At 46.1% G+C, this 288358-nt stretch overlaps 1 protein-coding gene across 1 annotated transcript; it reads left to right on the forward strand.

The window, feature by feature from the left end:
- The first annotated feature begins 9488 nt into the window (after positions 1–9488).
- Positions 9489–185951, forward strand: LOC147700438 (3 beta-hydroxysteroid dehydrogenase/Delta 5-->4-isomerase-like). The gene is made up of 3 exons (XM_086935845.1): positions 9489–10741; positions 162082–162246; positions 183528–185951. Exons 1-3 carry the CDS (start codon positions 10582–10584, stop codon positions 184343–184345), a joined length of 1143 nt encoding a protein of 380 aa, XP_086791971.1. The 5' UTR covers positions 9489–10581; the 3' UTR covers positions 184346–185951.
- Positions 185952–288358: the final 102407 nt, after the last annotated feature.

Consider the following 288358-nt stretch of genomic DNA (forward strand, 5'->3'; position numbering starts at 1 on the left):
AATGCCAGGTGGTTCTGAGTGAGGCGAAGGTGAATGGGAAATGAGTTCCAGGTTTTAGCCGCCAGGTAGGAGAAGGATCTTCCTCCCATGGTGGTTTTGTTGATGCGAGGTACAGCAGCAAGGGCTTGGTTGGAAGAGCGTAGCTGGCGGAATGGGGTGTAGAAGGAAAGTCGTGTGTTGAGGCATTCGGGTCCAAGTTCGTAGAGTGCTTTGTGTGCGTGGGTTAGGAGGCGGAATGTTATCCTCTTATTGACGGGGAGCCAGTGGAGGTTTTTCAGGTGACCAGAAATGTGGTCTTTACTCGGGATGTCGAGTATGAGTCTGGCTGATGCGTTCTGGATGCGTTGGAGTTTTTTCTGAAGTTTTGCGGTGGTACCGGCGTATAGGGTGTTTCCGTAGTCCAGGCGGCTTGTAACCAGTGCGTGGGTGACCGTTTTTCTAGTTTCGGTGGGGATCCAGTGAAATGTTTTTTTGAGCATGCGAAGAATGTTGAAGCAAGATGATGAAACGGCGTTGACTTGTCTGGTCATCGAGAGTGAGGAGTCCAGGATGACGCCCAGGTTCCGTGCATGGTCCGTCGGGATGGGTGCTTTTCCAAGGGTCTCTGGCCACCAGGAGTCGTCCCAGGTGGAGGGGGAGGTACCTAAGATAAGGACTTCTGTTTTGTCTGAGTTCAGTTTCAGACGGCTGTGCTTCATCCACTCGGCTACTGCTTTCATTCCTTCATGTAGGTTGGTTTTGGCGGTGTTAGGGTCTTTGGTGAGTGAGAGGATCAGTTGAGTGTCATCAGCGTAGGAGATGATGTTGAGGTTGTGTTGGCGTGCGATGGTCGTGAGGGGGCTCATGTATACGTTGAAGAGGGTGGGGCTGAGTGAAGATCCTTGTGGCACGCCGCAAATGACTTCAGTGGCCTCTGACTTGAATGGTGGGAGGTGGACTCTCTGAGTTCTTCCGGCAAGGAACGAGGTGATCCATTCCAGTGCTTTTTCTTGGATTCCGATGTTTCTGAGGGGTTGTAACAGGGTGCTATGACAGACTGTGTCGAAGGCTGCGGAGAGGTCGAGGAGGATGAGGGCGACTGTGTCTCCATTGTCCAGTAGAGATCGAATGTCGTCTGTTGCTACGATGAGTGCGGTCTCAGTGCTGTGTTTGGCTCGGAAGCCGGACTGTGAGGTGTCGAGGGATTTGTTGGTTTCGAGGAAGGCGGCGAGCTGGTTGTTGACAGCTTTCTCGATGACTTTGGCCGGGAATGGAAGGAGCGAGATGGGGCGGTAGTTTTTGAGTTCGGTGGGGTCAGCTGTGGGTTTTTTCAGAAGGGCGCTGAGTTCGGCGTGTTTCCAGCTTTCCGGGAAGGTGGCGGATTTGAGGGAGCAGTTGATGACGTCTCGGAGGTGTGGTGCTATGATGGAGTCTGCTTTGTTGAAGATGTGGTGAGGGCATGGGTCTGTTGGGGATCCTGAATGGATGGAGTTCATCAGGCGGATGGTGTCCTCAGTGGAGATTGGGTTCCAGTCATTGAGGATGTTCAAGGGGGGTGAAGGTACGGCAGAAGGTTGGGTGGGTTGGTCTCCGGGTTGGTTGTCGAAGCTGTTGTGGATGTCTGCGATTTTGTCCTGGAAGAACGAAGCTAGGGAGTCGCAAAGGGTTTGAGAGGGAGTGATGTCGTTGGAGTTGGCAGTAGGGTTGGTAAACTCTTTGACGATGTTGAATAATTCCTTGCTGTTGTGGGCGTTGTTGTCTAGTCGGTCTTTGAATGCGGCTTTCTTGGCAGTCCGGATCAGTTGGTGGTGTATGCTGGTGGCGTTTTTGAAGGCATCCCTGGTGCTGGTGTTTGGGTCTTTTTTCCAGGCCTTCTCAAGGGAGCGACAGAGTTTCTTGGATTTCTTAAGATCATCGTTGAACCAGGGGGCGTTTTTGCTGCCTAGTTTGATTTGACGTTTTTTCAGAGGTGCTAGGTTGTCGGCACTGTTGGTTAGCCATTGAGTGAGGTTAATGGCTGCTTGGTTGGGGTTCGAAGAGTGGGCAGGGGGGTTTTGAAGAAGCGATGAGGAGATCTGGTCGGTGGTGATTTTGTTCCAGTTTCTTCGCAGAGTAGGTTGAGGATGGTTGTGTGTTGTGGTCTTTTTGTAGACAAAGTGAACGCAGCTGTGGTCCGTCCAATGGAGAACTGTGGTGTGACTGAAGGAGATATGTTTGCTGGAGGTGAATATAGGGTCGAGTGTGTGACCTGCGTAGTGAGTGGGGGTATTAACAAGTTGTTTGAGTCCGAGGTTGGCGAGATTGTCTAGAAGGGTGGTGGCGTTGCTGTCGTTGCTCTTTTCCAGGTGGAAATTGAGGTCTCCCAATAGGATGTAGTCCTCGGAGGGGAGGGCGTGTGGGGTGATGAAGTCAGTGATGTCTTCACTGAATTGTGCACGGGGTCCTGGTGGCCTGTAGAGGAGGGTGCCTCTGAGTGTGGTCTTGGGGTCGGTGTGGATCTGGAAGTGAAGGTGTTCGGCGCTAGCGAGGTTGACGTCTGAGCTGGTTGAGATGCGGATGGAGTTCTTATGGACGATAGCGATGCCTCCTCCTGTTTGGTAGGTGCGGTCTTTTCGGATGATCTTGTAGCCTTCCGGGATGGCAATGGTGATCTCTGGGGCTGAGGAGGCGTTCATCCATGTTTCTGTTAGGAAGGCGACGTCCGGAGAGATGGTGTCTAGTAGATTCCAAAGGTCGATGGCGTGTTTGTGGACCGAGCGGGTGTTGAGCAGGATGCATTTTAGGTGGTTGGTGTCAGATCTCTGTTTGGTGTTAGTGGATGAGGAGTTGGCCTTGGTGCCGTCATACTTTCAGAAGTTGCATGTGAAGGGTCCATGGGTGTGTCCAGGAGCGGCTTGGGCGCAGTTAGGGAGACGACCGGGGTTTAGGGCTAAGAGGGTGGAGGCGTCGTATGTAATACGGGTGGGGTGGGTGGGACGGGGGCCAGGGGGTCTGGCACTGGGCGTGGTCCAGGCACGGACGGGCGTAGACGGGCTTACCTTTGGCGCGCATGGGGCGCGACCGCTGCGCGTGAACGCTGCGCGTAAAAACATCTGTCATATGTGGATAGTGGAGGGGGCGGAGTGTGGGAGGGGCAGCTGGGAGGCGGGAGCGGGGAGGAGACAGGGGCCGCAGGTAAACAGAACAACAAAATGGTGTTATGGTCCCGTACACGAAGCAGGGGCACAGCCGGAGGGAGAGTAAAGGTACAGTGACACACAGAATAGCAAAATACAATATTCAGCCTGTAAACAAATCACCGCTATGCAGGGCCAATGAGCAGCAATCAATACAATGCGAACGATACCATGCGCTATGTAGTAGTCGAAGCGCTTTGAGTTGCAGCCGGTGTCTGGGTAGCCAGGACTTCAATCAGGGCAGGCGGTGTGGTCAGCAAGCAGCAAGCGTTGCAAGGGCGGGCAGTGGGTCAGGGGAACGACCGCTGTGGAACAAGTCCAGACGGCAGGATCCAGACGGGGTATAGCCGAGTCAACTTCTACGCTCCCAAACGCCACCTCCGATCAGCCAACCACGCCCTCGCCGCCGTCCCCCGCATCCGAAGAGCGACTACAGGAGGAAGGTCCTTCTCCCACCTGGCCGCCAAGACTTGGAACTCCCTCCCGACCGACCTGCGCCTGACCCAAGACCACCTCTCCTTCAGGAAGAAGCTGAAGACCTGGCTGTTCGAGCAGTAGCGGCTCCCCCCCCCCAGCGCCTTGAGACCCCACGGGTATGTAGCGCGCTTTATAAGTGTCACTGATTGATTGATTGATAGGCCAAAGGTCAGGCAGGATCAAGACGGGGTACAGGCAGCCTGGGCCTAAGCCAAGGGTCAGGTAGGATCCAGACAGGGTACAGGCAGCCGAGGCCTAGGCTGAGAGTCAGGCAGGATCCAGACAGGGTACAGGCAGTCTAGACCTCTGCCCAATGTCAGGTAGTATCCAGACGGTGTCCAGGCAGCCTAGACCTCAGCCCAGGGTCAGACATGATCCAGACAGGGTCCAGGCCTCACCCCAGGGTCAGGCAAGATCCAGACGGGGGCCTGGGCAGTCCAGGCCTCAGCCCAGGGTCAGGCAGCATCCAGACTGGGTCCAGACAGCCTAGGCCTCAGCCCGGGGCCAGGTAGGATCCAGACAGGGTCCAGGCAGCATAGGCCTCGGCCCAGGGTCAGGCAGGATCCAGATGGTGTCCAGGCAGTCTAGGCCTCAGCCCAGGATCAGGTAAGATCAAGACAGGGTCCAGGCAGCCTAGGCCTCAGCCCAGGGTCAGGGAGGATCCAGACCGGGTTCATATAGTCTACGCCTTGGCCCAGGGTCAGGCAGCATCCAGACGGGGTACAGCCAGCCTAGGCCTAGGCCAAGGGTCAGGCAGGATCCAGATGGGGTACAGTTAGCCTAAGCCTAAGCTGAGGGTCAAGCAGGATCCAGACGTGGACAGGCAGCCTAGGCCTCAGCCCAGGGTCAGGCAGGATCCAGACCGGGTCCATGTAGCCCAGGCTTTGGCCCAGGGTAAGGCAGCATCCAGGCGGGGTATAAACAACAAAGGCCTCGCCCAGGGTCAGGCAGGATCCAAACAGTGTCCGGATAGCCTAGGGCTTGGCCCAGGGTCAGGTAGGATCTAGACCACATCCAGGCAGCCTAGGACTCGACCCAGAGTCAGGTAGCATTCCGGCTGGGTCCAAGCAGCCTAGGCCTTAGCCCAGGGTCAGACATGATACAGACAGGGTCCAGGCAGCCTAGGCCTTTGCCCAGGGTCATGCAGGATCCACATGGTCCAGACATCCTAGGCCTAAGCCCAGGGTCTGGCAGGATCCAGACGGTGTCCAGGCAGCCTAGGCCTCGGCCCAGTGCCGGTAGGATCCATGCGGGCCTGGGCAGCCTAGGCCTCTGCCCAGGGTCAGGTAGGATCAAGACAGTGTCCATGCAGCCTAGGCCTCAGCAATGGGTCAGGCAGGATCCAGGCGGGGACCAAATAGCCTAGGCCTCAGCCCAGGGTCAAGTAGGAACCAGGCAGGGTCCATATATCCTAGGCCTCAGCCCGGGGCCAGGCAGGATCCAGACAGGGTCCAGGCAGCCTAGGCCTCAGCTGAGGGTCAGGCAGGATTCAGACGGGGACCAGGCAGCCTAAGCCTCAGCCCAAGGTCAGGCAGGATCCAGACAGGGTCCAGACAACAAAGGCCTCACCCAGGGTCAGGCAGGATCCGGACAGGGTCTAGATAACCAAGGCATTGGCCCAGGGTCAGGTAGGATCTAGACAGGGTTCAGGCAGCCTAGGACTTGGCCAGAGTCAGGCAGCATCCAGGCGGGGTCCAAGCAGCCCAGGCCGCAGCCAAGGGTCAGGCAGGATCCAGACACTTTACCTCTCCCGGCTGTGGGATAACAAGTCCTTGTAATGGACTTACTCAACATCTTCTTTACTATGACTCCCATCCGGATTGTCTCACTGTTTTGCTATTTGTTCTGCTCTCTTGTGCTCGCTTTATTGCAATATGTTCGGCTCCCGTGTGTTTTGCTATGCAATTGTTGTGAAACGCTCCGATACCCTCCGGTCAGGCTAGCACTATACAAAACTTTGTAAATAAATAAATAAAAATAGGCCTCAGCCCAGGGTAACACACAAGATGATGGACGGAATGTTGCACATTAGCAAAACATTCACCCCCAGTCACAGTTCTGGGTTTAATCCATCATTATTTTGCTCACCAAGCCACCCCAGTTCAGACATGGCCATATGCAAATCAGACTTGACCCTGTGCCTCATGGGAACAGTCAAGACCGAACTGCCAAGTCATGTCTTCCCTGCACCGGAATCAAGCATCCTAAGACCGTTTTCTGGCTATCAGCCGTCATGAGCCAGGATGGCTTGACTCCAGTGGCACAGTGAGCACGGGACCCACGTCTGGGCATACCCTTCCCACATAGGGTGAACAGCAAAACGCACAAGATGATGGACGGAATGTTGCACAATGGCAAAACATTCACCCCAGTCACAGATCTGGGTTTAATCCATTGTTATTTTGCTCACCATGCCACCCCAGTGCGGACATGGCCATATGCAAATCAGTCTTGACCCTGTCACCCGGCACAGGGTCAAGACTGGTTCGCATGTGGGTGGGTTCAAACTGGATTGGCATGGTGAGCAAAAAAACTATGGATTTAGGCCCAGATCTCTGTACTGGGGTGAATGTATGACATTGTTCTGCATTCTGTCCATCAACTGTTGTTTTTGAATTTGTCACCCCGAGTGGGACGGGTATGCCCAGACGTAGGTCCCGTGCTCTCCATGCCAGTGGAGTCAAGCTATCCCGGCTGAAGAGGGGTGAAACCCTGAAACCGGTCCTATGATGCTTGTTTCTGGCTTGGCAGTTCGGGCTGGACTGTTCCCATGGGGCAAAGGGCAAAGGGTCAAGACTGATTTGCATATGGCTGGGTTCAAACTGGAATGGCATGGTGAGCAAAACAACTATGGATTTAGACAAAGATCTCTGTACTGGGGTTAATGAATGACATTGTTCTGCATTCTGTCCATTAACTGTTGTTTTTGCATTTGTCACCCAGGGTCAGACAGGATCCTGACAGGGTCCAGACAGCCTAGGCCTCAGCCCAGGGTCAGGCAGGATCCATATGGGTCCAGGCAGCCTAGGCCAAGGGTCAGGCAGGATCTAGACGGGGTCCAGGCAGCCTACGCCTCAGCCCAGGGTCAGGTTGCTCTTCTCTGTCTCAGTCAGACTAGCTCCATTTTTCACAGCAGGGTGCAGCATCATGGCCTCTGGAGTGGCCTTGGCATTGTCATAGCCTTCTGAGGGAAACAGCAACTCCCAAACTCCTGCTGCTGGTCGGCTGGTTTCTGGTGAAGCCTTCGCAGAAGGCCACCTACAAGGTCCTGGCCCTGGACAGCCAGCCCTTACGCAGTTCAATGGGTCACTGCTGGCATGCCCGGCTGATCAAGGGCTTCACTGTGCTAAAATCTATACCTTTGGCAAATAGGCGCTGTACGCAGCACTTCAGTTTTACATTATTTGTGATTGGGTAAGATGTATCTTTCCACTGTTGGTGGTGGCGTTATGTGTGCGCTGTATCTTCAGACTGACCCCAGAAGATTTACCAGCACTTGTGCTGGGCGGTCCAGGGGTGTTACATTTCACATCGGTACCCTGATATAGGTCCAGGGAACATCGTACACTTTCCCTACATCATCTCTCCATCATTTCATATGAACGAGCCTTATAAGGACATAACTCCAAATAAGGACAGACTTCCTTGTATGGACAGAACACCTTATAAGGACTGCAGCCTTTTATGGACAAAACCTTTCACCTAGTTCCATGCCAAGGGTGGGGTTTCCCAATCTATACTGCTAAGACGTCATCCTTAGCACATATGAATAATTTATGAGTACACTCTCCAGGAGGTACGCTTCACCTCTCCCATTGACGCACAAGGTTTAATCCCCAACGTCATCCTCATACTGAACCATGGGGAACATACGCACAAAGACTGTATAAATACAGCACCCCTTGCTATCAGTAAGCAGGAGGGAATCGAGACTTCAAGGCCGACACATTGACCAGAGACGCTGCAGCTCCGTCATGCCATCGCTCCAACTGACAGTGGTCTGACAGTCCCTTGCGGGGTGTCCAACTCAAGTCCAGGACAAGGTCCCACACTCCCACTATTCAGGTATGGGGGTTCAACGAAATCCTAGTGGGATTCTTGGACAATGGTAAAAAAAAATCCTATTGTAAACACGCTCGACTATTTCTTCAGTGTATCTCTCTGAGAGCAAAACTAACAAGCAAGAGTGACTGGGTGAAAAGTAAGATATTGTTTCCACAAGTCTGAAGTTATTATGTTCTGAGGTTGCCAAAAACTAATCTCTCGGATAACAGGAGATTCTAGTGGCACTGCGAGCTAAGTAATGCGAAGACATAGGCTGACCTATGCGGTGGGGGTGTACAGAGTCAGTCTGCCACCAGACCCACAGTACATGTAATCCGTAAAAAGCCCAGGTCTTGCATGAAAGGGCACTATCGGAACTACACTACAGGGGGCGCTGTATTCATTTATTGCAAAGCCACCAAGATGCTGTACTGTTCTGCATTTCGAAAGAAGAGCAGGGGAGCTCCATTTCTACTAAGACACGGCACCAGTCAGAGATTAATTTGTAAAAAATAAAGTGCCAGGGCCCTTCTTGCAAGGACACTGCAGCCTGCCCCAGACATACCCTGCCAACGACAGTGCCAACATAACGCCAAGCCATCGCACTCCTTCAAGTGTGACAGTGCAGACTATTTCATGCCCCAAAGCTATAACAATGGCATGAGAGGCTGGTATTATTCATTTTCAATGTGTATTGACTTAATAAACAGGTTGCTGTGTTATCTCAAAATTAAACAGGTGGTGCCACCTTGTGGTGGACTGTCACTAGAGCCAGTGCTGACAATTAATTAAGTGGCGGTGCCGAGCACCGGAGATCACCGGCTCAAATTAAGCACGGGTGCAGCTGCTCTCCTGCCCAGCGCCGGGGCATTAACAGGCTGGCAGTGCCACCCGCACACACCTGTGCACCAACCGTCTGCAATGAACCATTGGCTACCTGTCCTACTTGTTCTGAACACGTGTGTGCTCTTTCCTGAATAAACTACCACGTCTGACCCGAACCCTCCTTTCCTGGGTCTGGCCAGAGGTGGCGAGCCATCAAGCTGACAGGGAGGGCCGAGCCAAGTGTCTGGCTTGGCTCTTCGAGCCGAGCCCTAAACACGGTTGTTATGAAAATCATGCAAAAAACGTTGAAATATGGTAAGGCCCCGTAAAAACGCAAAAAAGTGGGGGGTTTTGCATTAATAGATGGCATCATAGGACTGCGCTGAGAAGTACTTATTAAAAGTGATATTTTTTAAACATGAAAAAATTAGTGAGCTAATTAAGAGGCGAGACCGTTGTCATGTGAACCGTTATGTGGCCGAGATTATTATTGAGGATCATATAGTCTGACATTATATTCTGACTTACTTTGTGAAGTTTTTTATCTGTTTGGATTTTAGTCGTTTAAAATGCCGCTATTAGCTCCTCGAATCCATGGCCGTCGCTGCAGGGCGCTGGCCTCGAGCTGCCAAGGGACGGCATGATTGACATGACAAAGAGGGATAGCGCCTGAAGCCAGGTCCTCGGTCCAAAGCGCCGCCTTTGAGCTGGCACAAGCGCCTCGACAATGACCATCACTTCAAAGCGCTGTCCTTGACCTGACCGAGTGATAGCGCCTGAAGGCGGCGGAGCTCAAGGTGTCCCTGGGCCCGAAGCCACGTCTTCTGCTGGGAGGCGTGGGGGCGGGGGGGGGGGGGGACAGCAGGAGACAAGGTGCCAGGGAGGGAGAAGGGAGGCCCTGGGGGTTGTGGGAGTGAGTGAGCAGCAGTGACGTAGGAGGTGCCAGACACACAGGGCATAAATACTGCACCTCTGGCCAGACCAACTACTCGAAATCAGACCTCACGGATGCCGGCTCGCTTGTACAAAGACCCCGTCCTACGAAGGGAGACCAGCGCCTTGAAGCCTCTCCTCAGGAGCCCTGCTGGCCCATCAAAGGTAGAGTGGTGCCAGCGCCTCAAAGCCTCTCCTCGAGAGCGCTGCTGGTCCATCAGAGGTAGAGCAGCGCCTTGAAGCCTCTCCTCAGGAGCCCTGCTGGCCCATCAAAGGTAGAGTGGTGCCAGCGCCTCGAAGCCTCTCCTCGGGAACCCTGCTGGTCCATCAAAGGTAGAGTGGTGCCAGCGCCTCGAAGCCTCTCCTCGGGAGCCCTGCTGCTCCATGAAAGGTAGAGCAGCGCCTTGAATCCTCTCCTCAGGAGCCCTGCTGGTCCATCAGAGGTAGAGCAGCGCCTTGAATCCTCTCCTCAGGGGCCCTGCTGGTCCATCAAAGGTAGAGCAGCGCCTCTCCTCGGGAGCCCTGCTTGTCCATAAAAGGTAAAGCAGCGTCTTGAAGCCTCTCCTCGGGAGCCCTGCTGATCCATCAAAGGTAGAGCAGCGCCTTGAAGCCTCTCCTCTGGAGCCCTGCTGGTCCATCAAAGGTAGAGCAGCGCCTTGAAGCCTCTCCTCTGGAGCCCTGCTGGTCCATCAAAGGTAGAGCAGCGCCTTGAAGCCTCTCCTCGGGAGCCCTGCTGGTCCATCAAAGGTAGAGCAGCGCCTTGAAGCCTCTCCTCGGGAGCCCTGCTGATCCATCAAAGGTAGAGCAGCGCCTTGAAGCCTCTCCTCGGGAGCCCTGCAGGTCCGTCAAGGGTAGAGTGGTGCCAGCGCCTTAAAGCCTTTCCACGGGAGCCTTTCTGTTGTATCAAAGGTAGTGCCAGCGCCTTGAAGTCTCTCCCGGGGAGCCCTCCCTGGCCATCAAAGGTAGAGCGAGGCCAGCGCTTTGAAGCCTCTCCTCGGGAGCCTTGCTGGTCCATCAAAGGTAGAGCAGCGCCTTGAAGCCTCTCCTCAGGAGCAGCAGTCGGGCCTCACGACAGACACCAGCAGCCCTCGGGCCTCGCGACAGGAGCCCCCGGGTGTGTCGTGGGCGGTGGGCCTCAGCAGCCGTCATGCCCCCCTCCCTCGCAGGGGTGCGGTGCCTGGTGACCGGGGCCGGGGGCTTCCTGGGGCAGAGGATCGTGCAGACGCTGCTGGAGGAGGAGGAGGGTCCGGCCGAGCTAAGGATGATGGACCTCGCCTTCAGCCCCGCCCTGCTGAGGGTCTGCGACAGTGAGTGACCTCTGACCTGCCCTCTTTGAGCCCAAATGTACTTCTTTGTGTTCTTTGTTCGAATGTAATGACCTCTAGGCGCTTATCGACACGTGCAGCGGCACGAGCGCCGCAGGTGGGGCTCTAAGCGCTATGCTCGGATAGAAAGGGGGGCTTCGGGTGAAGACTGAGGTGCTCTGTGAGAGCTGGAGGGCGGCTCACTGGTGTGATAGAATGGGGGGCTTCGGGTGAAGACTGAGGTGCACCGTGAGAGCTGGAGAGAGGCTCACAGGTGTGAACAGAATGGGGTGTTTCGGGTGAGGACTAAGGTGCACCGCGAGAGCTGCGAAGGGGGCTCACTGGTGTGAACAGAATGGGGTGTTTCGGGTGAGAGGTGAGGTGCACTGTGAGAGCTGTTTGGAGGCTCACTGGTGTGAACAGAATGGGGTGTTTCGGGGGAGAGCTGAGGTGCACAGTGAGAGCTGCAAGGGAGGCTCACTGGTGTGAACAGAATGGGGTGTTTCGGGTGAGGGCTGAGGTGCTCTGTGAGAGCTGGAAGGAGGCTCACTGGTGTGAACAGAATGGGGTGTTTCGGGTGAGAGGTGAGGTGCACTGTGAGAGCTGGAGGGGGGCTCACTGGTGTGAACAGAATGGGGTGTTTCGGGTGAGAGGTGAGGTGCACAGTGAGAGCTGGAGGGAGGCTCACTGGTGTGAAAGAACGGGGTGTTTCGGGTGAGGAATGAGGTGCACAGTTAGAGCTGGAGGGAGGCTCACTGGTGTGAACAGAATGGGGTGTTTCGGGTGAGAGGTGAGGTGCTCTGTGAGAGCTGGAGAGAGGCTCACTGGTGTGAACAGAATGGGGTGTTTCGGGTGAGGACTGAGGTGCACAGTGAGAGCCGGAGGGAGGCTCACTGGTGTGAACAGAATGGGGTGTTTCGGGTGAGAGGTGAGGTGCACAGTGAGAGCTGGAGAGAGGCTCACTGGTGTGAAAGAACGGGGTGTTTCGGGTGAGAGCTGAGGTGCACCGTGAGAGCTGGAGGGAGGCTCACTGGTGTGAAAGAACGGGGTGTTTCGGGTGAGAGCTGAGGTGCACCGTGAGAGCTGGAGGGAGGCTCACTGGTGTGAAAAAACGGGGTGTTTCGGGTGAGAGGTGAGGTGCACCGTGAGAGCTGGAGGGAGGCTCACTGGTGTGAAAGAACGGGGTGTTTCGGGTGAGAGGTGAGGTGCACCATGAGAGCTGGAGGGAGGCTCACTGGTGTGAACAGAATGGGGTGTTTCGGGTGAGGACTTAGGTGCCCTGTGAGAGCTGGAGGTAGGCTCACTGGTGTGAACAGAATGGGGTGTTTCGGGTGAGGGCTGAGGTGCCCTGTGAGAGCTGGAGGGAGGCTCACTGGTGTGAACAGAATGGGGTGTTTCGGGTGAAGACTGTGGTGCCCTGTGAGAGCTGGAGGGAGGCTCACTGGTGTGAAAGAATGGGGTGTTTCGGGTGAGAGCTGAGGTGCACCGTGAGAGCTGGAGGGAGGCTCACTGGTGTGAAAGAACGGGGTGTTTCGGGTGAGAGCTGAGGTGCACCGTGAGAGCTGGAGGGAGGCTCACTGGTGTGAAAGAACGGGGTGTTTCGGGTGAGAGGTGAGGTGCACAGTGAGAGCTGCAAGGGAGGCTCACTGGTGTGAACAGAATGGGGTGTTTCGGGTGAGGACTGAGGTGCACCGTGAGAGCTGGAGAGAGGCTCACTGGTGTGAACAGAATGGGGTGTTTCGGGGGAGAGCTGAGGTGCACAGTGAGAGCTGCAAGGGAGGCTCACTGGTGTGAACAGAATGGGGTGTTTCGGGTGAGGACTGAGGTGCACAGTGAGAGCTGGAGAGAGGCTCACAGGTGTGAACAGAATGGGGTGTTTCGGGTGAGGACTGAGGTGCACCGTGAGAGCTGGAAGGAGGCTCACTGGTGTGAACAGAATGGGGTGTTTCGGGTGAGAGCTGAGGTGCACCGTGAGAGCTGGAGGGAGGCTCACTGGTGTGAAAGAACGGGGTGTTTCGGGTGAGAGCTGAGGTGCACCGTGAGAGCTGGAGGGAGGCTCACTGGTGTGAAAGAACGGGGTGTTTCGGGTGAGAGGTGAGGTGCACCGTGAGAGCTGGAGGGAGGCTCACTGGTGTGAAAGAACGGGGTGTTTCGGGTGAGAGGTGAGGTGCACAGTGAGAGCTGGAGAGAGGCTCACTGGTGTGAAAGAACGGGGTGTTTCGGGTGAGAGGTGAGGTGCACCGTGAGAGCTGGAGGGAGGCTCACTGGTGTGAAAGAACGGGGTGTTTCGGGTGAGAGGTGAGGTGCACCGTGAGAGCTGGAGGGAGGCTCACTGGTGTGAAAGAACGGGGTGTTTCGGGTGAGAGCTGAGGTGCACAGTGAGAGCTGGAGAGAGGCTCACTGGTGTGAAAGAACGGGGTGTTTCGGGTGAGAGGTGAGGTGCACCATGAGAGCTGGAGAGAGGCTCACTGGTGTGAACAGAATGGGGTGTTTCGGGTGAGAGCTGAGGTGCACAGTGAGAGCTGGAGAGAGGCTCACTGGTGTGAAAGAACGGGGTATTTCGGGTGAGAGGTGAGGTGCACCGTGAGAGCTGGAGAGAGGCTTACTGGTGTGAAAGAACGGGGTGTTTCAGGTGAGAGCTGAGGTGCACAGTGAGAGCTGGAGGGAGGCTCACTGGTGTGAACAGAATGGGGTGTTTCGGGTGAGAGCTGAGGTGCACAGTGAGAGCTGGAGAGAGGCTCACTGGTGTGAAAGAACGGGGTGTTTCGGGTGAGAGGTGAGGTGCACCGTGAGAGCTGGAGAGAGGCTCACTGGTGTGAAAGAACGGGGTGTTTCAGGTGAGAGCTGAGGTGCACAGTGAGAGCTGGAGGGAGGCTCACTGGTGTGAAAGAACGGGGTGTTTCGGGTGAGAGGTGAGGTGCACCGTGAGAGCTGGAGGGAGGCTCACTGGTAGCAGCGTCATTCTCAATGAGCTGTGAGTGTGTGTTAGTTGGGTGTCAGTGTCATTCTCAATGAGCTGTGAGTGTGAGTTAGTTGGGTGTCAGTGTCATTCTCAATGAGCTGTGAGTGTGTGTTAGTTGGGTGTCAGTGTCATTCTCAATGAGCAGTGAGTGTGTGTTAGTTGGCTAGAAGTAGGTTTAGTATACAAGGGAACCCAAAATAATGGCCAAGGACCATGGGTTAAGCTACTTATTTTTATGTTACAAAGGTCCTAGATATCATAAAAAAGATAGTTGGCTAGAAGTGTCATTCTCAATGAGCTGTGAGTGTGTGTTAGTTGTATGTAAGTGTCATTCTCAATGAGCAGTGAGTGTGTGTTAGTTGGTTGGAAGTGTCATTCTCAATGAGCAGTGAGTGTGTGTTAGTTGGGTGTCAGTGTCATTCTCAATGAGCAGTGAGTGTGTGTTAGTTGGTTGGAAGTGTCATTCTCAATGAGCAGTGAGTGTGTGTTAGTTGGGTGTAAGTGTCATTCTCAATGAGCAGTGAGTGTGTGTTAGTTGGTTGGAAGTGTCATTCTCAATGAGCTGTGAGTGTGTGTTTTGGTTGGGTGTCAGTGTCATTCTCAATGAGCTGTGAGTGTGTGTTAGTTGGGTGTCAGTGTCATTCTCAATGAGCTGTGAGTGTGTGTTAGTTGTATGTAAGTGTCATTCTCAATGAGCAGTGAGTGTGTGTTAGTTGGTTGGAAGTGTCATTCTCAATGAGCTGTGAGTGTGTGTTAGTTGGGTGTCAGTGTCATTCTCAATGAGCTGTGAGTGTGTGTTAGTTGGTTGGAAGTGTCATTCTCAATGAGCAGTGAGTGTGTGTTAGTTGGGTGTCAGTGTCATTCTCGATGAGCTGTGAGTCTGTGTTAGTTGGTTGGAAGTGTCATTCTCAATGACCTGTGAGTGTGTGTTAGTTGGGTGTCAGTGTCATTCTCAATGAGCTGTGAGTGTGTGTTAGTTGGGTGTCAGTGTCATTCTCAATGAGTGTGAGTCTGTGTTAGTTGGTTGGAATTGTCATTCTCAATGAGCTGTGAGTGTGTGTTAGTTGGGTGTCAGTGTCATTCTCAATGAGCTGTGAGTGTGTGTTAGTTGGGTGTCAGTGTCATTCTCAATGAGCTGTGAGTCTGTGTTAGTTGGGTGTCAGTGTCATTCTCAAGGAGCTGTGAGTGTGTGTTAATTGGGTGTCAGTGTCATTCTCAATGAGCTGTGAGTGTGTGTTAGATGGTTGGAAGTGTCATTCTCAATGAGCTGTGAGTGAGTGTTAGTTGGGTGTCAGTGTCATTCTCAATGAGCTGTGAGTGTGTGTTAGTTGGGTGTCAGTGTCATTCTCAATGAGAAGTGAGTGTGTGTTAGTTGGGTGTCACTGTCATTCTCAATGAGCTGTGAGTCTGTGTTAGTTGGTTGGAAGTGTCATTCTCAATGAGCTGTGAGTATGTGTTAGTTGGTTGGAAGTGTCATTCTCAATGAGCTGTGAGTGTGTGTTAATTGGGTGTCAGTGTCATTCTCAATGAGCTGTGAGTCTGTGTTAGTTGGTTGGAAGTGTCATTCTTAATGAGCTGTGAGTCTGTGTTAGTTGGTTGGAAGTGTCATTCTCAATGAGCAGTGAGGGTGTGTTAGTTGGGTGTCAGTGTCATTCTCAATGAGCTGTGAGTCTGTGTTAGTTGGTTGCAAGTGTCATTCTCAATGAGCTGTGAGTCTGTGATAGTTGGTTGGAAGTGTCATTCTCAATGAGCTGTGAGTATGTGTTAGTTGGTTGGAAGTGTCATTCTCAATGAGCCGTGAGTATGTGTTAGTTGGTTGGATGTGTCATTCTCAATGAGCAGTGAGTGTGTGTTAGTTGGGTGTCAGTGTCATTCTCAATGAGCTGTGAGTGTGTGTTAGTTGGGTGTCAGTGTCATTCTCAATGAGCAGTGAGTGTGTGTTAGTTGGGTGTCAGTGTCATTCTCAATGAGTTGTGAGTATGTGTTAGTTGGTTGGAAGTGTCATTCTCAATGAGCTGTGAGTGTGTGTTAATTGGGTGTCAGCGTCATTCTCAATGAGCTGTGAGTCTGTGTTAGTTGGTTGGAAGTGTCATTCTCAATGAGCTGTGAGTCTGTGTTAGTTGGTTGGAAGTGTCATTCTCAATGAGCTGTGAGTATGTGTTAGTTGGTTGGAAGTGTCATTCTCAATGAGCAGTGAGTGTGTGTTTGTTGGGTGTCAGTGTCATTCTCAATGAGCTGTGAGTCTGTGTTAGTTGGTTGGAAGTGTCATTCTCAATGAGCTGTGAGTCTGTGTTAGTTGGTTGGAAGTGTCATTCTCAATGAGCAGTGAGTGTGTGTTAGTTGGGTGTCAGTGTCATTCTCAATGAGCAGTGAGTGTGTGTTAGTTGGGTGTCAGTGTCATTCTCAATGAGCTGTGAGTGTGTGTTAGTTGGGTGTCAGTGTCATTCTCAATGAGCAGTGAGTGTGTGTTAGTTGGGTGTCAGTGTCATTCTCAATGAGCTGTGAGTCTGTGTTAGTTGGTTGGAAGTGTCATTCTCAATGAGTTGTGAGTATGTGTTAGTTGGTTGGAAGTGTCATTCTCAATGAGCTGTGAGTGTGTGTTAATTGGGTGTCAGCGTCATTCTCAATGAGCTGTGAGTCTGTGTTAGTTGGTTGGAAGTGTCATTCTCAATGAGCTGTGAGTCTGTGTTAGTTGGTTGGAAGTGTCATTCTCAATGAGCTGTGAGTATGTGTTAGTTGGTTGGAAGTGTCATTCTCAATGAGCAGTGAGTGTGTGTTTGTTGGGTGTCAGTGTCATTCTCAATGAGCTGTGAGTCTGTGTTAGTTGGTTGGAAGTGTCATTCTCAATGAGCTGTGAGTCTGTGTTAGTTGGTTGAAAGTGTCATTCTCAATGAGCTATGAGTATGTGTTAGTTGGTTGGAAGTGTCATTCTCAATGAGCTGTGAGTCTGTGTTAGTTGGTTGGAAGTGTCATTCTCAATGAGCCGTGAGTATGTGTTAGTTGGTTGGAAGTGTCATTCTCAATGAGCAGTGAGTGTGTGTTAGTTGGGTGTCAGTGTCATTCTCAATGAGCTGTGAGTGTGTGTTAGTTGGGTGTCAGTGTCATTCTCAATGAGCAGTGAGTCTGTGTTAGTTGGTTGGAAGTGTCATTCTCAATGAGCTGTGAGTATGTGTTAGTTGGTTGGAAGTGTCATTCTGAATGAGCTGTGAGTGTGTGTTAATTGGGTGTCAGTGTCATTCTCAATGAGCTGTGAGTCTGTGTTAGTTGGTTGGAAGTGTCATTCTCAATGAGCTGTGAGTCTGTGTTAGTTGGTTGGAAGTGTCATTCTCAATGAGCAGTGAGTGTGTGTTAGTTGGGTGTCAGTGTCATTCTCAATGAGCTGTGAGTGTGTGTTAGTTGGGTGTCAGTGTCATTCTCAATGAGCTGTGAGTCTGTGTTAGTTGGTTGGAAGTGTCATTCTCAATGAGCTGTGAGTGTGAGTTTTGGTTGGGTGGCCGCATCATTCTCAATGAGCTGTGAGTGTGTGTTAGTTGGGTGTCAGTGTCATTCTCAATGAGCAGTGAGTGTGTGTTAGTTGGGTGTCAGTGTCATTCTCAATGAGCAGTGAGTGTGTGTTAGTTGGTTGGAAGTGTCATTCTCAATGAGCTGTGAGTATGTGTTAGTTGGTTGGAAGTGTCATTTTCAATGAGCAGTGAGTGTGTGTTAGTTGGTTGGAAGTGTCATTCTCAATGAGCTGTGAGTATGTGTTAGTTGGTTGGAAGTGTCATTCTCAATGAGCTGTGAGTGTGTGTTAATTGGGTGTCAGTGTCATTCTCAATGAGCTGTGAGTCTGTGTTAGTTGGTTGGAAGTGTCATTCTCAATGAGCTGTGAGTCTGTGTTAGTTGGTTGGAAGTGTCATTCTCAATGAGCTGTGAGTATGTGTTAGTTGGTTGGAAGTGTCATTCTCAATGAGCTGTGAGTATGTGTTAGTTGGTTGGAAGTGTCATTCTCAATGAGCAGTGAGTGTGTGTTAGTTGGTTGGAAGTGTCATTCTCAATGAGCAGTGAGTGTGTGTTAGTTGGGTGTCAGTGTCATTCTCAATGAGCTGTGAGTCTGTGTTAGTTGGGTGTCACTGTCATTCTCAATGCGCTAAGAGTGTGTGTTTTAGTTTATTTATTTATTTATTTATAAAGTTTTATATAGCGCGAACAAGAACCTGATGGTTATCAGAGCGGTTTACAAAATGGTGGAAGGAAGGTCAAAAACCCAATATCTACAACAAGTGAAAATACACAACATGAATAATCGCATGATTCCCAGATAAATGACACAAAGGAAAGTGACACAAAAGACAGTTATATATCGGGCTACAAAGGTGGCACAAAATGTGGTAAAGAAGTTCAGCATCACATGATGGAACAGGGGTTATAGGATCAATGACTTCAAGCCAATGGACCAAACCCCTATCAGGATAGAAATTTGTCCATTAGGAATCATTTGTCTTCCAGTGTGAAAGCAGTCGTTGAGGAGATTCTGCGTACTTCCGGTGGAAGAGAGTTCCATATCTTCGAGGCCGCGCCAGAGAAGGCTCGGTGACAAGATCTCTTTTTGCTAAGGATGAGTGGTTTCAGGAGGAAAGTGGTAATGCTTCTTAAGGCTCTCCCACCACAAGATAATTAAAGCTTTTGCGCTATGTACCTGGGAGTTTTGAAATACAGGGCTTTTTGCGTCAGAACGGTGATCTTTAACTGAATTAGAGCTTGGTAGGGTAACCATTTGAGAGATTTTAGGACTGAGGATATGTGCTCATTTAGTTTGGCACCTGTGACCAGTCTGGCAGCTGCGTTAAGTGATGCCCTTAGAGGAGCCAGGGTGTATTTTGGAAGTTCACAGAGCGTAGTTGGTTGGAAGTGTCATTCTCAATGAGCTGTGAGTATGAGTTTTGGTTGGGTGGCCGCATCATTCTCAATGAGCTGTGAGTGTGTGTTAGTTGGGTGTCAGTGTCATTCTCAATGAGCAGTGAGTGTGTGTTAGTTGGGTGTCAGTGTCATTCTCAATGAGCTGTGAGTGTGTGTTAGTTGGGTGTCAGTGTCATTCTCAATGAGCAGTGAGTGTGTGTTAGTTGGGTGTCAGTGTAATTCTCAATGAGCTGTGAGTCTGTGTTAGTTGGTTGGAAGTGTCATTCTCAATGATCTGTGAGTATGTGTTAGTTGGTTGGAAGTATCATTCTCAATGAGCTGTGATTGTGTGTTAATTGGGTGTCAGCGTCATTCTCAATGAGCTGTGAGTCTGTGTTAGTTGGTTGGAAGTGTCATTCTCAATGAGCTGTGAGTCTGTGTTAGTTGGTTGGAAGTGTCATTCTCAATGAGCTGTGAGTATGTGTTAGTTGGTTGGAAGTGTCATTCTCAATGAGCAGTGAGTGTGTGTTTGTTGGGTGTCAGTGTCATTCTCAATGAGCTGTGAGTCTGTGTTAGTTGGTTGGAAGTGTCATTCTCAATGAGCTGTGAGTCTGTGTTAGTTGGTTGGAAGTGTCATTCTCAATGAGCAGTGAGTGTGTGTTAGTTGGGTGTCAGTGTCATTCTCAATGAGCAGTGAGTGTGTGTTAGTTGGGTGTCAGTGTCATTCTCAATGAGCTGTGAGTGTGTGTTAGTTGGGTGTCAGTGTCATTCTCAATGAGCAGTGAGTGTGTGTTAGTTGGGTGTCAGTGTCATTCTCAATGAGCTGTGAGTCTGTGTTAGTTGGTTGGAAGTGTCATTCTCAATGAGTTGTGAGTATGTGTTAGTTGGTTGGAAGTGTCATTCTCAATGAGCTGTGAGTGTGTGTTAATTGGGTGTCAGCGTCATTCTCAATGAGCTGTGAGTCTGTGTTAGTTGGTTGGAAGTGTCATTCTCAATGAGCTGTGAGTCTGTGTTAGTTGGTTGGAAGTGTCATTCTCAATGAGCTGTGAGTATGTGTTAGTTGGTTGGAAGTGTCATTCTCAATGAGCAGTGAGTGTGTGTTTGTTGGGTGTCAGTGTCATTCTCAATGAGCTGTGAGTCTGTGTTAGTTGGTTGGAAGTGTCATTCTCAATGAGCTGTGAGTCTGTGTTAGTTGGTTGGAAGTGTCATTCTCAATGAGCTATGAGTATGTGTTAGTTGGTTGGAAGTGTCATTCTCAATGAGCTGTGAGTCTGTGTTAGTTGGTTGGAAGTGTCATTCTCAATGAGCCGTGAGTATGTGTTAGTTGGTTGGAAGTGTCATTCTCAATGAGCAGTGAGTGTGTGTTAGTTGGGTGTCAGTGTCATTCTCAATGAGCTGTGAGTGTGTGTTAGTTGGGTGTCAGTGTCATTCTCAATGAGCAGTGAGTCTGTGTTAATTGGTTGGAAGTGTCATTCTCAATGAGCTGTGAGTATGTGTTAGTTGGTTGGAAGTGTCATTCTGAATGAGCTGTGAGTGTGTGTTAATTGGGTGTCAGTGTCATTCTCAATGAGCTGTGAGTCTGTGTTAGTTGGTTGGAAGTGTCATTCTCAATGAGCTGTGAGTCTGTGTTAGTTGGTTGGAAGTGTCATTCTCAATGAGCAGTGAGTGTGTGTTAGTTGGGTGTCAGTGTCATTCTCAATGAGCTGTGAGTGTGTGTTAGTTGGGTGTCAGTGTCATTCTCAATGAGCTGTGAGTCTGTGTTAGTTGGTTGGAAGTGTCATTCTCAATGAGCTGTGAGTGTGAGTTTTGGTTGGGTGGCCGCATCATTCTCAATGAGCTGTGAGTGTGTGTTAGTTGGGTGTCAGTGTCATTCTCAATGAGCAGTGAGTATGTGTTAGTTGGGTGTCAGTGTCATTCTCAATGAGCAGTGAGTGTGTGTTAGTTGGTTGGAAGTGTCATTCTCAATGAGCTGTGAGTATGTGTTAGTTGGTTGGAAGTGTCATTTTCAATGAGCAGTGAGTGTGTGTTAGTTGGTTGGAAGTGTCATTCTCAATGAGCTGTGAGTATGTGTTAGTTGGTTGGAAGTGTCATTCTCAATGAGCTGTGAGTGTGTGTTAATTGGGTGTCAGTGTCATTCTCAATGAGCTGTGAGTCTGTGTTAGTTGGTTGGAAGTGTCATTCTCAATGAGCTGTGAGTCTGTGTTAGTTGGTTGGAAGTGTCATTCTCAATGAGCTGTGAGTATGTGTTAGTTGGTTGGAAGTGTCATTCTCAATGAGCTGTGAGTATGTGTTAGTTGGTTGGAAGTGTCATTCTCAATGAGCAGTGAGTGTGTGTTAGTTGGTTGGAAGTGTCATTCTCAATGAGCAGTGAGTGTGTGTTAGTTGGGTGTCAGTGTCATTCTCAATGAGCTGTGAGTCTGTGTTAGTTGGGTGTCACTGTCATTCTCAATGCGCTAAGAGTGTGTGTTTTAGTTTATTTATTTATTTATTTATAAAGTTTTATATAGCGCGAACAAGAACCTGATGGTTATCAGAGCGGTTTACAAAATGGTGGAAGGAAGGTCAAAAACCCAATATCTATGTTGGACAGGCCACATGACGGGCCGCTCTCCCCCGGCTCGACCAGGCCCGAGCCCAGTCACGCAAGCACCACACACCACCATTGCACGCCCTGCGTCCCCTCAGGGACCCCTGCCCTCGAACATGATAACCTCGTGGGTCCGATCCACTGCCGGCCCATGCACCCAGCCCGGGCCGCCATCTTGGACACCTCGCCACGAGGCCGCCTGGCCCCCGATCGACCTCAACCCTGGGCCTAGCCCAGCCTCAGACAATCCGGCACCACCCTCCACCCAGGAGGTGAGCGGGCTACTTGGCAAGTCAATGGGAGAAAGAGGTGCCGATGGCTCTCCCCCCGCCCAGTGCCGCTCGCCCATCGCCTCCCCGGGCGCTGGCTCCACCCCCCTGCTGGGTGTCTGGACTCCCTCATCCCGGACCTCCCGACCTCCAAGTGCGAGGGTCCGGACATCAAAGCACGCCAGCCCTATAACTGGGGCAGCTCCAGAGCAGGAAGTCAGTTGTATCTTGGAGTCGAGAGACGTAAGAGGAACTCATCCTGGACGGACTACTGGCGCTGCCGTAGCTCTGTCCTGTGCACCATCGTCCTGCCTGTTGGCGCTGCCACAGCCGTCGTAACCTTCATTCTTCACCGTCGTCCGGATCTGCTGGCGAGGCCGCGGACCGTTGTAACCATCATCTTCATCGGGACCTGCTTGGCTTCTCCACGGCCCGTCGACCATCCTTCATCCATCTCGGGACCTGCTTGGCTCCTCCACGGCCCGATCAGCAACCACGCCGAGCTCGAGGATTGAGAGCTATTTAACTCATTGGTAACTAAGACTGTCCCGCTACCCTTTCTCCTCAACCAGAGATCAGAACCGAGGGGACCCCTGAGTCCAGACCTCCTTGTATCATCACGACGTAACCTAAGAATTGCATATAAAGTCTCGTTAACCTTCAATCTTGTGTGGTGTCCGTCTGTGGGGGGGAAGTTACTTACCTGTACAGTCGTTGGAGACGGCTCTCCCTGGAGACCTCTCCCCGTAATCTCGGCCGACCCTCCCGGTCCGTCTAACATTGGTGGCCAGCGGCGCGATCCGAATCACCGCATAACGTACAGAGAGTAGCTCACCCCACAACGAACAACAAATGTCGACTAAAGAGAGCGGATCAACTGAGAAGTTCCAAATGGAAAAACTAGAGGAATACAGCCATCGTGAACTAAAGCAGTTCTGCATCGAACTAGGTATCGCTACCACCGGACTAAGTACCAAGGACGATTTTAAGCATGCCCTAGAATCTTGGGCAGAGACCGGGGATGTCGAAGCCCCTGAGCAAAGCACCGCGAAAAATACCAACACGGCCCCTGAGGGGCAAAGAACCAGTCTCTCGCAAGACGAGATCCAAGAAAGAGAAAAAGCCCGACTACACGAACTCGAAATGGCCCGACTCAAGATGGACATAGAACTCAAATTGGCCGAGCAAAAAATAAACTTAGAGCACCTTCGCCTCCGAGAAGAAAGAGAGGAGAAACAGAGGCAAAGGGAGCTCGAGGAAAAAAGACTAACGTACGAGCACGAACGGAACCTAGCCGAGATCAACCTGCGCAAACAAAATAAAGAGTTAGGGGTGCCCGACAGACCGTCCACCCCAGGGACCGCGGAGAAAAAAGTGCACATCCCCAAGGATGTGGTCCGAGAATATTTTCGAGAAGACGACATCCAGCAATGGTTTAAGGCCTATGAAATCGCGATGACTGCGCACCGGATCGATAGAGCCGACTGGGGAGCCGGCCTATGGGGCAAATTCCTCAATGAGGGCCGCGATACTCTGTTACAGCTCCCAGACCACCAGATGACCTCCTACGACCATATGAAAGCGGCCCTCCTCACCCGCTATGGCCTCACGCCCGAGATGTACCGTCAGAGGTTCCGAGACTGCACACGCATTCCAGGTACAACTTGGGTGGACTATGTAACGTACTTTAGCCGAGCCTTCGAAGGCTGGATCAGAGGGAACAACGTCACGACCTACGAGCAGCTGTTCAATCTGATGGTATGGGAGCATCTGTCCAACAATTGCTTCATTGAACTACGCCAACACCTCCTCGACAGCAAGTTAACCGATCCCCGGCAGCTCGCAGCCGAAGCTGACCGGTGGGAGATCACCAGAGTGGGCCGGAATGGGTCCTACGAGCAGAACAGGAACAACAATGGTCACTACCGACCCAGAGGAGGAGGAGGGGGCCAAGGACGAGGAAGAGACAATACTCCGGCCGCCCCCGCTACCAGCACCACCCCCCCGGCCAACCGGGGCAGCACCCCGGCGCGACCGGGATACAGAGCCAATGTTACATGTCACCGATGCCAACGAGTCGGCCACTATGCAAACGACCCAAGCTGCCCGCAGTATCAGAGTCCAAGACCCCGCCAGGTGGCCGCCGCGGCACTAGGGGAAGAACAGATCTCCGAGGAACAAGAAACAGGCGAGCAAGAGTATCAAGAGTGGGAGCCAGCCGCCATGACTCTCGCGTGCTTAGGGGGAAGAGACATGGTCCCGCGGGTCCCCCTACCCGCTAACACCCAGAAGTACAGCCAATGGGTGAGCATCAATGGACAACGGGCCGAAGCCCTTCGAGACACCGGGGCCAGTGTGACAGCCGTCCGCTGTCATCTGGTGACCCCAGAACAATATCTACCGAACGTTCTCTGCCCTGTGCGATCAGCCGACAACTCGGAAAGTCTGTGTCGGATGGCCTGCGTCCCCTTTGAGTGGGGAGGGGTCTCCGGCATGTTGAAGGTAACGGTCCGAGACGACGCCCCCGTGGAATGCCTCCTCGGAAATGACCTGGAAAGCTCCCCGTGGGCAGCCGTGGAGCGAAAAGAACACTTGGGGATGTTGGGCGTCCCAGACTGGGCGTGCGTCACCACCCGGTCCATGGCCGCCCGTGCCAACCATCACCCGGAAGAACCCGAATGGCCGGCGCCACCGCCTCCGGTCGCCCCCGCCGAGACCCCCGACCATGGCATCCCCCTCGAACTTGCTCAACCTTCCGACCTCGCTAATCTTGATCAGTGGGCTCAAGAAGGGGGACCCACACAAGAACAATTTCGTCAGGAACAGAAGACCTGTCCCTCCCTTGAGGGACTCCGACAACAAGCGCTCGCCCAAAGCGCCGGGGATACCTCCGGAACTCATTGGGTCTACTGGGACAATGATCTATTGTACAGCGAGCAACGAATCGCCGAGCTGGGGGCCAACCGAGTACTAGTGGTGCCCCTCCGCTTTAGAGACTTCCTGCTAAACCTGGCCCACGATGCCCCCCTGGCAGGGCACCTGGGACAGGATAAAACCTACAGCCGCCTAGTGACCCACTTCTTCTGGCCCAAAATGAGAAACGATGTGCACCAGCATTGCCGATCTTGCCCCACGTGCCAAGCCAGTGGGAAGAGCGGCCGCAAATTAAAGACTCCCCTGCAACCCTTTCCAGTAGTCACAACCCCATTTGAGAGGGTCGGGATAGACATTGTGGGACCCCTGGACCCGCGTACAAGACAAGGCCATCACTTCATCCTGGTACTAGTGGACCACGCCACCCGCTACCCTGAGGCTATTCCTCTCCGGACCGTGACAGCCCCAGTGGTCGGCCGGGCCCTGATGGGGATCTTCTCCCGTGTGGGGTTCCCCCGGGAAGTCGTCAGTGACAGAGGCACGAACTTTATTTCTAAATATATGAAGTCCCTCTGGCAACAGTGTGGGGTCACCTACCGCTTCACGACCCCCTATCACCCCCAAGGAAACGGACTTGTTGAGCGGTTCAATCGCACGCTAAAAGGGATGATCGGGGGATTGGAAGAGCCCCTCCGTCGCCAGTGGGACGTGCTGCTGCCGTGCCTCCTCTTCGCCTACCGGGAGGTCCCACAGAAGTCCCTAGGCTTCAGCCCCTTCGAGCTGCTCTATGGGCACCCAGTACGGGGGCCACTCAGCCTGATCAAAGAAGGCTGGGAGATGCCTCCGGCCAAGAGTCCTCCAGATGTCTTCCGGTACCTCCTCACCCTCCGCAACCAGTCCCGGCGGTTCAGAGACCTAGCAAAAGCCAACCTAGAGGCCAGTCAAGAGGACATGAAGAAATGGTATGACCAGAACGCCTCATCCATTGAATTCGAGCCGGGGCAACAGGTCTGGGTAATGTCCCCCACAGAACCGTGCGCTCTCCAAGACAAATGGACGGGACCCTTCAAGGTAATCGAGCGCAAGGGTCCGGCCACCTATCTGATCGATATGGAGTCCGCCCGGAATCCGCTCCGAGTCCTCCACACCAACAGACTGAAACCCCACTTTGCACGAACAGAACTCAGCCTCTTGATGGCCGCAGACAATGGGGTTGAAGACGACTCCGAGCCTCTCCCTGACCTCTTGCGGACCCAGGAGCAAGACGGCTCCGTGGATGGGGTCCGACTCTCGGAGACCCTCACCAGAGAACAACGGCAAGAGTGCCAAGCCCTCCTATCACGGTTCGCCAGTCTGTTCTCCCTCACCCCGGGTGTCACTTCCTGGTGTGTGCACGATGTGGACACCGGAGACAGCCCTCCTATCCGCCACCGGGCCTACCGCGTACCTGATCGGGTACGGGCCTGCATCCAGGCGGAAGTAGCTAAGATGCTCACGCTCGGGGTCATCGAGCCCTCAGACAGTCCATGGGCCAGCCCGGTCGTACTGGTCCCCAAAGCAGCCGCCCCCGGGACCACACCAGAACTCCGGTTCTGTGTCGACTACCGGGGCCTGAATGAAGTCACCAGAACGGACGCACACCCCATCCCCCGGGCAGATGAACTGGTCGACCGAATGGGCGCTGCCCGCTACCTCAGCATCTTCGACCTGACGGCAGGTTATTGGCAGATCGGCCTCACACCCCGAGCACAAGAACGCTCTGCCTTCTCCACCCCCGATGGCCACTATCACTTTACGGTCATGCCCTTCGGCATGAAGAATGCCCCAGCGACGTTCCAACGGCTCGTCAATCAGGTCCTGGCGGGGCTCGAAGAGTTCAGCGCCGCCTACCTGGACGACATCGCTGTGTACAGCCACCATTGGACCGAGCACCTCCACCACCTCCAAGCAGTGCTGCAAGCCCTTCAGCGAGCTGGCCTCACGATCAAGGCCAGCAAATGCCAAATTGGACAAGGGTCGGTGACCTACCTCGGACACCAGGTGGGAAGCGGCCTAGTGGCCCCCCTACAGCTGAAAATTGCCGCCATCCAGAACTGGCAACCCCCTATCACTCAAACTGAGGTGCGAGCCTTCCTGGGCCTCACGGGCTACTACCGAAGGTTCGTGAAAGACTATGGTACCATCGTGGGGCCTCTCACCGAACTCACGTCAAAAAATCAGCCCAAGAAGGTGAACTGGACCCCAGAGTGTCAAGCGGCGTTCGAACAGTTAAAGGCCGCCATGTGTTCCGCTCCTGTGCTCCAGGCCCCAGACTACAGCCGGGAGTTCGTCGTCCAGACGGACGCCTCCGACCAGGGCATTGGGGCGGTCCTGTCCCAAGTGAACACCGAAGGCCTCGATCAACCGGTGGCCTTCATCAGCCGGAGACTCCTACCCCGGGAACAACGCTGGAGCACCATAGAGAGGGAAGCCTTCGCTGTGGTATGGGCCCTCAAGAAGCTCCGGCCCTACCTTTTTGGCACCCACTTTCGGGTGCAGACTGACCACCGACCCCTGCAGTGGTTGATGCATATGCGGGGGGAAAACCCAAAATTGCTACGCTGGTCCATCTCCTTACAAGGTATGGACTTCACAGTCGAACACCGGCCTGGGTCCGACCACGCCAACGCCGATGGCCTGTCCCGGTTTTTCCGCCTCGACGAAGAGAGTCCCCAAGAGGATGGGTAACTCTCCCCGCCTTCAGCTGGGGGGGACGCATGTTGGACAGGCCACATGACGGGCCGCTCTCCCCCGGCTCGACCAGGCCCGAGCCCAGTCACGCAAGCACCACACACCACCATTGCACGCCCTGCGTCCCCTCAGGGACCCCTGCCCTCGAACATGATAACCTCGTGGGTCCGATCCACTGCCGGCCCATGCACCCAGCCCGGGCCGCCATCTTGGACACCTCGCCACGAGGCCGCCTGGCCCCCGATCGACCTCAACCCTGGGCCTAGCCCAGCCTCAGACAATCCGGCACCACCCTCCACCCAGGAGGTGAGCGGGCTACTTGGCAAGTCAATGGGAGAAAGAGGTGCCGATGGCTCTCCCCCCGCCCAGTGCCGCTCGCCCATCGCCTCCCCGGGCGCTGGCTCCACCCCCCTGCTGGGTGTCTGGACTCCCTCATCCCGGACCTCCCGACCTCCAAGTGCGAGGGTCCGGACATCAAAGCACGCCAGCCCTATAACTGGGGCAGCTCCAGAGCAGGAAGTCAGTTGTATCTTGGAGTCGAGAGACGTAAGAGGAACTCATCCTGGACGGACTACTGGCGCTGCCGTAGCTCTGTCCTGTGCACCATCGTCCTGCCTGTTGGCGCTGCCACAGCCGTCGTAACCTTCATTCTTCACCGTCGTCCGGATCTGCTGGCGAGGCCGCGGACCGTTGTAACCATCATCTTCATCGGGACCTGCTTGGCTTCTCCACGGCCCGTCGACCATCCTTCATCCATCTCGGGACCTGCTTGGCTCCTCCACGGCCCGATCAGCAACCACGCCGAGCTCGAGGATTGAGAGCTATTTAACTCATTGGTAACTAAGACTGTCCCGCTACCCTTTCTCCTCAACCAGAGATCAGAACCGAGGGGACCCCTGAGTCCAGACCTCCTTGTATCATCACGACGTAACCTAAGAATTGCATATAAAGTCTCGTTAACCTTCAATCTTGTGTGGTGTCCGTCTGTGGGGGGGAAGTTACTTACCTGTACAGTCGTTGGAGACGGCTCTCCCTGGAGACCTCTCCCCGTAATCTCGGCCGACCCTCCCGGTCCGTCTAACAATCTACAACAAGTGAAAATACACAACATGAATAATCGCATGATTCCCAGATAAATGACACAAAGGAAAGTGACACAAAAGACAGTTATATATCGGGCTACAAAGGTGGCACAAAATGTGGTAAAGAAGTTCAGCATCACATGATGGAACAGGGGTTATAGGATCAATGACTTCAAGCCAATGGACCAAACCCCTATCAGGATAGAAATTTGTCCATTAGGAATCATTTGTCTTCCAGTGTGAAAGCAGTCGTTGAGGAGATTCTGCGTACTTCCGGTGGAAGAGAGTTCCATATCTTTGAGGCCGCGCCAGAGAAGGCTCGGTGACAAGATCTCTTTTTGCTAAGGATGAGTGGTTTCAGGAGGAAAGTGGTAATGCTTCTTAAGGCTCTCCCACCACAAGATAATTAAAGCTTTTGCGCTATGTACCTGGGAGTTTTGAAATACAGGGCTTTTTGCGTCAGAACGGTGATCTTTAACTGAATTAGAGCTTGGTAGGGTAACCATTTGAGAGATTTTAGGACTGAGGATATGTGCTCATTTAGTTTGGCACCTGTGACCAGTCTGGCAGCTGCGTTAAGTGATGCCCTTAGAGGAGCCAGGGTGTATTTTGGAAGTTCACAGAGCGTAGTTGGTTGGAAGTGTCATTCTCAATGAGCTGTGAGTATGAGTTTTGGTTGGGTGGCCGCATCATTCTCAATGAGCTGTGAGTGTGTGTTAGTTGGGTGTCAGTGTCATTCTCAATGAGCAGTGAGTGTGTGTTAGTTGGGTGTCAGTGTCATTCTCAATGAGCTGTGAGTGTGTGTTAGTTGGGTGTCAGTGTCATTCTCAATGAGCAGTGAGTGTGTGTTAGTTGGGTGTCAGTGTCATTCTCAATGAGCTGTGAGTCTGTGTTAGTTGGTTGGAAGTGTCATTCTCAATGATGTGTGAGTATGTGTTAGTTGGTTGGAAGTATCATTCTCAATGAGCTGTGATTGTGTGTTAATTGGGTGTCAGTGTCATTCTCAATGAGCTGTGAGTCTGTGTTAGTTGGTTGGAAGTGTCATTCTCAATGAGCTGTGAGTCTGTGTAAGTTGGTTGGAAGTGTCATTCTCAATGAGCTGTGAGTATGTGTTAGTTGGTTGGAAGTGTCATTCTCAATGAGCAGTGAGTGTGTGTTAGTTGGGTGTCAGTGTCATTCTCAATGAGCTGTGAGTCTGTGTTAGTTGGTTGGAAGTGTCATTCTCAATGAGCTGTGAGTCTGTGTTAGTTGGTTGAAAGTGTCATTCTCAATGAGCTGTGAGTATGTGTTAGTTGGTTGGAAGTGTCATTCTCAATGAGCTGTGAGTCTGTGTTAGTTGGTTGGAAGTGTCATTCTCAATGAGCTGTGAGTCTGTGTTAGTTGGTTGGAAGTGTCATTCTCAATGAGCTGTGAGTATGTGTTAGTTGGTTGGAAGTGGCATTCTCAATGAGCAGTGAGTGTGTGTTAGTTGGGTGTCAGTGTCATTCTCAATGAGCTGTGAGTCTGTGTTAGTTGGTTGGAAGTGTCATTCTCAATGAGCTGTGAGTCTGTGTTAGTTGGTTGGAAGTGTCATTCTCAATGAGCTGTGAGTATGTGTTAGTTGGTTGGAAGTGTCATTCTCAATGAGCTGTGAGTCTGTGTTAGTTGGTTGGAAGTGTCATTCTCAATGAGCTGTGAGTATGTGTTAGTTGGTTGGAAGTGTCATTCTCAATGAGCTGTGAGTATGTGTTAGTTGGTTGGAAGTGTCATTCTCAATGAGCAGTGAGTGTGTGTTAGTTGGGTGTCAGTGTCATTCTCAATGAGCTGTGAGTGTGTGTTAGTTGGGTGTCAGTGTCATTCTCAATGAGCAGTGAGTGTGTGTTAGTTGGGTGTCAGTGTCATTCTCAATGAGCTGTGAGTCTGTGTTAGTTGGTTGGAAGTGTCATTCTCAATGAGCTGTGAGTGTGTGTTAATTGGGTGTCAGTGTCATTCTCAATGAGCTGTGAGTCTGTGTTAGTTGGTTGGAAGTGTCATTCTCAATGAGCTGTGAGTCTGTGTTAGTTGGTTGGAAGTGTCATTCTCAATGAGCTGTGAGTATGTGTTAGTTGGTTGGAAGTGTCATTCTCAATGAGCAGTGAGTGTGTGTTAGTTGGGTGTCAGTGTCATTCTCAATGAGCTGTGAGTGTGTGTTAGTTGGGTGTCAGTGTCATTCTCAATGAGCTGTGAGTCTGTGTTAGTTGGTTGGAAGTGTCATTCTCAATGAGCTGTGAGTCTGTGTTAGTTGGGTGTCAGTGTCATTCTCAATGCGCTAAGAGTGTGTGTTTTAGTTTATTTATTTATTTATTTATAAAGTTTTATATAGCGCAAACAAGAACCTGATGGTTATCAGAGCGGTTTACAAAATGGTGGAAGGAAGGTCAAAAACCCAATATCTACAACAAGTGAAAATACATAACATGAATAATCGCATGATTCCCAGATAAATGACACAAAGGAAAGTGACACAAAAGACGGTTATATATCGAGCTACAAAGGTGGCACAAAATGTGGTAAAGAAGTTCAGCATCACATGATGGAACAGTGGTTATAGGATCAATGACTTCAAGCCAATGGACCAAACCCCTATCAGGATAAAAATTTGTCCATTAAGAATCATTTGTCTTCCAGTGTGAAAGCAGTCGTTGAGGAGATTCTGCGTACTTCCGGTGGAAGAGAGTTCCATATCTTTGAGGCCGCGCCAGAGAAGGCTTGGTGACAAGATCTCTTTTTGCTAAGGATGAGTGGTTTCAGGAGGAAAGTGGTAACGCTTCTTAAGGCTCTCCCACCACAAGATAATTAAAGCTTTTGCGCTAGGTACCTGGGAGTTTTGAAATACAGGGCTTTTTGCGTCAGAACGGTGATCTTTAACCGAATTAGAGCTTCGTAGGGTAACCATTTGAGAGATTTTAGGACTGAGGATATGTGCTCATTTAGTTTGGCACCTGTGACCAGTCTGGCAGCTGCGTTCAGTGATGCCCTTAGAGGAGCCAGGGTGTATTTTGGAAGTTCACAGAGCGTAGTTGGTTGGAAGTGTCATTCTCAATGAGCTGTGAGTGTGAGTTTTGGTTGGGTGGCCGCATCATTCTCAATGAGCTGTGAGTGTGTGTTAGTTGGGTGTCAGTGTCATTCTCAATGAGCAGTGAGTGTGTGTTAGTTGGGTGTCAGTGTCATTCTGAATGAGCTGTGAGTGTGTGTTAGTTGGGTGTCAGTGTCATTCTCAATGAGCTGTGAGTGAGTGTTAGTTGGGTGTCAGTGTCATTCTCAATGAGCTGTGATTGAGTGTTAGTTGGGTGTCAGTGTCATTCTCAATGAGCTGTGAGTGTGTGTTAGTTGGTTGGAAGTGTCATTCTCAATGAGCTGTGAGTGTGTGTTAGTTGGGTGTCAGTGTCATTCTCAATGAGCTGTGAGTGAGTGTTAGTTGGGTGTCAGTGTCATTCTCAATGAGCTGTGAGTGAGTGTTAGTTGGATGTCAGTGTCATTCTCAATGAGCTGTGAGTGAGTGTTAGTTGAATGCCAGAGTCATTCTCAATGAGCTGTGAGTGTGTGTTAGTTGGGTGTCAGTGTCATTCTCAACGAGCTGTGAGTGTGTGTTAGTTGGTTGGAAGTGTCATTCTCAATGAGCTGTGAGTGTGTGTTAGTTGGGTGTCAGTGTCATTCTCAACGAGCTGTGAGTGTGTGTTAGTTGGTTGGAAGTGTCATTCTCAATGAGCTGTGAGTGAGTGTTAGTTGGGTGTCAGTGTCATTCTCAATGAGCTGTGAGTGTGTGTTAGTTGGGTGTCAATGTCATTCTCAATGAGCTGTGACTGTGTGTTTTGGTTGGATATCAGTGTCATTCTCAATGAGCTGTGAGTGTGAGTTAGTTGGGTGTCAGTGTCATTCTCAATGAGCTGTGAGTGTGTGTTAGTTGGGTGTCAGTGTCATTCTCAATGAGCTGTGAGTGTGAGTTAGTTGGGTGTCAGTGTCATTCTCAATGAGCTGTGAGTGTGTGTTAGTTGGTTGGAAGTGTCATTCTCAATGAGCTGTGAGTCTGTGTTAGTTGGGTGTCAGTGTCATTCTCAATGCGCTAAGAGTGTGTGTTTTAGTTTATTTATTTATAAAGTTTTATATAGCGCGAACAAGAACCTGATGGTTATCAGAGCGGTTTACAAAATGGTGGAAGGAAGGTCAAAAACCCAATATCTACAACAAGTGAAAATACACAACATGAATAATCGCATGATTCCCAGATAAATGACACAAAGGAAAGTGACACAAAAGACAGTTATATATCGGGCTACAAAGGTGGCACAAAATGTGGTAAAGAAGTTCAGCATCACATGATGGAACAGGGGTTATAGGATCAATGACTTCAAGCCAATGGACCAAACCCCTATCAGGATAGAAATTTGTCCATTAGGAATCATTTGTCTTCCAGTGTGAAAGCAGTCGTTGAGGAGATTCTGCGTACTTCCGGTGGAAGAGAGTTCCATATCTTTGAGGCCGCGCCAGAGAAGGCTCGGTGACAAGATCTCTTTTTGCTAAGGATGAGTGGTTTCAGGAGGAAAGTGGTAATGCTTCTTAAGGCTCTCCCACCACAAGATAATTAAAGCTTTTGCGCTATGTACCTGGGAGTTTTGAAATACAGGGCTTTTTGCGTCAGAACGGTGATCTTTAACTGAATTAGAGCTTGGTAGGGTAACCATTTGAGAGATTTTAGGACTGAGGATATGTGCTCATTTAGTTTGGCACCTGTGACCAGTCTGGCAGCTGCGTTAAGTGATGCCCTTAGAGGAGCCAGGGTGTATTTTGGAAGTTCACAGAGCGTAGTTGGTTGGAAGTGTCATTCTCAATGAGCTGTGAGTATGAGTTTTGGTTGGGTGGCCGCATCATTCTCAATGAGCTGTGAGTGTGTGTTAGTTGGGTGTCAGTGTCATTCTCAATGAGCAGTGAGTGTGTGTTAGTTGGGTGTCAGTGTCATTCTCAATGAGCTGTGAGTGTGTGTTAGTTGGGTGTCAGTGTCATTCTCAATGAGCAGTGAGTGTGTGTTAGTTGGGTGTCAGTGTCATTCTCAATGAGCTGTGAGTCTGTGTTAGTTGGTTGGAAGTGTCATTCTCAATGATCTGTGAGTATGTGTTAGTTGGTTGGAAGTATCATTCTCAATGAGCTGTGATTGTGTGTTAATTGGGTGTCAGTGTCATTCTCAATGAGCTGTGAGTCTGTGTTAGTTGGTTGGAAGTGTCATTCTCAATGAGCTGTGAGTATGTGTTAGTTGGTTGGAAGTGTCATTCTCAATGAGCAGTGAGTGTGTGTTAGTTGGGTGTCAGTGTCATTCTCAATGAGCTGTGAGTCTGTGTTAGTTGGTTGGAAGTGTCATTCTCAATGAGCTGTGAGTCTGTGTTAGTTGGTTGGAAGTGTCATTCTCAATGAGCTGTGAGTATGTGTTAGTTGGTTGGAAGTGTCATTCTCAATGAGCTGTGAGTCTGTGTTAGTTGGTTGGAAGTGTCATTCTCAATGAGCTGTGAGTCTGTGTTAGTTGGTTGGAAGTGTCATTCTCAATGAGCTGTGAGTATGTGTTAGTTGGTTGGTAGTGTCATTCTCAATGACCAGTGAGTGTGTGTTAGTTGGGTGTCAGTGTCATTCTCAATGAGCTGTGAGTCTGTGTTAGTTGGTTGGAAGTGTCATTCTCAATGAGCTGTGAGTCTGTGTTAGTTGGTTGGAAGTGTCATTCTCAATGAGCTGTGAGTCTGTGTTAGTTGGTTGGAAGTGTCATTCTCAATGAGCTGTGAGTATGAGTTTTGGTTGGGTGGCCGCATCATTCTCAATGAGCTGTGAGTGTGTGTTAGTTGGGTGTCAGTGTCATTCTCAATGAGCAGTGAGTGTGTGTTAGTTGGGTGTCAGTGTCATTCTCAATGAGCTGTGAGTGTGTGTTAGTTGGGTGTCAGTGTCATTCTCAATGAGCAGTGAGTGTGTGTTAGTTGGGTGTCAGTGTCATTCTCAATGAGCTGTGAGTCTGTGTTAGTTGGTTGGAAGTGTCATTCTCAATGATCTGTGAGTATGTGTTAGTTGGTTGGAAGTATCATTCTCAATGAGCTGTGATTGTGTGTTAATTGGGTGTCAGTGTCATTCTCAATGAGCTGTGAGTCTGTGTTAGTTGGTTGGAAGTGTCATTCTCAATGAGCTGTGAGTCTGTGTTAGTTGGTTGGAAGTGTCATTCTCAATGAGCTGTGAGTATGTGTTAGTTGGTTGGAAGTGTCATTCTCAATGAGCAGTGAGTGTGTGTTAGTTGGGTGTCAGTGTCATTCTCAATGAGCTGTGAGTCTGTGTTAGTTGGTTGGAAGTGTCATTCTCAATGAGCTGTGAGTCTGTGTTAGTTGGTTGGAAGTGTCATTCTCAATGAGCTGTGAGTATGTGTTAGTTGGTTGGAAGTGTCATTCTCAATGAGCTGTGAGTCTGTGTTAGTTGGTTGGAAGTGTCATTCTCAATGAGCTGTGAGTCTGTGTTAGTTGGTTGGAAGTGTCATTCTCAATGAGCTGTGAGTATGTGTTAGTTGGTTGGTAGTGTCATTCTCAATGAGCAGTGAGTGTGTGTTAGTTGGGTGTCAGTGTCATTCTCAATGAGCTGTGAGTCTGTGTTAGTTGGTTGGAAGTGTCATTCTCAATGAGCTGTGAGTCTGTGTTAGTTGGTTGGAAGTGTCATTCTCAATGAGCTGTGAGTATGTGTTAGTTGGTTGGAAGTGTCATTCTCAATGAGCTGTGAGTCTGTGTTAGTTGGTTGGAAGTGTCATTCTCAATGAGCAGTGAGTCTGTGTTAGTTGGTTGGAAGTGTCATTCTCAATGAGCTGTGAGTCTGTGTTAGTTGGTTGGAAGTGTCATTCTCAATGAGCTGTGAGTATGTGTTAGTTGGTTGGAAGTGTCATTCTCAATGAGCTGTGAGTCTGTGTTAGTTGGGTGTCAGTGTCATTCTCAATGCGCTAAGAGTGTGTGTTTTAGTTTATTTATTTATTTATTTATAAAGTTTTATATAGCGCGAACAAGAACCTGATGGTTATCAGAGCGGTTTACAAAATGGTGGAAGGAAGGTCAAAAACCCAATATCTACAACAAGTGAAAATACATAACATGAATAATCGCATGATTCCCAGATAAATGACACAAAGGAAAGTGACACAAAAGACGGTTATATATCGAGCTACAAAGGTGGCACAAAATGTGGTAAAGAAGTTCAGCATCACATGATGGAACAGTGGTTATAGGATCAATGACTTCAAGCCAATGGACCAAACCCCTATCAGGATAGAAATTTGTCCATTAGGATCATTTGTCTTCCAGTGTGAAAGCAGTCGTTGAGGAGATTCTGCGTACTTCCGGTGGAAGAGAGTTCCATATCTTTGAGGCCGCGCCAGAGAAGGCTTGGTGACAAGATCTCTTTTTGCTAAGGATGAGTGGTTTCAGGAGGAAAGTGGTAACGCTTCTTAAGGCTCTCCCACCACAAGATAATTAAAGCTTTTGCGCTAGGTACCTGGGAGTTTTGAAATACAGGGCTTTTTGCGTCAGAACGGTGATCTTTAACCGAATTAGAGCTTCGTAGGGTAACCATTTGAGAGATTTTAGGACTGAGGATATGTGCTCATTTAGTTTGGCACCTGTGACCAGTCTGGCAGCTGCGTTCAGTGATGCCCTTAGAGGAGCCAGGGTGTATTTTGGAAGTTCACAGAGCGTAGTTGGTTGGAAGTGTCATTCTCAATGAGCTGTGAGTGTGAGTTTTGGTTGGGTGGCCGCATCATTCTCAATGAGCTGTGAGTGTGTGTTAGTTGGGTGTCAGTGTCATTCTCAATGAGCAGTGAGTGTGTGTTAGTTGGGTGTCAGTGTCATTCTGAATGAGCTGTGAGTGTGTGTTAGTTGGGTGTCAGTGTCATTCTCAATGAGCTGTGAGTGAGTGTTAGTTGGGTGTCAGTGTCATTCTCAATGAGCTGTGATTGAGTGTTAGTTGGGTGTCAGTGTCATTCTCAATGAGCTGTGAGTGTGTGTTAGTTGGTTGGAAGTGTCATTCTCAATGAGCTGTGAGTGTGTGTTAGTTGGGTGTCAGTGTCATTCTCAATGAGCTGTGAGTGAGTGTTAGTTGGGTGTCAGTGTCATTCTCAATGAGCTGTGAGTGAGTGTTAGTTGGATGTCAGTGTCATTCTCAATGAGCTGTGAGTGAGTGTTAGTTGGATGCCAGTGTCATTCTCAATGAGCTGTGAGTGTGTGTTAGTTGGTTGGAAGTGTCATTCTCAATGAGCTGTGAGTGTGTGTTAGTTGGGTGTCAGTGTCATTCTCAACGAGCTGTGAGTGTGTGTTAGTTGGTTGGAAGTGTCATTCTCAATGAGCTGTGAGTGTGTGTTAGTTGGGTGTCAGTGTCATTCTCAACGAGCTGTGAGTGTGTGTTAGTTGGTTGGAAGTGTCTTTCTCAATGAGCTGTGAGTGAGTGTTAGTTGGGTGTCAGTGTCATTCTCAATGAGCTGTGAGTGTGTGTTAGTTGGGTGTCAGTGTCATTCTCAATGAGCTGTGAGTGAGTGTTAGTTGGGTGTCAGTGTCATTCTCAATGAGCTGTGAGTGTGTGTTAGTTGGTTGGAAGTGTCATTCTCAATGAGCTGTGAGTGTGTGTTAGTTGGGTGTCAATGTCATTCTCAATGAGCTGTGACTGTGTGTTTTGGTTGGATATCAGTGTCATTCTCAAAGAGCTGTGAGTGTGAGTTAGTTGGGTGTCAGTGTCATTCTCAATGAGCTGTGAGTGTGTGTTAGTTGGGTGTCAGTGTCATTCTCAATGAGCTGTGAGTGTGAGTTAGTTGGGTGTCAGTGTCATTCTCAATGAGCTGTGAGTGTGTGTTAGTTGGTTGGAAGTGTCATTCTCAATGAGCTGTGAGTCTGTGTTAGTTGGGTGTCAGTGTCATTCTCAATGCGCTAAGAGTGTGTGTTTTAGTTTATTTATTTATAAAGTTTTATATAGCGCGAACAAGAACCTGATGGTTATCAGAGCGGTTTACAAAATGGTGGAAGGAAGGTCAAAAACCCAATATCTACAACAAGTGAAAATACACAACATGAATAATCGCATGATTCCCAGATAAATGACACAAAGGAAAGTGACACAAAAGACGGTTATATATCGAGCTACAAAGGTGGCACAAAATGTGGTAAAGAAGTTCAGCATCACATGATGGAACAGTGGTTATAGGATCAATGACTTCAAGCCAATGGACCAAACCCCTATCAGGATAGAAATTTGTCCATTAGGAATCATTTGTCTTCCAGTGTGAAAGCAGTCGTTGAGGAGATTCTGCGTACTTCCGGTGGAAGAGAGTTCCATATCTTTGAGGCCGCGCCAGAGAAGGCTTGGTGACAAGATCTCTTTTTGCTAAGGATGAGTGGTTTCAGGAGGAAAGTGGTAACGCTTCTTAAGGCTCTCCCACCACAAGATAATTAAAGCTTTTGCGCTAGGTACCTGGGAGTTTTGAAATACAGGGCTTTTTGCGTCAGAACGGTGATCTTTAACTGAATTAGAGCTTCGTAGGGTAACCATTTGAGAGATTTTAGGACTGAGGATATGTGCTCATTTAGTTTGGCACCTGTGACCAGTCTGGCAGCTGCGTTCAGTGATGCCCTTAGAGGAGCCAGGGTGTATTTTGGAAGTTCACAGAGCGTAGTTGGTTGGAAGTGTCATTCTCAATGAGCTGTGAGTGTGAGTTTTGGTTGGGTGGCCGCATCATTCTCAATGAGCTGTGAGTGTGTGTTAGTTGGGTGTCAGTGTCATTCTCAATGAGCAGTGAGTGTGTGTTAGTTGGGTGTCAGTGTCATTCTCAATGAGCTGTGAGTGTGTGTTAGTTGGGTGTCAGTGTCATTCTCAATGAGCTGTGAGTGAGTGTTAGTTGGGTGTCAGTGTCATTCTCAATGAGCTGTGATTGAGTGTTAGTTGGTTGGAAGTGTCATTCTCAATGAGCTGTGAGTTTGTGTTATTTGGGTGTCAGTGTCATTCTCAATGAGCTGTGAGTGAGTGTTTTGGTTGGGTGTCAGTGTCATTCTCAATGAGCTGTGAGTGTGTGTTAGTTGGGTGTCAGTGTCATTCTCAATGAGCTGTGAGTGAGTGTTAGTTGGGTGTCAGTGTCATTCTCAATGAGCTGTGAGTGAGTGTTAGTTGGATGCCAGTGTCATTCTCAATGAGCTGTGAGTGTGTGTTAGTTGGTTGGAAGTGTCATTCTCAATGAGCTGTGAGTGTGTGTTAGTTGGGTGTCAGTCTCATTCTCAACGAGCTGTGAGTGTGTGTTAGTTGGTTGGAAGTGTCATTCTCAATGAGCTGTGAGTGTGTGTTAGTTGGGTGTCAGTGTCATTCTCAACGAGCTGTGAGTGTGTGTTAGTTGGTTGGAAGTGTCATTCTCAATGAGCTGTGAGTGAGTGTTAGTTGGGTGTCAGTGTCATTCTCAATGAGCTGTGAGTGTGTGTTAGTTGGGTGTCAGTGTCATTCTCAATGAGCTGTAAGTGAGTGTTAGTTGGGTGTCAGTGTCATTCTCAATGAGCTGTGAGTGTGTGTTAGTTGGTTGGAAGTGTCATTCTCAATGAGCTGTGAGTGTGTGTTAGTTGGGTGTCAATGTCATTCTCAATGAGCTGTGACTGTGTGTTTTGGTTGGATATCAGTGTCATTCTCAATGAGCTGTGAGTGTGAGTTAGTTGGGTGTCAGTGTCATTCTCAATGAGCTGTGAGTGTGTGTTATTTGGGTGTCAGTGTCATTCTCAATGAGCTGTGAGTGTGAGTTAGTTGGGTGTCAGTGTCATTCTCAATGAGCTGTGAGTGTGTGTTAGTTGGTTGGAAGTGTCATTCTCAATGAGCTGTGAGTGTGTGTTAGTTGGCTAGAAGTGTCATTCTCAATGAGCTGTGAGTGTGTGTTAGTTGTATGTAAGTGTCATTCTCAATGAGCAGTGAGTGTGTGTTAGTTGGGTGTCAGTGTCATTCTCAATGAGCTGTGAGTCTGTGTTAGTTGGTTGGAAGTGTCATTCTCAATGAGCTGTGAGTGTGTGTTAGTTATTTGGAAGTGTCATTCTCAATGAGCTGTGAGTATGTGTTAGTTGGTTGGAAGTGTCATTCTCAATGAGCTGTGAGTATGTGTTAGTTGGTTGGAAGTGTCATTCTAAATGAGCAGTGAGTGTGTGTTAGTTGGGTGTCAGTGTCATTCTCAATGAGCTGTGAGTGTGTGTTAGTTGGGTGTCAGTGTCATTCTCAATGAGCAGTGAGTGTGTGTTAGATGGGTGTCAGTGTCATTCTCAATGAGCTGTGAGTCTGTGTTAGTTGGTTGGAAGTGTCATTCTCAATGAGCTGTGAGTATGTGTTAGTTGGTTGGAAGTGTCATTCTCAATGAGCTGTGAGTGTGTGTTAATTGGGTGTCAGTGTCATTCTCAATGAGCTGTGAGTCTGTGTTAGTTGGTTGGAAGTGTCATTCTCAATGAGCTGTGAGTCTGTGTTAGTTGGTTGGAAGTGTCATTCTCAATGAGCTGTGAGTATGTGTTAGTTGGTTGGAAGTGTCATTCTCAATGAGCTGTGAGTGTGTGTTAGTTGGTTGGAAGTGTCATTCTCAATGAGCAGTGAGTGTGTGTTAGTTGGTTGGAAGTGTCATTCTCAATGAGCAGTGAGTGTGTGTTAGTTGGGTGTCAGTGTCATTCTCAATGAGCTGTGAGTCTGTGTTAGTTGGGTGTCACTGTCATTCTCAATGCGCTAAGAGTGTGTGTTTTAGTTTATTTATTTATTTATTTATAAAGTTTTATATAGCGCGAACAAGAACCTGATGGTTATCAGAGCGGTTTACAAAATGGTGGAAGGAAGGTCAAAAACCCAATATCTACAACAAGTGAAAATACACAACATGAATAATCGCATGATTCCCAGATAAATGACACAAAGGAAAGTGACACAAAAGACAGTTATATATCGGGCTACAAAGGTGGCACAAAATGTGGTAAAGAAGTTCAGCATCACATGATGGAACAGGGGTTATAGGATCAATGACTTCAAGCCAATGGACCAAACCCCTATCAGGATAGAAATTTGTCCATTAGGAATCATTTGTCTTCCAGTGTGAAAGCAGTCGTTGAGGAGATTCTGCGTACTTCCGGTGGAAGAGAGTTCCATATCTTTGAGGCCGCGCCAGAGAAGGCTCGGTGACAAGATCTCTTTTTGCTAAGGATGAGTGGTTTCAGGAGGAAAGTGGTAATGCTTCTTAAGGCTCTCCCACCACAAGATAATTAAAGCTTTTGCGCTATGTACCTGGGAGTTTTGAAATACAGGGCTTTTTGCGTCAGAACGGTGATCTTTAACTGAATTAGAGCTTGGTAGGGTAACCATTTGAGAGATTTTAGGACTGAGGATATGTGCTCATTTAGTTTGGCACCTGTGACCAGTCTGGCAGCTGCGTTAAGTGATGCCCTTAGAGGAGCCAGGGTGTATTTTGGAAGTTCACAGAGCGTAGTTGGTTGGAAGTGTCATTCTCAATGAGCTGTGAGTATGAGTTTTGGTTGGGTGGCCGCATCATTCTCAATGAGCTGTGAGTGTGTGTTAGTTGGGTGTCAGTGTCATTCTCAATGAGCAGTGAGTGTGTGTTAGTTGGGTGTCAGTGTCATTCTCAATGAGCTGTGAGTGTGTGTTAGTTGGGTGTCAGTGTCATTCTCAATGAGCAGTGAGTGTGTGTTAGTTGGGTGTCAGTGTCATTCTCAATGAGCTGTGAGTCTGTGTTAGTTGGTTGGAAGTGTCATTCTCAATGATGTGTGAGTATGTGTTAGTTGGTTGGAAGTATCATTCTCAATGAGCTGTGATTGTGTGTTAATTGGGTGTCAGTGTCATTCTCAATGAGCTGTGAGTCTGTGTTAGTTGGTTGGAAGTGTCATTCTCAATGAGCTGTGAGTCTGTGTAAGTTGGTTGGAAGTGTCATTCTCAATGAGCTGTGAGTATGTGTTAGTTGGTTGGAAGTGTCATTCTCAATGAGCAGTGAGTGTGTGTTAGTTGGGTGTCAGTGTCATTCTCAATGAGCTGTGAGTCTGTGTTAGTTGGTTGGAAGTGTCATTCTCAATGAGCTGTGAGTCTGTGTTAGTTGGTTGAAAGTGTCATTCTCAATGAGCTGTGAGTATGTGTTAGTTGGTTGGAAGTGTCATTCTCAATGAGCTGTGAGTCTGTGTTAGTTGGTTGGAAGTGTCATTCTCAATGAGCTGTGAGTCTGTGTTAGTTGGTTGGAAGTGTCATTCTCAATGAGCTGTGAGTATGTGTTAGTTGGTTGGAAGTGGCATTCTCAATGAGCAGTGAGTGTGTGTTAGTTGGGTGTCAGTGTCATTCTCAATGAGCTGTGAGTCTGTGTTAGTTGGTTGGAAGTGTCATTCTCAATGAGCTGTGAGTCTGTGTTAGTTGGTTGGAAGTGTCATTCTCAATGAGCTGTGAGTATGTGTTAGTTGGTTGGAAGTGTCATTCTCAATGAGCTGTGAGTCTGTGTTAGTTGGTTGGAAGTGTCATTCTCAATGAGCTGTGAGTATGTGTTAGTTGGTTGGAAGTGTCATTCTCAATGAGCTGTGAGTATGTGTTAGTTGGTTGGAAGTGTCATTCTCAATGAGCAGTGAGTGTGTGTTAGTTGGGTGTCAGTGTCATTCTCAATGAGCTGTGAGTGTGTGTTAGTTGGGTGTCAGTGTCATTCTCAATGAGCAGTGAGTGTGTGTTAGTTGGGTGTCAGTGTCATTCTCAATGAGCTGTGAGTCTGTGTTAGTTGGTTGGAAGTGTCATTCTCAATGAGCTGTGAGTGTGTGTTAATTGGGTGTCAGTGTCATTCTCAATGAGCTGTGAGTCTGTGTTAGTTGGTTGGAAGTGTCATTCTCAATGAGCTGTGAGTCTGTGTTAGTTGGTTGGAAGTGTCATTCTCAATGAGCTGTGAGTATGTGTTAGTTGGTTGGAAGTGTCATTCTCAATGAGCAGTGAGTGTGTGTTAGTTGGGTGTCAGTGTCATTCTCAATGAGCTGTGAGTGTGTGTTAGTTGGGTGTCAGTGTCATTCTCAATGAGCTGTGAGTCTGTGTTAGTTGGTTGGAAGTGTCATTCTCAATGAGCTGTGAGTCTGTGTTAGTTGGGTGTCAGTGTCATTCTCAATGCGCTAAGAGTGTGTGTTTTAGTTTCTTTATTTATTTATTTATTTATAAAGTTTTATATAGCGCGAACAAGAACCTGATGGTTATCAGAGCGGTTTACAAAATGGTGGAAGGAAGGTCAAAAACCCAATATCTACAACAAGTGAAAATACATAACATGAATAATCGCATGATTCCCAGATAAATGACACAAAGGAAAGTGACACAAAAGACGGTTATATATCGAGCTACAAAGGTGGCACAAAATGTGGTAAAGAAGTTCAGCATCACATGATGGAACAGTGGTTATAGGATCAATGACTTCAAGCCAATGGACCAAACCCCTATCAGGATAAAAATTTGTCCATTAAGAATCATTTGTCTTCCAGTGTGAAAGCAGTCGTTGAGGAGATTCTGCGTACTTCCGGTGGAAGAGAGTTCCATATCTTTGAGGCCGCGCCAGAGAAGGCTTGGTGACAAGATCTCTTTTTGCTAAGGATGAGTGGTTTCAGGAGGAAAGTGGTAACGCTTCTTAAGGCTCTCCCACCACAAGATAATTAAAGCTTTTGCGCTAGGTACCTGGGAGTTTTGAAATACAGGGCTTTTTGCGTCAGAACGGTGATCTTTAACCGAATTAGAGCTTCGTAGGGTAACCATTTGAGAGATTTTAGGACTGAGGATATGTGCTCATTTAGTTTGGCACCTGTGACCAGTCTGGCAGCTGCGTTCAGTGATGCCCTTAGAGGAGCCAGGGTGTATTTTGGAAGTTCACAGAGCGTAGTTGGTTGGAAGTGTCATTCTCAATGAGCTGTGAGTGTGAGTTTTGGTTGGGTGGCCGCATCATTCTCAATGAGCTGTGAGTGTGTGTTAGTTGGGTGTCAGTGTCATTCTCAATGAGCAGTGAGTGTGTGTTAGTTGGGTGTCAGTGTCATTCTGAATGAGCTGTGAGTGTGTGTTAGTTGGGTGTCAGTGTCATTCTCAATGAGCTGTGAGTGAGTGTTAGTTGGGTGTCAGTGTCATTCTCAATGAGCTGTGATTGAGTGTTAGTTGGGTGTCAGTGTCATTCTCAATGAGCTGTGAGTGTGTGTTAGTTGGTTGGAAGTGTCATTCTCAATGAGCTGTGAGTGTGTGTTAGTTGGGTGTCAGTGTCATTCTCAATGAGCTGTGAGTGAGTGTTAGTTGGGTGTCAGTGTCATTCTCAATGAGCTGTGAGTGAGTGTTAGTTGGATGTCAGTGTCATTCTCAATGAGCTGTGAGTGAGTGTTAGTTGAATGCCAGAGTCATTCTCAATGAGCTGTGAGTGTGTGTTAGTTGGGTGTCAGTGTCATTCTCAACGAGCTGTGAGTGTGTGTTAGTTGGTTGGAAGTGTCATTCTCAATGAGCTGTGAGTGTGTGTTAGTTGGGTGTCAGTGTCATTCTCAACGAGCTGTGAGTGTGTGTTAGTTGGTTGGAAGTGTCATTCTCAATGAGCTGTGAGTGAGTGTTAGTTGGGTGTCAGTGTCATTCTCAATGAGCTGTGAGTGTGTGTTAGTTGGGTGTCAATGTCATTCTCAATGAGCTGTGACTGTGTGTTTTGGTTGGATATCAGTGTCATTCTCAATGAGCTGTGAGTGTGAGTTAGTTGGGTGTCAGTGTCATTCTCAATGAGCTGTGAGTGTGTGTTAGTTGGGTGTCAGTGTCATTCTCAATGAGCTGTGAGTGTGAGTTAGTTGGGTGTCAGTGTCATTCTCAATGAGCTGTGAGTGTGTGTTAGTTGGTTGGAAGTGTCATTCTCAATGAGCTGTGAGTCTGTGTTAGTTGGGTGTCAGTGTCATTCTCAATGCGCTAAGAGTGTGTGTTTTAGTTTATTTATTTATAAAGTTTTATATAGCGCGAACAAGAACCTGATGGTTATCAGAGCGGTTTACAAAATGGTGGAAGGAAGGTCAAAAACCCAATATCTACAACAAGTGAAAATACACAACATGAATAATCGCATGATTCCCAGATAAATGACACAAAGGAAAGTGACACAAAAGACAGTTATATATCGGGCTACAAAGGTGGCACAAAATGTGGTAAAGAAGTTCAGCATCACATGATGGAACAGGGGTTATAGGATCAATGACTTCAAGCCAATGGACCAAACCCCTATCAGGATAGAAATTTGTCCATTAGGAATCATTTGTCTTCCAGTGTGAAAGCAGTCGTTGAGGAGATTCTGCGTACTTCCGGTGGAAGAGAGTTCCATATCTTTGAGGCCGCGCCAGAGAAGGCTCGGTGACAAGATCTCTTTTTGCTAAGGATGAGTGGTTTCAGGAGGAAAGTGGTAATGCTTCTTAAGGCTCTCCCACCACAAGATAATTAAAGCTTTTGCGCTATGTACCTGGGAGTTTTGAAATACAGGGCTTTTTGCGTCAGAACGGTGATCTTTAACTGAATTAGAGCTTGGTAGGGTAACCATTTGCGAGATTTTAGGACTGAGGATATGTGCTCATTTAGTTTGGCACCTGTGACCAGTCTGGCAGCTGCGTTAAGTGATGCCCTTAGAGGAGCCAGGGTGTATTTTGGAAGTTCACAGAGCGTAGTTGGTTGGAAGTGTCATTCTCAATGAGCTGTGAGTATGAGTTTTGGTTGGGTGGCCGCATCATTCTCAATGAGCTGTGAGTGTGTGTTAGTTGGGTGTCAGTGTCATTCTCAATGAGCAGTGAGTGTGTGTTAGTTGGGTGTCAGTGTCATTCTCAATGAGCTGTGAGTGTGTGTTAGTTGGGTGTCAGTGTCATTCTCAATGAGCAGTGAGTGTGTGTTAGTTGGGTGTCAGTGTCATTCTCAATGAGCTGTGAGTCTGTGTTAGTTGGTTGGAAGTGTCATTCTCAATGATCTGTGAGTATGTGTTAGTTGGTTGGAAGTATCATTCTCAATGAGCTGTGATTGTGTGTTAATTGGGTGTCAGTGTCATTCTCAATGAGCTGTGAGTCTGTGTTAGTTGGTTGGAAGTGTCATTCTCAATGAGCTGTGAGTCTGTGTTAGTTGGTTGGAAGTGTCATTCTCAATGAGCTGTGAGTATGTGTTAGTTGGTTGGAAGTGTCATTCTCAATGAGCAGTGAGTGTGTGTTAGTTGGGTGTCAGTGTCATTCTCAATGAGCTGTGAGTCTGTGTTAGTTGGTTGGAAGTGTCATTCTCAATGAGCTGTGAGTCTGTGTTAGTTGGTTGGAAGTGTCATTCTCAATGAGCTGTGAGTATGTGTTAGTTGGTTGGAAGTGTCATTCTCAATGAGCTGTGAGTCTGTGTTAGTTGGTTGGAAGTGTCATTCTCAATGAGCTGTGAGTCTGTGTTAGTTGGTTGGAAGTGTCATTCTCAATGAGCTGTGAGTATGTGTTAGTTGGTTGGTAGTGTCATTCTCAATGACCAGTGAGTGTGTGTTAGTTGGGTGTCAGTGTCATTCTCAATGAGCTGTGAGTCTGTGTTAGTTGGTTGGAAGTGTCATTCTCAATGAGCTGTGAGTCTGTGTTAGTTGGTTGGAAGTGTCATTCTCAATGAGCTGTGAGTCTGTGTTAGTTGGTTGGAAGTGTCATTCTCAATGAGCTGTGAGTATGAGTTTTGGTTGGGTGGCCGCATCATTCTCAATGAGCTGTGAGTGTGTGTTAGTTGGGTGTCAGTGTCATTCTCAATGAGCAGTGAGTGTGTGTTAGTTGGGTGTCAGTGTCATTCTCAATGAGCTGTGAGTGTGTGTTAGTTGGGTGTCAGTGTCATTCTCAATGAGCAGTGAGTGTGTGTTAGTTGGGTGTCAGTGTCATTCTCAATGAGCTGTGAGTCTGTGTTAGTTGGTTGGAAGTGTCATTCTCAATGATCTGTGAGTATGTGTTAGTTGGTTGGAAGTATCATTCTCAATGAGCTGTGATTGTGTGTTAATTGGGTGTCAGTGTCATTCTCAATGAGCTGTGAGTCTGTGTTAGTTGGTTGGAAGTGTCATTCTCAATGAGCTGTGAGTCTGTGTTAGTTGGTTGGAAGTGTCATTCTCAATGAGCTGTGAGTATGTGTTAGTTGGTTGGAAGTGTCATTCTCAATGAGCAGTGAGTGTGTGTTAGTTGGGTGTCAGTGTCATTCTCAATGAGCTGTGAGTCTGTGTTAGTTGGTTGGAAGTGTCATTCTCAATGAGCTGTGAGTCTGTGTTAGTTGGTTGGAAGTGTCATTCTCAATGAGCTGTGAGTATGTGTTAGTTGGTTGGAAGTGTCATTCTCAATGAGCTGTGAGTCTGTGTTAGTTGGTTGGAAGTGTCATTCTCAATGAGCTGTGAGTCTGTGTTAGTTGGTTGGAAGTGTCATTCTCAATGAGCTGTGAGTATGTGTTAGTTGGTTGGTAGTGTCATTCTCAATGAGCAGTGAGTGTGTGTTAGTTGGGTGTCAGTGTCATTCTCAATGAGCTGTGAGTCTGTGTTAGTTGGTTGGAAGTGTCATTCTCAATGAGCTGTGAGTCTGTGTTAGTTGGTTGGAAGTGTCATTCTCAATGAGCTGTGAGTATGTGTTAGTTGGTTGGAAGTGTCATTCTCAATGAGCTGTGAGTCTGTGTTAGTTGGTTGGAAGTGTCATTCTCAATGAGCAGTGAGTCTGTGTTAGTTGGTTGGAAGTGTCATTCTCAATGAGCTGTGAGTCTGTGTTAGTTGGTTGGAAGTGTCATTCTCAATGAGCTGTGAGTATGTGTTAGTTGGTTGGAAGTGTCATTCTCAATGAGCTGTGAGTCTGTGTTAGTTGGGTGTCAGTGTCATTCTCAATGCGCTAAGAGTGTGTGTTTTAGTTTATTTATTTATTTATTTATAAAGTTTTATATAGCGCGAACAAGAACCTGATGGTTATCAGAGCGGTTTACAAAATGGTGGAAGGAAGGTCAAAAACCCAATATCTACAACAAGTGAAAATACATAACATGAATAATCGCATGATTCCCAGATAAATGACACAAAGGAAAGTGACACAAAAGACGGTTATATATCGAGCTACAAAGGTGGCACAAAATGTGGTAAAGAAGTTCAGCATCACATGATGGAACAGTGGTTATAGGATCAATGACTTCAAGCCAATGGACCAAACCCCTATCAGGATAGAAATTTGTCCATTAGGATCATTTGTCTTCCAGTGTGAAAGCAGTCGTTGAGGAGATTCTGCGTACTTCCGGTGGAAGAGAGTTCCATATCTTTGAGGCCGCGCCAGAGAAGGCTTGGTGACAAGATCTCTTTTTGCTAAGGATGAGTGGTTTCAGGAGGAAAGTGGTAACGCTTCTTAAGGCTCTCCCACCACAAGATAATTAAAGCTTTTGCGCTAGGTACCTGGGAGTTTTGAAATACAGGGCTTTTTGCGTCAGAACGGTGATCTTTAACCGAATTAGAGCTTCGTAGGGTAACCATTTGAGAGATTTTAGGACTGAGGATATGTGCTCATTTAGTTTGGCACCTGTGACCAGTCTGGCAGCTGCGTTCAGTGATGCCCTTAGAGGAGCCAGGGTGTATTTTGGAAGTTCACAGAGCGTAGTTGGTTGGAAGTGTCATTCTCAATGAGCTGTGAGTGTGAGTTTTGGTTGGGTGGCCGCATCATTCTCAATGAGCTGTGAGTGTGTGTTAGTTGGGTGTCAGTGTCATTCTCAATGAGCAGTGAGTGTGTGTTAGTTGGGTGTCAGTGTCATTCTGAATGAGCTGTGAGTGTGTGTTAGTTGGGTGTCAGTGTCATTCTCAATGAGCTGTGAGTGAGTGTTAGTTGGGTGTCAGTGTCATTCTCAATGAGCTGTGATTGAGTGTTAGTTGGGTGTCAGTGTCATTCTCAATGAGCTGTGAGTGTGTGTTAGTTGGTTGGAAGTGTCATTCTCAATGAGCTGTGAGTGTGTGTTAGTTGGGTGTCAGTGTCATTCTCAATGAGCTGTGAGTGAGTGTTAGTTGGGTGTCAGTGTCATTCTCAATGAGCTGTGAGTGAGTGTTAGTTGGATGTCAGTGTCATTCTCAATGAGCTGTGAGTGAGTGTTAGTTGGATGCCAGTGTCATTCTCAATGAGCTGTGAGTGTGTGTTAGTTGGTTGGAAGTGTCATTCTCAATGAGCTGTGAGTGTGTGTTAGTTGGGTGTCAGTGTCATTCTCAACGAGCTGTGAGTGTGTGTTAGTTGGTTGGAAGTGTCATTCTCAATGAGCTGTGAGTGTGTGTTAGTTGGGTGTCAGTGTCATTCTCAACGAGCTGTGAGTGTGTGTTAGTTGGTTGGAAGTGTCTTTCTCAATGAGCTGTGAGTGAGTGTTAGTTGGGTGTCAGTGTCATTCTCAATGAGCTGTGAGTGTGTGTTAGTTGGGTGTCAGTGTCATTCTCAATGAGCTGTGAGTGAGTGTTAGTTGGGTGTCAGTGTCATTCTCAATGAGCTGTGAGTGTGTGTTAGTTGGTTGGAAGTGTCATTCTCAATGAGCTGTGAGTGTGTGTTAGTTGGGTGTCAATGTCATTCTCAATGAGCTGTGACTGTGTGTTTTGGTTGGATATCAGTGTCATTCTCAAAGAGCTGTGAGTGTGAGTTAGTTGGGTGTCAGTGTCATTCTCAATGAGCTGTGAGTGTGTGTTAGTTGGGTGTCAGTGTCATTCTCAATGAGCTGTGAGTGTGAGTTAGTTGGGTGTCAGTGTCATTCTCAATGAGCTGTGAGTGTGTGTTAGTTGGTTGGAAGTGTCATTCTCAATGAGCTGTGAGTCTGTGTTAGTTGGGTGTCAGTGTCATTCTCAATGCGCTAAGAGTGTGTGTTTTAGTTTATTTATTTATAAAGTTTTATATAGCGCGAACAAGAACCTGATGGTTATCAGAGCGGTTTACAAAATGGTGGAAGGAAGGTCAAAAACCCAATATCTACAACAAGTGAAAATACACAACATGAATAATCGCATGATTCCCAGATAAATGACACAAAGGAAAGTGACACAAAAGACGGTTATATATCGAGCTACAAAGGTGGCACAAAATGTGGTAAAGAAGTTCAGCATCACATGATGGAACAGTGGTTATAGGATCAATGACTTCAAGCCAATGGACCAAACCCCTATCAGGATAGAAATTTGTCCATTAGGAATCATTTGTCTTCCAGTGTGAAAGCAGTCGTTGAGGAGATTCTGCGTACTTCCGGTGGAAGAGAGTTCCATATCTTTGAGGCCGCGCCAGAGAAGGCTTGGTGACAAGATCTCTTTTTGCTAAGGATGAGTGGTTTCAGGAGGAAAGTGGTAACGCTTCTTAAGGCTCTCCCACCACAAGATAATTAAAGCTTTTGCGCTAGGTACCTGGGAGTTTTGAAATACAGGGCTTTTTGCGTCAGAACGGTGATCTTTAACTGAATTAGAGCTTCGTAGGGTAACCATTTGAGAGATTTTAGGACTGAGGATATGTGCTCATTTAGTTTGGCACCTGTGACCAGTCTGGCAGCTGCGTTCAGTGATGCCCTTAGAGGAGCCAGGGTGTATTTTGGAAGTTCACAGAGCGTAGTTGGTTGGAAGTGTCATTCTCAATGAGCTGTGAGTGTGAGTTTTGGTTGGGTGGCCGCATCATTCTCAATGAGCTGTGAGTGTGTGTTAGTTGGGTGTCAGTGTCATTCTCAATGAGCAGTGAGTGTGTGTTAGTTGGGTGTCAGTGTCATTCTCAATGAGCTGTGAGTGTGTGTTAGTTGGGTGTCAGTGTCATTCTCAATGAGCTGTGAGTGAGTGTTAGTTGGGTGTCAGTGTCATTCTCAATGAGCTGTGATTGAGTGTTAGTTGGTTGGAAGTGTCATTCTCAATGAGCTGTGAGTTTGTGTTATTTGGGTGTCAGTGTCATTCTCAATGAGCTGTGAGTGAGTGTTTTGGTTGGGTGTCAGTGTCATTCTCAATGAGCTGTGAGTGTGTGTTAGTTGGGTGTCAGTGTCATTCTCAATGAGCTGTGAGTGAGTGTTAGTTGGGTGTCAGTGTCATTCTCAATGAGCTGTGAGTGAGTGTTAGTTGGATGCCAGTGTCATTCTCAATGAGCTGTGAGTGTGTGTTAGTTGGTTGGAAGTGTCATTCTCAATGAGCTGTGAGTGTGTGTTAGTTGGGTGTCAGTCTCATTCTCAACGAGCTGTGAGTGTGTGTTAGTTGGTTGGAAGTGTCATTCTCAATGAGCTGTGAGTGTGTGTTAGTTGGGTGTCAGTGTCATTCTCAACGAGCTGTGAGTGTGTGTTAGTTGGTTGGAAGTGTCATTCTCAATGAGCTGTGAGTGAGTGTTAGTTGGGTGTCAGTGTCATTCTCAATGAGCTGTGAGTGTGTGTTAGTTGGGTGTCAGTGTCATTCTCAATGAGCTGTAAGTGAGTGTTAGTTGGGTGTCAGTGTCATTCTCAATGAGCTGTGAGTGTGTGTTAGTTGGTTGGAAGTGTCATTCTCAATGAGCTGTGAGTGTGTGTTAGTTGGGTGTCAATGTCATTCTCAATGAGCTGTGACTGTGTGTTTTGGTTGGATATCAGTGTCATTCTCAATGAGCTGTGAGTGTGAGTTAGTTGGGTGTCAGTGTCATTCTCAATGAGCTGTGAGTGTGTGTTATTTGGGTGTCAGTGTCATTCTCAATGAGCTGTGAGTGTGAGTTAGTTGGGTGTCAGTGTCATTCTCAATGAGCTGTGAGTGTGTGTTAGTTGGTTGGAAGTGTCATTCTCAATGAGCTGTGAGTGTGTGTTAGTTGGCTAGAAGTGTCATTCTCAATGAGCTGTGAGTGTGTGTTAGTTGTATGTAAGTGTCATTCTCAATGAGCAGTGAGTGTGTGTTAGTTGGGTGTCAGTGTCATTCTCAATGAGCTGTGAGTCTGTGTTAGTTGGTTGGAAGTGTCATTCTCAATGAGCTGTGAGTGTGTGTTAGTTATTTGGAAGTGTCATTCTCAATGAGCTGTGAGTATGTGTTAGTTGGTTGGAAGTGTCATTCTCAATGAGCTGTGAGTATGTGTTAGTTGGTTGGAAGTGTCATTCTAAATGAGCAGTGAGTGTGTGTTAGTTGGGTGTCAGTGTCATTCTCAATGAGCTGTGAGTGTGTGTTAGTTGGGTGTCAGTGTCATTCTCAATGAGCAGTGAGTGTGTGTTAGATGGGTGTCAGTGTCATTCTCAATGAGCTGTGAGTCTGTGTTAGTTGGTTGGAAGTGTCATTCTCAATGAGCTGTGAGTATGTGTTAGTTGGTTGGAAGTGTCATTCTCAATGAGCTGTGAGTGTGTGTTAATTGGGTGTCAGTGTCATTCTCAATGAGCTGTGAGTCTGTGTTAGTTGGTTGGAAGTGTCATTCTCAATGAGCTGTGAGTCTGTGTTAGTTGGTTGGAAGTGTCATTCTCAATGAGCTGTGAGTATGTGTTAGTTGGTTGGAAGTGTCATTCTCAATGAGCTGTGAGTGTGTGTTTTGGTTGGGTGTCAGTGTCATTCTCAATGAGCTGTGAGTGTGTGTTAGTTGGGTGTCAGTGTCATTCTCAATGAGCTGTGAGTGTGTGTTAGTTGTATGTAAGTGTCATTCTCAATGAGCAGTGAGTGTGTGTTAGTTGGTTGGAAGTGTCATTCTCAATGAGCTGTGAGTCTGTGTTAGTTGGTTGGAAGTGTCATTCTCAATGAGCTGTGAGTGTGTGTTAGTTGGTTGGAAGTGTCATTCTCAATGAGCAGTGAGTGTGTGTTAGTTGGGTGTCAGTGTCATTCTCAATGAGCTGTGAGTCTGTGTTAGTTGGTTGGAAGTGTCATTCTCAATGACCTGTGAGTGTGTGTTAGTTGGGTGTCAGTGTCATTCTCAATGAGCTGTGAGTGTGTGTTAGTTGGGTGTCAGTGTCATTCTCAATGAGCTGTGAGTCTGTGTTAGTTGGTTGGAATTGTCATTCTCAATGAGCTGTGAGTGTGTGTTAGTTGGGTGTCAGTGTCATTCTCAATGAGCTGTGAGTGTGTGTTAGTTGGGTGTCAGTGTCATTCTCAATGAGCTGTGAGTCTGTGTTAGTTGGGTGTCTGTGTCATTCTCAATGAGCTGTGATTATGTGTTAGTTGGTTGGAAGTGTCATTCTCAATGAGCAGTGAGTGTGAGTTAGTTGGGTGTCAGTGTCATTCTCAAGGAGCTGTGAGTGTGTGTTAATTGGGTGTCAGTGTCATTCTCAATGAGCTGTGAGTGTGTGTTAGATGGTTGGAAGTGTCATTCTCAATGAGCTGTGAGTGAGTGTTAGTTGGGTGTCAGTGTCATTCTCAATGAGCTGTGAGTGTGTGTTAGTTGGGTGTCAGTGTCATTCTCAATGAGAAGTGAGTGTGTGTTAGTTGGGTGTCACTGTCATTCTCAATGAGCTGTGAGTCTGTGTTAGTTGGTTGGAAGTGTCATTCTCAATGAGCTGTGAGTATGTGTTAGTTGGTTGGAAGTGTCATTCTCAATGAGCTGTGAGTGTGTGTTAATTGGGTGTCAGTGTCATTCTCAATGAGCTGTGAGTCTGTGTTAGTTGGTTGGAAGTGTCATTCTTAATGAGCTGTGAGTCTGTGTTAGTTGGTTGGAAGTGTCATTCTCAATGAGCTGTGAGTATGTGTTAGTTGGTTGGAAGTGTCATTCTCAATGAGCAGTGAGGGTGTGTTAGTTGGGTGTCAGTGTCATTCTCAATGAGCTGTGAGTCTGTGTTAGTTGGTTGCAAGTGTCATTCTCAATGAGCTGTGAGTCTGTGATAGTTGGTTGGAAGTGTCATTCTCAATGAGCTGTGAGTATGTGTTAGTTGGTTGGAAGTGTCATTCTCAATGAGCTGTGAGTCTGTGTTAGTTGGTTGGAAGTGTCATTCTCAATGAGCCGTGAGTATGTGTTAGTTGGTTGGATGTGTCATTCTCAATGAGCAGTGAGTGTGTGTTAGTTGGGTGTCAGTGTCATTCTCAATGAGCTGTGAGTGTGTGTTAGTTGGGTGTCAGTGTCATTCTCAATGAGCAGTGAGTGTGTGTTAGTTGGGTGTCAGTGTCATTCTCAATGAGCTGTGAGTCTGTGTTAGTTGGTTGGAAGTGTCATTCTCAATGAGTTGTGAGTATGTGTTAGTTGGTTGGAAGTGTCATTCTCAATGAGCTGTGAGTGTGTGTTAATTGGGTGTCAGCGTCATTCTCAATGAGCTGTGAGTCTGTGTTAGTTGGTTGGAAGTGTCATTCTCAATGAGCTGTGAGTCTGTGTTAGTTGGTTGGAAGTGTCATTCTCAATGAGCTGTGAGTATGTGTTAGTTGGTTGGAAGTGTCATTCTCAATGAGCAGTGAGTGTGTGTTTGTTGGGTGTCAGTGTCATTCTCAATGAGCTGTGAGTCTGTGTTAGTTGGTTGGAAGTGTCATTCTCAATGAGCTGTGAGTCTGTGTTAGTTGGTTGGAAGTGTCATTCTCAATGAGCTATGAGTATGTGTTAGTTGGTTGGAAGTGTCATTCTCAATGAGCTGTGAGTCTGTGTTAGTTGGTTGGAAGTGTCATTCTCAATGAGCCGTGAGTATGTGTTAGTTGGTTGGAAGTGTCATTCTCAATGAGCAGTGAGTGTGTGTTAGTTGGGTGTCAGTGTCATTCTCAATGAGCTGTGAGTGTGTGTTAGTTGGGTGTCAGTGTCATTCTCAATGAGCAGTGAGTCTGTGTTAGTTGGTTGAAAGTGTCATTCTCAATGAGCTGTGAGTATGTGTTAGTTGGTTGGAAGTGTCATTCTGAATGAGCTGTGAGTGTGTGTTAATTGGGTGTCAGTGTCATTCTCAATGAGCTGTGAGTCTGTGTTAGTTGGTTGGAAGTGTCATTCTCAATGAGCTGTGAGTCTGTGTTAGTTGGTTGGAAGTGTCATTCTCAATGAGCAGTGAGTGTGTGTTAGTTAGGTGTCAGTGTCATTCTCAATGAGCTGTGAGTGTGTGTTAGTTGGGTGTCAGTGTCATTCTCAATGAGCTGTGAGTCTGTGTTAGTTGGTTGGAAGTGTCATTCTCAATGAGCTGTGAGTGTGAGTTTTGGTTGGGTGGCCGCATCATTCTCAATGAGCTGTGAGTGTGTGTTAGTTGGGTGTCAGTGTCATTCTCAATGAGCAGTGAGTGTGTGTTAGTTGGGTGTCATTGTCATTCTCAATGAGCTGTGAGTCTGTGTTAGTTGGTTGGAAGTGTCATTCTCAATGAGCTGTGAGTATGTGTTAGTTGGTTGGAAGTGTCATTTTCAATGAGCAGTGAGTGTGTGTTAGTTGGTTGGAAGTGTCATTCTCAATGAGCTGTGAGTATGTGTTAGTTGGTTGGAAGTGTCATTCTCAATGAGCTGTGAGTGTGTGTTAATTGGGTGTCAGTGTCATTCTCAATGAGCTGTGAGTCTGTGTTAGTTGGTTGGAAGTGTCATTCTCAATGAGCTGTGAGTCTGTGTTAGTTGGTTGGAAGTGTCATTCTCAATGAGCTGTGAGTATGTGTTAGTTGGTTGGAAGTGTCATTCTCAATGAGCTGTGAGTATGTGTTAGTTGGTTGGAAGTGTCATTCTCAATGAGCAGTGAGTGTGTGTTAGTTGGGTGTCAGTGTCATTCTCAATGAGCTGTGAGTCTGTGTTAGTTGGGTGTCACTGTCATTCTCAATGCGCTAAGAGTGTGTGTTTTAGTTTATTTATTTATTTATTTATAAAGTTTTATATAGCGCGAACAAGAACCTGATGGTTATCAGAGCGGTTTACAAAATGGTGGAAGGAAGGTCAAAAACCCAATATCTACAACAAGTGAAAATACACAACATGAATAATCGCATGATTCCCAGATAAATGACACAAAGGAAAGTGACACAAAAGACAGTTATATATCGGGCTACAAAGGTGGCACAAAATGTGGTAAAGAAGTTCAGCATCACATGATGGAACAGGGGTTATAGGATCAATGACTTCAAGCCAATGGACCAAACCCCTATCAGGATAGAAATTTGTCCATTAGGAATCATTTGTCTTCCAGTGTGAAAGCAGTCGTTGAGGAGATTCTGCGTACTTCCGGTGGAAGAGAGTTCCATATCTTTGAGGCCGCGCCAGAGAAGGCTCGGTGACAAGATCTCTTTTTGCTAAGGATGAGTGGTTTCAGGAGGAAAGTGGTAATGCTTCTTAAGGCTCTCCCACCACAAGATAATTAAAGCTTTTGCGCTAGGTACCTGGGAGTTTTGAAATACAGGGCTTTTTGCGTCAGAACGGTGATCTTTAACTGAATTAGAGCTTGGTAGGGTAACCATTTGAGAGATTTTAGGACTGAGGATATGTGCTCATTTAGTTTGGCACCTGTGACCAGTCTGGCAGCTGCGTTAAGTGATGCCCTTAGAGGAGCCAGGGTGTATTTTGGAAGTTCACAGAGCGTAGTTGGTTGGAAGTGTCATTCTCAATGAGCTGTGAGTATGAGTTTTGGTTGGGTGGCCGCATCATTCTCAATGAGCTGTGAGTGTGTGTTAGTTGGGTGTCAGTGTCATTCTCAATGAGCAGTGAGTGTGTGTTAGTTGGGTGTCAGTGTCATTCTCAATGAGCTGTGAGTGTGTGTTAGTTGGGTGTCAGTGTCATTCTCAATGAGCAGTGAGTGTGTGTTAGTTGGGTGTCAGTGTCATTCTCAATGAGCTGTGAGTCTGTGTTAGTTGGTTGGAAGTGTCATTCTCAATGATCTGTGAGTATGTGTTAGTTGGTTGGAAGTATCATTCTCAATGAGCTGTGATTGTGTGTTAATTGGGTGTCAGTGTCATTCTCAATGAGCTGTGAGTCTGTGTTAGTTGGTTGGAAGTGTCATTCTCAATGAGCTGTGAGTCTGTGTTAGTTGGTTGGAAGTGTCATTCTCAATGAGCTGTGAGTATGTGTTAGTTGGTTGGAAGTGTCATTCTCAATGAGCAGTGAGTGTGTGTTAGTTGGGTGTCAGTGTCATTCTCAATGAGCTGTGAGTCTGTGTTAGTTGGTTGGAAGTGTCATTCTCAATGAGCTGTGAGTCTGTGTTAGTTGGTTGGAAGTGTCATTCTCAATGAGCTGTGAGTGAGTGTTAGTTGGGTGTCAGTGTCATTCTCAATGAGCTGTGAGTGTGTGTTAGTTGGTTGGAAGTGTCATTCTCAATGAGCTGTGAGTGTGTGTTAGTTGGGTGTCAATGTCATTCTCAATGAGCTGTGAGTGTGTGTTAGTTGGGTGTCAGTGTCATTCTCAATGAGCTGTGAGTGAGTGTTAGTTGGGTGTCAGTGTCATTCTCAATGAGCTGTGATTGAGTGTTAGTTGGTTGGAAGTGTCATTCTCAATGAGCTGTGAGTGTGTGTTATTTGGGTGTCAGTGTCATTCTCAATGAGCTGTGAGTGAGTGTTTTGGTTGGGTGTCAGTGTCATTCTCAATGAGCTGTGAGTGTGTGTTAGTTGGGTGTCAGTGTCATTCTCAATGAGCTGTGAGTGAGTGTTAGTTGGGTGTCAGTGTCATTCTCAATGAGCTGTGAGTGAGTGGTAGTTGGATGCCAGTGTCATTCTCAATGAGCTGTGAGTGTGTGTTAGTTGGTTGGAAGTGTCATTCTCAATGAGCTGTGAGTGTGTGTTAGTTGGGTGTCAGTGTCATTCTCAACGAGCTGTGAGTGTGTGTTAGTTGGTTGGAAGTGTCATTCTCAATGAGCTGTGAGTGTGTGTTAGTTGGGTGTCAGTGTCATTCTCAACGAGCTGTGAGTGTGTGTTAGTTAGTTGGAAGTGTCATTCTCAATGAGCTGTGAGTGAGTGTTAGTTGGGTGTCAGTGTCATTCTCAATGAGCTGTGAGTGTGTGTTAGTTGGGTATCAGTGTCATTCTCAATGAGCTGTAAGTGAGTGTTAGTTGGGTGTCAGTGTCATTCTCAATGAGCTGTGAGTGTGTGTTAGTTGGTTGGAAGTGTCATTCTCAATGAGCTGTGAGTGTGTGTTAGTTGGGTGTCAATGTCATTCTCAATGAGCTGTGACTGTGTGTTTTGGTTGGATATCAGTGTCATTCTCAATGAGCTGTGAGTGTGAGTTAGTTGGGTGTCAGTGTCATTCTCAATGAGCTGTGAGTGTGTGTTAGTTGGGTGTCAGTGTCATTCTCAATGAGCTGTGAGTGTGAGTTAGTTGGGTGTCAGTGTCATTCTCAATGAGCTGTGAGTGTGTGTTAGTTGGTTGGAAGTGTCATTCTCAATGAGCTGTGAGTCTGTGTTAGTTGGTTGGAAGTGTCATTCTCAATGAGCTGTGAGTGTGTGTTAGTTGGGTGTCAGTGTCATTCTCAATGAGCTGTGAGTCTGTGTTAGTTGGTTGGAAGTGTCATTCTCAATGAGCTGTGAGTGTGTGTTAGTTATTTGGAAGTGTCATTCTCAATGAGCTGTGAGTATGTGTTAGTTGGTTGGAAGTGTCATTCTCAATGAGCTGTGAGTATGTGTTAGTTGGTTGGAAGTGTCATTCTAAATGAGCAGTGAGTGTGTGTTAGTTGGGTGTCAGTGTCATTCTCAATGAGCTGTGAGTGTGTGTTAGTTGGGTGTCAGTGTCATTCTCAATGAGCAGTGAGTGTGTGTTAGATGGGTGTCAGTGTCATTCTCAATGAGCTGTGAGTCTGTGTTAGTTGGTTGGAAGTGTCATTCTCAATGAGCTGTGAGTATGTGTTAGTTGGTTGGAAGTGTCATTCTCAATGAGCTGTGAGTGTGTGTTAATTGGGTGTCAGTGTCATTCTCAATGAGCTGTGAGTCTGTGTTAGTTGGTTGGAAGTGTCATTCTCAATGAGCCGTGAGTCTGTGTTAGTTGGTTGGAAGTGTCATTCTCAATGAGCTGTGAGTATGTGTTAGTTGGTTGGAAGTGTCATTCTCAATGAGCAGTGAGTGTGTGTTAGTTGGGTGTCAGTGTCATTCTCAATGAGCTGCGAGTCTGTGTTAGTTGGTTGGAAGTGTCATTCTCAATGAGCTGTGAGTCTGTGTTAGTTGGGTGTCAGTGTCATTCTCAATGCGCTAAGAGTGTGTGTTTTAGTTTATTTATTTATAAAGTTTTATATAGCGCGAACAAGAACCTGATGGTTATCAGAGCGGTTTACAAAATGGTGGAAGGAAGGTCAAAAACCCAATATCTACAACAAGTGAAAATACACAACATGAATAATCGCATGATTCCCAGATAAATGACACAAAGGAAAGTGACACAAAAGACGGTTATATATCGAGCTACAAAGGTGGCACAAAATGTGGTAAAGAAGTTCAGCATCACATGATGGAACAGTGGTTATAGGATCAATGACTTCAAGCCAATGGACCAAACCCCTATCAGGATAGAAATTTGTCCATTAGGAATCATTTGTCTTCCAGTGTGAAAGCAGTCGTTGAGGAGATTCTGCGTACTTCCGGTGGAAGAGAGTTCCATATCTTTGAGGCCGCGCCAGAGAAGGCTTGGTGACAAGATCTCTTTTTGCTAAGGATGAGTGGTTTCAGGAGGAAAGTGGTAACGCTTCTTAAGGCTCTCCCACCACAAGATAATTAAAGCTTTTGCGCTAGGTACCTGGGAGTTTTGAAATACAGGGCTTTTTGCGTCAGAACGGTGATCTTTAACTGAATTAGAGCTTCGTAGGGTAACCATTTGAGAGATTTTAGGACTGAGGATATGTGCTCATTTAGTTTGGCACCTGTGACCAGTCTGGCAGCTGCGTTCAGTGATGCCCTTCGAGGAGCCAGGGTGTATTTTGGAAGTTTACAGAGCGTAGTTGGTTGGAAGTGTCATTCTCAATGAGCTGTGAGTGTGAGTTTTGGTTGGGTGGCCGCATCATTCTCAATGAGCTGTGAGTGTGTGTTAGTTGGGTGTCAGTGTCATTCTCAATGAGCAGTGAGTGTGTGTTAGTTGGGTGTCAGTGTCATTCTGAATGAGCTGTGAGTGTGTGTTAGTTGGGTGTCAGTGTCATTCTCAATGAGCTATGAGTGAGTGTTAGTTGGGTGTCAGTGTCATTCTCAATGAGCTGTGATTGAGTGTTAGTTGGGTGTCAGTGTCATTCTCAATGAGCTGTGAGTGTGTGTTAGTTGGTTGGAAGTGTCATTCTCAATGAGCTGTGAGTGTGTGTTAGTTGGGTGTCAGTGTCATTCTCAATGAGCTGTGATTGAGTGTTAGTTGGGTGTCAGTGTCATTCTCAATGAGCTGTGAGTGTGTGTTAGTTGGTTGGAAGTGTCATTCTCAATGAGCTGTGAGTGAGTGTTAGTTGGGTGTCAGTGTCATTCTCAATGAGCTGTGAGTGAGTGTTAGTTGGGTGTCAGTGTCATTCTCAATGAGCTGTGAGTGAGTGTTAGTTGGATGCCAGTGTCATTCTCAATGAGCTGTGAGTGTGTGTTAGTTGGTTGGAAGTGTCATTCTCAATGAGCTCTGAGTGTGTGTTAGTTGGGTGTCAGTGTCATTCTCAACGAGCTGTGAGTGTGTGTTAGTTGGTTGGAAGTGTCATTCTCAATGAGCTGTGAGTGTGTGTTAGTTGGGTGTCAGTGTCATTCTCAACGAGCTGTGAGTGTGTGTTAGTTGGTTGGAAGTGTCATTCTCAATGAGCTGTGAGTGAGTGTTAGTTGGGTGTCAGTGTCATTCTCAATGAGCTGTGAGTGTGTGTTAGTTGGGTGTCAGTGTCATTCTCAATGAGCTGTGAGTGAGTGTTAGTTGGGTGTCAGTGTCATTCTCAATGAGCTGTGAGTGTGTGTTAGTTGGTTGGAAGTGTCATTCTCAATGAGCTGTGAGTGTGTGTTAGTTGGGTGTCAATGTCATTCTCAATGAGCTGTGACTGTGTGTTTTGGTTGGATATCAGTGTCATTCTCAATGAGCTGTGAGTGTGAGTTAGTTGGGTGTCAGTGTCATTCTCAATGAGCTGTGAGTGTGTGTTAGTTGGGTGTCAGTGTCATTCTCAATGAGCTGTGAGTGTGAGTTAGTTGGGTGTCAGTGTCATTCTCAATGAGCTGTGAGTGTGTGTTAGTTGGTTGGAAGTGTCATTCTCAATGAGCTGTGAGTGTGTGTTAGTTGGCTAGAAGTGTCATTCTCAATGAGCTGTGAGTGTGTGTTAGTTGTATGTAAGTGTCATTCTCAATGAGCAGTGAGTGTGTGTTAGTTGGTTGTCATTGTCATTCTCAATGAGCTGTGAGTCTGTGTTAGTTGGTTGGAAGTGTCATTCTCAATGAGCTGTGAGTGTGTGTTAGTTGGTTGGAAGTGTCATTCTCAATGAGCTGTGAGTCTGTGTTAGTTGGTTGGAAGTGTCATTCTCAAGGAGCTGTGAGTATGTGTTAGTTGGTTGGAAGTGTCATTCTCAATGAGCTGTGAGTCTGTGTTAGTTGGTTGGAAGTGTCATTCTCAATGAGCTGTGAGTGTGAGTTAGTTGGGTGTCAGTGTCATTCTCAATGAGCTGTGAGTGTGTGTTAGTTGGGTGTCAGTGTCATTCTCAATGAGCTGTGAGTGTGAGTTAGTTGGGTGTCAGTGTCATTCTCAATGAGCTGTGAGTGTGTGTTAGTTGGTTGGAAGTGTCATTCTCAATGAGCTGTGAGTGTGTGTTAGTTGGCTAGAAGTGTCATTCTCAATGAGCTGTGAGTGTGTGTTAGTTGTATGTAAGTGTCATTCTCAATGAGCAGTGAGTGTGTGTTAGTTGGGTGTCAGTGTCATTCTCAATGAGCTGTGAGTCTGTGTTAGTTGGTTGGAAGTGTCATTCTCAATGAGCTGTGAGTGTGTGTTAGTTGGTTGGAAGTGTCATTCTCAATGAGCTGTGAGTCTGTGTTAGTTGGTTGGAAGTGTCATTCTCAAGGAGCTGTGAGTATGTGTTAGTTGGTTGGAAGTGTCATTCTCAATGAGCTGTGAGTCTGTGTTAGTTGGTTGGAAGTGTCATTCTCAATGAGCTGTGAGTGTGAGTTAGTTGGGTGTCAGTGTCATTCTCAATGAGCTGTGAGTGTGTGTTAGTTGGGTGTCAGTGTCATTCTCAATGAGCTGTGAGTGTGAGTTAGTTGGGTGTCAGTGTCATTCTCAATGAGCTGTGAGTGTGTGTTAGTTGGTTGGAAGTGTCATTCTCAATGAGCTGTGAGGGTGTGTTAGTTGGCTAGAAGTGTCATTCTCAATGAGCTGTGAGTGTGTGTTAGTTGTATGTAAGTGTCATTCTCAATGAGCAGGGAGTGAGTGTTAGTTGGGTGTCAGTGTCATTCTCAATGAGCTGTGAGTGTGTGTTAGTTGGTTGGAAGTGTCATTCTCAATGAGCTGTGAGTGTGTGTTAGTTGGGTGTCAGTGTCATTCTCAACAAGCTCTGAGTGTGTGTTAGTTGGTTGGAAGTGTCATTCTCAATGAGCTGTGAGTGTGTGCTAGTTGGGTGTCAGTGTCATTCTCAACGAGCTGTGAGTGTGTGTTAGTTGGTTGGAAGTGTCATTCTCAATGAGCTGTGAGTGAGTGTTAGTTGGGTGTCAGTGTCATTCTCAATGAGCTGTGAGTGTGTGTTAGTTGGTTGGAAGTGTCATTCTCAATGAGCTGTGAGTGAGTGTTAGTTGGGTGTCAGTGTCATTCTCAACGAGCTGTGAGTGTGTGTTAGTTGGTTGGAAGTGTCATTCTCAATGAGTTGTGAGTGTGTGTTAGTTGGGTGTCAGTGTCATTCTCAATGAGCTGTGAGTGAGTGTTAGTTGGGTGTCAGTGTCATTCTCAATGAGCTGTGAGTGTGTGTTAGTTGGTTGGAAGAGTCATACTCAATGAGCTGTGAGTGTGTGTTAGTTGGGTGTCAGTGTCATTCTCAATGAGCTGTGAGTGAGTGTTAGTTGGGTGTCAGTGTCATTCTCAATGAGCTGTGAGTGTGTGTTAGTTGGTTGGAAGTGCCATTCTCAATGAGCTGTGAGTATGTGTTAGTTGGTTGGAAGTGTCATTCTCAATGAGCTGTGACTGTGTGTTTTGGTTGGATATCAGTGTCATTCTCAATGAGCTGTGAGTGTGAGTTAGTTGGGTGTCAGTGTCATTCTCAATGAGCTGTGAGTGTGTGTTAGTTGGGTGTCAGTGTCATTCTCAATGAGCTGTGAGTGTGAGTTAGTTGGGTGTCAGTGTCATTCTCAATGAGCTGTGAGTGTGTGTTAGTTGGTTGGAAGTGTCATTCTCAATGAGCTGTGAGTGTGTGTTAGTTGGTTGGAAGTCTCATTCTCAATGAGCTGTGAGTGAGTGTTAGTTGGGTGTCAGTGTCATTCTCAATGAGCTGTGAGTGTGTGTTAGTTGGGTGTCTGTGTAATTCTCAATTAGCTGTTAGTATGAGTTAGTTGGGTGTCAGTGTCATTCTCAATGAGCTGTGAGTGTGTGTTAGTTGGTTGGAAGTGTCACTCTCACTGAGCTGTGAGTGTGTGTTAGTTGGCTAGAAGTGTCATTCTCAATGAGCTGTGAGTGTGTGTTAGTTGTATGTAAGTGTCATTCTCAATGAGCAGTGAGTGTGTGTTAGTTGGGTGTCAGTGTCATTCTCAATGAGCTGTGAGTCTGTGTTAGTTGGTTGGAAGTGTCATTCTCAATGAGCTGTGAGTGTGTGTTTTAGTTGGTTGGAAGTGTCATTCTCAATGAGCTGTGACTCTGTGTTAGTTGGTTGGGAGTGTCATTCTCAAGGAGCTGTGAGTATGTGTTAGTTGGTTGGAAGTGTCATTCTCAATGAGCTGTGAGTCTGTGTTAGTTGGTTGGAAGTGTCATTCTCAATGAGCTGTGAGTGTGAGTTAGTTGGGTATCAGTGTCATTCTCAATGAGCTGTGAGTGTGTGTTAGTTGGGTGTCAGTTTCATTCTCAATGAGCTGTGAGTGTGAGTTAGTTGGGTGTTAGTGTCATTCTCAATGAGCTGTGAGTGTGTGTTAGTTGGTTGGAAGTGTCATTCTCAATGAGCTGTGAGTGTGTGTTAGTTGGCTAGAAGTGTCATTCGCAATGAGCTGTGAGTGTGTGTTAGTTGTATGTAAGTGTCATTCTCAATGAGCAGTGAGTGTGTGTTAGTTGGGTGTCAGTGTCATTCTCAATGAGCTGTGAGTGTGTGTTAGTTGGTTGGAAGTGTCATTCTCAATGAGCTGTGAGGGTGTGTTAGTTGGCTAGAAGTGTCATTCTCAATGAGCTGTGAGTGTGTGTTAGTTGTATGTAAGTGTCATTCTCAATGAGCAGGGAGTGAGTGTTAGTTGGGTGTCAGTGTCATTCTCAATGAGCTGTGAGTGTGTGTTAGTTGGTTGGAAGTGTCATTCTCAATGAGCTGTGAGTGTGTGTTAGTTGGGTGTCAGTGTCATTCTCAACAAGCTCTGAGTGTGTGTTAGTTGGTTGGAAGTGTCATTCTCAATGAGCTGTGAGTGTGTGTTAGTTGGGTGTCAGTGTCATTCTCAACGAGCTGTGAGTGTGTGTTAGTTGGTTGGAAGTGTCATTCTCAATGAGCTGTGAGTGAGTGTTAGTTGGGTGTCAGTGTCATTCTCAATGAGCTGTGAGTGTGTGTTAGTTGGTTGGAAGTGTCATTCTCAATGAGCTGTGAGTGAGTGTTAGTTGGGTGTCAGTGTCATTCTCAACGAGCTGTGAGTGTGTGTTAGTTGGTTGGAAGTGTCATTCTCAATGAGTTGTGAGTGTGTGTTAGTTGGGTGTCAGTGTCATTCTCAATGAGCTGTGAGTGAGTGTTAGTTGGGTGTCAGTGTCATTCTCAATGAGCTGTGAGTGTGTGTTAGTTGGTTGGAAGAGTCATACTCAATGAGCTGTGAGTGTGTGTTAGTTGGGTGTCAGTGTCATTCTCAATGAGCTGTGAGTGAGTGTTAGTTGGGTGTCAGTGTCATTCTCAATGAGCTGTGAGTGTGTGTTAGTTGGTTGGAAGTGCCATTCTCAATGAGCTGTGAGTGTGTGTTAGTTGGTTGGAAGTGTCATTCTCAATGAGCTGTGACTGTGTGTTTTGGTTGGATATCAGTGTCATTCTCAATGAGCTGTGAGTGTGAGTTAGTTGGGTGTCAGTGTCATTCTCAATGAGCTGTGAGTGTGTGTTAGTTGGGTGTCAGTGTCATTCTCAATGAGCTGTGAGTGTGAGTTAGTTGGGTGTCAGTGTCATTCTCAATGAGCTGTGAGTGTGTGTTAGTTGGTTGGAAGTGTCATTCTCAATGAGCTGTGAGTGTGTGTTAGTTGGTTGGAAGTCTCATTCTCAATGAGCTGTGAGTGAGTGTTAGTTGGGTGTCAGTGTCATTCTCAATGAGCTGTGAGTGTGTGTTAGTTGGGTGTCTGTGTCATTCTCAATTAGCTGTTAGTATGAGTTAGTTGGGTGTCAGTGTCATTCTCAATGAGCTGTGAGTGTGTGTTAGTTGGTTGGAAGTGTCACTCTCACTGAGCTGTGAGTGTGTGTTAGTTGGCTAGAAGTGTCATTCTCAATGAGCTGTGAGTGTGTGTTAGTTGTATGTAAGTGTCATTCTCAATGAGCAGTGAGTGTGTGTTAGTTGGGTGTCAGTGTCATTCTCAATGAGCTGTGAGTCTGTGTTAGTTGGTTGGAAGTGTCATTCTCAATGAGCTGTGAGTGTGTGTTTTAGTTAGTTGGAAGTGTCATTCTCAATGAGCTGTGACTCTGTGTTAGTTGGTTGGGAGTGTCATTCTCAAGGAGCTGTGAGTATGTGTTAGTTGGTTGGAAGTGTCATTCTCAATGAGCTGTGAGTCTGTGTTAGTTGGTTGGAAGTGTCATTCTCAATGAGCTGTGAGTGTGAGTTAGTTGGGTATCAGTGTCATTCTCAATGAGCTGTGAGTGTGTGTTAGTTGGGTGTCAGTGTCATTCTCAATGAGCTGTGAGTGTGAGTTAGTTGGGTGTTAGTGTCATTCTCAATGAGCTGTGAGTGTGTGTTAGTTGGTTGGAAGTGTCATTCTCAATGAGCTGTGAGTGTGTGTTAGTTGGCTAGAAGTGTCATTCGCAATGAGCTGTGAGTGTGTGTTAGTTGTATGTAAGTGTCATTCTCAATGAGCAGTGAGTGTGTGTTAGTTGGGTGTCAGTGTCATTCTCAATGAGCTGTGACTGTGTGTTAGTTGGTTGGAAGTGTCATTCTCAATGAGCTGTGAGTGTGTGTTAGTTGGCTAGAAGTGTCATTCTCAATGAGCTGTGAGTGTGTGTTAGTTGTATGTAAGTGTCATTCTCAATGAGCAGTGAGTGTGTGTTAGTTGGGTGTCAGTGTCATTCTCAATGAGCTGTGAGTCTGTGTTAGTTGGTTGGAAGTGTCATTCTCAATGAGCTGTGAGTGTGTGTTAGTTGGTTGGAAGTGTCATTCTCAATGAGCTGTGAGTGTGTGTTAGTTGGCTAGAAGTGTCATTCTCAATGAGCTGTGAGTGTGTGTTAGTTGTATGTAAGTGTCATTCTCAATGAGCAGTGAGTGTGTGTTAGTTGGTTGGAAGTGTCATTCTCAATGAGCTGTGAGTCTGTGTTAGTTGGTTGGAAGTGTCATTCTCAATGAGCTGTGAGTCTGTGTTAGTTGGTTGGAAGTGTCATTCTCAAGGAGCTGTGAGTATGTGTTAGTTGGGTGTCAGTGTCATTCTCAATTAGCTGTGAGTGAGTGTTGATTTGATGCCAGTGTCATTCTCAATGAGCTGTGAGTGTGAGTTTTGGTTGGGTGGCCTCATCATTCTCAATGAGCTGTGAGTGAGTGTAGATTTGATGTCAGTGTCATTCTCAACGAGCTGTGAGTCTGTGTTAGTTGGTTGGAAGTGTCATTCTCAATGAGCTGTGAGTGTGAGTTTTGGTTGGGTGGCCTCATCATTCTCAATGAGCTGTGAGTGTGTGTTAGTTGGTTGGAAGTGTCATTCTCAATGAGCTGTGAGTGAGTGTAGATTTGATGTCAATGTCATTCTCAACGAGCTGTGAGTCTGTGTTAGTTGGTTGGAAGTGTCATTCTCAATGAGCTGTGAGTGTGAGTTTTGGTTGGGTGGCCTCATCATTCTCAATGAGCTGTGAGTGAGTGTAGATTTGATGTCAGTGTCATTCTCAACGAGCTGTGAGTCTGTGTTTGTTGGTTGGAAGTGTCATTCTCAATGAGCTGTGAGTGAGTGTTTTGGTGGGTGTCAGTGTCATTCTCAATGAGCTGTGAGTGTGAGTTTTGGTTGGGTGGCCTCATCATTCTCAATGAGCTGTGAGTGTGTGTTAGTTGGTTGGAAGTGTCATTCTCAAGGAGCTGTGAGTGTGTGTTAGTTGGGTGTCAGTGTCATTCTCAATTAGCTGTGAGTGAGTGTTGATTTGATGTCAGTGTCATTCTCAATGAGCTGTGAGTGAGTGTTGATTTGATGTCAGTGTCATTCTCAATGAGCTGTGAGTGTGTGTTAGTTGGTTGGAAGTGTCATTCTCAATGAGCTGTGAGTGTGTGTTAATTGGGTGTCAGTGTCATTCTCAATGAGCTGTGAGTGTGTGTTAGATGGTTGGAAGTGTCATTCTCAATGAGCTGTGAGTCTGTGTTAGTTGGTTGGAAGTGTCATTCTCAAGGAGCTGTGAGTATGTGTTAGTTGGGTGTCAGTGTCATTCTCAATGAGCTGTGAGTGAGTGTTGATTTGATGTCAGTGTCATTTTCAATGAGCTGTGAGTGTGTGTTAGTTGGTTGGAAGTGTCATTCTCAATGAGCTGTGAGTGTGTGTTAATTGGGTGTCAGTGTCATTCTCAATGAGCTGTAAGTGTGTGTTAGATGGTTGGAAGTGTCATTCTCAATGAGCTGTGAGTCTGTGTTAGTTGGTTGGAAGTGTCATTTCTCAAGGAGCTGTGAGTGTGTGTTAGTTGTATGTAAGTGTCATTCTCAATGAGCAGTGAGTGTGTGTTAGTTGGGTGTCAGTGTCATTCTCAATGAGCTGTGAGTCTGTGTTAGTTGGTTGGAAGTGTCATTCTCAATGAGCTGTGAGTGTGTGTTTTAGTTGGTTGGAAGTGTCATTCTCAATGAGCTGTGACTCTGTGTTAGTTGGTTGGGAGTGTCATTCTAAAGGAGCTGTGAGTATGTGTTAGTTGGTTGGAAGTGTCATTCTCAATGAGCTGTGAGTCTGTGTTAGTTGGTTGGAAGTGTCATTCTCAATGAGCTGTGAGTGTGAGTTAGTTGGGTATCAGTGTCATTCTCAATGAGCTGTGAGTGTGTGTTAGTTGGGTGTCAGTGTCATTCTCAATGAGCTGTGAGTGTGAGTTAGTAGGGTGTTAGTGTCATTCTCAATGAGCTGTGAGTGTGTGTTAGTTGGTTGGAAGTGTCATTCTCAATGAGCTGTGAGTGTGTGTTAGTTGGCTAGAAGTGTCATTCGCAATGAGCTGTGAGTGTGTGTTAGTTGTATGTAAGTGTCATTCTCAATGAGCAGTGAGTGTGTGTTAGTTGGGTGTCAGTGTCATTCTCAATGAGCTGTGAGTGTGTGTTAGTTGGTTGGAAGTGTCATTCTCAATGAGCTGTGAGGGTGTGTTAGTTGGCTAGAAGTGTCATTCTCAATGAGCTGTGAGTGTGTGTTAGTTGTATGTAAGTGTCATTCTCAATGAGCAGGGAGTGAGTGTTAGTTGGGTGTCAGTGTCATTCTCAATGAGCTGTGAGTGTGTGTTAGTTGGTTGGAAGTGTCATTCTCAATGAGCTGTGAGTGTGTGTTAGTTGGGTGTCAGTGTCATTCTCAACGAGCTGTGAGTGTGTGTTAGTTGGTTGGAAGTGTCATTCTCAATGAGCTGTGAGTGAGTGTTAGTTGGGTGTCAGTGTCATTCTCAATGAGCTGTGAGTGTGTGTTAGTTGGTTGGAAGTGTCATTCTCAATGAGCTGTGAGTGAGTGTTAGTTGGGTGTCAGTGTCATTCTCAACGAGCTGTGAGTGTGTGTTAGTTGGTTGGAAGTGTCATTCTCAATGAGTTGTGAGTGTGTGTTAGTTGGGTGTCAGTGTCATTCTCAATGAGCTGTGAGTGAGTGTTAGTTGGGTGTCAGTGTCATTCTCAATGAGCTGTGAGTGTGTGTTAGTTGGTTGGAAGAGTCATACTCAATGAGCTGTGAGTGTGTGTTAGTTGGGTGTCAGTGTCATTCTCAATGAGCTGTGAGTGAGTGTTAGTTGGGTGTCAGTGTCATTCTCAATGAGCTGTGAGTGTGTGTTAGTTGGTTGGAAGTGCCATTCTCAATGAGCTGTGAGTGTGTGTTAGTTGGTTGGAAGTGTCATTCTCAATGAGCTGTGACTGTGTGTTTTGGTTGGATATCAGTGTCATTCTCAATGAGCTGTGAGTGTGAGTTAGTTGGGTGTCAGTGTCATTCTCAATGAGCTGTGAGTGTGTGTTAGTTGGGTGTCAGTGTCATTCTCAATGAGCTGTGAGTGTGAGTTAGTTGGGTGTCAGTGTCATTCTCAATGAGCTGTGAGTGTGTGTTAGTTGGTTGGAAGTGTCATTCTCAATGAGCTGTGAGTGTGTGTTAGTTGGTTGGAAGTCTCATTCTCAATGAGCTGTGAGTGAGTGTTAGTTGGGTGTCTGTGTCATTCTCAATTAGCTGTGAGTGTGTGTTAGTTGGGTGTCTGTGTCATTCTCAATTAGCTGTTAGTATGAGTTAGTTGGGTGTCAGTGTCATTCTCAATGAGCTGTGAGTGTGTGTTAGTTGGTTGGAAGTGTCACTCTCACTGAGCTGTGAGTGTGTGTTAGTTGGCTAGAAGTGTCATTCTCAATGAGCTGTGAGTGTGTGTTAGTTGTATGTAAGTGTCATTCTCAATGAGCAGTGAGTGTGTGTTAGTTGGGTGTCAGTGTCATTCTCAATGAGCTGTGAGTCTGTGTTAGTTGGTTGGAAGTGTCATTCTCAATGAGCTGTGAGTGTGTGTTTTAGTTGGTTGGAAGTGTCATTCTCAATGAGCTGTGACTCTGTGTTAGTTGGTTGGGAGTGTCATTCTCAAGGAGCTGTGAGTATGTGTTAGTTGGTTGGAAGTGTCATTCTCAATGAGCTGTGAGTCTGTGTTAGTTGGTTGGAAGTGTCATTCTCAATGAGCTGTGAGTGTGAGTTAGTTGGGTATCAGTGTCATTCTCAATGAGCTGTGAGTGTGTGTTAGTTGGGTGTCAGTGTCATTCTCAATGAGCTGTGAGTGTGAGTTAGTTGGGTGTTAGTGTCATTCTCAATGAGCTGTGAGTGTGTGTTAGTTGGTTGGAAGTGTCATTCTCAATGAGCTGTGAGTGTGTGTTAGTTGGCTAGAAGTGTCATTCGCAATGAGCTGTGAGTGTGTGTTAGTTGTATGTAAGTGTCATTCTCAATGAGCAGTGAGTGTGTGTTAGTTGGGTGTCAGTGTCATTCTCAATGAGCTGTGACTGTGTGTTAGTTGGTTGGAAGTGTCATTCTCAATGAGCTGTGAGTGTCTGTTAGTTGGCTAGAAGTGTCATTCTCAATGAGCTGTGAGTGTGTGTTAGTTGTATGTAAGTGTCATTCTCAATGAGCAGTGAGTGTGTGTTAGTTGGGTGTCAGTGTCATTCTCAATGAGCTGTGAGTCTGTGTTAGTTGGTTGGAAGTGTCATTCTCAATGAGCTGTGAGTGTGTGTTAGTTGGTTGGAAGTGTCATTCTCAATGAGCTGTGAGTGTGTGTTAGTTGGCTAGAAGTGTCATTCTCAATGAGCTGTGAGTGTGTGTTAGTTGTATGTAAGTGTCATTCTCAATGAGCAGTGAGTGTGTGTTAGTTGGTTGGAAGTGTCATTCTCAATGAGCTGTGAGTCTGTGTTAGTTGGTTGGAAGTGTCATTCTCAATGAGCTGTGAGTCTGTGTTAGTTGGTTGGAAGTGTCATTCTCAATGAGCTGTGAGTCTGTGTTAGTTGGTTGGAAGTGTCATTCTCAAGGAGCTGTGAGTATGTGTTAGTTGGGTGTCAGTGTCATTCTCAATTAGCTGTGAGTGAGTGTTGATTTGATGCCAGTGTCATTCTCAATGAGCTGTGAGTGTGAGTTTTGGTTGGGTGGCCTCATCATTCTCAATGAGCTGTGAGTGAGTGTAGATTTGATGTCAGTGTCATTCTCAACGAGCTGTGAGTCTGTGTTAGTTGGTTGGAAGTGTCATTCTCAATGAGCTGTGAGTGTGAGTTTTGGTTGGGTGGCCTCATCATTCTCAATGAGCTGTGAGTGTGTGTTAGTTGGTTGGAAGTGTCATTCTCAATGTGCTGTGAGTGAGTGTAGATTTGATGTCAATGTCATTCTCAACGAGCTGTGAGTCTGTGTTAGTTGGTTGGAAGTGTCATTCTCAATGAGCTGTGAGTGTGAGTTTTGGTTGGGTGGCCTCATCATTCTCAATGAGCTGTGAGTGAGTGTAGATTTGATGTCAGTGTCATTCTCAACGAGCTGTGAGTCTGTGTTTGTTGGTTGGAAGTGTCATTCTCAATGAGCTGTGAGTGAGTGTTTTGGTGGGTGTCAGTGTCATTCTCAATGAGCTGTGAGTGTGAGTTTTGGTTGGGTGGCCTCATCATTCTCAATGAGCTGTGAGTGTGTGTTAGTTGGTTGGAAGTGTCATTCTCAAGGAGCTGTGAGTGTGTGTTAGTTGGGTGTCAGTGTCATTCTCAATTAGCTGTGAGTGAGTGTTGATTTGATGTCAGTGTCATTCTCAATGAGCTGTGAGTGAGTGTTGATTTGATGTCAGTGTCATTCTCAATGAGCTGTGAGTGTGTGTTAGTTGGTTGGAAGTGTCATTCTCAATGAGCTGTGAGTGTGTGTTAATTGGGTGTCAGTGTCATTCTCAATGAGCTGTGAGTGTGTGTTAGATGGTTGGAAGTGTCATTCTCAATGAGCTGTGAGTCTGTGTTAGTTGGTTGGAAGTGTCATTCTCAAGGAGCTGTGAGTATGTGTTAGTTGGGTGTCAGTGTCATTCTCAATGAGCTGTGAGTGAGTGTTGATTTGATGTCAGTGTCATTTTCAATGAGCTGTGAGTGTGTGTTAGTTGGTTGGAAGTGTCATTCTCAATGAGCTGTGAGTGTGTGTTAATTGGGTGTCAGTGTCATTCTCAATGAGCTGTAAGTGTGTGTTAGATGGTTGGAAGTGTCATTCTCAATGAGCTGTGAGTCTGTGTTAGTTGGTTGGAAGTGTCATTTCTCAAGGAGCTGTGAGTGTGTGTTAGTTGGTTGGAAGTGTCATTCTCAATGAGCTGTGACTGTGTGTTTTGGTTGGATATCAGTGTCATTCTCAATGAGCTGTGAGTGTGAGTTAGTTGGGTGTCAGTGTCATTCTCAATGAGCTGTGAGTGTGTGTTAGTTGGGTGTCAGTGTCATTCTCAATGAGCTGTGAGTGTGAGTTAGTTGGGTGTCAGTGTCATTCTCAATGAGCTGTGAGTGTGTGTTAGTTGGTTGGAAGTGTCATTCTCAATGAGCTGTGAGTGTGTGTTAGTTGGTTGGAAGTCTCATTCTCAATGAGCTGTGAGTGAGTGTTAGTTGGGTGTCAGTGTCATTCTCAATGAGCTGTGAGTGTGTGTTAGTTGGGTGTCTGTGTCATTCTCAATTAGCTGTTAGTATGAGTTAGTTGGGTGTCAGTGTCATTCTCAATGAGCTGTGAGTGTGTGTTAGTTGGTTGGAAGTGTCACTCTCACTGAGCTGTGAGTGTGTGTTAGTTGGCTAGAAGTGTCATTCTCAATGAGCTGTGAGTGTGTGTTAGTTGTATGTAAGTGTCATTCTCAATGAGCAGTGAGTGTGTGTTAGTTGGGTGTCAGTGTCATTCTCAATGAGCTGTGAGTCTGTGTTAGTTGGTTGGAAGTGTCATTCTCAATGAGCTGTGAGTGTGTGTTTTAGTTGGTTGGAAGTGTCATTCTCAATGAGCTGTGACTCTGTGTTAGTTGGTTGGGAGTGTCATTCTCAAGGAGCTGTGAGTATGTGTTAGTTGGTTGGAAGTGTCATTCTCAATGAGCTGTGAGTCTGTGTTAGTTGGTTGGAAGTGTCATTCTCAATGAGCTGTGAGTGTGAGTTAGTTGGGTATCAGTGTCATTCTCAATGAGCTGTGAGTGTGTGTTAGTTGGGTGTCAGTGTCATTCTCAATGAGCTGTGAGTGTGAGTTAGTTGGGTGTTAGTGTCATTCTCAATGAGCTGTGAGTGTGTGTTAGTTGGTTGGAAGTGTCATTCTCAATGAGCTGTGAGTGTGTGTTAGTTGGCTAGAAGTGTCATTCGCAATGAGCTGTGAGTGTGTGTTAGTTGTATGTAAGTGTCATTCTCAATGAGCAGTGAGTGTGTGTTAGTTGGGTGTCAGTGTCATTCTCAATGAGCTGTGACTGTGTGTTAGTTGGTTGGAAGTGTCATTCTCAATGAGCTGTGAGTGTGTGTTAGTTGGCTAGAAGTGTCATTCTCAATGAGCTGTGAGTGTGTGTTAGTTGTATGTAAGTGTCATTCTCAATGAGCAGTGAGTGTGTGTTAGTTGGGTGTCAGTGTCATTCTCAATGAGCTGTGAGTCTGTGTTAGTTGGTTGGAAGTGTCATTCTCAATGAGCTGTGAGTGTGTGTTAGTTGGTTGGAAGTGTCATTCTCAATGAGCTGTGAGTGTGTGTTAGTTGGCTAGAAGTGTCATTCTCAATGAGCTGTGAGTGTGTGTTAGTTGTATGTAAGTGTCATTCTCAATGAGCAGTGAGTGTGTGTTAGTTGGTTGGAAGTGTCATTCTCAATGAGCTGTGAGTCTGTGTTAGTTGGTTGGAAGTGTCATTCTCAATGAGCTGTGAGTCTGTGTTAGTTGGTTGGAAGTGTCATTCTCAATGAGCTGTGAGTCTGTGTTAGTTGGTTGGAAGTGTCATTCTCAAGGAGCTGTGAGTATGTGTTAGTTGGGTGTCAGTGTCATTCTCAATTAGCTGTGAGTGAGTGTTGATTTGATGCCAGTGTCATTCTCAATGAGCTGTGAGTGTGAGTTAGTTGGGTGTCAGTGTCATTCTCAATGAGCTGTGAGTGTGTGTTAGTTGGTTGGAAGTGTCATTCTCAATGAGCTGTGAGTGTGTGTTAGTTGGTTGGAAGTCTCATTCTCAATGAGCTGTGAGTGAGTGTTAGTTGGGTGTCAGTGTCATTCTCAATGAGCTGTGAGTGTGTGTTAGTTGGGTGTCTGTGTAATTCTCAATTAGCTGTTAGTATGAGTTAGTTGGGTGTCAGTGTCATTCTCAATGAGCTGTGAGTGTGTGTTAGTTGGTTGGAAGTGTCACTCTCACTGAGCTGTGAGTGTGTGTTAGTTGGCTAGAAGTGTCATTCTCAATGAGCTGTGAGTGTGTGTTAGTTGTATGTAAGTGTCATTCTCAATGAGCAGTGAGTGTGTGTTAGTTGGGTGTCAGTGTCATTCTCAATGAGCTGTGAGTCTGTGTTAGTTGGTTGGAAGTGTCATTCTCAATGAGCTGTGAGTGTGTGTTTTAGTTGGTTGGAAGTGTCATTCTCAATGAGCTGTGACTCTGTGTTAGTTGGTTGGGAGTGTCATTCTCAAGGAGCTGTGAGTATGTGTTAGTTGGTTGGAAGTGTCATTCTCAATGAGCTGTGAGTCTGTGTTAGTTGGTTGGAAGTGTCATTCTCAATGAGCTGTGAGTGTGAGTTAGTTGGGTATCAGTGTCATTCTCAATGAGCTGTGAGTGTGTGTTAGTTGGGTGTCAGTTTCATTCTCAATGAGCTGTGAGTGTGAGTTAGTTGGGTGTTAGTGTCATTCTCAATGAGCTGTGAGTGTGTGTTAGTTGGTTGGAAGTGTCATTCTCAATGAGCTGTGAGTGTGTGTTAGTTGGCTAGAAGTGTCATTCGCAATGAGCTGTGAGTGTGTGTTAGTTGTATGTAAGTGTCATTCTCAATGAGCAGTGAGTGTGTGTTAGTTGGGTGTCAGTGTCATTCTCAATGAGCTGTGAGTGTGTGTTAGTTGGTTGGAAGTGTCATTCTCAATGAGCTGTGAGGGTGTGTTAGTTGGCTAGAAGTGTCATTCTCAATGAGCTGTGAGTGTGTGTTAGTTGTATGTAAGTGTCATTCTCAATGAGCAGGGAGTGAGTGTTAGTTGGGTGTCAGTGTCATTCTCAATGAGCTGTGAGTGTGTGTTAGTTGGTTGGAAGTGTCATTCTCAATGAGCTGTGAGTGTGTGTTAGTTGGGTGTCAGTGTCATTCTCAACAAGCTCTGAGTGTGTGTTAGTTGGTTGGAAGTGTCATTCTCAATGAGCTGTGAGTGTGTGTTAGTTGGGTGTCAGTGTCATTCTCAACGAGCTGTGAGTGTGTGTTAGTTGGTTGGAAGTGTCATTCTCAATGAGCTGTGAGTGAGTGTTAGTTGGGTGTCAGTGTCATTCTCAATGAGCTGTGAGTGTGTGTTAGTTGGTTGGAAGTGTCATTCTCAATGAGCTGTGAGTGAGTGTTAGTTGGGTGTCAGTGTCATTCTCAACGAGCTGTGAGTGTGTGTTAGTTGGTTGGAAGTGTCATTCTCAATGAGTTGTGAGTGTGTGTTAGTTGGGTGTCAGTGTCATTCTCAATGAGCTGTGAGTGAGTGTTAGTTGGGTGTCAGTGTCATTCTCAATGAGCTGTGAGTGTGTGTTAGTTGGTTGGAAGAGTCATACTCAATGAGCTGTGAGTGTGTGTTAGTTGGGTGTCAGTGTCATTCTCAATGAGCTGTGAGTGAGTGTTAGTTGGGTGTCAGTGTCATTCTCAATGAGCTGTGAGTGTGTGTTAGTTGGTTGGAAGTGCCATTCTCAATGAGCTGTGAGTGTGTGTTAGTTGGTTGGAAGTGTCATTCTCAATGAGCTGTGACTGTGTGTTTTGGTTGGATATCAGTGTCATTCTCAATGAGCTGTGAGTGTGAGTTAGTTGGGTGTCAGTGTCATTCTCAATGAGCTGTGAGTGTGTGTTAGTTGGGTGTCAGTGTCATTCTCAATGAGCTGTGAGTGTGAGTTAGTTGGGTGTCAGTGTCATTCTCAATGAGCTGTGAGTGTGTGTTAGTTGGTTGGAAGTGTCATTCTCAATGAGCTGTGAGTGTGTGTTAGTTGGTTGGAAGTCTCATTCTCAATGAGCTGTGAGTGAGTGTTAGTTGGGTGTCAGTGTCATTCTCAATGAGCTGTGAGTGTGTGTTAGTTGGGTGTCTGTGTCATTCTCAATTAGCTGTTAGTATGAGTTAGTTGGGTGTCAGTGTCATTCTCAATGAGCTGTGAGTGTGTGTTAGTTGGTTGGAAGTGTCACTCTCACTGAGCTGTGAGTGTGTGTTAGTTGGCTAGAAGTGTCATTCTCAATGAGCTGTGAGTGTGTGTTAGTTGTATGTAAGTGTCATTCTCAATGAGCAGTGAGTGTGTGTTAGTTGGGTGTCAGTGTCATTCTCAATGAGCTGTGAGTCTGTGTTAGTTGGTTGGAAGTGTCATTCTCAATGAGCTGTGAGTGTGTGTTTTAGTTAGTTGGAAGTGTCATTCTCAATGAGCTGTGACTCTGTGTTAGTTGGTTGGGAGTGTCATTCTCAAGGAGCTGTGAGTATGTGTTAGTTGGTTGGAAGTGTCATTCTCAATGAGCTGTGAGTCTGTGTTAGTTGGTTGGAAGTGTCATTCTCAATGAGCTGTGAGTGTGAGTTAGTTGGGTATCAGTGTCATTCTCAATGAGCTGTGAGTGTGTGTTAGTTGGGTGTCAGTGTCATTCTCAATGAGCTGTGAGTGTGAGTTAGTTGGGTGTTAGTGTCATTCTCAATGAGCTGTGAGTGTGTGTTAGTTGGTTGGAAGTGTCATTCTCAATGAGCTGTGAGTGTGTGTTAGTTGGCTAGAAGTGTCATTCGCAATGAGCTGTGAGTGTGTGTTAGTTGTATGTAAGTGTCATTCTCAATGAGCAGTGAGTGTGTGTTAGTTGGGTGTCAGTGTCATTCTCAATGAGCTGTGACTGTGTGTTAGTTGGTTGGAAGTGTCATTCTCAATGAGCTGTGAGTGTGTGTTAGTTGGCTAGAAGTGTCATTCTCAATGAGCTGTGAGTGTGTGTTAGTTGTATGTAAGTGTCATTCTCAATGAGCAGTGAGTGTGTGTTAGTTGGGTGTCAGTGTCATTCTCAATGAGCTGTGAGTCTGTGTTAGTTGGTTGGAAGTGTCATTCTCAATGAGCTGTGAGTGTGTGTTAGTTGGTTGGAAGTGTCATTCTCAATGAGCTGTGAGTGTGTGTTAGTTGGCTAGAAGTGTCATTCTCAATGAGCTGTGAGTGTGTGTTAGTTGTATGTAAGTGTCATTCTCAATGAGCAGTGAGTGTGTGTTAGTTGGTTGGAAGTGTCATTCTCAATGAGCTGTGAGTCTGTGTTAGTTGGTTGGAAGTGTCATTCTCAATGAGCTGTGAGTCTGTGTTAGTTGGTTGGAAGTGTCATTCTCAAGGAGCTGTGAGTATGTGTTAGTTGGGTGTCAGTGTCATTCTCAATTAGCTGTGAGTGAGTGTTGATTTGATGCCAGTGTCATTCTCAATGAGCTGTGAGTGTGAGTTTTGGTTGGGTGGCCTCATCATTCTCAATGAGCTGTGAGTGAGTGTAGATTTGATGTCAGTGTCATTCTCAACGAGCTGTGAGTCTGTGTTAGTTGGTTGGAAGTGTCATTCTCAATGAGCTGTGAGTGTGAGTTTTGGTTGGGTGGCCTCATCATTCTCAATGAGCTGTGAGTGTGTGTTAGTTGGTTGGAAGTGTCATTCTCAATGAGCTGTGAGTGAGTGTAGATTTGATGTCAATGTCATTCTCAACGAGCTGTGAGTCTGTGTTAGTTGGTTGGAAGTGTCATTCTCAATGAGCTGTGAGTGTGAGTTTTGGTTGGGTGGCCTCATCATTCTCAATGAGCTGTGAGTGAGTGTAGATTTGATGTCAGTGTCATTCTCAACGAGCTGTGAGTCTGTGTTTGTTGGTTGGAAGTGTCATTCTCAATGAGCTGTGAGTGAGTGTTTTGGTGGGTGTCAGTGTCATTCTCAATGAGCTGTGAGTGTGAGTTTTGGTTGGGTGGCCTCATCATTCTCAATGAGCTGTGAGTGTGTGTTAGTTGGTTGGAAGTGTCATTCTCAAGGAGCTGTGAGTGTGTGTTAGTTGGGTGTCAGTGTCATTCTCAATTAGCTGTGAGTGAGTGTTGATTTGATGTCAGTGTCATTCTCAATGAGCTGTGAGTGAGTGTTGATTTGATGTCAGTGTCATTCTCAATGAGCTGTGAGTGTGTGTTAGTTGGTTGGAAGTGTCATTCTCAATGAGCTGTGAGTGTGTGTTAATTGGGTGTCAGTGTCATTCTCAATGAGCTGTGAGTGTGTGTTAGATGGTTGGAAGTGTCATTCTCAATGAGCTGTGAGTCTGTGTTAGTTGGTTGGAAGTGTCATTCTCAAGGAGCTGTGAGTATGTGTTAGTTGGGTGTCAGTGTCATTCTCAATGAGCTGTGAGTGAGTGTTGATTTGATGTCAGTGTCATTTTCAATGAGCTGTGAGTGTGTGTTAGTTGGTTGGAAGTGTCATTCTCAATGAGCTGTGAGTGTGTGTTAATTGGGTGTCAGTGTCATTCTCAATGAGCTGTAAGTGTGTGTTAGATGGTTGGAAGTGTCATTCTCAATGAGCTGTGAGTCTGTGTTAGTTGGTTGGAAGTGTCATTTCTCAAGGAGCTGTGAGTGTGTGTTAGTTGTATGTAAGTGTCATTCTCAATGAGCAGTGAGTGTGTGTTAGTTGGGTGTCAGTGTCATTCTCAATGAGCTGTGAGTCTGTGTTAGTTGGTTGGAAGTGTCATTCTCAATGAGCTGTGAGTGTGTGTTTTAGTTGGTTGGAAGTGTCATTCTCAATGAGCTGTGACTCTGTGTTAGTTGGTTGGGAGTGTCATTCTAAAGGAGCTGTGAGTATGTGTTAGTTGGTTGGAAGTGTCATTCTCAATGAGCTGTGAGTCTGTGTTAGTTGGTTGGAAGTGTCATTCTCAATGAGCTGTGAGTGTGAGTTAGTTGGGTATCAGTGTCATTCTCAATGAGCTGTGAGTGTGTGTTAGTTGGGTGTCAGTGTCATTCTCAATGAGCTGTGAGTGTGAGTTAGTTGGGTGTTAGTGTCATTCTCAATGAGCTGTGAGTGTGTGTTAGTTGGTTGGAAGTGTCATTCTCAATGAGCTGTGAGTGTGTGTTAGTTGGCTAGAAGTGTCATTCGCAATGAGCTGTGAGTGTGTGTTAGTTGTATGTAAGTGTCATTCTCAATGAGCAGTGAGTGTGTGTTAGTTGGGTGTCAGTGTCATTCTCAATGAGCTGTGAGTGTGTGTTAGTTGGTTGGAAGTGTCATTCTCAATGAGCTGTGAGGGTGTGTTAGTTGGCTAGAAGTGTCATTCTCAATGAGCTGTGAGTGTGTGTTAGTTGTATGTAAGTGTCATTCTCAATGAGCAGGGAGTGAGTGTTAGTTGGGTGTCAGTGTCATTCTCAATGAGCTGTGAGTGTGTGTTAGTTGGTTGGAAGTGTCATTCTCAATGAGCTGTGAGTGTGTGTTAGTTGGGTGTCAGTGTCATTCTCAACGAGCTGTGAGTGTGTGTTAGTTGGTTGGAAGTGTCATTCTCAATGAGCTGTGAGTGAGTGTTAGTTGGGTGTCAGTGTCATTCTCAATGAGCTGTGAGTGTGTGTTAGTTGGTTGGAAGTGTCATTCTCAATGAGCTGTGAGTGAGTGTTAGTTGGGTGTCAGTGTCATTCTCAACGAGCTGTGAGTGTGTGTTAGTTGGTTGGAAGTGTCATTCTCAATGAGTTGTGAGTGTGTGTTAGTTGGGTGTCAGTGTCATTCTCAATGAGCTGTGAGTGAGTGTTAGTTGGGTGTCAGTGTCATTCTCAATGAGCTGTGAGTGTGTGTTAGTTGGTTGGAAGAGTCATACTCAATGAGCTGTGAGTGTGTGTTAGTTGGGTGTCAGTGTCATTCTCAATGAGCTGTGAGTGAGTGTTAGTTGGGTGTCAGTGTCATTCTCAATGAGCTGTGAGTGTGTGTTAGTTGGTTGGAAGTGCCATTCTCAATGAGCTGTGAGTGTGTGTTAGTTGGTTGGAAGTGTCATTCTCAATGAGCTGTGACTGTGTGTTTTGGTTGGATATCAGTGTCATTCTCAATGAGCTGTGAGTGTGAGTTAGTTGGGTGTCAGTGTCATTCTCAATGAGCTGTGAGTGTGTGTTAGTTGGGTGTCAGTGTCATTCTCAATGAGCTGTGAGTGTGAGTTAGTTGGGTGTCAGTGTCATTCTCAATGAGCTGTGAGTGTGTGTTAGTTGGTTGGAAGTGTCATTCTCAATGAGCTGTGAGTGTGTGTTAGTTGGTTGGAAGTCTCATTCTCAATGAGCTGTGAGTGAGTGTTAGTTGGGTGTCTGTGTCATTCTCAATTAGCTGTGAGTGTGTGTTAGTTGGGTGTCTGTGTCATTCTCAATTAGCTGTTAGTATGAGTTAGTTGGGTGTCAGTGTCATTCTCAATGAGCTGTGAGTGTGTGTTAGTTGGTTGGAAGTGTCACTCTCACTGAGCTGTGAGTGTGTGTTAGTTGGCTAGAAGTGTCATTCTCAATGAGCTGTGAGTGTGTGTTAGTTGTATGTAAGTGTCATTCTCAATGAGCAGTGAGTGTGTGTTAGTTGGGTGTCAGTGTCATTCTCAATGAGCTGTGAGTCTGTGTTAGTTGGTTGGAAGTGTCATTCTCAATGAGCTGTGAGTGTGTGTTTTAGTTGGTTGGAAGTGTCATTCTCAATGAGCTGTGACTCTGTGTTAGTTGGTTGGGAGTGTCATTCTCAAGGAGCTGTGAGTATGTGTTAGTTGGTTGGAAGTGTCATTCTCAATGAGCTGTGAGTCTGTGTTAGTTGGTTGGAAGTGTCATTCTCAATGAGCTGTGAGTGTGAGTTAGTTGGGTATCAGTGTCATTCTCAATGAGCTGTGAGTGTGTGTTAGTTGGGTGTCAGTGTCATTCTCAATGAGCTGTGAGTGTGAGTTAGTTGGGTGTTAGTGTCATTCTCAATGAGCTGTGAGTGTGTGTTAGTTGGTTGGAAGTGTCATTCTCAATGAGCTGTGAGTGTGTGTTAGTTGGCTAGAAGTGTCATTCGCAATGAGCTGTGAGTGTGTGTTAGTTGTATGTAAGTGTCATTCTCAATGAGCAGTGAGTGTGTGTTAGTTGGGTGTCAGTGTCATTCTCAATGAGCTGTGACTGTGTGTTAGTTGGTTGGAAGTGTCATTCTCAATGAGCTGTGAGTGTCTGTTAGTTGGCTAGAAGTGTCATTCTCAATGAGCTGTGAGTGTGTGTTAGTTGTATGTAAGTGTCATTCTCAATGAGCAGTGAGTGTGTGTTAGTTGGGTGTCAGTGTCATTCTCAATGAGCTGTGAGTCTGTGTTAGTTGGTTGGAAGTGTCATTCTCAATGAGCTGTGAGTGTGTGTTAGTTGGTTGGAAGTGTCATTCTCAATGAGCTGTGAGTGTGTGTTAGTTGGCTAGAAGTGTCATTCTCAATGAGCTGTGAGTGTGTGTTAGTTGTATGTAAGTGTCATTCTCAATGAGCAGTGAGTGTGTGTTAGTTGGTTGGAAGTGTCATTCTCAATGAGCTGTGAGTCTGTGTTAGTTGGTTGGAAGTGTCATTCTCAATGAGCTGTGAGTCTGTGTTAGTTGGTTGGAAGTGTCATTCTCAATGAGCTGTGAGTCTGTGTTAGTTGGTTGGAAGTGTCATTCTCAAGGAGCTGTGAGTATGTGTTAGTTGGGTGTCAGTGTCATTCTCAATTAGCTGTGAGTGAGTGTTGATTTGATGCCAGTGTCATTCTCAATGAGCTGTGAGTGTGAGTTTTGGTTGGGTGGCCTCATCATTCTCAATGAGCTGTGAGTGAGTGTAGATTTGATGTCAGTGTCATTCTCAACGAGCTGTGAGTCTGTGTTAGTTGGTTGGAAGTGTCATTCTCAATGAGCTGTGAGTGTGAGTTTTGGTTGGGTGGCCTCATCATTCTCAATGAGCTGTGAGTGTGTGTTAGTTGGTTGGAAGTGTCATTCTCAATGTGCTGTGAGTGAGTGTAGATTTGATGTCAATGTCATTCTCAACGAGCTGTGAGTCTGTGTTAGTTGGTTGGAAGTGTCATTCTCAATGAGCTGTGAGTGTGAGTTTTGGTTGGGTGGCCTCATCATTCTCAATGAGCTGTGAGTGAGTGTAGATTTGATGTCAGTGTCATTCTCAACGAGCTGTGAGTCTGTGTTTGTTGGTTGGAAGTGTCATTCTCAATGAGCTGTGAGTGAGTGTTTTGGTGGGTGTCAGTGTCATTCTCAATGAGCTGTGAGTGTGAGTTTTGGTTGGGTGGCCTCATCATTCTCAATGAGCTGTGAGTGTGTGTTAGTTGGTTGGAAGTGTCATTCTCAAGGAGCTGTGAGTGTGTGTTAGTTGGGTGTCAGTGTCATTCTCAATTAGCTGTGAGTGAGTGTTGATTTGATGTCAGTGTCATTCTCAATGAGCTGTGAGTGAGTGTTGATTTGATGTCAGTGTCATTCTCAATGAGCTGTGAGTGTGTGTTAGTTGGTTGGAAGTGTCATTCTCAATGAGCTGTGAGTGTGTGTTAATTGGGTGTCAGTGTCATTCTCAATGAGCTGTGAGTGTGTGTTAGATGGTTGGAAGTGTCATTCTCAATGAGCTGTGAGTCTGTGTTAGTTGGTTGGAAGTGTCATTCTCAAGGAGCTGTGAGTATGTGTTAGTTGGGTGTCAGTGTCATTCTCAATGAGCTGTGAGTGAGTGTTGATTTGATGTCAGTGTCATTTTCAATGAGCTGTGAGTGTGTGTTAGTTGGTTGGAAGTGTCATTCTCAATGAGCTGTGAGTGTGTGTTAATTGGGTGTCAGTGTCATTCTCAATGAGCTGTAAGTGTGTGTTAGATGGTTGGAAGTGTCATTCTCAATGAGCTGTGAGTCTGTGTTAGTTGGTTGGAAGTGTCATTTCTCAAGGAGCTGTGAGTGTGTGTTAGTTGGTTGGAAGTGTCATTCTCAATGAGCTGTGACTGTGTGTTTTGGTTGGATATCAGTGTCATTCTCAATGAGCTGTGAGTGTGAGTTAGTTGGGTGTCAGTGTCATTCTCAATGAGCTGTGAGTGTGTGTTAGTTGGGTGTCAGTGTCATTCTCAATGAGCTGTGAGTGTGAGTTAGTTGGGTGTCAGTGTCATTCTCAATGAGCTGTGAGTGTGTGTTAGTTGGTTGGAAGTGTCATTCTCAATGAGCTGTGAGTGTGTGTTAGTTGGTTGGAAGTCTCATTCTCAATGAGCTGTGAGTGAGTGTTAGTTGGGTGTCAGTGTCATTCTCAATGAGCTGTGAGTGTGTGTTAGTTGGGTGTCTGTGTCATTCTCAATTAGCTGTTAGTATGAGTTAGTTGGGTGTCAGTGTCATTCTCAATGAGCTGTGAGTGTGTGTTAGTTGGTTGGAAGTGTCACTCTCACTGAGCTGTGAGTGTGTGTTAGTTGGCTAGAAGTGTCATTCTCAATGAGCTGTGAGTGTGTGTTAGTTGTATGTCACAGCTCATTGAGAATGACACTGACATCAAATCAACAATCACTCACAGCTAATTGAGAATGACACTGACATCCAACTAACACATACTCACAGCTCCTTGAGAATGACACTTCCAACCAACTAACACAGACTCACAGCTCATTGAGAATGACACTTCCAACCATCTAACACACACTCAAAGCTCATTGAGAATGACACTGACACCCAATTAACACTCACTCACAGCTCATTGAGAATGATGAGGCCACCCAACCAAATCTCACACTCACAGCTCATTGAGAATGACACTGACATCAAATCTACACTCACTCACAGCTCATTGAGAATGACACTTCCAACCTTCTAACACACACTCACAGCTCATTGAGAATGACACTTCCAACCATCTAACACACACTCACAGCTCATTGAGAATGACACTGACACCCAATTAATACTCACTCACAGCTCATTGAGAATGATGAGGCCACCCAACCAAATCTCACACTCAAAGCTCCTTGAGAATGACACTGACATCAAATCTACACTCACTCACAGCTCATTGAGAATGACACTGACCCCCACCAAAACACTCACTCACAGCTCATTGAGAATGACACTTCCAACCAACTAACACAGACTCAAAGCTCCTTGAGAATGACACTGACATCAAATCTACACTCACTCACAGCTCCTTGAGAATGACACTGACATCAAATCTACACTCACTCAAAGCTCCTTGAGAATGACACTGACATCAAATCTACACTCACTCACAGCTCATTGAGAATGATGAGGCCACCCAACCAAAACTCACACTAACAGCTCATTGAGAATGACATTGGCATCCAACCAAAACATACACTCACAGCTCATTGAGAATGACACTGACATCAAATCAACAATCACTCACAGCTAATTGAGAATGACACTGACATCCAACTAACACATACTCACAGCTCCTTGAGAATGACACTTCCAACCAACTAACACAGACTCACAGCTCATTGAGAATGACACTTCCAACCATCTAACACACACTCACAGCTCATTGAGAATGACACTGACACCCAATTAACACTCACTCACAGCTCATTGAGAAGGATGAGCCCACCCAACCAAATCTCACACTCACAGCTCATTGAGAATGACACTGACATCCAACCAAAACACTCACTCACAGCTCACTGAGAATGACACTGACATCAAATCAACACTCATTCACAGCTCTTTGAGAATGACACTGACACCCAACTAACACACACTCACAGCTCATTGGGAATGACACTGACACCCAACTAACTCATACTCACAGCGCATTGAGAATGATGAGGCCACCCAACCAAAACTCACACTCACAGCTCATTGAGAATGACACTGACATTCAACCAAAACTCACACTCACAGCTCATTGAGAATGACACTGACATCCAACCAAAACACTCACTCACAGCTCATTGAGAATGACACTGACATCCAACCAAAACACACAGTCACAGCTCATTGAGAATAACACTGCCACCCAACCAAAACACTCACTCACAGCTCATTGAGAATGACACTGACCCCCACCAAAACACTCACTCACAGCTCATTGAGAATGACACTGACACCCACCAAAACACTCATTCACAGCTCATTGAGAATGACACTGACACCCACCAAAACACTCACTCACAGCTCATTGAGAATGACACTTCCAACCAACTAACACAGACTCAAAGCTCGTTGAGAATGACACTGACATCAAATCTACACTCATTGAGAATGATGAGGCCACCCAACCAAAACTCACACTCACAGCTCATTGAGAATGACACTGGCATCCAACCAAAACATACACTCACAGCTCATTGAGAATGACACTGACATCAAATCAACACTCACTCACAGCTAATTGAGAATGACACTGACACCCAACTAACACATACTCACAGCTCCTTGAGAAATGACACTTCCAACCAACTAACACAGACTCACAGCTCATTGAGAATGACACTTCCAACCATCTAACACACACTCACAGCTCATTGAGAATGACACTGACACCCAATTAACACACACACACAGCTCATTGAGAATGACACTGACACCCACCAAAACTCACACTCACAGCTCATTGAGAATGACACTGACACCCAACCAAAACACTCACTCACAGCTCATTGAGAATGACACTGACATCCAACCAAAACACACAGTCACAGCTCATTGAGAATGACACTGCCACCCAACCAAAACACTCACTCACAGCTCATTGAGAATGACACTTCCAACCAACTAACACAGACTCAAAGCTCGTTGAGAATGACACTGGCATCAAATCTACACTCACTCACAGCTCATTGAGAATGATGAGGCCACCCAACCAAAACTCACACTCACAGCTCATTGAGAATGACACTGGCATCCAACCAAAACATACACTCACAGCTCATTGAGAATGACACTGACATCAAATCAACACTCACTCACAGCTAATTGAGAATGACACTGACACCCAACTAACACATACTCACAGCTCCTTGAGAATGACACTTCCAACCAACTAACACAGACTCACAGCTCATTGAGAATGACACTTCCAACCATCTAACACACACTTACAGCTCATTGAGAATGACACTGACACCCAATTAACACACACTCACAGCTCATTGAGAATGACACTTCCAACCAACTAACACACACTCACAGCTCATTGAAAATGACACTGACATCAAATCAACACTCACTCACAGCTCATTGAGAATGACACTGACACCCAACTAACACATACTCACAGCTCCTTGAGAATGACACTTCCAACCAACTAACACAGACTCACAGCTCATTGAGAATGACACTTCCAACCATCTAACACACACTCACAGCTCATTGAGAATGACACTGACACCCAATTAACACACACTCACAGCTCATTGAGAATGACACTTCCAACCAACTAACACACACTCACAGCTCATTGAGAATGACACTGACATCAAATCAACACTCACTCACAGCTCATTGAGAATGACACTGACATCAAATCAACACTCACTCACAGCTAATTGAGAATGACACTGACACCCAACTAACACACACTCACAGCTCCTTGAGAATGACACTTCCAACCAACTAACACACACTCACAGCTCATTGAGAATGATGAGGCCACCCAACCAAAACTCACACTCACAGCTCATTGAGAATGACACTGACACCCACCAAAACACTCACTCACAGCTCATTGAGAATGACACTTCCAACCAACAAACACAGACTCACAGCTCGTTGAGAATGACACTGACATCAAATCTACACTCACTCACAGCTCATTGAGAATGATGAGGCCACCCAACCAAAACTCACACTCACAGCTCATTGAGAATGACACTTCCAACCAACTAACACAGACTCACAGCTCGTTGAGAATGACATTGACATCAAATCTACACTCACTCACAGCTCATTGAGAATGACACTTCCAACCAACTAACACACACTGACAGCTCATTGAGAATGATGAGGCCACCCAACCAAAACTCACACTCACAGCTCATTGAGAATGACACTTCCAACCAACTAACACAGACTCACAGCTCGTTGAGAATGACACTGACATCAAATCTACACTCACTCACAGCTCATTGAGAATGATGAGGCCACCCAACCAAAACTCACACTCACAGCTCATTGAGAATGACACTGGCATCAAATCAACACTCACTCACAGCTAATTGAGAATGACACTGACACCCAACTAACACATACTCACAGCTCCTTGAGAATGACACTTCCAACCAACTAACACAGACTCACAGCTCATTGAGAATGACACTTCCAACCAACTAACACAGACTCACAGCTCATTGAGAATGACACTTCCAACCAACTAACACAGACTCACAGCTCATTGAGAATGACACTTCCAACCAACTAACACACACTCACTGCTCATTGAGAATGACACTTACATACAACTAACACACACTCACAGCTCATTGAGAATGACACTTCTAGCCAACTAACACACACTCACAGCTCATTGAGAATGACACTTCCAACCAACTAACACACACTCACAGCTCATTGAGAATGACACTTCCAACCAACTAACACAGACTCACAGCTCATTGAGAATGACACTGACACCCAACTAACACACACTCACTGCTCATTGAGAATGACACTTACATACAACTAACACACACTCACAGCTCATTGAGAATGACACTTCTAGCCAACTAACACACACTCACAGCTCATTGAGAATGACACTTCCAACCAACTAACACACAGTCACAGCTCATTGAGAATGACACTGACACCCAACTAACACACACTCACTGCTCATTGAGAATGACACTTACATACAACTAACACACACTCACAGCTCATTGCGAATGACACTTCTAGCCAACTAACACACACTCACAGCTCATTGAGAATGACACTTCCAACCAACTAACACACACTCACAGCTCATTGAGAATGACACTAACACCCAACTAACTCACACTCACAGCTCATTGAGAATGACACTGACACCCAACTAACACACACTCACAGCTCATTGAGAATGACACTGATACCCAACTAACTCACACTCACAGCTCATTGAGAATGACACTTCCAACCAACTAACACAGACTCACAGCTCATTGAGAATGACACTTCCAACCAACTAACACATACTCACAGCTCCTTGAGAATGACACTCCCAACCAACTAACACAGAGTCACAGCTCATTGAGAATGACACTTCCAACCAACTAAAACACACACTCACAGCTCATTGAGAATGACACTTCCAACCAACTAACACAGACTCACAGCTCATTGAGAATGACACTGACACCCAACTAACACACACTCACTGCTCATTGAGAATGACACTTCCAACCAACTAACACAGACTCACGGCTCATTGAGAATGACACTGACATCAAATCTACACTCAAGGTTCAAAATAAGCTTTATTCGATATTCATAAAAATATCATATAAGCATGCATTGTTATACAGAGTTTATAAAACATTAAAAAACGAGAGATTTCAGTTAAAAAACGATCCGATACTCAGTAGGAAGTTAAAATCATTGGTAAGAGAACTATTAAAAAGTGCGCTTTAACAAAATGACAATATCACTAGTTTTAAAAAACTGTTCTATTCACCAAGTGTTATTGTTCATTACTCTGGGTCCCGGATAAAAGTCAAACAAGTCCCAGATAGAAATAGGGCCATCTCCTGGTTTTGGTTGAGAAAGTCTTAAGTAGGGGACAATATTCCTGTGTTTAAATCTGATTAATATCAGGTCTCCCGAGATGTCTTTAGGCAATCTGCCTAGCCACCCCACCCTTCTGACGCTTAAAATTCCGCCATCTAAGGCGGGCGGCAGCGGTCTGTTTTTATTAAGCCAAAAGATGGTCTTATTTAACAGATCCTCGCTTGTTTCGTAATTGCCCTGGCCAAGTTCAGGCACCCCGGAAAGAACGGACACGTAGGGGGCAGCTTCAGGGGGTAAGTTAAATCGGTGCCTTCTTGCCTGAGGATATCTAAAGGCTTTAAAAGGGGCGCTAGTAGGTTTAGGGGTATTATTACGACCCCTTGTGAAGGGTATGCTCAGGGCAGGGTCAATTGTTCGTGCTTTCCTATGTTCAATGGAAATAGGCTTGTCAGGGTTTATAGGGAGCGTGGAGCCTTGGGAAACAGCAGAATTAACAGTTGGTGGGAGAATCCTTTTTATTATTTGTTCAACACTGGTCACCCTGTCTCCCAACTCCTTAATTTTAGTGACCAAGGGTAACAGAGCAGCATTCAACACTTGCTCAAATTGGGCCAATAGGGTCGGTTGGAGGGGGGGGACAGGGTTATTTAAAGTAGTCACTGCTTTAAATGGCGTTAATACAATTGGGTTTACAGGGAAGGATGGGGAGCTACAGCACATTAGATCGAAATTTAGTGGAGTTTCCTCGTTGTTCAACCGGATTAAATCAGGGGATACAGGTACATCCTGGTTGGTACAATTGATAAGATCAGTGTCTTTCCCCACTCTGGGGGGGGTTAATATATCTGGGACATAGTTTGTGCCGCACACGGCATTAAGCTCATCCCAAATAGACATCATAGGAGGAGTACGTAGGGCCTGATTAGACACTGGACAGCTGAACATAGATGTGTGTAGAGTAGAATGTCTCAGTACCTCTTATGTTTGGACCAAGTGGACCAAGTGGGGTGGCCCGCCCCGTCCTCCTCAGGTCCTCTGAGGGCCACAGAGGGCCCGCCCTTTGCCCGGGCTTAGCCCCGGGCGCCGACCCGCGCGCGATCCCGCGACGCGGGGGCTTGCGCTGTCCTTAAGCGCACCTCCGGGGGCGGGGCAGGATGCTGGATGCGCGCCTTCCTGGGCGCTAAGGTTGCTGGGATATGTAGTTCCCGATCTACCGCCTCTCCGCGGTGATCGGGATGCGACCGTCAACAGGGTCCGGTGTCAGGGCAAAGCAGCACTCGACTGCAGGCGTCCGCAGCCCCCCAGAAGAAAGCGACCTCCCAGGTCAGTGGATGGCTCAAGTCCCCCGCTCCCCCGGGGCTCGCGCTGTCCTTAAGCGCACCTCCGGGGGCGGGGCAGGATGCTGGATGCGCGCCTTCCTGGGCGCTAAGGTTGCTGGGATATGTAGTTCCCGATCTACCGCCTCTCCGCGGTGATCGGGATGCGACCGTCAACAGGGTCCGGTGTCAGGGCAAAGCAGCACTCGACTGCAGGCGTCCGCAGCCCCCCAGAAGAAAGCGACCTCCCAGGTCAGTGGATGGCTCAAGTCCCCCGGTCCCCCGGGGCTCGCGCTGTCCTTAAGCGCACCTCCGGGGGCGGGGCAGGATGCTGGATGCGCGCCTTCCTGGGCGCTAAGGTTGCTGGGATATGTAGTTCCCGATCTACCGCCTCTCCGCGGTGATCGGGATGCGACCGTCAACAGGGTCCGGTGTCAGGGCAAAGCAGCACTCGACTGCAGGCGTCCGCAGCCCCCCAGAAGAAAGCGACCTCCCAGGTCAGTGGATGGCTCAAGTAACCCTCTGCTCCCCCGGGGCTCGCGCTGTCCTTAAGCGCACCTCCGGGGGCGGGGCAGGATGCTGGATGCGCGCCTTCCTGGGCGCTAAGGTTGCTGGGATATGTAGTTCCCGATCTACCGCCTCTCCGCGGTGATCGGGATGCGACCGTCAACAGGGTCCGGTGTCAGGGCAAAGCAGCACTCGACTGCAGGCGTCCGCAGCCCCCCAGAAGAAAGCGACCTCCCAGGTCAGTGGATGGCTCAAGTCCCCCCTCAAAGCTCCTTGAGAATGACACTGACATCAAATCTACACTCACTCAAAGCTCCTTGAGAATGACACTGACATCAAATCTACACTCACTCACAGCTCATTGAGAATGACACTGACCCCCACCAAAACACTCACTCACAGCTCATTGAGAATGACACTGACACCCACCAAAATGTGTGTTAGTTGGTTGGAAGTGTCATTCTCAATGAGCAGTGAGTGTGTGTTAGTTGGGTGTCAGTGTCATTCTCAATGAGCTGCGAGTCTGTGTTAGTTGGTTGGAAGTGTCATTCTCAATGAGCTGTGAGTCTGTGTTAGTTGGGTGTCAGTGTCATTCTCAATGCGCTAAGAGTGTGTGTTTTAGTTTATTTATTTATAAAGTTTTATATAGCGCGAACAAGAACCTGATGGTTATCAGAGCGGTTTACAAAATGGTGGAAGGAAGGTCAAAAACCCAATATCTACAACAAGTGAAAATACACAACATGAATAATCGCATGATTCCCAGATAAATGACACAAAGGAAAGTGACACAAAAGACGGTTATATATCGAGCTACAAAGGTGGAACAAAATGTGGTAAAGAAGTTCAGCATCACATGATGGAACAGTGGTTATAGGATCAATGACTTCAAGCCAATGGACCAAACCCCTATCAGGATAGAAATTTGTCCATTAGGAATCATTTGTCTTCCAGTGTGAAAGCAGTCGTTGAGGAGATTCTGCGTACTTCCGGTGGAAGAGAGTTCCATATCTTTGAGGCCGCGCCAGAGAAGGCTTGGTGACAAGATCTCTTTTTGCTAAGGATGAGTGGTTTCAGGAGGAAAGTGGTAACGCTTCTTAAGGCTCTCCCACCACAAGATAATTAAAGCTTTTGCGCTAGGTACCTGGGAGTTTTGAAATACAGGGCTTTTTGCGTCAGAACGGTGATCTTTAACTGAATTAGAGCTTCGTAGGGTAACCATTTGAGAGATTTTAGGACTGAGGATATGTGCTCATTTAGTTTGGCACCTGTGACCAGTCTGGCAGCTGCGTTCAGTGATGCCCTTCGAGGAGCCAGGGTGTATTTTGGAAGTTTACAGAGCGTAGTTGGTTGGAAGTTTCATTCTCAATGAGCTGTGAGTGTGAGTTTTGGTTGGGTGGCCGCATCATTCTCAATGAGCTGTGAGTGTGTGTTAGTTGGGTGTCAGTGTCATTCTCAATGAGCAGTGAGTGTGTGTTAGTTGGGTGTCAGTGTCATTCTGAATGAGCTGTGAGTGTGTGTTAGTTGGGTGTCAGTGTCATTCTCAATGAGCTATGAGTGAGTGTTAGTTGGGTGTCAGTGTCATTCTCAATGAGCTGTGATTGAGTGTTAGTTGGGTGTCAGTGTCATTCTCAATGAGCTGTGAGTGTGTGTTAGTTGGTTGGAAGTATCAAACTCAATGAGCTGTGAGTGTGTGTTAGTTGGGTGTCAGTGTCATTCTCAATGAGCTGTGATTGAGTGTTAGTTGGGTGTCAGTGTCATTCTCAATGAGCTGTGAGTGTGTGTTAGTTGGTTGGAAGTGTCATTCTCAATGAGCTGTGAGTGAGTGTTAGTTGGGTGTCAGTGTCATTCTCAATGAGCTGTGAGTGAGTGTTAGTTGGGTGTCAGTGTCATTCTCAATGAGCTGTGAGTGAGTGTTAGTTGGATGCCAGTGTCATTCTCAATGAGCTGTGAGTGTGTGTTAGTTGGTTGGAAGTGTCATTCTCAATGAGCTCTGAGTGTGTGTTAGTTGGGTGTCAGTGTCATTCTCAACGAGCTGTGAGTGTGTGTTAGTTGGTTGGAAGTGTCATTCTCAATGAGCTGTGAGTGTGTGTTAGTTGGGTGTCAGTGTCATTCTCAACGAGCTGTGAGTGTGTGTTAGTTGGTTGGAAGTGTCATTCTCAATGAGCTGTGAGTGAGTGTTAGTTGGGTGTCAGTGTCATTCTCAATGAGCTGTGAGTGTGTGTTAGTTGGGTGTCAGTGTCATTCTCAATGAGCTGTGAGTGAGTGTTAGTTGGGTGTCAGTGTCATTCTCAATGAGCTGTGAGTGTGTGTTAGTTGGTTGGAAGTGTCATTCTCAATGAGCTGTGAGTGTGTGTTAGTTGGGTGTCAATGTCATTCTCAATGAGCTGTGACTGTGTGTTTTGGTTGGATATCAGTGTCATTCTCAATGAGCTGTGAGTGTGAGTTAGTTGGGTGTCAGTGTCATTCTCAATGAGCTGTGAGTGTGTGTTAGTTGGGTGTCAGTGTCATTCTCAATGAGCTGTGAGTGTGAGTTAGTTGGGTGTCAGTGTCATTCTCAATGAGCTGTGAGTGTGTGTTAGTTGGTTGGAAGTGTCATTCTCAATGAGCTGTGAGTGTGTGTTAGTTGGCTAGAAGTGTCATTCTCAATGAGCTGTGAGTGTGTGTTAGTTGTATGTAAGTGTCATTCTCAATGAGCAGTGAGTGTGTGTTAGTTGGGTGTCAGTGTCATTCTCAATGAACTGTGAGTCTGTGTTAGTTGGTTGGAAGTGTCATTCTCAATGAGCTGTGAGTGTGTGTTAGTTGGTTGGAAGTGTCATTCTCAATGAGCTGTGAGTCTGTGTTAGTTGGTTGGAAGTGTCATTCTCAAGGAGCTGTGAGTATGTGTTAGTTGTTTGGAAGTGTCATTCTCAATGAGCTGTGAGTCTGTGTTAGTTGGTTGGAAGTGTCATTCTCAATGAGCTGTGAGTGTGAGTTAGTTGGGTGTCAGTGTCATTCTCAATGAGCTGTGAGTGTGTGTTAGTTGGGTGTCAGTGTCATTCTCAATGAGCTGTGAGTGTGAGTTAGTTGGGTGTCAGTGTCATTCTCAATGAGCTGTGAGTGTGTGTTAGTTGGTTGGAAGTGTCATTCTCAATGAGCTGTGAGTGTGTGTTAGTTGTATGTAAGTGTCATTCTCAATGAGCAGTGAGTGTGTGTTAGTTGGGTGTCAGTGTCATTCTCAATGAGCTGTGAGTCTGTGTTAGTTGGTTGGAAGTGTAATTCTCAATGAGCTGTGAGTGTGTGTTAGTTGGTTGGAAGTGTCATTCTCAATGAGCTGTGAGTCTGTGTTAGTTGGTTGGAAGTGTCATTCTCAAGGAGCTGTGAGTATGTGTTAGTTGGTTGGAAGTGTCATTCTCAATGAGCTGTGAGTGTGAGTTAGTTGGGTGTTAGTGTCATTCTCAATGAGCTGTGAGTGTGTGTTAGTTGGGTGTCAGTGTCATTCTCAATGAGCTGTGAGTGTGAGTTAGTTGGGTGTCAGTGTCATTCTCAATGAGCTGTGAGTGTGTGTTAGTTGGTTGGAAGTGTCATTCTCAATGAGCTGTGAGTGTGTGTTAGTTGGCTAGAAGTGTCATTCTCAATGAGCTGTGAGTGTGTGTTAGTTGTATGTAAGTGTCATTCTCAATGAGCAGTGAGTGTGTGTTAGTTGGGTGTCAGTGTCATTCTCAATGAGCTGTGAGTCTGTGTTAGTTGGTTGGAAGTGTCATTCTCAATGAGCTGTGAGTGTGTGTTAGTTGGTTGGAAGTGTCATTCTCAATGAGCTGTGAGTCTGTGTTAGTTGTTTGGAAGTGTCATTCTCAAGGAGCTGTGAGTATGTGTTAGTTGGTTGGAAGTGTCATTCTCAATGAGCTGTGAGTCTGTGTTAGTTGGTTGGAAGTGTCATTCTCAATGAGCTGTGAGTGTGAGTTAGTTGGGTGTCAGTGTCATTCTCAATGAGCTGTGAGTGTGTGTTAGTTGGGTGTCAGTGTCATTCTCAATGAGCTGTGAGTGTGAGTTAGTTGGGTGTCAGTGTCATTCTCAATGAGCTGTGAGTGTGTGTTAGTTGGTTGGAAGTGTCATTCTCAATGAGCTGTGAGGGTGTGTTAGTTGGCTAGAAGTGTCATTCTCAATGAGCTGTGAGTGTGTGTTAGTTGTATGTAAGTGTCATTCTCAATGAGCAGGGAGTGAGTGTTAGTTGGGTGTCAGTGTCATTCTCAATGAGCTGTGAGTGTGTGTTAGTTGGTTGGAAGTGTCATTCTCAATGAGCTGTGAGTGTGTGTTAGTTGGGTGTCAGTGTCATTCTCAACAAGCTCTGAGTGTGTGTTAGTTGGTTGGAAGTGTCATTCTCAATGAGCTGTGAGTGTGTGCTAGTTGGGTGTCAGTGTCATTCTCAACGAGCTGTGAGTGTGTGTTAGTTGGTTGGAAGTGTCATTCTCAATGAGCTGTGAGTGAGTGTTAGTTGGGTGTCAGTGTCATTCTCAATGAGCTGTGAGTGTGTGTTAGTTGGTTGGAAGTGTCATTCTCAATGAGCTGTGAGTGAGTGTTAGTTGGGTGTCAGTGTCATTCTCAACGAGCTGTGAGTGTGTGTTAGTTGGTTGGAAGTGTCATTCTCAATGAGTTGTGAGTGTGTGTTAGTTGGGTGTCAGTGTCATTCTCAATGAGCTGTGAGTGAGTGTTAGTTGGGTGTCAGTGTCATTCTCAATGAGCTGTGAGTGTGTGTTAGTTGGTTGGAAGAGTCATACTCAATGAGCTGTGAGTGAGTGTTAGTTGGGTGTCAGTGTCATTCTCAATGAGCTGTGAGTGAGTGTTAGTTGGGTGTCAGTGTCATTCTCAATGAGCTGTGAGTGTGTGTTAGTTGGTTGGAAGTGCCATTCTCAATGAGCTGTGAGTGTGTGTTAGTTGGTTGGAAGTGTCATTCTCAATGAGCTGTGACTGTGTGTTTTGGTTGGATATCAGTGTCATTCTCAATGAGCTGTGAGTGTGAGTTAGTTGGGTGTCAGTGTCATTCTCAATGAGCTGTGAGTGTGTGTTAGTTGGGTGTCAGTGTCATTCTCAATGAGCTGTGAGTGTGAGTTAGTTGGGTGTCAGTGTCATTCTCAATGAGCTGTGAGTGTGTGTTAGTTGGTTGGAAGTGTCATTCTCAATGAGCTGTGAGTGTGTGTTAGTTGGTTGGAAGTCTCATTCTCAATGAGCTGTGAGTGAGTGTTAGTTGGGTGTCAGTGTCATTCTCAATGAGCTGTGAGTGTGTGTTAGTTGGGTGTCTGTGTCATTCTCAATTAGCTGTTAGTATGAGTTAGTTGGGTGTCAGTGTCATTCTCAATGAGCTGTGAGTGTGTGTTAGTTGGTTGGAAGTGTCACTCTCACTGAGCTGTGAGTGTGTGTTAGTTGGCTAGAAGTGTCATTCTCAATGAGCTGTGAGTGTGTGTTAGTTGTATGTAAGTGTCATTCTCAATGAGCAGTGAGTGTGTGTTAGTTGGGTGTCAGTGTCATTCTCAATGAGCTGTGAGTCTGTGTTAGTTGGTTGGAAGTGTCATTCTCAATGAGCTGTGAGTGTGTGTTTTAGTTGGTTGGAAGTGTCATTCTCAATGAGCTGTGACTCTGTGTTAGTTGGTTGGGAGTGTCATTCTCAAGGAGCTGTGAGTATGTGTTAGTTGGTTGGAAGTGTCATTCTCAATGAGCTGTGAGTCTGTGTTAGTTGGTTGGAAGTGTCATTCTCAATGAGCTGTGAGTGTGAGTTAGTTGGGTATCAGTGTCATTCTCAATGAGCTGTGAGTGTGTGTTAGTTGGGTGTCAGTGTCATTCTCAATGAGCTGTGAGTGTGAGTTAGTTGGGTGTTAGTGTCATTCTCAATGAGCTGTGAGTGTGTGTTAGTTGGTTGGAAGTGTCATTCTCAATGAGCTGTGAGTGTGTGTTAGTTGGCTAGAAGTGTCATTCGCAATGAGCTGTGAGTGTGTGTTAGTTGTATGTAAGTGTCATTCTCAATGAGCAGTGAGTGTGTGTTAGTTGGGTGTCAGTGTCATTCTCAATGAGCTGTGAGTGTGTGTTAGTTGGTTGGAAGTGTCATTCTCAATGAGCTGTGAGGGTGTGTTAGTTGGCTAGAAGTGTCATTCTCAATGAGCTGTGAGTGTGTGTTAGTTGTATGTAAGTGTCATTCTCAATGAGCAGGGAGTGAGTGTTAGTTGGGTGTCAGTGTCATTCTCAATGAGCTGTGAGTGTGTGTTAGTTGGTTGGAAGTGTCATTCTCAATGAGCTGTGAGTGTGTGTTAGTTGGGTGTCAGTGTCATTCTCAACAAGCTCTGAGTGTGTGTTAGTTGGTTGGAAGTGTCATTCTCAATGAGCTGTGAGTGTGTGTTAGTTGGGTGTCAGTGTCATTCTCAACGAGCTGTGAGTGTGTGTTAGTTGGTTGGAAGTGTCATTCTCAATGAGCTGTGAGTGAGTGTTAGTTGGGTGTCAGTGTCATTCTCAATGAGCTGTGAGTGTGTGTTAGTTGGTTGGAAGTGTCATTCTCAATGAGCTGTGAGTGAGTGTTAGTTGGGTGTCAGTGTCATTCTCAACGAGCTGTGAGTGTGTGTTAGTTGGTTGGAAGTGTCATTCTCAATGAGTTGTGAGTGTGTGTTAGTTGGGTGTCAGTGTCATTCTCAATGAGCTGTGAGTGAGTGTTAGTTGGGTGTCAGTGTCATTCTCAATGAGCTGTGAGTGTGTGTTAGTTGGTTGGAAGAGTCATACTCAATGAGCTGTGAGTGTGTGTTAGTTGGGTGTCAGTGTCATTCTCAATGAGCTGTGAGTGAGTGTTAGTTGGGTGTCAGTGTCATTCTCAATGAGCTGTGAGTGTGTGTTAGTTGGTTGGAAGTGCCATTCTCAATGAGCTGTGAGTGTGTGTTAGTTGGTTGGAAGTGTCATTCTCAATGAGCTGTGACTGTGTGTTTTGGTTGGATATCAGTGTCATTCTCAATGAGCTGTGAGTGTGAGTTAGTTGGGTGTCAGTGTCATTCTCAATGAGCTGTGAGTGTGTGTTAGTTGGGTGTCAGTGTCATTCTCAATGAGCTGTGAGTGTGAGTTAGTTGGGTGTCAGTGTCATTCTCAATGAGCTGTGAGTGTGTGTTAGTTGGTTGGAAGTGTCATTCTCAATGAGCTGTGAGTGTGTGTTAGTTGGTTGGAAGTCTCATTCTCAATGAGCTGTGAGTGAGTGTTAGTTGGGTGTCAGTGTCATTCTCAATGAGCTGTGAGTGTGTGTTAGTTGGGTGTCTGTGTCATTCTCAATTAGCTGTTAGTATGAGTTAGTTGGGTGTCAGTGTCATTCTCAATGAGCTGTGAGTGTGTGTTAGTTGGTTGGAAGTGTCACTCTCACTGAGCTGTGAGTGTGTGTTAGTTGGCTAGAAGTGTCATTCTCAATGAGCTGTGAGTGTGTGTTAGTTGTATGTAAGTGTCATTCTCAATGAGCAGTGAGTGTGTGTTAGTTGGGTGTCAGTGTCATTCTCAATGAGCTGTGAGTCTGTGTTAGTTGGTTGGAAGTGTCATTCTCAATGAGCTGTGAGTGTGTGTTTTAGTTGGTTGGAAGTGTCATTCTCAATGAGCTGTGACTCTGTGTTAGTTGGTTGGGAGTGTCATTCTCAAGGAGCTGTGAGTATGTGTTAGTTGGTTGGAAGTGTCATTCTCAATGAGCTGTGAGTGTGAGTTAGTTGGGTATCAGTGTCATTCTCAATGAGCTGTGAGTGTGTGTTAGTTGGGTGTCAGTGTCATTCTCAATGAGCTGTGAGTGTGAGTTAGTTGGGTGTTAGTGTCATTCTCAATGAGCTGTGAGTGTGTGTTAGTTGGTTGGAAGTGTCATTCTCAATGAGCTGTGAGTGTGTGTTAGTTGGCTAGAAGTGTCATTCGCAATGAGCTGTGAGTGTGTGTTAGTTGTATGTAAGTGTCATTCTCAATGAGCAGTGAGTGTGTGTTAGTTGGGTGTCAGTGTCATTCTCAATGAGCTGTGACTGTGTGTTAGTTGGTTGGAAGTGTCATTCTCAATGAGCTGTGAGTGTGTGTTAGTTGGCTAGAAGTGTCATTCTCAATGAGCTGTGAGTGTGTGTTAGTTGTATGTAAGTGTCATTCTCAATGAGCAGTGAGTGTGTGTTAGTTGGGTGTCAGTGTCATTCTCAATGAGCTGTGAGTCTGTGTTAGTTGGTTGGAAGTGTCATTCTCAATGAGCTGTGAGTGTGTGTTAGTTGGTTGGAAGTGTCATTCTCAATGAGCTGTGAGTGTGTGTTAGTTGGCTAGAAGTGTCATTCTCAATGAGCTGTGAGTGTGTGTTAGTTGTATGTAAGTGTCATTCTCAATGAGCAGTGAGTGTGTGTTAGTTGGTTGGAAGTGTCATTCTCAATGAGCTGTGAGTCTGTGTTAGTTGGTTGGAAGTGTCATTCTCAATGAGCTGTGAGTCTGTGTTAGTTGGTTGGAAGTGTCATTCTCAATGAGCTGTGAGTCTGTGTTAGTTGGTTGGAAGTGTCATTCTCAAGGAGCTGTGAGTATGTGTTAGTTGGGTGTCAGTGTCATTCTCAATTAGCTGTGAGTGAGTGTTGATTTGATGCCAGTGTCATTCTCAATGAGCTGTGAGTGTGAGTTTTGGTTGGGTGGCCTCATCATTCTCAATGAGCTGTGAGTGAGTGTAGATTTGATGTCAGTGTCATTCTCAACGAGCTGTGAGTCTGTGTTAGTTGGTTGGAAGTGTCATTCTCAATGAGCTGTGAGTGTGAGTTTTGGTTGGGTGGCCTCATCATTCTCAATGAGCTGTGAGTGTGTGTTAGTTGGTTGGAAGTGTCATTCTCAATGTGCTGTGAGTGAGTGTAGATTTGATGTCAATGTCATTCTCAACGAGCTGTGAGTCTGTGTTAGTTGGTTGGAAGTGTCATTCTCAATGAGCTGTGAGTGTGAGTTTTGGTTGGGTGGCCTCATCATTCTCAATGAGCTGTGAGTGAGTGTAGATTTGATGTCAGTGTCATTCTCAACGAGCTGTGAGTCTGTGTTTGTTGGTTGGAAGTGTCATTCTCAATGAGCTGTGAGTGAGTGTTTTGGTGGGTGTCAGTGTCATTCTCAATGAGCTGTGAGTGTGAGTTTTGGTTGGGTGGCCTCATCATTCTCAATGAGCTGTGAGTGTGTGTTAGTTGGTTGGAAGTGTCATTCTCAAGGAGCTGTGAGTGTGTGTTAGTTGGGTGTCAGTGTCATTCTCAATTAGCTGTGAGTGAGTGTTGATTTGATGTCAGTGTCATTCTCAATGAGCTGTGAGTGAGTGTTGATTTGATGTCAGTGTCATTCTCAATGAGCTGTGAGTGTGTGTTAGTTGGTTGGAAGTGTCATTCTCAATGAGCTGTGAGTGTGTGTTAATTGGGTGTCAGTGTCATTCTCAATGAGCTGTGAGTGTGTGTTAGATGGTTGGAAGTGTCATTCTCAATGAGCTGTGAGTCTGTGTTAGTTGGTTGGAAGTGTCATTCTCAAGGAGCTGTGAGTATGTGTTAGTTGGGTGTCAGTGTCATTCTCAATGAGCTGTGAGTGAGTGTTGATTTGATGTCAGTGTCATTTTCAATGAGCTGTGAGTGTGTGTTAGTTGGTTGGAAGTGTCATTCTCAATGAGCTGTGAGTGTGTGTTAATTGGGTGTCAGTGTCATTCTCAATGAGCTGTAAGTGTGTGTTAGATGGTTGGAAGTGTCATTCTCAATGAGCTGTGAGTCTGTGTTAGTTGGTTGGAAGTGTCATTTCTCAAGGAGCTGTGAGTGTGTGTTAGTTGGTTGGAAGTGTCATTCTCAATGAGCTGTGACTGTGTGTTTTGGTTGGATATCAGTGTCATTCTCAATGAGCTGTGAGTGTGAGTTAGTTGGGTGTCAGTGTCATTCTCAATGAGCTGTGAGTGTGTGTTAGTTGGGTGTCAGTGTCATTCTCAATGAGCTGTGAGTGTGAGTTAGTTGGGTGTCAGTGTCATTCTCAATGAGCTGTGAGTGTGTGTTAGTTGGTTGGAAGTGTCATTCTCAATGAGCTGTGAGTGTGTGTTAGTTGGTTGGAAGTCTCATTCTCAATGAGCTGTGAGTGAGTGTTAGTTGGGTGTCAGTGTCATTCTCAATGAGCTGTGAGTGTGTGTTAGTTGGGTGTCTGTGTCATTCTCAATTAGCTGTTAGTATGAGTTAGTTGGGTGTCAGTGTCATTCTCAATGAGCTGTGAGTGTGTGTTAGTTGGTTGGAAGTGTCACTCTCACTGAGCTGTGAGTGTGTGTTAGTTGGCTAGAAGTGTCATTCTCAATGAGCTGTGAGTGTGTGTTAGTTGTATGTAAGTGTCATTCTCAATGAGCAGTGAGTGTGTGTTAGTTGGGTGTCAGTGTCATTCTCAATGAGCTGTGAGTCTGTGTTAGTTGGTTGGAAGTGTCATTCTCAATGAGCTGTGAGTGTGTGTTTTAGTTGGTTGGAAGTGTCATTCTCAATGAGCTGTGACTCTGTGTTAGTTGGTTGGGAGTGTCATTCTCAAGGAGCTGTGAGTATGTGTTAGTTGGTTGGAAGTGTCATTCTCAATGAGCTGTGAGTCTGTGTTAGTTGGTTGGAAGTGTCATTCTCAATGAGCTGTGAGTGTGAGTTAGTTGGGTATCAGTGTCATTCTCAATGAGCTGTGAGTGTGTGTTAGTTGGGTGTCAGTGTCATTCTCAATGAGCTGTGAGTGTGAGTTAGTTGGGTGTTAGTGTCATTCTCAATGAGCTGTGAGTGTGTGTTAGTTGGTTGGAAGTGTCATTCTCAATGAGCTGTGAGTGTGTGTTAGTTGGCTAGAAGTGTCATTCGCAATGAGCTGTGAGTGTGTGTTAGTTGTATGTAAGTGTCATTCTCAATGAGCAGTGAGTGTGTGTTAGTTGGGTGTCAGTGTCATTCTCAATGAGCTGTGACTGTGTGTTAGTTGGTTGGAAGTGTCATTCTCAATGAGCTGTGAGTGTGTGTTAGTTGGCTAGAAGTGTCATTCTCAATGAGCTGTGAGTGTGTGTTAGTTGTATGTAAGTGTCATTCTCAATGAGCAGTGAGTGTGTGTTAGTTGGGTGTCAGTGTCATTCTCAATGAGCTGTGAGTCTGTGTTAGTTGGTTGGAAGTGTCATTCTCAATGAGCTGTGAGTGTGTGTTAGTTGGTTGGAAGTGTCATTCTCAATGAGCTGTGAGTGTGTGTTAGTTGGCTAGAAGTGTCATTCTCAATGAGCTGTGAGTGTGTGTTAGTTGTATGTAAGTGTCATTCTCAATGAGCAGTGAGTGTGTGTTAGTTGGTTGGAAGTGTCATTCTCAATGAGCTGTGAGTCTGTGTTAGTTGGTTGGAAGTGTCATTCTCAATGAGCTGTGAGTCTGTGTTAGTTGGTTGGAAGTGTCATTCTCAATGAGCTGTGAGTCTGTGTTAGTTGGTTGGAAGTGTCATTCTCAAGGAGCTGTGAGTATGTGTTAGTTGGGTGTCAGTGTCATTCTCAATTAGCTGTGAGTGAGTGTTGATTTGATGCCAGTGTCATTCTCAATGAGCTGTGAGTGTGAGTTTTGGTTGGGTGGCCTCATCATTCTCAATGAGCTGTGAGTGAGTGTAGATTTGATGTCAGTGTCATTCTCAACGAGCTGTGAGTCTGTGTTAGTTGGTTGGAAGTGTCATTCTCAATGAGCTGTGAGTGTGAGTTTTGGTTGGGTGGCCTCATCATTCTCAATGAGCTGTGAGTGTGTGTTAGTTGGTTGGAAGTGTCATTCTCAATGAGCTGTGAGTGAGTGTAGATTTGATGTCAATGTCATTCTCAACGAGCTGTGAGTCTGTGTTAGTTGGTTGGAAGTGTCATTCTCAATGAGCTGTGAGTGTGAGTTTTGGTTGGGTGGCCTCATCATTCTCAATGAGCTGTGAGTGAGTGTAGATTTGATGTCAGTGTCATTCTCAACGAGCTGTGAGTCTGTGTTTGTTGGTTGGAAGTGTCATTCTCAATGAGCTGTGAGTGAGTGTTTTGGTGGGTGTCAGTGTCATTCTCAATGAGCTGTGAGTGTGAGTTTTGGTTGGGTGGCCTCATCATTCTCAATGAGCTGTGAGTGTGTGTTAGTTGGTTGGAAGTGTCATTCTCAAGGAGCTGTGAGTGTGTGTTAGTTGGGTGTCAGTGTCATTCTCAATTAGCTGTGAGTGAGTGTTGATTTGATGTCAGTGTCATTCTCAATGAGCTGTGAGTGAGTGTTGATTTGATGTCAGTGTCATTCTCAATGAGCTGTGAGTGTGTGTTAGTTGGTTGGAAGTGTCATTCTCAATGAGCTGTGAGTGTGTGTTAATTGGGTGTCAGTGTCATTCTCAATGAGCTGTGAGTGTGTGTTAGATGGTTGGAAGTGTCATTCTCAATGAGCTGTGAGTCTGTGTTAGTTGGTTGGAAGTGTCATTCTCAAGGAGCTGTGAGTATGTGTTAGTTGGGTGTCAGTGTCATTCTCAATGAGCTGTGAGTGAGTGTTGATTTGATGTCAGTGTCATTTTCAATGAGCTGTGAGTGTGTGTTAGTTGGTTGGAAGTGTCATTCTCAATGAGCTGTGAGTGTGTGTTAATTGGGTGTCAGTGTCATTCTCAATGAGCTGTAAGTGTGTGTTAGATGGTTGGAAGTGTCATTCTCAATGAGCTGTGAGTCTGTGTTAGTTGGTTGGAAGTGTCATTCTCAAGGAGCTGTGAGTATGTGTTAGTTGGGTGTCAGTGTCATTCTCAATTAGCTGTGAGTGAGTGTTGATTTGATGTCAGTGTCATTCTCAATGAGCTGTGAGTGTATGTTTTGGTTGGATGCCAGTGTCATTCTCAATGAGCTGTGAGTGTGAGTTTTGGTTGGGTGGCCTCATCATTCTCAATGAGCTGTGAGTGAGTGTAGATTTGATGCCAGTGTCATTCTCAACGAGCTTTGAGTCTGTGTTAGTTGGTTGGAAGTGTCATTCTCAATGAGCTGTGAGTGAGTGTTTTGGTTGGGTGGCAGTGTCATTCTCAATGAGCTGTGACTGTGTGTTTTGGTTGGATGTCAGTGTCATTCTCAATGAGCTGTGAGTGAGTGTTTTGGTTGGGTGTCAGTGTCATTCTCAATGAGCTGTGAGTGTGAGTTTTGGTGGGTGTCAGTGTCATTCTCAATGAGCTGTGTGTGTGTGTTAATTGGGTGTCAGTGTCATTCTCAATGAGCTGTGAGTGTGTGTTAGATGGTTGGAAGTGTCATTCTCAATGAGCTGTGAGTCTGTGTTAGTTGGTTGGAAGTGTCATTTCTCAAGGAGCTGTGAGTATGTGTTAGTTGGGTGTCAGTGTCATTCTCAATTAGCTGTGAGTGAGTGTTGATTTGATGTCAGTGTCATTCTCAATGAGCTGTGAGTGTATGTTTTGGTTGGATGCCAGTGTCATTCTCAATGAGCTGTGAGTGTGAGTTTTGGTTGGGTGGCCTCATCATTCTCAATGAGTGTAGATTTGATGTCAGTGTCATTCTCAACGAGCTTTGAGTCTGTGTTAGTTGGTTGGAAGTGTCATTCTCAATGAGCTGTGAGTGAGTGTTTTGGTGGGTGTCAGTGTCATTCTCAATGAGCTGTGAATGAGTGTTTTGGTGGGTGTCAGTGTCCTTCTCAATGAGCTGTGAGTGAGTGTTTTGGTGGGGGTCAGTGTCATTCTCAATGAGCTGTGAGTGAGTGTTTTGGTTGGGTGGCAGTGTTATTCTCAATGAGCTGTGACTGTGTGTTTTGGTTGGATGTCAGTGTCATTCTCAATGAGCTGTGAGTGAGTGTTTTGGTTGGATGTCAGTGTCATTCTCAATGAGCTGTGAGTGTGAGTTTTGGTTGAATGTCAGTGTCATTCTCAATGAGCTGTGAGTGTGAGTTTTGGTTGGGTGGCCTCATCATTCTCAATGCGCTGTGAGTATGAGTTAGTTGGGTGTCAGTGTCATTCCCAATGAGCTGTGAGTGTGTGTTAGTTGGGTGTCAGTGTCATTCTCAAAGAGCTGTGAATGAGTGTTGATTTGATGTCAGTGTCATTCTCAGTGAGCTGTGAGTGAGTGTTTTGGTTGGATGTCAGTGTCATTCTCAATGAGCTGTGAGTGTGAGATTTGGTTGGGTGGGCTCATCCTTCTCAATGAGCTGTGAGTGAGTGTTAATTGGGTGTCAGTGTCATTCTCAATGAGCTGTGAGTGTGTGTTAGATGGTTGGAAGTGTCATTCTCAATGAGCTGTGAGTCTGTGTTAGTTGGTTGGAAGTGTCATTCTCAAGGAGCTGTGAGTATGTGTTAGTTGGATGTCAGTGTCATTCTCAATTAGCTGTGAGTGATTGTTGATTTGATGTCAGTGTCATTCTCAATGAGCTGTGAGTGTATGTTTTGGTTGGATGCCAATGTCATTCTCAATGAGCTGTTAGTGTGAGTTTTGGTTGGGTGGCCTCATCATTCTCAATGAGCTGTGAGTGAGTGTAGATTTGATGTCAGTGTCATTCTCAAGGAGCTTTGAGTGAGTGTAGATTTGATGTCAGTGTCATTCTCAAGGAGCTGTGAGTGAGTGTAGATTTGATGTCAGTGTCATTCTCAAGGAGCTTTGAGTCTGTGTTAGTTGGTTGGAAGTGTCATTCTCAATGAGCTGTGAGTGAGTGTTTTGGTGGGTGTCAGTGTCATTCTCAATGAGCTGTGAGTGAGTATTTTGGTGGGTGTCAGTGTCATTCTCAATGAGCTGTGAGTGAGTGTTTTGGTGGGGGTCAGTGTCATTCTCAATGAGCTGTGAGTGAGTGTAGATTTGATGTCAGTGTCATTCTCAAGGAGCTTTGAGTGTGAGATTTGGTTGGGTGGCCTCATCATTCTCAATGAGCTGTGAGTGAGTATTAATTGGGTGTCAGTGTCATTCTCAATGAGCTGTGAGTGTGTGTTAGATGGTTGGAAGTGTCATTCTCAATGAGCTGTGAGTGTGTGTTAGAAGGTTGGAAGTGTCATTCTCAATGAGCTGTGAGTGAGTGTAGATTTGATGTCAGTGTCATTCTCAATGAGCTGTGAGTGTGAGATTTGGTTGGGTGGCCTCATCATTCTCAATGAGCTGTGAGTGAGTGTTAATTGGGTGTCAGTGTCATTCTCAATGAGCTTTGAGTGTGTGTTAGATGGTTGGAAGTGTCATTCTCAATGAGCTGTGAGTCTGTGTTAGTTGGTTGGAAGTGTCATTCTCAAGGAGCTGTGAGTATGTGTTAGCTGGATGTCAGTGTCATTCTCAATTAGCTGTGAGTGATTGTTGATTTGATGTCAGTGTCATTCTCAATGAGCTGTGAGTGTATGTTTTGGTTGGATGCCAGTGTCATTCTCAATGAGCTGTTAGTGTGAGTTTTGGTTGGGTGGCCTCATCATTCTCAATGAGCTGTGAGTGAGTGTAGATTTGATGTCAGTGTCATTCTCAAGGAGCTTTGAGTGAGTGTAGATTTGATGTCAGTGTCATTCTCAAGGAGCTTTGAGTGAGTGTAGATTTGATGTCAGTGTCATTCTCAAGGAGCTGTGAGTCTGTGTTAGTTGGTTGGAAGTGTCATTCTCAATGAGCTGTGAATGAGTGTTTTGGTGGGTGTCAGTGTCATTCTCAATGAGCTGTGAGTGAGTATTTTGGTGGGTGTCAGTGTCATTCTCAATGAGCTGTGAGTGAGTGTTTTGGTGGGGGTCAGTGTCATTCTCAATGAGCTGTGAGTGAGTGTAGATTTGATGTCAGTGTCATTCTCAAGGAGCTTTGAGTGAGTGTAGATTTGATGTCAGTGTCATTCTCAAGGAGCTTTGAGTGAGTGTAGATTTGATGTCAGTGTCATTCTCAAGGAGCTGTGAGTCTGTGTTAGTTGGTTGGAAGTGTCATTCTCAATGAGCTGTGAATGAGTGTTTTGGTGGGTGTCAGTGTCATTCTCAATGAGCTGTGAGTGAGTATTTTGGTGGGTGTCAGTGTCATTCTCAATGAGCTGTGAGTGTATGTTTTGGTTGGATGCCAATGTCATTCTCAATGAGCTGTTAGTGTGAGTTTTGGTTGGGTGGCCTCATCATTCTCAATGAGCTGTGAGTGAGTGTAGATTTGATGTCAGTGTCATTCTCAAGGAGCTTTGAGTGAGTGTAGATTTGATGTCAGTGTCATTCTCAAGGAGCTGTGAGTGAGTGTAGATTTGATGTCAGTGTCATTCTCAAGGAGCTTTGAGTCTGTGTTAGTTGGTTGGAAGTGTCATTCTCAATGAGCTGTGAGTGAGTGTTTTGGTGGGTGTCAGTGTCATTCTCAATGAGCTGTGAGTGAGTATTTTGGTGGGTGTCAGTGTCATTCTCAATGAGCTGTGAGTGAGTGTTTTGGTGGGGGTCAGTGTCATTCTCAATGAGCTGTGAGTGAGTGTAGATTTGATGTCAGTGTCATTCTCAAGGAGCTTTGAGTGTGAGATTTGGTTGGGTGGCCTCATCATTCTCAATGAGCTGTGAGTGAGTATTAATTGGGTGTCAGTGTCATTCTCAATGAGCTGTGAGTGTGTGTTAGATGGTTGGAAGTGTCATTCTCAATGAGCTGTGAGTGTGTGTTAGAAGGTTGGAAGTGTCATTCTCAATGAGCTGTGAGTGAGTGTAGATTTGATGTCAGTGTCATTCTCAATGAGCTGTGAGTGTGAGATTTGGTTGGGTGGCCTCATCATTCTCAATGAGCTGTGAGTGAGTGTTAATTGGGTGTCAGTGTCATTCTCAATGAGCTGTGAGTGTGTGTTAGATGGTTGGAAGTGTCATTCTCAATGAGCTGTGAGTCTGTGTTAGTTGGTTGGAAGTGTCATTCTCAAGGAGCTGTGAGTATGTGTTAGTTGGATGTCAGTGTCATTCTCAATTAGCTGTGAGTGATTGTTGATTTGATGTCAGTGTCATTCTCAATGAGCTGTGAGTGTATGTTTTGGTTGGATGCCAGTGTCATTCTCAATGAGCTGTTAGTGTGAGTTTTGGTTGGGTGGCCTCATCATTCTCAATGAGCTGTGAGTGAGTGTAGATTTGATGTCAGTGTCATTCTCAAGGAGCTTTGAGTGAGTGTAGATTTGATGTCAGTGTCATTCTCAAGGAGCTTTGAGTGAGTGTAGATTTGATGTCAGTGTCATTCTCAAGGAGCTGTGAGTCTGTGTTAGTTGGTTGGAAGTGTCATTCTCAATGAGCTGTGAATGAGTGTTTTGGTGGGTGTCAGTGTCATTCTCAATGAGCTGTGAGTGAGTATTTTGGTGGGTGTCAGTGTCATTCTCAATGAGCTGTGAGTGAGTGTTTTGGTGGGGGTCAGTGTCATTCTCAATGAGCTGTGAGTGAGTGTAGATTTGATGTCAGTGTCATTCTCAAGGAGCTTTGAGTCTGTGTTAGTTGGTTGGAAGTGTCATTCTCAATGAGCTGTGAGTGAGTGTTTTGGTGGGTGTCAGTGTCATTCTCAATGAGCTGTGAGTGAGTGTTTTGGTGGGGGTCAGTGTCATTCTCAATGAGCTGTGAGTGAGTGTTTTGGTTGGGTGGCAGTGTCATTCTCAATGAGCTGTGAGAGAGTGTTTTGGTTGGATGTCAGTGTCATTCTCAATGAGCTGTGAGTGTGAGTTTTGGTTGATGTCAGTGTCATTCTCAATGAGCTGTGAGTGTGAGTTTTGGTTGGATGTCAGTGTCATTCTCAATGAGCTGTGAGTGTGAGTTTTGGTTGGATGTCAGTGTCATTCTCAATGAGCTGTGAGTGTGAGTTTTGGTTGGATGTCAGTGTCATTCTCAATGAGCTGTGAGTTTTGGTTGGGTGGCCTCATCATTCTCAATGAGCTGTGAGTGTGAGTTTTGGTTGGGTGGCCTCATCATTCTCAATGAGCTGTGAGTGAGTGTTAGTTGTTTGTAAGTGTCATTCTCAATGAGCTGTGAATGTGTGTTTTGGTTGGGTGGCCGCATCATTCTCAATGAGCTGTGAGTGAGTGTTAGTTGTTTGTAAGTGTCATTCTCAATGAGCTGTGAATGTGTGTTTTGGTTGGGTGGCCGCATCATTCTCAATGAGCTGTGAGTGAGTGTTAGTTGTTTGTAAGTGTCATTCTCAATGAGCTGTGAATGTGTGTTTTGGTTGGGTGGCCGCATCATTCTCAATGAGCTGTGAGTGAGTGCTTTTGTTGGGTGTCAGTGTCATTCTCAATGAGCCGTGAGTGAGTGTTTTGGTGGGTGTCAGTGTCATTCTCAATTTATTTTTATTTATTTTTAGAGTTTCATAGAGCGCGAACCAGACCCAAGCTAGGGTATCAGAGCGCTTTACATGAGGCGTAAGGTGAAACATTCAAAGGGAAACGTTGCAGACAAAGAAGCATAGTTTACCAGTAACAAGGAGTAATAACATTGAGAAGACCTGTTCTGACAAACAATAACAGACCATTCATGTTCGTGCGGGTCAACCGTTCTCGTGGCCGCAATGAGAAGAATGTTCTGGGCCCAAACAGCACAGTTTAGGTTCACAAAGGTCTTAATGAAACGGACCAGCGAGTAAGGTAGTTAGGAGTAGTTAGTTAGGTAGTTAGTAGGCCACATCATTCTCAATGATCTGTGAGTGAGTGTTTTGGTTGGGTGGAAATGTCATACTCAATGACCTTTAGGGCTCTTTGGTTGGGTGAAGTGTGATTCTCAGTAGGCTGTGAGGGCGTGTTAGTTGGTTGGAAGTGTCATCCTCAATGAGCTAGCTGTGAGTATGTGCTTTCGTTGGGTGGCAGTGTCATTCTCTTCTTTTTTTTAAATTATTTTATTGTCAGCAGACAGATCATACACAAATCTATTAATGGCAATCACTATAACTCATTCAATTTATACTTTTACATTTCTCTCGAGCATAATTCCTATACATCTAATTCTGGAGAAAAAAAAAGTTAGTACCAGTCATCAGCCCACACCTTCTTAAATTAATTTCCAATTTGTAATAGGAGACCATAGATTTGCCCCAAACATTTTCCTTCTAATACCCTTCAATTTGTACAGAGACATCTCAAGGTGATATATGGACAGCAATTTAGATTGTCAATTGATGAAGGTTGGTGGGTCAGCATCCAGCCATAAAGAAGTGAAACATAAACGAAAAATAGACATACAAATAAAAATGAATCCTTCTTCAGCTTCCGACCGCTCTCCGGCCGCATTTTCTTGAGAACCAAAGATTACAAGCCCTGCCGACAATGCCAATCGGATAGCCAGACTATGCGTGGTAAAGGACTCAACTTCAAAAATAAATTGAGAAAGTTTGGGACAGCCAAAAAAACACATGGGGTGCGTCTGCAGCTAAAAGTCCGCACCGGTTACATTTATCCCCTCTGGTTGAGTTCCATTTAGCTAATTTGCTGGGCGTATAATAAAGCTCAAAAACAGACATAAAATGTTGGCTTTTTAATGAGCCATTAAATAATACTAGAGAGGCTAATTCAATACTTCTTACCAGATTAACACGTTCAACCCTAAGTTTTTGTTGCCATTTTACTTCCCATCCTTCTAGATCGTCCTTCGATTTGGCCATAAATAACTGATACATAGACCCCATCTTAACTCTTGATTTAATTGCTTCCAAAGTTTTTATATTATTGAGTGTGATCTGCCTTTGAGTTATTTTCTGCTCTAAAAAGCTGCGTAACTGGAGATATTTAAAAAAATCAGTTCTGGCCAGTTTGTATGTCTTCTGTAAATATTCAAAAGACACCAACTGGTGCCCCTGAAATAAATCTCCAATATTACAAATTCCAACACTACACCATCTAGCCATAACCTGATCATTAAATATCTCTGGTAATAAAGGGCAATTCTTAAATGGGGTATAAAATTTCAGATTCGATCCGACTTCCAAAAAGTTTTTTGTTTTCCTCCATATTTCTAGTGCGGCCATGACAACCTTAAATTTTGTTCTCTTATAATAACTGGGTTCAATGATCCGATTAAAACATTGCCTTGCCTCTGATCCCAATAGCATCTCATGTATAGACGGAGCAGCAAAGTTTTCAGTGGGATCGTCCCTCAGAATTAACACTCCCATATGCTGAAGAATGGCAATCCAGTGGTATAAACGAAAATTAGGAATACCCCATCCTCCTCTTTCTCTGGGTAACATGCACCATTTGAGCGCTCTCCTAGACCGATGATAGCTCCACAAGAATCTCAAGCACATTCTCTCAATACGGGGAAAAAAGGGAGCAGGAATATTCAAAGGAATAGCACGAAATACATACAAAAATTTAGGGAAAATAAGCATTTTTAAAACGTTGCTGCGCCCATAAATAGATAGATGTAGATCATTGATCCTTTCTAATGTCCTGTTAGCAGAAGGTATAATTGGATCCAAATTTATAGGAATAATGTCTTCAACTTTAGCTGTTATTTTAATGCCTAGATAGGTTGCCTCAGATTCAAAGACCATTTCTGCTGGTCGGCCGGCATCTGAATGAATCAATTGAGTGTTGGAAACATTTAATTTGTATCACGAATACCGGCCGAAAACTTCAGCAGCTTCGACAACACTAGGATAAGCTGTACCAATTTCCGAGGTCACCACAGCAATATCATCTGCATACGCAAATACTTTAAATAATCCATAACTTATCTCAACTGGTTTTATTGCCCTGTTCTTCTCCAAAGTAGTTATAAAAGGGTCAATATATAGAGCAAATAGCAAGGGGGAACAAGGACAACCTTGTCTTGTCCCCCTTGCTATCGCTATCTTCCCCGACACGCTGCCCGCTATTCGGATAACAGCCGATGGGTGACAATATAGTGTCTGGATAGCTGTAACAAATTCTTTCGGGAACCCCCTCCAAGCCAGGACGGACCACAAGAACCTCCACGAGACCCTGTCGAATGCTTTTTCAGCTTTTCCAGCATCCAACAGGGCCACGCCAACTGGAGACTTAGTACTCTGCGACCAGTCCAGCATGGAAATGATCCTTTTGATATGGTCTTTGGTATCTCTCTTCTGGATAAAACCATGTTGTCTTTGTGAGACCAGTCCCGGCATAAGATCATTCAACCTATTAGCAATAAGTTTCGAGTATATCTTGCTATCTGTATTCAATAATGAGATAGGCCTATAAGACCCCAATTCAGTACCTGTTTTCCCTTTTTTTTAAAATACAACAATCGTTGCCTTTGCCCACGAATCAGGAGCATTACCAACATAAGCCTGTTGGCACACTTCTAATAGCTCATTTTTCAATAAGCCCCCAAAGGTTCGATAAAACTCTAATGGAATGTTATCAGGGCCCATGGCCTTGCCCGGAGCTAAACCCAATCAAGCCTGTTCGACTTCGCTCCACACTAAGAGGGCCGATAATAGCGTTTTTTCCCGAATCGGGCAGAGCTTCTGCTATCAGATCTATCAAATATCCATCCTCTTGCTCTATATCTGATTCTGGGCCCAAATTACTGTATAGAGATTTATAAAATCCTCGAAAAGCTTCAAGGACACCCTCCTTGGATTCCTGCATTACCACAATTTATGTCAATGACTTTCTGAATATTATTGTAGACAGCCTTCTCCCTTAATCTTTTTGACAGCATCCTACCTTTTGTTTCATTAAATTCATAACTATCTTCCTAATGCTGTATATATTTTTCCGCTATCTGATCAGCATTGTTAGAGTATGCTGAAGTTCTTTTAATCATAAGATCTCTTTGTACTAACCCAGAATCTAAGCCAACCTAATTCTTTCAGCTAACTTCCGCTCCGCCGTTATAACCAAATCAAAATCCTTTTTATGTTTTGCCCACGTCTTTTTCTATTTAAAATTAGCAAAGCCAAGAGTTTCACCTCTAACGACCGACTTAAAAGTATCCCATACTATACTCTGGTCTGCTGTTCCTTTATTTACTTTAAAAAACTCAGAGATAATATTGGTCATATATTGACGATACTCTTCGTCCATTAACAGCTTTTTATCAAATGACCAAGGCTGCCTCCCTGCATTAATCCCGGGGGCTATCAAAATCTCTAATACTACCGGATTATGATCCGAAATCAGCTTAGGCTGTATTTCAATATTGGCTTTTGATAATATTATTGGAGGAGCAAAAAAATAGTCAAGTCGAACAAATTTGGAATGGGAGGGGCAGAGAAAACAGTAAAGCCTGAATCATAAGGGTATAAAGTATTCCAAGCATCTTCTTCCAGTCCATGTACTATAATCAAATCCCTTGATGATGCGTATACCCGCTGTTTCCTCCCAGAATATAGCATATTGGCTCGAATATTCAACTGAGAATCAATATGTAAATTAAAGTCTCCACACATAATCAACGGTTGGGACCATTGAGATAGTTCTATATTCAAATCATTCATAAATTCGGGATCATCCTGATTAGGACCGTAAACATTACAGAAAGTAAATCTAAACTGGTTAATCATATATTCACAAATTGCCCAATGGACCCATTTATCTGCAGCAGTTTTTATACAGCTACCCATCCCACATTTTTTAAATATCGCCACCCCCCTCTTAACTCCGTTTGTTTAGAACATACTACCAATTCCATCAATTTTTCAACAATCCCCTATTTGCCCAAGCCACATGTGTTTCCTGTACAAATAATAAATCAATCTGAAGCAACTGCATAATTTTAGCCAGAACCCGCCTTTTCTTGGGGTCATGAAGGCCACATACATTCAAGGTACAAATCTTTAATTTCCTATCCATAATCACCAATTAAGAGTACACGATAATTAAGAGTACACAATAAATCAGTGTCATTCTCAATGAGTTAAGAGTGTGTTTGTTTGGGTGGAAGTGTCATCCACAATGAGCTGCGAGTGTGTATTTTGATGTCTGTTGGAGCCATTTTGCCAGTTATTTATGGAGCTATTTAGAAAACCACATGCCCTTAGATAGTCTAAGCCTGGTGCTGGTGGCTGTGTGGGTGTTTGTGTGTGGTGCTTTTTGGGGGCAAGCTCTGTTTGTATTGTGTATGTCCTCCATAGCGCCTATCAGCTCTTTGTGTTATGTTGTATATCCACAGTGGGTTGTTTCACCAGGTATATTACTAATGGTATGTTATGTTTGGCTTTAGTGTGATACACTTCCTTGTTATTGATATTATGTTGTCTTAAGTGTTACACTAAAGTCATGTTCTGCTGTCTTGTGTTGAATTGTTGCATGTTTTGCATCCTTTCTTGTGTCAGGATAATTAGCAGTGTACTGCAGAAGGTCACATTTCGAAAGTTTGTGTTGTTTTGTATATTTTGGTATATGATGTCATATCGTGTTTTGTTATGATTTGAACACATGACCTCATAGTTCCTTTGGTGTCTGTCTGTCCATCCTGCAGAGTTGGCAGATTCACACTCTGATGAGTCAAGGAGGTCTGGAGTCCTGGAATCTGGATAGTGAATATCTCTCTCTCCAGAGTATAGTTTAGTAATGTTTGTTCCTGTTGATGGATGAGTAGTGATGTCTGGAGTCCCAGAGTCTGGTTAGTGACTCTCTCTCTCTCTCCAGAGTATAGTTTAGTAATGTTTGTTCCTGTTGATGGATGAGTAGTGATGTCTGAAGTCACTGCGTCTGGTTAGTGAAGATCTCTCTCTCTCTCTCCAGAGTATTGTTTAGTAATGATTATACTTGTTGATGGATGAGTAGTGATATCTGCTGTTATTAAGTCTGGTTAGTGAAAATCTCACCCTCCAGAGTATTGTTTAGTACTGTTTGTACCTGTTGATGGATGAGTAGGATGTCTGGAGTCACTGAGTCTGGTTAGTGAAGATCTCTCTCTCCAGAGTATTGTTTAGAAATGTTTGTACTTGTTGATGTATGCGTAGTGATGTCTGGAGTCACATAGTCTGGTTAGTGAATATCTCTTTCTCCAGATTATTGTTTAGTAATGTTTGTACTTGTTGATGTATGCGTAGTGATGTCTGGAGTCACATAGTCTGGTTAGTGAATATCTCTTTCTCCAGATTATTGTTTAGTAATGTTTGTACTTGTTGATGTAATAGTAGTGATGTCTGGAGTCACTGAGTCTGGTTAGTGAAGATCTCTCTCTCCAGAGTATTGTTTAGAAATGTTTGTACTTGTTGATGGATGAGTAGTGACGTCTGCAGTCACTGAGTCTGGTTAGTGAAGCTTTCTCTATCCAGAGTATTGTTTAGTAATGCTTGTACCTGTTGATGGATGAGTAGGATGTCTGGAGTCACTGAGTCTGGTTAGTGAACACCTCTTTCTACAGAGTATTGTTTGTACTTGTTGATGGATGAGTAGGATGTCTGGAATAACTAAGTCTGGTTAGTGTAGATATCTCTCTCTAGAGTGTTGTTTAGAAATGTTTGTACTTGTTGATGGATGAGTAGTGATGTCTGGAGTCACTGAGTCTGGTTAGTGAAGATCCCTTTCTCCAGAGTATTGTTTAGTAATGTTTGTACTTGGGGATGTAGAAGGAGAGCCGTCTGTTGAGGTAGGCTGGGCCAGTCTTGTGGAGAGCCTTGTGTGCGTGGGTGAGAAGCTTGAAGGATATCCTCTTGTTGACTGGGAGCCAGTGCAGGTTTCTCAGGTGGGGGGTGATGTGGTTGTGGCATGGTACGTCGAGGATCAGTTGTGCCGAGGCGTTTTGAATGTGTTGTAGTCATTTGATGAGCTTAGTCGGGGCTCCCGCGTAGAGGGCGTTTCCGTAGTCGAGCCTGCTGCTGACAAGGGCCTGGGTGACTGTCTTTCTTGTATCTGTCGGGATCCATCTGTAGATCTTGTGGAGCATGAGGAGGGTGTTGAAGCAGGAGGAGGAGATGGTGTTGACTTGCTTGGTCATTGAGAGCGTTGAGTTGAGGATGATTCCCAGGTTGCGTGCGTGGTCGGTTTGTGTCGGGGCTGCCCCCAGTGCCGTTGGCCACCAGGAGTCGTCCCAGGCTGAAGGTTTGGAGCCGAGGATAACAACCTCCGTCTTGCCCGAGTTCAGCTTCAGATGGCTGGTCTTCATCCAGTCAGCGACGGCCTTCATTACTTCGTGGAGTTTGGCTTTGGCTCTGATGGGGTCCTTGGTGAGGGAGAGGATCAGCTGAGTGTTGTCGGCGTAGGAGATTATGTTGAGGTCGTGCTGGCGGGCTACGTGTGCGAGCGGGGCCATGTAAATGTTGAACAGCGTCTGGCTGAGGGAGGATCCCTGGGGGGATACGCCACAGATGATCTTGGAGGCTTTGGAATGGAATGGGGGGAGGCGGACGCTCTGGGTTCTGCCGGAGAGGAAGGAGGTAGTCCAATCCAGAGCCTTGTCTCTGATCCCTGCGGCGTGGAGGTATGCGCGTACTGTGTGGTGGCAGGCGGTGTCGAAGGCGGCAGAGAGGTCTAGGAGGATGAGTGCTGCGGTCTCGCCGTTGTCCAGCAGGGTCCTGATGCCATCGGTGGTGGCGATGAGGGCAGTCTTGGTGCTGTGGTTGCTGCGGAACCCTGACTGGGAAGGGTCCAGGATTTTGTTTTCTTCAAGGTTCCTGGTTAGCTGTCTGTTGACGGTTTTCTCGATGCCCTTTGCCGGGAAGGGGAGCAGAGAGATGGGCCAGAAGTTCTTGAGGTCTCTTGGGTCTGCCTTAGGTTTTTTAAGTAGGGTGTTGATCTCAGCCTGTTTCCAGAACTATGGGAAGGTCGTGGTCTTGAGGGAGAGATTGATGATGTTGCTCAGGTGGGGTGCGATGGTGCTGCTTGCTCTGTTGAAGACGTGGTGTGGGAATGGGTCAGACGAAGAGCCGGAGTGGATTGAGCACATGGTCTTGATGGTGTCATCGATGCTCATGCTGGCCCAGGCTAGCAGAGGGTCATGGTCGATGGTGTATGGAGGGTCTGTTGTGTTGCTGTCTGTTGGGGCTGTCTTGGTGTTGAAGCTGTTGTGGATGTCTGCTATCTTGCGGTGGAAGAAGGTGGCAAGGGAGTCGCACAGGGCTTGCGGCGGTGGGACGTCGTTGGTGTTGGAGAGTTCTTTCACGATGTTGAAGAGCTCCTTGCTATTGTATGCGTTTGTTGTCGATGCGGTCTTTGAAGGAGGTCCTCTTGGCCGCCCTGATGAGGTGGTGGTGGTTGCGGATGGCGTCCTTGTGTGCTGCGTGGCTGTCCAGAGTTTGTTCACTGTGCCATTTCTTATCTAGTTTCCGGCAGGCTTGCTTGGAGGCTAAGAGTTTGGGGGTGAACCAGCTGGCCCTCTTGCCGGCGTCTCTGTGGGGGGGTTTCTTCAGCGGGGCGAGGGTGTTGACACAGTCCTCGATCCAGCAACTGAGGCTGTTGGCAGCGTTGTCAGTTTTAGAGGGTTCGGGGGGTGGGCTGAGAGCAAGGTTTGCGTGTAGTTGGTCTTCGGTGATTTTGCTCCAGCAGCGGCGGGGGATCTGTTGGGTGTGTGGTGGGTTTCTGGAAGGCGAAGTGGATGCAGCAGTGGTCAGTCCAAAGGAGTTCGGTGGTGTGGCTGATGGAGACCCATGATGCTGTTCTTGTGGACGATGGCGATTCCTCCTCCGACTCCGTTGGTGCGGTCCCAGCGGGTGATCTTGTAGCTGTCTGGGATGGCTATGGCGATGCAGAGGAGTAGTTAGGAGTAGTTAGGTGCAGAGGAGTAGTTAAACCAGGTCTCTGTCAGGAAGGCAACATCCGGGGATGTTGTGTCGAGCAGGTCACAGAGCTCGACAGCATGCTTGCGTGTGCAGCGGGTGTTCAGTAGTATGCATCGGAGGTGGTTGGGGTCTTTCTTGGTGGGTGGTTCATCAGCTCTGAGGCTGATGTAGCTGTAGTTCCAGCAGGTGAAGGGGCCGTGTGTGCGTTTCGGGCGGCCTTGAAGCAGGTGTGGCTCCCTCCAGAGTTGAGAGCGTGCAGAGTGCTGGCGTCGTATTGGCCGCAGTCATCGTGGTGGGTGCAGGGGCCAGGGGTTCTGGTGCTGGGCGCGGTCCAGGCACGGACGGGCGCAGATGGGCGTGCCTTGTGCACGCCAGTGGCACGGCCACGTAGCGTCTGGCATATATGGGGAGGTGGGAGGGAGTAGCAGCTGGGAGGCGGGGGCAGCGAATTGGCAGTGGGCAGTCAGGGGTGCGGGGTTGCAGCGGCAAGGGGGTGAGGGACAACGAAGGTAACTGGAGGATAAAGGGACACAAAAATCGAGGGTAAAACGCCTGGCACAGTAGGCAAAAGGGCACAAAAAATGAGTGGAACAGAAGGTAAAAGGGGCACAGAAGCGTGGGAAAAACTAGTGGCACAGAGGGCAGAAGGGCACAAAAAACGAGTGTAACGGGGGTCAGAAGGGCGCAAAAAACGAGGGGAAAACGAGTGGAACAGAAGGCAGAAAGGCACAAAAAACGATGGCAAAACGAGTGGAATAGAGGGCATAAAGGCACAAAAAACTAGGGAAAAACGAGTGGAACAGAGGGCTGAAAGGCACAAAAAAGATGGAAAAACGAGTGGAACAGAGGGCAGAAGGGCACACAAATGAGGGAAAAACGAATGGAACAGAGGGCAGAAAGGCACAAAAAACGAGGGAAAAACGAGTGGGACAGAGGGCCGAGAGGCACCGAAACCGAGGGAAAAAAAAGTGGAACAGAGGGCAGAACGGGCAGAGAGGCACGGGGGCAGCGAGGGGAACAGAAGGAAAATCGGGCAGAGACATGGGGGCAGCGAGGGGCACAGAAGGAAAGACCGGGCAGAGAGAGCACAGGGACAGCGGGGGGAACAGAGGGAAGACAAAGGTGAACTGACCACGTACAGGCAGCTGGGGAAGACAGACAGCAGCAGCCACAGACACAACAATGAAAATACAGGCAATACCATAAAAGCAATAAAGCGGTGGGTGAACAAACCTATCAACGGCCTACCACTGGCTACCAGGGATGAGGCGCAGGTAGTAGCCTGCGGGTGGTGGAGGCTCTCGAACTTCCTCAGCAGCGTCAGCTGGGGCAGGAAGACACAGGCGGTGCTGTGCCGAGGGGGAGCGACCTACATGGTGGGGTCAAGGGTCGCTCTATCCATCCATTTCTCCAGAGTATTGTTTAGTAATGTTTGTACTTGCTGATGGGTGAGTAGGATGTCTGGAATCACTGAGTCTGGTTAGTAAAGATCTCACTCTCCGGGGTATTGTTTATTAATGTTTGCACTTGTTGATAGATGAGTAGTGATGTCTAGAGTCACTGAGTCTGGTTAGTGTTGTGAGAAGTTAGCCTGGCATATGTTGTCCACTATTCTAGTGGTCACCTTGCACCAGTCTAAATGACCCTTATGATGGTGGGTGTAAAGTCAACCTTATAGATCAGCTATCCTAGTGGTAGCAGGACCAGCAGTCTTAGGCTAACACTTCAGAGAGCATGTGAAGCAAGCTGTTTTACCAATAATACTCCCTTGAATACCAAATGAAAGGACACCACACAAGGTATATATCAAATATATATGTATTTATTACTAACACAACCCCTCTGAACTCTTTATGAGGTCAGAGATCGAAATACATTACAAGTTACTCATTAAGCATACTATAAGTTGCACAAATACAATTCTGCCCTAGGGGCCTCACGAACCATATACTAAGTAAGTTGTATAAGAATCCCTTCAGGAATAGGGAGTAGGCCTAGGGCCTAGGGAATCGCTGGGGCTACACTAGACAACCAAAGGTTAGGAAGTAGGAGACCCACAGGAGACGCGTGCAGTGTCTAAACACTGTTGCGAGTTACCATTGACTTATAATGGAGAACGTAAGAGTTACAAAGTTACTGAAAAAGGACACTTCCGGATGGACTACGGTAAAACCCCTTTAAGCTAGGACACTTCGAGAGTCAACACCCACGGGAGCACCGAAGTACTCAAGTTGCCTCACCCAGGGAAGCCGGGTGCATAGGTGTCTTTCCGCGTCGGGTTTCGTCGTTGTTTCTAATGGAGATCTGCAAAGAAGTGCTGCAGGCGACCAGATGAAAAGTGTCCGGGTGGATCCAAGAGTGGATCAGAGACGAGAAGAACCTGAAAGCAGAGGGGACAGAGTCTGGGTCACTAGCCAGTGACCAGGAAGGAACCAGGCGATGTCGAGCTGATTCAGGTGAAGAGGTGGAGATTGTCTCTGCAGCCACGAGGACAAGGAGGTGTCAATGACAACCAGAAGCTGGATTCGAGCTGTCCCATAAAGGATCTAGGTGACTGTGGTGTCGGTATCCGGACTGGCCCCAACAAGCCTTGGTAAACACAACCCATGCATGAAATGAAGATTGGCTTCGAGTCAGACCAGCAAGGTCTGAGGGAATTCTCCTTTGGGGAGAAGCTGGAGCAAGCCTGGAGCCACCAGGAAAGCAGTTTAGATTTGAAGGTTCATCTTTGGAGGGCTCACTAGCCAATGGGCTAGCAACCGGGAAGACGCGTCGAGCTGAAATGCAGGAGCAGGCCGCACGCGGCACTCGTCGAGTGTGGAGGCCTGAGCTTGCGTGCAATTGCCGCTCGGGTATGGGGCTTCTCAAACCCCAATGCACAACTTCGAGGATGCCTCTGAAGCTTCACTGTTAGCAAAATTCAGAATGTCCAGGGGGTCCTGTCCCCTGTCTCTTGTGCCTGCCACGGGTCTCAGCTTTGCTGTGGATGTGGATCGGAGTCAGAAAAGTCTGGAAGTCCAGTTCCTGAGTAGCTAAGTCTTTGGAGTCCGTCAGGAGCATCGACAAAGCAAAGTGGCAAGTTACTGGTGGTGCCTATTTGCACAGGGTGATCACTCCTTGACCACAAGGGAGATGTCTTCAGTCTTCCAGTCGAAGGTCCAAGAGTTCATGTAAAAGTTTCTTCCAGGATTAATCTAAAGTCTCTAGACTCAGCTCTTATCTTTATACTGATTTTAGGGGCTGGATTTACCTGCTAGGTCCCTCTATGGGTGGACCCTTAGAATGGGGTGGTTATACCCCTTTCCCGTTATCCAGTTTCGTGCCAGAGCGGGGCAGGAGTGCCCCAGCAACTGGTTTGAACCGGGCTATGCATGAAGCAACTTGTGGGCCCCAGGCAGTGTCTGGAAAAGCATCTTTCCATTCAACCCACCCTGCCCCAATACACTACAGGCTGTCTGGGGAGGTGCTAGCACCTCCCTCGACAGGAAACTTATTGTCCAAGCCTCCCTTGCTGGAGCTTCCCCCAGCTGCAGGAGGTCAGACTCTTATCTGTGGCAGCAGCATTCATTTTGTGATGCTGAGGCTCTGTTTAACTTTAACCGGGTAAAGCAGTAACTACATGTCTTCTCCCTCTAGAAGGGTGGAATGCTACCCCCGCTGCCAGAACTGGCGGGGGGTAGTATTCCAAAGTGTTTGACACCTTACACAACATGTTTTGATAAAGCCAAACCAAAGTTAGCATTAACCGCGAGGATTATAATCGACTTAAGGGTATATGGTATGGCTATATCATAGAACAGCAATAAGGAGATGGTTCCGAAAGCTGCAGACAGGCTCAGCTCCCTTCAGGATTGTCAAAGCCTGCCATAGGAGTGACTTATAGGTATATATGTGTCTATATATAAGGGTAGATATAGGTATACTATATCTAAGCAAGGGGTGATTACACCACCTTGCCCAAGCTGAGTGATCAGCCTTTGGTGTCAGTTTGGATGGCCAGCCAGGGGTGGCATAATACATGCTGCATCCCCTGGTAGGCCTTGCATGCACCTATGCCCTGGGTACCTATGGTACACTATACAGGGGCTCACAAAGGTGACCCAATTCCCAATGAGGTATGTACCTAAAGTACATGGTATCAATTTAGAGAGAGAACAGCTGGGCTGTGGGTCTGATTAGCAGGTCAATAACATACGATAAGGAGTGGGTCCTAGGGCATATTTATAGACCTACACACTGACACAGCCCCAATCAGAAACGTAAATCAACAAAAGGTGCCTGTGGGACTAACATAATCATGTCTAAGGCATGAAATCAACAGTTCTAAAACTGTTAATGTTAATGTTAATGTTAATTGAAATTTGTTGAGCGCTCGTACGCCCAAAGGCTTCATGTCGCTATAGGAAGGAACCAGGCAAGGCAGTCAATAAGTGGAGCTGTACTGTCAATAGTGAGCTTGAGAAAAAAGCCAAGTTTTCAGGGATTGTCTAAAGCTGAGGATGTTATCATTCAGCTTTATGTGGAGGGGGAAAGAATTCCAAAGAGCAGCAGCAAGGTGGTCGAAACAGCTACCTCCAAGGCGCTTCCTTTTGAATGGAGGTACAATCAGGAGTGATTTATAGGTGGATCGGAGGTGACGGGAAGGGCAATATTTTTTTAATAAATCTTTGATAAATAAAGGGCCAGAATCGTTCAGAGACCTGAACAGAATACACCCGGCCTTAAAGGCCACACGTTGCTCGACTGGCAACCAGTGTAGCTGCTTAAGGCCAGCTCTGATGGATTGCCTCCTGGGTATATTCAGAAGGAGCCTGGCGGCTTGGTTCTGAACAAGCTGGAGACGTTTAAGCTCTCCAATTTGGAGGCCAAGATAGAGACTGTTAGAAAAGTCCAGCCTGGACAGAACCAAGGAGATGACAATCTGTGTGAGGGCTGCCGAAGAAAAGAAGCGAGCGATTTTTTTTATTTTCTTCAATTGGAAGATACTGGAGGATACCACCGCTCCAACCTGTCTTTTTAGCGAGAGATCCTCGCTGATGAGGATACCTAGGCTTTTGACCACGGATGACTTAGATGGGGGGGCTCCCATAATAGTAGGCCAGAAGTTGGAATTCCAACTAAGTGAGCTCTGTCCGGGCAGGACCAACTCGGTCTTGCCCGGGTTGAGCTTCAGGTGATTGCAGCTCATCCAACTCAATATGTGGGACATAGTTCTTTGGAATTCAACCACTGAGTCCATGGTGTTAAGAGGAAAGATGAGCTGCAAATCATCCGCATAGTTAAAAATAGTTACATTTGCATTCCGGAGGGAGTGCAAAAGAGGGCGTAGGTATACATTAAAAAGCAGGGGAGATAACGAGGAACCTTGTGGTAACCCGCAGGTGGTAGATATAGTGGGAGCAGAGAAGGAGGAAGAAAGCTATCCTATGTGAATGTGGCACAATAAGTTGTCTCTAGGGCAGGAAATATACCCATTAGTTATCGTCCGATACCGCCCTTATCATCATCTGGGTCGCCTCACACCAAGGAGAGTATGATTGTAGCCACTATGTGTTGAAGTGGGTACCAATAAACCAGTGATATTGGGTACGTGTGGGTGTATCTAGACAGGCATTTAAAGGTAACTGATTTGCAGTGCGTGAGGAAATAGTGAAAAACAAGTGATGTGAACTAAATGATGTGTATAAAATTGGAGAGATAGAAGGGAACATAAATTTAACGATATCCCCCTGTCTTCCAATGTTAAAAACAGAGCAGAGAAATAAGCAGGTTTCACAAATATCTGCTAGTTAGAACTAGAGGTCAACATGTTTCAGCAGTCATGGGACTGAAATTGTCCGCTGCCTTCTTCAGGACCAGTTACTCGCTACTGCAAAAAGAATATTATGAAAGTGCAATAACAGAAAAAATAATAAAGTTTACAACCATATCACCTGGAAACCCTAGGTGCATAGGGTATATCCTCTGTAATTATATTAGGTAGCAGGAACAGGTTTCACCTCACCTGGCTACGGCTCAGGTAAGTTGGGGCACCGCTCTCTCCGTCGGTACTCCGAGCGTCCCTCCGAGCCGGGGAGGCCTGATTAGCAGGCCCACAGCCACACTAAAGTCGAAAAACCAGATTATCACAGCAAAAAGTGGGGGTGGCCATAGGAAGCAGACTCTACTCTTCTACAGTGAAGATCTCTCTGTCTCAAGAGTATTGTTTAGTAATGTTTGTACTTGTTGATGGATGAGTAATGATGTCTGGAATCACTGAGTCTGGTTAGTTAAGATCTCTCTCTCCAGAGTATTGTTTAGTAATGTTTGTACTTGGTGATGTATGCGTAGTGATGTCTGGAGTCACATAGTCTGGTTAGTGAATATCTCTTTCTCCAGATTATTGTTTAGTAATGTTTGTACTTGTTGATGTAATAGTAGTGATGTCTGGGGTCACTGTGTCTGGTTAGTAAAGATCTCTCTCTAGGGGTATTGTTTAGTAATGTTTGTACTTGTTGATGGATGAGTAGTGATGTCTGGAGTCACTGAGTCTGGTTAGTGAAGACCTCTCTCTCTCCAGAGTATTGTTTAGTAATGTTTGTACTTGTTGATGGATGAGTAGTGATGTCTGCAGTCACTGAGTCAGGTTAGTGAAGCTTTCTCTATCCAGAGTATTGTTTAGTAATGTTTGTACTTGTTGATGGATAAGTAGTGATGTCTGCAGTCACTGAGTCAGGTTAGTGAAGCTTTCTCTATCCAGAGTATTGTTTAGTAATGTTTGTACTTGTTGATGGATAAGTAGTGATGTCTGCAGTCACTGAGTCAGGTTAGTGAAGCTTTCTCTATCCAGAGTATTGTTTAGTAATGTTTGTAATTGTCGATGGATAAGTAGTGATGTCTGGAGTTACTGAGTCTAGTTAGTGAAGATCTCTCTCTCCAGAGTATTGTTTGGTAATGTTTGTACTTGTTGATGGATGAGTAGTGATGTCTGCAGTCACTGAGTCTGGTTAGTGAAGCTTTCTCTTTCCAGAGTATTGTTTAGTAATGTTTGTACTTGTCGATGGATAAGTAGTGATGTCTGGGGTTACTGAGTCTAGTTAGTGAAGATCTCTCTCTCCAGAGTATTGTTTGGTAATGTTTGTACTTGTCGATGGATAAGTAGTGATGTCTGGAGTTACTGAGTCTAGTTAGTGAAGATCTCTCTCTCCAGAGTATTGTTTAGTAATGTTTGTACTTGTTGATGGATGAGTAGTGATGTCTGGAGTTACTGAGTATAGTTAGTGAAGATCTCTCTCTCCAGAGTAATGTGTAGTAATGTTTGTACTTGTTGATGGATGAGTAGTGATGTCTGGAGTCACTGAGTCTAGTTAGTGAAGATCTCTCTCTCCAGAGTATTGTTTGGTAATGTTTGTACTTGTCGATGGATAAGTAGTGATGTCTGGAGTTACTGAGTCTAGTTAGTGAAGATCTCTCTCTCCAGAGTATTGTTTAGTAATGTTTGTACTTGTTGATGGATGAGTAGTGATGTCTGGAGTTACTGAGTCTAGTTAGTGAAGATCTCTCTCTCCAGAGTATTGTTTAGTAATGTTTGTACTTGTTGATGGATGAGTAGTGATGTCTGCAGTCACTCAGTCTAGTTAGTGAAGCTTTCTCTATCCAGAGTATTGTTTAGTAATGTTTGTACTTGTCGATGGATAAGTAGTGATGTCTGGAGTCACTGAGTCTGGTTAGTGAAGATCTCTCTTGAGAGTATTGTTTAGTAATGTTATTACTTGTTGATGGATGAGTAGTGATGTCTGGAGTTACTGAGTCTAGTTAGTGAAGATCTCTCTCTCCAGAGTATTGTTTAGTAATGTTTGTACTTGTTGATGGATGAGTAGTGATGTCTGGAGTTACTGAGTCTAGTTAGTGAAGATCTCTCTCTCCAGAGTAATGTTTAGTAATGTTTGTACTTGTTGATGGATGAGTAGTGATGTCTGCAGTCACTCAGTCTAGTTAGTGAAGCTTTCTCTATCCAGAGTATTGTTTAGTAATGTTTGTACTTGTCGATGGATAAGTAGTGATGTCTGGAGTCACTGAGTCTGGTTAGTGAAGATCTCTCTTGAGAGTATTGTTTAGTAATGTTATTACTTGTTGATGGATGAGTAGTGATGTCTGCAGTCACTGAGTCTGGTTAGTGAAGCTTTCTCTATCCAGAGTATTGTTTAGTAATGTTTGTACTTGTTGAAGGATGATAGGATGTCTGGAGTCCCTGAGTCTGGTTAGTGAAGATCCCTTTCTCCACAGTATTTTTTAGTAATATTTGTACTTGTTGATGTATTAGTAGGATGTCTGGGGTTACTGAGTCTGGTTAGTGAAGATCTCTTTCTCAGGAGTACTGTTTAGTTAGGTTTGTACTTGTTGATGGATGAGTAGTGATGTCTGGAGTCACTGAATCTCATTAGTGTAGCTGTCTCTCTTCACATTATTGTTTAGTAACATTTGTACTTGTTGATGGATGAGTAGTGATGTCTAGAGCCACTGAGTCTGGTTAGTGAAGATCGCTCTCTCCAGAGTATTGTTTAGTGAAGTTAGTCGAATCTGCTGTTGACAAGAGCCTGCGTGACTGTCTTTCTTGTATCTGTCGGGATCCATCTGTAGATCACTGAGTCTGGTTAGTGAAGATCTCTCTCTCCAGAGTATTGCTTAGTGAAATTTGCACTTGTTGATGGATGAGTAGTGATGTCCGGAGTCCCTGAGTCTGGTTAGTGAAGATCGCTCTCTCCAGAGTATTATTTAGTTATGTTTGTACTTGTTGATGGATGAGTAGTGATGTCTGGAGTCACAGAGTCTGGTTAGTGAAGATCGCTCTCTCCAGAGTATTATTTAGTAATGGTTGTACTTGTTGATGGATGAGTAGTGATGTCTGGAGTTACTGAGTCTAGTTAGTGAAGATCTCTCTCTCCAGAGTATTGTTTAGTAATGTTTGTACTTGTCGATGGATAAGTAGTGATGTCTGGAGTCACTGAGTCTGGTTAGTGAAGATCTCTCTTGAGAGTATTGTTTAGTAATGTTATTACTTGTTGATGGATGAGTAGTGATGTCTGCAGTCACTGAGTCTGGTTAGTGAAGCTTTCTCTATCCAGAGTATTGTTTAGTAATGTTTGTACTTGTTGAAGGATGATAGGATGTCTGGAGTCCCTGAGTCTGGTTAGTGAAGATCCCTTTCTCCACAGTATTTTTTAGTAATATTTGTACTTGTTGATGTATTAGTAGGATGTCTGGGGTTACTGAGTCTGGTAAGTGAAGATCTCTTTCTCAGGAGTACTGTTTAGTTAGGTTTGTACTTGTTGATGGATGAGTAGTGATGTCTGGAGTCACTGAATCTCATTAGTGTAGCTGTCTCTCTTCACATTATTGTTTAGTAACATTTGTACTTGTTGATGGATGAGTAGTGATGTCTAGAGCCACTGAGTCTGGTTAGTGAAGATCGCTCTCTCCAGAGTATTGTTTAGTGAAGTTAGTCGAATCTGCTGTTGACAAGAGCCTGCGTGACTGTCTTTCTTGTATCTGTCGGGATCCATCTGTAGATCACTGAGTCTGGTTAGTGAAGATCTCTCTCTCCAGAGTATTGCTTAGTGAAATTTGTACTTGTTGATGGATGAGTAGTGATGTCCGGAGTCCCTGAGTCTGGTTAGTGAAGATCGCTCTCTCCAGAGTATTATTTAGTTATGTTTGTACTTGTTGATGGATGAGTAGTGATGTCTGGAGTCACAGAGTCTGGTTAGTGAAGATCGCTCTCTCCAGAGTATTATTTAGTAATGGTTGTACTTGTTGATGGATGAGTAGTGATGTCTGGAGTTACTGAGCCTAGTTAGTGAAGATCTCTCTCTCCAGAGTATTGTTTAGTAATGTTTGTAATTGTCGATGGATAAGTAGTGATGTCTGGAGTCACTGAGTCTGGTTAGTGAAGATCTCTCTTGAGAGTATTATTTAGTAATGTTTGTATTTGTTGATGGATGAGTATGATGTCTGCAGTCACTGAGTCTGGTTAGTGAAGCTTTCTCTATCCAGAGTATTGTTTAGTAATGTTTGTACTTGTTGAAGGATGATAGGATGTCCGGAGTCCTTGAGTCTGGTTAGTGAAGATCCCTTTCTCCACAGTATTTTTAAGTAATATTTGTACTTGTTGATGTATTAGTAGGATGTCTGGGGTTACTGAGTCTGGTTAGTGAAGATCTCTTTCTCAGGAGTACTGTTTAGTTAGGTTTGTACTTGTTGATGGATGAGTAGTGATGTCTGGAGTCACTGAATCTCATTAGTGTAGCTGTCTCTCTTCACATTATTGTTTAGTAACATTTGTACTTGTTGATGGATGAGTAGTGATGTCTAGAGCCACTGAGTCTGGTTAGTGAAGATCGCTCTCTCCAGAGTATTGTTTAGTGAAGTTAGTCGAATCTGCTGTTGACAAGAGCCTGCGTGACTGTCTTTCTTGTATCTGTCGGGATCCATCTGTAGATTACTGAGTCTGGTTAGTGAAGATCTCTCTCTCCAGAGTATTGCTTAGTGAAATTTGCACTTGTTGATGGATGAGTAGTGATGTCCGGAGTCCCTGAGTCTGGTTAGTGAAGATCGCTCTCTCCAGAGTATTATTTAGTTATGTTTGTACTTGTTGATGGATGAGTAGTGATGTCTGGAGTCACAGAGTCTGGTTAGTGAAGATCGCTCTCTCCAGAGTATTATTTAGTAATGGTTGTACTTGTTGATGGATGAGTAGTGATGTCTGGAGTTACTGAGTCTAGTTAGTGAAGATCTCTCTCTCCAGAGTATTGTTTAGTAATGTTTGTACTTGTTGATGGATAAGTAGTGATGTCTGGAGTCACAGAGTCTGGTTAGTGAAGATCGCTCTCTCCAGAGTATTATTTAGTAATGGTTGTACTTGTTGATGGATGAGTAGTGATGTCTGGAGTTACTGAGTCTAGTTAGTGAAGATCTCTCTCTCCAGAGTATTGTTTAGTAATGTTTGTACTTGTTGATGGATAAGTAGTGATGTCTGGAGTCACTGAGTCTGGTTAGTGAAGATCTCTCTTGAGAGTATTATTTAGTAATGTTTGTATTTGTTGATGGATGAGTATGATGTCTGCAGTCACTGAGTCTGGTTAGTGAAGCTTTCTCTATCCAGAGTATTGTTTAGTAATGTTTGTACTTGTTGAAGGATGATAGGATGTCTGGAGTCCTTGAGTCTGGTAAGTGAAGATCCCTTTCTCCACAGTATTTTTTAGTAATATTTGTACTTGTTGATGTATTAGTAGGATGTCTGGGGTTACTGAGTCTGGTTAGTGAAGATCTCTTTCTCAGGAGTACTGTTTAGTTAGGTTTGTACTTGTTGATGGATGAGTAGTGATGTCTGGAGTCACTGAATCTCATTAGTGTAGCTGTCTCTCTTCACATTATTGTTTAGTAACATTTGTACTTGTTGATGGATGAGTAGTGATGTCTAGAGCCACTGAGTCTGGTTAGTGAAGATCGCTCTCTCCAGAGTATTGTTTAGTGAAGTTAGTCGAATCTGCTGTTGACAAGAGCCTGCGTGACTGTCTTTCTTGTATCTGTCGGGATCCATCTGTAGATCACTGAGTCTGGTTAGTGAAGATCTCTCTCTCCAGAGTATTGCTTAGTGAAATTTGCACTTGTTGATGGATGAGTAGTGATGTCCGGAGTCCCTGAGTCTGGTTAGTGAAGATCGCTCTCTCCAGAGTATTATTTAGTAATGGTTGTACTTGTTGATGGATGAGTAGTGATGTCTGGAGTTACTGAGTCTAGTTAGTGAAGATCTCTCTCTCCAGAGTATTGTTTAGTAATGTTTGTACTTGTTGATGGATAAGTAGTGATGTCTGGAGTCACTGAGTCTGGTTAGTGAAGATCTCTCTTGAGAGTATTATTTAGTAATGTTTGTATTTGTTGATGGATGAGTATGATGTCTGCAGTCACTGAGTCTGGTTAGTGAAGCTTTCTCTATCCAGAGTATTGTTTAGTAATGTTTGTACTTGTTGAAGGATGATAGGATGTCTGGAGTCCTTGAGTCTGGTTAGTGAAGATCCCTTTCTCCACAGTATTTTTTAGTAATATTTGTACTTGTTGATGTATTAGTAGGATGTCTGGGGTTACTGAGTCTGGTTAGTGAAGATCTCTTTCTCAGGAGTACTGTTTAGTTAGGTTTGTACTTGTTGATGGATGAGTAGTGATGTCTGGAGTCACTGCATCTCATTAGTGTAGCTGTCTCTCTTCACATTATTGTTTAGTAACATTTGTACTTGTTGATGGATGAGTAGTGATGTCTAGAGCCACTGAGTCTGGTTAGTGAAGATCGCTCTCTCCAGAGTATTGTTTAGTGAAGTTAGTCGAATCTGCTGTTGACGAGAGCCTGCGTGACTGTCTTTCTTGTATCTGTCGGGATCCATCTGTAGATCACTGAGTCTGGTTAGTGAAGATCTCTCTCTCCAGAGTATTGTTTAGTAATGTTTGTACTTGTTGATTGATGAGTAGTGATGTCTGGAGTCACTGAGTCTGGTTAGCGAGGGGCTCGCTCTACAGAGTATTGTTTAGTAATGTTTGTGCTTGTTGAAGGATGAGTAGGATGTCTGGAGTCACTGAGACTGGTCAGTGGTCAGTGAAGACTTCTCTCTCCAGTGTATTGTTTAGTACGTGTTTCCGCTGTTGTGCAGTCTTTGACGCCGACGCCGTCTGGCCGTGGTCACTCTGAATTCGTCTGCCTATCCCCGGTTCCCGGACTTACCCGCCTAAACCTCTGGCCTAAACCCCCGGCGGTGACTCACACAGGCGGAGGGGTTGATGGTGGCGGTGGCCGGGAGTGGAGATTTTGGCACCAGGTGGAGATAGCTGGGGACAGCTAAGAGGCACAGTTGAGGTAACAAGCGGTGCATCTTGGGGGAAGCGCAGTTGAGAGACAGAACCGCTTGTACCAGTGGGGCACAGGGGGGCAGCCTGCAGAGATGACTCGGTTCTGACCGGGTGCGGTTTGCGATGAACCCCCGGTGAGCCTCTAATTATTACTTTTACTTGCAATTTGATTGGCCTGACATCCTGACATATGGTATCCTTGCCTCACACCCATTAGCTCACTGACCCCATTAGTCCTGCCTCCCACTCCTGCATAGATTCTGGACTTCCGAAAAAGGACTTTGTACCCGAACCTTGTTCAGTGAGACGGACAGGAGAGAGAAGACTCAAGCAAGCGAGAGTGGAAAAGTGTGGAGTCCTGGAGGAGCCTGCAATTTAAACCTGCACTTGCTCCTCTGCATCTAGGCAATCCCATAGGGAATAAGGGCATAAGGAAAATGCCTCCATTTTATCACTTGCTGCTAACATTGCCAGGACTACGCCGACCAGAGAGCTGCGGGGGCCGCCTGGAGGCCGCCCCGCCCCTCCTCTCTGCACCGGGCCTATATAACTTCTTCCTGCTTCGCAGGAGACGCTGTGCCATTCTAACACTTGCTGCTAATATTGCCAGGACTACGCCGACCAGAGAGCTGCGGGGGCCGCCTGGAGACCGCCTCGCCCCTCCTCTCTGCACCGGGCCTATATAACTTCTTCCTGCTTCGTGGGAGACGCTGCGCCATTCTAACACTTGCTGCTAACATTGCCAGGACTATGCCGACCAGAGAGCTGCGGGGGCCGCCTGGAGACCGCCTCGCCCCTCCTCTCTGCATTGGTCTGGAAGAATATAGGGAAACATCCGCCTCCGCAGCGCGGATGCGCGCGGGCGCGCGCCGGTCGAAGACGGTCCAAGGGTGGTCCCGCTTGAGCCTGTTCGGCTCGAGGACGAGACGTGACAGGATACGCCCCTAACTTCGTCATTTGAAGGTCAGTGCAAGCCTAGTCTAATATTGTCATCTATTGTCATCTGGTTTCACTATAATAGCCTAAATTGGTACCCTTGAAGGCCTAGACGATACAACGGCAGCTCTGACGGGCAGGAAAGTAAGGAAATCCCTTGTTGATGGGTCCATAGTGGGAACTCTTGATCCATTTCTAGTCAGAGCTTCTGCCGTACTAGCTAAAGAAATTACTCTGACTGAAAAAAGACTCTCTATGGATATTGCTTTCCAAAAACGTTCATCATTGGGCATCTTGGCCAGTGCCCAATCCCCATTACAATCATATGCGGTCGACCTCACGGAACTGGGTAATACCAACGAAGGGGAACCGGAAAGTGTATTGTCCTTGGGAGAAAGTCAGTCTAGCCCCATCGCAAATGATGCTGGAGAAGAGAGTTCAAGACCCCCTCCCTCTACACCATGGGCACAGTTGGCGCCACGCGTTTAGACCCGCTCTGTTTGTAACCTTGAACAGGGGCAGATCCAACCATCAATAAGTCAAACCCTCAAAAGGAAGCGCGGGGGCGTAAATGCAAAAGGAAAGAATGCGAAAAATCGGAAAACTACTGTAAGCAACAAGGAGGATGGTCCATCAGTGCTTCACAATCCTGACCTAGGATCTCATACAAGCGAAGTATTAATGTTGCCCCTGGCTCCTGGGGATAAGATAACAAAGGAGCTGGGGGCGGACTTCCGGACTAAACTCGAATCGGTTTTTAAGAAAACTTGTCTTCCTATTTACGACAGGTTGGACAACATTGAAAGTAGACTGGTTTGTGTTGAACTGTCACTTGCGTCGGCACAGACTCGTCCCTCACCCCAGGATAAAGCCCCTTCCGTTTCTCAATCAATTGTGCAAAATGATGAGAATGTTACTGGCCATTCTAAGGGCCGATTGTTTATGAATGATGCTACTCCCCACCAAGAACCCAAGGCCACGATGTGAAATCCCCCTATAACATTATTGGGAATTCAAGCTGGTTCCAGCCAACCTGTAATTGATGGAGAGACTGTGACAGGAGGAGCCATTAGGGTGACATCACATACCTTGCATTCAACTACAGATAATCCCAATGTGCTCCAAGCTAAAAGACTGCCGCGTATTGATCTCCCCCCCAAGCCATCCCCTATGCGGTGGTGCTTGCAGGTGTCCCTAGTCTAGCTGATGGAACAATTGAGGAATATAGGGATTTAAAGAAAAAGTGCATTCACTGGCTTAATTTACATCGCCCATTACCGGTGAATGTATCGGGGGAAATTCTCTTTGCAAGACGTGTAGATTGGGTGGGCGCACAAAAAAAACAATAGAGGGAGATTGCATAATTGTTAACTTCAGGGACAGTAGGGCAGCGGAACATATTCTTAACTGGTATGGGCCAAGTACAGTGATGAGAATATGTCCCCTATCTGTTACTCACTTCTACCAAGCTCGGTATAAAACCACAGGAAATAGGTTTTCCGATAGAGAAATAGATTATAGGGGTAACGAAGGGGGTATAAGGCTGTTTAACAGATTTGAACGGCTGTCAGGGCTGGAAGATTGCGATTGACAGTCCTCCATGTCAAGGGGGTGCACAGGCAGGAAAAAATAAATACAGAAATGGTTACTACCATAGCTGGGGAATATGATATGGACGATGGAGTAACCCTTGGCCGTAGAGGACCTGACCCAGTAATTGAGATTGTCAGCCAGGTCCCTATAGGTATAGCAATTCCGTCACCCATACACACAGGGGATTCACCAACTACTATCCCTCCCCTAGCCAGGCAATGTGTTTCTTTGGGTGGGTTGATCCCTGGTGGTGGAAAGTCATATGCAGCCGGGAGTACCCCAATGATTTCATGGAATCTCGCGGGCATGGGTTCTAAACTAGTATCACCCAAGTGGTTTGATTTTATTGATACTTTTGATATTTGTCTCTTTCAGGAGACATGGCTAGTTGACCCTTTTATCCGCTTGGGTTATCTTAATTTTTATGTCCCAGTGGTTAAGAAAGACAGGGGCCGTCCAGCGGGTGGGCTAGTAACATGGATCAGACAGGACTTGAACTGTAATATTGTACAAGTTTCTGTCTGTAGTAATGATATTCTCACATTGAGACTTAGTGCACCCTCAGGTATTAGGATAGACATGTTTAATGTCTATGCAAGGGGTAACACGGGGGCAAAAATCTGAGGTTATACCTGCTCTAGAAGGGCTGCTGACGATCATGCCCTCTAGTACCCTACCGCTTATTGCTGGTGACTTCAATACTACTTTCGAGCCACTAGGGCATGACGACCAGCTCTTTGCAGAGGAGGAAGATTCAAGGTGGAACATCCCCCACCTGGAACTGGCTCCTATTAAAAATGGACGGAGGTGGCCATCCAATTAAAAGGACTGGGCCTGGGTAACCAGCTGAGGGCGGCTAATGGACGCACAGCGTCAGATAGGATAGGAAATAATACCTTCGATAATGGCCACAGAACGAGTCGTATTGATTATCTGCTTGTTCATTTAAGACTGTGGCGCTATCTAAGGGACATGGGGGTAATGTGCAGAATAGAAAGTGATCAGAACCCACTAACAGCAGCTTTTAAGTTTTTGCTAGAAAAGGGTGCACCAGTACAGCAGGAGGGCATAGTACTGGATCTTGTCCTAGCAAATGATATGCAACATATACAGTGGAGTAAAATAGCTAATACCCCGGAAATTTTAGCGGAAATTAATAAGGATGTAATTATCGCACTAGCGGAACTGGAGACAAGTGAAACTAGAGAGGATTTCCACTCCTCTGTGTCTGACATCCATTCAAATCTCTTTGAGCGCCTAAAAGCCCATTTTTGTAAGCCTACGGTGGGACAGAAAAAAACGAGTCATGCCGAAAGGCTCGGATTAGTCTTGGAAAAGCCCTAAGGGCAGGGGATATATCCCAGGTAAGGGCAGCCAGGAGTTGGTACAGGAAGACCCAGGCTGACGCTAAAAGTCCTGGGAGGAAGATAAGTGACTGGAACTAAAAGATGCTTGTGTGGATAAGAACTCCAAACTGTTTTGGGACATATTTAAATGGGATAGGGGAGGCTGTCCGGATCGCCCCCAGAATAATGTGGCCAAGAATGCTTGGGTTGATTATTTCAGACCACAGTATGCCCTAAGTAGTGTCAAAGAGAGCCATGGCCTATTTGGCCTATTAGAGTGTACCTGTTATAAGTAAGTGGTTTTTACTATGGCAGAGGTAGACAACGCATTAGATACGGTAGCGGGCGTAGAGCTCCGGGCATTGACTGCATTCCGGCTGATCTCTTTATAAATGACAGAAAATTATGGTGTCCTTACATTACCCATATTGCAAATGCCATCGCACAGGGAGCGGATATCCCCCCTCATGGAAGGGCGCTGAAATTATCCCAGTGTTTAAAAAGGGAGACAAGTCTAAACCAGGGAATTATAGGCCAATTGGCCTAATTGACTCAGTTCAAAAGATCGTGGGCAGACTGGTCCTGTCTAAAGTGCAGGCCTGGATGGATGACAAAGGTATCTTGAGCCCAATGCAGGCTGGCATCCGCCGATTAACCAGTACTGTGGATCAAGTTTTTCGTTTTATAAATTTGTACTGGAGGACAGTGTTGCTGGGTAAGGGGGCTCTGTATGCTGTCTTCGTAGATCTGAGGGCAGCCTTCGATATATACCGCACAGGAAATTATGTCAGGTTTTGGGGGATATGGGGATGGCCCCGGAGTTCTTGTCGCTTATCGCCCGGCTTCATGAGGATAATTATGCTCGGGTGAGGTGGGGGGTGCGGGGAGAGGTTACGGAAGCTTTCCCGGTTGGCAGGGGTGTGCGGCAGGGTTGCGTTATGGCGCCGACCCTGTTCTCACTCTTTGACCACCGGGCGGCCGACTATCTCTCCCTGTCCCCCACAGACGCCCCGGTGCTGGCAGGCATAAGAATCCCAATCCTCATGTTTGCGGACGATGCGCTGATTATCTCAAAGACCCCGAGTGGTCTTCAGAAGACCCTCCAGCGTTCCGAAGAATGTTGTCACCTGCGGGGCTTGGAGATAAATACTGTGAAGACGAAGTTTATGTCCTTTAACAAACGCAAAACGAACAGAGGCAGTGTGTATATGAACAACTCTCCATTAGAACAGGTAGATTCTTTTACATACCTTGGGGGTCACCCTACAAAAAGATATGCGCTGGAAAAGCCAACTTGATAGGGTAGTTTTGACACATAGGCAGCAAGCTGGTATCCTCCTAGCAAAATTCAAAACCTCCATATCCAAACCAATTAGTCCAGTGCTGGATATCTATGGGACGAAGGTGCTGAGCTCAGCCCTCTATGGAGCTGAGCTGTGGGGACAAGAGAATTTAAATTGATTGACCGTTTTAGAAAATGCTTTTCTACGAAAGGTGACTAGCCTTCCCCAAAGTACCCCCCTAGGTCCATTATATCTGGACCTTGGGAAAAAAACGTTGGTGTACTTAGCAAATCGTCGCCCATTATTGTGCTGGCGTAGGCTGTGGTGTACTGAGGAATTAGCACACTACGCTAATGGTCTTCTGGATGTAATAAAAGCTGATTCATCTCACAAAATTAGATGGTTGAAGGACATCCGATCCCTGCTAGTAAAGCTGGGGATGGCCGAATTGTGGGAAGACCCCCAAAATGCAGTATTCCCGTCAAATAACATCATGAAAGACAGGTATTGGGAAGTGGTGTATATATCAATGACCCAAAAAGATCTTTCTACCCACCTTTCTGGTCGCTTTCTTGATTTTAAGTCATCCCCGCAATTTGAGAAGTATTGGGATTTGATCAAGAAACCATCTGACCGCAAATTGTATTTTCAACGTGGGGTGGGTACTCTCCCAACACGTGAAATCACTTCAAAATGGGGGGGGGGGGCACAAATGATAAAGGTGGCATGTGTCTGATCCATCGTGACACAGTGGGGCATATTATGTTTGTATGTCCATCATATGCCGCACCGAGGGCCATGTGGATTAAACCTGTCTGCAAGCTGTTGGGGACTAGTCGTCATGTGACAGCATTAAGGATTCTGAGTTCCGATCCTTCCCCTCCGGTAGCCATCGCTGTGGCCAAGTTTTTGTCCTGGGCTTGGTCAATCCAATATAAAAAAAAGTCTCAAATAGAAGTGGATTGATTGATTGTCCATGATCCCCTTAGAAATATCTTGTTTTGGGATAATGTAATCCTGTTAATTTGAATAGTGTGCCGCGTCTTCTATGCTATTTGATATTGGCCCCAGTTTTGGAGTCCTATTGTAATGTATCTTGCACCATGGATTGTTTCTTTTTGTACTATTTATTTTATCTTGGTAGAGTGTCTACTTTTATAAAAATGTATTCGATAGTTATAAACAGGATTTAATGATTTAAAAAAAATATTTATTGCTTTGGTTTTATATGATAAATGTATATCTTTTTGTACTTTTATGTCTTAACTGTTGAATAAAGTTTATAACTGGTATTGTTTAGTTGTTTAGTCAGTCAGTCAAGAAAACTTTATTATCGGCCTTATGAAGTGAGAACCTACAGGCAGGAGATAACAATTTAATGGGCTTAGACTTCAACCATAGGCGGCAGGTTCAACGCATCTCCCTTTTCCTGTTGATTTGATCTTTGCACTCCTAGTGCACGACATAGAGTATAGAAACCTGGAAGTGACAAATGTCATCAGAAAAGATGTATCATATTTTAAAAGACTAAACACCTCGAGATAGTTCCTGAGGCCCAAGTTCTTACATAATTGGACAATCCATTTAACTCTGGCCTTTTTATATAAAGGGCGGAATAACAAAACATGCAAATCAGACTCTACACTAGCGTCGCACCCTGGACAGCCCTGCACAGGGGTGGGTGCACCTTTCCACTGGTTAGTGTGGGCCCTAAGTGGGAGTGTTCCATATCTGAATTGCAGATATAATTTCTTGGCCAATAGAGGCTGTATTTGGTCAAAGAACTGCTCAAAGTGATAACCAGACTTTACCTCCAGGAATCTAAGACTCAAACCTAACATGCTGTTTCGTGATAGGCAAGCCAAGCGATATTCCTTAAGGGCAATGCAAGGGATTTTTTTGAAATAGCGGGGCAAGTCTGTTCTGGTAGGAGCCAGATCTCGGGTCTCCCTAATGCATAGCAAAGGTTTCTAACATGAGTGATCCAAGGGATCTTCCCCACCCCCAAAATAGATAGCAGGTCCTTAAGTTCCTCTCTATAGCTGGAGAGCTCGGGCGTGCTCGAAAGCCGTCTCCAGAAAAAAGGGGGCGATTAGCAGATATATCCGAAATAGGGACCGTGCCCAGGTCAAGTCGCAAGGGGAGGAGAGGGGTGCTTTGGGGGAGTCTTAAGAGGCGTCTGAAGAACTCATTCTCGGTCAAAGCGAGGGAATTTTGCGCTTGCATGACCCCAGAGTTCAACCCCGTAAAGTGCTCCTCCCCTGGCTTGGGTCTTATACATTTCTACCGGGGGGCCTAGGGTTTTCTGGAAGCAATTGTTGGAAACCTTAAGAATACCCCCCGATGCTTGGGCCAGCTTCAGATTGGCTTTGGCCACGTGTGTCCCCCAATCCATCCGGTCATTCAGGGTGAACCCTAGATAGTCAAATGTTGGAGTTCTCTCGAGGGCCGTACCATCTATATGGGGGTGAGGGCAGTTTGCTGTGCTGGCTCTAAAAACCATGTACTTAGTTTTAGAGCGATTGATCCCCAAATTTCTATGTTTACAAAATTGACAGAATGCTTTCAATCTTCGCTGAATGCCCATTAGTGATTTTGACAAAAGAAGCGTATCATCCGCAAACATGAGAGTGGGTATTTTACGATCGGCCAATCGAGGAAAATCTAAGTCTTCCTTGCCCAGAAGGTCAGCAATCAGACCATTTAAAAAAAGAGAAAAGAGTGCAGGGGCCAGGAAGCACCCTTGCCTGACCCCCCTTTCCACAGACAAAGGCACTGAAAGTTCCCCCTTTTTCCCATACCGTACCCTTGCAAAGGTGTCTTGGTGCAATTGTTGTAGGAGGGAGCAAATATATAAAGGAATACCCATATCTTTCAATAGGGCACAGAGCTTGTCTCTTTGGACCAGATCAAATGCAGCTCCTAAGTCTACAAATATCAGATACAAACCACAGTTTTCCAGTGTATTAGTTGAAGTCTAAATAGTTGGTCAATGGTGGAACCTTGGCACGGAAACCGGCCTGTAGGGGGGGTTACTATCTGAAACTCGTCCATCCAAGTCTGCAGCCGAACTAATAAGAAACAGGCGAACAGTTTTTGAAGGACATCAATTAAGCTGATTGGGCGGTAATTCGCCGGGTTCAAAGGGGAGCCCTTTTTAAATATGGGTATGATTTCTGCCTCTAGCCACGTGTGCGGAACCTCCATGCCCTAAAGAATAGCATTAAACAGAAGCCAAATATAGGGAGCCCATACCTTCGGTTCACTGCGGAACAAATCTCCTGGGATTCTATCCAGACCAGGGGCTTCATGATCTTCAAAACCGCTACTACTTCTTGCACAGTACAGGGCGGAGCTATGGTGTTAGAACTACCGGGGTCAGAGGGGACAAATGACCCCTTAGGTATAGAGGTGGGGGCGGTGGCTGGTGGCCTATTGGTTTGGGAATACAGGTTTTTAAAATGAGAATTCCAAACCTCTTCGCCTAAATTGGGCATTATGGCATCACAGCCCTCAACCTTGCCCGTTTTGACTAGGTTCCAAAAGGCCCTATAGTCACGGCTGTCGAGTGCGATTTTGATGGACGCCCATCTATCGTCCTCCCACTCTTGCTTGGCCTGGGCAATTAAGTTCCTATAAAAGCTTCTTGCTATTCTAATGTTAGTGTTTGTTCCACTTTTTATCTGTTTTAGTCCTCAGTCTTAATAAACCATATTTAAATTACAGTATCATGATAAGATCACACACAGCACAGAGTATAAAATACAATAAGATGCAATTCATCTTACGATAAAATATTTACAATCTCAAACACCAGTGAATTAAATGGAGGATTCCCCTCGAGTACATTAATTTATCTCAGATTGACTGTAAAAACCTGACAACAGGCAATAAAAATCACCCCAGGGCACATGTCACATCTAGAAATCTCATTTCAACTAATAGTTGGATTGCTTGTCCTCTATCCCTAGTATTGTAATTTATAAACACAGGTTTAAAACAAGCATTGAGAATACAATAGGTCTCACCTTTGAATACGTTAAAGCCATTTGCTTTGCTAATGGTATTGTAGAGCAAAGTAATTGTCTTTAACCTAATAAAAGGCAAGGCCTTTTTGCATTAATTAATGCTTGTGAGCCAAGTTAGTCAGCTGAGTCAGCAGACACTTCAGCCCCAGGAGTGGTTGTTTCCTGCCTCTAGTGTTCCACTAAAGAGATCTGTTTGGTGCATTTTTGTCTGTGTACCTACTCTCTTAATAGTAAGAGTGATATGTAAGTCATGCGCATTCCTGTAACTGCACTTCCAGACACTCTGTAGTGTATAGCCATGGTAGGGAAGCAGCAAAATGTACATGCACTAGCAGCCGGCACTCACTCGCACGAATACTCATTATCACGCAGATCTATGCATAGAGGCCAGTGAAAAATCAATCAATCAATCAATCAATCAATCAATCAAGCAGTACATTTATAGAGCGCGCTACTCACTCGTGAGGGTCTTAAGGCGCTGAGGGTGGTGCTGGTACTGCTCGAATAGCCAGGTCTTGAGGTGTTTCCTGAAGGTGAGGTGGTCCTGGGTCATTCGTAGGTGGGCGGGGAGGGAGTTCCATGTCTTGGCGGCCATGTTAGAGAATGATCTTCCTCCAGTGGTGATTCTGTGAATCCGTGGGACGGTGGCGAGGGCGGGGTTGGCGGAGCCGAGCTGGCGGGTCGGAGGGTAGAAGGTGAGGCGGTTGTTGAGGTATTCGGGGCCCATGTCGTGGAGTGCTTTGTGTGCGTGGGTGAGGAGCCTGAACGTGATCCTTTGCTGATGGGGAGCCGGTGCAGGTTTCTCAGGTGGGCAGATATGTGGCTGTGACGAGGGATGTCGAGGATGAGTTATGCGGAGGCGTTATGTATGCGCTGAAGTCGTTTCTGAAGTTTGGCTATGGTTCCTTCGTATATGGCATTCCCGTACTCCAGTCAGCTGGTGACGAGGGCCTGGGTGACAGTCTTTCTGGTTTCGGTGGGGATCCACCGGAAGATTTTTCGGAGCATGACGTGTTGAAGCATGAGGATTAGATGGCGTTGACTTGTTTGGTCATCGAGAGTGTGGAGTCCAGGGTGAATCCTAGGTTGCGTGCGTGGTCTGTGGGTGTTGGTGCGGTGCCCAACGCTGTGGGCCACCAGGTGTCGTCCCAGGCGGATGGGGATTCTCCGAGGATGAGGACCTCCGTCTTGTCTGAGTTCAGTTTCAGGCGACTGAGCTTCATCCATTCTGCGACGTCTTTTATTCCTTTCTGGAGGTTGGTTTTGGCAGTGGCTGGGTCCTTGGTGAGGGAGAGTATCAGCTGGGTGTCGTCGGCATAGGAGATGATGTTGAGGTTGTGTTTGCGTGCGATGGTGGCGAGGGGGCACATGTAGATATTGAAGAGGGTTGTGCTGAGATGCTCTTCGTGGCCAGGGAGCGGAAGGGAGGGAGGTGGACTCTCTGGGTTCTGTTGGAGAGGAACTAGGTGATGCAGTCCAGGGCTTTTCCTTGGATCCCAGTGTCGCGGAGGCGAGTTATTAGGGTGCGGTGGCAGACGGTATCAAAGTCGGCTGAGAGGTCTAGGAGGATGAGAGCGGTTGTTTCCCCGTTGTCAAGCAGGGTCCTGATGTCGTCGGTGGCTGCGATGAGGGCGGTCTCGGTGCTGTGGCTGGCTCGAAATCCGGACTGGGATGGGTCGAGCGAGTTGTTTGCCTCTAGGAATGCAGTCAGCTGTTTATTGACGGTCTTCTCGATGACTTTTGCCGGGAAGGAAAGGAGAGAGATGGGGCGGAAGTCAGTGGCGGCTGGTTATAACGGGCAAAAGGGGCGTTGCCCTACCTAGCATCCGAGAGGAAAGAGAGAATGAATGTACAACACGAAGCAGCTTTAAATAAAGTGCTCTCTGCTTCGTGTTAACTGTAACACTGATTCTGTTGCTTTAAGTACTGAGGAGCGAGACGTCCTCATGCGCATGTGCTGGCTGCCAAGCTGGGGCGACTGCTATCGCTCGCCCTTGAGGCACACACGAGGAGAGAGCGATGTCAACATAGTAGGAGTGGCTGGTAGAAGCGGTAATGTTTAACCTGTATATGGGGTGCTTATGCTGTGGCCCAGGCGTTTCAAGCAGAGTGCCATTGAAATAAATTGTTAGGGGCAGGGCTGGCGTACATCGAGGAAGTGAAGTGGGTGTCAACCACTTAAGGACTCCTTTCAAGTTTGTACTGCTGTAAACCTCCTGATTGGATGTTGGAAGCTGGGGGAGTGGGCTGTGGGAGTTCGCCTAGGCAGATCCGATTTCATTTTGGGGTCGGGATAATTAGAATGCAGCAGGTGTGCGTCATGTATCGTGTTGGCGGTTTATTATGCAGGAGGGACACCGATGGGACCTAACCAGGCACAAGCTTTCGACCGCTATCAGTTCAAGCACAGTTAATTCCAGGTGCCGGTAGTTATCTCAGCGAGCTCCAGGCCCGCAGTTGCGCGCTGACGGATATCCATCTCCCCGTACCGGCAGGGCGTCACATGTCAGTGTGAGGGATTTAAGAGGAGGAGAAGAAGGCAGATGAAGCGGCCACAGGAGAGGCGCAGGGAGAGGAGGCTGGGAAAGGGGTAGAAGAGGTGAAGAGGGCAGAAGAAGATCACAGGGCAGAAGGGGGCAGGGCGTAGACGGGGAGCATCAGAGTGTAGAAGAGGAGGATAAGGCAAGAGAGGATCAGAGGGCTGAGGAGGTAGGTAAAGCTGAGGAGGTACGTAAGGCAGAGGAGGCACGGAGAGGAGAAGAGGCACGTAAGGCAGAGGAGGCGCGGAGGGCAGAGGAGACTCGTAAAGCAGAGGAGGCACGGAGGGCAGAAGAGACTCGTAAAGCAGAGGAGGCACGGAGGGCAGAAGAGGCTTGTTTAGTGCTTAAGCTATGGGGTATTTTGTAATGTATTTGCATATTTCAAGTCTACACCTTCAGAATAGCTTTATAAACATTCTTGCCCTCTCGAATTTGCTGTAAAATGCTCCATTTGCACACACTTTGCAAGTCCCTCTCCCCTAGTGTCCCTCTTATGACAGTCGGCTTGCTCGTTATCCACATAACACCTATCATCAACTTTTACGCCCACCAATTTCAAATGTCACCAGCCACCCCTGGCGAAAGTTCTTGAGGTCTTTAGGGTCTGCTGTGGGTTTCTTCAGAAGGGCGTTGATCTCTGTGTGCTTCCAGCTCTCTGGAAAGGTGACGGACGTGAAGGAGTTGTTTATGACATTCCGGAGGTGGGGTGCGATGATGGTGTCGGCTTTGTTGAAGATGTGGTGAGGGCATGGGTCAGAGGGAGAGCCAGCGGGGATGTTGTTTATGACATGGGTGGTGTCTTCGGTGCTGATGGTGGTCCAGGCGCTGAGGGTGGTGGTGGGGGGCGTTGGTTTGGTGAGTGGAGGCGGAGTCTGAGCGCCGACGTTGTCGTGTATATCGGCGATTTTGCGGTAGCAGAACGTGGCGAGGGAGTTGCAGAGGTCTTGCGATGGGGTGATGTCATTGTTGCTGGCGCTGGGGTTGGAGAGCTCTTTTAGGATGCTGAAAAGTTCCATGCTGTTGTATGTGTTGTTGTCCAGGTGCTCTTTGAACGATGTCCTTTTGGTGGTGCGGATCAGTTGGTGGCGTTTGCCAGTGGTGTTCTTCAGAGCTGTCATGTTTTCTGTTGTTCGTTCATGGCGCCGTTTTCTCGAGAGTTCAGCAGAATTTTTTTGATTCTTTGAGGGCGTCGGTGAACCATGTGGTTTTCCTGTTGCCGTCTTGCCTGGGGGGTTCTTCAGTGGAGCAAGGCCGTCGGCGCAGTTGGTGATCCACTGTGCGAGGTTGCGGGCTGCGTCGTTGGTGTCAGAGGTGTCGGTTGGTGGGTTCTGGCTCAGTGATGTAGTTAGCTGGTCTGTGGTGACTTTGCTCCAGCTTCTGCAGGGGATCTGTTACGGGCGGTGGTGGGATGTAGTCTTCTTAAAGGTAAAATGGACGCAGCTGTGGTCGGTCCAGTGTAGTCCGGTGGAGTGGCTGAAGGAGACGTGGTTGCTGGCGGAGAAGATGGGGTCGAGCGTGTGGCCGGCGTAGTGGGTGGGAGTGTTCACCAGTTGCTTGAGTCCGAGGTTGGCGAGGTTGTCGAGCAGGGTGGTGGTGTTGTTGTCGTTAATATTCTCCAGGTGGAAGTTCAGGTCCCCTAGGAGGATGTATTCTGATGTGGTAAGGGCATGCAGGCTGAAGAAGTCGGCATTGGTTTCGCTGAAGTGTGTGCGCGGGCCCGGGGGTCTGTAGATGATGGTTCCTCTGAGGGTGATCTTGGGTTCGGTGTGGATCAGGAAGTGTAGGTGTTCGGCGGTGGTGAGGGTGTCTTCGATGTTGGTGCAACGCTGAAGGTGTTCCTGTAGATGATGGCGATTCCTCCTCTGGTTTGGTTGACGCGGTCCTTAAGGGTGATCTTGTAGCTGTCCGGGATGGCTATGGCGATGTCGGGGTCTGAGGAGGCGTTCATCCAGGTTTCCCTGAGGAAGGCGACTTCTGGTGCTGTTGTATTGAGGAGGTCCCAGAGTTCGATGGCGTGCTTGTGGACGGAGTGGGTGTTGAGTAGGATGCACTTGAGGTGGTTGTTTTTGTTTCTTGCTCCGGGAGGCGGGGTGTAGGTTCGGAGGCAGGTAAATTTGCAGGCTTAGCAGGTGAAGGGTCCGTGGGTGCGCCTCGAGGTGGCTTGGTAGCAGGCGGGTGGCCATCCAGTGTTGAGTGCGTTGAGGGCGATGGTGTCGTATCTCAATCAGGTTTCCTGGCTTCGGCGGGGGCCAGGGGTTCTGGCGCTAGGTGCGGTCCAGGCGCGTACGGGCGCAGACGGGCTTGCCTTTGGCGCGCCGGAGACCGAAGGCAAACGGGGGCAGGGGGGGCACAAAGGGCACAAGTAATGGCAAATAAAATAAAAATAAAATAAACTCCGGACAAGAGAGGCAACAGATTAAGAAGAGCGATGGAGTCAGACAGGACACAAGTCAAGACGAAATAACTAAAAAATAAATCAAAATCAGCACAGTTGCAGCGGGGCAGCGGCACAAGGAGGACCGTGTGGCAGCTGAGGGGGGCGACCTACCTGGTGATGGGGTCAAGGGTCACTCCCTTCACTGTCGCGCGGCCTCCCTATGAGGGGCTGTCGGAGGGAGGAGCAGCTGGGAGGCGGGCGTGGGGCGGCAAATGGGAAACCAGGGGGCGGGCCGCAGAGACGCAGTGGCGGGAAGGCGCAAGGGAGGGAAGCGGGAGACCGAAGTCAAACAGGAGCAGGGAGGGCACAAAGGGCACAAGTAATGGCAAATAAAATTAAAATAAAATAAACTCAGGACAAGAGAGGCAACAGATTAAGAAGAGCGACGGAGTCAGACAGGACACAAGTCAAGACGAAATAATTCAAAAATAAATCAAAATCAGCACAGTAGCAGCGGGGCAGCGGCACAAGGAGGACCATGTGGTGGCTGAGGGGGGCGACCTACCTGGTGACAGGGTGAAGGGTCACTCCCTTCACTGTCACGCGGCCTCCCTATGAGGGGTTGTGGGAGGGAGGAGCAGCTGGGAGGCGGGCATGGGGCGGTGAATGGGAAACCAAGGGGCGGGCCGCAGGGACGCAGCAGCGGGAAGGAGCGAGGGAGTGGAGCTGGAGACCGAAGGCAAACGGGGGCAGGGGGGGCACAAAGGGCACAAGTAATGGCAAATAAAATAAAAATAAAATAAACTCAGAACAAGAGAGGAAACAGATTAAGAAGAGCGACAGAGTCAGACAGGACACAGGTCAAGATGAAATAACTCAAAAATAAATCAAAATCAGCACAGTAGCAGCGGGGCAGCGGCACAAGGAGGACCGTGTGGCGGCTGAGGGGGGCGACCTACCTGGTGACAGGGTCAAGGGTCGCTCCAATCCAAAGCCAAACCCACTTCAAACATCCTGGTTCCAGCATTAAAAATTCTGCCATTGTTCCACCCATTCAGTGTAGCCTTGTAAAACTCCAAACACATAAAATACTGTGTGAAAAAAGTACCTTAGTGTCTAGCCGTGTGTTTTCATCTGATAACAAGACGGCAGAAAGCAACCAAAAAAATTAATGAATGTGAAAAAAGTAACTTAGAGGCATCGACCCTGCATTCTGTGTTGCGTGGGGAGAGCGGGGGACGCAGCGGGACTACCTGTCCCAGGAGGCAGAGAGCGGACCGGCAGCCCCACCCCCTGGTCATCGGGGATTCTTGCAATACTTCTCGCGCCTCCCGCTTCGTGGGAGACGCATGGACCCTGCATTCTGTGTTGGCGTGGGGAGAGGGGGGGACGCAGTGGGACTACCTGTCCCAGGAGGCAGAGAGCGGACCGGCAGCCCCACCCCCTGGTCATCGGGGATTCTTGCAATACTTCTTGCACCTCCTGATTCGCGGGAGACGCATCGACCCTGCATTCTGTGTTGGCGTGGGGAGAGCGGGGGACGCAGCGAGACTACCTGTCCCAGGAGGCAGAGAGCGGACCGGCAGCCCCACCCCCTGGTCATCGGGGATTCTTGCAATACTTCTCGCGCCTCCCGCTCCGCGGGAGACGCATCGACCCTGCATTCTGTGTTGGCGTGGGGAGAGCGGGGAACGCAGCGGGACTACCTGTCCCAGGAGGCAGAGAGCGGACCGGCAGCCCCACCCCCTGGTCATCGGGGAGGATATAATCAACGCTTCATTTCCGGCCCGCGGGACGTGCGCGGGCGGCGCCAGGCAAAGCCCGGGCAAAGGGCGGGCCCTCTGTGGCCCTCAGAGACCTAAGGAGGACGGGTCGGGCCACCCCCTCGGTTCCATAACAAGAGGAGGTACATTGTTTTGAACTACACATTGGCACTTTTTGGACAGTGTATTTTCCCCTGTAATCCATTTTTACTGTTTACATTCTACTACATTGTATCATGTCACGCAAGGGGACCAATAAGAATTCTCCTTTACTACGCGACCCAGGCCAGGGGACCCTAAACTTTAGCGTGACCATTAGAACACTGCCCACTTCCAGCGAAGATGCGAATGAGCTGCGCCGATCGTTAGTAACTAGGCTATCTTCCCCAGAGATCCCTGATAGCCCGCAGAACTTGCCTTTTTGGGAGGAAATAAATGCTTTATGTGGCACTAAGTATGCCCCAGTGGCATCTCCATCCCTCGTGAAAATCTTCAGTACTATTATTCCTATTAGCAAACCCTGTGACTTATCTCCTCCCTCTCTAATAGTCAATACCTAAGTTATTGTTTCGTCTCAGGGTCCAAGTACTAAAAGGAAGCATGACGGGTCTAATGAGAGCGGGAATCATCCTAAAATATCCAAACTGTGCGCTGGTCCTACATCTCCAGTCACCAACCCCACTTTAACTACGGCGGAGACTGGAAAATAAAGAAGACCAAGTACCTTCTCCCTATTTCCCTCTATTGTCTCAGCTAGAGCTATTGTTAAATTCTATCGTATTACCACTGGTAGAAAAAGTCAATGCCCTGGGTGATAGACTAACAGGCATTGAGAAAATCATTCAAGCCAACTCTCCACCACTTATTAAAGATCCATTCAACGGGGGAAAAGCCTCGCCGGCTACTACCATAACAAAAGAGACAATCACTAAAGCCAACTCTCTGTTTATTCCTAAGAAGGTAATACCCAATGGTTCTGACCTAGTGAGTGCCCCCAATAGTCCTTTGCCTATCAACATAAGTAAATATGCCAAAACTTCCCCACCGCTTTCTAACAAAACTGCTACAACTGTCCCCAAAGTCGCCCCTAAATCTGGGTTTACCAAGTATACTGCTGCCAGAGTGGATCCAAAAAGAGTAGCATCCATACACTTACCCCCAGAAGCCGCCCCATTTGTTCTTGTCCTTTCGGGAATACCGGCACCCTCCCACGGGAAACCCGAAAGTCGCCAGGAGCTTCTAAATAAGGTCATATTCTGGCTATCTAAAAACAGACCACTCGCACCCAATCATGGCGGTGGTATCCTGTGTGTAAGAAGGGTGGGCTGGCTAGGGTCTCTAACCAAAGACATCAGTGGGGATCTGGTCCTAGTGAAATTTAGTAATAGGAACATTGTCCCCTATCTACGATCCAACCCGCCCCAAATTGGAGACGGCCCCATATCTGTATGGGACTTAAATGATTTCTACCCAAAGCACCCCATATATCCCGTTAACAAGGTTAAAGGCGGATTATACCCATCTGCTGGAAAGGGGTCCCGATGTTTTCTTAAATTTAATCCATGTTTTAATTGAATGTTTTGCACAATGTACTGATACTGTATCATTATGGATGTAAAGCTTTATTGTATGTGTGTTCACACACCGTGTTTAATACTTTTTTACTGTGTAATATTTGATGTAGATGAAATTGTACATATGACTGCCGCTTTTATGATTTTATATTTATACTAAAATCGAATAAAGCTTTCTACTACTACCAACTTAGAGTCTAGCAGTGTGCTTTCAACTGATTGTGGGACGGCAGAAAGTAATCAAAACAATCAATTAAAACTGCGGCGGGCATGAGACAATTACAACAGGGACGGACTTGGCAAACGTAGCGTGGAGTTCGGTAACTGACTGCAGGGGAGGAGTGGGGGAGTGAGAGCAGAGAGTGTGGGGTGGAGGAGCAGGGAAAGGGACACAACAACAAAAGCATAACCAGCACGAAGCTCACTGATAGAGCTCAGACCTCGAGTTGTTCAGGGAGATCAGAGCCAATCCATGGCTGGGGCAGCTGCGAGGAGCAGGGTAGGCCCAAACAGCAGTGCCCCCTGCTCTGAGGCAAGCAGCACTGCCCTCTCTGGAGTTGGGAAAAGAACCCAACAGTGAAAACGAAAGCAATGTGGCACTAATGCAGTGCTCGTGAAACGGGCGCTGCGCTGATAAATCATATTCGTCCATAAGTAAGGTATTCCCAAAATTGTTTAATAAAACCAAAGCCATCCATCGCTAAACGTTTAGATTTAGAGAAATTCACAATTGATACCCATCAACTCTAAACAAACAAGCTGTCGCCATTGTGGAAAGCCTTTCTTTTTGATGAAAAAAAAGGGCCTGCACTGACTAATGAAGGAGAGAGTGTCACGCCGCCAGAAAAAGATCCAATCCCGCTGGGGTTGACTAAAAGGGCAGGATGGCAACCAGGAGGGGCTACATTTACACATAAAATGATGTCATGATTCAATATACAAAATTCAAGCATAAAACACAAAAACAAATAAACATAAAGTGAATTTTTCCTATTTAAAACATAGTGGATATGTTGTACAAGTTCCTAATTTGTCTACGCGCGTTTCGGCTTTGCAGCGCCTTCTTCAGGACGGCCACAACATAGACCTAATTTGGTATGCAAACAAGACCCAAAACAAGCATTTACAATGCAATGGTTTCGCCTTTGGAAAAGTTAGAGCTTTTGGCATTGTAAATGACAAAATTTGTATTTATGTGTTGGTTTTGAAAACAGATAAATAAATGGCATTGTCATTTACATTGCCATTAGCTTAATCTCTGCAGTCACTCAACAGTCCCTAGCACTCCCTAGTCACTCTGCACTCCGTAGCACTCCCTAGCACTCCCTAGTCACTCTGCACTCCCTAGCACTCCCTAGCCCTCCCTAGTCACTCTGCACTCCCTAGCACTCTGCACTCCCTAGCACTCCCTAGTCACTCTGCACTCCCTAGCACTCCCTAGTCACTCAGCACTCCCTAGTCACTCTGCACTCCCTCGCACTCACTCGCACTCCCTAGCACTCTGCACTCCCTTGCACTCTGCACTCCCTTGCACTCTGCACTCCCTAGCACTCCCTAGTCACTCTGCACTCCCTAGCACTCCCTAGCATTCTGCAGTCACTCTGAACTCCCTAGCACTCCCTAGCATTCTGCAATCACTCTGCACTCCCTAGCACTCCCTAGCACTCCCTAGCAGTCACTCTGCAGTCCCTAGCACGACTTAGCACTCTGCAGTCACTCTGCACTCCCTAGCACTCTGCAGTCACTCTCCACTCCCTAGCACTCCCTAGTCACTCTCCACTCCCTAGCACTCACTAGTCACTCTGCACTCACTAGCACTCCCTACTCACTCTGCACTCCCTGGCACTCCCTAGTCACTCTGCACTCCCTAGTCACTCTGCACTCAATAGCACTCCCTAGCCACTCTGCACTCCCTAGCACTCCCTAGTCACTCTGCACTCCCTAGCACTCTGCAGTCACTCTGCACTCTCTAGCACTCCCTAGTCACTCTGCACTCCCTAGCACTCCCTAGCACTCTGCAGTCACTCTGCACTCCCTAGCACTCTGCAGTCACTCTGCACTCCCTAGCACACCCTAGCACTTTGCAGTCACTCTGCAGTCACTCTGCAGTCACTCTGCAGTCCCTAGCACTCCCTAGTCACTCTGCACTCCCTAGCACTCCCTAGCACTCTGCACTCCCTAGCACTCCTCAGTCACTCTGCACTCCCTAGCACTCTGCACTCCCTAGCACTCCCTAGTCACTCTGCACTCCACAGTCACTCTACACTCCCTAGCACTCCCTAGCACTCTGCAGTCACTCTGCACTCCCTAGCACTCTGCAGTCACTCTGCACTCCCTAGCACACCCTAGCACTTTGCAGTCACTCTGCAGTCGCTCTGCAGTCCCTAGCACTCCCTAGTCACTCTGCACTCCCTAGCACTCCCTAGCACTCTGCAGTCACTCTGCACTCCCTAGCACTCTGCAGTCACTCTGCACTCCCTAGCACACCCTAGCACTTTGCAGTCACTCTGCAGTCACTCTGCAGTCCCTAGCACTCCCTAGTCACTCTGCACTCCCTAGCACTCCCTAGCACTCTGCACTCCCTAGCACTCCCCAGTCACTCTGCACTCCCTAGCACTCTGCACTCCCTAGCACTCCCTAGTCACTCTGCACTCCACAGTCACTCTACACTCCCTAGCACTCCCTAGCACTCTGCAGTCACTCTGCACTCCCTAGCACTCTGCAGTCACTCTGCACTCCCTAGCACACCCTAGCACTTTGCAGTCACTCTGCAGTCACTCTGCAGTCCCTAGCACTCCCTAGTCACTCTGCACTCCCTAGCACTCCCTAGCACTCTGCACTCCCTAGCACTCCCTAGCACACCCTAGCACTTTGCAGTCACTCTGCAGTCACTCTGCAGTCCCTAGCACTCCCTAGTCACTCTGCACTCCCTAGCACTCCCTAGCACTCTGCAGTCACTCTGCACTCCCTAGCACTCTGCAGTCACTCTGCACTCCCTAGCACTCCCTAGCACTCCCTAGCACTCTGCAATCACTCTGCACTCTCTAGCACTCCCTAGCACTCCCTAGCACTCTGCACTCCCTAGCACTCCCTAGCACACCCTAGCACTTTGCAGTCACTCTGCAGTCACTCTGCAGTCCCTAGCACTCCCTAGTCACTCTGCACTCCCTAGCACTCCCTAGCACTCTGCAGTCACTCTGCACTCCCTAGCACTCTGCAGTCACTCTGCACTCCCTAGCACACCCTAGCACTTTGCAGTCACTCTGCAGTCACTCTGCAGTCCCTAGCACTCCCTAGTCACTCTGCACTCCCTAGCACTCCCTAGCACTCTGCAGTCACTCTGCACTCCCTAGCACTCTGCAGTCACTCTGCACTCCCTAGCACTCCCTAGCACTCTGCAGTCACTCTGCAGTCACTCTGCAGTCCCTAGCACTCCCTAGTCACTCTGCACTCCCTAGCACTCCCTAGCACTCTGCACTCCCTAGCACTCCCCAGTCACTCTGCACTCCCTAGCACTCTGAACTCCCTAGCACTCCCTAGTCACTCTGCACTCCACAGTCACTCTGCACTCCCTAGCACTCCCTAGTCACGCTGAACCACAACACACATCAAACTCTCCAAAGCACAACAACTATACACTAGTCCTTACATACACCCACACACACTGGACCGCTAAAACTCATACACCAGCCACACACGCCGAACCACATGCATCAAGACAAACTCACAGCGTCCATAAACTCCAAACCACGCACATATGTATAGACACCAAACTACAAAAGACATACACACATGAATCTACACAAAAGGCACACAGGGGTAAGCACACTAATGCTCACACAGGCGCGCATGCCGATAAACACACATACCCAGACCCAGACAAGGTGTACAGATAAAGGCCCCCGCACCACATTTGCATTCACCCATCATGGTCTGCCTACAGTTGACAGGTTGTGTGATCTTGGCCATATGACCGCATTCCAGTGTGTGACCCCCGTTGTTCATAGCTTGGTTGTGTATGTTTTAGTATTAAATACATATAGGCCTGTCTGCAGAAGTTTACCGGAACTGTGGTACACTGATAGAAAACCTCCTTTTTGCCCACAGAGAGGCGGCGTCAAGGGCCCTTTGTCACCGAAAGTTCTCACTAAACCCGAGTCAGAAGATGCCCGCGAGGTAGCGCTTATTGTAACAACTGTATTACATAATGCACTGTGAGCCCATTGTATTGGTTACATCATTTTGCTTCCCCTCCCGATGAAAAAGCTATCCTGCTGTAATAAATTTTAAGGAGTAGGAACCGATTTTCATTGACTCTAGAGCTGGGTGGGTGAAGGGGAATTAGGTGGTATGGTCGAATAGATGTTCATCCTCCAAAGGTCGATAACATTTGAAATTTGTGCTTTTTGCAGTTTTTTATACAATTACAGGATGTTTAGCGTCCCCACCGAGACTTGAACCTGGTTCCCCAACTTTGAGGTCGGCGGTCCTCTGCGGTGTAATAGTGCCCCAGGAGGAGGGTAGAGAAGGTGACTACGGCCACCCAAAAGAGGCTGCAGCGGTTCAACCGTGGAGCTCGGGTGCAAAAGACTTTGATTCCTGGAGGCTACGTTTGGGGAGTGTTGGACAGGCCACATGACGGGCCGCTCTCCCCCGGCTCGACCAGGCCCGAGCCCAGTCACGCAAGCACCACACACCACCATTGCACGCCCTGCGTCCCCTCAGGGACCCCTGCCCTCGAACATGATAACCTCGTGGGTCCGATCCACTGCCGGCCCATGCACCCAGCCCGGGCCGCCATCTTGGACACCTCGCCACGAGGCCGCCTGGCCCCCGATCGACCTCAACCCTGGGCCTAGCCCAGCCTCAGACAATCCGGCACCACCCTCCACCCAGGAGGTGAGCGGGCTACTTGGCAAGTCAATGGGAGAAAGAGGTGCCGATGGCTCTCCCCCCGCCCAGTGCCGCTCGCCCATCGCCTCCCCGGGCGCTGGCTCCACCCCCCTGCTGGGTGTCTGGACTCCCTCATCCCGGACCTCCCGACCTCCAAGTGCGAGGGTCCGGACATCAAAGCACGCCAGCCCTATAACTGGGGCAGCTCCAGAGCAGGAAGTCAGTTGTATCTTGGAGTCGAGAGACGTAAGAGGAACTCATCCTGGACGGACTACTGGCGCTGCCGTAGCTCTGTCCTGTGCACCATCGTCCTGCCTGTTGGCGCTGCCACAGCCGTCGTAACCTTCATTCTTCACCGTCGTCCGGATCTGCTGGCGAGGCCGCGGACCGTTGTAACCATCATCTTCATCGGGACCTGCTTGGCTTCTCCACGGCCCGTCGACCATCCTTCATCCATCTCGGGACCTGCTTGGCTCCTCCACGGCCCGATCAGCAACCACGCCGAGCTCGAGGATTGAGAGCTATTTAACTCCTTGGTAACTAAGACTGTCCCGCTACCCTTTCTCCTCAACCAGAGATCAGAACCGAGGGGACCCCTGAGTCCAGACCTCCTTGTATCATAACGACGTAACCTAAGAATTGCATATAAAGTCTCGTTAACCTTCAATCTTGTGTGGTGTCCGTCTGTGGGGGGGAAGTTACTTACCTGTACAGTCGTTGGAGACGGCTCTCCCTGGAGACCTCTCCCCGTAATCTCGGCCGACCCTCCCGGTCCGTCTAACATTGGTGGCCAGCGGCGCGATCCGAATCACCGCATAACGTACAGAGAGTAGCTCACCCCACAACGAACAACAATGTCGACTAAAGAGAGCGGATCAACTGAGAAGTTCCAAATGGAAAAACTAGAGGAATACAGCCATCGTGAACTAAAGCAGTTCTGCATCGAACTAGGTATCGCTACCACCGGACTAAGTACCAAGGACGATTTTAAGCATGCCCTAGAATCTTGGGCAGAGACCGGGGATGTCGAAGCCCCTGAGCAAAGCACCGCGAAAAATACCAACACGGCCCCTGAGGGGCAAAGAACCAGTCTCTCGCAAGACGAGATCCAAGAAAGAGAAAAAGCCCGACTACACGAACTCGAAATGGCCCGACTCAAGATGGACATAGAACTCAAATTGGCCGAGCAAAAAATAAACTTAGAGCACCTTCGCCTCCGAGAAGAAAGAGAGGAGAAACAGAGGCAAAGGGAGCTCGAGGAAAAAAGACTAACGTACGAGCACGAACGGAACCTAGCCGAGATCAACCTGCGCAAACAAAATAAAGAGTTAGGGGTGCCCGACAGACCGTCCACCCCAGGGACCGCGGAGAAAAAAGTGCACATCCCCAAGGATGTGGTCCGAGAATATTTTCGAGAAGACGACATCCAGCAATGGTTTAAGGCCTATGAAATCGCGATGACTGCGCACCGGATCGATAGAGCCGACTGGGGAGCCGGCCTATGGGGCAAATTCCTCAATGAGGGCCGCGATACTCTGTTACAGCTCCCAGACCACCAGATGACCTCCTACGACCATATGAAAGCGGCCCTCCTCACCCGCTATGGCCTCACGCCCGAGATGTACCGTCAGAGGTTCCGAGACTGCACACGCATTCCAGGTACAACTTGGGTGGACTATGTAACGTACTTTAGCCGAGCCTTCGAAGGCTGGATCAGAGGGAACAACGTCACGACCTACGAGCAGCTGTTCAATCTGATGGTATGGGAGCATCTGTCCAACAATTGCTTCATTGAACTACGCCAACACCTCCTCGACAGCAAGTTAACCGATCCCCGGCAGCTCGCAGCCGAAGCTGACCGGTGGGAGATCACCAGAGTGGGCCGGAATGGGTCCTACGAGCAGAACAGGAACAACAATGGTCACTACCGACCCAGAGGAGGAGGAGGGGGCCAAGGACGAGGAAGAGACAATACTCCGGCCGCCCCCGCTACCAGCACCACCCCCCCGGCCAACCGGGGCAGCACCCCGGCGCGACCGGGATACAGAGCCAATGTTACATGTCACCGATGCCAACGAGTCGGCCACTATGCAAACGACCCAAGCTGCCCGCAGTATCAGAGTCCAAGACCCCGCCAGGTGGCCGCCGCGGCACTAGGGGAAGAACAGATCTCCGAGGAACAAGAAACAGGCGAGCAAGAGTATCAAGAGTGGGAGCCAGCCGCCATGACTCTCGCGTGCTTAGGGGGAAGAGACATGGTCCCGCGGGTCCCCCTACCCGCTAACACCCAGAAGTACAGCCAATGGGTGAGCATCAATGGACAACGGGCCGAAGCCCTTCGAGACACCGGGGCCAGTGTGACAGCCGTCCGCTGTCATCTGGTGACCCCAGAACAATATCTACCGAACGTTCTCTGCCCTGTGCGATCAGCCGACAACTCGGAAAGTCTGTGTCGGATGGCCTGCGTCCCCTTTGAGTGGGGAGGGGTCTCCGGCATGTTGAAGGTAACGGTCCGAGACGACGCCCCCGTGGAATGCCTCCTCGGAAATGACCTGGAAAGCTCCCCGTGGGCAGCCGTGGAGCGAAAAGAACACTTGGGGATGTTGGGCGTCCCAGACTGGGCGTGCGTCACCACCCGGTCCATGGCCGCCCGTGCCAACCATCACCCGGAAGAACCCGAATGGCCGGCGCCACCGCCTCCGGTCGCCCCCGCCGAGACCCCCGACCATGGCATCCCCCTCGAACTTGCTCAACCTTCCGACCTCGCTAATCTTGATCAGTGGGCTCAAGAAGGGGGACCCACACAAGAACAATTTCGTCAGGAACAGAAGACCTGTCCCTCCCTTGAGGGACTCCGACAACAAGCGCTCGCCCAAAGCGCCGGGGATACCTCCGGAACTCATTGGGTCTACTGGGACAATGATCTATTGTACAGCGAGCAACGAATCGCCGAGCTGGGGGCCAACCGAGTACTAGTGGTGCCCCTCCGCTTTAGAGACTTCCTGCTAAACCTGGCCCACGATGCCCCCCTGGCAGGGCACCTGGGACAGGATAAAACCTACAGCCGCCTAGTGACCCACTTCTTCTGGCCCAAAATGAGAAACGATGTGCACCAGCATTGCCGATCTTGCCCCACGTGCCAAGCCAGTGGGAAGAGCGGCCGCAAATTAAAGGCTCCCCTGCAACCCTTTCCAGTAGTCACAACCCCATTTGAGAGGGTCGGGATAGACATTGTGGGACCCCTGGACCCGCGTACAAGACAAGGCCATCGCTTCATCCTGGTACTAGTGGACCACGCCACCCGCTACCCTGAGGCTATTCCTCTCCGGACCGTGACAGCCCCAGTGGTCGGCCGGGCCCTGATGGGGATCTTCTCCCGTGTGGGGTTCCCCCGGGAAGTCGTCAGTGACAGAGGCACGAACTTTATTTCTAAATATATGAAGTCCCTCTGGCAACAGTGTGGGGTCACCTACCGCTTCACGACCCCCTATCACCCCCAAGGAAACGGACTTGTTGAGCGGTTCAATCGCACGCTAAAAGGGATGATCGGGGGATTGGAAGAGCCCCTCCGTCGCCAGTGGGACGTGCTGCTGCCGTGCCTCCTCTTCGCCTACCGGGAGGTCCCACAGAAGTCCCTAGGCTTCAGCCCCTTCGAGCTGCTCTATGGGCACCCAGTACGGGGGCCACTCAGCCTGATCAAAGAAGGCTGGGAGATGCCTCCGGCCAAGAGTCCTCCAGATGTCTTCCGGTACCTCCTCACCCTCCGCAACCAGTCCCGGCGGTTCAGAGACCTAGCAAAAGCCAACCTAGAGGCCAGTCAAGAGGACATGAAGAAATGGTATGACCAGAACGCCTCATCCATTGAATTCGAGCCGGGGCAACAGGTCTGGGTAATGTCCCCCACAGAACCGTGCGCTCTCCAAGACAAATGGACGGGACCCTTCAAGGTAATCGAGCGCAAGGGTCCTGCCACCTATCTGATCGATATGGAGTCCGCCCGGAATCCGCTCCGAGTCCTCCACACCAACAGACTGAAACCCCACTTTGCACGAACAGAACTCAGCCTCTTGATGGCCACAGACAATGGGGTTGAAGACGACTCCGAGCCTCTCCCTGACCTCTTGCGGACCCAGGAGCAAGACGGCTCCGTGGATGGGGTCCGACTCTCGGAGACCCTCACCAGAGAACAACGGCAAGAGTGCCAAGCCCTCCTATCACGGTTCGCCAGTCTGTTCTCCCTCACCCCGGGTGTCACTTCCTGGTGTGTGCACGATGTGGACACCGGAGACAGCCCTCCTATCCGCCACCGGGCCTACCGCGTACCTGATCGGGTACGGGCCTGCATCCAGGCGGAAGTAGCTAAGATGCTCACGCTCGGGGTCATCGAGCCCTCAAACAGTCCATGGACCAGCCCGGTCGTACTGGTCCCCAAAGCAGCCGCCCCCGGGACCACACCAGAACTCCGGTTCTGTGTCGACTACCGGGGCCTGAATGAAGTCACCAGAACGGACGCACACCCCATCCCCCGGGCAGATGAACTGGTCGACCGAATGGGCGCTGCCCGCTACCTCAGCATCTTCGACCTGACGGCAGGTTATTGGCAGATCGGCCTCACACCCCGAGCACAAGAACGCTCTGCCTTCTCCACCCCCGATGGCCACTATCACTTTACGGTCATGCCCTTCGGCATGAAGAATGCCCCAGCGACGTTCCAACGGCTCGTCAATCAGGTCCTGGCGGGGCTCGAAGAGTTCAGCGCCGCCTACCTGGACGACATCGCTGTGTACAGCCACCATTGGACCGAGCACCTCCACCACCTCCAAGCAGTGCTGCAAGCCCTTCAGCGAGCTGGCCTCACGATCAAGGCCAGCAAATGCCAAATTGGACAAGGGTCGGTGACCTACCTCGGACACCAGGTGGGAAGCGGCCTAGTGGCCCCCCTACAGCTGAAAATTGCCGCCATCCAGAACTGGCAACCCCCTATCACTCAAACTGAGGTGCGAGCCTTCCTGGGCCTCACGGGCTACTACCGAAGGTTCGTGAAAGACTATGGTACCATCGTGGGGCCTCTCACGGAACTCACGTCAAAAAATCAGCCCAAGAAGGTGAACTGGACCCCAGAGTGTCAAGCGGCGTTCGAACAGTTAAAGGCCGCCATGTGTTCCGCTCCTGTGCTCCAGGCCCCAGACTACAGCCGGGAGTTCGTCGTCCAGACGGACGCCTCCGACCAGGGCATTGGGGCGGTCCTGTCCCAGGTGAACACCGAAGGCCTCGATCAACCGGTGGCCTTCATCAGCCGGAGACTCCTACCCCGGGAACAACGCTGGAGCACCATAGAGAGGGAAGCCTTCGCTGTGGTATGGGCCCTCAAGAAGCTCCGGCCCTACCTTTTTGGCACCCACTTCCGGGTGCAGACTGACCACCGACCCCTGCAGTGGTTGATGCATATGCGGGGGGAAAACCCAAAATTGCTACGCTGGTCCATCTCCTTACAAGGTATGGACTTCACAGTCGAACACCGGCCTGGGTCCGACCACGCCAACGCCGATGGCCTGTCCCGGTTTTTCCGCCTCGACGAAGAGAGTCCCCAAGAGGATGGGTAACTCTCCCCGCCTTCAGCTGGGGGGGACGCATGTTGGACAGGCCACATGACGGGCCGCTCTCCCCCGGCTCGACCAGGCCCGAGCCCAGTCACGCAAGCACCACACACCACCATTGCACGCCCTGCGTCCCCTCAGGGACCCCTGCCCTCGAACATGATAACCTCGTGGGTCCGATCCACTGCCGGCCCATGCACCCAGCCCGGGCCGCCATCTTGGACACCTCGCCACGAGGCCGCCTGGCCCCCGATCGACCTCAACCCTGGGCCTAGCCCAGCCTCAGACAATCCGGCACCACCCTCCACCCAGGAGGTGAGCGGGCTACTTGGCAAGTCAATGGGAGAAAGAGGTGCCGATGGCTCTCCCCCCGCCCAGTGCCGCTCGCCCATCGCCTCCCCGGGCGCTGGCTCCACCCCCCTGCTGGGTGTCTGGACTCCCTCATCCCGGACCTCCCGACCTCCAAGTGCGAGGGTCCGGACATCAAAGCACGCCAGCCCTATAACTGGGGCAGCTCCAGAGCAGGAAGTCAGTTGTATCTTGGAGTCGAGAGACGTAAGAGGAACTCATCCTGGACGGACTACTGGCGCTGCCGTAGCTCTGTCCTGTGCACCATCGTCCTGCCTGTTGGCGCTGCCACAGCCGTCGTAACCTTCATTCTTCACCGTCGTCCGGATCTGCTGGCGAGGCCGCGGACCGTTGTAACCATCATCTTCATCGGGACCTGCTTGGCTTCTCCACGGCCCGTCGACCATCCTTCATCCATCTCGGGACCTGCTTGGCTCCTCCACGGCCCGATCAGCAACCACGCCGAGCTCGAGGATTGAGAGCTATTTAACTCCTTGGTAACTAAGACTGTCCCGCTACCCTTTCTCCTCAACCAGAGATCAGAACCGAGGGGACCCCTGAGTCCAGACCTCCTTGTATCATAACGACGTAACCTAAGAATTGCATATAAAGTCTCGTTAACCTTCAATCTTGTGTGGTGTCCGTCTGTGGGGGGGAAGTTACTTACCTGTACAGTCGTTGGAGACGGCTCTCCCTGGAGACCTCTCCCCGTAATCTCGGCCGACCCTCCCGGTCCGTCTAACAGGGAGCCTGCCCCTCCTCTTAACAGTTACTTCACGATCTGCAGGAACGCGTGTGTGGGTTAGTTCTAGGTCCCCCTAAGAGAGCGCGGTGAGGCAATGGAGTTCTACGTGTACTCAGCGGATCGCCTGTTCCAATCTCGGTAGGTTAATTCGCCGACTGCAGAGCTCTGTGCGAGCCGGTTGGTTTAAAGGTTCCAATTCTAATAAAATTGTAGGGTGGGTTAATGCGCCGACCTTGGAGCTCTGTGTATGCCCGGGAAACTGCAATATCGAAGCCCGACAGGGTGGCGGTAGGTGTATAGCTAAATGTACCCTCACAAGTTGGAGGCGGGGCCGGGTCACCTGTAATTCCAAAAGAGCACTTCAAGCCACCCACATAGCTCCGCGGGGACCCGCTGCAGCGCCCAGCGAGCTGCCCCCGTGCCCCATTGTGAGCTGCGCATTTCAGTTTCATTTCAATCGTTGTTACTATCAGTGGGTCATAGAGGTACGCCCACCATCTTTTCAGATATACATTTTTTTCTGTGCTGACAGAAGGAGAAACTAGCAACTCTACCTGCATGGCACACTGCTAGGCTGCGTGATGGTAGTGTGGGGGAGGGGCGAGAGGCGAGAAGCTCGGGGGTAACATGACGCAGCGAGGTTTCATGGAACGGGCAGAGTGCAGGGAACACTCACCACAGACCAGCAGAATAAACTAGGCACCGCAAGGACAATATTTGTGAACAAAAGATTAAACAAGTAAGTATTGTAGATGCATTGTTTCTAAACCGAGGCATAACTATTTACTTTAAAAAATTTGGCGAGGTCACTATCGGCCTCAGTGGGATTAAAGAATGAGCTATCGGCATTCAAACTGATTATCTACAGGTCATGTTGCACATCAGTCTTGTTGAGGCGTGGGAAATGTTCTTGGTGACAGTTACCCTCGAGCTATATAAACTTTTGAAATGGGTATCCTTGTGGGCAGTAGCATACCATTGATTGACTTCATACACAAATATATCAGCTTAAAGCACTATGTTTTGCGGTTATGACTGACATTCGGTGTTCTTTAAAATGCATCACTGAACGCCAAGATATTTTTAAAGCTCTCTCCTATCCGAAATTAATCCATAAAAGAAAATGAGTGACTGTCACATTTTAGACATACGAATGGTTGCCATACTAAAACTAAAACAAACTACCGTTTTTCATATAGACTGTGTGGAGTAAACCTCTTGGATTTTTATTTATTTTATTTTATGCGTTTTTATATAGCGCAGACTTTACCCAAAGGTGTCAGAGCGCTTCACAATAGGAACAGAACTGATGCATGAGAAGAACACTACAAGTGAACAAATTACAAAAGCAAACGTTAAGTTACATGAGGCAAAAATGACAATTGTGGGCAAACAAAATACAAGAGGTAGCAAACGGTGCGGTCCACTGGGTGTGCCTGGTGGGGTTAAGGGACAGACACTCTGAGGCCAAGGGGGGCTATAGGTTCTGGTTTCATTTACAATCTGAGAGGCCAGTAATGGCTTAATTCACCCACATGGTATGGGGCCATTTGTGGCACAAAACGTTTATCTCCCCGTCTTCCTCCATGTTCATTGTAAACTGTGTAGTCAGGCTCGCAGAGGGCGAGAGTGAGCGTGTGCCGAGGTTGATGCCCCTATTGCAAGGCAGCTTGACTGACCCCGCCCCGGGTGGTTGTATTCGGGAGTGTGATTTTCATGTCAGCTACTGCGGTACTGAGTGGGCTCAATTACGACATAGCAGTAATTGTAATTTTTGACATAATGTTGGTAATTATGTAATGTTTCCGAGATTCTGCAGCATGACTAAACATAGTCGGTCCGATTCCGAGCGTTGACTCACCCAGGGCTTTCGGTCTAGTTGTTCGTATTCCTAACGTAAGTCTTAGAGATAAATGAGGGATTTGTAAGAGCGTGCCTCGTTGGTGTGTGGGTACGGCACACTGCGTTTCGCTAGTAGCGGGCAGAACGGAACCACTTTGTGTTATGAAAACAGCTGTTTAATCAGTGGATAAAAATATAGAACCTGATGATAACATCTGTAGAGTACAAGGCTAGGACTGCGGAAATGTCTGGAGTGTGGCTCGTGAGACAAGAGGAAAAGAAACCTGATTAGCGAGAGGGATGAGAGGACGAGACAGGAAAAGCATTGGCCGTGTGGTCGGGCCGTGCAATGAAATAATAAAAACAAGGTAGATAGTGGGAAGGGACGTGAGCCAGTGCTTTAAAAGTAATACAAAAGTGCAGGGATACTCGACATCTCATAGCACCTGAGAAGTACCCGTACTCTTTCACTAAAAGCATTGCACCCTTTCTAACACGAACGGCGGGAGGGAGGCCTACGAGGACAGGGGGGGGGGGGCGGGAGAGGAACGGACGGCGGGAGGGGGCGGGAGAGGACACAGGGGGCGTGAGGGGGGAGGGGGGAGGGGGGGGCGGGAGAGAACACGAACGGCGGGAGGGAGGCGGGAAACGTGCCGGGGAAAAACATGCCCAGGACAGCAGCAATCACGGCCGGGCCGGACCAGACTCGGGGGCGTTCCCGGCGTCGCGTGACGTCGGCAAAAGCCAAAGAATCTCGGGAACGCCCCCGTGTCTGGTCCGGCATTGATGGACAGGCCCCTCGTCCAATGGCTAGGCTCCATTTATGGAGCTAGCCAATGGGACGGGGGGCGTGTTCCATAGTGCCTTACTGTACTCATTAGATTTCTCTGGAGGAGGAGCCTAACGGCTCCGCCCCCCAGCGAAACCTAAATATTTGGACCCGAGGTAAATGAATTACCTATATACCGTTTGATAGGACATCATGAGGGTTTTTTAGAGAATGAGGAATTCATTAAGTAGGAAGTGTTGGTACTAAAACATATAGGGCCAGATGCATCAAGAGAAATGCGCTAGCAAAAGGGCCAGATTCTCAGAATCTGGCCCTTTGCGAGTGCAATTTTTGCATTTGGGATGCATCATCCCAAATGCAAAAATCGCAAATAGAGAATTCGCTAAATTGCGATTGTTTGCATTTAAGGAATCTCAAATTGAGATTCCTTAAATGCAATGCATGAAAGTATCAAAAATAGCGAATTCGCTAATAGGGCACGCAAATTACCACGAAGTACAACTTCATGGTAATTTGCAAAAACTTTGAAAAATGCACTTTTGTGCATTTTTCAAAGTTTCATGTTGCGAACACACATGCCCTAAGGGCATGTGTGTGCGCAACATATGTGCACAGATCACATTCAGGGGTGTAACAGGGTGTCCTTCGGACACCCCTGCACCCTTGAACTCGCAATCTCAATTTGCGAATCGCTAATTGCTAATCGCAAATTGAGATTGTCTTCCCATTCATTCCTATGGGCCTCTAGGCCCATAGGAATTAATGGGGAGGTATTCATTAATTGCGACTCGCAATTTGCGAGTCGCAATTAAGGAATTCTAAGGAATCGCTATTTTTATAGTGATTGCTTGATGCATTCCATTTTGCTATTCCTTATTAGCGATTCCTTATTTTTCGCTAATAAGGAATCGCAAAATGGATGCTTGATGCATCTGGCCCATATTCTTTATCGTTCAATAGATGAAGCTAGAACAGGTCACCCAGTAAACCACAATGGAACCTTCCACATATGGAATGTGCACATAGTGCCAGTGGAAGGGGCTCTTAATTCTATTTAGACCAATGAAGGTGTTCCCGATTCTATAGAGTTATGTGGGTCTTCATGGCCGCACATATAATGTCCAAGCGAGAGACAAATCATTGAAACAAGGGTTTCTCCTATTGCGGCAGGGTTTCCGGGCCCGGAAACCTTTCCGCAATAGGAGAAACCCTTGTTTATTTGTTTTTGTGTTTTATGCTTAAGTTTTGTATATTGAATAATTTCATAATTGTCTGTATAAATGTATTTTTAACTTTTGTGATTATGTGGTTTAACAAAGTACGTCCCAATATCTTTTATTTAGACAGCTTTTAGCATGAATTTATATAATAATAAAAAATGAAGATTTAAATGAATGTTTAGTGCATTGAGTTTATAAATACACCAATGAGCCTGTTGTAGGTCTTTCTATGACCAGCTAATTGCCTAGGTTTTTTTTCTTGAACTTGTCTGTTTATTTCATCATGAGATTGCTGTATGCGGGATGGGGAGTGTTGCTGATATTGGCACATTGCCTGGTCACTGCGGGCGCCTCCTCAGTGATGTATGTCTGAGGTGTGCTGACCTCGGGTCTCTAAAGGCTCCACACCAACCCTGGTGTCCTTCTTCTGTTTCTACAGAGTACCAGGGTAAGACCAAGCTGCAGCTGATGAAGGGGGACATCCAGGACGCCGAGCTGGTGCTCAGGGCCTGCCAGGGCCTATCACTGGTCATCCACACGGCGGCCATCATCGACACCCTAGGGAAAGTCCCCGCCGAGAAGGTCATGGGGGTCAACGTGAGAGGTAGGTGCCCATGAGTCTTGGGTGGGGGGCTCTCCAGGCCTGTCTCAGGGTGCTAAGAGTAGAGTCAGCACCGGGGTTCAGCGCTCTAAGAGACTGATGCTCCATCAGGCGATGACCCCGAAGTACAACTGCACCCTCCCTCTCACGTCAACATTAACCATTAGTTCAACAAGCCTCAGAACCTTTAGCGTTGGTGGCACCCCGTGCACTAATCGTGTTTGGCACCCCAATAAACTCCTTCTCCATGGACTCCCTCACTACAGCCCTCCACCAGTGCCCCTCATCTCTCGGTACCCCTCCCCTTGTGATCTCCTCCTCGGATCCCTCACTGCCACCCTCCACCAGTGCCCCTCATCTCTCCATACCCCTCCCCCTCGTGACCTCCTCCTCGGATCCCTCACTGCCACCCTCCACCAGCACCCCTCATCTCTCCGTAGCCCCTCCCCTTCGGACCTCCTCCTCGGATCCCTCACTGCCCTCCTCCACCAGTGCCACTCATCTCTCCGTAGCCCCTCCTTCTACTGACGTGTTCCTCGGATTCCCTCACCCCCACCCTCCACCAGTGCCCCTCATCTCTCCGTAACCCCTCCCCCTCATGACCTCCTCCTCGGATCCCTCACTGCCACCCTCCACCAGTGCCACTCATCTCTCCGTAGCCCCTCCTTCTACTGACGTGTTCCTCGGATTCCCTCACCCCCACCCTCCCCCAGTGCCCTTCATCTCTCCGTACCCCTCCCCCTCATGACCTCCTCTTCGGATCCCTCACTCCCACCCTCCACCAGCACCCCTCATCTCTCCGTAGCCCCTCCCCCTCGGACCTCATCCTCGGATCCCTCACTGCCACCCTCCCCCAGTGCCACTCATCTCTCCATAGGCCCTCCCTCTCATGACCTCTTCCTGGAATTCCCTCACAGCCACACTCCAACAGTGTCCCTCATCTCTCTAAAGCCCCCCCTTCCATTACCTCCTCCTTGGATTCCCTCACTGCCAACTTCCAACAGTGCCCCTCATCTTTCCGTAGCCCCTCCTCCTCGTGACCTCCTTCTCGGATCCCTCACTGCCAACTTCCAACAGTGCCCCTCATCTCTCCGTAGCCCCTCCCCCTCGGACCTCCTCCTCGGATCCCTCACTGCCACCCTCCCCCAGTGCCACTCATCTCTCCATAGGCCCTCCCTTTCATGACCTCTTCCTGGAATTCCCTCACAGCCACCCTCCAACAGTGTCCCTCATCTCTCTAAAGCCCCTCCTTCCATTACCTCCTCCTTGGATTCCCTCACTGCCAACTTCCAACAGTGCCCCTCATCTTTCCGTAGCCCCTCCTCCTCGTGACCTCCTTATCGGATCCCTCACTGCCAACTTCCAACAGTGCCCCTCATCTCTCCGTAGCCCTTCCCCCTCAGGACCTCCTCCTTCGATCCCTCACTGCCACCCTCCAGCAGTGCCCCTCATCTCTCTGTAGCCCCTCCCCCTCGTGACCTCCTCCTCGGATCCCTCACTGCCACCCTCCAGCAGTGCCCCTCATCTCTCCATAGCTCCTCTCTCACATACATTTCATTTGTGTTAAAGGACTGGTTGGCGTTGGCTTACCAATAAGAATGTAAATCTACCCAAATGAAACCTTTTCAGCAACATTGGGAGCAGATAATGAAAGACTAAGGAGAAAGCATAATGTCGTAACCTATATTATGCAGTTTGCATGCCGCTTTCTGATGACAGTTCCCAGGTCATTGATCTATACTAGGATTATGAACTGCAAGTAACGAAAGGATCTCTCTGAGAGAAGTAGTAACCCACTGAGCTATCCACAGGAAATACAGTTCTGTGATTTGCAATGTACAGGTTCTTTGCAGCAGGCATATTAACCCTCTGTGCTGCTTTATCATGAGTGGAAACTGCCACTAGACAAAACTCTGATCTCTCTCCAGCAGGAACATCAATCACCAGAGTTATATTGACATTTTTATTGCTGCCTGAAAACTGCAGGACACACAAGGAACTCTGCAGCAGGTGCTCTTAAACTCATAAGTTATTTCTAAACACAGCACCCAACCCCTGCCCCAGTTCAACGCCATGTGTGGCGCAGGCTGCACCGGTCACACCACAGAAAAGCCAGCCCTGACAGCGCTACGCCATGGGAAGATTGCTACCGGTTCAAAGGGTTGACCCCACACCGCCAAATGTACTCACCATCCAAATCAGGGCTGAGGAAAAATGTCTTAAACTAGTAAATACCGAGAACTTTTCCCTATAACCTTTTATCAGAAAGCCTGTGTACCTGACAATTAAGAATCCATTGTGACCAAAGTAACAAGCAGGTCTGCCGGCAGCAGGAGGAGGCGCGCGCGCCTCGCAAGGCAGACCTTGGCCCCGCCGCGCGGCAGTGAAAGCGGCAGGCAGGCAGCAGGGGGAGGGGGCATGGGTGATTTCCTTTCAGGAGCGTGCGCCCATATGCCGCTGCGCGTTCCCGAAAGGAAATCGGAAGCAATGCAACGCGTGCACTTCTTTGTTGCAAAAGCTCTGCCGATGGCATTAGGTCCCCTCCTATGCAACGCATGCGCGTTGCGTAGGACGAGACCTAAAAAGCATCACATTAAAAGAGAAGAATTTCCCTTTGAGGTGATAGCAAAGAAAACCTATTAAACACTGGAACATATTTTTTCATTGTTGATGATTTCAGCAGTGGATGGTAGGGGTTAAGCATATGATTCGGGTTAGGTTTGGTGAAATTATTAGCGTTATGCGAAGGCTAGACTTAAGTTTACGCATTAGAGTTATAGTTAGGCTGAGTGTTAAAAACAGAAACAACAAGCATTGGCAATGCCAATAAGTCTGGCTTTAAAGGAATGTTGAATGGTAATGTGAAAAAAGCAAAAGGAACAAATAATGGGCAGAATGCTAAACAATGCAAAGATTCATCCCCGGTCACAAAGATCTGGGGGGCATGTGAGCAAAAGAACTATGGATTAAACCCAGATTTTTGTGACTGGGGGTGAATGTTTGCATTGTTTAGCGCTCCATCCATCATTAGTTCCGCTTGACTTTGTTGCCCTAAGTGGGAAGGGTATGCCCAGATGTGTGTCCCGGGCTCACTCTGCCACTGAATTCAAGCTAGCCTGGCTGATGAGGGGTGATGCCTTGAAACCAGTCCTAGGTAGTTTCTTTCTGGTCCTGAGAGGACCTGGCTTGGCAGCTCGGGCTGAACTGTTCCCAGAAGGAACAGGGTCAAGACTGATTTTCATATGGCTGGGTCCAAACTGGGGTGGTGTGGTGACCAAAAGAATGATGGATTAATCCCAGATCCTTGTGACTGGGGTGAATGTTTGCATTGTTCAGCATTTCAGCCATTAATTGTTTCTTTTGATTTTGAATTGTAATGTGAATAAATAGCACAGGCTGGATATGTATTGTGTGGAAGCACAGAACCTATGAATAATATTGGTTTAGGTTAACAAGTTAGGTGACTGTTGTACTGTCAAGCCAGACCTAAATTCCATGTAGGCTGGTGACTGGCCACATCCACTTGAGCTGCTGCCAGAGAAATACAAACATAATGTCATGTGTGTCTTCCTAAACGTTCAACTTCAGCAGCTGGATAAATAAAATGACAAAAGCTGAGCAGAGGGCAAGCACTTCTTCTGTGGAAGCACACAACCTCTGTCCAATCAAAACATGTACTCCCGACTCCCAACATGTGGGTGGAGTCAAAGCCCCTCTTTAGTGAGGCTCACATAGTTGTCTGATGGCAGCCATGCTGTCAAGCCAGATCATAAAATACAGAGGAGCCCCCTTAAAGCCAAGGGGATAGGGTCACAGAGAGACAAACTGTAAAGAATCCCAGAGCACAAAAAAGAACCAGTAAGTATAAACGTACAAAAAAATATTACACCCTGAACAGATATACTCAAATACATTATTTATTAAATATAAACACATATAAAAGCTTATCAATAGATATGATAAAATAACATTTGTACATACATCAAATACACAACATTCAATTAGACTCAATTAAAATGTTTAACGCGGCTGCTCCAGGTCGCGGAGGATCGCTGCCGCCCCAGAGTGCAACAGGGGCCCTTGTGAGGAGAAGATCTCTCCTCGCCTTATGGCGCTGTAAGCAACGGATGAAAAACTGCCAAGGTCTCATCCAGGCTCAATAGCGGGCTGGGAAAGTTGTCCCGTACATTATCGTGAATGACTAAACCCACTGCAGGGATTAAAGTTGCGCGATAACACTACAACTCCCAGCATGCCCGGTGTAACAATGTAAAATAGGCACACCTGAGGCCTCCTCTAACACGGAAGCATGCAGTGGAGGAGACAGCGCTGGAAAATGTTATTCACTCACGATGTCCTCTGAGGAAGGAGATGAAAGCACTCCGAAACGCGTCAGGCCAAGGACTCTGAAAGGGGATGTGAAAATGACAGTTTTGTTACGAAATAAAGTGGATACTGATCTTACAGTGGAGCGCGTCCTCATCTTGCTGGGCAACTTGTGGTTATATATATATATATATATATATTTATTATTTATTTATTTATTTTTCTGAGGCTTTCTGAAATCCAATGTGGCAAGATATACAACTTATATATTCAACAAATATATATATATAGTGTTGTGCTGCTACTGTTAGATTTAGGGTTGGATTAGGACCGTTGTGAGGGGAAGGTAAGTGTTATGGTTAGGTTGAGTTTCAAGAATGGAGTAAGTTCTGTGATTCGGATAGACGTATGGATTGGATTAGGCTATTTGTGAGGGCCAGGGTTGTGTAGGTCTTCGAATACTCCAGTGCAGGTGTTTGATTACAGTGATACAGACCACTGAATACTCTAATACTACTTTGAACACTCCGCCGCAGCCCTTAGACTACCCCAACGTAGGTCCTAAAATACTCCTTGTGGGTCTTAATGTTGAAACTTACACTTTATTCCCACTCCACGCTATAGCATTTTGTGCACTCTATAAAATTGACTCAGCATTTCCCCAATTCAGGGCCCTGAAGAGCTCCAGTCTGGCAGTCCACCTTTGCGCCTACAGCTGACCACCGAGGCTGTGAGGTCTGCAAAGCTTGGCAAGACTTGAGGGCATATTTACAAGGAGATTACGCCACCAGAACCTCACTTGTTTTTGATGTTCCGGTGGAACCTGGCCCTGCACCGTAGTAACAAAGCAGCGTTAAACCACTTTGCATGGCTTAGCGCTGCTTTGTAAATGTGGTAGGTGCCCGTTCACACAGGGATCTGCGTGAAAGGTGCGCGCAATGGGTGTTGAAGTGGGTGTTCTATCGCAACGCCCGTTGCTTTTGACTCTGCCCCAGATTTACAAGGATGTGTGAATCCGAGGCAGCGCCACAAACTAACATCATGCGATAACAGGCGTTAGAATGGCGTAACAAGAGCGAATACTTTTATTTCTCCTTGTTTTTGCTTTTTCTAAAACAAAATGCCATTAATGATTCTTTATCTGCAGGCATGTGTCCCTTCTTGGACATAAAGAATCATTAAATAAAGGCGATGTGTTACTTCAATGTGTGCTGTAGATGGTCGCTCACGTAGAAGGAGGACATCGCAATATTATATAATGATTGTTTATGTTCAGGAAGGAACACCTTCCTGTAAATAAACAATCATTCCCTAGAATGCAGGTGTCCTTCCACTATGGTGCCAGGGTGTCTGTGTTGGCGTTAAGCAGATATGTTTAGCGCCAGGGAAAACACAGGGGTGCAAATACGGCGCATCCCTGCATTTTGGAAATGGTGGAGCGTGGCGCTGCAAAATTTGCTGCAGGTCTGCACTCCGTCATTTCCTTGCAAATATGCCCCAGGTTTCCTTTCAGGACAGTAGCTCGCCCCTCGATTCTCTCTTGACTCCACGCTCACTCTCATACCAGCGGAACACCTTGCCCCTTCGAAGGCTGTCCTCCCCACTGACTCTCATCGTGTGTCTGGCAGGAGCCTCTTCGACCTCAGTCCTCTGGTGCTGATTCACCACAAGGGCTCCCGGATGGACATTTGGTTTCAATGAGCCTTGGAGTGGATGAATAGGGGTGAACTCCTGGGGTGAGTCAGGAGTGCCAGAGCTCTTGGTAGAGCACCCCCCACCTCCTCTCAACTACATTCAACCCATTGGAAGGGGCTTGAGATGGGGAGCCAGAGGGCAGTGGAGGTGGTGGCCAGCCCAGCACCCAGGGCCGGATCTCCAGTGGCCCCATCACATGGCCTAGATGTAAAGGAAAGCTGTGTTTAGTGCAAGCACCTTTTACCACTGTAATATGAAAGCTGAGTTGTGGAGGTGGTAATCTGTGAGTATTTGTGTACTAGAGATGTGTGCAAGCATTTCTAGCTAAAAGCAGTTTATTCCTCTAAGACTACCACGACTGTAGGTAGTAAAAGTCCTCTACCACTACCCCTGCTCCATGACTATTCAAGACACCAGTCAGCCCAAAACTGTGAGAAAAACCAGGCCTTAAATTAGCATTTCACAGTATGTGATACAGACTCGTACATGTGACTGGATTTGATGTGAAGGAGAGAGGACAGTGCAGTGAGTGAGAGGATGGGGGACCAAGGACTAAGATTGCAGTTTTCTTTCCTTTACACAAGGCAGTTCTTGTTAAGCAAAAAAATTGCATCTGTGATGTTTCTGAATTGACCCTTTTCAGAAAATAATCAATGGCAAAGCCAATAGATCTGTATTGAAGGCGGAGTTCATTTAAATCTCCAATTGCATGTTAACGCCTGATGTATGTCATGCCTGGCCAGCAATCTTGCAACATTAAGAGGCCGCTGATGCATAAAGAACCCTCAGGGCACACCTGTGTGCCTGGTTTATTGCCCATGTGTTCTGATTGGGAGACATCCTTTACCCTGCAGTCACGACAACGAACAGCCTTTACAACACACACAGGCGTGTTTATATTGCTTAAAGCACTGCGGTTCTACAAAGTTGGAGTTCTTGGCATTATGAATGGCAATTTTTACCTAGCCATGTTGCAGGGTGCAGTACCATGTGTGGCCAAAAGATGTCCTATGGGACCTCTTATAGTCACATATGGTACTGCACCGTGCAGAAGATATGGTAAATCCACCCTTCCCATAATGCATTGCATGCTAGACAGTACTACGAGTACATTCAAATAGCTATGTACATATATACAATTAGTAGCTTTAAAATGTGACAGAAGAATTATTACATCAATTTCGGATTAGGTTGTACTCTGTGTGGAGCTGATGAAGGGAAAATTATAGACGGTCTCATATAAATGTGAAATGTTCTAGTGAGTGAAGTACCACTGCCAGCCTAGTTTAGGACCATCTGTGTGTCCCGCCTGAAGCCTTTTAAAACAAGAGTGCCTTGAGGCTTTAATTAAAACCTAGGGAATAACAACACATGGAACAGGGGGTGTCCTCATGGGAGGTTCCAAGAAGAGACAAGGTGGTACTAAGGAGGGACTACTAAGCTTATTGACCAATGAAAAGCCAGCATTTACAAAGGACATGGACAGGAGGCAATTAAAAAAATGGGGGAAAGTGGGCGGAGCTTCATGCCCATATCCTGAATACAGCATGTCTTGAAGAGACAGCGCAAGTGCTGCCTAGGCGAGACCTAAAAAAAGCTGCACGTTGCTGCCGGGAATGAAAAGCAGACAAAGTGCAGGTGCTGCTGAACTTGTCCTGGTGTCCGAAAATTACATGGTGGCAAGTTCAGCATATTTCTGTGGGGCCCCATGTCTTGGCAGGGTGGACGGTGTCCGGCCCCTGAAAATAGAAGAGAGATGCAATGTACCTGCGTTCATGCCTGACTTGTGCCCTGATTTTTTTCTATTTCCAACATAGATTAGTAAATATGTAAATAAATAGTAGTGGCAAAAACTTTTTTTAAGGTGGATGGGCTGGCAGCCCTCGGTCAAAAAATAAATAAATAAACAAATTAAAAAAAACAGCAGATTAGGAGAGAGTGGGCGGATGGGAAATGAAAGCGAACAATGAAGCAACGAATGAGGGAGAAGCACATGAGGGTGAGTGCAACACCGAGGGGGGTCCTGGAGAAGGAAATGGGTGAGAAAAAGCAACGCGGAGCACTATGGGGCGGGGGATAAGAAAAGTACCTGAGGGAGACACTGGAAAAGACATTTACTCTCATGGAGTCTTAAACCAAAATGAAAAAGTAGTGCCTGAAAAATAAGTAGTGGTAAGCAAATATTCTAGTGCCTGGAAGGGATTCCCTCTTCCGAATGTACTTCAAGCCATTGATTTGTTCCCTTCATTTGGATTTTTAGGTCTGGAGTTAGGGTTAGCCAAGACCTTTTGATTTTACTAACATAATTGATATAATATAGAGCATGATATGCAAAGCCCTTTTGAAGTTGTGAACCCTGCGATTTGCAAAATCATGGGGCTCTGCGACCACAAAAGGACTGTTCTTAATGGACAGTAGCCCTTTTATGACTCGGAAATTGATTTCTCCAGCCTCTGGTGGCGCTGTAAGGGAGTTGCTGGGGCGTTGGTGCAGTCCTTCGGGCTCTGCTGAGCCATGCTGCTGGGAGTCAGTGGTGCTGCGTCACCCTGGATTGCATCCCTTGGTTCATGCTGAGGTGGGCTGGAGTGGAGGAGGTCTCTTTCTCCTGAGCTGAGTTTGCTCATTGGTCAGTTGCTGTTCTGCATGTGTGTGCTGCCACCTCCATGTTCTGAGTGGGTTACTCAGTAGCACATATGCACATTTGTTGGTCTCTGGAATTCGAAGGTGCTTAGGGAACAATGGACTGATTGATTGATTGATTTAGAGCTTATATAGCGCATACTGTCACCTTATGGGTATCCTGGCGCTTCAGACTGATAGACTATGACCAGAGTGGAACAGATCGCGACAGAGAGAGATAAAGGGGCAGAAGCTTAGGCTGTGGGAAAGAGCCAGGTTTTCAGGTTCCTGCGAAACTCTAACAGAGAGTTGACTTGTCTAAGGTTCTGAGGAAGTTCATTCCATAAGCGTGCGCCAGCCACGCTAAAGGCCCTTCCTCCTAACCTCGAACCTTAAACCGAGGGATCGTCAGCAGGCAAGCACTGGAAGATCGAAGCTGCCTTGTGGGGCGATACCATGTAAACCTTTCCTGAAGGGGAACAGGACCGAGCTCATGCACTGCTCTGAAAACCATACACAGAGCTTTAAAATGGATCCTCTCCCTAATGGGCAGCCAGTGCAGCTCTCTCAGAGCCAAGATGGTAGAAAACCTCCGTGGCCTCCCAAGGGCCAATTTGGCTGCTGCTGACTGGATTCTTTGCAGTCCCTGGAAAATGTATGCAGGGGCCCCCAGATATAGGGAATTGCAATAATCCAGCCTGCTTCCCACGATACTATTTACCACCAGAGAGCGAGCCTCTTTAGGTAGTAGGGGAAGAATTTTCCATAGCATGCGGATCAGGGCGAAGCAGACGCTGGCAGTCTTACTTGCCTGTGATTCCATCTGGAGGTCGTCATCAAACATCACTCCCAGATTGCAAACCTTCCTAACCGGGGTTAAAGGTGACTCCTCTGGTGTAAATCTGAAGTCATATGGAATTTGTCTAGACATCCTACCTGTAGTGCAGTACACTACCTCAGTCTTTCCGCTGTTAAATTGCAGCAAATTCTTCTGAGCCAGTCAGACGTTTGCCGCATGCATCGCTGGAACAAGTCCAGAGATAGTGCATGGTCCCCTTCCAAGGAGAAGGCTAGTTGCGTGTCATCTGCATAGTTGACTAAACAGACCCCAGATGACTTTATAATGGAAAGCAGGGGTTGTAGATAGACATTAAATAGGATAGGACTGATCGCAGAGCTCTGCGGCACCCCGTGGGTGACTGATGATTTACCAGAGGAGAATGGTGCTAAGGATACAACCTGCTGACGTCCTTATAGATAGGATTGAAGCCATTTCAGTGCCCGGCCTTTCACTCCAATCCTCTTCAATCTTTCCACTAGTATGGGGTGGTTCACCGTGTCAAATGCGGCCGACATATCCAGAAGCACAGAACAGTGACATTCCCGTTGTCGGCTCGCATACGCAGGTTGTCCAACATAGTGGTCAGAGCCGTCTCGGTCCCGTGCCCAGGGCGGAAGCCAAATTTGTCTTTATCTAGTAAATTATTCTCCTCCAGATAGCTCGACAGGGACCTACTGATTGCTTTCTCTAGTAGCTTCACCGGTTAGGGGAGAAGAGAGAAGGGTCTGAAATTTGCCGGTATTGACGGGTCTAGAGAAGTCTTTTTAATCAACGGGGACACCACCGCCAATTTCCAGCACTCCGGGACCATTCCTTCTTCCAGAGACTGATTGCTTATCGCCTTAGCCATGGAAAGGTATTGCGCCCAAGAGTTTTCCAAATTTTATGAGGGAGAGGATCAAGGGGGGAGCCTGAGGATACATTATCTCCCAAGCTGTCTGTTAGAGCCTGAAAATTGTCCAGCAATGCAGATTGTTGTAGATCTGACTCAGTCCAAAATTCAGGATTAAGTTGTTCACCCTTGTCATTGACGTGCAGGGTATTCACGATTTTTGCAGTCTTATCCTGAAAATGTGTATCTATTTCGTTTTTGGGAAGCTACCACTTTGTTTTCCTAGCATATAGGGGAGGAAAGGTCCTTGATGATTTTAAAAAGAGCTTTAGTTCCATTAGGCGCGTGTATAATTGAGCTGGCATAGAAATCTGCCTTGGCCCTGAGGATTTCCTCTTTATATTGCAATTGTATCCGTCTTAGATCGTTCTTGTCATCCTCACCATAACATTTTCTCCATTTTCTTACCGCCTTCTTGCGGAGCACACGGAGTTGTTTTAGCTCTTCATTGAACCACGGGGCCGAGATTTTGCTTCTGTTTTTTATAACCTTTATAGGGATTACCTGGTCCAAGGTGTCAGCTATGTGTTTAGTAAACACTTTATAGTTTTCTTCTACGGTCAGTGTGGGTTCATAGTAGGTGATGCCTAGGTCGGGTATTGGAGTTCCAGACTTAACTAGTTTTGCCCATTCCCTGCCCCTCCTATAGGAACTTTGCTGGCCAGCTCTGTCCCCGCAATGTGGCATCCCAATGCTAAAATGGATAAGATAATGGTCAGACCAGGTCTGAGGTACTATACTTAATATCCTTTTAGTGGACTGGTTGGACAATAGCAGGTCAAGGATATGTCCCCCCTGACGTGTTGAACCTTCCACCATCTGGGAAAGATTCAGGTCTATGCATGTTTGCCTCAGGTCACGCAGTTGACTATTGACATTCTCATCTTCCCAGAGATTGAAGTCTCCTAAAATAATCATGTTGGAGTGCGCCAGTGCCAGGTTGGTGATGGTGTCAAAGAAATTTTGATAGTGTGTGGTCCCACCTGGAGGTCTATAGCACAGCAGTCCTGTGATGAGATTCCCACTGGAAGAGTGTAGAGAGAACCCCAGCATTTCTACCCCCTCTACTTGATCTACCTGCAGGAGTCTAAAAATCCAGCTCCTCTTTAAAAATTACCCCCACGCCTCCTCCTCTGCCCGTGGTTCTAGGCTTGTGGAGAATTTTATAGCCACTAGGACAAGCACATCCTAGATCTACGGCTGAACCCTGCATTGGTCCAAGTCTCCATTAGAAACAGAGCGTCTAGTCCCATATCTTCTAACAGGCCTGATACCTCACTAGAATGTTCAACAAGGGACCGGCTATTAATCAGTCCCCTGATAAAGGTCTTTCCAGCCTTTCTCACACAGGCCAGGGCAGGAGTCGCTTTGCATTCTGCCTTACCAAGCTTCAGGAGTTGTTCTCTGCTATACTGACAGTAGTGGTTTCTGTTTCCTGCCGTCCCTTATTATGCTCGGTGGATCCTGTCTGCTTCTTGGTGTGCTGAGTGGGGGATCAGGTCCCTTTTGATCTCCTTGGGATACGTGCATTCCTTCTTTCTACTTCTCATGGGATGGGGGTGTCAGCCTCCTTATTCTCATGTTGCCTCACCAGATAATCTCCTGTGATCTTCAGTTGGCTTACCTGCCCTGCTCAGGCACCTTTTTATCCACACTGCTGCTAGTGGGGGTCCCCTCCAGTGGTGCTCAGCCTCCCTTCCTTGGAGAATGGCATGGTTGTTGGCTTTGAGCTGGTCGGCCTCCGTGGAGTAGCTGGTGGTATTTATTTATTTGAAAAGTTTTATATAGCGCGAACAAGATCTTTACAGATATCAGAGCGCTTTACAAGACAAGGGGGTGATAGAATAGTAGTACGTAATAGTTGAGGTAGTTAGGTACAGGTACATAGTTACATATGTATGTCACAATACAAGAGGTAGGTCAAAATAGAGGTAGTGTAGGTACAAGGTGCATGGTTAACAGGTGCGCCAATAATATAAAAGTACAAAAAGAAGGAGCATATACTTGTTTAAGCGTTCTCAAAATGCTTTTGGAAATAGCAAAAAGGTAGGAATAGTTGAGGTAGGTGAGTACAGGGAGCATAGTCATACAGGTGGATCAGTATTACAAGAGTAGGAATAGTTGAGGTGGTGTAGGTACAGTATGCAGAGTCAGACAGGTGCGTCAATAATATGGAGAAATACAAAGAGGCAACGTATACAATCAACTAAGTTGATAATACAAGAAATACACATAGTCCAAGGGGTCGGGCAGGTAGTCAGAGCGGATTCTTGAGAAATACCGAATAGTAGATCATGTGTATTTAGCCATGAGAATCTCTTTTACTTCTTTCTTAAAAAGTTTGTTGGAGGAGATGAGCCTGGTTTCAGGAGGGAGTGAGTTCCAGATCCTAGGCGCCATTCCTGAGAAGGAGCGTTTATATGTTTTTTCCTTCCAAAATCTACGAGGCTTCAACAGTAGATTGTTTGTGCTTCTAGTAGTTCTAGAGCCATAGAGATTGTCAGCTTTTGAGTGAGGTAGGCGGGTGAGTTCATGTGTACAGCCTTGTGTGTCATGCAGGCGATTTTCAGATGTATTCTGGCTTTAAAAGGCAGCCAGTTCAGGGATTTAAAGTCAGGTGAAATATGCGAGTGTTTTTTTGAGCCAGTGATGAGTCTCGCTGCAGCGTTAAGGGACGCTCTTAGGGGTGCCGTTGTAGTTAGTGGGAGTCCGCAGAGGGCGGTGCTTCCGTATTCTATGTGCGGGACGACTATGGATTGTACCACAGTTTGGAAGTCTTTGGCTGGAAGGAAGGGTTTAAGTTTTCTAAAGGTATTGATTTGGAAGTTCGCACCTTTGGTTGCCTTGCTGATGTGCTGCTGCATGTTGAGATTGGCGTCAAGTGGTATGCTTAACGATTTCGCTGAGTCTACGATGGTAGGTTGTACATTTAGAGCAGTTAGGTGATTAAACCATGATTGAGCGGTAGAGATTTTTGCGGGAGGTGCGATCAGGAGGAACTCGGTCTTCAGTGCATTGAGTTTGAGGTGATTCTCGGCAAGCCAGTATTGGGTGTTTCTGATCGTGGTGTTCAGAAGCATGATGTCCTTGGGAGATTGTATTTTGAGATAAAGTTGGGTGTCATCGGCATACATGTGAAAGTGCACGTTGGATGCTTGTAACAGGGTAGTGAGAGGTTCCATGACTAGATTGAACAGTGTTGGGGAGAGGGAGGATCCTTGAGGAACGCCTAGCGAAACAGGTACCGGAGAGGACATCAGGTTGTTGCTTTTGAATCTCTGAGACCGGTTGTGTAGAAAGGAAGTGAACCATTTGAGAACAGTTCCAGAAATGCCCATTCTTGTGTTTAGTAGTTCGAGTAGGTTCTCATGTTTAACTGTGTCGAATGCTGAAGAGAGATCAAGAAGGATGAGGAGGCAGGTATCGTTTTGGTCTAGGATTTGGAGAGCGTCGTCAACTATGTGGGTCATAGCAGTTTCGGTACTGTGCCCTGCTCGGAAGCCTGATTGATGAGTGTTGAGGAGATCAAACTTATCTGTGTGTTTAGTCAGTTGCAGCTGTACGCATTTTTCCAACAGTTTAGCGAGGGTGGGAATATTTGTAATAGGGCAGTAATTGTTTAGATCAGAGGGGTCTGCTGTTGTTTTTTTTAGTAGCGGTGTGACTTGACCGACTTTGAGGGCGTTCGGGATGGATCCTTGTTGAAGAGAGCTATTGATAATCTTAGTCCAGAGTGGGAGGAGCAAAGGGATAAAGTCTTTTACAGCGTTAGCAGGGAGGGGGTCAGTGAGGTGATTGGATGGTTTCAGGGTACTGAGCAATCTGCCGATTTCTTCTTCGGAATAGGTGCCAAAGGATGACCAAGTAGCATTATTCTTTGGTTCAGACATTGCTGTGTGTTGGGGGTTGGAGTAAAGGATTGCATCATTGAGGAGATCGCTTCTTTTGTTGTCTGTTTTTTGGTTTTTGCCGAATGTGGTTCCTCTGTATTTAGGTGACTCTCTTCTGTAGGGCGGTGCTGCCTGTGACCTTCAGGGTGTAGTGGGCTGTTGACTGGACCTTTGTTGCTACTAAGGAAGTTGGCTGTGGAGTGGATTCTTAAGTGAAGCACTCACTTGTCCCTGCAGAAAATCAAGGTCCGTGTGAAGCTGGGAGCTGCTCGTTGCTCGTTTTCCCTGACTGCCGCCTCCCCAAGGACTCGCTGGTGTGAGCGAGCTCTGCAATCGGCAGAGCCAGCCCAGCGCTCCCAGCTGGAGTCCTAGGGTCAGAGGCTTGGGCTTGGGCAAAAACTAAGTACTGCAAGCCGGGGGACTGCGAGGACCAGCAATCTCTAGGTTGCTCAGCTGGTTCCTCTTCCCCCGGCGGACACGCCCACGGACACGCCCACCGCCGGCAAGCACACAAGCACATAAACACCACCATTTCACCCGCGACGCGGGACGCGCGCGGGCGAAGACCGGGCTAAGAGCGGGCCGTTTTGTGGCCGTTCGGGGGCCGAAGGAGGCCGGGCTGGGCAACCCCCTTTCGCCCTAGGTATTAGATCTACTCATCGGTCCTCGCCTACCTCATCGGAGCCAGTAAGCCCTGCTTTGTATCTTTTTATTTGGGGATTACCAGTCTTTGCCCTAATTGGGGTCACTTATCATGCCTCCCGCTAAATCTGTAAAACCTTCGAAAAACTCTGTACAAACTCTCACAGCCATTGATCGCATGCTGCAGAGGACCATAGGAGCTGTGACAACAGTCATAAAACAGACTGAAAAACGTTTATCCCTACCTGCTGGAACATTACCCCCTCTGTCCAGTACTATTTTACCTGATATCACTAACATCTCCCAGGATTCGTACCTTTTGCCATCCTTTGTTTCTCTTCCCTGTGCTCCTCATATCGTACTGGATCCACTCACCCAAGACCAACCAAAGGAGGCTAGTCCTATGGATTTTCCCTCTCTTCACTCTACGGCCCTATCCTTTCCTTTGATCGATGATATCCTGGAATCTGTAGATGCTGTTAATAAAATTATTTCCCCGAAAAATCCCTCACCTACAAAAGCAATAATGGGGGATATCAGTATCCCCCTTCAGTTACGTGATCAAACCACTTCACCTCCCCCCATTATAGACCTAGTAGGGAGTGAGACTCAATCTCAGGAGCGCGGCCCCCAAAATATATCATTGCAAAAGCAGAAAAACAACTCTCCTACTACAGCTTTAAATACTAAGAACCCTCCTAACTCCAGAAAGAGGAAAAGGGACATAGAAACACATCAAGGTAGAAGGGCCAAAGCTAGTAAGAAAATGGTCCCTACAAGTAAACCCAATAAGAACGTAGTAGAAAAGCCCAACACCAATAAAATAAACATCATTAATGATCCACCAATACAAACCGCCCCAATTAAAGAGCTGGTAGAGAAGTTCGAACACTTGGTCACTTCCTTAATTTTACCCCTAGTTCATCGCTTAAAAATTATTACAGAAAAATTGGGTGAATTAGAAGTCACTACACAAACTAATGTGGAACTGACCAGACAACTTGTGAATCAGAGAGACAAGACCACAGGAGTTAGGAAACCCAATACGACTTCAGCCCCCACCGAGAAATCTGCTAGACCTGTAGACAAATCAGGGACTAATCAACAAAACTCCAACTCCTTAATTCAAAAACCCAGGTCGACCCAATTGCAATCAGGTCAGCCTCAAACCAACAACAGCAATTTAATTAAATTATCCGAAGGTGCGAATAATATAGGGGAAAAAACCAAAAGAGCAGACCCCGCAACAAAAAATCTTAATAAAAATCCTACAGACGCTCCAGTCCCTAGAAATAACCCCAATGCGGCAGAATTTACAAACACTGGGTCACCTCAAACATACAAAGGAACTAGACCAAAACGAGAGATACAAATTACTCTTCCACCGGAATCGGCCCCATTCGTGGCCATCCTGACCGGGGTCCCTGAGCTTCTACCGAATCAGTTCGAGGACTATGGGAGCCTCAAAAACAAAATAATATATTGGCTTAAAAAAAATCGTCCTTTGCCACCAAATATAAACGGGGATATTCTCCTTGTCAGAAGGGCTAAATGGCTGGGTCTTAGACCAAAAGACATCAGTGGGGATGTCATAATCATCAATTTTAGAGACTATAGAGTGATGAAATATCTAAGAGAGTGGTATCAGGAGAGAGATAACCTGGGCATCCAACTTCAGGAATTAACATACTTCTACCCTAGGTCTCTGGTAGCCATTAGGCCCCAGCAGGAACCTACTCAGTGGAATTATCAGAGGCACCAGAGACCTCAACATGAGGTTTACTATTATCCACTATCCCTATCAAATAGATATCAGGCACTGATGGGAGCAGATCTCTTAGACTGATGCACCCAGGGATCTTCCTCCCCCATACCCAGTCCGCAATTACAATCACTCATTGTAGATCCCCAAACATCAAGTCAATCATCATTACTATTGGTGGCAAACTTAATCCCCGAACCGGGCACCCAGGATAGGGGTATAGACCCACCCCATACCTCTCAAAATATCTCGTCCCATTTGGAATGCACAGAAACCCATATGTCTGTAGTCTCATGGAATGTGGCAGGTTTAGCAGGAAAGATTGATGACATACAATGGCAGGCGATCACAACAGTTCATCCTGTGATCGCGATCCAAGAAACATGGGCTACCGAGGCATTCCATATTCTGGGCTATAAAACTTTCTTTACCCCAGCTATAGCCAGCAGGAGAGGTAGGCCAAAGGGAGGTCTAACTATATATACATCTATAACCTCGGGCCCAGTGATTCAAAAAACACTTCTGGACGATAACTATTTTCAAATACTTCTTTCCACATGGGGTTCTCAGAAAAATCTATTAATCATAAATTTTTATAATAATATCCCACCTCAGGAAGCGGAAAACGTGCTTAAGAAACTGGATTCCACTCTTAATGGTATTGAAGAGTCATCAAAAGAGGATATGACAATTATATGGGTGGGGGACTTTAACTGCTCCTTATGTCCCTTGAGTACAAAGGGGGTGTGCGGTTGGGAGGGCGACGAAGAGGCGATGATTTATCATCACTTCTGTCATACAAAATTTGGAGATCAGATGAATAGGATCATGGGGCACTACTCCTTGGCTTTCACAAATGAGCTCTGTACTCCACCTAAACCGTTCACACCTACCTTTAATGGAAGAGGAGCCAACTCAATAATCGATTTTGCCCTATTTTCAGCACGGTATTCAGCTCAGGTAATTGATTGGCGTACTCTCGATTCACCTATGAGCGACCATTTTCCTATCCTTTCTATTTATAATTTCAAACTTAGCAACCAACTTCACCCTCTTGGCAGCTGTTATGACGTTACCCCGATTTTAGGTAAAAAAAATGGGTTTACAATCAAATGGGAAAAGGTAATCCCAGAAACCTTTAATAAAAACCTGATAAGCTCCTCTCTGGAAGATTTTAATATCTGTCTATCTCTAGATGAGGACCCACTAACTGTCCTTAGATCCTTTGGTAACATCTCAGGTAAAATTAAGGATAACCTTGTAAGAACCCAATCCAACAATCAAAAAGGTCCTTTTGGGTGGTTTGATAAGGAATGCAGAAGTGCCCTTACTGCATTAAAAAATACCCTGCATTGTAGCTCATCTACGAGAGTAGAGATCAGAACTGCGAGACGGAACTATCGCCTTGCCTTAAGCTTTAGGAAAAAAGAACTGAAATTAAAAGCGTGGGCTAACCTGCATGAAGCATGTAACAAAAGGGACAACGTTGCCTTTTGGAAGGCCGTGAGCGCTCCATTTTACCAGGAGCGAGCGGGCCCCTCAATAGACAACGCAATCTCAGCACAGAAATGGGTCCAACACTTCCAGAAACTTTATAGCTGTTCAGTCCCTATTGATGAGGACCACACGACTACAAGATCTACAAATGTAATAGAGGGTTTTAGCTTTCCAATAGATATTTCCTTTACCCTAGAAGAAGTTCAAAGAGCTTTAAAAGAAAGTCCAGCGGCAAAAGCGCCAGGACCAGATAAGGTCCCATTAGATGTTTTTAAAAATCTCCCTGACCTTTGGGCCCCAATTTTAACAAACGTCCTTAATTCCTCTAATAAAGTCGGATTCATCAAAACCTGGCAGGAGGCCATCCTGGTCCCTATACACAAAAAAGGGGATAGTGAAGTAGTGTGGCTCACTGGTTAGAGGCGGCAGACCCGAGAGCAGAGGACGGCCCGGGACCAGGGTTCGATTCCCGGCGCGGCAGGTTTCTGGACCAGGGTCAGTGGACTCGATAATTCTCTCGCCTCGGTGCCCACTCTGATCAGCGATCACACTCGGCAACTCTGGGCATTAGCTTGCCTCATCTTCACTAACGGCCCCCCAGACCGCCGGGGATGCCTGGTCTCACCCTGGAGATACCCATTAAGGGACCATCTCTCAGGGAAGCCAGGAAGGGTTTCGCGGCGGTCGAAGCGCCAGGACGCCTACGGGTAGCAGTGCGCTATATAAATGCCAACACACATAGAAATGATCCTGCCTGCTATAGGCCCATCTCGCTCTTAGATGGCCTAATGAAAACAGCAGGCAGAATCATCCTTACCAGGATGCAGGAGTGGCTCGAAGAAAAAGATATCCTATCTACAATGCAGTACGGCTTTACTAGAGGAAAGGGAACAATTGAACAAGGTTTAAATCTTGCCCTTATTATGTCAAAATATGTTCATGCCAAAAAGGTTAATTTGTACATAACATATGTAGATCTCAGTTCTGCTTTCGATTGTGTAAGGCATGACACCCTGTGGCAGATCTTAGAAGATATCGGTCTAGATAGCAGGATCATAATCTTTATCAAAGAACTCTACTCGGGGGCTGGTGCACGGGTGAGGTTCGGCAAGGGAGGCGAATGTTCGGATTTCTTCCCTATCCGCAGAGGAGTAAGGCAGGGGTGCATTCTTGCACCCCTGCTTTTTAATCTGTACATAAATGATGTGGGAACCTTGCTATCAGAGAAGTATAATCACTATCCAGTGATTAAAGGAAAACCCATACCCATACTCCTTTACGCCGACGATGCGGCTATCTTGTCACAGACTAAGAGAGGCCTGCAAAACGCAGTAAATACATTCTCTGAGTACATGAATAAGAGGGGTTTATCTATAAATGTGTCCAAGACTTTCACCATGTCCTGTGGCCCACGGAAACTCAGAGCTCCATGTAATATAAATTTGGATAATAAGTGTGTTGAATTAGCAGACATTTTCTGTTATCTTGGGGTTCATATGGACAGACAAGGTAATTGGAAACCAGCAGTGAAAGCAAGAGCGTTGGCATTCACTAAAGCAACGGGAGCTCTCCTCAACTTTGCGAAGAAGATTGGATCAAGGCCACCAAGGGAACTTTTACAAATTTACAAATCTAAATGTCTTTCCATTGGCACGTATGGGGCTGGGTTATGGGGGATACAGTCTGTGGAAATCATCCAACGAATAGAGAACAAATTCTTAAGGTATGTCTTGGCAGTGCCGCCCAGCACATCAATATATGTCCTGCATGCAGAATTGGCCATACAACATATCTCTGATACCATTAAGATGGCACCAATCTTATTGTGGCATAACATCTGGACCAACCCTGCCACAAATCTCAACAGAGCGGTAGCAGAGGACTGCCTGCAGTGCTGCGGGGTAAAAAACATCATGTGGCTTAATTATGTTAAGAGTCTGTGCTCTGAGATCGGCTGTCCAGAATATTTCTCTAACCCAGCCACCATGGACTCTATCTCCAGATCCGCGCTAAAGAAAATACTGACTGAACATTGTGAATCAAACAGATGGAAAACCCAAAGGGTCAAGATGTCAGTCAGAAATCACGATGAAGTGACACTTCATAGAAACATCCAGTTGTACCTTACTGTTGACCAACCCTTTTTTTATCGTAGAATATTAACATCTTTCCGATTTGAAACATTTTTCAGACTTATTACTCTTCCAAGGTGTAACGACTGGTCCAAAGCTAAACTAATTTGCCCCTGTGATAAGCTGTCAGTCCAATCCAATATTCACTGCACTTTATATTGCACTTTATACGCACTTCCAAGGCGACAAATATTACGGCCCCTTTTGATAAAGTGGGGCATAAGAAAATCGAGAGAAGCATATAATAAATTGCGATCCCTGGAAGATTACTATACAATTAATACTGTAATGATGTATTTAAGAGCAATATTGAAATACAGACGGGACATTACGCTAGAATAAGCAATGTTATATTGATGACACAACGGTTCTGCTCGAGGTTATGCTCTATTTATTACTGAATACATAATTCCCACATGTCGTTCCAATTTTAGCATATACATGGATTTTTTATACTGTTTTTGTAACAAGAATTAGTTTTTCTGCTTTCCTGATTGTATGTATGCTTTTATGAATTGTTTTTAACATTTCGAATAAAGCTTTTGAACTGAACTGAACTGAAGTGAAGCATTCTCTCATCCCACCAACCACTGGTTTATTTCTGCTGGTGTGCATCTGCTCACACTATGCTTCCATTTCATGGCTTGCCGGCTGCACAGTCATGGCGCCCTGGGCAGTGCCCAGACATTGAGGGAGGCTTGGATACTGGACCGCTGTCCCGGGTAGGGTGGGTGAGGTGTGGCCTCAGCATGTAATACTGTCTCCGAGATGATATCCAACTCACAGTAATGATTGTAATATGGAAGAGTAGGGCTGAAAGTAATGAAGATACCGGTAAGTAATCTGAGCATTTTAATTGGCTGAGCAAATCTCAACCTTCTGTACTTTGTGGCAGTGAAAGTTATGCTCTTACTAGAAACTCCCAGAAGGTTTTGTTAATTTGAAGCGGCCATTTACAGCCAAATAACCACAGTCTCTTTCTTTCCAGGTACCCAGCTGCTGTTGGACGCCTGCATGGAGAACAATGTGAAGTACTTCATCTATACGAGCAGTGTGGAGGCGATCGGTCCGAACATGAGAGGGGACCCTATCATCAATGGCAGCGAAGACCTAGTGTATGACAGTAATGACAGTTTCCCCTACAGCCAGAGCAAGCGCATCGCTGAGCAGTGTGTGCTGCAGGCCAACGGACAACAACAGAGCAACGGCACCAGCCTGGTGACCTGCGCCTTACGGTGCATGTACATCTTTGGAGAAGAAAGTCAGTTCTTGCAGATGCACCTGGATGGAGCCATTATGAACAGCGATGTCTTCCAGAGGTTCTCCCGGAAGGAGGCTGCTGTAAACCCTGCCTACGTGGGGAATGTGGCATGGGCACACCTTCAGGCCGCCAAAGCTATGAGGGACCCAGAGCGCGTATCCGGGATCGCTGGCCAGTTCTATTACATCTCAGACGACACCCCGCACATGAGCTACTCAGACTTAAACCATGAGCTGGGCAAGGAATTCGGCTTTGGGGTGGAGCCCAAGCTGTACATGCCCCTCTCGCTCCTCTATGCCTTTGCATTTGTGATGGAGGTGGTAAGCCTCTTGTTGAGCCCTTTCGTGAAATTTGTGCCACCGACCAACCGCCATCTGCTCACCTTGCTCAACACCCCATTCACCTTCTCCTACAAGAAAGCCCAAAATGACTTTGGTTACAAACCCCGCTATAGCTGGGATGATGCCAAGCGGATGACCTCCAACTGGATGGCGGCCCAGGTCCCACTACGCAGAGAGATTCTAAAGCAAAAAAAGAAACGTTAAAGTCTACGAGTAGCCCGTGGGGACGGAGACGACACACGCTGGACCTACTACTCTGCACTCTGCTTCTGGTGAATCAAGCCAGCTATATTTTTGATTCATGTGTTATTCCTCAGGGCGGACGCTAGCTCCATTGAAATGCCAAGCTGCATCCATAACCTCTTTCAGGAGGGTAACAAGACATTTCATTCTGAGAACTTCTGAAAGGGGCAAAATCACATAAGGATCTGCCACATAAAGCTATCAGAGAAGTCCAAGGACATGTGCCTGAAAATGTGGAACCAGTTCACTGTGACACTCACACAACACTCTCTTTGTCACCTCCCCTTTGTATAACCTGCATGTTTGACTCCGTTCACCACAGACTGCCTATTCCAGACCTGATGCTCCTTCTGAGGAGTGAAACTCCGTCCTCTAGTATTCCTTTGTCTGACTCCTCTTGATCACGAGACTTCTGGATATATGGCAGAGTTCTTGGGAGAAGCACTTGTCCAAAACATTCGATGTGGCGAGGACAGTCCTAACCTTTGCTACTTCCACCTAAGGAGTGTGTGTGGGGTAAATGGTGACTTAATACCTTATAGTGTCAAAGACTTGAGATGCAGCCAACATCTTAGGTGCCAATCAAAGAACTTGTCACAATCATTTGGGAAAGTGAACAGTCAATTGTGAGATGCCTAAACATGAAGCCCTATTCCTCAGGCTCTGTTACTACACATTCCATGGCATTGCACAGACTTGTGGCACAACAATCGCCAGATCAGCTTGGTGGTGGTGATGGTGAATGCGCCAAAAGAGATTTGAGCAATTGAAGAAGTTCTAGCACAAAGGGATGTATACCAGAGACTGGGGCGGGAGTCATGGCGCATGTGTGTGGTGTGTTCTGATAGGCTGCATTGGACGTTTCTGATTGGATGAATGAACAGGCCTATGGGAAGCAAGCAGAAGTACTCTTTAAACAGTTCTGTGTTGAACATGATGAATGAAAGACCAACCAGGCTAGAGCAGTGCCTTAAAGCAAGAGAGGAGCAATTTAATCCTGAGATTAATAAAGTATGGTTGCTGAATAAGTGTTAATTATTTAAGAAATGCATGGAGAGGACTCTTTGCCCACTTTAATTAATAATCCTCTAGTATGTATAGATTCATGTGACAACGGGGGTACAGGAGGAGCACTTGACTCTAGCTTTGGCATACAGGTGTAGTGTAGCTCCTATTTCCCTAATAGGCTCTGCGCATTGGAATAATATACACTATAGTTTTGGCATAGGTCAGTATGCCCCTATTGAGTATATTAAACTTAATTACTTTGCGCCAGATAACTCAGAGGCCATTAGAAACTCCTTGTAAACAAGAAGGGAGTAGTTTCTGGCAAACACATGAACATGACAACTTTGTTTCCCTTTAGAATCGGAACAGTCTCAGAATCGTGGAAACAGCAGATAACAGTTTCAGTCGGCTAATCATGCATGCTTAGTTTCTTCAGAGTTCCATAGAAAAAATAGACGGGCGTTTCAATAAATGGATTTATTGAACAGTCTTGTTTCCGTGTAAGAGATATAAGCTGTTACAATCGTAAGACAGTATGCAAGATATAATATGTACAGCATAAGCAGTAGAAAGAAATAATACTGCTCTAGCATTATCTTTTAGCGATGACACATATATTCATATACATAAATAACACAAGCTAAAAATGCGAGTACTCATAAGATGCTTCTCTAACAAGTTCTACCCCAGTGTTCCTAACCCAAGTGTAGTACATGGTAAGAAGTAGTGTAAAAAAAAATGTAAATTGATACTTGTATAGCGCACTACTCACCCGCAAGGGTCTCAAGGCGCTTGTACGAATACCGCTGTGGAACCCATCCTGGCTTTCCCTGTGAGGCGTCCACTCCTGGGCACCCCCAAGGTGGAGGCCAGGCATCCTTAACGTTGTGGGGGCCGTTGTGGAGATTAAGCAAGCTATTGCCCAGAGTTTCAGAGTGGGACTCCATGATTGGAATAGGCACAGAGGCAAGAATTATCAGGTCCGTGGAATTTTTGAGCCCAAGACCCCCCGAGGTGAGGAATTGAACCCTGGTCCCGGGCCAGACCTCTGCATCAGGTTCTGCCATTCTAACCATTGAGCCACACTGTGTAGTTCCTATATCCCTGATAGGCTCTGCACATTGGAATAATATACACTATAGATTTGACATAGGACTGAGGTCAGTATGTCTCTATCAAGTGCATTAAACTTAATTACTTGTGTGTGCCAGCTAACTCAGAGGTCACTAGAAACTTTCTCTAATGAACAAAAGGGATTAGTTTCTGATACTGCATAAACATGACAACTTTGTTTCCTTTAGAGTCAGAACAATATCTTCAGAGTCGTGGAAACAATAGAGTACAGTTTCATTCAGTCAATCATGCATGCTTTGTTTCTACAGAGTTGCACAGAAATAGAGAGATGGACGTTTCAATAAAAGGGTTTATTGAACAGTCTTATTTCTCTGCAAGAGATATGAACTGCTACAATCGCAAGACAGAATGCGCAGTATAATGCGTACAGCGTAAACAGTAATATAAAATAATACTGTAATAGCATGGTCTGTAGCTATGACAGATATAAAAATACATACATAAATAGCACAGGCTAAAATACTCAACTGGTGCTTCTAAAATAATCCTATCCCAGTGTACCTAACCTAGGTCTAGTACGAGGGACGAAGTAGGTGCTGTTTTAGCTATAGTTTAGTTTACTTTAATTTTGCCAAGAATTGCCAAAAGTTTCTCTAGGTTCTACTATTTCTATTTAGGGGGTTTTGTAAAGCGCTTGGTGACGCACAGCGGCGTGTCCCCGCGCTAAGGAGAGATATTTACTGGAACCTACAGAGGCGGCATACCCTACTGTGCGAATAGTGCAGTTTATTTCTAAACAATACTCAGCTCCATACCTTAGAATGAGAGAGGTTGGTATCGCTTTCCCAGGACTCAATTGTCTAACACCCATGCAAGGGTAGTCAGAAACATTGGAGCTGGATTCTCGGCAAGGAGGACCGCACCGTGCCTTGCCATAGCAAGTGAAAGTATATTTATACCTTGAAGGTTTTTAGGAATGCCAGTATAGACGTACAAGTCGGGCATAAGAATGTCATGAATGAACCCCTAAGGAATAGATGTTCATACATGATAAATGAGTTCTTGGAGAAATCAATATTCAAGCGAGGGGAAGTCCTAAAGGCTTAAGAGTCTGGTTTTCCAGGAACTCGTTGTGATGTAGATGAACGGATGTAAATAGCCATGCCTGTATGTGGTTAGCATGGACAATGCCTAAATAAGGACTGGATTTCTATGCCTATATAAGGGCAAGGCGAATTGTACCTATTTAAGTGCATGAATCGGGAAAGTCATATGGCATCTAAATCGATACACAACACCCACTCCACTTTCGTATGTACGACGTTACTAAATTCTAAACACGTTAAACATATCTAAAATATATCTACACATGAAGTGCTAAAAACATGTCCAAAATACATTGAAAATGCATTAGAACTAGTTGTAAGCACAAAAATGCATTGGTGCTGTACACATTAAAGCAATGTCTCATTCTAAGCATATGTTTACATTCTAAATGCAAATTGAATGAATCCTGAAAATATACATTCATGAAATGGCTCGTAAATACAGAAGAAAAAAGGCCAAAACCATTTCATTTCAGATTACATAATCATTTGGTTTTGGACAAGGTCATATATTGTCTCTGGAAGTATTCAAAGAATTCTTGTTCTCAATGAATACTTTTACTATAAGCAGATTATTTGTGCCCAAAAATGAACAATACAAATTTGGAGAAAAAAATTATTCATAGGAAAAAGTTCAAAAGTTAGTCCCTTGTTTTCGAAAAATGAAGGTCAAGTTCAAAGTCTCTCAGAACACTGTGTGCCAAAATCAAAAGTCAGTGTTAGGGCTTGGAGAAAACATGAAATCTTCTATGTCTGTAGACAAAAAGTCATCTATCATTGTAGGCGAAAGTTGGATTACCTCGTTTAGAAGATTAACCGCACATAGACGAGAAGCATCGCCTTCAGAATTGGTCGGATCAACAATGTTTGTATCGTATGTTACCTGCGTGCCTGTCGTTTCTTGTACCTCAGCAGTAGCATTTTGCGTCTGTGAGATCTCAATGAATGCCGTTATCAGAATTGGTAGCAGCTGGGGACAACACAGTTCATGAGCCGTTACTGGTCCAAGCAAAGTATCAACATCCATTGGCAGGACTGATGGGAGTGTCAGACAGGTGTCTAGCACGCATTCTTCTCTGCATAGCAGGCATCGTAGAACAGGTAAGATGCAATCTTGCCAAATTGGTCTGAATGATAGAAACCATGTGGTATGGGGGCGGAGCTAGCCGGCGTCCATGGCGGATGTCTAGGAGCAGAGCTCCGCGCCATTACCCATATCAATCCTGATTAACATCCTCTATTGATGGAGTCACCCGGAGCCTGAAGGAGGTTTCGTCCTATGGGACCTTAGTGATATCGACTGGGGTTCTTCCCGGCGCCCTACGACGACCTGAGATGAGCTTTTGGCCCGACTCTGCATCACCGCGGACCAGGCCGCAATCCCCGCTCTCACCTGGGGAGCAGCCCGGTTGACGTAACAGTACGTGCGACCTGTTGAGCAGCGGCGGGCCCGGTCTTACACTTACCACGAGGAGGAAGCTACAGCCGGGTGCCGATGGAGCTAGCCGAAGGGGGTAAGATCAGTCGCTGTGAGGAGAAAGCCTGGGCACCTATCCTATCCCGACCCCCATTCGCCGAAGAAGAACTGGCGAAGGCCTAGCCGTTGGTGGCACGCTAGTTTGCGATAACACTACTTTCTCGCCTTGAGACTCCCCGAGGCCGCTGTGCTGCAGGCGGGATTGGCCCCGGTATCGTCTCGGCTCGCTCTGCCCGCGACTGTGGCCCTATACCACGACGACGTGGGCTGTTGGAAACTGTGCGTGGCAATGGCTGTGTAGTGAGGACACTCCCGGGAGGGCTCTCTCGGCCTCCAGCTTCCACAACGTCCATGTTAAGCGGGAGTCCGGGTACACAGGTGACGAAGCGGGCACTGGTGCCCAAATAGAGGGGGCGCGTGGGCCTGGGACTGAAAAAGTGAGCGATCCGCATGTCTATTGGTACTAAACCCCTTCCCCCTCGGCGCCATCTTGTGAAGCTTTCCCAGCGGAATGGTGCAGTGACCAGCAGCGGAGCGGAGTACATACTGGCTAACGAGAGTGGAGTGCTTCGGAGGGGTTGGCTGGTGTGTTTCTCCTGAATTGGCCTTATTCCAGGTGCGGAGTGCTCAGGGGCTTCCTTCTAACATGGACGACCTGTCTGTTCAACATGGGCAAGAACGACAAGATCCAGTTCAAGCTGACGTTTGATCACCGACGGGCAAAAGGTCTGGAAGCTCAGGCGCCTGAAGCATCGCCGCGGGGTAGCCTCCTGAGACCTCGCTGTGTGCGGATATTAGAGAAATGCTGGTGTCCATGGAGAAAGGCTTACAGGACAGCATGGCGTCCATCGGCTCCAAAATTGATGCCCTCACGTACCGTATGGATCGTATGTCAGAGCGGGTAGACAAACATGCGGAACGCCTCGACATGTCCGAAAGGCGTATAACTGAAGTCGAGGAAGCTCAGACGGAATGAGACAAAGATCGCAAACAGTTTGGCAGACTCCTCCAGGTCATTCAGGACAAGTCGGAGGACTTGGAAGCCCGCTCGAGGCGCTCAAACATTCGCATAACAGGAGTTGCGGAGACTACGCAAACGGGAAAAATGGAACTCTTCTTGGAAAAACTCCTCATTACACTCTTGGGAGAAGATGTTTTCTCGCCGATGTTTATTGTGGAAAGAGCACACCGCACGCTGGGTCCTCGTCCCCGTCCAGGGGCACCTCCAAGACCGATAATAGCACAACTATTGAACTACAGGGACAGAGATGCCGCGTTGCGAGTGGCCAGAGACAAAGGGAAACTGCAGTTTGAAGGCATGGACATCTCCTTCTACCCTGACTATACTGCGAAAGTACAAGAGGAGAGGCGGCACTTTGCCCCGTACAAAACACAACTTCGTGAACTAGGCCTGGACTACGCGATGATGTACCCGGCGAAGCTGCGGATTAATAGACAGGGCCACTCGCACTACTTCACGGACCCCAGAGAACTCCAGAAATCCTTCATGGAAACTGTGCTGCCATGGCCTGGTGAGACCATTCCATTATATATGGGTTCCCCAAAAGACATGTTAACCCGATTTCTGGTGGAGGACTTGGATACAGAGTATATTTTATTGCAGATACTGGGTGAACTTTAATAATTCTGGGTGGTATGTATTGTTGGGGAGGTGATGCACACTGAAGACTCTTGAAGGAAAAGTGTTGACGCAGGTTAATAGACACTAATAGGGTAATGGTGCAGGGGCGGCTTTGGAAAAGTACAATGAGGTGGCATGTATATTTGCTCTTCCTGGTCACCTCTGCCCCTGTGCTTTTGGCTCAAATAGTCCCAAAAGGGACAGGTTCAGGGATTGTTCAGGGGAATTGTAGGGGGGGGTGGGGGAAATAGGGGGGAGTGTATAAGGACTGTCTGGCCAGGTTGGGGGTGGTCGGCTGTGGTTGGGGGGGAGTGTGTTCTGGGGAAGGGGCTGGTTCGGGGGGGGGGAGTTTAAGGGAATGCCAAGCAATGTGTTGTATATTTACCTACTGTAAACTTGCCGTGATGGATTCGGATCTACTGAGAATAATCTGCAGGGCTGGTGAAACCCTGTCTGCCACCTATCAATCTCTCTGTTGGGATGGCTGATACAAGTGAAGTGAATACAACATGTGATCTGGAGTCATTGAATGCGCTATCGTGGAATGTGAGGGGGCTAAATGATTATCGTAAGCTCAGGAAGGTGCTAAATTATTTACACAGGCATCACATTGACCTCGCTCTTCTCCAAGAAACCCATCTTCCACTTAAAAGTAAGATGCTGTCAGCTAAAGGGTTTGGGGGACATAGTATGGCGGCGGGATTCACTACACACTCAAGAGGGGTGTTCACATGGGTCAGTCCTAAATCCAAACTAAAATTAACACTCCTTGTAGCTGACCCGGAAGGTCGTTACTTAATTGCCAGATGTGTCGGCAAAGGGCACGATCTTATAGTGGTGAATGTTTATGGGCCTAACTACGATAACCCTGAGTTTTATGCTGCTCTGGAAGCGCATTGCAGGACACATGTCAGTTCCAGAATGCTATGGGGGGTGATTTCAATTTTGTGTTTGACCCGGACCTGGATAGGTCGGCAGGACTGGCCCGACGACCAGCGGCCCCGGCTTTGCATATGCAGGCGGAACTGGGTAAGTTAGATCTTGTTGACGTCTGGAGACATAAGCACCCCACAAAAGGCGGATACACACATTACTCGGCCTATCATGATGTGCACACGAGAATAGACTACTGGCTAGCATCTCAGGCAATGCTTAATAGTATCAAGAGGTACGCGATACTACCACGCACTCTCTCGGACCACTCCCCTATACTCCTGGTACTAGCGGTTCCGGCGAGGAAAATCCCCCCATTCACATGGCGGTTTCCTCCTTATTCTCTATTGGATGATGTGTACAGGGGGGAACTAGCAGAGGATATAGATACTTTCTTTGAGATGAATTTGGGGTCTGTTGATAGTTTTCAGACAGTATGGGACACATTTAAGGTCTATATCAGGGGTATGGCAATGTCTAAACATTCGAGTGTACTTAAAACTATACGACAAAGACTGAAGCAGCTAGAGGCCCAACTGTCGGAAATGGAGGGACGCCTACAGAACAACCATGATGCTGACATTGCATCGCAACTCAAAATATTACTTGCTGAATATCATGAAGAGGTGGATAGGGAAGTGCAGCATATGGGCGAGTACGCCACGGCGCGTACATACGGTGAGGGGGAGAGGCCTGGCTCTCTGTTGGCAAGAATGATGAGTAGCGATAGACGGCCATTGGTGATCGACGAGCTGATTACACCAGCAGGGGAGGTAATTACTGACGAGGCGGAGATCCTCCAAGAGTTTAGAGAGTATTATGCTGATCTCTACAAATCTAGATCATTACAAGTTGAGGAAGAAATAGATGATTACCTTAGCTACATTAAAATGCCCTTCTTGCCCAACTCACAGAGGGAATTTCTGATGACGCCCATACAGGAAGATGAGATCTTAGAGGCGTTGGAGGGGATGCGAGCTGGTAGTGCACCTGGGGCAGACGGACTGACTGTGCGCTTCTATAAAGCATTTAAAGACAAACTTGTCCCACACCTGATAACTTTATTTGACGACATCTGTGAGGTGGGCAGCATACCTGCATCTATGAGGGAGGCACTGCTTGTTACCATCTTAAAACCTGGGAAACCCCCTAATGCATGTAGTTCTTAAAGACCCCTCTCCTTGATAAATGTGGATGCCAAATTGTTCGCTAAGGTCCTAGCTACGCGCCTGGCGCTACTTGTGCCGCAGCTGGTCGCACCAGAACAGGCCAGATTTGTCCCCGATAGAAACCTAACATACAATATTCGTACGGTCCTAGGGACCATGCAGCATGTGCGCCAGGAAAATACGGCATTAGCGATTTTTCTCGACATGGAGAAAGCCTTCGACTCTGTGGAATGGCCATTCATGCTCAGAGTACTAAGGAAGTTGGGGCTGGGGGAACCCTTTCTCCAGATGCTGGGGGCATTGTACAACAAACCCACAGCGAGACTAATGATGGGAGACAAAGTCACAGACGCCTTATATATAAGTAGAGGTGTAGTGTAGTTCCTATTTTCCCAATAGGCCCTGCGCATTGGAATAACATAAACAGTAGTATCGACGTAGAAGTGCGGATCTTCCAGGCCTCCACTGACTATGCTAAACTTAATTGGGTTTGTTACCAACTAGCTCAGAGGTCACTGGAAACTTTCTTGACTGAAATAGGAAGTGATCAGCTTCCCTGGCGCAGCCAAGAAGGGATTCAGTTTTCCAACAACCGTGCAACATGACAACTTTGCTCCTCAGATCAAGATTCAATCTCTAGGGTCGTGTGAAACAATAGACAGTTATTTCACTCAGTCAGTGGTTGTGCAGTTTACTTTCACAATATGTAGAGAATAGAGAGACGGGCGTTTTCAATAAAGGGTAACATTTATTGAACAGTCTTTCTTCTCGTACAAGAGAAATGAATTGCCACAATTGCAAGACTTGTTATGATAAAAAGTACGTACAGTAAGATAAGTATTGCGAAATAATACTGTAAAAGCATTTATATGGTTTCTTAGCCATACAATGGTTTAAAATGAATAAAACATATATACATTCATATATACATTAGGCTAAAATACTCAACTGGTGCTTCTAACTACGCCTACCCCAGTGTACCTGACCTAAGCCTAATACTTGGGAGGGGAGTAAGTAAGTAGCTTTAGTTTAAGTTGGTTTTGCCAAGGTTTGCTTCAAGAATTCTCTCTAAGGGTTTAGTCAACACCATACCTCTGGAATAGAATGATGGAGGTCTGGTATCTCCCTCAGGACTCGATATCCCAGTCACCCGCAAGGGTAGACTAGAAACGCCGGAGCTGGATTTCTCTGCAGGAGAAAGACAGCGTCTCTTCTCAGCGCGTCGAGGAGGAGGAGGGGCAGCGTCCGTGGGCAGCTTGCATCTGCTGGGCTCTTCGCAGGGGACGGCTGTTCAGCTCCTAAGTTCACCACACCATTGTTCGCTTGTTAGCAGCGATAGCAGTAGCGATAGCAGCTATGGTATCATCAGCATGACAGCTTCTTCAGCAGCAGCGAGATAGCTGGCAGCATCAGCTTCAGCGAAACCAATAGCAACACAGCGATGGCATTGATAGCTTCAGCACAGCTTCATCGAGACAGCAGCGTTTGCTTAAGGCAACATTGGTAATATTTATAGCTGAAAGGTGCCTTGTTTGACGTAAGTTTTTGGACATAAGACGTCAATAAAGATGACACTAGGAAGTGATCGTTTATCAGTGCTCATTAGAGTTCTATTACTAATCAAAACACAGCAAGCGGGGATTTCCAGGTTGCTGAGTTTTTATCTTGTTGAAGAACTCGGAGTGTTAATCTAGGAATCTCACATAGTAGCTTCTGCTATGTCATTGCACTAATTGTTTGCAAAGGAAGTGGCAGAGAAAGCTATTCTGGAATGTGGCTCTGTTCGTGTGAGGCCAGAGACAAGTTTCTGAATATTGCACTAGAACGGTTATGCCAATATAGGGAATAAATGGATTTATAGCCGAATAGGGGCATAAGGTCACAGTATCAATCAGGGTCCTAGATTAGAACGCTACATCCACTCCACGAATTCATGTCCATCAAATTACTAAAACTAGAGCAATAAGACGCATGTGTAACATTGCCCACCCCAAAATACATATATGCATTTGAAATAGGCGTATTTGTAATACGTGAAAATTTAGGTACTGTACGTTTTTGAAGCATAGAAATCATTCAAAAATTATAGCATATGAAATCAATGAACGATTATGCAAAAAGAATTACACATGAAATATCTCTGAAACAGAAGAAGGGCGAGATAATTTCATCACATATAAATGCATTACAATAAAATGTGCTAGAGGCTGGTGTAAAGTTATTATGTCTTTAGATGTGCTTAGAAATAGAAGTTGAAGCTTCTGTTCTCTATGAATAGTTTTACTTTAAGCAAAGAATTTTTTCGTGCCAGAAAAAGGTGAATATTAAAAAGTGTTCAATTCAAAAGAATTAATGCTTGAACGGGGAAAATAGAGTTCCAACGCTTTTAGCAGTTTTTGTTGTTCAAAACTGAAGGCCGAATTCAGAGTTCATGGGAACGCTGTGTGTCGGAATGCTTCTCTAATGTTATTGTTTCTGTTCGGGTGAGAACATCATATCAGACAGGCTCTCAAAGAATTGGTCCACAAAATCAGGTGACAGTTTGACCAAATTCGATAGTGCTGTAACTTGGCAGGTGTGAGAATGATTGCTGTCATCAAAGTCGGGATCAGCAATGCTCACAGAAGGTCGTACCTGGGTGATGTTGCTTTTGTCACTCGCTCCACTGTTACCACCTAGTCGTAGCACAGGAGTCTCAACAAATGCTGTCATCAGGATTGGTAGCCGCTGGGGACAACACAATGCGTGAGCCGTTATCGGACTGAGCAAAGTATCGATATCCATTGGTACTGCTGATGGAAGTGAAAGACAGATGTCCAACACGCACTGATCTCCGCATAGAATACATCGAAGTACAGGTAAGATGCAAGATTGCCATATCGGTCTGAATGAAAGGAACCAGGTCATGTTTAGATCTCTCAGCCTGGCCAATCCAAGGACTCTAGTTATTCTGTCCCGGTAGCGAACTGCTAGGATTGTTTCTTCCATCCCCATAGGAGTCATGTCTGAGCTGTGGCTTGCCATAACGAAGCAGGAGGGTCAAAAATAAAATCCCTGCTACAAGTCCCAAAAATAGGGGTATGCCGCCAAAAACAGAGTGGACAAAATTTGGAACGATTCCCAGAATTGCTTGAAATGGTGTTAGCAGTCCCGTAAAAATCGTCTTAAATATGCCTGGGATGCCTGTGGCACTAGACAAGTTAAGGAGTTGGCTCAACATTTCTACGAAATGCACGGGGCAATTTGTTGATAAAAGGTCATGAACCTCCGTAGCTGTCCTTGCAACTAGGAGATCATACGTCTCTTTTGATGACGTTATGGGCACTGTTGTCTGCAAAAGCACAGACTTCATTTTGCTTAAAGTATCAATTCGTATAGAAGAGAAATGCAGACTAGGCCAGATGGGAGTCTCTATGTCTCCAGGCCCGCTCGGGTACAATGCTTGCATACAGCATTTGACCATGGAAGTTACGCTTACGAGATAACTTTTCCCTGGAACAAGGCCACAACATCTGTGATCCGTTCTTAGAATGTAACTCTCATTTGAAAGTTGCATAAAGAAGGGCTCTATCTGCGTTGCAGGTGTGACAAGCTGGTGGCATGAAAGGTTGTTAGAATTACCTTCACAGGCTCCGTGTAAATTAATACCCTGACACAAAAGTATACCGCTTAGTGAACGTTTACAGTTTTCACCACTAAGAAATACATTTTTGTCGCTGTCACTATAGCATGAATATGTGTATGGTAATTTCCATTCTGATTTTACATATCTTTTACCCAATCGTTCATACTGGCCAGTAGGTATGTATTCAAGGCACTTTTTAAATCGGAAAGTTGTTATCGGAATTGTGATAATTGCGTGTATTATCCATTCAATGACAGGACTTTCTGACATTGTCAATGGTAATCTCTCAAGTTTTTCGATGCTCAGGATTGTATAGTCTGCTCCTTTCTGTGCCAAACTGATTTGTTTATCAGTAAGGTTAAAAATGGAAAATAATGACGTTGTGTTGATTAAACGCCAAGGCACATAGCCTGAACGAAGATTTTGCAGCGTCCAGCCCAATTGTACAATAGAACGTAATTGAGATTGGCCATGCTGTAACATTAGCAAGTCTCTGTCTATTATGTCAAAGGCAGAAGATACAATATTGTCCAACGAATATATTCTGGAGGACAGAGTCATTAACCCATTGTCCACTACAGAAAGTGATTTTTCCAAATTAATACGATCAATTTCTCATATTTTTTCTGCTGTTTCAATTTGTGTGACTTTCCAAGCCTCGTTGTACGCAGCATAGATGCTGGCCGCTATGAAACGTTTTTGACGCTGTTTGCGTGGTCCAAGAATGAAATCGCGCAAATCAGCACCATCTTTTAGTAAAGACAAGTGTTGCCTAATTTCAGCCAGTGTGGATGTTCCTAGCCATTCGAGGCAGAGTTTCCCTACACTGTATGTTGTTACTATCCCTGGATGTCGTCTCTGAGAGTATCTAGGGTCTTGTCTGGTCATTTTTAACCCCTGTGTTTTGTTCAGGAATCTATCTTGACAGCTATTTGTGTCAGTAGGCCAGATTAACCACTTTTTCCAATCAGGATGTGTTCTGTTAAAATGTAAAAATTTTGTTACGTCTATCTCAATATCTGTTGTTGCATTATCAGGTATTGGCTTCGGAATAGACGGTTTGTTAAGTTCTTTGATCTTAGCTAGGCCTAGACAAGATGTTTGGTGAATTGTGTCATTTAAAAACATCATTTGTTCTGGTATCATGCAGGTTCTGAATAGTGCTTCAAGGCCTTGTACCTGCCAATCTTTTGTACCCCAAATGGTTTTTGTTTCAATGTGATTTTTCCAATAATCAGAACCAAATGTCATCATTTTTCATAAAATGCTTCTGAATATATCAATTTAGAATTTGTCAGCATTGTTTTCATTCCTGTTTTATCTAACAGTTTGTAATAAAACGTTTCTGCATCACTGGTGTTAAACCCTGAGAAGTACTTGAATTTCTCAAAGAATGTTTTAGAACTCCGTTTAGGTGGTGTAGCACAATGTTCCCATTGATTATACTTAAAAACATTTCTAGGCTGTGCAGATTTATGCAAATAATGATCGCCATAATGTGTAAAACAGAATAACTGTTCATAACTAGACGAACCTTGTAAATAATCATGTTCTGTGAATCTAGCTGACATTACTAAATCAGACATCATGTCATTAATACTGTTAAAGTCCCAATCATCAGAGAATGTACTAGGTTTTTCAAAGTCACTTAAGGAAACCTTCAGTTGATGAGGATACTTCAGGATCTCGACCGGACCATAGATCTCATAGTCAGTTTTCTCCCATACTACCCCACCGGGTATTGGAATTGCTGTGACATTTACTGTTGACAGTTCTCTTTTCTTCACGTGGGATGATCTGTGTGGTTTGAGGACTAGGTTGATGTTCTGACTTGCTGTGTCCATTGTACTATATTTTCCCTCAATGAATTTTCCCAAACAAAGTACCATGATGAGCCAAAGCAGGAGGAAAAATACACCTAGACCGAACCAGAACTCTAACCAAGGGGAAATAAGGTAGATTTCCTTCAGTTGATGAAAGAGTTCCGTTGCTTTTTCTTTAAAAGTCTTTTTAGTTTCTGGCATCACTTCGGGGTTACTTTGATCCTCGGAAAAGTTGTCGAAGTCGATGAAATAACCAGAGGCAGTTCTGTCAATAGTTGGGATTGTTCTTTCAATCTGGTTTTCGGTAGCACTTTCTGATTCCACATTATTGTAGACTGGTGTTTCTTGACGAACTGTTTCAATCTGTGTCTCAAGAGGCATGAGTTCCATGGCATTATTGCATAGTCCTTCTCAGTGCACTGCAGGCTGATCGAATGTGATTAGTCTTTCAGTTTGAACCTCTTGGATTGTTGCAAGTTTGGGTATTCTGTTGTTTCTCGGGAGTCCACTGGGCCTACCGTTGATTATAGGCCACATGCTTGTGGTTTTACCAGGCCGATAGACACAACTCTGTTCTCCTTTTTACCAGCAAGGGGCGGTAGTACAACTGATCTTGTTCCGGTGACTGCCAAGACAGGTACTGCTTTTCTGTAAGAAGGCCCAAATTCCTTCTTCACCGCGATTTTTTCTCTGACTAGATCCCCAATCTTTGGAATCCAGACAGGCCTTGCTGGGGCTGTTGCTTGTGGTGCCTCGTCAGTGGTATCTGGCTGTTGCTTTAACTTTATGTTGCTTAAGGATTTTCTTGTTTCATTCAGTTCCTGTAAAACAGCCAAACGATCTTTAATGTCAAAGTCTGTTTTCTTATCTTGTACCACTGATACCTGACTATCTAAGTCCTGAATTCTCATTCTAATTCCGAACAATAGTTCGTATGGGCTGAAACCTTTTAGAGAATTTCTTGGCAAATTGTTAAGACTGGTCTGGATACTTATTAGATGTTTGACCCACCCAGCGCCTGAACCTAATACCTTCGCTGTTATAGATCGCTTTATGTCCCGGTTTTTTCTTTCTACCACACTATTCCCTTCGGGGTGCGACGGACAAGAATACCGCAACCCAATTCCCTTGCTGGCCATGGCCTCCTTATAAGCTCGAGAGCTAAAAGCAGGACCCTGGTCAGAATGGAACGTGGTAATTGCGTATGTGCCGATAAAGACTCGCAGATCTTTCTTATAACCGTTCTAGCGTCAGCCGAGCGCTGGAGGCCACATTTTTTAAGTGTGTTTTAGCCTTAATGATTAAAAGGACGCAGGATGGGGTGTAGACAGCGTTACGCTGTTTCTGATTGGTAGCCGGTAGCATGGTTCACTACTGCGACCCCTGTTGCAGTTTTCACAGTTGTTTGCATATATTTGGTGTTGTACACTCATTCCCGGCCACCAGTATACTGATTCTAATTCAGTCAGGGATTCCTTGATCTTTCTGTGCCTAGGACCCAAACCCATATGTGCGTCTGCTATTAAAAATATTCTCCTGTTCGTGTTTGGAATTACCCTATCCCCCACTAAAGGGATTCGAGCAAAAGGAACTGAGTTTGCATCGATTACGTATGTATAATTGAGTGGATAGTTCACGGGTAGTGCTGCACAGTCGCCCTTTACGGTCGTTTTTACTGCCAGCATGGTTTCCCCGTCTATGTATTTTTCTGTACGCTTTTTTGTGGCTACGGAAGCCGGTTTCGTTGCTTCCGCTGTGGCTGTATTAGCCAATGAATTCCCTGCAACGTGAACGCCATCACGTTGAAGACTCTGTGCGTGTATCACGTGAGTCTTTTGTAGTTCTTTCTGTAAAAGAGCTACCTGTTTCCAGAGCAATTTATGCTTTATTGTGGCACCTGTGTCATCTTTGTAATCGTTTTCAATCTAGCTCTGCAGTTTATTATTGTAAGAGTTGACGCATAAATGAGAATCGCACACGATAAGTGTCGGGAATTCACGTTCTGCATTTTCAAGCGCCATCTTTAAAGATCTGATTTCAGCTCTCTGAGCTGAACAGTTTCTTACTGATTCAGTTTTTGTTACTTTCGGTCTGAATTTACCGCACAGCCAACGACCTTTAACAATCGCACAGGCTGCATCGTAGGATTTGCTCTCTACGTTGAAATGCTGTACAAATCTATCTGTATAGATTATATAGGCGTACTGTGGGAGAGGCAGAAGTTCGATTGGCAGAGGATATTCTTCTTCATATTCTAAATCATTCAGTTCTTCGAATTGCGGGGCGAAATAGTATTTCACATCTTCCGCTCCTAGAGAATCTACACACTGTATCCATTTCGGATCCAGTGACACTGTTGGCAGGTTTACTGGGCTGAATAGCGCCTCGAAGGCGGATTCCGCTGTGAGGATATTAATCCTTTTGCCGTGTGCAAGATCTCGTTCATTTGCTAATGCAATTTGCACTGCTTTCACAGTTCTTTCTGTGTGACCGAATGTTTCTTATACTTGTGTGTACAAGTGAGATTTAATTGAAATTGGTACCTTTTCTCCCTCATTAGAGGTCAGGTACGTGAATCCGCATCCTCCTGGGATGACTCGGATTACAAGATCGCGTGTGTTGTCACGTGTATCTAATTTTGTTTTAGCTAACATGTCTGTTTGCAGTGATCTCAAAATTTCTGTGTGTTTTTGAGTCCAAGTGATTTGTTTAAAATCAGGTTCAATTAGTTCGTAGAGAGGTTTAACCCTCTGCGTAATTTAGAATGTATGTTCTTCCGAAATTCAGAAAACCTAGTATGGATTGTAAATTCTTCAGCGTTTTTGGAGCTTGGAGTACAGCGCACTTCTCTAAGAAGTTGTCCGCTAGGCTTTTTCCTTCACTTGATAATTCGTACCCTAAGCATAGTACTGTCAGATGGGCAATTCGAGACTTTTTAAAGTTGAATTTGTAACCCTCTGCTGCGAACCCAAGTATAATGGTGTTCACTCTTTTCAAGTGAGTATCCAAGTCGTCGTCTGTGAGATAGATATCATCTACGTAAGATAATGCCTCATCATCATATATTTGTAGTAACTCTGTTATCCTAGCTGAGAATAGTCCTGGGCTGTTCTTAAACCCCTGTGGGAGTCGACAGAAATTTTTTCTGCGACCCAAATGCTGAGAAAGCGGTCAAGTATCTGCTTTCTGGTGCAATGTTTTGCCAAAAGAAACCATTAGATATGTCTAATGTCGTTTTATATTTTTTCCTAACTATGTTATTCATTAGGGCTGCACTATGCGAGTTTTGTACTGCAAAAGTTTTGCAACATGTATTAAGATGTCTGTAGTCCAAAACTAGACGATATGAATTGTCTGGCTTGGAGACAGGAAACAAAGGATTGTTCATTTGAGAGGTGCATGTTTCAATCACCCCCTGGTATTCAAGTTGATCTAAGATCTCCCTGACTTGTTTTTTAGCTTCTTGCTTAATGGGATACTGCCGTTGGGCAGTTGGTTCACTTTTTAGCTGGATTTTGTGAGGAGGTGAGTATTCATCCCATCCTACATGATTTTTATATAATGCCGGTGCCTGGGCTACTGCCCATTTCCTTGCATAAGTATATTTTTTGTGAATCAGAATGTGATTCGAGAAGGCAGGCATAATCATTTCTTCGCCACGAGGGCACTCCCTGACAAACTCTGGGGGCCAATCTTTTTCAGCTAACAGAATATCATAGCCTTTTGAGAGCTTATCCCAAAATAGACCCTTTATACGCAGTGTTATTTCGTATATCTTATGGGGCTCGCTAAGTCTGGTGTCGGCAGTTTCTACTTGAATGTATTCATTTGTGTCCACTGTCTCCAGATGACTCATTAAGATCTTGCAGGCTATAGTGATTTCTGCTGCACTGTCTAACATTGTCTGTGCCCACTCCCCGTTTTTCAACTGTGTCCTCAGTATTCTCGGCATGGTTGATTACTCTAATACTGGCTACCTTCTTTTTTGGAAATTGAGATTTTTTACTCTGAGCAGGTTCCTTGTCTTTGGACTTGGTGTGCTCTCCTGGGTCTGACCGTCCTCTTCTTTCCGATTTCTGCGAAAAAGATCGAGAGGGACGTGTATCAATACTTTGATATCTATCAGGTTTTTTCAAATTATCCCTATTTCTAAGGTTATATCTTTTCTCAGAGGGCTCCCTCTGGGGAGACTGGTGTTCTCGAGCCGGAGTTCTTTCCCTCCGCCGAGGAGACCTTCCTCTGGACTGGAAAACTTTTTCCTTGGGAGTGGATTGTTTATTTCCATCCCAGCTCTTTTTAGGAGTGTTTGAATTATTTTTAATAAATAATTTTTCAGGATTTTCGAGCAGTTGGGGCTTTACTAGTTTCCCACCCAAGCTGTCTCTACCTAATTCTTCATAGCACTTTTCTATGATTCTGGCAAGCTCAACTGGCTGATCTGTTATATCTGTTTCCTTCAACTTCTGGCGGATCGCCACAGATGCTGCTTCTCCTTTTATGTTGGCTAATAATATAGCCGAGACCTGCTTGAAGTCTTTCAGTAATTTCATACCAAGAGTTAAAGCGGCCTCTGGACCGTATTCATTTTGAATCTGTCGTAGTACATCTGGTATTACCGCCATAGACGGAACACCATGTGTTTTTGTGTAAATGGAAGCAAAGACTGTACCCCAAGTGTCGCAGTCCTCTATGTGTGGTGCGATTCCCATAGGAAGGCAGATGGCCAAGATTCTGTGTTTCTCAGTAGGGGTAGTATCCGGAAATACTGCCTCTATTTGAGTGATTTTCTGAGCTAACCAGAAAGGAATTTGTTCCCGGTTTACGGGTGTTTTACCAAGACATGACTGTATGTTCTGTGGTGTAATTTTATTAGTGTTCCCCTGATGAGGGGTCAGCTGTGGTACATTAACAGCTGGTTGGACTGTTGCAGTCCGCATTACATATTGGACTAATTGCCTATGTATTTTAATTAATGTTTTTAGCTGTACTAACAGCTCTTCCTTTGACATTTTTGCAATGTCCGGATGTGGTGTGTAGCTGGCTAGAACCGGCCACGTTGATCCTGGTCTACCTAGTGGACCGAGCCTGGTAATATGATCATTATGTTTTAGGGCGCCATTAAACCAGAGCAGGTGCTCTTGGAATTTTAGTGGGATTTCAGTCTCCTCGAAAGGAGCGTACTCTTCCGGAGGTTTCTCTATTTTGTAATAGTGAAACTCTTTTGTTCTAGCGTTTGCCGCTGGAAAGTTTATCCATGAATAGAATACCTCTGTCTGCCGATATTCGTGTGCCTCTATCACGAAAATTACTGTACCACCTTGTGGTGTCAGTCCATTTTCTATAAGTTTTAACGTTATAGACTTTCTTAAATGTACCGGGATGATAACTGCATCCGGGTCAGTAGTAGTGTCGGGACCCTGCTGAGTCGCATCTGCTGCGGCCCCAGTGGTTCCGTTTTCTAAGTCTGACATTTTATAAATGCAGGCTTTGCAGAGTAGGTCTACAAGGAGACAAAGATTAGGTGCACAATATTTTGGAACACTGTATCCTTCAACGTTGAATAAAACAGAGCTTTACCTAGGAATCTCTTCCTACTGAGTTCGGGCGGATTTTAACCTTTCACCCACTCCAGACGTCTATTGGAGTATTTACGGGAGAAAGGGGTCTGTGTTAAATATGCACGACTGAGTTATTCTAACGTCTTGCGTTAGTTTATCGCCTTACCAAACGTTTGGGCGCCATGTAGTGTAGTTCCTATTTTCCCAAAAGGCCCTGCGCATTGGAATAACATAAACAGTAGTATCGACGTAGAAGTGCGGATCTTCCAGGCCTCCACTGACTATGCTAAACTTAATTGGGTTTGTTACCAACTAGCTCAGAGGTCACTGGAAACTTTCTTGACTGAAATAGGAAGTGATCAGCTTCCCTGGCACAGCCAAGAAGGGATTCAGTTTTCCAACAACCGTGCAACATGACAACTTTGCTCCTCAGATCAAGAGTCAATCTCTAGGGTCGTGTGAAACAATAGACAGTTATTTTACTCAGTCAGTGGTTGTGCAGTTTACTTTCACAATATGTAGAGAATAGAGAGACGGGCGTTTTCAATAAAGGGTAACATTTATTGAACAGTCTTTCTTCTCGTACAAGAGAAATGAATTGCCACAATTGCAAGACTTGTTATGATAAAAAGTACGTACAGTAAGATAAGTATTGCGAAATAATACTGTAAAAGCATTGATATGGTTTCTTAGCCATGCAATGGTTTAAAATGAATAAAACATATATACATTCATATATACATTAGGCTAAAATACTCAACTGGTGCTTCTAACTACGCCTACCCCAGTGTACCTGACCTAATCCTAATACTTGGGAGGGGAGTAAGTAAGTAGCTTTAGTTTAAGTTGGTTTTGCCAAGGTTTGCTTCAAGAATTCTCTCTAAGGGTTTAGTCAACACCATACCTCTGGAATAGAATGATGGAGGTCTGGTATCTCCCTCAGGACTCGATATCCCAGTCACCCGCAAGGGTAGACTAGAAACGCCGGAGCTGGATTTCTCTGCAGGAGAAAGACAGCGTCTCTTCTCAGCGCGTCGAGGAGGAGGAGGAGGAGGAGGGGCAGCGTCCGCGGGCAGCTTGCATCTGCTGGGCTCTTCGCAGGGGACGGCTGTTCAGCTCCTAAGTTCACCACACCATCGTTCGCTTGTTAGCAGCGATAGCAGTAGCGATAGCAGCTATGGTATCATCAGCATGACAGCTTCTTCAGCAGCAGCGAGATAGCTGGCAGCATCAGCTCCAGCGAAACCAATAGCAACACAGCGATGGCATTGATAGCTTCAGCACAGCTTCATCGAGACAGCAGCGTTTGCTTAAGGCAACGTTGGTAATATTTATACCTGAAAGGTGCCTTGTTTGACGTAAGTTTTTGGACATAAGACGTCAATAAAGATGTCACTAGGAAGTGATTGTTTATCAGTGCTCATTAGAGTTCTATTACTAATCAAAACACAGCAAGCGGGGATTTCCAGGTTACTGAGTTTTTATCTTGTTGAAGAACTCGGAGTGTTAATCTAGGAATCTCACATAGTAGCTTCTGCTATGTCATTGCACTAATTGGTTGCAAAGGAAGTGGCAGAGAAAGCTATTCTGGAATGTGGCTCTGTTCGTGTGAGGCCAGAGACGAGTTTCTGAATATTGCACTAGAACGGTTATGCCAATATAGGGAATAAATGGATTTATAGCCGAATAGGGGCATAAGGTCACAGTATCGATCAGGGTCCTAGATTAGAACGCTACAGAGGAACTAGGCAAGGGTGCCCTCTCTCACCTCTCCTATACGCTCTAGTGGAGGAACCCCTGGCATGCACGATCAGGGAATACCACAATCTGGAGGGTATTAGCTTTCCAACAAATAAAATTGGAATCTCTACGTATGCTGACGACATGCTGCTATATGTGCGTGACCCGGAGACGAACCTCTCGTCTGTACTGTGAGAAGTTGTTCGATTTGGTGCCCTTTCAGGGCTGAAAGTGAATTGGACTAAATCAGTCGTGTTCCCATTAACACCTGTAACTTTGCGGTTTGATATGGAATACCCATTGCAGTGGACTACTGACTCGGGCAGGTATTTAGGGATACAACTCCACACTGACCCAGACATATTGGTAAGAGAAAACTATGGGGTTGCATACACAAAACTAGTGGAGGATGTTGACGCATGGTGCAAGCTCCCATTGTCCTTAATGGGCAGGATAGCCATTATGAAGATGGTGGTCCTACCAAGATTTCTGTTCCTGTTTAATAACATCCCATTGGTTCTATCCAAGGCCTTTTTTAAACAGCTGAGGCAGGTGCTCATTAAGCTGGCCTGGGGGGGCAAACAACCCAGAGTCCAGTGGAAGGTCTTATTGCTTCTCTACGAAATGGGGGGTTTGGGTGCTCCCGCCATGGAGATACTACAGAGTGGCACAGGCAGCTCACCTGCACATATGGATACACGGAGACCCTGGCATCCCCCATGTAATCCTTGAACGATTGTTTGCGGACCCCTCCCCCTTACCAGCCACTGCCTGTTTTCCGGTTGACCGCACCATTGGTAAACTGGACTCCATCAAGACCACGAATCATGCTTGGCATGCGTTGTTACAGGCACAGAGCTGTGAACTACTCTATTCCCCACTAATGCAGATAGACTGGGCAGTGTGGTTAGCGCCGCTGAAAGAGAAAGGAGTCACGAGAGCACTGCATGAGCTGGGAATCACTAAGATGGAAGACTTATTCATAGACGGGATGGTTAAAACCTGGGAGCAGGTTCTTCCCTTGCAGACAGAGGCTTCGCTTCTATTACGTTTCCAGTTTCACAGGGTTCGAAGTGCGATGCTAGACCTCTTAGGCCCTGACATGGTAGAGCCACCGGATGTTCCGGAGCTTATATATGTAACTAAAACGGTGTCATCACGCAAACTAGTCACCAATCTCAATAAATTAGGTGTCAAACACAAACAGTACCAGTACTCCAAAGCTAGGACAGAATGGCAGCGTGACCTGCAAATGCAAATTGATGACGAGATGTGGAAGTATTGCTGCACTAACACTGGGAAACTGTCTCTTAACGGAAGGCACAGATTAGTACATTTCAAATTCCTGCAACGTGTTTACTATACACCAGAGAGATTACACCGGTATGGGCTTAGACAATCAGCGGAGTGTGAACGCTGTCATGTGCAAGTTGCAGACATTATCCATATGGCATGGGCCTGCCCTGGCATTAACAAGTTTTGGAATGAGGTTTTCTCTGAACTTAGTCTAATATTAGGCTCAGAGATACCTGCCAACCCGGAACTGGCTCTGCTGGGATACTCCAAACCACTACCGGTAGCACAGCGATGGTTGGCAGATATGGCCTTACTAATAGCCAGGAGGGTGGACGCCATTTGTTGGATCAGAGGACCGTTGCCAACCAAAAAGAGATGGGCTGGTGTGACGTAAATAATTAATTTACTCTCTTAATTTCTATGCAGGTAAGTACTTAATCAATAATAACTCAGATCGGAAGAAAAAAACAGAGTCCGTGGTGTTAGAGTTCTTAGGGGTTTTATTCCTCAGAAAGGAATGGTCATGACCAGGATATCGGATTCTGACCACCACAGGGGTGTCAGAAGGGATAGAGAGCGCGCTACATTTTATTGACAATACATAGCTTATATACTTAATTCATTTCATAAGAAGCAATGCAGTAGGCGTAACAGTTGAGAGAAGACAAGATAACAGTATACACGTGGTACTAGTACGTAATCAAGAGGCGTGAACTAGAGGTGTGTGCTAGAAACGTCACAGATAGGTGACGCGAGTGGGTGGCACCAACAGAAATGTGGCAATGTCAGCAGAAATCGGAAACTTGGGTGCGCGCGCAGCTGCATGACGTGTGATTGACGGGGTGCAGGGGACTTGACATTTACACTGACGGAAAGAGACAGAAGTCTGGCATGTCAGATCAACTTGTACTTCTATCATATCTGATATCGGATGTTTAGGAACCATATTATCTGGACGGAAAGGTCTCTAGGGCAGAAGCTATTCTATGCTAACTGTGGATGCGTGTATAAGCGCCTAAGTGTCTGCATGAGAAGCGTGGGGGCACGGGGCCTTCCATGGGAGCATGGTAACAGAGGCTATGAATTACTTGCACGGAGACAGGTCGGCCCTTTGGCTCTGCAGCTGAGAAGGATGTTTACTGAAACGAGTAGGCAGGAATGCATTTTCGAGGAGCGGAACAGATAACTCGAAGGTTATAGTCAGTCTTGGCAGAAAGCAGGCTGAGCTGAGCGCGAGGGGCCGCGCTGGAAGTAAGTCAGAGTTCACGGGTACAGAGGCAGCCTGGGCAGAGGCTGTCATAGTCAGAAGCCAAAAAAGAGGCTTGATGGCAGAAATTCAGGGCCTACTCTGCCAGAGCAGGAAAAACATGTAAAGTACACTACAAAAAGACGGTGGCATAGCATACTTAGGAACGGACTATTTAACCCATTCAGGGTGGGTCTGAAAGAGGACAAGTTAACGTTGGACGCAAATGTATTTGCGTCTTCATAGCTGGTACAGGAGGGAAGTTACATGCACTTTAAGCTGGTACATGGAGTCGGTGGGGTACGCGCTAGGGAACACAACTTGACCATAAAATTTATATTTCCTCATTCCCTCCTTGTTCCCTACGGACCCTTCATGATATATCGATCCTCATGAATCGATCAGTTTGTTCTTGTAACATCATTTGTTCTTCTTTCTTTCTTTTACGTTTTGAGAAAAAACTGGAATGTTCAATACAAGAGGTGGCACATAGTCCACAAATCGCTGGCCCACACTGCAGGCACAGGCAGCAACTGAATACTAGGACTAGGCCAATGCCTAGGAAGGATAGGATCTTCCATCCCCAAGCGGTTAACGTTGTCCAGAACCAACCGGACCAAGTCCAGGTGCCTGGATCCTGATGTATCTGATTTGCAATTTTATGGAGACGTGTAATAGCTTGATATACAGATGGTGCGTTTTGTGGAATGAAAACACAGCAACTTGACCCGATGACCTTACAAGCTCCACCTCTATCTGCCAAGATGACGTCAATAACAAGACGGTTCTGAAGGACAACAACCCGCATAGCGGACTGTTCTTCTGTTAAGTTACCTAAGGCGGAGGCAGTTTCATTTACTACTGCTTCAAGTGTTCTAGTTAATCTGCGTATTAATTTACTATTCTGAACAGGTCCTAAAAAGAAAAAGAATCCTTTATTAAAATCGGTGTACTGTTCCCATGCCGTTTCTGTGTAGTCGACAAGTGGGATATCTCTTCTGGGTCTATTCTTTACTAGATTGGTATTTCTATGGTAATCAGGGGGAGCTAGGAAAACAGGTGGCAGAAGGAATGCAATGTAACAGGTACCGTCCCAATCTGGAGGTAGACGTATGTATGCGGTATGACCACAAACAAAGTAAGAATGACTAATAGCTTTAAAGGACGATTTTCCATGATCGCTGAATTCGACCACAGTAGTGCATTTACTATGACCTAAGTGTACTGAACCTTTCTTTCTGATACATAATTCGCCAGTAACTGGCAATACTGACATAGTGGGTATAACAGGTGCGGCTTCGGATTCAACAGTAAGAATCATAAGGCTAATTGTATAGTTACCTAGTCCATACACTTCATTTTCTAGATCAGTTCCTATTCTAGTGGGGAGTCCCTCCTTATCAGGGTAACAAACGTCGAGCAGGACTAAGTTCAGGTTTCCCCAAACCCAGCCCCCATCGAAAACAGCAATATCAGGATCTAGGGAATTAATTATTTTAAACCATGCACCGCAGGAGCCATTGTGGGTGAACGGGTACGGAAAGAGGGGCAGAGCTCCCTTGTAATTCTGGTAGGGAGGGAGTCGGCCACATATCCAGCAGTCTGTAGCATTGTTAGTTTGATGGGAATGATGTAGCATACTGATGAACGTATTGTTGCGCAGCGCAAGTCTGTAGGAGAGTTCATGTGGAGGCAACTTGCTAAAAGTGTGTTCAGCAGATACATTGTAGGTAGATTGTTCACGCTTGAAAATAGGGTAGTAGATAGGCAAAAGGATGCTAGCAACAATAGTTAAAATACTCAGAATAAACATTATTAATAGTGTCACTATACAGTGACTACGAAGTGATTTACAATATGTACGTTTCTTATATTCTCTCTCTCTATCTCGATCTAGGGGATACATGTCAGAAACTATTTAACCGATTCACCTAGGGGAGGACTTAAACAATTAAACTGTCTGACTTGCTAGATCGGAGTTTCATACGGTATTCTTCTTGGGGAGTTTTTTCTCGTTCAGATTCTGTAAAGTCTTTTGGCTCAACACAGTCTTTGGTGGGGGTGGATGAGTCTCGATCAGGTTTCAGTTCAAAAAATTTCTTCACATGACTCGTGTGAACCCACCCCTTTCTCCCTTCGATCTTCACGGCGGTCCTCGTGGTGAGAAGGACGGTCTTCGGCGATTTCCAGCGGGGCTCCAACGGACTCTTTCTATCAAAATTGCGCACTAAGACGAGGTCCCCGGGACGGACGTCATGTGGCTTTACATCAGTGTTGTCAGGAAAGGCTGCGGCAACCTGTGAACGACATGATTGGAGTGCAGACATCAAGGAGGCAAGGTAATCTGTCAACATGTTACAATCAACATCAGTAATCTTTTTCGGAATGGGCGTCCCCCACATATTCGGTGGTCTGCCAAAGACCACCTGGTACGGAGATAGCCCTGATCTCGAATGGGCAACCATTCTCATGTAGAATAGTGCCACTGGCAGGGCGACTATCCAGTCGACCCCTTTTTCCTGACATATTTTGGCAAGGCGGATCTTTAGTGTCTGGTTATGCCTTTCTACAAGGCCTGCGGCTTCGGGATGTCGGACACAATGGAATTTCCACTGGTATCCCAGTAATAAAGAAACTTCTTTCATTAATGCAGAGGAGAATGGCTGACCGTTATCTGAGTACACGACACGAGGCAAGCCGTATCGTGGGAAGAATTCACGAACCAGCTGCTTGGCAGTGGTCGGAGCAGTGTAATCTGGGACTGGGTATGCTTCGGTCCAGCGGGACAGAGCACAGACAACTACGAGAACATATTTAAATCCTCGACAACGGTCCATCTGGATATAATCCATCTGGAGGACTTCAAAAGGGTGATCGGGAGGATGAAATCCACCTTGCTCTACAGGGACACTTTTACCTGGATTGAACTGACAACAGATCATGCAAGTACGCACTTTCTGTTTCGCTGCTGCTCGTAAGTGTTTATTGTTCGAAAGATTTTGTAAACTGTCTAACATTGCTTTCTCTCCTAGGTGTGCTGGACTATGTGCTGTATTTATCATGACTTGAACCATAGAGTCAGGGAGAAACCATGTAGATTTTCTCTTCGTCATCCAACCTTGATCTGTCTGGATCCCTCCTAGTTCAATCCATTTCTTTATTTCTTCTGGAGTAGCATGTGTCTGAATGTCGATAACATCTAGTGCGGGATCCCTGACTGTCATGCAATTTGTCGGTCCTATTGTCTTTGTCGTATCAGTTGTCTGAGTGTGAGTCAATGCTGTATGTTTTGCTGTCTGGTCTGCCAGGTCGTTACCCTGGGAAACAGAATCTGTGACTTTAGTATGTGCTTTACACTTCATGACGGATATGCCTGAAGGCAGATGTATTGCTTCTAACAGTGCTTGAATGAGGGGACCATGTTGGATCTTGGCCCCGTGAGAGGTCAGAAAACCTCGTTCTTGCCATAACATGCCGAAGTCGTGTACAACTCCGAACGCATAACGGGAATCAGTATATATATTAACATTTCTGTTCTTGGCTAGAATACAGGCTCGGGTCAGAGCGATGAGCTCTGCCGCTTGAGCAGACAGTGTATCAATACGATGTGTTTCTTTAACTTCAGTTTCAGTGGTCACTGCATACGCGGCCACTAACTCTCCTGTACTTGTTCTCATACATGAACCATCCACATAAAGTGTCAGGTCTGGATTTGTCAATGGAACATCTGTTAAGTCTCGTCTGGGCTTTGTTACTGCATTAATGATCTCTATGCAATCATGCGGAGCTGGATCTGTCATAATGGTAGGTAACAGTGTTGCTGGGTTCAGGATGCTGCAACGTCTGATTTCTATGTGTGGCTGGAATAGTGTCAATTCGTAACCTGTCAGTCGTGCTATAGTCAAGTGTTGAGTCTGAGTTCTGTTTAAAAGAACCTCTACAGTGTGTGGAACCTGTACTGTTAACTGATGGCCTAAAACAATTGAATCGCTTTGTCTTATTGCTAACGCTGTTGCTGCTACTGACTTTAAGCACGCAGGGAGTGCCTGGGCTACTGAATCCAATGTACTTGAAAAATAAGCGCAAGGCTTATGTGAACCTGCCTGATCTTGAGTGAGGACAGACAATGCTGTACCATCACGTTCTGTAACAAAAAGTGTAAACGGTTTGCTGTAACATGGTGTCGCTAAAACTGGTGCTTGGCATAATGCTTTCTTTAATTCCTCAAAGGCTTGTGTGTGTTCCTGAGTCCAAGGGAGGACAGTCGAAGATGCTGCCTCCTGCGTCGTTAACTGGATGAGTGGTTTAGCTAGAAATGCATATTGAGGAATCCATTGTCTGCAGTACGAGGTGAGGCCTATGAAGGCCCGCACTTCCTTTTGTGTCTGGGGTCGTGGCATGTTTACAATTAACTGAATGCGATCGGGAGTGAGCTGTCTCCCCACTTTGGACAGCAAGTGACCCAAGTATACAACTTGCTGAACACAGAATTGTAGCTTCGAAGGAGACACCTTGTGTCCCTTGTCGGCCAGGAAATGTAAAACTGTCAGTGATGCTTGTTCACATTCGGGCTCACTTCGTGCGGTGATCAATAGATCATCGACGTATTGCAGTAAAGCGGTGTTAACTGGCATTTGAATACAATCTAGTTGTCTTTTCAGTGCTTGACTATAGATGCTGGGGCTTTCTGTGAATCCTTGAGGTGCGCGGGAAAATTTGAAACTTCGTCCATTTAAACTGAATCCGAAGAGATATTGGCTCTCCGGATCAATAGGTACACTGAAGAAAGCGTTCTTGAGATCAATTACAGTAAAGAACGTTGCTTCTGAATCAATAGCAGTCAATAGGGAAGAGATATCGGGGACCACAGGGTACTGTGGTACAATGCATTTGTTCAATTCTCGAAGATCAATCACCAGCCGATATACTGGCGGTGCATTGGGGTCAGTACGTTTAAGAATTGGGATGATAGGTGAATTACAGATATTGGAGTCGGTCTCTACGACCACTCCCTGGGCAATAAGCTCTTCAACAATTTTCAGTAAAGCCACTACAGCATCGGGCGGTAACTTGTATTGTCGGATTCTGGGTAGAACAACTCCTGTCTTGAGTGAAACACGGTATGGAGTGATATGCATACAACCTACGTCAGCTGGGCCTTCTGCCCATAGATGATCTGGTACATTTTTCAATCTGACATCAAATTCTCGTAAAACATAATGACCCTTGAAATCCCGTAGAAAGAGTCTAACTCCCTCCGGGGAACAGCATATTATAGCTCCTAGAGCCTTCAGTGTTTTAATTCCTAACAGATTTTCTGGGCATGAGTTTGTAAGTAACAAATCTGTAACTCGTGATAATGGACCCACAGCCAAGGGTACTGGTTCCGATACTTCATTTACAATAGGCTGTCCTGAAAAACCAAGGGAAACATTCTGTGAGCCTGAGAGCGGTGCCCCTGGGACTTCATTATGACTGATTGTGGTGCGGCTTGCCCCTGTGTCAATTAAAAACTTTCTGTCTTTTCCCAATACGTGACTGTGTACATAAGGACCTTCTTGATCTACAGGAATTTCAATAAGAGGCAAACCACCTTCCCTCTCTAGGCTGTTTCATGTATATCGGGGGTAATCTGGATATGCAGATTGGGCATACTGGTACATCTGTTGCGAAACTTGCTGAGTCGCGGCAATGGGCTGTGGTCCTGCTACTGTCTGTGCTGTATGAGATGGAGCATGCATAGGCTGTGTATTCTGCATTGGCTGTACATTTTGTGAGGTCTGTTGCTGGACCTGATCTTGTCTAGACGGATGCGGTCTTTCTTTAGTTTTACCTGTGGCTATGTTATGTTTCAGGACTGGGCATTCATGTACGTAATGACCTGGCTGTTTACAGTAATTACATGTCCCTTTAACGGGAGCTGTAGTGTGACTTGTCTGGGTCCCACCTTTTCTCTGACCGTCGGCTGGGACCGTCTGAGCTACTAACATTTTCATCTTGGTGTCTTTCATACGTTTCTGTTCCTGATCTTGTTCTTCTCTAATTCTGTTCTGATGATATTGTAACATTTGTAACATCTGGGATGGCGTATTTGCCTGCCAAGTACTTTCAACTTTGTACACTCTATTTTTAACTAATGGTAGGGAGTTCTCGACTAGTTTTGATACAAAAAGGTGTGGATATGATTCGCTGCTTGGTTGTAGGCCACTATTTATAATGAAACATTTCTCGAATCTTGAATAGAAGTCACTAGTATCTTCATCATGTTTCTGTTTACAGGACGAGATGGCGTCCCAATCTTCCTTTCTAGTTGTCAATAATCTTGGCAAAACCTGTACTATTAATCCGGGTAATGCTTTAGTCTTGTCCCCAAGGCCTACCCCGGGGACCCGTTTGCTTTCTTCGTCTTCTATTTCTGCCCATACAATCTTTGTGTCCCCCACCTCCCATTCTTTTTCCTTTAATTTCTCGTAAATGCCCGTGGGCAACAGTACCTTTAACATTTTCATAATATCATCATACGTGTAATCCCCCATTAGTAACATGTCTTTAAGCTCTCTGTGAAAACCTGCAGGGTCTTTATCATGACACGGAACTAGTTTCTTCATTTCTAACAGTTCTAACTTAGTCAGTGGCGTGTGCACATATACACGTTTCAAGACGTGATCCGTACCCATAACTGGGTGTACTTCTCGTAAGGGGTTCTGACTTTCAATACTACTTCCGCATTGCATGTGGTACGTTTTCCTTTCTGGAGGTGGGGCAGGAACATATTCAGAGCTTATGAAAGTGTTATATCTATGTCGTTGTTCTAGAATTATTTGTATCAACTTGGTACTGAAACCTCTCCATCTATCCATGAGTAGTGCTTCTAATGTTTCGTGTAAGGGACCTGGATCGGAATGTTTATTTCTGTATTTCGTGAGGAGGTGCTGAATCATGTATACACCTGCTAATTTCTGTTCGTCTGGGGAAAGGTTTAGAAACGTCTGTGCTAAGGTATCATCATTATATATGTCCGGATTTTCGGCCCATAAGATGGCTGACCGGGCTAGTTCTTGTTCATCCATCGAATTGAGTACATGGTACCCCATTCTTTCTCGTAGTCTTTTATCAGTCTCCTGGAACTGGTGTTCAGAAGAATTCGGATTTGTTAAAGCAGAGAGAAAAACTCTCTTGTTTTCTGGACGGATGCCCTTCCTAAGGTAAGCTCCCTTACCTACATATGCTATAGTATCTGTAGCTCGTTCTGGTTCTTCGGGTTCTTCTTCCTCCTCCTCGGAAGCTTTTTCTTTCTGGTGTGCTGTTATCACTGCTTTTCTGATTTTCTTGTACATACTGGCTATGCAAGCCCCCTTATCATGTTTTCCATCGGCTATATGTTGACCTCACTTGTTCAGTGCATCTAATTCACTTTGATCTGTTCCAGGCCTGTCTCGTTCTCTTATTAGACAATTTATGAAAAATCGTAGTAATTGTGCTTGAATGTCAACTTTCTGTTTCTCCATGGCATCCTTGATACTGTCAGGGTCTTTCCCTGTCTGAACAAACTCATATATTCTATCTAGACGGTCCTTCATCCCTACATAGCATAGCAAGATATCGGTAGCAGATCTTAACCGTAGTGATGCCAATATCATTAGATCGTTTTTACCGGGTACTGGATCATATCTGCAAACTGAAATGTTTTCTCTGAGTGCGTCAAGGCGGGGTGACCTGAACGTGAGAGGACTCTGCATATCCCTGAGATTGAATCTGGGTGTTAATGGCGGGGTCCGAAGACCCGCGGTCGCACCTCCTGAAGCGGATGCTTGAGCATTATCTCCCTGCGGAGTCTGGATCTGAACTTGAATTTGTCGTTTCGTAGGATCAGGTAGGCCTTGCTTCGGTAGGTCAATCTTGGATACGGGAAGTGGCGGAGCTGGCGGAACACGATCTGGGGGCGGAGTGCCACCCCCGTCCCTGTCAGGAGGCAGGGCACGAACAGGCAAATTGGTGTAGGCCGGTGCTACATCCTCTAGATACGAATTTAGGAATATGTCTTTAGTAGTTTTGTGCATTACTTTAGTTGGAACTAATGGTGGCGGTAAGTTTTTCGGTATTTCTGATAGGGCCTCAGGTGTACCTTCGGCCGCGAGATACATACCGTTTACAAGATTGTTTCGGGCACGGTCTATTTGTTCTGTTTTTACTCGGATCCCTTCAGTAACTAACTCGTTTTCTTGGGCCTTGTCTGATTCTTTAAGTCTGTCTTCTCTACGGAGTGCTTTCTCAGCACGCTTATGTGATTCCTTACGCCAGAATTCTATGGCGTCTTTCTGAGATTGTCTAGCTTTCTTTTTCCATAATACTTCTTCCACCTTCATGATGCACTCGGCATCCCATGTTCCGGTAACAGGCCATCTGTGTCTTTCGTCTAGGTGTTTAGTGTAGTCGGCCCATAAATCTAGATACAATATGGCATCTATGCCATGTTTATGATACATAAAGTTACCTGGAGTGTCCCTAGGGGGGATAGGAATTTCTTCCTCCAGTATCCCTTTCCTAGTTCCTATCTGCTTTAACTTGCTGAAAAACGGCATCTTGTTTACTTATTACTGAATACTCAATCCTTACTACTTAATACTGGTTACAGATAGTTGATACAAGAAACACAATAATGCACATAAAAACGGTCACATTCATACCACGACATTAATCACACAAGAAAACATTTGAGACATAGATGACTACCCTCTATACTGGATGTACTGCTAAACAGTACAGATACACTGGTGTAACAGTGCAGAAATTCAGAATACTAGATATACTGCTAAACAGTACAGATACACTGCCTAAAAACAGTGCAGACCGGACTTGTGTACCCAAACCCGTCTAGATACGTCCCAGCAATGGTACTCACCGGGAAGCACGGAAACAGAAGGCCTCGGAAAACTCGACTGGACTGGACTCGACTCGGCTCGACTTCGGGAAACTTCGGAAAACTTCGGAAACCTGGTGGGCCTCTTGACACCTCGGACCTTGCTTCTTTCGGCTAGGCTCTGGTCGGGATCCTCCGCACTCCTCACCGCCTCGTCTGGGCACTGATCGCAGTCTTCGTCACCTCCGTGGGTCAGAGGGAGATGCAGGAAATCCTGCCGGTACGCGTTTGTTCCATCTAACTGATGGCAGGGGACAGAGCTTGCAATGCGCCAACCGGCGCGTGAGGTGGGGGAGGGGTCCCTGTTCGGGCGCCAAAATGACGTAAATAATTAATTTACTCTCTTAATTTCTATGCAGGTAAGTACTTAATCAATAATAACTCAGATCGGAAGAAAAAAACAGAGTCCGTGGTGTTAGAGTTCTTAGGGGTTTTATTCCTCAGAAAGGAATGGTCATGACCAGGATATCGGATTCTGACCACCACAGGGGTGTCAGAAGGGATAGAGAGCGCGCTACATTTTATTGACAATACATAGCTTATATACTTAATTCATTTCATAAGAAGCAATGCAGTAGGCGTAACAGTTGAGAGAAGACAAGATAACAGTATACACGTGGTACTAGTACGTAATCAAGAGGCGTGAACTAGAGGTGTGTGCTAGAAACGTCACAGATAGGTGACGCGAGTGGGTGGCACCAACAGAAATGTGGCAATGTCAGCAGAAATCGGAAACTTGGATGCGCGCGCAGCTGCATGACGTGTGATTGACGGGGTGCAGGGGACTTGACATTTACACTGACGGAAAGAGACAGAAGTCTGGCATGTCAGATCAACTTGTACTTCTATCATATCTGATATCGGATGTTTAGGAACCATATTATCTGGACGGAAAGGTCTCTAGGGCAGAAGCTATTCTATGCTAACTGTGGATGCGTGTATAAGCGCCTAAGTGTCTGCATGAGAAGCGTGGGGGCACGGGGCCTTCCATGGGAGCATGGTAACAGAGGCTATGAATTACTTGCACGGAGACAGGTCGGCCCTTTGGCTCTGCAGCTGAGAAGGATGTTTACTGAAACGAGTAGGCAGGAATGCATTTTCGAGGAGCGGAACAGATAACTCGAAGGTTATAGTCAGTCTTGGCAGAAAGCAGGCTGAGCTGAGCGCGAGGGGCCGCGCTGGAAGTAAGTCAGAGTTCACGGGTACAGAGGCAGCCTGGGCAGAGGCTGTCATAGTCAGAAGCCAAAAAAGAGGCTCGATGGCAGAAATTCAGGGCCTACTCTGCCAGAGCAGGAAAAACATGTAAAGTACACTACAAAAAGACGGTGGCATAGCATACTTAGGAACGGACTATTTAACCCATTCAGGGTGGGTCTGAAAGAGGACAAGTTAACGTTGGACGCAAATGTATTTGCGTCTTCATAGCTGGTACAGGAGGGAAGTTACATGCACTTTAAGCTGGTACATGGAGTCGGTGGGGTACGCGCTAGGGAACACAACTTGACCATAAAATTTATATTTCCTCAGGTTACATGCTCTATTGCTGTACCCAATCGGAAATATAGAGTGAACTGCTCCCACCCAAGAGTCGCCCTAAAAATTTCTGGGGTCTATATCAGACATATGTACGCTCAGGGGAAGAGGAGGAGACAGAACGGGGTGAGACAATAGATACACTTGAATCCATTGAGGAGCACGCTGAGCAGGATTAGCAGGGGTCTCCGTCGAAGGAAGGGAATGTGCCTAGCACTGTGGAACTAGGAGAGATATAGTGCCAACTTAGGGGGGAGATAGGGGCCGAGAATACTTGACTTCCTAACAAAATAAATAGGGGGATCGAACGGAGGAGAGAACTGAACAACTCTGCACTCATGACACTGTAGAGTAGAATCCGGAGGAGGGGCAAGTTTTTCTCGTCAGTAGGTAGATGGGGGGTTGCTAATAGTATACTTTCAAATACACAAGTTGGGAGCACAACGGCTGGCAAGCTGTGGGTGGGGGGGTTGTTGGGGTAGGTTTTTTTTTAAAATTAGGATTAGAATTGTATAATGACACGACTCTCGGTATGTGGCCTACTGGGCCTGACATGATGATTGTACGTACATGACAGTATGTATCGGTCTAGGATATTCGAGACACGTATAACGCCTTGGACCCGAACATGAGACCTGAGGTTCCTGCTTTACAGTTAACTGAATGCCGCCGGGCCTCCGGGATGCCGGCTAAATGGCTGTGTAAAATGTGACCGCACTGTGCAGATGAACAGTATACCACCTGATGCCGGCCCCAGGGCCATGGGCTACATGCCGTATACAATGCTTTGAAAATGAATAAAGGTTTTTGAATATTAAAAAAAAAAGAAACCATGTGGTATTCATTTCTCTTAGACCAGGTAGTCCCAAAATTTGGACGATGCGCTCACGACACTTCATCGCCAGAAGAGTGTTCTCCACGGTGCACAGGGTGGCGCTTGTGGATTGACTTGTCATATCGCAGTGTAGTGTACTTCCTATATTCCCAATAGGCTCTGCGCATTGGAATAATATATCCTGTAGTTTAGACGTAGGACTGAGGTCAATTAGATCTCTACTGAATCTATTAGACTTAATTGTGAGTGCCAGCTAGCTCAGAGGTCACTAGAAACTTTCTCAATTTCACAAGAAGGGATTCGTTTCTGACAACCGCATAAACATGACAACTTTGTTTCCCAAGAATAAGAAATCAATCTCTAGAGTCGCGGAAACAATAGAAAGCGATTTTACTCAGTCAATCGTGCATGCTTTGTTTCACCAGAGGTGCTGAGAAAATAGAAAGACGGGTGTTTTCAATAAAAAGTATTTATTGAACAGTCTTCTTTCTCAAGCATAAGAAATGTACTGCTACAATCATAATACTGGTTAGAAAGTACAAGGCATATAATATGAAGAGTATTATAAAATAGTACTGTTAGAGCATGATATGGTTTCTAAGCCATAAAAGACCTAAAATACATAAAATACATACATTGATAAAATAATGACTAAAAGTACTCAAGTGGTGCTTCTAAAATACGCCTACCCCGGTGTACCTAACATAAGTCTAGTACGAGGGAAGAAGTAAGTGAGGTGTAGCTTAAGTTTAGTATTTCTTCTGCCAAAAATCTATCTAAGAATTCTCTAAGGGTCTAATCAGCTCCGTACTTGGTTTTAGAAGTAAGGAGGTCTTGTATCTCTCTCTCAGGACTCGATTTCCCAGCAACCCGCAAGGGTAGCCTGGAAACACTGGAGCTGGATTTCTCGGCAGGAGAAAAAACAGCGTCTCTCAGTGCGTCAGCTGGAGGGTCCGCTTCCTGCGGCACTTGCTGCAGCAGGGTGCGTCGGGCAAGTAGATAGTCGATCTGCTCCAAACCACTGTGTGTTTGTGTGGGCAAATGTAGGCATATTTATACCTAGAAGGTGCAGAGTTTGACGTATGATTGGACATAATAACGTCATCAAAGACTCAGTTCTTTGAAAGCTCCATGATTTCCTAGATAAATTAGTATTCAGGCAAGAGGAAGTCCCTAGCTGCTGAAGGCGGGTTTTTCCAAGAAATAGTTGTGTATTCACGGAACTTAGTGGAAGTAGCCATGCCGTATTTGGGCTGCATAGGCTCAGTCTAAATATGGTTATGATTTCTATGCATATATAAGGATCGGGTAATTTATACCTATATATGGGCATGAATCGGGAAAATTACACTAGAGTCCTAGAATCGTACATAACACCCACTCCACGATATTAAGTTCAATAAGATCAAATGTATAAGCACTGAACATATCTAAGGCAAGTGTTTAAAGTCCCACCCAAAATACAAATTGCATTTGAAAAGGTTTGTTCACATGAATGAGCATAAACTGTAAGAAATAGAAAAAAAACAGGTCTCAACCGATATGAAGCATAGTATGAGAGCATACATTCTAACATTTATGAAGAACGAAATTACATTCATGAAATGTCTCTTAAGGTACAGAAGAAAAAAGTCGAGACCATCCCATAGCATAATATTTAAACTGTTTCATTTTTAGGACAAGGCCAAATATTGTCATTAGGAAGTTTTCAAAAGAAATCTTGTTCTCTAAGGATAGTTCTACTTTAGGCAGATTACTCTGTGCCAACAAGTTCTATTTTGGAAAAAGTTCAAATTGTTAGACGGTTTGTTTTGAAAAAGAGAAGGCCGAATTTCAGAGTTCAGGGAACGCTGTGTGAATGAATCTAAAGTTATTCTCGGTGTCAGGAGGAGAAAACATCAGATCGTCTAGGCTGGCAAAGAAACGATCTACCATAGGAGAAGAAAGTGGAACCACTTCCGTTAGCAGGTCAAATGTGCATATATGAGGATCATCGCCGTCAGCGTTTGATGCATTAGCAATGTCCGCAGTAGGTGGTACCTGTGTGCCTGTAGTGTCACGTATCTCACCCTCAGTTAGACTTCCCAGTGAGACCTCAATGAATGCCGTCATCAGAATGGGCAGCCGTTGGGGGCAACACGATGCATGAGTCGTTACCGGAACTAGCAAAGCGTCAACATCCGATGGCAGGACTGATGGAAGTGTAAGACAAATGTCCTCTCCGCAAAGCAGGCATCGTAGAACAGGTAAGATGCAATCTTGCCAGATTGGTCTGAATGAAAGGAACCAATTTGTGTTCAGATCCCTTAAACGAGCCAAGTCAAGAATCTGTGTAATTCTTTCACGATACCTCATGGCAAGGAGGGATTGTTCCATGGTAGTCAGGGTATCGCTGGTGACTGGACTTGCCATATCGGAGCAGACGGAATAAAAATAGAATTCATGCTACGAGTCCCAAGATGAGAGGCAGGCCGCCGAACACAGAGTGCACGAAATTTGGAAAAATATCGAGGACTGCTTCAAATGGAGCTAACAGTCCCGAAAAAAATGTCTTAAATACATGTGCGATGCCACTGGTATCAGACATGTTTAAGATTTGACCTAACATTTGTGCGAAATGTACTGGGCAGTTTGTTGATAATAATGCATGTATCTCTGCAGAAGTCCTTGCAACTTGCAGATCATACGTCTCTTTGGCCGAGGTCAATGACACAGTTATTTGTAAAAGAATGGCTTTCATTCTGCTTAAAGTATCAATTTGTATAGAAGAGTTATTCAGTGAAGGCCATAACGCCGTCTCCCTGTCTGTCTTTCTTTTAGGATACAATACTTGCATACAACAAGTGACCCTGGATAACACTCTAACTAGATACGCTTTTCCTGGCAACATGCCACAACAGCTGTGGTCATTGACCATAACGTAGCTGCCATTGGATAGCTGCCTGAAAATTGGTTCTATCACTGTGGCGGGTGAACCGTGCAGGTGGCAAGAAAGGTTATTTGCACAACCTTCTCAGGCTCCGTGTAAATTAATACCTTGGCACAAAAGTGTACCACTTAGTGAGTTCTTACAATTTTTACCACTAAGGAATACCTCCTGTCCCCCATTCCAACATTTGTGTGTGTAAGATAAAGTCCAGGTCGACTTAATGTATTCTTTACCCAACCTTTCATACAGGCCCGCTGGCATAGGCTGTAGACAATCCTGAAATTGGAAAATCGTCACTGGTATCCTGATGGTGCCATGTATTATCCATTCAATGACAGTCTTCTCAGAAACTGTCAAAGGTAATTTTTCCAGTTTTCAATGCTCAGCACCGTATAGTCTGCTCCTCTCTGTGCCAAAGAGATTTGTTTATCTGTAAGGTTAAATACAGCAAACAATGACATAGTGTTGATTAGACGCCATGGCACGTAGCCTGAACTGAGATTTTGTAACGTCCAGCCTAGCTGCATTATAGAACGTAATTGGGACTGGCCATGTTGTAACATTAGCAAATCCTGCTCTATTATGTCAATGGGCGATGATAAAATGCTGTCCAAAGGATAAATTCTGGAGGACAGAGTCGTTATCCCATTGTCCACTAAAGAGAGAGCTTTCTCTAAATTAATACGATCAATTTCTCGTATTCTTTCTGCAGTTTCCATTTGCGTTATTTTCCATGCTTCATTGTAAGCAGCGTATATACCGGCGTATATGAAACATTTTTTACGTGGTTTACGAGGCCCCATTAAGAAATCTCGCAAATCATTGCGTTCTTTAAGTAAAGATAAGTGTTGTTTGATTTCTGGAAGTGCAGATTTCTGTAGCCACTCAAGGCATAGCTTTCCTACACTGTAAGTAGTTACTATCCCTGGGTGTTGTCTCTGGGAATATCTTGGATCCGGCCTATTCACTGTGAACCCTTGTGTTTTGTTCAGGAATCTATCTGGACAGGTATTAGTGTCTATGGGCCAGATTAACCATTTTTTCCAATCAGGATTAGTTCTGTTGTGTTGTAAAATCTGTTTTATGTCTACCTCCTCATCCGCAGTGTTATTACTGTCAGGTGCGGGCTTTGGAATGGACGGTTTGTTTAGATCTTTTATCTTAGCCAGGCCAAGACAAGAAGTTTGTTGAACAGTGTCATTTGAAAACATTATTTGTTCTGGTATAATGCAGGCTCTGAACAGGGCTTCTAAACCTTGCACCTGTCAGTCTTTTGTGCCCCAGACAGTTTTTGTCTCAATGTTGTCTTTCCAAAAGTCAAAACCTAATGTAGACAGCTGAGCATAAAAGGTTGCAGAATAAATTTGTTTTGTATTGGTCAACATTGTTTTCATTCCTGTCTTATTCATATTTTTGAAATAAAACGTTTCTGGATTTATAACATTAAACCCTGAGAAGTACGGAAACTTTTCATAAAATGTTTTTGTGCTACCTTTTGGTGGTGTTGCACAATGTTCCCATTGATTATAAGTAAAAACATTTCTAGGATTTGCAGATTTATGCAAATAATGGTGACCATAATGATTAAAACAATACATTTGTTCATAATCTGTTGAACCTTCTAAGTATTCATGTTCTGTGAACTTAGCTGACATTTCTAAGTCTGTCATCATATTATTAACAGTTTCAAAGTCCCAATTGCCAGAAAATGTGCTGGATGATAGAAAGTCACTCAAAGAAACCTTGAACTGGTGTAGAATCTTCAGCAGTTCCACCGGGCCATAGATGTCATAATCAGTTCTGTCCCATGCTATACCACCAGGTATGAGAACGGCTGTGATGTTCACAGATAAGAGGTCTCTTCGTTCACGATGAGATGAATTGTGAGGTTTCAGGAGCAAGTTGATTTTCTTACTTGCTGTGTCCATTGTACTTTATTTTCCATCAATCATCCTTCCCAAACTTAACACCAGTATGAGCCAGAGCAGGAGGAAAAGTACGCCTAACACAATCCAAAATTCAATCCATGGTGAAACCAGATATGTTTTTTCAAGTTGAAGAAAGAGTTCTGTTATTTTTTCTTTGAAACTTTTATTTGCTGGCATATTTTCAGGTTCACTGGGATCCTCAGAAAATGTATCAAAGTTGATAAAATAGCCAGAGGTAGTTCTGTCAATTGTTGGAATTGCATCAGGATTGTTATTCATCTTTGGAGCTGCTTCTTCCTTTGTCATATTTGTATAGTCAGAGGCTATATCATTGTAGACTGGTGTTTCTTGACGAACAGTTATTTGGGCATACAGAGGCACAAGTTCCATGGCTTTGTTGCATAGTCCTTTTTTTCTTCCTGCAGGTGTATCAAAGGTGATAAGTCTTTCAGTTTGAACCTCTTGGATTGTAGTAAGATTTGGTTGTCTGCAACATCTTGGGAGTCCACTGGGCCTACTAATTATTATTGGCCACATGATGTGGTTTGACCAGGTCGATGGACACAACTCTGTTCTCCCTTTTACCAGCAAGGGGCGGTAGTAACACTGATCTTTTCCGTGGATTGCTAAGACAGGTACTGCTTTTCTGTACAAAGGCCCAAATTCCTTCTTTACCGCAATCTTTTCCCTGACTAGATCCCCAATCTTTGGAATCCAGACAGGTCTTGCTGGGACAGGTGGATTCTCTTCAGTGATTGTTGGCTTTTGTGTTGTGTTACTCAGACTTCTTCTTGTTTCATTTAAGTCCTGTAAAACAGCCAAACGATCTTTGACATCAAAAGGTTTTTGTTCCACCACTGAAGTTTAACAACTGAGGTCTTCGATTATCATTCTAGTACCAAACAGTAATTCATATGGAGTGATTCTACCCAGAGAATTTCTTGGCAGATTGTTAAGACTATGTTGGACACTTATTAGATGTTTGACCCACCCATCACCCGAACCTAATACCTTAGCTATTATGGATTGCTTTATGTCACGTTTTTTTCTTTCCAATACTGCATTACCCTCAGGATGGAAGGGACTAGAATACCGCAAAGCAACGTCCAAGCTAGCCATGGCCTCTTTGTAAGCTCGAGAGCTAAACGCAGGACCCTGGTCAGAATGTAGCGTGCCTATTGCCTATGTGCCGATAAAGACTCGCAAATCCTTTATAACAGTTCTGCCGTCAGCCGAGCGCTGGGGCCACATCCAAATAAATCTTGTGCAGGAATCCACTGCGACCATTATATATTTATAGTTACCATCCCTTTGTAAGGGACCACAGTGGTCCAGGTAAACCCACGTTAATGGTTTATCTGAAATTAGAAGAGGCGTCTGCGCAGGTCGTTTTACTGTTGAGACTTTCATTTTTTGGCAGATTTCACATTCTAGCACATAGTTTCTAGTTTGTTTCCTCATGCGCGGCCACCAATATCTCTGTTTTAATAATGATACTGTGGCGGAAACTTCTGCGTGTGCAGAGGCGAGCCCTTCATGTGCTGTTAAGATTAGTCCTAACCTATGTTCCATGTTTGGAATTGCCTTGTCCCCCACTTCAGGGATTCGAGCAAAAGGAACATTATTTGCATCAGTTATATATGAGTATTTTACTGGAAAGCTTTTCGGGAGTGTTTTATCACTTTCTTTTACTGAAGTGGTGACAGCTTGCATTATTTCGCTGTCTATTTTTGTTTTTAACCGAGTGATTGCAGCTACGGAAGCCGTTTGTACAGCTGCCTTCGCTGCTTCATCAGCCAATGACTCAGTGTGTGAATCACGTGAGTCTTTTGTGGTTCTTTTTGCAAAAGAACTACTTGTTCCCAAACCATTTTATGCTTAATTGTGCCACCTTTTGCGTCTTTGAAACCGTTTTGAACCCAGTTCTGCAGATATTTATTGTAAGACTGGACGCAGTAATATGAATCGCACACTATCAGTGTGGGGAATTCGCGATCTGTATTTTCAGACGCCATCTTGAAAGCCTGTAGTTCAGCTCGCTGAGCTGTACGTTCTCCGAGTGATTGAGTTTTAGTGACCATAGGTCTAAATTTACCTTCGTGCCACCGACCTTTAAGAATCACGCATGCAGCACTATAGGCTTGTTTACCCCCAATTGCGGGCTGTGCTGATCCGTCTGTATAGATTATGCATCCGTAATGTTCTAGAAGCAGAATCTCGGTCGGCAGAGGACATTCGTGTTCGTATTGTAGGAATTCTTGTGTCTTCAAGTAGGAGTCAAAGACGTATTCAACGTCTGTTGCAGCAAGAGAGTTAACCCATTGTATCCATCTCGGATGTAAAGCCTTAGCATTGGGAATGCATGCCTTCGTCACTGCCTCTAAGGTAGGTACAGGTGTACTGATCATTGTGCGTTTTCCCTGCGCGAGAGGTCTCTGCTACTGCAGTTTGAACCGCTGTCAGAATTTTTTCTGTTGAAGTGAATTTTATTTCAGCTTGTGTGTACAAATGTGATTTGTATGCTATTGGTAACTTTTCACCTTCATTAAAGGTCATGCATGTGAATCCGCATCTCCCTTGGATGATTCAGATCACAAGATTGCGCACATTGTCGCGTGTTTCGAACTGTGTTTTTGCTAACATGTCTGTTTGCACTGAACGCAAAATTTCTGTATGGTTCTGAGTCCAATTTGTTGATTTGAAATCAGGTTTGATTAGTTTATAGAGAGGTTTAACCCTTTCTGCGTAATTCAGAACATAAGTTCTTCCGGAATTCAGGAAACCTAGAATTGATTGTAAGTTTTCAGCGTTTTTGGAGGTTGGAGTAGCGGACATTTCTCTAGAAAGTTAGCTGCCAGGCTTTTGCCTTCACTTGAAAGTTTGTATCCTAAGAATAAGACGTTGAGGTGGGCAATTCGTGATTTCTTAAAATTGAATTTGTACCCTTCAGAAGCGAACCCAAGTATTATGGTGTTCACTCTTTTCAAGTGCACGTCCAAATCATCGTCTATAAGATAGATGTCATCGACATAAGATAATGTCTCATCATCATACATTTGTAGGAACTCTGATACTCTGGCTGAAAATAAACCTGGACTATTCTTGAATCCCTGGGGGAGACGGCAAAATTGTCGCTGTGTCCCCATAATTGAGAAAGCGATCAAGTACCTACTTTCTGGTGCAATATTTTGACAGAAGAAACCGTTAGAAATATCTAATGTAGTTTTATATTTTTTCCGCACAATGTTATTGATTAGTGCTTCACTGTGTGCATTTTGTACCGCAAAAGTTTTGCAAAAAGAGTTTAAATGTCTGTAGTCCAAAACTAGACAATATGCATTGTCTGGTTTGGAGACAGCAAACAAAGGATTGTTCATTAACAAGGTGCATGTTTCAATCACCCCTTGGTACTCAAGTTGATTTAAAATGTCCCTGACCTGTTTTTTAGCTTCTTGCTTAACTGGGTACTGCCTTTGTGCAGTTGGTTGAGTTTTCAATTGGATTTTATGGTGAGGAGAATCCTCATCCCATCCTACATGATTTTTGTATAATGCGGGAGCCTGGGCAACTGCCCATTTCCTGGCATATGTATATTTTGTGAATTGGAATATGGTTAGAGAAGGCTGGCATAATGATGTCCTCGCCATGTGGGCACTCCCTGACAAATTCTGGTGACCAGTCTTGTTCAGCGAGAAGAATGTCATAACCCTGAGAGAGTCACTCCCAAAAGATTGCTCTTATTTTTCTTGTTATATCTCCCTCCATCCGGAATGTTACTTCATATAACTTATGTGGAGAACTAACCCACGTATTTGCAGTTTCAACTTGAATGTATTCATTCAAGTCCACTGTATCCAGATGATCCTTCAAGTTCTTGCGAGCTATGGTCACTTCTGCTGCCTGTCCAACATTGTCGGAGCCAACTCCCCATTCTTAAGTTGTGTCCTCAAGATCCTCGGCATGTCTGATCTTTAGACCTGCTACCTTCTTTTTGGTGAATTGAGGTTTCTTGTTTTTCTGTACGTGTTGATCGTCTTTGGACTTCACACGTTCTTCCTTGTGTTCTGACCGTCCTCTTCTTTCGGATTTCTGTGACGAATTCTGAATGGTACGAGTGGACGTGTATCAGTATCTTAATATCTATCAGGTTTTCTCAAATTATCCCTATTCCTTAGGTTATACCTCCTTTCAGAGGGCTCCTTTTGAGGAGACCTACCCCTGGAATGAGAATGCTTCTCTTTAGAAGTTTGTTTAGTGTTCCCCCACTTCTTTTTAGGAGGTGTAGGAGTGTTTTTAGTAAATACCTTTAACCATGTAATTCTACTAAAGTTTGTATATTACTAAGTAATTGTTCATCTGACATTGCTTCAATGTCAGGGTCAGGTCTGTAGATGGCTAAAGCTAGCCATGTTGCTCCTGGTCTACCTAGTGGACCGCGCCTGGTATTGTGATTTATATGTTTTAGGGTGCCTTTAAACCAGACCACATGCTCTTGGTATGTGAGTGGAATTTCAATATCCTTGAAGGGAATGTATTCCGTTGGTGGTTCCTCTTCCTTGTAGAAGTGAAACACCTGTGTTATTGGATTTGCTTCGGGGAACACTACCCATGAATAGAATACCTCTCTCTGGTGATATTCAGGTGCCTCTATCACAAAAACTACCCTACCACCTCTCGATGTTAGGCCATTTTTTATAGGTTTTATAGAGATGGCTTTCCTTAAATTTATAGGAATGCATATAGCATCCTCGTCGGCTTCATTAAAGCCTGTTGTGTCAAAAACTGCTGGATCAGCCGTTGCTCCACCGCTCTCGGTGTTATTGCCGTCCGGCATTTTGTTGACTGAAAGTTTGCAGAGCAAGTTTCAAGGAAAAAAAGATAAGGTGCACAATATTTTGAAACACTGTATCCTACAACGTTGAAAAAAACAAAAAGCTAATACATAGGATTTTCGTCCTACTCAGCAATGGCGGATATTTTATCCTTTTACCCACTCCAGACGTCTTTTGGAGTATTATGGAAAAAGGGGTCTCTGAGAAAAGCACGACTGAGTTACTTTAGTATCGAGCATTAAATTAGTGCCTTACCAAACGTTGGGCGCCATGTAGTGTAGTTCCTATATTCCCAATAGGCTCTGCGCATTGGAATAATATATCCTATAGATTTGGCGTAGGACTTAGGTCAACTAGGTCTCTATCGAATATACTAAACTTAATAGTGAGTGCCAGCTAGCTTAGAGGTCACTAGAAACGTTCTCAAATTCACAAGAAGGGATTAGTTTCTGACAACCCCATAAACATGACATCTTTGTTTGCCCAAAAATAAAAACGTATCTTCAGACTCGTGGAAACAATAGATAAGTATTTCACTCAGTCAATCGTGCATGCTTCGTTTCTAAAGAGTTGCAGAGAAATAGTGAGACAGAAGTTTTCAATAAAAAAGGGTTTATTGAACAGTCTTCTTTCTCATGCAAGAGAGGCTAACTGCTACAATTGTTAGGCAGACTGCAAAGTATAATGCTTACAGCGTAAACAGTAATATGAAATAATAATGTAAGAGCATTGTATGGTTTCTAAGCCATATAAAAATACATACATAAATACACAGGCTAAAATACTCAACTGGTGCTTCTAAAGTAAACCTACCCCAATGTACCTAACCTAAGTATAATACGGGGGAAGAAGTAAGTATGGTCTTTAGCATAGGTTTAGTTTTGCCAAGAATCTACAAAAGGTTTCTCTAGGTTCTAATCAACTTCACACCTTTAGAATGAAGGAGATCTGGTATCTTTGTCTCTGGACTCGATTTCCCAACACCCCGCAAGGGGAGTCAGAAACACTGGAGCTGGATTTCTCAGCAGAGGAGGGCAGTTTCCTGATCAGTACGTCAGCTGGAGAGTCGGCTTCCTTCGGCACTTGCTGTAGCGTACTGCAAAGGGCAAGTAGGTCATCAAACTGCTCCGAACCACTGTGCTTTGCCATAGCAAGTGAAGGTATATTTATACCTTGAAGGTGTTTAGGAATGCCATCTTTGATGTAAAGTATAGAAATCAATATTCAAGCAGGGGGAAGTCCTTAACGGCTTAAGCTGGTTTTCCAAGAAATCGTTGTGACGTTTGGTGAACGGATGGAAGTAGCCATGCCTGTATTTGGGTAGCATGAGCTATGCCTGACAGCGTGATTTGTACCTATATAAGGGCATGAATCTGGAAAATGCATTCGGAATCTAAAACGACATACAACAATCCCATCCTACATGATTTTTATATAATGCTGGGGCTTGGGTGACTGCCCATTTCCTTGCATAAGTATATTTTAAATGTATTGGAATGTGATTAGAGAAGGCTGGCATAAAGATATCTTCGTTATGTGGGCACTCTCTGACAAATTCTGATGGCCAGTCCTGTTCTGCTAGAGTGCTTTCACTTTTTTTGGTATGTCTCCCTCCATCCGGAGTGTTATTTCATATAACTTTTGTAGAGAACTAACCCTGGTGTCAACAGTCTCTACTTGTATGTACTCATTCAAGTCCACTGTCTCCAGAAGTTCTTTCAGGTTCTGGCGAGCTATTGTTACTTCTGCTGCACTGTCCAGCATTGTCTGAGGCCATTCTCTGTTCTTGAGTTGTGTCCTCAAGATCCTCTGCATGTCTGAATTTTAGACCTGCTACCTTCTTTTTGGTGTATTGAGGTTTTGTTTTGTTTTTCTGAACGTGTTGATCGTCTTTGGACTTCACGCGTTCCTCTTTGTGGTCTGACCATCCTCTTCTTTCGGATGTCTGTGACGATATCTGAAAGTTAAGAGAGGAATGTGTATCAGTATCTTGATACATGTTAGGTTTTCTCAAACTATCCCTATTCCTGAGTTAATACCTCCTTTCAGAGGGCTCCTTTTGAGGAGACCTACCTCAGGATTGAGAATGTTTCTCTTTTGAATGTTATTTGCAATTTTCCCACTTCTTTTTAGAAGTTGTAGGATTGTGTTTAACAGAGTCCTTTTCAGGACCTTCAGACAGTTGTGGTTTAACTAGTTTTCCACCCAAACTGTCTCTGCCTAATTCTTCATAGGATTTTTCTATTATTCTGGGTAGTTCTTGTTGATGTTCCGTTACATCAAATTCCCTCAAGCGTTGGCGGATCGCCACTGATGCTGCCTCCCCTTTAATATTAGATAATATTATTGTTGAGACCTGGTTGAAGTTTTTCAGTAATTTCATACCTAAATTCAGAGCAGGCTCTGCCCCGTATTCGTTTTGAATTTGTTTCAGGACATCCGGTATTACTGCAATAGACGTAACACCATGTGTTTTAGTATAGATGGCAGCAAAGACTGTGCCCCAAGTGGTGCAGTCTTCCAGATGTGGTGTGATCCCCATTGGTAAACAGATTGTTAGGATTCTTTGTTTCTCATAAGGGCTACTATTAGGAAATACTGCTTCGATTTGAGTAATTTTCGGAGCTATCCAGAATGGAATTTGTTCACGTTTTGTGGGCATTTTATCTATGCCTGCGTGTAAAGTCTGTGGAGTAATTTTTTGTGTATTCCCCTGTTGAGGGGTTTGATTCGGAATGGTGAATGGTGGCTGGACTGTGAAATTCTATTAATTCTTGTATTTGATTAAGTAATTCCTCATCTGACATTGCTTCAATTGGCCATGTTGCTCCTGGTCTACCTAGTGGACCGAACCAGGTAATGTGATTATAATGTTTAGGGCGCCTTTAAACCAGAGATTATGCTCCTGGTATGTGAGTGGAATTTGAATATTCTCAAAAGGAATATATTCCTTGGGAGGTTCATCTTCTTTGTAGAAGTGAAACACTTTTGTTACTAGATTTGATTCTGGGAATATTACCCACAAATAGAATACCTCTGTCTGAAAAGATTCATGTGCCTCTATCACGAAAACTGCTCTCCCACCTCTTGGTGTTAGGCCATGTTTTATAAGTTTTAGAGTGATGCCTCTCCTTAAATTTGGAGGGATGTTTATAACATCCTCCTCGGTTTCATTAAAACCTGTATGATTAAAAGCTGTCACGACTGGGTCAGCCGCAGCCACACCGTGTTCGGTGTTAGTGTCCCCGTTAAGGGACATTGCTTTTGAAAAATGTAGAACAAGTTTGAAGGAAACAAAGATAAGATGCACAATAATTTGGAACACTGTATCCTTCAACGTTGAACAAACCAAACAGCTAATACATAGGATTCTCATCCTACTCAGCTATGGCGGATATTATCCCTACCCACTCCAGACGTCTTATGTAGTATTATGAGTGGGGGTCTCTGAGAAAAGCACGACTGAGTTACTTTAGTGCCTTACCAAACCGTTGTGCGCTATGTAGTGTAGTTCCTATTTCCCTTATAGGGTCTGTGCATTAATGTACACTATAACTTTTGCATAGGACTGAAGTCAGTATGCCTCTATCGAGTATATTAAACTTCATTACCAGCTAACTCAGAGGTCACTAGAAACTTCTCGAATAAACAAGAAGAGAGTAGTTTCTGACAACCGCATAAACTCGACAACTTTGTTTCCCTTAGAATTGGAACAGTCTTAGAATCATGGAAACAATAGATAACAGTTTCACTCAGCCAATCATGCATTCTTAGTTTCTTCAGAGTTACACAGAAATAGATAGATGGGCGTTTCAATAAAAGGATTTATTGAACAGTCTTATTTCTCGTGCAAGAGATATTAGCTGTTACAATCACAAGACAGTATGTGAAATATAATACATACAACGTAAGCAGTAAGAAGAAGTAATACTGTGATAGCATTGTCTTTTAGATACGACATATATTCATATAAACATACATAAATAACACAGGCTAAAATATGGATACTCGTCCGATGCTTCTAAATAGTTCTACTCTTGTCTACCTAACCTAAGTTTAGTACGAGGTAAGAAGTAGGTGCTGTTTTATACAGCATGGTAAATACTAAGTTTGTATGCCAAGAGTCCCTCTAAGTTCTAGTCGGCTCCATATCTTAGAATGAGAGAGGTGGGAATCTCTTTCCGGATCTCAAACTCTAACACCCCGCGAAGAGAGACAGAACACTGGAAGCTGTTTTCTCTGTGAGCAGGGAGGACAGCATCTGGTCAGTGCTTCAAGGTCGGATAAAACTTCTCCAGGAGTCGTGGTTTCTTCCGAACTTGCCAAGGTGAGCCAAGCCGAATCAAGCCGTGTCATGGTTTGCCTTGGTAAGGGAAGGTATTTTTATACCTGTTAGGTATCTAGGAATGTTAGCATTGACGTAAAGTCGGGAAGAGGAAGACGTCATGAATGAACCCCTAAAGAATAGTAGTTCATGCATAATAAATGAGTTCTTGGAGAAATCAATAATCCAAGCAAGGAAAATCCCAAAGGCTTAAGGGTCTGGTTTCTAAGAACTCGTTGTGACGTGGGTTGGACGGATGTAGGTGACCATGCCTGTATTTGGATAGCATGGCGAAAGCCTAAATAAGGTCTGGGATTCTATGCCTAAATAAGGACAATGTGAGTTGTGCCTGTATAAGGACATGATTCGGGAAACCTATGTACAGGTATCTAAATCGAAACACAACAGCCCCTGCTCACTTGTGAGTTCTGTAGAAGTTGCCAGAGTGACTGTGATTGATGTGCCAGACTGCGGGTGCTTCAGAGACTTATTGCTATACAATTGCTTGATTCACTGTGATGTTCGGATGAGAGGCTATATACAACTGGTGATGTCTTTCTGTATTGCAAGTTACTGTTATATCACACAGAGGTTTAGGCCTTTTGATGAGCAATGCGGACACGTAATGTAACATAATGTAGAAACTAGAATGCGTATCGGACTGTCATACTGTATGTTATGCTTATGGAATTACCAATCGAATGCCTCTGATTTCTCTTTTATCCTTTCTGTTTTGTATCAAAATTTAAATAAATTTAAAAATAAAATAAAAAATGAGGAGCATTGGCAACATATCAAATGGCAACCTCCAATCACCAGTCTTTGTGGGAGCCCCTCCCTTCTTAGCTCTAATGTATGAATGAGTTTCCTATAATGCCTTTTTCTAACACACACATCTTTCACTCACAGCTAATGGATGTTTCTCAGTCTGCAGTCTTGCTTCAAGAGGAGTGGGCAGTCTTTCTTGTTCTTTTGTGGCACTGCTCCTGAGAAGAAGGCAAAAACAAGCGTCCAGACTGTCTGTGACTTGATGCTCTAGAGAAATGCTGAAGCTTCTTTCTCTGCTAAAATGCTTTGTATCACTCTTATATACAACTTCATGACATTAATATAAGAAAAATGAGCCTTGTGATTGTGCTATAAGTTTTGAAAAGAAATGTGTCAATTCTCTTGTGTAAATCCCTTGCATTTCTTTTGATACATGTATCTTAATGTATGAATAAATAAAGTATGAACCATCGATGCGCTATCAACTTATACTTTAAGGTTCATTATACTGTGAGTACATGTAAATGGAATAACAAATATAATCATAAATTATAAAGTGTATGTTAATAATATTGTGTACATGAATAAATGAATACCGTAGGTGGGCTCCAAAAGCAGGTAATGCAAAGTAGATGACATACCATTGTACACTTTCTCTTTCTCACCATCTCCTTTCTCTCTCTCTCTCTCTCCCTCTCCCACTCTCTCTCTCTCTCTCTTTCACTCTTTCTCTCTCAGATGCTCTTTCTCTTTCCTTCCTCCCTCTCTCCTCCCTCTTTCTCTTTCTCCTTCTCTCTCCCGCTGTCCTTCCTCCTTTCTATCTCTCTCTCTTTTTCCCTCTCTTTCCTCTCTCTCTTTCTCCCTCTCTCTCGCCTTCTCTTTCTCTCTCATTCCTCCTTTCTCTCTCTCTCTCCCTTGCTCCTTCCCTCTCTATATTTCTCTCTTTCTCTCTCTTTCTTTCTCCCTCTCTGTCTCTCTCTCTCTCTCTCTCTCTCTTTCTCTCTCCTTTCTCCTGCTGCCACAGGTCAGTCCTGGCCTCACCTGTAAATGTCCCTTGAACCCCAGGCAGTGCAGGTGCATGTGCTTGCCATCTAGAAAGGGTAAGACAGTCAAAGGGTCACAAAACTCTCTCCCAATCTTACCTGGAAGGGATTTATGATCGAAACAAACATTACCTGCCACAGACCAGACCCTCACCCTTTGCCCAAAGCACACAAGAACACTGGACTAGTACTGCACACGTCTGTACTGGAATCCATGATCGTGCAGAAAACAAGGAGGACATAGAAGCTCTAGTAAAGTGCCTCTTTTGACATGGTTAGCTGCCCCGCCTTTTTGCCTGGAACATGTGATTTAGAATTGAAAGTGCACTGGGTCCCTGAATACCAGGTCCCCAGTGCCAGATCTCTTTACCAAAACTGTACCAGGACTGGCACAACTTTAGACACCCATGTAAGTAGGGCATTGGGGCTCAAGAGGGTCCACTAGGGCTGCAGCACAAAATGTGCCACCCCAGAGACCCCTCACCAAGACCATGCAAACTGCCTCTGCAGGCTGTGTGTCTTGGTTCAGAGAAAACTGAAGAGTTGACATGACACCCAGCTCTCTGTGCCATGCCCACAGAGACTGCATGATGTATAGCTAAGTCACTCCTACTGCAGACCATGCAGCCCTGAGGCAGGGTGCCCTTATCACATGTGTGGTCCTCTCTGCCTGAGCAGATATGATCCTATAATATCAAGTCCGTTCTTGGATATCAGCAGTGGGCATGGAAGTCTTAGAGAGTACATGGGCGGGACACTAGCCATTACGAGTTTCCCAGCTCCATGATGGCTTCACTGTGCCCAGGGAGGTTTGGTACACCCCTGGACCCTGAATAGCAGATTCGATTGGCATAAAGAAGAAACGGACCAAGAAAAGCTGCTGACCAGAGAACCGAGGACCTGCTACAGAATTTTGGTGTGAAACCCTGCCTGCTGCTACCAGGATTTGACAATCATGGTGCGCTGCCTCGTCCTGCTGCTGGGAGGACTCCATGAACCCTGGAGCATCTCTAGATGCTTCACAAATCAACAGAGAACTCCCTCGGAGAAGGGAAACTACTCCCCCGCAGTCCGCAGGTACCGAGCCTGCAGACTCTGGTTTACCAAATTGCTGCTCTCCAGTGACTGCAATACTGCAACCAAACATGAAAAGGTACATCAGCTCCGAAGAGTCATGTCTGTCCCCCCACCAAGTGAGACAACACAAGGACCTACTGGAGCCGTGCAATAGCAATACGTGAGATTCTAGACCAACTGCAACCAACACCGAGACGAAGAGTCCAATCTGGACTCCCATTGCCCAGGAAGCAGCACCAGGCAGTTGAGGGACATCAAGACACCTGAAACCCACTTTGTGAGTCGTCCAGCTGTCCGTAAATCATCCTTGTAACCGCCAGCCCCTGACCATGTAGATCATCTTGACGCACTGAGCCTGGACGACCTATTCTCTCCTCCCCTAGCTGGCCTCTCCTGGGTACCAACAAGCAATAGCAAAAAGGAGTCAAGAGGGATATGGAACGGTATAGGGGATCGCCCTCCACTCTAACCAGTCAATCAACAACAAGATCCCTGTACCTGGGGCGCTAATAACTTAGCAAAGACATGAGTACACATTACTCGAATTGCGTTCATTTTTTTGCATAACGAGCTAAACCCCTGCTATCTATCGCAGTGTGGTATTGCTCCTCTAATGTCTAGTAGTCCCCACTCATTCTATGGTTCCAAAAAAATTAAATACTGTGGTCTGAATTCAAAAAATGTCCAGCGTGATGTCCCATAGATGTCTGCTGTATAAACTAACAGTGCATCTATCCACACTTCACCATATGTGTCCACACCTTAAGAAGAAAAAATGTGTGGTGGAGAGGAAGACACCTCACGGGCGAACACCCTCGGGGATGTTGGCAGATGTTACCAACTCAATGCCCCTTTCTCATCATCGGTTGTCTTCCAATCCGAACAGAAAACAGAAAAAATTACAACACACAAACAGAAATGCGTGTAGAGGTGCAACATAAAGAGTCCAACAACATTAACTCATAACAGACAGAGTGACATAAAATCAACAGCCACACCCACTCAATTACTTTATTCTTCGTATTAGTGTGAGCTGAAGAATTAAAAATAAGGTTGGTAGCTTAATATCGCCTACCAGTACCTGATACCGACATGTTTCACTGCCCTGTAAATTTCGGCAGATTCATCAGGGTATAGAACACTCGGTCAATGCACCAATCTGTTGAACATCCGTTTTGGACACTATTGAATTGAGACACAAATAAAAACCAGAGACATGCCATATAGTCAAAATAGGTTCGTAGGTTTCCACATCAGTGTAATGGTGTATAGGCATATATTTAATTCTCATAATAGTTACCCCTAGTCAGCATGTGTAACTCATACCGGCTGACTGAATCACGATTTGACTCGATTAAAAACGATTGAGGTAGCAATCTAAAAAGGGTACAAAAGGAGGAAGGCGGATGAGCCCCAACATTTTCCAAGCTCAAAACGTTATCAAGTATGCCTAACCTAGTATAGCACATTGATGCCCTGCTTCCACCTGTAAAATGACAAATAGGGCGCGTTCCAGCACCCGTAATGTCAAGTTTCTCCGTGTCAATACCCGGGGCGTCCGGCACCCACTCTGTTCTATGCCTCAATGTTTCACATTTCAAGTGGCCCCCAGCTATGTATCAGCGCGTAGTCAAAAAAGGGAACTGCTCGTTGTTAATTATAGCTCAATGCCGCTATCTGCTCGCCCCCACTCCTCACCGTACGGTATGGAAACCGGGACCGTCTCTCATCCCAGGAACACCGCGCACCCGCCGGCGTTTGTTTTTAAACACCCCGGCAGGGTCCGGTCACCAGATAACCCGCGCATGCGCATACGCCGGCGCTCCAGTAGGAAACGTAGGCGCCATCTTAGAGTGGCAACAACCTGGTGTTTGAGTTCTATTGCCATGTTGTTGGCGGCTTCATCAGAAGGTTGAAGGCCGCGAGGACAATGTCCTATCGCGAACTCTTTTTATATATGTGCGCAGAGAATATTATTACATCTTTTAATATTTTTCAATTTTGTGTTTGTTTGCCATAGGTGATATGGGGCAAAGCCGTAGAGTCAATGCAGGTGTAATAATGCATTCTATGTGTATCCTAACCCATAGATACAACTATTCAGATGTGAGGTATAGATGCCAAACGAGGGTAAGTCTAGATGGTGTTTGATTCTCTCCCCGTCTCCGACCTCATAGTCTAGTCTGATCAGATACCATTGGAGTACATCCATGACAGAGCACAATCAGCATATTTCTAGGGCAACAACAACGCCCTCACGGGTGGCACATGATCAGCAAGGAGTTGAGTTGGTAACATCTGCCAACATCCCCGAGGGTGTTCGCCCGTGAGGTGTCTTCCTCTCCACCACACATTTTTTCTTCTTAAGGTGTGGACACATATGGTGAAGTGTGGATAGATGCACTGTTAGTTTATACAGCAGACATCTATGGGACATCACGCTGGACATTTTTTGAATTCAGACCACAGTATTTAATTTTTTTGGAACCATAGAATGAGTGGGGACTACTAGACATTAGAGGAGCAATACCACACTGCGATAGATAGCAGGGGTTATTTTTGCAAATGGGTCTCGGATGTATTCTTAAGTGTGTGTTTCATGTATTGCCTCTGTTGGAACTGGGTAGCCTGGCCTAGGGCAAGACTAACATTCAGAGGCACAGTGTAAAGGTTGCAGACCACCCAAAAGTAATTCCACGCAATAGCACTCAAAAGAAAACGCTACACCAAAAATGTTAGGAAAATATGAGCTGTTTTATAAAAATAATATGTATATGTATCTTCGCTCTTTTCACTTTTAAAATTCACAGTTAAATTTCCATTTAGATTGTGTAGAATATAGCAGAAGTACTTTCCAATTCTAGGACATAAGAACAACCAACATTTGTAAAATAGATAATTCACTTGGACATTTAGCAGAAAACTCTTACTCTTCTACAACTCAATTATGCAATTACTGAATTCAGTTTACTTCATATTACCTTTGAGCACAGTATTACTTTTTAAGCTTTGGCAATAACAGCTCTTTATCAGATCAAAGCAACACTTTCATTTGCAGGGTAACATCACAGGTCTTCTACTATTTATTTGACTGCAATGGGGGGTAAACCCACTTAACTCAGCATTTAATTAAGCCCCAGAAGTAGTTGCAGGGCTAACATTTAATGCACCATACTTATTTCCCACAGTTCCAATAACCTCTTACAGCTAGCACACAGTCATGGTGGGTTTCCTAAGGTTCCTTCTCACTGTAGGTTGCACAACTATGTAAATATGACTCCTGTCTGAGTTATTTCCTGGTTAGATTCTAGCGTCACTCTTCCCCCCCCTGGGGATACCTCCTTACTTGTTTTATCAGGCGGTGATGACCTGGTGGCACCAGAGAATGAGGGGTGAACAACGTGCAGGACAAAAAGGGAGCCCCACGCTGACAGGATACGCTAGCCTCTTGGGCCTCCCCCAGCTCTCCTCCGTATGTCACCAGCGACCAAAGGAACAGATTCCCCTGGTTCACCTTAGCCGCTTTTCAGGCTCTCCTAGACCTCCCCTCCCGCTCACGCCAGCAACACTGTGGGGCGCTCGAGCAGGGGAGAGAGGCTCTTGGTTACCGCTGCCACCTTAAGTCCCTCGGCGCTCCTCCTCCGCACTCCCTCGCACAAGGAAGAGACGCGCTAGTCCCCCGGACATGCGCGAAGGGATCCTCAGCTCCAGACCCGCCTCACGGAGCCCAGCGCTCAACCGGGCATGCGCGAAGAGCGAGGGTCTCTCTGTCAGAGACCGCGCTGATGGCGCTGCGCCGCGTTTCTTCACCGCTCCTCACCTCAGGCTTGCAGATGCAGGTCAGAATCAGCGCCGCCTCACCCCACATCAATCCGGGGCGAAAATACGTCACGTTGCCCACCAGCCTCAGCTTCCCCAGCGCTATCGCGCCGGCCCAGAGCCAAGACAGCACGCTCTCTTGCCGCCTGCGTTCTCTCAGCCCTCAACACTTCAGGTAGGAAGGGGGTCTCGGTGGGGTCGTTATGACAGCAGTTAAGCAGGACGTTTTGTACAATTTGGGGACAGGGGCTCAAGGGTTAGCCCCACTCTGCTGGGGATTCTTACAGCAACAGTCTCTTTAGAATCCTAAGGCTGGGCAGAGGACTGCACACCGCAGCACTGCAGTCTCCTTCTCCTAAAGTCTTCCCCTTTCTGATTGAGCAAAGGGGCAAGCCAGGCGCCCAGGGTCTCCAGTAACTTCCCACAGCGGGGCCAGGACAAGTAACCAAAAGGGGAGTTGTGGGCTGGGTCAAATAGACAGCTTCCAAGTCCAGGAGGTCAATCCAAAGTCCAACCTTCTCCCACCCTTAGCCACCACCTGTCCTCCAGCTGACTTCCACAGGTAGACAAAATGGCTGCCCCACATTCCGCCTTATATAGGCTGCCCTTCAGTGGTCCAGAATGGACCAGAAGGTTCTGGAATGCCCTATGTTAGGCTATGGCCAGGTTCTGTTGGTGACAGTTGGGGCAGTTGGTGGCCACCATTTTAGGTGGTGCCAACTTTCCTGTCAGAACAGGCCTCTGGGCCTAAGGTAAAAGATTATGAGAGGGGAATAAAACACCTATCCCCCTGATCAATACCTACAAAAAGTCAGTAGACACAAAAATTAACAAGGGTTTGAGGGGCAAAAAGGGGACAAAATAAATAAAAATTGGGAGGGACTTCGCCAAAAAGCCAGACAGGTCTAACACGCGTCCCCCCCAGCTGAAAGTGGGGAGAACTACCCAACCCCTTGGGAGTCCTCATCACTAAGGCGGAAATACCTGGAGAGACCGTCTGCATTGGCGTGGTCCACTCCAGGCCGATGTTCCACCCGGAAGTCCATTCCCTGTAGGGAGATGGACCACCTCAACAACTTGGGATTTTCCCCCTTCATTTGCATCAGCCAACGAAGGGGTCGGTGGTCGGTCTGAACCAGGAAGTGCGAGCCAAAGAGGTATGGCCGCAGCTTCTTCAGAGCCCACACCACCGCAAAAGCTTCCCTTTCAATGGCACTCCACTTCTGTTCCCGGGGAAGCAGCCTCCTGGATAAGAAGACTACAGGTTGATCCAGGCCCTCTTCGTTGAGTTGCGATAACACTGCCCCAATGCCATGCTCTGATGCATCCGTTTGGACAATGAACTCCTTGGAGAAGTCTGGGGCCCTCAGGACCGGTGCCGCACACATTGCCTGTTTCAACTTTTCAAAGGCTTGCTGACAAGCCTTTGTCCAAACTACCCGTCGAGGTTGTTTCTTGGAGGTGAGCTCTGTGAGGGGCGCTACAATAGTGCCATACCCCTTCACAAAGCGACGGTAGTATCCTGTGAGGCCCAGGAAAGCTCGGACCTCAGTCTGTGTCTTGGGGGGTTCCCAGGCCATGATTGCCTCAATCTTCGCCTGCAGGGGCTGCACAGTCCCCCTACCCACCAAGTGTCCAAGGTACACAACCGACCCCTGCCCAATCTGGCATTTGCTGGCTTTGATGGTCAATCCAGCTTGTCTCAGGGCCTGGAGAACGGCCTGCAAATGCTGCAGATGGTCCTCCCAGCTGCTACTGAAGACAGCAATGTCATCCAAGTAGGCAGCAGAGAAACTCTCCAATCCAGAGAGGACCTGGTTCACCAGCCGCTGAAATGTGGCAGGGGCGTTCTTGAGCCCAAAGGGCATCACACAGAACTGGTAGTGTCCCTCAGGCGTGGAGAAGGCTGACCTTTCCCTCGCTCCATCTGTCAAGGAGATCTGCCAGTACCCTGAAGTGAGGTCAAAGGTACTCAGATATTGGGCAGCTCCTAGCCGGTCAATCAATTCATCCGCCCTAGGGATCGGATGAGCATCAGTCCTTGTCACTGAATTCAGTCCTCGGTAATCCACACAGAACCTCAGTTCAGGTGTGGCGCCTGGTGGTGCGGCTTTTGGCACGAGCACCACCGGACTGGACCAAGGGCTGTTGGAAGGTTCAATTACTCCCAGCTCTAGCATCTTGGCAACTTCTCCATGTATGCTAGCCTTCACCTTGTCAGACAGCCGGTAGGTCTTGGACTTCACTGGTGGGCTGTCTCCTGTGTCCACATCATGGGTACACAGGTGGGTCCTTCCCGGGACAAGGGAGAACAACGAAGAGTACTGCTCCAGTATCTGGCGGCAGTCCTCCCGTTGCTCAGGAGTGAGAGTAGGAGAGAGATTCACTCCCTCCACTGACCCATCCTTCTCTTGGGACGAAAAGAGATCTGGGAGAGGTTCGCTTTCCGCTTCCTCTCCCCCGTCAGTCACCATCATCAGCATGACTTCGGGCCTCTCATGGTGGGGCTTTAGTCGGTTGGCGTGTAGCACCCGTAGGGGCTGTCGAGGGGTCTTAAGGTCCACCAGGTATGTGGCCTTACCCTTCTTTTCCAACACCTCAAAGGGGCCTGTCCAGCGATCCTGGAGGGCGCTAAGCTCTCCAGGCTCCATCACCCACACTTTCTGTCCAGGCTCCAGTTCCACCTGGTGAGCATTGTGGTCGTACCACTCCTTCATGACTGCCTGGCTGGCCTCCAAGTTGTCAGAAGCTTGCTTCCACAACTTCGCCATTTGGCTCCTGAAGGCCAGCATGTAGCTCACCACATCCTGGGGGGGTTTCCTGGGAGATTTCTCCCAACCATCCTTCACCAGGCTGAGAGGACCGCGTACAGGGTGCCCATACAGAAGCTCAAAGGGGCTGAAGCCCACTCCCTTCTGGGGCACTTCCCTGTAGGAAAAGAGTAAACAGGGCAGGAGGACATCCCATTTCCTCCGCAGGCTCTCGGGCAGACTTCTGATCATGCCCTTCAAGGTCTTATTGAACCTCTCAACCAGTCCATTCGACTGGGGGTGATAAGGAGTGGTGAACCGGTAGGTCACTCCACACTCCTTCCACATGGCCCGCATGTAAGCTGACAGGAAGTTGGTCCCCCTGTCGGACACAACTTCCTTGGGAAATCCCACTCGGGTAAAGATTCCCATTAGGGCTCTTGCCACTACAGGTGCAGTGACTGTCCTCAGAGGTATTGCCTCTGGGTACCGTGTGGCATGATCCACCAGTACCAGGATAAACCTGTGACCAGCTGCTGTTGGTGGATCCAAAGGCCCTACAATGTCGATGCCCACCCTCTCAAAGGGGGTGCTAACGACTGGAAGTGGTTCCAGGGGAGCTTTTAGCTTCACCCCTGTTTTCCCACTGGCCTGGCAGGTTACACATGTCCTACAGTATGTGTTGGACACCGCTTTCATCTGAGGCCAGTAAAAGTGGAGAACAAGCCGTGCAAAGGTCTTGTCCTGGCCTAAGTGTCCTGCCAGGGGTATGGCATGAGCCAGTTCCAAAAGAAAGGCTCGGTACTGTTGCGGGACTACCAAGGCCCTCGATGAACCAGGCGAGGGTACCTTGGGTTCACTGTAGAGGAGTCCATCCTCCCAGTAAATATGGTAATGTCCCGTAACATCACCTGCTGCTTGGGCTTCAGCCTGTCGCCTCAGTCCCTCAAGGGTGGGGCACTCCCTCTGCCCCTTACAGAATTCCTCTCTGGTAGGACCTCCCTCCACATGCCACTCCGCAGGGATGGGCAAATCCTCCAGAGAGTCTACTTCCCCCTCCACGGACTCCTGGTCCACCACCGCAGGTGGCCGATCTGTCTCATGGGGTGTGGAAGCCGGAGCAGGCTTTCTCTGTCTCCGGGTCTGTCCCTTCTTAGCAGCGGGTTGGGCCATTGTTCCAGGCTCCAACCCAGGCGAACTCCCTCTCCGGGCAGTCGCAGACCGTGTGCTGACACAGGCCCAGTCAGGTGTACCCAGCATCGCAGAATGCGTCCGGTATTCCACCTCTCTCCAAGTATTGTGTTCCATGTCATTCCCCAACAGACAATCGACTGGCACGGCAGGGCTTACGGCAACTCGAAGTGAACCTGCAACCCCCTCCCACTCAAAGGGAACCTCAGCCACTGGATAGTGGCCCATTCTGCCGTCAGCCATTGCGGCGGGGTGGAGTACATTAGGAACAACCTGCTCTGGGGACACCAGCTGACTTCGCACCATAGTCATGCTGGCTCCTGTATCCCTCAGAGCCTCCCCTCTCTGGCCATTGATGGTAACCCATTGCCCATACTTTGTAGTATTTGGGGGCACCTGGATCTTTGGCACCATCTCCCGCTCTCCCAGGGACACTAAGGTGACACCCGCCCACTCACCCCCCTTATCTAAGGGCAACTCCTCCCCGAGCGCTACACTAGCTACTCCCGGTGACTTTCCTCCGGTGGGAGGGGGTGGTCTCTTTGGGCATCTGACATCTCCCTTATAATGTCCAACGCCACCGCATTCAAAACAGTGGAGAACCCTGGGCTGCTGGCTCTGGCCAGGATGAGGGTTCCGGGGCGGGTTTGCCCTAGGGGTGAAACCTGCTCCCTTCCCTTGGAAGTTATTTTGGGGACCTTTAGAGAACTCTTTCTTTTTCTCCCCCCCCTCCTTCTTCTGGGGGGCGCCCTGTCCGGCTTTTTGAGATTCCCCTCCAGTCCCCTTGGTGGACACCCGGGTACTTGTCCAGATGTCCGCCTCCTCTGCAAGCTTCCGGGGATTGGTCAGCTTGCTGTCTACCAGGTGTTGGCGCAGCTCGGGAAAACATTTCTCGAGGAGGTGTTCTCTCAAAAACAGATCGTACAGCCCCTCATAATCTTTTACCTCACTGCCCTTGACCCAACCCTCTAAGGCCTTTCTGGCGTAATCAAGGAAGTCCACCCAGTTCTGAGTACCCATCTTGTGGCTCCCCCTGAACTTCTGTCGGTACCTTTCTGGGGTGAGCCCGAACTTCCTCAATAACGCCAGCTTCATGGTGGGGTAGTTTGTCTGTTCCTCTGGATCCAGGGCCATCAAGGTGTCCCGACCAGCAGGAGGCATGTACTTGTACAAACTACCCCCCCAGTGCTTCTCCTGCACTCCATGAACCTTCAAAGAAACCTCATAAGCGGCCAGCCACTTAGCTACATCATCCCCCTGACTGAAGCTCGCTATCAGGTCCTTTGGGATATAGGGTTTGGTCTCCCTGGCTGACTCTTTTGGTTCGCTGCCACCATTCCTAACAGGAGAGGACCCCCGTTGCAGACTTTGGAGCTCCAGTTCCTTCAGTCTAAACTCGTGGACCATCCTCCTCTCCTCTTTCTCCAGTTCCATCTTAGCCAAGTCCCACTTTAGCTGTCTTTTCTCCCTCCTATCGGTGAGCTCGGCTTCCGTTAGGCTTCTCCCAGAAATACTACTGCCCTTTCTGGAATAGGACACTGGTCCGGTGAGCAAGTTTTCCCCCTCATGGCGGAATAACTCCTCCACCTCCCCCACCGTGTCCTGGTCGACCTCTTCATCCTCCTCCTTTGTCTCTTGGTGTGCCTCCACCCAGGCCCTGAGGCTAGTCTGGAGCTCCCCCTTCCTAGCACCATGTTTGAAAAAGACCCCCATTCGTTGGCAGAACATTCTCAATTGGGGCACGGAATAGACTTCCAGGTTTTCCACCGCAAACTCCATTGTGAGTCTGGCAAACCTGGATACACACCAGAAATTCTAGAGTGGCGAGGGCAACCTAAAACCAACTCCACCCACCACCAGGAATAAATTTAGAAAAAACAAAAAGACTAATTGGGAGGGCCGCAAGGAGAAAACTCCTGGTGTAGGTTGGGTGTATTACGTCAAATTACTAGTAAGTAGCTGCAACCAAGTCCGCAATCCCACCGCTAGGCACCAAATGTTGGAACTGGGTAGCCTGGCCTAGGGCAAGACTAACATTCAGAGGCACAGTGTAAAGGTTGCAGACCACCCAAAAGTAATTCCACGCAATAGCACTCAAAAGAAAACGCTACACCAAAAATGTTAGGAAAATATGAGCTGTTTTATAAAAATAATATGTATATGTATCTTCGCTCTTTTCACTTTTAAAATTCACAGTTAAATTTCCATTTAGATTGTGTAGAATATAGCAGAAGTACTTTCCAATTCTAGGACATAAGAACAACCAACATTTGTAAAATAGATAATTCACTTGGACATTTAGCAGAAAACTCTTACTCTTCTACAACTCAATTATGCAATTACTGAATTCAGTTTACTTCATATTACCTTTGAGCACAGTATTACTTTTTAAGCTTTGGCAATAACAGCTCTTTATCAGATCAAAGCAACACTTTCATTTGCAGGGTAACATCACAGGTCTTCTACTATTTATTTGACTGCAATGGGGGGTAAACCCACTTAACTCAGCATTTAATTAAGCCCCAGAAGTAGTTGCAGGGCTAACATTTAATGCACCATACTTATTTCCCACAGTTCCAATAACCTCTTACAGCTAGCACACAGTCATGGTGGGTTTCCTAAGGTTCCTTCTCACTGTAGGTTGCACAACTATGTAAATATGACTCCTGTCTGAGTTATTTCCTGGTTAGATTCTAGCGTCACTCTTCCCCCCCCTGGGGATACCTCCTTACTTGTTTTATCAGGCGGTGATGACCTGGTGGCACCAGAGAATGAGGGGTGAACAACGTGCAGGACAAAAAGGGAGCCCCACGCTGACAGGATACGCTAGCCTCTTGGGCCTCCCCCAGCTCTCCTCCGTATGTCACCAGCGACCAAAGGAACAGATTCCCCTGGTTCACCTTAGCCGCTTTTCAGGCTCTCCTAGACCTCCCCTCCCGCTCACGCCAGCAACACTGTGGGGCGCTCGAGCAGGGGAGAGAGGCTCTTGGTTACCGCTGCCGCCTTAAGTCCCTCGGCGCTCCTCCTCCGCACTCCCTCGCACAAGGAAGAGACGCGCTAGTCCCCCGGACATGCGCGAAGGGATCCTCAGCTCCAGACCCGCCTCACGGAGCCCAGCGCTCAACCGGGCATGCGCGAAGAGCGAGGGTCTCTCTGTCAGAGACCGCGCTGATGGCGCTGCGCCGCGTTTCTTCACCGCTCCTCACCTCAGGCTTGCAGATGCAGGTCAGAATCAGCGCCGCCTCACCCCACATCAATCCGGGGCGAAAATACGTCACGTTGCCCACCAGCCTCAGCTTCCCCAGCGCTATCGCGCCGGCCCAGAGCCAAGACAGCACGCTCTCTTGCCGCCTGCGTTCTCTCAGCCCTCAACACTTCAGGTAGGAAGGGGGTCTCGGTGGGGTCGTTATGACAGCAGTTAAGCAGGACGTTTTGTACAATTTGGGGACAGGGGCTCAAGGGTTAGCCCCACTCTGCTGGGGATTCTTACAGCAACAGTCTCTTTAGAATCCTAAGGCTGGGCAGAGGACTGCACACCGCAGCACTGCAGTCTCCTTCTCCTAAAGTCTTCCCCTTTCTGATTGAGCAAAGGGGCAAGCCAGGCGCCCAGGGTCTCCAGTAACTTCCCACAGCGGGGCCAGGACAAGTAACCAAAAGGGGAGTTGTGGGCTGGGCCAAATAGACAGCTTCCAAGTCCAGGAGGTCAATCCAAAGTCCAACCTTCTCCCACCCTTAGCCACCACCTGTCCTCCAGCTGACTTCCACAGGTAGACAAAATGGCTGCCCCACATTCCGCCTTATATAGGCTGCCCTTCAGTGGTCCAGAATGGACCAGAAGGTTCTGGAATGCCCTATGTTAGGCTATGGCCAGGTTCTGTTGGTGACAGTTGGGGCAGTTGGTGGCCACCATTTTAGGTGGTGCCAACTTTCCTGTCAGAACAGGCCTCTGGGCCTAAGGTAAAAGATTATGAGAGGGGAAGAAAACACCTATCCCCCTGATCAATACCTACAAAAAGTCAGTAGACACAAAAATTAACAAGGGTTTGAGGGGCAAAAAGGGGACAAAATAAATAAAAATTGGGAGGGACTTCGCCAAAAAGCCAGACAGGTCTAACAGCCTCTGTTAGTGCAATAAATGCTTAGCACGACCATCTGATAAGCCGAACTGCTCGCCCACACTACCAGTAATAGAGCGTTAGTATCATCTACTTTTGCCTCTGTAAACCAGTAAGGGACTCACCGGTCTCTCTGCAAAGTGCACTTCAAGCTAGAACACTATACAGAGAGCCAGCTTCCTACAGAAGGAAATTCCACCAGAATTGTAGTGATAAAATGAGCCAAACGTAATCAGAGGCAACATGTTATTCCATACAATTCTCTTTCTCACCGAGGCTTTGCTAAGTAGGGTCCCCACCGTAAGTCTACCAGTGAGAGAGGTGCAGTGCTTTGCAATTGCATATCTGCTTGGTAAGGGCAGCCTGGCCTGTGCCTGCGAGAGCCCAGCTTGTTATCAGCCAGTGTCACCGTCTGTGGAGAAGCCCGCGCCCTAGAATTTGAGATGCTCCTCTATGCCGGACTGACCCTAAGGCGTGTGTTGGATTTTTCAGAGCTGTTGTGCGAATGTGTCCAAGTGGTTAGTGAAAAGAGTCTCGTGAGAACGCTTACCTTGAACTGTCCGTACAGGAGACCAGTAGCTCCAAGCTGCATCATTACACATTATGTGAATAGCTGAACTCAAAGCAGAATATTATCACATATAAAACGTGGGCGACACTTTGTTTTACTGTACTATCAGGACACTAGTCGTGAATGGTCAGGTGGCTTTGGCTATAAGTGAGGTAAGGTGGGCACCTATGAAATAATATGTGAACTCACAACCCCACCTCCATGGACAAGCCCACTGGGATGCTGATGCAAGAGATGGCACGTCTAATCCCAGTGCCATCTCAGGTCAGGTCTTGATATCCAGCATCTATAGCAACAAGAAAAACACAGCTACCTGCAAAGAATCTGTAAAGGTGACAAACAAATCCTCTGGCCTGAAACTTAGAGACATAATCAATCTATGTCTTACCTTTGTGATGCTCACACACAAGGTGCACTCCACCTATGGAAATGTATGTACTCTGGCTCAGTGCCCAGAGCTACGAGAACTACTCGTTTGTGTTGTACGGCAAGTCCAGTGTGACAAAAGGGCCATGGCAACCCTTGTCCATGTACATGTCCTGTTGAGGAGGGTTTCATAGTCTTGGATCACCCAGAAGAATCTGGCAACCCTCATGAGCTCGTAACATGATACAACATGAGCTGCTATACTCACCCAGCCCCACAACTCCAACCACTCCTGGTTGCTAACTACTACCCACTGGGGAACTGAGGCAACTTTCTGTCACTGGGGTTCATACTTCTATCCATCCTCTGCGACTGCTCTATTCCTCTACCTCCCACTCCCGTCAGAGTCATGGTCCAAACCTAAGGCATCCATCTTACATTGTCTAATTGCAATCCTATGACTGATATATTAAATATTCATATCTGGTGGCCATGCCCGGCTCCAGGATTTTTTATTTGAATGGGTGAAGGGTGCATTCGGGTTGGCCACTACAGGCCTCCTTTGTTGCTTCTGGAGTAAACTGCAAGCCCTAGATTACAGCAAACTATTTTAAAACATGTTAGCACCACGATACACAGGATGCATCCTGTGTGTATACATTGCATGTAGAGTTACTTGAAACTAAGAGCCAATATCTGCATCTAACTACCAACCTTCAAATTCCAGCAGTCCAGGCTTCAACGCAAGCGTTTGGATATCAAGAATACTGTAAGAGCAGATCAGGATTAAGGAGGGCTGCGTTACCACATGCACGCTTTTAGAAATGGGATCTCTGGCTGGCCAAAGCTTGCGCCAAAGCCAGTCAGAGACCACCACTACGTCAGGGCAAGGAAGTCACCCACCAAGACAACCCCTGCTCACCCTCTTGGTAGCTTGGCACGAGCAGTCAGGCTTATCTCAGAGGTGATGTGTAAAGCATTTGCGCACGCACCCCAGTAACAACACCCAAGGCCCTCCACAAAAGGAACTCCACACAAGGTATATGTAAAAATAGCCTTTGTATTGCAAAACACATTCAATAGAAACACACACTTTACAATGTGCCAACAGGCACGGGCAGAATTTACAGGGGATTATGTACAGGACAGGGCCACAGGCACCACTGTCAGGAATATGCACTTAGTAGAACTAGCACTTAGAATATATAACAATCAGAAGCTTCACACATGATGCATAGAACATTCAGAGGTGTAGGAAAGACACATGATGTCTAAACATACATTCAGTGGTGTAAGGAACAAGGCACACGACGCATCAAAACACATTCAGAGGTGCAGGAGAAACACATGATGCATAAACACACATTCAGAGGTGTAAGGAACAAGGCACATGATGCATCAAAACACATTCAGAGGTGCAGGAGAAACACATGATGCATAAACACACATTCAGAGGTGTAAGGAACAAGGCACATGATGCATCAAAACACATTCAGAGGTGCAGGAGAAACACATGATGCACAAACACACATTCAGAGGTGTACGGAACAAGGCACATGATGCATCAAAACACATTCAGAGGTGCAGCACAGGAGAACACATGATGCATAAAAAACACATTCAGAGGTGTAAGAGCAAGGCACATGACGCATCAAAAACACATTCAGAGGTGCAGCAAAGAACAATTCGCAGAAATTACATTAGCACAGAACAAAGTCCAGGTTGCGCCACTGCGCCAAAACCTAAACGTGGCAGCTTCCCACTACTTGCTGGGCAGCTGAGGGACAAGATAGGGCCTAAACGGAGCAGCTGCCCACTAAGTGCTGCGCAGCTGGGGAAGGCCAAGGTAGGGATGGAGGAGTGCATCTCACTCCTAGTCCAAAGAACAAGTACCTAGAAAGTCAAACCTAAAAGGTGCAGCTGCCCACTAATTGCTGGGCATCTGGGAATCAAGAAATGTGACAGGGCCCTCACTGGCCCCTCTGGACCAAGACTGCACCAAATGGGGAGCCCTCTAGGCTCTGAACACATCAGGGGAATTTTGGGGAGCCCACTGGCTCTGCACGCACCTGTGCATTTTTGGGAGCCCTCTGAAATAAAAACTGCGCAGCTTGAAGCCTTCTAGGCTCTTGTGGATCAACAATGCAAAACAAACATGGAAGCCCCCACGGGGCTCTGTGGGACACGTGAGGCAAACATGGGCCCTGAAACACTGGGGGCCTCGTTGGAGCCATCTGGGCTATGGGCATAATCGTGTCCCCAATCGGTGGAGCCTTCTAGGCTCCAGGAGCAAGGAGGGGGGCCAACAACAGTGGTGGGTCCCAGGGGCGGGCACCGATTAGGTGCCCCAACATCACCCCCTCTACACAACACAGCCTGGGCCCCTCTGGGCCTGAATCACCTTTGCAGTGCCTCGCTCAACTTCCCCCCCTAGCCGGCCTTTACTCACCGGTTCTGGGGCGGTCTGCGGCTCTCTTTCTTCAGCCGCGGTAGCGCTTGGCAGGGCTCTCCCTCCTCATGGGAGCCCCGCCTTCACAAGGCGCCCGCTTCGCTCTTCACCCGGTCCCCCATCTCGGGACCGGGACTCGATGTGGAGCCTTCGTGGCTCCTGGGACAGCAGTTCTCTTCCAGCCGGGCAGTGTGCAGGGCTCCCATCGGCACACGGGAGCCCTGCGGGGGAGCCTCAAACTTCTTCCCCTCTTCCGGCCAGGCCGTTCCGCTTCCGTCGTCGGCCCGCCCAAAACCAGGTGGGCCGTGGATGCGGCGGCCATCTTAACGTGGCTCGGGCCGCGGGCGGTGAGACTCGGGGGCACAAAGTGAGGAGTAGGCTCCCTCGGTTATAATAATTAATAATAAAGCGAGGTGGGCACTCGCTAAGGGGCAGATAAACGGGGTGGCTTCCGTAAGTTATAATAAATATATCCGGACTCGGGCACAATGCAGGGTAGGCTCCTGTGAGGCATAAAAAGAGCAGGGGGAATCCCTAAGAGGGGGATCCCCTCGGGAAGGGCTGCAGCGCCACACTGCTCAGCACCCAAGCTCTCCCTTTCCCAGGGAGGTCAAATCAAAGCGCCCAATCCCGATAATGAGGCGCAGGAAGGCTACAACAAGCCTTGGCAACTTCCAAAAAGGACAAAAGGGGTCCCAGAGGTCCAGGATAAAGGTGGAGCACAGCAGCTCCCAGAAAAGGAAATTCCTCCAGCAATTCAAGCATCCAGGAGCTGAGCAGGGCCCAGGGAGGCAAGCCTTCCCCTGGGCTCAAGCAGCAGCACGTCCCTGGTAGATTCCAGTCAGAAACAAGAACATTTTGTAAGGGGACACAGCCCCTTTTTTTACAGTGAATTCCTTTGTCTCAGAGTGCAGGGTGGGGGAAAAACCAGTCGCAGCTGGTTTTGGAGTACCTTGTTTTCCTCAGCCACCCTTTCCATTCACCAGGCAGGCTAGGGTCATCAGTCGCACCACAGGGGGCGGAGCCAGCATTGTGTGGGGAAAGCCCAGCCCTATTCAGGTCCCAGGTGCACCACTCCCTCACATCAAACATGCTAATCTCAACACTCACCACCGGGGCAGACCCATGGAGCCTGGCACACCAGCCAGCTCCAGCCAATCACAAGCCAGCACATTCACTGCACAGACAGGCACACTTCGACACAAACACGCTGCACGCATCATTGCGCAGCATTCAATCACACGAGTCCGCACATACCAGACTCGAGCCTGCACACCCCACGCATTAGGAACTACCAGTGACACATACCATCCCCATGCATTCCTATGGGAGGGCAAGTCTGTCTCACAACACGCACTCAGAGTGCGCATGCACTTTCCACTGGGACACAGTGAAAGCGCGCAGAAACCAAGAATCACCATCCCCAGGTCACATATAAAAAGCAAAAAGTTCAGGGGTGAACCTGCCAGAAGGGCCAAGTCCAACACACGCCTTGACGTCTTTGCACTAGGACGGCTGGAGATTTACTCACTGCAATTTGCTCACCACTTATTTTTCTGTGTGGCATGTATGACAACAAGATGAAGCTGATGATTGTAACAGTATATGTAAGGAATATATGTTTATTTAATCTTCTCTGTATCACCCCATTTGCATCCACTCATCACGTATGATCTAGCATAGCACTGACTTAATATGTCTGCTGCTTTAAAATTGCAGACAACCAAGTGACTTTAAATCCGATCAGCTGTGTATTCTTCAACTAAATGTTCCATTTGTAAAAGACCAATTAAATGCTCCTCAGGTTTGGCGTTCCCACAAAACACACGAGGGACAGATCTTCAATATTACATGTATGACGAGTGCCCACAATTTTAATACAAAAACTGTTGGATCACAACTTCTGTCTTGTGAGAGAACCATACCAAGTACCTATTACATCGTTTTGGATACATTTAGATGTATATTTTGCATCCAGGGGAAAAGAGTGTATACTTCTGGCTAGCTTTTTATCTTTTCTCAAAGTGTATTTGAAAAGCTTTCAAAATAATCCACTTGTTCAATCAAAAATATCTTCTGTTTGGTAGATGCGATTCAACATGGCCTACCCCCGGTGAGCTCTCACCACGTTGGCCCTTCTATGATGATTTTTTTACAATTAACTGCCAGTTTTTTTATAAAATATTGTTACCAGCAACATGAGGAGTTTTTCTGGTCCCACAGGTGGTTGGGAGCAGAGTTTCTTGCTTCCTGGTTCCACCTCGACCTCTTCAATCAGGTACAGCCAGCATTTCAGTCAGGGAGGCGGAGTAATTACTCTGGACATGGCAAGGCTTTGGCCTGGTCACTCCCACAGTCAGTTGAAGCTGCTGCACCTCTCTTGTTGAAGGATTTTCTTTATTATTAATTCTCTCCTGCATATTTATTTCCTTTTTTTGGCGGCTGTAATCTATTTTAAGAAACATGGAGTTCAAAGATACGCAGGTTCATCATAATAAAAGGAAACAAAATATTTCTCGTCCTATTAAATCTAAAGTGGTAGAATCTACTGGACCCTCTTTGTCTTTACTATTTGATGAGAGTCAGGCAATTCACTCTACCACTGATACTATTGCGTCAGAAATTAAGAATTTACGGAAAAATATGGCTAGTATGTCAATGAAAATATCTGACAATGCAATTAAAATCCAAGACAATAAAGACAACATTGATTCTTTCTCACCTCTTGTGGCTAAGATATCTCCTATGTCTAACCTTCTTCTTGATTTGGAAAGTCGTAACAGACAATATGACCTGCGTATTTTTAATTTACCTGAAGATAAAGTAGGTAATGACTGCAGGATATATTTGAAGAACCTAATATCTGGTCTTTTGCGTAAAAAACTTCCGGAGAAATTTGAAATTGATATAGCTCACAAGGTTCCTTCTCATCGTAATCCACATCATATTAAACCGCGACAAATGATGTTAAAAGTTTTACGTCACCATCATTTAGTCTTGATTAACCGTGGGCCGAGAACTCAGCTCCGGCCAGGGATTGTGCGGAGTTTTGCCTGCTTCATGCTCCGCGAAGTAAGCGGAGTAGGCAAACCTCTGCACACTCGCGGCGAAGCGGAGTTGGCCTCCCACCCGCATCCCACCTGCACTAGTAACAATTTTGTGTAAGTTTTAAAAAAAGATTTAAAGACTAAGAAAACTCCTTACCATATCTGCGGCGTACCGGGCTCCCGGGCTCCCGGGCTCCCGTGCATGTGCAGTTTTCACGAAGAAGTTGCGATGGAGGAAGAGGACATTCAGCCTTATTCTGAAAGAACATAATAAACCAACAATTTTAAATGCACTTCAAGATTACTTTCAGCTTAACCCAGAAGGCTGTACATCTCTGGTGAATCGATGGGATGCTTTTAAAGCTTTTATTAGAGCAACTTCTATTTCTCTTATGACGCATGAAAACAAAACTTTCGATTCCAAAATTAAAGATTTAGACAAACAAACTGCAAAATTCGAGAGACTTTGTATTACTTCTAATGATCCCCAATTTAAAGTAAAGTAACAAAACTTGTGTTATGAATTTAATTCCAATTTAAGTAGAAGAGCTGGTATACAACTTTCTAATTCTAAAGCCAAATTTTGTTTTAATGCTAACAGAACAGGTCTGCGCTTGGCCAACTATTTACATATTAAAAAAGAAAAAACTCAAATAAATTCAATTTATGGTCCCAATGGAAAAATTGCATTGTCACAAAAAGATATTATAGATGAATTTTTAAATTACTACTCTAATCTATATAATAAATCTCAATTTGATTATCCTGCCCTGATTGATCGTTTTTTATTTACCTGTGGATTATCTAAAGTTCCACAGGTGACCAGAGATAAATTAGATTTGCTTATTACTAAAAAAGAAATACAATTGGCTAATAAATCTCTTCAACAAAATAAAACCCCAGGTCCAGATGGAATGCCAGCAGAATGTTATAAAGAATATGATTTGGAACTTAGTCCTCATTTATTTGAACTTTTTACCTTTTTTAGTGCTTCAAGTTCAACTTCAGGTTCTTTTACTGAAGCTTTGACTGTAGGTATACCTGTTAAATGACTCTAAGGTATGGGCCAAGCCAGAGGACTTAGCGGCCTGCAAATGTGACGGTTTTTCTCTGCAGGACACTGCTCATTTTATGTTCTTCTGTGGTATATATGATCTGCCCAGGAAAAAGTATATTGTCCCATTGCTTAAGAACAAGGGGTTCGTCCAAATCAAGCCTGCCCTATTTTACTTTAAAAAGTTAGACTCACCACTAAATATGTTTAATGTCGCTAACTTCTTGGTAGCTGCTTTCCGCATTAAAAAACGTTCTGGAAATAGATAATTTAATAATCTTGACAACACCCTATGGAATTACTGAAAAATTGCTGCTTTTTTTTTTTTTGTAAATATTTTAACTGCTCTATTTTAACTGTGACTGCAACCCGATGTAATTGCACCCCTTAATTATGTATTTTTGTCTATGTGCTTTTTATGATTCGTTATGAATCGAAATAAAGTTGTTTTGAACTTGAACTTGTAGGTATACCAAAACCTAACAAAGATCCGACTCTTGTATCAAATTATTGCCCTATTTCCTTACTAAATGTTTGTAAACTAGATGCTAACATTCTTGCAACCAGACTGACCTCCGTATTAGATTCCCTTATACATCCTGCCCAATCTGGTTTCATGAAAAATAGATAGTCTGTTAATACCACACAAGTTTTGTTGCATGCTATTTTGCAACGATCTACCCTTTCCCTACCGTCTGGACTACTTGCATTGGATGCTGAAAAAGCTTTTGATAAAGTTCATTTGCAATTTTTATTTCATACTTTAGCTGCATTTAATTTTGGTCATTTGCTTATTCATATGATATCTGCTGTCTACTCTAGCCCTACCGCTCAATTATTTATTAACGGTCAAATTTTGAATAATTTGTTTATTTTTAGAGGTACCAGACATGGTTGTCCATTGTCCCCGCTAATATTTATTCTTGTTATCAAACCTTCGCTTATTTATTATTATTATTATTATTATTATTATTATTATTATTATTATTATTATGCATCTTAAAGAGCCCACGGCACCCTGACGGGAGTGTCCCTGCGCTGAGCAGAGAAAGGAGAAATGTAGGTCAACATGGTGGAACCCGTCAGAACTACGATTGACTGAAGAGCCACGTCTTCACTAATTTACAGAAATTGAGTTCAGATTGGGCCAATTTGATTTGTTGCGGTAAAGAGTTCCACAGGGAGGCTGGTTTTACCGAAAAAGACCGTCCACCCAGTCTGGCTTTGGAAAAACGGGGGATAACAAGAAGTTCTTGGTAGTTTGACCTTAGGTTTTTCGTGTGTCTTAGTTTTTGAATGCGTTTTCTTAGTTAGTGCTGGCCAGTGCCATTTATTGCTCTGTAAGTGAGAATGAGCGCCTTAAATTCTGTGCGTTTTCTTACTGGAAGCCAGTGAAGGGTACGCAGATGTGGCGAGATGTGAAGTCTTAAGGGAATGTTTTTAATAAGCCTTGCGGCTGCATTCTGTATTGTCTGCAGCTTTCTGTACATGTAGGCTGGCAGGCCTAGATACAGACTATTAGCGTAGTCTGATTGGGATGTCACTAGTGCATGAACAATCGTTTTTCTACATTCAACAGGAAGCAGATGAAGGAATTTACGCAAGGCTTTTAGTTTCCAAAAACATGTAGATGAAACCTGAGCTATCTGGGTTTTACATGACAGAGTCTCGTCGATTATAAAACCCAGATTTCATGCTGATGAAACAGGACAGGGAGCTGGATTGAGTACCGAGGGCCACCAGAGGTCTGATTTAGGGGGTGATTGTTGATTAAAAAAAAGAACTTCAGTTTTCTCAGCATTAAGCCGTAAACAGTTTCTAGTCATCCAGGTAAATGTAAATGTAAATGTGTTTCGATTTATATAGCGCACTTTAACCCAGGGGCCTCAAGGCGCTTGCTTAGGGAACCCGTCCTGGTATTCCCCTGTGAGATACCCCGGCCGGGTATCCACAAGGTGAAAGCCAGGCATCCTGCCGCGAGGGGCCGTAGTGGAGATTAAGCAAGCTATTGCCCAGAGTCGCAGAGTGTGACCCCGTGAGTCGAGTAGGCACCAGAGCGAGAATTGTCGACTCCGTGGAATTTTTGAGCCCGAGACCCGCCGAGGCGGGGAATCGAACCCTGGTCCACGGCCGATCTCAGCTTCTGGGTCTGCCGCCTCTAACCCCTGAGCCACACTTCTCCACTATCTGACTGGATATATCAGTCAGACAGTCCCGAAATTTGGTGAAAGCTGCTTCCGAATGATCCCTGAAAGAAAACATCAGCTGAATGTCATTAGCATACGAGATGACACTAACATAGTAATGTTCAATGAGTGGGGCCAGTGGTGCGAGATAAACATTAAAAAGAGTAGGGCTAAGTCCGAGCCCTGAGGGACACCACATATTAGGGGGCGAGGTGATGAAACAAATGGCTGTAGTCGTATTTTCTGGACTCGTCCTTCAAGGAAGGATTGGAACCAGGCCAGCACAGTCCCAGAAATCCCTAAATGCCTGACCTTGTCAAGCAGGATCTTGTGTAACACCGTGTCAAATGCTGCTGACAGGCCAAGCAGCACCAACATTGCACAGCAGCCTTTGTCAAGGGATTCTCGGATGGATTCGGTGACTTCCAGTAGAGCTTTTTTGGTTCTGTAGCCAGCGCGAAATCCGGACTGTGTGTCATGCAATAATTTGTTAGATTCTAAAAAGCTAGACAACCATTTTTGAACCTCCTTCTCGAGAACCTTAAGGCAACTTTTTTTAAGATGGGTTGTATGAGGGCTGTTTTACATACAGATGGATAAATACCAGTAATTAGTGAGGCATTCCAGAGTTCATTTGATGAGGGATTAATCAAATATGCTGGCAAAGTAATCTTTTATTATCTATATGGTTCAGTTTATGGAATTGATTCACTGCCTTCCTATAGATGTTTTTTGCTTCCATGCTGTAGGATTTTCGTCATATTCGCTCAAGTCTTTTGCAACAGGTTTTTTCTAGTTGGAGATCCTGCATAAACCGGGGTGCGGAGGGTTTAAGCCTGGCGGATTTCATTTCTTTCAGGGGTGCAATAGTATCCAAGGCGGTAGTGACCCAATGATTAAAAGTTATTGCATCACTATCAGGTTCACCTGAAAAAACATGAGAAGTATTCTGAAGTATAGGGCCAATATTTTCTGGGGTGATTTTCCGCCAATTTCTTCGAATCTCATGTTTATTGTCCCTATTGTCTAGGCTGGTAGCGAAGCTAAGATTGAATGGGACCAAATAGTTGTCTAACCACGTCACAGGGATAGGTTTCTCGGCCACAAGGGTAGAGATATTTGTAAAAAAAAAGATCTAAAACATGTCCAGATATATGTGTAGGTGTTGTAACCATTTGATTAAGATTTATACCTTTAAGGGAATCGATCAGTTGGGACGCTAGGGAACATTGTACCTTGTCTATATGAATGTTAACGTCCCCTAAGACCAGATAGGTTGTGTACTTCAGCGAGTGGTCAGCTGTTAGGTTGCATATGTTCCATAGCTCGCTGGGTTTTGAGCCAGGTGGTCTATAGATAAGCATTCCGGCTATGCTGAGTGTGGGGGTGATAGTAACCTTAAAAGAGATAGCTTCCCGCACATCTTTGGTTACTAATTTTATGTGTGATATTTCCCACTCCTTTTTGACAATGACGGCTAGGCCACCTCCCGGTCTATTCCCATCTCTGTTTTTCATTTCGAAAAAGTAATGATATCGCTGGTATTAATATTAAAGAGGTCACTATTAAAATATTAGCATATGCAGATGATGTACTTTTGTTTATTAGTAATCCTGAATCCTCACTTACTCCCTTATTAGATATTATCTCATCATATTCCTTAGTTTCTTGTTATACGTTAAATACTAAAAAAACTCAACTCAATAAAAATGACAATAGCTCCTAAAAAAATTATTTTCTAGCTATGATTCCGTATCAATTCCTATGAATTTTTATAAAACTATTGATCAACATCTTTCTAAGTTACTTTGGAATAGTAAATCACCTCACATTGGCTTTAAAAAACTAAAAAAGCCAAAATGTAATAGAGGATTTGGTATGCCAGATTTCTTTTAACTATCATAAAGCGTTTATCTTAAAACAAAGCTCTCTTTTGGTTTATTCACTGCCACCGTAATAATCCTCCTACATGGCTTCTTTTAGAAAATAATTTAGTGTCTCTATATCCACTGTCTACTTTGCTAACCATGTCTAACAATTCAATGGTATTTAAGAAATCTACTACTATGAAATCCACAAAGTTAATTTTAAATGATTTAGATTCACTTTTTCAATCAACTATTTTAAATACAGTTGAGATGTCATTATGGTACAATCCACAACAAAAAACTTCTTGATCTGTTAAATTTTGGCACTCATGGATTAATGCAGGTATTTTTTCACCTAAAAGATATTTATCATGATAATACTTTTATATCGTTGGATGTATTACAGGCAAAATTCCACTTCCCTTCTTCTGATTTCCTTAAATATGAACATAAATGTAATTCTATACTAAATTCCTTTCCTAATAATATTCCTTCAAATATAAAATCAGATTTAACAATTGATATTCAAACTGCATCCTCTTCGTCTCATGCTGTTTCTTTAATGTATAAGAAACTGAATATATTTCAAGGTAACAATATTGATACAATTTCAGCTTTTTGGAATGATGAACTTTCAATATCTTTTTCATATGATACATGGAACAAAATATGGTTGAATAATATTTCAGGATGGTTACCTGTGTCACTTTATCAAACAAATTCTTATGTTCTGTTTAATTGCTTATGGACCTCCTTAAAGTTATTCCAAGATAATCTGCCGAATTCGAATTGTAGGCATTGTAACTCACACACAGTCTCTGTAAAACATATGCTTTTTGAATGTACGTTTATCTTAACATTTCGGAAAGGAGTTTGGGATGTTATACAAAAAATACTTAATATTTCGGATGGACTTTCATTTAACTTGCTGATATGTAAATCTGTTGCTCTTTCTGGAGAATTGTCTCATTTAGATAGTAAACTGTTTAATTGTTTGGTGTCAGCTGCTCTAAAGTCTATTATAACTAGTTGGAAAGATGTGTCATTATTATCCATTCATGCTTGGAGGTCATAAAATATTTTCACTAGAAGAGGTGCCAATTATCTCTGTCTGGTATTTCTCATAATTGCGATTCTTATCATTTATTTTGGTAACCAATTGATCATTATTTATCTTCTTAATTATATTCCCTTCCTCTATATTGCCCTATAATATATATTACACTTGTTTAACTTATAGTAAATCTATTCACAATTATTTTTACGATAGCAACTGCTTGTTTCTTCCCCTTCCTTTTTATCTTATGATCATTACATTCATGCTACATTGTAGCGTTTTATATTTAATTATTGTTCTTTATAGATAAGTTTCTTTAAGGTACTGTAAACAATACTCTTTTTTGTAATGTATTTGTTTATTATTATTATAAAATGTAATAAACTATTTTGAACATGAAACATATCTTCTGTGTTGCCACCAAGGGAGGAGTTCATTTACGATTAGAAAATGGATTACTTCTCCTATACTTTTTAAGTAATATCAATTATTTTACATCACTTTAGTATCTAACAAGAAGGTAATTGTATCTCCTCTTTCCCCTCTCTTAGAGGCCTCTGCTAGAACTAGTAGAGCATATGTGTGTGCTGACTGGCCACATGTTTAGCAAAACCTGTGCCAGATGCTGGCGCACTTTTCCAGTTACGGAAGCCAGTTACAGTAAAAACGGTATCCTTATCATTTTTACTATTAGTAATCACATGACATGGGAAACAAAAGCAGCATCTAGATTAACAGAGTACTCTTGCCATGGTAGAGGTTTATTCAAGTCTGAGCTGAATGCCCTCTAACAGTCGCCAAACCTACTGCCTGGCTAAGATGTAAGAAATGGTTGGGATGGTTTATCCCTACACAGATCAATAACATTGCTGCTGAGAGAATCTTGCTGCTTTACTTTGTAGACAGACTCTCTATTCACAGCAGTAGCATTGCTGCTGAGACATTCTTGGTGCTTTACTTTATCAGCAAGGTCTCTATTCACAGCAGTGACATTGCTGCTGAGACAATCTTGGTGCTTTACTTTATCAACAAGGTCTCTATTCACAGCAGTAGCATTGCTGCTGAGACACTCTTGCTGCTTTACGTTATCAGCAAGCTCTCTATCCACAGCAGGATCATTGCTGCTGAGATAATCTTGCTGCTTTACTTTATCAAAAAGCTCTCTATTCACAGCAGTAGCATTGCTGCTGAGACACTCTTGCTGCTTTACTTTGTCAACAAGGTCTCTATTCACAGCAGTAGCATTGGTGCTGAGACAATCTTGCTGCTTTACTATGTCAACAAGGTCTCTATTCACAGCAGTAGCATTGGTGCTGAGACAATCTTGCTGCTTTACTTTGTCAACAAGGTCTCTATTCACAGCAGTGGCATTGGTGCTGAGACAATCTTGCTGCTTTACTATGTCAACAAGGTCTCTATTCACAGCAGTAGCATTGGTGCTGAGACAATCTTGCTGCTTTACTATGTCAACAAGGTCTCTATTCACAGCAGTAGCATTGGTGCTGAGACAATCTTGCTGCTTTACTATGTCAACAAGGTCTCTATTCACAGCAGTAGCATTGGTGCTGAGACAATCTTGCTGCTTTACTATGTCAACAAGGTCTCTATTCACAGCAGTAGCATTGGTGCTGAGACAATCTTGCTGCTTTACTTTGTCAACAAGGTCTCTATTCACAGCAGTGGCATTGCTGCTGAGACACTCCTGGTGCTTTACTTTGTTAACACGGTCTCTAGTCACAGCAGTAGCATTGCTGCTGAGACAATCTTGCTGCTTTACTTTGTCAACAAGGTCTCTATTCATAGCAGTAACATGATTTAGGCGAGCAGACATTTTTCTTCCTTTTACAGCTGTCATTGGGGATGCTGGTAGAGGACTTGGATTATAACACAAAGGAGCTAGGTATAGCAGCGAATGAAAAAAATATTAATTTTTTTTTTAAAACACTGATGAATTAAAAATGTTCATAAACTTTCAGGTTAATATACCGCAGGTCAAACGCCTTAAAAAAAGGTTACATAAAATTCATAATAGTATCTGTACAGTGATAAAACATTTAAAAAACTGAAGTGTGCGATTGGTATGAAACACTAGCAAATTTCGCAAACGGCAGTATAAAATTGTCACCATATATAGATTTGGTGAATACACAGAAGAGTCTCCGTCCTTTCTATTGAGGCAAACCTGCTCTGAGTCGCTCCTTGCTTTTAACACAGGAGCCTTAAATTATGAATCCCCAATAAAGAGTTGATGGTACTTAGGTTATTAACTGCCATGCACAAATTGTATACAGCTAGAAATGAATGAACTGCATACGGCCATCCATGCTTGAACAGTATACAGCAACCCATGCACAAACTTTATACAGCAACCCATGCAGGTATTGTATACAGCCAGTCATGCACAAACTGCACAAAGCCAGCCATGCACAAACTGCATACAGCCAGCCATGCAGGTATTGTATACAGACAGCCATGCACAAACTGCACAAAGCCAACAATGCAGGAACTGTATACAGCCAGCCATGCACAAACTGTATACAGCCAGCCATGCAGGTATTGTATACAGACAGCCATGCAATACTGTATACAGCCAACAATGCACAAACTGTGTACAGCCAGCTATGCACAAACTGTATACAGCCAGCTATGCACAAACTGTATACAGCCAGCTATGCATGAACCATACACAGCCACTCATGCATGAACGGGGGGCGGGGCCCTGGGGGGGGGACCTGTCACTTTTCCGGTCATGAATGGGGATTAAGGGTATCAGCTTTTACTACTAACTGCATACAGCCAGACATGTACGAACTGTATATAGCCAGCCATGCACAAACTATATAAAGCCGGCTATGCACAAACTGAGTACAGCCACTCATGCATGAACTGCAGACAGACAGCCATGCACAAACTGTTTCCAGCCAGCCATGTAGGAACTGTATACAACCAAATGAATTGTATACAGACAGCCATGCACGAATTGCATACAGCCAGCCATGCATGAACTGCATACAGCCACTCACGCACAAACTGCATACCGTGAGCTATGCGCAAACTGTATACAGCCTGACATGCACAAATCGTAAACAGCCAGCCATGCACAAACTGTATACAGCCAGCCATGCACAAACTGTGTACAGCTGGGCATGCATGAACTGTATACAGCCAGCCATTCATGAACCATACACAGCCACTCATGCACGAACTGTACACAGCCAGACATGTACGAACTGTATATAGCCAGCCATGCACAAATTATATAAAGCTGGCTATACACAAACTGAGTACAGCCACTCATGAACGAACTGTATATAGCCAGCCATGCACAAACTGTATACAGCCAGACATGCACGAACTGCAGACAGACAGCCATGCACAAATTGTTTCCAGACAGCCATGTAGGAACTGTATACAACCAAATGAATTGAATACAGACAGCCATGCACGAATTGCATACAGCCAGCCATGCATGTGCATACAGCCAGCCATGCACAAACTGTTTACAGCCAGCCATGCACAAACTGTTTACAGCCAGCCATGCACAAACTGTTTACAGCCACTCACGCACGAACTGCATACAGCGAGCCATGCGCAAACTGTATACAGCTTGACATGCACAAATCGTATACAGCTAGCCATGCACGAACTGTATACAGACAGCCATGCACGAAGTGCATACAGACAGCCATGCACAAATTGTATACAGCCAGCCATGCACAGACTGTATACAGCCAGCCATGCACAAACTGTATACAACCAGCCATGCAGAAATGGGATACAGCCAGCCATGCTTGAACTGTATACAACCAAAAATGCATGAACTGTGTACAGCCAGGCATGCATGAACTTAACACATCCCCTCATGCATCAACTGTATACAGCCAGCCATGCATCAACTGTATACAACCAAAACGGAGTCTGCAAAAATTGCTGTTGGAAGAGACTTATTACCAATCAGCCGAATATACGCGTTATATCTGCCAAGGCCGAATTGTATACAGACAGCCATGCACAAACTGTTTACAGCCAGCCATGCACAAACTGCACAGAGCCAGCCATGCACGAACTGCATACAGCCACTCACGCACAAAATGCATACAACCAGCCATGCGCAAACGGTATACAGCCTGACATGCACAAATCGTATACAGCCAGCCATGCAGGAAATCTATACAGCCAGCCATGCACAAAAACATATACAGCCAGTCATGCACAGACTGTATACAGTCAGCCATGCACAAACTGTATACAGCTAGCCATGCACGAAGTGCCTACAGCCAGCCATGCACGATCTGTATACAGCCAGCCATGCACAAACTGTATACAGCTAGCCATGCAGGAACTGTATACAGTCAGCCATGCACAAACTGATTACAGTCAGACATGCATGAACTGCACACAGCCAGCCATGCACGAACTGCATACAGCCACTCACGCAAAAACTGTATACAGCCAAACATGCATGAACTGCATACAGCCAACCATGCATCAACTATATACAGCCAGCCATGCATCAACTGTAAACAACCAGCAATGCACGAACTGTGTACAGCCAGCCCTGCACAAACGGTATACAGCCAGCCATACACGAACTGTATACAGCCAGCCATGCACAAACGGTATACAGACAGCTATGCAAGAACTGTATACAGCCAGCCATACACAAAATGTATACTGCCAGACATGCATAAACTTTATACAGCCAGCCATGCATAAACTGTATACAGCTAGCCATGCACAAACTGAATACAGCTAGCCATGAACATACTGTATACAGCAAGCAATGCTTGAACTGCATACATCCATGTATGCTTGAAATGTATACAGCCAGCCAAGCATGAATTGTATACATCCAGCCATGCACAAACTGTATACAGCTAGCCATGCACAAACTGCATACAGCCAGCCATGCACAAACGGTATACAGCCAGCCATGCACGAACTGCATACAGCCAGCTATGCACAAACTGTATACAACCAGCCATGCACCAACTGTATACAGCCAGCCATGCACAAACTGTATACAGCCAGCCATGCACAAACTGTTTACAGCTATCCATGCATGAACCATGCACAGTCACTCATGCACGAACTGTACACAGCCAGCCATGCACAAACATTATACATCCAGCCATGCACAAACTGTATACAGCTAGCTATGAACGAACTGTATACATCCAGACATGCACGAACTGTATACAGCCAGCAATGCACGTATTGTATACAGCCACTCATGCACAAACTGTATTCAGCCACTCATGCAGGAACTGTATACAGCCACCCATGCAGGATCCGCATGCAGTCAGCCATGCAGAAAATTCATACAGCCAGCCATGCACAAGCTGCATACAGCCAGGCATGCACAAACTGTATACAGGTAGCCATGAACCCCTCCTCTGCACCTGACATCGCCATAGCCATCCTGGACGGCTACAAGATCACCTGCAGGGACCGCACCAATGGAGTAGGAATCGCCAATGTTCACAGGAACACTCTCAGAGTCTCGACCAACACAGAAGACACCCTCAGCACTGCCGAACACCTGCACTTCCAGATCCACACCGACCCCAATACAACCCTCATCTACAGACCCCCCAAACCCCGAACACAGTTCAGCGACTCCATCGCCGACTTCGTCAGCCCTCGCCTCCACAGACTACATCCTTCTCGGGGACCTGAACTTCCACCTCGAAAACAACAACGACCATAACTCCAACAGTTGAATGACAACCTCTCCAACCTAGATCCCCCGCCGCTGCTGGAGCAAAGTCACTGAAGACCAGCTAACCACCACCCTCACCTGGAGCCCACCCACTGACCCCACCGACACCGACACCGCCGCCCGCAACCTCAGACAACTGATCGACCCCCTCTAGAAACCCCCCAACAGACACACCAGCAAGGAAGCCAGCTGGTTCACTGAAGACCTCCAGGCCTCCAAGCAAACGTGCCGAAAGTTTGAGAAGCAATGGCACAGTGAACAGACACCGGATAACTATGCAGCCCACAAGAACTCCACCCGCAGACACCACCACCTCATCAGATCCGCCAAAAGGGCCTCCTTTAAAGACCACCTAAACAACAATGCACACAAAAGCAAAGAGCTCTTCAACATAATGGAGGAACTCTCTAACCCCAGCTTCAACGCCAACAACATCCCACCTTCGCAAGACCTGGGCGACTCCCTAGCCACCTTCTTCCATTGCACGATTACTGACATCCATGACATCTTCAAAGTCACAACCGCCCGACAACCATCGAGACCTCCGTCCCCACGGCCACCACCCACACCAACCCGCTGCTCGCCTGGACCAACATAAACGATGACGACACCATCAAAATCATGAACACCATCCACTCCGGATCTCCGTCAGACCCATGCCCTCACCACATCTTCAACAAAGCAAGCACCACCATCGCATTCGATCTCCGGAATCAACATCTCCTTTAAGACAGCGACCTACCTGGAGAGCGGGAAGCACACCGAGATCAACGCCTTGCTCAAGAAACACAAGGCTGGCCTGAAGGACCTCAAGAACTTCCAGCCCATCTCCCTGTTCCCGTTTCCTGCGAAGGTCATCGAAAAGACTGTCAACAGACAACTCACCCGCTACCTCGAGGAGAACAGCATCCTGGATCCATCCCAGTCCGGGTTCTGCAACAACCACAGTACCAAAACTGCCCTCATCGCCACCACCGATGACATCAGGGCCCTGCTGGATAACGGAGAAACCACGGCCCTCATCCTCCTAGACCTGTCAGCCGCCTTCTACACTGTCTATCACCGCACCCTACGCACACGCCTCCATGACGCTGGGATCTACAACAATGCTCTGGACAGGACCACCTCCTTCCTCTCTGACAGAACCCAGAGCGTCCGCCTCCCCCTTTTCCGCTCTAAAGCCACAGAGATCATCTGCGGCATATCCCAGGGCTAATCCCTCAGCCCAACATTGTTCAACATCTACATGGCACTGCTCGCCCACGTTGCTCGACTGCACCACCTCAACATAATCTCCTACGCCAACGACACGCAGCTGATCCTCTCACTCACCAAGGACCCCCTCACCGCCAAAACCAACCTCCACAAAGAAATTAAAGCTCTCGCCGAGTGGATGAAGAACAGCCGACTGCAGCTAAACTCGGACAAGATGGAAGTCCTCATCCTCGGTTCCACCCCCTCGGTCTGGGACGACTCCTGGTGGCTGACCACACTGGGAACAGCTCCATCACATACCGACCACGAATGCAACCTAGGGTTCATCCTCGACTCTACTCTCTCTATGACTAAGCAGGTCAACACCGTCTCATCCTCCTGCTTCAACACCCTCCGCATGCTATGCAGGATCTACAGGTGGATCCCCACAGAAACTAGAAGAACAGTCACCCAGGCCCTCGTCAGCAGCAGGCTGGACTACAGTAACGCCCTCTACGCAGGAGCCTTGGCCAAACTCATGAAACGGCTCCAACGCATCCAAAATGCCTCAACTCACCTGATCCTTGACATCCCTCGCCGCAGCCACATCACACCCCACCTGAGAGGCCTGCACTGGCTCCCCATCAACATGAAGATCACCTTCAAGCTCCTCACCCACGCACAGAAGGCACTCCACAACACCGGACGAGAATACCTCAACAGACTACTAAGCTTCTACACCCCCAACCGCCAGCTCCGCTCTGCCGACCTTGCCCTCGCCACGGTCCCCCGCATCCGAAGAGCGACCTCCGGCAGCAAATCGTTCTCCCACCTCACCGCTAAGACCTGGAACACCCTCCCAATCCTCCTACAGCAGACCCAGGACCTGCTAACCTTTAGAAGACTCCTCAAGGCCTGGCTATTCAAGCAGTAGCAGCACCCCCCATCCCAGCGCCCTGAGACCCTCACAGGTAAGTAGTGTGCTCTACAAATGTTTTGATTGATTGATTGATTATTGATTGATTGATTGATTGATTGAACGAACTGCATACAGTCAGACATGCATGAACTGCATACTGCCAGCCAAGCAGAAACTGTATACAGCCAGCCATGGCAAATAGAATGCAACCAGCAGTGAAGGCAAGTGACCGAAAGGAGTGCGAAAGGAGTGCACCAGTTAGAGGCAACCAGAGCAGACCTGCCCAGGTTCCACCCAAGAACAGGAGGAAAGTATGGCGTGAACGTGGACATATAGGCAGGTAGATAGATGGTCCGTTCAGCAGCAATAGAGGAGCATCCCATGCATGAGAGGCTTCAAGGAGCTAAAGGCGAGCATTTTGGAAGGCTTCCCAGGGGTGGCATAATACATGCTTCAGCCCCTGGTAGGTCTCTGAGGTACCTATGCCCTGGGTACCTAAGGTACCATATACTAGGGACTCAAAATGGTACCCCAGTAACCAATCTGAAGTGTACCTAAAGTACATGCAATCAATGTGGAGAGGAAGCAGCTAGGCTGGGCCCTGAATAGCACGGCATCAGCCAGACTAAAGTCCAAAAACAGTGAAACACCAGCAAAAAATGGGGGTAACCATAGTAATCAGATCCTACTCTCCTACACCGGGGGGGATAGGACTGATGGGTAAAGTGTAAAACAACATTTGTATGGGTGGGTGAAAGAAAGAATGGGTGGAATGATGAAAAGGCTGAATGCATGAGTGGATGGATGAATGGAAGTCTGGCTGGATGGGAGAAATGATAAAAGGAGGGTGAATTGATGGATGGTTGAAAATGGTTTGCTGTGTGGATGGAAAGAGCATGGATGAATGGCTGGGAGTGTGAGTGGAAGGATGAATGGAAGAGTGTAATGAAAGGGTGGATACACAGATTGGTAAAGGAAGGATGGATGGGGTGGGATGGGATGGCAAATGAATGAAAGCATGGAAATGTGCATAGATGGATGGATGCATGAAAGGCTTAAAGGACGAATGAATGAATGAATAAATAATAGTCTTGTAAATCGTGAACTTTGCCCAAAGGCGATAAGGTGGTCTTAAGTGGGAGGGAAGAAAATGTAGCTGTTAGAGTGCAAAGAGCCATGTTTTTAAGGACTTGCGAAAAAGTGGATGCGACTCTTGACAAGAGATCGTTAGGGGCAAAGTATTCCAGAGCCTAGAGGCTGCAACAGAGAAGGCTCTTCCTCCCACCCGCCACTTGGCCCTCCTGTACCTAAGGACTACCAGACAGTTTTTGCTGGCAGTCCGCCATTGTTTGGTATGGACATACCGTTGGAAATGTTTTTTTATGCCTTCAGGACCAGAGTTATCAAGAGCCCTATGGACAAGACATTGGGCCTTGAACAGAATTCTCTTTTCTAGAGGAAGCCAATGCAATTTACGAATTGCTGCAGAGACTGGGTGGAATTTAGGAAAATCCATCTCAAGTCTTGCTGCTGCATTCTGAACAAGGTGTAGTTTATGAATAGATCCCCTGTTGATGCCCAGATAGAGGGCATTGCAATAATCCAACCTGGACAAGACCAGGGCAACAACTGCCTGCTTTTGAGAGGAGAGAGAAAGACATGTGATCATCTTCCTCAAGATCCTAATAATGCCCAAAACAGGTGGACACCGTTCTATTGATCTGGGGGTCAAAAGAGAGTGAGCTGTCTACTATGACACCAAGATTCTCTGCAGATAAGGACAGGGGGGTGGGCCGAGCATTTCAGGCCACCAAGAGTGGGACCATATGGATAGTTGACAGCCAAAAATCAGGACTTTTGTTTTTTCCCCATTAAGTCGTAGGTAGTTGTCTACCATCCAGGCGGCACTGGCCTGCATGCAGCTTTTAAAATTTGCTGCAGAAGCTTTGATGCTGTTGGTAATTGACGCAATTATTTGTGTGTCATCTGCATAGGACAACGCCTCCAGCCCAAAAGATCTAATTACCTGGGCCAATGGAGCGACGTAGATGTTGAATAATGTTGGGCTCAATGAGGAGCCCGGTAGCACCCCACAAAAGGTGTGAGTGGAATCAGAGTAAAATTGGTCCAATTTTACTTTTGGAGACCTATCTGTGGGAAATGAGGACAAAAGCTCCAGAGCACAGCTTGAGTCCCCGATTTTGTTAAGACGGCTGACCGGCCTATAGTTGGCAAGATTGTATCAAAGGCGGCAGAGAGATCTAAGAGAATTAGTAGAGAAGTTTGCCCAGCATCTACTTGAATACGTATATTATTTACTGTGAATATTAGGTCAGTGTCCGAGCTGTGGCCACTCCTGAAACCATGCTGCGAACCATCAAGCAAGTGATGCTGGTCTAAGCAGGTGCTAAGATGAGTCATTAGATGCTTCTCCAAGACCTTTGCAGGGACTGGTAGCAAGGATGGAGAGATGGATGGATGGACGGTGGAATGAAGGGACCTCATCTAGGATGGGGTGGAGAGAGCTTGCACACCTTGCTTGACACCATGATATTCGGTTCAAAGTGAAGAGTTTTGAATGGCCTGGCTACTCCCTTGCTTCTGAGCATACACACTCCTCCTCTGCATGCCATGCCAAATCCTGGACTCCTGGGCAGGCAGCAGGCCTCCTGAACAGAACTGCGCTCCACATACAGGTGATGGCTGAACATGCAATGGGGGATAAACAAAGCAGAGATGTATGATTCCCTCGTGGCTGCTCATCCTGTGAGGCATGCACGGCCACTATATGATTAGTATAATGCACGCTGCATCTTATAGAATATTACTGTGCAAGTTTATACTTGTTAACGTTTTTACCATTCCATCCATCTAAACCAATACTTGTGCGCATTCCTCCTCTTTACCCTGAGTTTCTGGTTGACTGCCTTGGACAACGACTGTGCCGGCACCCACATGGATTTATTTATTAAGTTTTATATAGCGTGAACATGACCCTACGAGTATCAGAGCTCTTTACAATTCTTCAGAGAGCAGAGACAAATAACATCAATAATATCACAGTCAAGAAAAATACAGGATAATGGTGCAGCAAAGGCTAATTATTTATTTATTTATTTTCATTTTTTTACGGAGTTCTATATAGTGCGAACTTGACCCAGTATCGGGTATCGGAGCGCTTTACATAGCACCAGTCACAGGATGTTCAGCATCATTGCTGAGACTCAAACCTGGTTCCCCAGATTCGAGGTCGACCGCCCTAGCCGTTAGGCCAACTCCTCTCCCCTAATTAATTAATTATTGCTTGATGTGTAGTGTAAATATGTGGCATGGTGCGCAGTGGAATTATGTGGAATGTAATTATGTTGCATGGTGTGGATTGATGAGTTGTGGCATTGTCTGGTATGGAGTGGATGGAATTATGTGGCATGGTGAATTATATTTATGGATGCCTGGAGAGAGTGGATACACACTCCAAACTTTCGCCATCTCTGAAAACTCTTAGATTCGAGAGTTTTGACTGTAGCGGCAGGGGTCCAGACTGAGTAGCGGGGCAAGGAGGAGGGGGTATGAACGACGACAATAAAACAATAAAATATAACTTACCTGCTGCACCGCCGCTATTCTGTTCCTCACCAGCACAGGCTCCGAGGCTGCCCTGCGGCCAATCCTGACGCTGCTTTCACAGCATGAGAGAAGCATCAGGATTGGCCAGAGCGCCCTTTATTTGCGCTCCCAGGGATATTGGGAGCCTGTGCCTGCTGTCTTCAACCCAGCAACGCAGCTATGTTTGGAGACTGCCGGCCAAGCCTACATGCGCACCGACAACAGTGCCCAGCCCCCTCCATGACTGCCGCTGCGATGACCCCGCCCCCAAGACTCGCACAGGAGAGAAAAATAAAATTATAATAAACCTAATTTATTATCCTTTTATTTTTCTATTTTTGCAGCTCTGCCACAGCGGAGGAGCCACCGCTGAGTTCTGAGGAGAAAATGAGTCAATTAAATGCATCTCTCTCTCAACTTCATTCATGATATACTTTTTCTATGAGCACGCATGCGGGATGGGAAGGGCCCTTTTCCAAGACACCCACACAGTATGCACCAGTCTCGGACAAGGTGCAGTGTACAATGAGGAAAAGATGGGAAAACGTATCATTTCAGAAGAGAATAAACACATTGCAAACGCCAGGCCACATCTGACACCATTGACTATTCAATCTTATCCCAATGACTTATTCTACAGAGAATTGATTTTCACTTATTAATAGTTAACACTATTTGATCACTTGAAGTGACCCAAAACTACAACTCCCAGAATCCCCAGGTTTGCTTAATCAAAGCATGGCACTGAAAAGGTTGCATCCTGCTGGCATGGCATTACCAGACAGACGTGACGTAAAGAATTGCGCAACTGTCGTTGTTGGCCAACAACGCAAGTGTGACGCAAATCTAACATGACATAGAACCATTTGTGCTGATAACACATGAATTGCCATTCATCTATTACAAAACTAAGGCAAATTGTATGCAATATTACAGTCTTTTTTGTTTAGAGCCCCTCTCACCTCACCATTCAGACATCTATCCAGTACACAGACCCAAGCCCTTATTGCTAAAGATATATGGTGAACATGTAAATAATTGACTTGGTTCACTACAAGTAACCTTAATTACTCCAAGTCATAGGGTTCCTCGTCACAGTTCTTGTAGGAGAGTAGGGTCTGCTTTCTATGGTTACCCCCACTTTTTGCTGTGATTCTCTGGTTTTTCGACTTTAGTTTTCAGTGGCCCTGCTAATCAGGCCCACAGCCTAGCTGTTCTCTCTCTAAATTGATACCATGTACTTTAGGTACATACCAGATTGGGTACTGGGTCACCCTTGTGAGCCCCTGTATAGTGTACCATACCCAGGGCATAGGTGCACCCTAGGCCTACTAGGGGCTGCAGCATGTATTGTGCCACCCCTGCTTAGCCATCCAAACTGACACCACAGGTCTGTACTTACAGCCTGGGTAAGGTGGTGCAATTACCCATTACTTAGATATAGTATATCTATATCTACCTTATATATAGACACATATACACCTATAAGTTACTCCTATGGTAGGCCTCGACAATCCTGGAGGCAGAGTGCTTGGTTTTGTGTGAGAGGGTGCCCTAGCATGAGCTGAGCCCCTCTGCAGCTTTTGGAGCCATCTCCTTATAGCTGTTCTACGATATAGCCATACCATATACTCTTGAGTGCATTATAATCCTCACGGTTAATGCTAACTTTGGTTTGGCTTTATCAAAACATGTCGTGTAAGGTGTCAAACACTTTGGAATATTACCCCCCCCCCCACCCCCCGCCAGTCCTGGCGGCGAGGGTAGCATTCCACCCTTCTAGAGGGAGAAGACATGTAGTTACTGTTAAACCCAGTTAAAGTTAAACAAAGCCCCAGCATCACAAAATGGATGCTGCTGCCACAGACACGAGTCTGCCCTCCTGCTGCTGGATGAAACTCCGGCAGGGGAGGCCTGGACAATAGGTTTCCTGTCCAGGGAATTGCCAGCACCTCCCCAGACAGGCTTTTGTGTATTGGGGCAGGGTGGGTACATTCAGTGAATGCTTTTCAGACACTTCCTGGGGCACACAAGGTGCTCCATGCATTTCCCAGTTCAAACCGGTTGCTGGGGCGCTCATCCCCAGCTCTGGCGCGAAACTGGACAAAGGGAAAGGGGTGTAACCACCCCCTCCCCAGGTTCTCCCATAGGTGGAACCTTAGAGTTAGTCCAACCCCTGAACTTACTATAAGTATAGTCCCTAGGACTTTAGATTACCCTGGACGAAACTCTGATACATATATCTTCGACCTTCGACATTCCATATTGACTAGAAGACGGAAGAAATCTTCATTATGGTCAAGGAGTGACCACACTGTTCAAACAGGCACCAATAGCATCTTTGCTGGTCTGCATTTTCGAGGCTCCCGCTGGACCCTGAAGAATCTGTGACACAGGACATGGACTTCCAGACATCTCTAACCCCGACCTTCATTCACAGCAAAGCTGAGACCCATGGCGGACACGAAAGACGTGGGACTGGAACTCCTGGACATCCTGCATTTTGCTCCCTGCACCGACTTCCCAAAATATCCCGAAGTTGTGCATTGGGGTGCTTGAAGCCCGAGCACCTTTTGCACCGAAGCTCAGAGGCCCCCTCTCCATGAGTGTCCCTTGGGCCCGCTTTGGGCATTTCAGCTTGATGCGTCTTTGCGGTTCCTAGTCTATTGGCTAGTGAGCCCCCACAAAGACCAATCTTGAAACTACTTTGCTTTCCAGGTTGCTCCAGGCTTGTTCCAACTTCTCCCCAAAAGATTAGTTCCACAGACCTTGCTGGTCCGCACCGAAGCCGATCTTGACATCTTGCGTGGATTGCGTTTGCAAAGGCTTGTTGGGTCCAATCCAGATACCGACACCGCAGTCAACTAGATCCTTTGTGGGACAGCTGGAATCCAGCTCCTGGTTGTCGTCGATGCCTCCTGGACCTCGTGGCTGAAGAGACAAACTTCACCTTTTCACCTGAAATCGCCCAACATTGGCTGGCAGCTTTCCATCGCCATCCTGGTCACTGGCTAGTGACCCAGACTCTGTCCCCTCTGCTTTCAGGTTCTTCAGATCTTTGATCCACCCAGACACTTTTCCTCTAGTCGTCTGCAGCACTTCTTGGCAGCTCTCCTTTGGAATCGACGTCGAAACCAGACACCAAAAGACACCTATGCACCCGGCTTCCGTGGTGCATAGGTGTCTAAGTCTAGTGTCTAAGTCTAAAAGGGTTGCATCGTAGTCATCCTAGAATTGTCCTTAAATTGTAAATTTGTAACTTGTTCGTTCCTCATAGAAAGTCAATGGTAACTCGCTGCTGTGTTTAGACACTGCATGCGTCTCCCATGGGCCTCCTACTTCCTAACCTTTGGTTCTTTAGAGTAGCCCCAGCGATTCGACAGGCCCCAGGCCTGCTTTCTAATTCTCATGCGGTTCTTATACCACTATTTTAGAATATAGTTTGTGAGGCCCCTAGGGCAAAACGTATACTGTGCAACTTATTGTATGCTAATTAAGTAACTTGTATTGAGTCCAGAGGGGTTGTGTTTAGAATAAATACATATATATTTGATATATACCTTATGTGGTGTGCTTTCATTTGGTATTCAAGAGATTATAATTGGTAAAACAACTAGCTTAATTCGCTCTCTGAAGACTTAGCCATAAGGCTGCTCTCCACAGCTACCACTAGGATAGCTTTCTATAAGGTTGACTTTAAAACCACCATCAATAAGGGTCGTTTAGACTGGTGCAAGGTGCCCACTAGAATAGTGGACATCATATGCCAGGCTAACTTCTCACAGTCCTTACACGTTGAGTGTATATCCAGTATATCCAGGCTCACATTCACTGGAGACAATTGCAGTAAAGACTGTGACTTCACAAGAAGTTTGCAGCACCAAGTAACATTTATTTAACAAGTGATTCTAGACACCAAATTAATGAACTGCAAAACAAAAACTAAGTACCAAATGAAGAGAAGAAACAGGTTCCCGAACAACGACATGCAGATTCTCTGTAAATGCTTTCATTTTCACTGCTTCACAGTGGCTGGAGCGGTGCTTTGACTCCAGGTGCACTGAACGTTGATTCCGTAGTTCCGACACCAGCACATGTGGCATGCACTAGCGGTTTGCTTGGACCACAGCAAATAGGCAGCGGAAAAAATTGATCTTTTTCCTCCCATGCTCTCTGGATAGGGAGGTTGTATGACGTTACAACGCATACTTTTACCACGCATGACATTACAACAAAACTTTTACAACGCAGGATCCATTACAACGCATGCCATTACAACGCCTGCCATTACAACGTAAGTAAGGGTAAGTATTTTTTATTGTAAGTGTTGGATAGTGTAGGGGTTTAATTTACTATTCTAACTCCAGGGGGGCGTAACAGTAGGGAAAGTGTTGGATAGTGTAGGGGTTAAAATTAAATTTAATACTTACCCATACTTACGTTGTAATGGCATGCATTGTAATGGCATGCGTTGTAATGGACCCTGCGTTGTAAAAGTTTTGTTGTAATGGTAGTGTGTGGTAATAGTTGCGTTGACAAGAATGTTCCCCGATAGGGAGCGCCCCGGCCACTACCCCTCCCTCGAAAGGGCTGACCATCTCCTCTTGTTGAAGAGCCCTGACCAAAGGCTCTGCAAAAACCAAAGCCTCTTCCTCTGGTGGTAGGCGTTACAGTAGTGAGAAACTTCTGATCTTCCAACTACTTTTTCACAAGAACCTCAAGCTGAGGGTCAGCAACTTTGCTCCACCAAAAGAAAGATGGCTTAGAAGTCTTTTTTAGTATTATCCCCTTTCGATGCCCTCATGAGGATGCGTCTTCTGGCAGCAATAGATGATTCTGGAGAAGGCGCAGTAGACGAAAGAGAGTCAAGCGAGATGTCGGCGAGAAATCTGACCTGTTGTTCCATAATGAGCAGTCGCGAGTCAAAGCTGCATCTTGTCTTCATCTGATCTGCTCCACAAGACCCTGGAGGTCATGCAGCATGGACTGCACAGTAGCCATTGCATATGTTCCAGCTCTAATCACCCAACTGGCAGCCATATAAGATCTTTAACTGCAGTGCAGACTCAACTTTTCTGTCTTCTTGGTCAGATCGAGCGGCTGCCTCGGAAATTATAAAGCTGCTTGAATGAATGAATGAATGAATGAATCTCTATCGTGCTCTTCAGGAAAGCACTAAAAACGTGGCTCTTCTCAGAGGCTTATCTGTAATCTGGCACTCGACTCCTATATTATGTTATATTTCTGCTAGGTGCCTTGATGCCTCTTGGGCTAAGTTGCGCAATATAAGATTGCCTTTATTCATTCATTCATAAAGCTGCTTGATGCAAGGCCCGCCATGAGGGAATCCAACTCTACTCTTACCGGAAACTCTTCTGGGAAAGCCATCAAAGAGCACTTTGTCTAAGGTACGCAAGTATCTCCTTGAGCTCAGGACCCCGTTCAGGCCTTCCTCCGGGTTCCCCCTCATCCTCCGAGGGCTCCCCTGTGGTCATCCTGGGGACCTTGGCTGGAGGACGAGCTTTAGTTGTCATCAGCCAAGAACTTCCATGTCTGCAGTAGGATCAAACAGGAAGTCTCGGACGCGACCTCGCCTATTTCTCCTTTCAGGATCCATACTTCCTGTGGTGGCCATGTTGGGAGGGGCATGACCTGGAGTTTTTTTTGCTGTGTGAATGCTGTGGAAGATGGAGACAATGCTCAACATATAAGGACTGGGACAAGGAAAACAGATGAGGTAGGTAATGAGGATTGCATTCTGTGCCTTGGGGCAAACTATCCTTGCTGCACTCTCCTGCACTCCAGATTGTCTGTTTACCCTACATTGTCCATCAAGAGGGGCTGTAAACAGTAACTGGACCTTCCAGGCTCAGCCTGATTGTCCTGATGAGACGAGGTGAGACCACTATACAAAAGACACATAACCTGAGCGGCTCTGAAGCTTTGTCGAAGCCCAGTCGGAGGCTGATGGATAAGCATAAATACCACATTGTCTCACCATGGTCAGCAATGGGGAGAAGCACATGGCCAAGATGTAGGCATGCGGGGAGAACCGGATGGGTGGCACACAGAAGAGCGCGGAATGAGAGGGCAGTGCTTTAAATGGGCCGGTACTGACCAGTACCGAGTACGGGCACTTTTTTATTTTGAAAGGCAGAGTACCTGCAGTTCTCAAGTGTGATGTATTACTTTTAATTGGAAAGTACTGGCACTTCTCAGAAACAAGCAGGTACTCTGGTACAGGGTACCTGCACTTCTGTTTTTCCATTTCAAGCACTAGCAGGGGGTACATAAAGGAGAACTCTAGAAAACACACAAAGTGCTTCACACAAAAGAACAAGCATTGGCAAAGACAATAGGTCTCGCCTATGAGAGACCGATTGGCTTTGTCAATTTTTTTTTAGCCATGTTATACATTAGCGCTGTTTGAAGTTATAAATAAAAGTGCTATGACATGGCCAGCACTGACTGTGATGGGCAGTGATCCATTTTCTTAGTATGGGATTATTCTCTTCCCTCACAAAAAGAAAAGTTTAATTATCTATCTTATGTCAGAGCTGAAGTTCGGCGTTTTGGCCCCACATCAAGACAACCCCACAAAGAACATGCAGAGGACAGATTACAGTACCTTTTGCAAAAATTGTTGCATTTTAACACCCACTGCCATAAGTTTTGGTTGTTTACTTTTCCGGTGGGACAGGAGTGGCAAGCAATGAAGAGGGAGCAGGTGGGAGGTGCCCAGAGCAAGCAACAATGAGGAAGGGGCAGACCGGACAAGCAGCAATGCAGTAAGAGGGAGAGAGGGCAGGTCTAGCAACAATAAGGGAGTGGGGAGGGAGGAAGGAGATTGAAGTAAAAGGAAAGAAAGGTATCTCTGAAAGCAGCAAGCAGTAAAAGGACACTGGGCAAAGGAAGCAGTACTTGGGCCATGCTCCAGCGTAGGGACAAACACACAAACAGGAAGTACAGCCGGCACTTGCTGATGAAAGAGAAGCAAAGAAATGAGAGTGACAATGGAACCAATCAATGGTAAGCAAAGAAGGGCTCTAAGCCCCCTAAGTAAACAAAATGCCTTGCAAGCGACAGCACATGTGCAGTCTCAGGGGGGACCCAACGGATAGGATGTGGGCAGGGTGGGGGCAAACTGCGAAAGAGGCGAAGGTGACTGCCAAAAGTACGGAAGGGCATAAATCAACCGACAGTGACTCCCCCAAAACATGTGTGTCCTGCCTGAGGGGAAACACGCCTAACCATGCAGGACTTTACCTAAGCAGTCTTTAGCATGTAGGCAAGTATTACGCAGCAAAGCATCTGCCCCTCTACCATACAGTCTTTTACCACGCAAGTATGTACTCTCTTTAAATACCCTACTTCTTATGTTATGTTTAACCCCTTAGCTGCTAGGCCTCCCCGCCCCCCCCCCCCCCCGTGCTAAGCCTTTTTGGGCTATTTGGGGTAGTTCGCGCTTAGGCCCCTGTAACTTTTTGACCACATAAGGTATCCACACAAATTTGCGTCCTTTTCTTCCAACATCATGGGGATTCTAAAGGTGCCCAGGGTTTGTGGATTCCCCTGGAGAAGACCCAGAAATTAGCCAAAATACAGCTAAATATATATATAATATTTTTAAATGGGAAAAAAGTGCTGCAAATGAAAACATCTGTATTTTTTCCCTGGCAATGGTATCAACAAAGCGTTTGTGGGGATGAAATCACCATTTTCCCGCCTTTTAGGGACTGACAGACTTTTGTCATAAAACCAACATGTTTTATACAGTTTTGGCATCTTACTGGGACATAGCCTATTTTTGTTATTTTTTCGTGCTTTCATACTTCTTCCAGCTAATGGTAAAAATAGGTATGAAAACAATAATGGATCCTGGAAAGCTATACATTTTAGAACATTAGACAAAATTCTGAATTCAGCTTGGGGTCATTTGTGTAGATCTTTCAATATTTCTTTATGTAAACTAACAGTTGAATATAAGAAAAATTTAAAAATATTTGGGAAAAAACAGCCATTTGTGCCAAGGTTTTCACCTGCAACTTCTTTTAATTATGACAGATGTTTGAAAACAATATACCATTTAAACCGCTGGACCTTTCTGGTTGTGGGGATATATAGGACTTGTAGGTTGACCAAGAACCCGACGAACCCAGAGCCAATAACTGAGCAGAGTCTTGTAATGTTTTTTTATTATGTACCGGGTATAGAGCAATTAATTTGGGAAAAAATATACATGGAAAAATGGGTGTGAAAGACTCCTATGTATTTCTGAAATTGGAACGAAATATAGAGTTTAGAAACAGTAGATATTTGCACATTTCTGAAACTGTTAGTACCCATACTAGCATGAGAAATATAGGACATTTTTCAAAGTAACTTCTTTTTTACACATTGTCTTTCATTTGGAGGGCAGACATGCATCAAAAGTCAATAGTTAATAACAGTTGCTCTACAATTCTGTGTTACCCTAAGTCTCCCGATAAAAATGACACTTCACTTGTGTGGGTAGGCCTAATGCCCGCATCAGGAAACATCTCAAAACACAACGTGGACTTGAGTTTTACAGTGAAAACTGACCCATTTTTTGCAGCGCGCCTAGCTGTAGATTTTGAACCCTAGCTCTGCCAGCACCAAGGGAAACCTAGAAAACCTATACATTTTTTAAAACTAGACACCCAGGGGAATCCAGGATGGGGTGACTTGTCTGACTCTCACCATGTTCTATAACCCAGAATACCTTGCAAACCTCAACATTTGTCAAAAACAACACATTTTCCTCTTATTTCTGCGGTGGAACGTTCTGGAATCTGCGTGGATTCCCAATAATTGTACTCACCCTGCATGCCCCAAAGTCTTCTGAGAAAAATGGTGCCTCACTTGTGTGGGTAGGCCTAGTGCCTGCAACAGGAAACGGCCCAAAACACAAAGTGGACACACCACATTTTCACAGTGAAAACAAACCCTTTTTTGGCAAAGTGCCTAGTTGTGGATTTTGAACCTTAGCTCGTCCGACATTTAGGGAAACCTAGAAAGCCTACACATTTTTTTAAAACTAGATATCCAGGGGAATCCAGGATGGGGTGAATTGTCTGTCTCTCACCAGGTTCTGTTACCCAGAATCCCTTGCAAACCTCATACTATGCCAAAAGAACACACATTGTCCTCACATTTCTGTGGTGCAAAGTTCTGGTATCTGCGTGTATCCACAAAATTCCACCCACCCCGCATTCCCGAGTCTTACGAGAAAAATGGTACCTCACTTGTGTGAGTAGGCCTAGTGCCCGTGACAGGAAATGGCCCAAAACACAACCTGGACACACCACATTTTCACAGTGAAAACGGACCCTTTTTTTTCAAAGTACCTAGCTGTAGATTTTGAACCTTAGCTCTGCCGGCACCTAGGGAAATGTAGTGAATGAAATGATGAATGGTCAGGTAGTTTCTTGAAGCTCTTTATTTGAAGTAAGATGAACAGGAGGAAACCCCACCAGGAATAGGATGGTCACTGCTCAGCCCTCTCTCAACAACTGTCATTCCACATCCACACCAGGCACACTAACATTCTATTCACTCTGTCATCCAGCATTCAACATTCCACACAGACATCACATTCATACTGGCTGAGCAGCAGGCAAGGAGATAACACAAGGCACAACATATCCCCTTTTCTTCAATGGAAATAAAACACAATAATATAATACATAGCAATATAAAAGGAAGCAAAAGATAAAACTTGCAATATATATGTATTTACAAAATAAGACCAGAAAATCAAAGATAAGAGAAAGGAAGACTGAGTAAAAGATAAGCAGCAAGGAAAGAGTGCAAAAGAGAAACTGAGATAATAGACTAAGCAAATATAGCTAAACACATCCCCTTCCCTTGGGAACATAAAAATTGTAAAATGCAATAACACCAAAATGTATAGAATAACCACTGCAGAGTAGGGACAGCACAATAAAAGTGAGTACGGATAAATAAAAGGTAAAACTGATGCTAAGTACAAGGATTACGTAGGGTAAAAACAGTAGAAAGGGCGCGCGCACACCCCACACTGAATAAGTATAGAGACCAGCTCTGAACAACCCTACAGGAGAAAATAACCTTTAGACTTAAAGTACCAGCAATCATGAACCTAAATTTGCACCACTAAATTCGTACCATGTAAGTAACAACAATCAATTAAATTATAAAGGTAATACAGACTTACTGCTGTATAAAGCATTGAAAGTAATACAGATTCACTCGAATTGCTGTACCAAGCATTGAAAGTAACACAGACTTACTTAAATTGCTGTATGAAGCATTAAACGTAAAACAGACTTAATTGAATTGCTGTATAAGGCATTGTATGAAGCATTAAACGTAATACGGACTTATTTAAATTACTGTATGAAGCATAAACGTAATACAGATTAATTTGAATAGCTGTATAAATCACCAAAACAAACAGACTTACTAAATATCTGTATAACTAATCATAATAACACCTACATAAATTGCTGTATAAATCATTTAAACATCACTGCAATCTTACTAACAGAAATTGTTGCATGGAAAACGTCACGTAAAGCAGACTTATATGAATTGCTGTATAAATAATTAAAACAAAACAGTCTTAATCAAATAGCTGTATCAATAACTAAAGCCTTGCTGTCTTATTCGCTGAAATCCTTAAAGTACTACATATAAGCAGATAAAAATATGAGCTCCATGTAACATGGACATTCAAGGAGTGAAAACAAGTTGAGTACCAACTTAATCCAGAAGATGGCAGTAGGACCTTATTTAGTACATCGAAAAACTGTATGTGATAAATAGACTTGTATTTAAAATGTGCATATAAGCTTGAGTTTGATGCCGCCGAACAATTCATAAGCGCTCCATAAAGAATAAAAAGTTGATGTGCACACATTTCATTAAGTACCTGTCTGTTACGATGACACTCTTACTAATCTGCTTTCACCCTTCCTGTTCCTGTCCCTCCCGCGCGGCGCTACATTTGCATACTTGTGACGTAGGTACCCTTCCCTCTTGTATTGTCCCTTTCATGTTTCCGTCCTGCAGCGCGACCCCATTAGCATACTTTACGTGAGATGGCGTGTAGGCTTATCTGACAGTTAATCCAGTTAAAGTGACAGTTGCAGCTGTCAATGAGTTTGAGCTAGTTACCGGAGCACTGCCCGGTGTGTCGTATTTACAATCAATAAAGTAACCTCTTCAAGCATTCACTGTGTGTTACTTTACAAATTTGGCGACGAGGACGGCACGCCGGAGAACCCACCACGTGAGAAAATTTAAAAAAAAAGAAGTCATCTTTAAACGTCCGTGTTAAACTTGCTTTTGTCAAGAGAAACAAACCTTTTCTTGTCAACCATCGGTACTAGAGCAGCATGAATGTCCGTTTAAAATGACGAATAGAGGAAGAAAACACAGTTGGCAAATTTTACGGGAGCACATTGGAAAACTTCTCACAAAGAGTGTCAGAAGGCTCCAGCCAGATGATGGCGTCACGCACCAGCGACGCACGCTGGATGGCTAACTGCACGCTCCTACTCCAAACGTCAAGACGTCATGAAAGGCTGAAGAGACTCCTATTGTCAAGGTGAGAAGCGCGAGCTCTTTTCAAAATATGCAAGCAATGCCCAACTGTCAAAATTACTGGCCTCGAAGTAAGGAAAGTGAAAATATCGACTTTGTCCATCAAATAAATTTCACTTTAATGACAAAGTGTCTCGAAGACCATAACAAATGTGAATGCGCTTCGACGAAAATAAGTTAAAAAGCTCACTTAAATTGCCAATACTCTTGAAATACAATGTTATTTCAGTACTTGCCATAAAGTTCCAGAAATTCACCGCCGAAGTCATGAATCCACTTTAAAATGTTCCTTCGACATATATATTGCCAGCCTCTTCCACTTTAAATGTACAGCCACTGAACTGAATGCCTCTTGCCAACATGTCCACTTTAACCCCTCAGTGGAAGGCAATAACTTATGAATTAGATATATACTGCAAACATTTTCGTTGTAGCACTGACTTTCTTGTGTAATTGAAGGCTTTACAGGCAAAACATCAATTCTTGGGCTGTCCGGTAATGGACACTGTAATTCACTGAGAAAAGGATGTGACTCGTTTTTTCCTCTTTGCAGTAAACTGTATTTTGGACACTTTTAAAATTTCTTCCTCTGAAACTTCTTCAAATCTGAATTTTAAATGAAAACCACTCGTTTTTTCCCTCTTCTTGGTAACAAGAAAGCGAGTGTCATAACAGTAGTTGACTTTAAATAGTCTTTTCAAGTTTACTTGTTAGGAATTTTGTAAACAGTACTTTAAATTTAAAGGTCAAACAAGTCTTATTGGGTTTGTGACCTTGAGCTAGATCTGGCACTTATGAGAGTTTAGGGCGACCGATTTTGGGGTCACTGGTGGGGTTTCGAAGTGCCAGGTAGGATAACGAAAGTTAGAAATGTAAAAGTCCTTTACCTTAATGAATTCTTCTCCTTAGATTTGTATTGCTTGAAGGTACCTTAATTCGCTTGTAAATAGTATGTTGCACGCTGTTAGTTCTCCAAACGTCGCCAAAATGTAGTGAATGAAATGATGAATGGTTGGTAGTTTCTTGAAGCTCTTTATTTGAAGTAAGATGAACAGGAGGAAACCCCACCAGGAACAGGATGGTCACTGCTCAGCCCTCTCTCAACAACTGTCATTCCCTACACACACCAGGCACACTAACATTCTATTCACTCTGTCATCCAGCATTCAACATTCCACACAGACATCACATTCATACTGGCTGAGCAGCAGGCAAGGGGATAACACAAGGCACAACAGGAAACCTAGAAAGCATATACATTTTTAAAAACTAGACACCCAGGGGAATCCAGGAGGGGGTGACTTGTCTGGCTCTCACCAGGTTCTGTTACACAGAGATGTCTATCAATCAAAGAGAGTGTAAAAAGAATATGCTCCATGGGTGGGAGGGACAAAACAGGATCAACAAGTTGGGAGACGAATCAGAAACAGGCAAATGAGAGTGATAGGGAAAGTCAACCAGTGGTGAGCAATGGGCGGGCTCTGTGCCCCTCTATCTCGCAACCCATTGTGGATGCTCTGGCTATCAGGCTCCTCTTAAAAAGTAGGGGAACTGTTTTTAATAAATTAAAGTATAGGATTGTCATGCCCTATTACTTTGATCGCTGCCTACGCTACGTAGTGATCAATTAAAAAAACAAAAACATACTTGTATTCACTTCAAAAGTTTTAAAACTCCATTTCATTACTTATATTTAAATGCTGTAAATACATATATGTATGGATTATAATTCTATTATATTATACAACTAAATTTAAAAAGAAGAGAAAATCCTACCCTTTCAGCAATGTTTTCATCACAACAATTAGTACACACCACGTAAATAACCTGGTGACGTTGCAAATGCCTGTTTGATCATTTCCAGTGCTTAGAATTGAAATAAAACAGGGCAGTCCTCGGTCCGCCTGGGTGCTGCTAAACCTGGACAATGTAGTTTCACATTATGAACTTTATGATTTTTATAGGAATCCAGCACGAATGTCAGAAGTCCTGCAGAGTGTCACCCCGGCTCCAGGCACGCCCGAACCCCCACATCCAAAAACCATCTCAGTCTTCAGAGAGTAGCCAAAGTGCATTTGCACTTAAAAACTTATTTCCCGTCTTTCTTCACAGGCGAAGCCTATTTCCACATGGAGAAGTATGTGCCCATGCACTATCCGTTTTGGAGCTGTGCCCCCCTCGAACCCACCTCTAAAATGCAGTTACTCCTGCCTTTTACAGGAGAACGTGTACTGAGTGCGGGAAACCACCCTTAAAGCTTGAAGCATGTGTGAATACTTTCAGGCGATGGAGTTTCAGCTTTCTCTTGTTGCTGGGAGGTCGTGGTGCCACGTCATCTGTGACCCCGGAAGAGGTCATGGTTCCTTATGCAGCGCAGCCATCCACACTGACTGGAACTTTTGCATCGACGCATTACTCGTGGCGAAGTGTTGTTCGCTAACAAAACAAGCATTGGCATAGCCAATAGGTTTCGCCTTTGGGACCTTATAAGTGTTTTGCCAGACCTATTGGCTTTGCCAGACCCTTTGTTTTACCCTATGGCCACAAATATCATTAACATCTGTTATCTCTCGAGCACACTAAAGGTCTCCACGTCAATGGGTGTGTGTTCTATAAATACGGCTGTTACATGTAAAGGTAGAGATAAGACCAAAGAAAAAGAGTTGTTGCCTTTCTTAAAAAATCTTGGAATATATTCTTAAAACCATTGAATAATAAAATAAGATGGGGAGAAGGAGGTAAGACCAAAGAAACAGAACAAATAAATATTTTATGCGGTTTTATTAGACACCAGAACACACGAATCTGATGGAACTAAACATTGCATCTATCAGGGCAGGGTGCTCATATCAGTCAATGCAATTTTTTCGATGCGAACTCTTTATTGTGTCTTTCTTCAACGAAGCCTATATATCTTCATGTCCAGCAGCGTCTTATGAAAGAGAACCATTGATTTCGCACCTGAATAAAGGGACAAACTCTGCCATGGTAGCAAATAGATCAATATGCAGCTGGTAACTCACTGCAAGCACGCTGTGAGCACTTTAATACAAGTCACTTTTAAAACCGGCTGTTCATGACTTATTGATTATCAACAGAATGATATCTGAAAGAAAAGCTCATTATTGTGACAGGATAAAACGATGAGCAGATTTCGGAAATAAAAAACCAGGGACATGCCACAAACATAGACGAAGAAGTGTGCCCCGGGCGCAGAAGTATTTAAATGAAAGCTTTCTGCAGCAAGGAAAACACACGACAGTGAGAAACAGAAATGCATCGTTTACACACAGTATAACCTGTGTTTATTAAAACTGCGACTTAACTTGTAAATGGTACATATAAAGACTTATATCCCATTGTGCCTAGTTGACTGTTGCGTCAAATGTGGCCAGCCTATGTTCAGATAAGGGTATACTGCCCAAAATTGGGTTTAGGGGATACTTACCGAAGTAGTATAGTCTATGATAACTAAAGACAATCACATGACTGGATCGTACATATAATTGTAGACATCATTTGAATGAAATGCGGCTCACAGGTAATCCATTATCAGATGTTATGTTGTAGGTGTGCTACAGGGCTGCTTTGCCTCTTCAGATGGTGACGTGGGAGAGCCCAAGATGGCGACACAAAGCTGAAAGGCATGCTCACTCAGGATTTGGAAGGGGCTGGGCGTAACTGGAGTGACCAGTGATAGCAAAGCAAAAATAAACAGAGACCCCGAGGAAATAGAAAAGGCCCACTTGGTAACTAGGGCCACCTCTGGCTGCAACAACTCGACAACGAAATTACCTTCCTAAGCCGCCCAAAAAACAAGAGGATAGCTCAAAGGGTTCAGGGGCTGCTGCCGAGATCTGCCTGCTGCCGGAAGGTTCTTTATTAATAGCATGCTTGTTGTTTTTAAAGCAAGATCGTGACAAGTCCTGTAGGCAAGGCAAGAGACATGGATTACGTGCTTTTGTGTCTGGCGGTGTACCAGCTGTATGCTGCAGCACAACGCCTGCTTTGATTATCAACAAGCGTGCCACGCTTTATTAAAGTGTGGTGCCCGTGTTGATAATTTGAAAGCAGGAGCTGTGCTAAAGAATAAACTTTATAACATTTTTACACTACAGCATGGCCCTCGCTTTCATATATTATCAAAAAGAGTGCAGCGCTTTATTGAAGAGTGATGCCCATGTTGATTATATGAAAGCGGGTGCCGTGCTGAAGTATAAACTTTATGCTGCAGCACATCACCAGCTTTCATATTATCAACACAGGCATGCACTGTGTTAAAGCGTGGGGCCCGTGCTCATAATATTAAAGTGGGAGCCATGCTGCAGCATAAAGCGCTGCCTGTGTTGATAATATTAAATTGAGCATAGTGCTGTGAGAAGAGGAATAAGATTGAGATGTGCGTCCTCCATTGGTGAAGCTAAAGCTGCTGCCCGCTGCCTTAACCCCTTGCGTGCGGCCGCGATTCTGCACCTGTGCGGCGCTTTTATTGAGTGGGCGGGTTTATGACGGCCCCCAGCCGTCATCAGCACACGAGCACCGTGCTGCATGACGGACGGGGCCCGTC

The sequence above is a fragment of the Lissotriton vulgaris genome, chromosome 8 (assembly GCF_964263255.1).
Source record: "Lissotriton vulgaris chromosome 8, aLisVul1.2, whole genome shotgun sequence".
NCBI classification, from domain to species: domain Eukaryota; kingdom Metazoa; phylum Chordata; class Amphibia; order Caudata; family Salamandridae; genus Lissotriton; species Lissotriton vulgaris.

Excerpts from the sequence above, each read along its gene's own strand:
- LOC147700438 (XM_086935845.1), top strand. The coding sequence starts at position 10,582 with ATGCCCCCCTCCCTCGCAGGGGTGCGGTGCCTGGTGACCGGGGCCGGG. Across the intron at positions 10,742-162,081 it reads CCTGCTGAGGGTCTGCGACA|AGTACCAGGGTAAGACCAAG; the intron begins GTGAGTGACCTC and ends CTGTTTCTACAG. Across the intron at positions 162,247-183,527 it reads CATGGGGGTCAACGTGAGAG|GTACCCAGCTGCTGTTGGAC; the intron begins GTAGGTGCCCAT and ends CTTTCTTTCCAG.